This window comes from Alosa sapidissima, chromosome 11, assembly GCF_018492685.1.
Source record: "Alosa sapidissima isolate fAloSap1 chromosome 11, fAloSap1.pri, whole genome shotgun sequence".
Classification (NCBI taxonomy): domain Eukaryota; kingdom Metazoa; phylum Chordata; class Actinopteri; order Clupeiformes; family Clupeidae; genus Alosa; species Alosa sapidissima.
The window spans coordinates 3,954,029-4,241,528 of NC_055967.1; the positions used below are offsets into that span (position 1 = coordinate 3,954,029).

At 43.9% G+C, this 287,500-nt stretch overlaps 12 protein-coding genes, 2 long non-coding RNA genes and 1 pseudogene across 35 annotated transcripts in view; 9 read left to right on the forward strand and 6 right to left on the reverse strand.

The window, feature by feature from the left end:
* Positions 1 to 8,950: 8,950 nt before the first annotated feature.
* si:ch1073-390k14.1 (deoxyribodipyrimidine photo-lyase) lies at positions 8,951 to 16,071 on the forward strand. Its single transcript, XM_042108763.1, has 9 exons — positions 8,951 to 9,483; positions 9,822 to 10,695; positions 10,940 to 11,112; positions 11,506 to 11,590; positions 11,729 to 11,961; positions 12,412 to 12,606; positions 13,306 to 13,531; positions 13,991 to 14,144; positions 14,701 to 16,071. The coding sequence occupies exons 1-9, from the start codon at positions 9,268 to 9,270 to the stop codon at positions 15,089 to 15,091; spliced, it is 2,547 nt and encodes an 848-aa protein (XP_041964697.1). The 5' UTR covers positions 8,951 to 9,267; the 3' UTR covers positions 15,092 to 16,071.
* Positions 16,072 to 16,176: 105 nt separating this feature from the next.
* On the reverse strand, positions 16,177 to 24,095 carry gcsha (glycine cleavage system protein H (aminomethyl carrier), a). Its single transcript, XM_042108915.1, has 6 exons — positions 24,087 to 24,095; positions 18,379 to 18,529; positions 17,779 to 17,858; positions 17,572 to 17,635; positions 17,278 to 17,409; positions 16,177 to 16,986 (listed from the first exon to the last, which is right to left on the reverse strand). The coding sequence occupies exons 2-6, from the start codon at positions 18,527 to 18,529 to the stop codon at positions 16,889 to 16,891; spliced, it is 525 nt and encodes a 174-aa protein (XP_041964849.1). The 5' UTR covers positions 24,087 to 24,095; the 3' UTR covers positions 16,177 to 16,888.
* Positions 24,096 to 28,176: 4,081 nt separating this feature from the next.
* On the forward strand, positions 28,177 to 44,895 carry LOC121723224 (NACHT, LRR and PYD domains-containing protein 3-like). 11 transcript variants are annotated; one of them, XM_042108695.1, is made up of 20 exons: positions 28,194 to 28,325; positions 28,431 to 28,586; positions 29,020 to 29,123; positions 29,930 to 30,070; positions 30,452 to 30,592; positions 31,367 to 31,507; positions 31,731 to 33,500; positions 33,967 to 34,140; positions 34,394 to 34,570; positions 40,389 to 40,556; positions 40,730 to 40,903; positions 41,119 to 41,292; positions 41,671 to 41,844; positions 42,003 to 42,176; positions 42,489 to 42,650; positions 42,809 to 42,976; positions 43,176 to 43,349; positions 43,540 to 43,707; positions 44,116 to 44,289; positions 44,594 to 44,895. In XM_042108695.1, the coding sequence occupies exons 3-20, from the start codon at positions 29,080 to 29,082 to the stop codon at positions 44,598 to 44,600; spliced, it is 4,305 nt and encodes a 1,434-aa protein (XP_041964629.1). In that variant the 5' UTR covers positions 28,194 to 28,325; positions 28,431 to 28,586; positions 29,020 to 29,079; the 3' UTR covers positions 44,601 to 44,895. The 11 variants fall into 11 exon arrangements, with proteins under 11 accessions (XP_041964639.1, XP_041964629.1, XP_041964628.1 ...); XM_042108694.1 differs by having other exon boundaries at positions 28,237 to 28,491; positions 29,019 to 29,123; XM_042108696.1 differs by lacking the exon at positions 28,431 to 28,586 and having other exon boundaries at positions 28,237 to 28,383.
* A 1,173-nt stretch (positions 44,896 to 46,068) lies between these two features.
* On the reverse strand, positions 46,069 to 48,774 carry LOC121723321 (phosphatidylinositol phosphatase PTPRQ-like). Of its 3 annotated transcripts, none has more exons than XR_006034906.1 (5): positions 47,780 to 48,665; positions 47,485 to 47,620; positions 47,219 to 47,342; positions 46,888 to 47,008; positions 46,069 to 46,794 (listed from the first exon to the last, which is right to left on the reverse strand). XR_006034906.1 is itself a non-coding variant. In XM_042108925.1 (5 exons), the coding sequence occupies exons 2-5, from the start codon at positions 47,914 to 47,916 to the stop codon at positions 46,971 to 46,973; spliced, it is 435 nt and encodes a 144-aa protein (XP_041964859.1). In that variant the 5' UTR covers positions 47,917 to 47,928; positions 48,701 to 48,774; the 3' UTR covers positions 46,069 to 46,970. The 3 variants fall into 3 exon arrangements, 2 of the variants coding, with proteins under 2 accessions (XP_041964859.1, XP_041964858.1); XM_042108925.1 differs by adding an exon at positions 48,701 to 48,774 and having other exon boundaries at positions 46,069 to 47,008; positions 47,780 to 47,928; XM_042108924.1 differs by having other exon boundaries at positions 46,069 to 47,008.
* A 238-nt stretch (positions 48,775 to 49,012) lies between these two features.
* On the reverse strand, positions 49,013 to 76,418 carry LOC121723327 (phosphatidylinositol phosphatase PTPRQ-like). The gene is made up of 7 exons (XM_042108935.1): positions 76,377 to 76,418; positions 60,873 to 61,053; positions 60,610 to 60,738; positions 60,280 to 60,321; positions 51,291 to 51,317; positions 50,839 to 50,920; positions 49,013 to 49,096 (listed from the first exon to the last, which is right to left on the reverse strand). The coding sequence occupies exons 2-7, from the start codon at positions 60,905 to 60,907 to the stop codon at positions 49,034 to 49,036; spliced, it is 378 nt and encodes a 125-aa protein (XP_041964869.1). The 5' UTR covers positions 60,908 to 61,053; positions 76,377 to 76,418; the 3' UTR covers positions 49,013 to 49,033.
* Positions 61,228 to 64,626, forward strand: LOC121723332. Of its 2 annotated transcripts, none has more exons than XR_006034911.1 (6): positions 61,228 to 61,561; positions 62,339 to 62,481; positions 62,542 to 62,683; positions 63,724 to 63,801; positions 63,920 to 64,052; positions 64,428 to 64,626. It is a non-coding gene; the product is annotated as an uncharacterized LOC121723332 (long non-coding RNA). The 2 variants fall into 2 exon arrangements; XR_006034910.1 differs by having other exon boundaries at positions 61,229 to 61,561; positions 62,339 to 62,455; positions 62,584 to 62,683.
* On the forward strand, positions 73,663 to 123,900 carry LOC121724088 (annotated as a pseudogene).
* Positions 123,901 to 130,301: 6,401 nt separating this feature from the next.
* il34 (interleukin 34) lies at positions 130,302 to 143,196 on the forward strand. Its single transcript, XM_042108900.1, has 8 exons — positions 130,302 to 130,374; positions 130,882 to 131,062; positions 131,715 to 131,879; positions 134,076 to 134,176; positions 134,623 to 134,700; positions 134,935 to 135,123; positions 135,474 to 135,624; positions 141,428 to 143,196. Exons 3-8 carry the CDS (start codon positions 131,840 to 131,842, stop codon positions 141,490 to 141,492), a joined length of 624 nt encoding a protein of 207 aa, XP_041964834.1. The 5' UTR covers positions 130,302 to 130,374; positions 130,882 to 131,062; positions 131,715 to 131,839; the 3' UTR covers positions 141,493 to 143,196.
* A 206-nt stretch (positions 143,197 to 143,402) lies between these two features.
* On the forward strand, positions 143,403 to 166,730 carry lonp2 (lon peptidase 2, peroxisomal). Of its 4 annotated transcripts, none has more exons than XM_042108758.1 (15): positions 143,410 to 143,834; positions 145,431 to 145,659; positions 146,009 to 146,140; positions 146,363 to 146,482; positions 147,283 to 147,449; positions 149,533 to 149,627; positions 151,643 to 151,901; positions 154,985 to 155,126; positions 157,105 to 157,255; positions 157,688 to 157,814; positions 158,646 to 158,782; positions 162,770 to 162,903; positions 164,189 to 164,396; positions 165,329 to 165,519; positions 165,866 to 166,730. In XM_042108758.1, the coding sequence occupies exons 1-15, from the start codon at positions 143,602 to 143,604 to the stop codon at positions 166,100 to 166,102; spliced, it is 2,562 nt and encodes an 853-aa protein (XP_041964692.1). In that variant the 5' UTR covers positions 143,410 to 143,601; the 3' UTR covers positions 166,103 to 166,730. The 4 variants fall into 4 exon arrangements, with proteins under 4 accessions (XP_041964696.1, XP_041964692.1, XP_041964695.1 ...); XM_042108761.1 differs by having other exon boundaries at positions 162,773 to 162,903; XM_042108759.1 differs by having other exon boundaries at positions 147,286 to 147,449.
* A 1,950-nt stretch (positions 166,731 to 168,680) lies between these two features.
* On the reverse strand, positions 168,681 to 177,495 carry siah1 (siah E3 ubiquitin protein ligase 1). The gene is given in 4 exon segments (XM_042108839.1): positions 168,681 to 168,943; positions 168,945 to 169,663; positions 173,349 to 173,405; positions 175,225 to 177,495. Coding segments are annotated over 4 exon segments (1,011 nt in total). The 5' UTR covers positions 175,328 to 177,495; the 3' UTR covers positions 168,681 to 168,811.
* Positions 177,496 to 187,282: 9,787 nt separating this feature from the next.
* Positions 187,283 to 199,472, reverse strand: n4bp1 (nedd4 binding protein 1). Of its 2 annotated transcripts, none has more exons than XM_042108757.1 (7): positions 198,950 to 199,472; positions 195,703 to 197,291; positions 191,829 to 191,959; positions 190,740 to 190,836; positions 189,729 to 189,836; positions 189,383 to 189,484; positions 187,283 to 189,107 (listed from the first exon to the last, which is right to left on the reverse strand). In XM_042108757.1, the coding sequence occupies exons 1-7, from the start codon at positions 199,229 to 199,231 to the stop codon at positions 188,798 to 188,800; spliced, it is 2,619 nt and encodes an 872-aa protein (XP_041964691.1). In that variant the 5' UTR covers positions 199,232 to 199,472; the 3' UTR covers positions 187,283 to 188,797. The 2 variants fall into 2 exon arrangements, with proteins under 2 accessions (XP_041964691.1, XP_041964690.1); XM_042108756.1 differs by having other exon boundaries at positions 187,283 to 189,113; positions 198,950 to 199,471.
* A 7,160-nt stretch (positions 199,473 to 206,632) lies between these two features.
* nudt21 (nudix hydrolase 21) lies at positions 206,633 to 210,888 on the forward strand. Of its 2 annotated transcripts, XM_042108896.1 has the most exons (8): positions 206,633 to 206,929; positions 207,157 to 207,357; positions 207,591 to 207,654; positions 207,769 to 207,858; positions 208,817 to 208,892; positions 209,019 to 209,133; positions 209,757 to 209,794; positions 210,471 to 210,888. In XM_042108896.1, exons 1-7 carry the CDS (start codon positions 206,811 to 206,813, stop codon positions 209,776 to 209,778), a joined length of 687 nt encoding a protein of 228 aa, XP_041964830.1. In that variant the 5' UTR covers positions 206,633 to 206,810; the 3' UTR covers positions 209,779 to 209,794; positions 210,471 to 210,888. The 2 variants fall into 2 exon arrangements, with proteins under 2 accessions (XP_041964830.1, XP_041964829.1); XM_042108895.1 differs by lacking the exon at positions 209,757 to 209,794 and having other exon boundaries at positions 206,636 to 206,929.
* An 11,061-nt stretch (positions 210,889 to 221,949) lies between these two features.
* On the forward strand, positions 221,950 to 230,596 carry LOC121723276 (leukotriene B4 receptor 1-like). 2 transcript variants are annotated; one of them, XM_042108835.1, is made up of 4 exons: positions 221,950 to 221,966; positions 222,729 to 224,015; positions 224,135 to 224,202; positions 230,584 to 230,596. In XM_042108835.1, exon 2 carries the CDS (start codon positions 222,779 to 222,781, stop codon positions 223,817 to 223,819), a length of 1,041 nt encoding a protein of 346 aa, XP_041964769.1. In that variant the 5' UTR covers positions 221,950 to 221,966; positions 222,729 to 222,778; the 3' UTR covers positions 223,820 to 224,015; positions 224,135 to 224,202; positions 230,584 to 230,596. The 2 variants fall into 2 exon arrangements, with proteins under 2 accessions (XP_041964769.1, XP_041964768.1); XM_042108834.1 differs by lacking the exon at positions 221,950 to 221,966 and adding an exon at positions 222,051 to 222,149.
* An 8,754-nt stretch (positions 230,597 to 239,350) lies between these two features.
* LOC121723348 lies at positions 239,351 to 240,520 on the forward strand. Its single transcript, XR_006034932.1, has 2 exons — positions 239,351 to 239,729; positions 239,940 to 240,520. It is a non-coding gene; the product is annotated as an uncharacterized LOC121723348 (long non-coding RNA).
* bcar1 (BCAR1 scaffold protein, Cas family member) overlaps positions 240,416 to 287,500 on the reverse strand; it is a 78,590-nt gene continuing 31,505 nt past the window's right edge. The window contains exons 1-7 of one of the 3 annotated variants that reach the window (XM_042108746.1): positions 275,827 to 276,134; positions 265,335 to 266,096; positions 248,137 to 248,289; positions 244,574 to 244,669; positions 243,103 to 244,338; positions 242,060 to 242,149; positions 240,416 to 241,861 (exon numbers count right to left, since the gene is read on the reverse strand). In XM_042108746.1, coding sequence (XP_041964680.1) covers positions 241,349 to 241,861; positions 242,060 to 242,149; positions 243,103 to 244,338; positions 244,574 to 244,669; positions 248,137 to 248,289; positions 265,335 to 266,096; positions 275,827 to 275,838 — 2,862 coding nt within the window. In that variant the 5' untranslated portion in view covers positions 275,839 to 276,134 and the 3' untranslated portion in view covers positions 240,416 to 241,348. Of the gene's footprint in view, positions 241,862 to 242,059; positions 242,150 to 243,102; positions 244,339 to 244,573; positions 244,673 to 248,136; positions 248,290 to 265,334; positions 266,097 to 275,826; positions 276,135 to 287,500 lie in introns of those variants that run through there. The other 2 variants (XM_042108744.1, XM_042108745.1) reach the window with 2 other exon arrangements.

Sequence of the window (287,500 nt, forward strand, 5' to 3'; positions counted from 1 at the left end):
GTAGTCTACAGGATGAGATGAGTTAACTAAAAGCTTTCCTGTACAGGTATGTTTTCAGATCTTTTTAAAAAATATTTACTGAACTCGCCTGCTTGATGTACAGAGGCAGGGTGCTCCATAGTTTGGGGGCATAATGGATAAAAGCAGCTTCTCCACTTTGTTTGTGGAGCACTTTGGGTACGATTAAAAGATTAGAATTGGATGATTTAAGTTTCCTTTGTGGTTGATAAGATATTAAAAGCTCAGAGATATATGAAGGTGCTATGCCATTCAGAGCTTTGTAAGTAATTAACATAACCTTAAAATCAATTCTATAGGAAATAGGGAGCCAGTGCAGTTCAGCCAACACAGGGTGGCAGACATGAACCAAAAAATTACCCACACAGACAGCCAAGAGATTAAGTGTGTGTGTGTGTGTGTGTGTGTGTGTGTGTGAGAGAGAGAGAGAGAGAGAGAAAATAGTAATACAAATTGGTTGAAAAATAATACAAATTTCACTTTTGCTTTTGACACCTTTTGAAAGAGAGCATATATCTGAATTCATTCCTACAACATTTCTTGCACTTCTCTTGCAAGTTGTGAGGGTAATTGTACCTCCAGAAGTAAGACTCTAAAGGTGCAGATTTTTTACAGCAAAACCAAACTACAGCAAAATATTGTGAGCATTGTATGTAAATCAAACACTCTCACACACACATACACACACATTCTCTCTCTCTCTCTCTCTCTCACACACACACACACACACACACACACACACACACACACACACACACACACACATACACATACACATATACATTCACACACACACACACACACACACACACACACATACACATACACATATACATTCACACACACACACACACACACACACAGACACACACACACACAGACCCATGTGAACATGCAAGGATAAATTGCCATAAAATAACTCATTACACAAAAACGAAGATTACATTAGATTAATATACGACCGCCAGCAATTTCACCTATATTAAAACCATATATCACGTGAGGTTATATGGCATTAAATATATGTACATTATATAAAATCATTATAATAATGGTCATTTTGATTTACAGTGCAGGGAGAGCGATGGAAGAGGGCTTCATTGCTGCTGTTAACAATGTTATCAGCAATGAACAAATTCTACATGGTGATGCTTTTACCTCCCCCTCTTGGCTCTCTCTATCTCTCTCTCTTTCTCTCTCTCTCTTTCTTTATCCCTCCCTCTCTCTCTCCACTATTCCTCTATTTCCCCCCGCCCCCCCCCCTCTGTGATAGACGGTTGTAATTTGATTTCTCTGCAGTAATCTCAGTGTGAGTGTGAGTTTGTGTGTGCGCGTGTGTGTGTGTGTGTGTGTGCGCAAGAGGCTGTCAGGGGAGCATAAACAGTCAGTGGCTGGTGATGAGGCTCTCGTCTCTGCAATGTGTGTGTGTGTGTGTGTGTGTGTGTGTGTGTGTGTGGGGGGGGGGGGGGGGGGGGGGGAGTGATTAATGGGAGCTGCTGAAGCGTCTCCCTGTGCCGTTGCTTCTGTGCTGTGCATTTTAATCTGGCCTCCATTACCTCGGCCTGTTGCCACCATGCCTGCTCGCAGACACACCTTAATGAGAGCGGGGGGGGGAGAACACACAACGCAAGGAGAGACAGAGGAAGAGCAGCAAGAGGAGTGGGGGTGGAGGGGTGTGAGGGTGAGCAAGGAGAAACAGAAAGAATATGTGGAGGAAGGAGAGATAAGGAGGATGAAGGAAACTGAGCAGAACAGACTGGAGGAGAAGAGAGCTGAAGCAGAGAGAGAGAGAGAGAGAGAGAGAGAGAGAGAGAGAGAAAGGAAGAGAATAACAAAGACACTTAGGTGGGAACACACTCTGGAGCGGACTGGAGCCATAGCAGGGCCAGACAAGGGCCAGATTGGTTCTACAGATACCTGTGCTGCCACAGAGATGAAAAGAGAGGGAGAGTAAGAGGGTGAAGAGATATGGAGGAGAGAGAGAGGGGGAAGAGATATGGAGGAGAGAGAGAGGGGGAAGAGAAACAGGGGAGGGTGTGTGTGTGAGAGAGAGAGAGAACATTAACACTAAAACGAATACTATAAAAGTGAATCTGTAAGGACATGAGAGGAGATTGCCCACAGAGAGAAAGAGCAACACGGTTTTTACTGGTAGAGGGGACCACCAGTGGTAGGGGAGCCAGACAGAGATGCGGTCCTCTCTCTCTGGGGGGGGGGGGCAGTAGCAGAAGGGGGTAAGGGGGGTAGCTACGCCCTGGGAGCCCCCACTCCACTCCAGAGGTGCAGCACACACCCATGAATTCACACAGGAGGGGTTCCAGAGAGGGAAACAACACTGCCACCAACAGGATAATTTAGGTACTAGTCCTTAAATGGGCCGTTCCTTGATAACACATATATAGTTATCAGGAGGTAAAAAACATGTGCATTATCTGACTTGGTTCTCTCACTGAGATGGAAGAGAGGACATATCACCGCTGTGCCTGGGGAGAAGTTAGGAATTCCTCTTCAGCCAGCATTCAGATGCAGTTATGTTGTGAATAAGAGTGATGGGGTTGCAAGCAAAGTCATAGGATTTCTAAGACAGAGAGACAGGAAGTTAGACAGCATGAGACCGGTGGGCAGTCAGAAAGGACAGTATGCAGACAGACATAAAGACATAGGACAGACAGACAAGGGGGAGGAAAGCAGAGGCGGACAGAGTACACATTATTTCATTACTTGAGTAAAAGTACAGATACCTTTTGCTAAATTTTACTCAAGTACAAGTAAAAGTACAACAGTCAGATGTCTACTTAAGTAAAAGTACTGAAGTACTTGTTTTTAAAAGTACTTGTGTATCAAGAGTGCAAAAGTAGCCTACATTTTCTAAATATTGCATTACTACTGCCGCAGTGCTTACATTTGTGTACAGAAACGTCCTACATGGAGTTATGAAAAATGTTAATGTTAATACCTTGGAGAATGTAAAAGGAATTGAAAGTAAAATCAAATCGAAAAAAGTCATTTTCATCTTTTTACCATGTTGCCAGGGATGGGCAGTATTTCTAATACATGTAGGCCTATTTAAAATACGTATTTCAAATACAAAATACTATTTTGTAATTGAAACACTTGAAGCGAAAACTATCATTAACTTATTCAGAAAATTTAAATAGTCTGGCGAGGTGGGGCCACAGGTTGGCACATTCCCAGGATGGACCTGCTGCGTCTTCATCCATTGTTTCGTCCATGGTTTCGTCTCTAATCTAAATCTGACCATGGAGTTGACTTTGGCGGAAAGCTGAACGTGATTGCTGATAGACTGTCCCAATCAGTGGTGCCTGCACAATCCAATCACGTTTGAGAGGGAAACAACAAATTGAGGATTTCCGAGATTTTTTGTTTTTTCCTTTATTTTTTAGAAGAAGTTACGGGTACTCACGATAGTAAAGAGTACAATATTGGCCTGATAGTACAATATTGGCTTACTTGAGTAAAGTCATGAGTACTCCCCAAAAATGATACTCGAGTAAAGTACAGATCCCTCAGAATTGTACTCAAGTACTGTACTCAAGTAAATGTACTCCGTTACTGTCCGGCTCTGGAGGAAAGCAGACAGACAAACAGTCATGCAAGCAGGAAAAAGGTAGGAAGGAATCACTTGTCAGGGTCAACTGAAGCTCTTTTCACTGCCACAAAGCGTTTGCCCTATTCAGCAAAGCAGGGGTCACTCTAAGAATCCTAGCCTCCATTTCCATGGAAACAGCATTTTCCACATCCCCCTACTCCCACACTTCTCCATCCCCACACCATATATATATGCCATATATGTGCCCATAACATAACAATTTACATTCCCATACCAACATGACCATATATGTCCCCATAACATAACCATTTACATCCCCATACCAACAAGACCATATATGGCCCCACAACATAACCATGGACATCCCCTTATAACACAACCATGTCCATTATTTGGTCATTTCAAAATGGCTCTTTTCCTCTTTCCATCTCTTCCTTTCTGCTTCAATGGTTTTCTTTATTTAAAAGACGGCTATACTGGCAATTGGAGATCAAAGCATTTAGCCTCTAAGGTTGGTGAATCTCTCTCTCTCTTTCTCTCTCTCTATCTATCTCTCTGTCTCCCTCTCCCTCTTTGCTCTCTCACTCTCTGTTCTCTTTATTGATTGGCTGCCTGGAAACCTGTTCTCCTGTCTAAACACTATTGATTCCTTCTTTTTCATCTCATCACCAAGGTCTCTCTGTACTGTTCAATTTTCATTTTCCGCCAATTTGTTCCTTTTTATTTTTGTCAATTCCTTTGGGATGGACAAAAGCTTGATTCAGAGAGAGTCAACAGCAATCAGAAAATAAGTGTCTCTTTGAGTGCTCTTCATGTATGTCCTGTCAATTTGTCTGTCAGTCCGTGTGTGTGTGTGTGTGTGTGTGTGTGTGTGTGTGTGTGTGTGTGTGTGAGAGAGAGAGAGAGAGAGAGAGAGAGACAGATAGAGGGAGAGGGAGAGAGAGAAGGGGAGAGAGAGAAGGAGAGAGGAAAACTGGATTACAGATGATTTCCTTCCCATTAATTTAGCTTACACAAACACACAGACACACCATGGACACACACATACACACATCCACAGACACACATTAGTGAATATATAGTTTATTTCCAATCCTATTGGTCAGTTCATCAGACCATATCTCACACTTTTGTGCATTTATTTAGCCTGAATCTAATTATCCCCAAAAATAACAGAAAGTATATTTGCATCAACATCATTATAACCAATAGGCATCGTCATCACCACCATCATAATGAAAACTACCCTACGGCCAATTACCCTGAGGAGGCACACACACAAAAGAAGACAGATGACCCTGAGAAATGAACCTCTTGGAAATACACTCTCGAAAAAGCAGTTTAGTTTTGAATGCTAGAACACATGCTAGAGAGGTGTTAATGAACCTATATTTTCAGGAAAAAGAAATACACAAAGATCATTACACAGATAGTTCTATGAATATGACATTTAATTTGTTACTATCAGTCATAGGTGAAAACATGTTTTTTAAATTATAAAAATGACTGCAAATTAATAGCATTCATATGAATTATAATAACAACCACAACAACAATAACAATAGCAATGCTACTACAATAATAATAATAATAATAATAATAATAATAATAATAATAATAATTTAATCATTGTTGTTGTTGCAACAAAGAAGAAGAAGAAGAAGAAAAAGAGGAAGAAGGAGAAAATAACATCAACCACAAGAGTCAAAGCAGTAGGCCTACTGTAAAAATAAAAATGATTTGTTTAATTTCATGTTGCTGGCAACATTATGATTGGGCCTACAGTGACTTGCAAAAATATTCATTTAACACAAATTAATTTAAATGTTCACATATATGCAAATTGTTTAAGTATTCAACCCCCAGTGAGTTTCAGATGTCAAATTATTCATAGATAGTACAGAGGTGAAGTGCCATTTATTTGATCATTATTAATTATAATTAGGTGCTGCCTATTAATAACCCTAGGAAAAAATCTCTCTCTGGACACAAAAAAATCACTTTCTCCAAGCATCATATGTTGTTTTCAATTGATGTTGTTAAATAACAAGAAATGAAGACTAAAGAGACAGAATGATTCAAATTATAGAATGGGAAATGCAGGAATGTATTCTTGAAACAAGAAAATATACATTTTACAGAAAAGAAAACCTGTTATAGTCTGTTGTAAAACTAAGTAAACATTTTGCCCAGTAGCAGAATTATGCCTACCCTATAGGTCTAAAGCAAAAGTCTCTAAAAAACAGTAAAAACAATACTCTAGAGTGACTGGTCCTGTCAAGCCCTGGTCCTGTGCAGGAGCATTACCCATCAACCTAGATGTTCCATATAAGTTCTATGAAGAGGGGTAAACACTGCAGAACAATGTACAAAGCTGGTAGGGGTAAGATGAGCATATGGGTAAGATGAGCCACCCCTTTTAACAAATTTCACGTGAAAAATCACATGACAGCATTTCAAGGAAGAGGGTCATTCTTTACATTATGTGGAAAGGTACAGCACATGGCAAATGTGTTAAAAAATATATATGTGTAAAAATATGATTTTTTGCTCTCCAAGTGGATTTCATTTATGTCCAGTTAGATTTAGAGTGAATAGAACATTCAAATGCATTACACCTCAATTGGTGCATTACCCCAATTCTAGCGTTGTTTTTGTTGTCCTCATGATTTCCTTTTAAACGTTTCTTATAATAAAAAAGAGAAATAAATGATCAAAAATGACAAGCCAGCTTGAACCTGCCACTCTCCCTCCCTCTCGTGCACGCTCAGACGTGTTCCCAATTCAAACGAGTAGCATAACGTTCAAGTTAGATCTGCTGCATAATGGAGACTGAGAGAGGACCCAAAAAGTATCATCCTTATGCTGTTGGTGCATTTTGACATTGTATTTTTTCTCTAAGAAGAGTGAAAAGCAGTTTGCAGTTAAGCTACTCTAGTTTTGTGGTGCCCCCTCTGTCCCTTGGTGCCCTACGCACAGTGCGAGATGCGTGTGGTGGTAGCGGCGGCACTGGACGCTTTGTTCCAGGTGCTTTTACAGTAGCCTTGGCCATTGACAACTTGACAAGGCGATGAGCTGTGATTGAAATTCAGGACTGGAGTTGTCCCTGACAGGACAAATCAAAATCACCCAAAATACGGGATGTCCCGGACAATTTGGGATGCCTGGCAACCTTACTCTGATTGCCGGCAAGTGTTGCCCACAGACAGAAAGGTGTTTGCCTCCAGCAATATGGCGGCCGCATTCATGTATGCCACCTAATAGAATTCGACGGACAATGCGGTATCTAGCTTTCTATCTATGGAATACATTATGTGCACCAAAGGCTCTTCCTGTACACTTATTTATTTCCGGTGGAGCGTTAACTGTGTTGTAACATCTGTTATATTCTGCTCCATTCTGCTCTTAACATCTTCACTCCGATACTGAATATCTTGTTTAACACACACATAAATAATTATTTATTGTAACATGCTGATTCCCTAGTGCAACACCCAACCGGGTTCATGTAGGCCTATACACTAATTACATTAACAATAGCGGCAGGTTTAGACACACCTGGCTCCACCGGAAATCCATGCTTTATGCGGAAATGGTTTCGAGAATATAAAGAGATCCGAGGAGTGGGCAATCTCGTATCTTGTATGCTGTCTCTACCATGGAGGTATTAGGTCTCTACTGCTGCGTCATATCTAGCCGTGCTACTATTGGCCAAAATCCGCCCAGGCTGTTGTTCTCTCACACGTGCTCTTACTCGCCACTGATCCCGAGTCAGTCTTTATATTTTTCATCAGTGGATAGTCTAGATCAGTGGTTCTAACCAGCGCAAAGCATTTTTAGTTGAGAAAAAAAGACTTAAAACAGAGCACTGTGACATCCGTGTCTAATTTATTAAACTTTGGAACCACGACTCCATCCATACATTTCAAACACGACTCCATTGTTGGAGTTTTGACAGTGATTGACAGGTGATGGCGGGTGGCATGTGACAGGTTGGGTCGAACCATCCTGGTATGGGGGGGACTCTGGGTTTTAAGGATAATGAAATTGAAAAGCCTACTGAAATATAATTGTATTAACTTATATTTTCCTGAAATATTTATTAAATAATTGTTTTTAAAGTATTTTTGCATGGATTCTACTTTTTAAATCTAAGTATATTTTAACCATAAGCTGTTTTTAGGGCATTTCCACTACCTTTATTCATAAGGATTTATTCTGGTCATTGTAAGTGCCACACACACATATTACATATTTTGTTTGTTTTTTTCAGCAGAGTCTATGCTATCCAGATCTGCCATCATTCCATGTATTAGTACTAGCATTGATTTTATTTAGATTTTTAAAGAATTAAAATATAAAAAGCGTATTATAAACATTCTTACATTTTGACATGTATCTCACCACAGCAAGCTCATAGCTCTATGCATTTCATGTGTGTGTAGGGCAGACTGTCCTGTATCTGGCAATATCATTGCCTTGGTGGAGGGATTCTCTAGGGCTGAGCAATTTACAGACATATGTGGTGTGCGCCTTACAGAAATAAATGCCATTTCTTTATTTAGTGATTAAAAATGACCTTTCTGCGCTCCATATCTGTGACACGAAATGATATGAACTGATTTGACCCGTGTTTACGCGTGTGTGCCTATGGTGTCTGCGATCATGATTCTCTACAACTTTTTACTGCATTGCCATGAACAAAGTAAAGGCAAAAAAAGGTGTTTCTTTGCCGAATAAATTGGGATGCAATGTGAGCCTTGAATTGGATGCCATGCAGGAATTTGGTAGGATCTCAAAACCGGATTATGAACATTCAGAGAAGTATAGACTGTAAATATGGTGCATTTTGATTTAATCTCATGATTTTTATTTTCATACTTTATCGTACAGACAAGTGCGTGGTCTCGTTGGAAAGCCCCACTTCTGTTCTGTCACGCAATACAGGTTTCGTCTCGCTGGAGCAATGTAACAGAAAAGAAAGGGTGTGTTTTGACGCACTTTGCGTCAATCGGATTCTAAGGGTTTTAAAATCTCACGTACCCCCTGGAGTGCCTTGACTTGTACGCGTACCACCATTTGAGAACCACTGGTCTAGATAGCCAAATAGTGAAATGATCACCATACAGCCAGACTTTAATACTTTCAATACTTTGAATATTTTCATTCAGCAACCTGCAGGCCTACTTTATTCTAATTATTTTACTTTAACAATGTATTATGAACTAGGCAATTGGGTGGGCTAGCATGTTGGCTTTTTAAAATGGTACGTACGATCTAGCCGTTCTTTTCATTTTTTACCCTTGCCAAAGAGTAAAGAAATTTTTTCTGTATAGGCCTATATGTAACGAGCAATAAAACGCATGCAGTCAAACAATCTGTCGGTGCGACAAGCAGGGTGAAATCTCAACTCTACATGGTCTCCATGATGTTACCAAAGACTTGGGGGCGGGGACATTGTGTAAGCCATGCTCGCTCAGCTGATTGAGTAAGAGATTCTCGTGTTATTATGTAGCTGGCAAAGCAGTTGTGCGGAGTCAATTTTGGTACTTGTCTTGTCATAAGTTTTGCGTGTTGTTAACTGCAGTGCGTAATGATTGTAGCAAGCTCTAGTGCCGACCAAACAAAATAGTCTTTTGAAAGGAGAAGCAGCCGCCGCCGAACTAATTTATCGAAACATGCCTGTTGACTCAAGAGTCTCTCAGGTCCGTCACTTGCTTAGAGAGTTGCTGGCGGGCCGTGAGGACCCGGAGAGTTTCTTCTGTTTTTGTGTCTCCATTCTGGGACATCAGGAGACGCGAGTCAGGTTCCGGGAGCTAATCTCACCAATCACTTACGTTCACCATCAACTTCACAGCCAGCTCCTCTCTATCTATCAGGAGTACTTCTTAAGGGTAAGGGCTACGTGGAGCCTGTGCTTTCTTTGTCTCGCTGAATCACCTTTTTGGCCGAGAATATTTGTTTTTAACAAGTGATGAAGGTGTGCTGAATGTATTTTTTTTTCTTTAGTATGTTCTAAATCTACTCATGATTTGTAACAAGAAGGCCTCTTTGCTTATTGTGTTAACCAATGGTGTCATTACAATTGCTATTAATGTTATATTATTACTGGCTTACACTGGTTATGGTGTATAGATATTGTCCCTGTTTGTAGTCCTTTCTAGTACTGTCACTGCAAGTAGTTGGTGTTTGGTAAGCAGCACCGATGTGTTTGTATTGGTGGTGTCCTCAGGATGTAGATGATGAGCTGGAGTTGGCACTGGCCCTCTCCCTGGTGAACACCAATCAGACATCCACTCAACAGCCTGTGCCCAGAAGTTATGCCCAGTTGGCATCGGCCACACCAGCTGCGCCGGTGAGAGGACACACACAGGGCATGGACACAGATATAAGCATGGGTACACACAAGACCCCAGGATGGACAGGGAAGAGTCCTAATGTCCCAAAGACTCCAGACAGACCAAAAGAATCAGTCACAAACAAAACAGCTACCACTGAAAATAAGGGAAAAGCTGAGGCAACCTCATCATTGGCCAATGACAATGACAGTCAGGAAAAGCTAGATGCTGATAACCAATCAGAGATGTCCAGGAAGTCGAGGAGGCGTCGCCAGCGGAAGCGCCAGCAACAGCTTCTGAAGAGCCCTTCCTCCCCCCGTCCAATCCTAATGTGGTTCAGGAGGGACCTGCGTCTCCTAGACAACCCTGCTTTGATTGGCTGCCTGGAGCTTGGTGGTCCTGTCATCCCCCTCTTCCTGTGGAATGACCAGGAAGAGGAAGGGCCAGGTGTTACCGTGGCAGCAGGCGGGGCCTGTAAGTACTGGCTTCATCAGGCGCTGGTGTGTCTCAATCAAGCGCTGGAGCGAATAGGAAGCCATCTGTTGACGGTGAAGGCAGAGCCTTCTTCAGCGGAGGTCCTGCAGCGATTGGTCAAGGAGACAGGGGCGGGGACAGTTGTAGCGACAGCTCTGTATGAGCCCTGGCTGAAGGAGAGAGATGAGGGAGTAGCCAGCACACTCCAGCAGCAGGGCATCAGCTGGCAACTCCACCACTCCTACTGCCTACGAGACCCCTACACAGTCACTACACAGGGGGTGGGCCTCAGAGGTGAGCTTTTTACACACACACACACACACACACACACACACACACACACAGTGAAACAACAGGTAGTTAGCTGCCAAATCACCCCTCGTGCCAATGACACTCCCTGTACCATCACACACACACACGCACACAGATTTGATGTGCTAATTCCTTGCTGTTGTGTGCCAGCTGTAAGACTCTGTGTACTGTGTGTGTGTGTGTGTGTGTGTGTGTGTGTGTGTATACTGTACATGTGTGTTTGTAGGAATCGGCTCTGTGTCCCACTTCATGAGTTGCTGCCAGCAGAACCCTACGGGTGCACAGGGCACACCTCTGGATGCCCCTCCCACCGTACCTGTGCCCTCCACCTGGCCTACTGGATGCCCGCTGGAGCAGCTGGGCTTGGCACGGATGCCCCGCAGGAAAGATGGCACCACGGTGAGGGACTAAACACTTTTCACAGGCTAGCAGCCCTGCTGCCATGCTCAACCCAGTCAAACTGATGAACAGATGAGGCCTATACTCCTTACTCCCGTTACAGTCCTCCATGCAACATTGTCATCCCTTAACACATAACAATACCAGTCAAGATGTTTTTCTGCTGCCAAATGCTATCTGTGCAGTAAAGACTATTCTGTCTTTAAGAATCTTTAAGCATTGTGTTTCCTAAAACCCCTGTGTGTGTGTGATGTACAGGTGGACTGGGCAGTGAATATCCCTGTGTGTGTGTGATGTACAGGTGGACTGGGCAGTGAATATCCCTGTGTGTGTGTAATGTACAGGTGGACTGGGCAATGAATATCCCTGTGTGTGTGTGTGTGTGATGTACAGGTGGACTGGGCAGTGAATATCCGGCGGGACTGGGATTTCACTGAGGAGGGAGCTCATGCTCGCTTGGAGGCTTTTCTGCAGGATGGTGAGACTCTTCCCAAACATAAGCACTAATCAGTCATTCCATATCTTTTAATAATACTTCAGTGTTACTATTCACACATGTGCTCTCTCCCTGTCATTATGTATGTGTATGTGTGTGTGTGTGTGTGTGTGTGTGTAGGTGTGTATCGGTATGAGAAGGAGTCGGGGTGGGCGGATGCCCCCAACACCAGCTGTGTGTCTCCGTACCTGCACTGGGGTCAGCTGAGTCCCCGCTGGCTGCTCTGGGATGCCCGCGCTGCCCGCTGCCGCTCGCCCAAGTTCCAGCGCAAGCTGGCGTGGAGGGACCTGGCCTACTGGCAGCTCACGCTGTTCCCAGACCTGCCCTGGGAGAGCCTGCGTCCACCATATAAGGTCAGAAATCATTGAAAAACCTCCACATACACACAGGTCATGTAAGTGGCCTGTGTTGATTTGTGTCATCTCACTTGTCATTAGGGGTGTGGAAACAAATCAATACACTCAAGTTTCGCAATATTTTATTTTGCACTACTACAGTATGTCAATGTGACACTATTTAAAATGTCTGTGTACTTGTGTGTACAAATGTTTGCTGTTCACAGCTCTTTTTGTCATATGTGTATGTGTGTGTTTTTCATATTTGCCACCTCCTTTAAAATTTGGTTATTTTGGTTGCTTCCTCAAAATTCTAAATAAACATAAATCATTTCTGCGTTACTTACTCCTATATGACAGTAAGCTAAATATATTTGGCATGTAGTCTACACAAGGTATTTGAGTGTGTGGGTTTGTATGTGTGTGTGTGTAAAGCATCTAACCCCTCTCTCCTCGGCTTTACTGCAGGCCCTGCGCTGGAGCTCTGAGCGTGCCCACCTGCGTGTGTGGCAGAAGGGCACTACCGGCTACCCTCTGGTGGATGCAGCCATGAGACAGCTGTGGCAGACGGGCTGGATGAACAACTACATGAGACACGTGGTGGCCTCCTTCCTCGTCGCTTACCTACACCTGCCCTGGCAGGAGGGCTACCGCTGGTTCCAGGTGAGACAGGGACAGCAAGAGGGAAGAGGGGATGGAGGGAGAGGGAGACAAGCTAGTTGAAATGTGAAAGGATGACAGGAAATATACAGTTATGGAACTTTTCATGTTTGTTTCTGAGAGGAAGCATAGTAGCATAGAATGCATGGGAGAAGACTGATAAAGTAGAAGAATGATAACCATGAAGAATGATAAGTAGAAGCCCAAAAAGCACTGAGATGAAGAACTGATGATCAGATAGAAGGCTGAATGGGGAGACAGCAGCAGAGGAAGACATGCTGTCTTAGCAGACACATCTTAGCAGTACTGAACACAGTGTCCAGAGGAAGACATGCTGTCTTAGCAGACACATCTTAGCAGGACTGAACACAGTGTCCAGAGGAAGACATGCTGTCTTAGCAGACACATCTTAGCAGGACTGAACACAGTGTCCAGAGGAAGACATGCTGTCTTAGCAGACACATCTTAGCAGTACTGAACACAGTGTCCAGAGGAAGACATGCTGTCTTAGCAGACACATCTTAGCAGGATTGAACACAGTGTCCACAAGGAGTGAGGACAGGAATAATGCCACTACAAAGGCATGGGGAATTAATATGTGACCTCCAAAGTAATGAATGTAGGCCTAACTGTATTAGCAATCCTACTGAATGAAGGCTTTATAAAACTGTTGTAAATATTGTAATTAATGCCCTGTGCCAGGACACGCTGGTGGATGCTGACGTTGCCATAGACGCCATGATGTGGCAGAATGGGGGCATGAGTGGTCTGGACCACTGGAACTTTGTCATGCACCCAGTTGACGCGGCAATGACCTGTGACCCCATCGGAACCTATGTGAGGCGCTGGTGCCCTGAGCTTGCACCACTGCCCGATGAGCTCATCCACAAGCCATGGAAATGCCCCACCTCCATACTGCGCAGGGCAGGTGAGGGGCAGTTAGCGTGTTGCTATAATGCGTCTTATTAAAGTTATGTTAGCATGATGCTATGAGGCTTCCTATGATAGTTACAGTATTATAAAGCTATAATGTGGCTGCCATTGAAATGTATATTGCTATGATGCTGCTAATAGAATCTTGGGTAGTATGTTGTTTCAGTCAGGATAACATAATGATTATAGAGCTCAGACAGTATGATGCTATTGCGCTCCCTCTGATGGTTATTACAATGATACAGCTGATATGAGCAGCCTTTCATGTAGTGTTTGCGCCCACACCAAAGTCCTTTTGAAGTGTTAGTCAAAACCCAACGTCCATATTGTTGTCTCTTTTCCTATCCCTCATCTCTACCCTCCTCCTTCTCTTTTCCTCCACCGGCCATCTCCCCCTCTCCCCTCCTCCTCCCCCACCTCTCCCCTCCTCCTCCCCCACCTCTCCCCGCTGTAGGTGTGGTCCTGGGGCAGACCTACCCTGAGCGGGTGGTCACTGACCTGGAGGAGCGTAGGACCCAGTCGCTGCGGGACGTGGCGGAGGTGAGACAGCGTTTCAAGGAGTACGTGGACCAGCACTCTGGATGTGACCTGGTACCCCTGCCCGACAGGTAACACACTTCATACACACAGCCTGTTACAACACACAACATACAGATTGCCCATACACACAGCATCCACCAACACATAATGCACACATTCTCCATGCATACAACCTCCACCAACACACTCTCCACACACATACCATCCATTAATATAAAGCTCTCTGGTACTCAACATCTGAAGTGTAAGTTTAGTACCATATGATTGTCTGACAGTGGCTATGTATGCACACTAAAAATGTCCACAAACTGGGAAAAAGAGCCACCCTATTCACTCTACATGCATCCAACATGCACACTCCCCACACACAGCATCCACCAACACACACTGTCCTCACACACAGTATCCACAACAGACAGTATACACACACTTATCTATCTATCTATCTATCATGCAACATCCACCAACACCTTTCCACACACAGTATCCACCAATACACACTCTTGGTAAATACAAGCCTACATTCTCTATACAAACTGCACCTAAAGTCTGTTGTATACAGTATCTGAGTGTTTGGAAATGTACCTGTGTGTGTGTGTGTGTGTGTGTGTGTGTGTTGGTTAGGCTGGTGGAGGAGGCTCTGGGCTCGACCGGGGAGGTCCTTCGTTGCGGCTCTCGTTTCCTCCTGCCCGTCATCACTCGCATGGAGTTCAAGCACCAAACAGCTGATCCGGACAAAGCAGATGGGCGGGGCAACCCGTACAACGCCGTGCTGAAGGGCTACGTGAGCCGCAAGCGCGACGAGACCATCGCCTTCCTGAACGAGCGAGACTTCACGGCCAGCGTGATGCACGAGAGCACCCAGCAGCGCGAGCGGGCCGAGCGCCACCACTGCCTCCTGGAGGGGCTCCCTGCGTCCCCTTCCTCCGCCACTTCCCGTGGGCGGCCCCGACGCACCCCCGCCAAAGACCCCTACTCCATAGTGCCAGGGGGGGTGGCCATGCCACAGAGGTGATACCCACTGGGGGAGAGGGTTGCGTACTGGTGCCACTAATGCAGCAGACTGCTGCAACATCACCACAGTCACAAGTGTGCTGAATAGGGAGTATTAATGCTTGGGGAGATCTACAGTATAATTGTATAGTACTATAAGTCCTTTTGGGCCCAGGGACTCAATCAGCTGCACGTCTACCTCATGGCTCAAGAGCTGATAAATGACACGATACCTGACTATGGTATGGTACATCTCTTCTGACCTGATACCTGACTATGGTATGGTACATCTCTTCTGACCTGATACCTGACTATAGTATGGTACATCTCTTCTGACCTGATACCTGACTATGGTATGGTGCATCTCTCCTGACCTGCTGTCCTAGCTGGTCTTTCATTGTGTACTTGGATAACTGTTAATGGGGGTGGGAGATAGATATTACTCATTAGACCTATTATGGTGATCATTCCCAGGTAAAATCTGAATGGTTTCCAGGAATGACATGTTTGTGCAATTACTCAGGTGTGTTTTTAAGTGCCTAAATATTGCCATGTCAGTCAATAAGACAGTTCTCCATCCCTCAACTGGCTGACTAAACAGCTTTGCTCTTGTAGAGGCTAGTCTCATCTGAAGTGCAGCAAGTCGGGTACCGAAAGTGCCTTCAGATTAGTGAAGTTCAGTTCAAATGGCAACACATCGGTGCCCTCATACCCAAGATGGATCACTGTGTTTACTGATAATGCAAGAAAATGCATGCTCTTAAACATTGTTCGACTTCTTGCCTTCCAAATGAACTACTGTACTTTTTTAAAACTTGTGAACTGTAATGCATGCTTTCTCGTGAAGTGAAATGTTTACATACATTTTGTAGAGATTAGGATCTTTTTCTTTAAATATGATGTGTGAAAGGTTATTTATTATGTCAGGTATCGGTATTTCTACAGTGGTTTTGTAAATCAACCAGGCCACACTCCACTAACACAGTGTTTGTGAAGGATAATTGAGTCCTGATAAATAATTTTGTAACAAAAATAAATAATACATTTTTTAATTATTTTCAACATTGGTTGTTTCCAGTCATAAAACAGCATATAAACATACAGCCATTTGTCCATGACAGTTTTTATTGGTGTTAGTATCTACAAATACTGTACAGCAGTTCAGTCAGATGTCAGTTCAAGTGCCAATGATCAGAGGCATTCATGTGACCAAAGACAAGGAAGATGCCCCTTCCCCCACCTACAGCTGTGTCCATACCATTACATTTACAAGCAAATTTTCATCAGCTCTTAAATAGATTCAAAAGGCTGCCAACAGGATCACAGGTAAGTGTACATGTTTGCCAAATGCATACAATGAAAAAGTAACTTGTAAAGCTCTGCTGAAACAGAACAGAATCAAAGTACTTTATAGCCGGTCATGGGCCAATCAGTGTCCAGTGCTCACACTTATGTAAAGAAATGCAGAAATCTGGATCTAATGCATAGAGACTGTGTGATAGTGTGTGGATGGGATAGTGGGTGTAGGTGTGTGCGTGTGTGCAATTTTACAAACACGAGGTAGTGGGCAAGGTATCAACAGGATGTGTATTTTGGTTCAGTGAAACTTGGAGCATGTTTTAACACTTGAGTAAGCACTGGCCACTGGTCCATACTGAGAAATGCATGCCCACCATCACGATCATCCTTTAAGAGCAACTGCTGCTATCTCTGCTAACACTTAACCATTTCTCAAGTACATTATTAGTCCATTGTGGTGCGCATACATGTACACACACAAGCCTGAGACATTAACCAACACATGCACTCTGCACAGTCTCTAGTCCTCGATGGATTTGATGTATCTTTCGTAGGCGGCTTCGTCCATGAGGGAGTCTAGTTCAGCTGGATTTGCAATGGTCATCTTCATCAGCCAGCCTAGACAGACAGACAGACAGAGATAAGACAGACAGACAGATAGGCAGAGAGATGGAGACAGACGTTTATGCTTCAGGAACACTTTGCACTAAAGCCCTAATCAATGAAGTCTTTGATTCACAATGTTTGACAAAAACGTGAGGTGCTTTGTTGTCATGAGTGTCAGTAAATAAAACTGAATGTTTGCATAACCGCTACAAAGGATAGCACTACTTGGTGGTGGTTATTATTAGACTTGTACAATTTGTCTTGTGAAATATATTAGATAGAGAAAAAGAAAAGGGGACTCACCATCTTTGTAACAGGATTTGTTGACAAGGCCGGGCTTGTCAGCCAAAGCGTTGTTGACCTCCACGACCTCACCTGTCAGAGGGGAGTACAGCTCACTGGCTGCCTTCACACTCTCCAGGGCACCAAACTCATCTGCACAGAAACATGTGCATGTCACACACAAATACTGTATATGCATGACCAGAAGGCTTTTGCATTCTCCAGAGCACCAAACGTATCTGATAAGATGAAACTCACCAACAGACACAAACACAATACAGAGCTGTTTCTGGTAACCTGGTCCAAAAGGCTCACCTGATTGTGACAGCTGTGTTCCAACATCTGGTAGGCCACAGTACACCACATCCCCTAATGCTTCCTGGTGATCGACAGATAAAACCGGTGTGCATATATGCGTTTGTTCGCTGTACCGTTTTTCTGATTCATTTTGGCTACACAATTAATATTATGGGCGCTGACATCAAATTGAATCAGAGTTCTAAGCGAGCCATTTCTACTGACCTGGGCAAAGTTGCTGATGCCTACAGTTCCAACGCCATCGTCTACTCGCACCCATTCATGCTTGTCGGTATATTTAAGTGCTGAGTGAGGGGAAAAAACATAACCTGGTGAATTCATAATCTACACCGACAACCACTATAAAAACAGTGACACGAGACTTACATTAAAAAAATTTCCAGTAACACTTAATGTATCAAAATGTGAATATAACGTTGTACTATGGTTGAACTATCTGCAAGAAACCTCAGCATTGATGACAGAAATGTGAACAGATATTAAATTGTAAGTAACGTTAAATGTGACTGACCGTCGTTATTTAGCTACCGTAAATTGACGCGCTGAAGTTAGCAAACATAGAATGCTAGCAACAAACTAACTTTAAAGGACATATCAACGGAGTCCTACTGTTCGCGTTATCGTAAGCTGCAACTGACGTGTAATATAACTTAGACAAACATATCACAATCAGATAACTCCAAAACTGAGGTCCACTTGTCTCCCCAATGTTAGTGAACAAGCAGTTCTGGCTAACATCCTAACGTTAGCTTGCCAATGTCCTAAATTACCTAGAGGGCAAAATAACAGGAATTATATCTTTACCTGCACTGAGCCGTGACGAAGCAGAGAGTGGTCTTTGGAGATAAACCTGCGACACGATACGATATGGCGAGAACGTACAAGATTTAGAGAGCCCTGGGAGTGTTGAAAACAATTGTGCATAGGCACACCGCATCGCCAAGCGTGCCGCCATCTTTCCCGGTTACGTCTTTAAAAACTGACGTCGTTGGCACTTGCTTTGGTGTCATGATATGGGGGTGTGACAGGGCACCGAGTGCAGGACATTCCAGTCACTCTTTACATTTCCATTTAGTCCCATGATTTAGTCAGGTGGAAGATAGATAGATAGATAGATAGATAGATAGATACTTTATTGATCCCCAGGGGAAATTCAAGGTCTCAGCAGCAGCATACATAGCCTACTACACAAACACATTCTTTAACAGCAGAAAGAGTCATTAAAGTATATAATATAAAAACACAATCCAGGAATCTGGACAGCTGAACCCCTTAAAAAAAGTTTTTTGCATTTTTGGTATCCTAAGGACATCTAGTCAACATTTCTGGATGATAACATTAAATTTAGGCGGTGGCTAATTGGAGAGGATGCGTAGTAGGCTACATGAGAAGCACAGCACTCCAGGGGTCCGTTTCTACATCAGGTTTCTTTGTCATTGCTAAACCACTGTGGTACGACGCAACTTTCGCTCAAACAGCAACCTTGTAACACCTGTGTCTATGAAGTTCCATTGTTTGCTCAGACATAGTTCCGTCGTTAAAACCACTGTCCACTGTTAATGACGTCAGGCTTTAAATTGATGGTAAAAATGAGTATGTCTTATTTCTTGTTGACCGCTGTTACGCTGCTGAACAATGTTTAGCCTACATTTTCTTTTTACTTTGAGCACGTTATTATCACTGGATTAAGTTGGACTATCCTTTTCAATAAACCCGTCAAACGCATCTGGATCTCAGCCGATATTTTGTTTGAAACAGCGAGTCATACAATCAGCACACCCATACCTTAGCCTCTCAGCGACTAATTGGCTTTTGGATGGATACAAGTCGCTACATTTTTGTCAACAAGAAACGGCATTAGGAAAGCAATTGCGGACGTGTCAAGGATCAAATGGGAGAAAGGACCATCGGAGATAAAGGACGGAAGACTGCACTGACTTTCGATCATTAGGCCACAGCCTCGGAAGACGCACTCAAAAGCCAGGTAGGCTTGCTGGTGTTTATGCGCATTAAGCTGTATACATTGGAAGGAATGCGGCACGCATATGCTTTTGTTTGTCCATTGGGGACATTATTGGATTGAACACCGTTTAAGTTGGTCATACCGATCGCTGGCATTGATTGTGTGCATTCAGTGCTGTATATCCCCGTAGATGATGAATCTACGCGTTGTCTCTTTGAAATTGCCGCTGCTCTGCTAATGTGCGTGACGTTTCTGGATCTGTGAAAGTGTTTGCATGCACTGTAGCCTACCTCTATGCTACGTTGAATCTCCTTTTTGTCTCTTTGAAATTGCTGCTGCTCTGCTAATGTGTGTAACGTTTCTGGATTTGTGGAAGTGTTTGGATGCACTGTACCCTACCTCCATGCTACATTGAATCTCCGCTTTGTCTCTTTGAAATTGCCGCTGCTCTGCTACTGTGCATGACGTGTTTTGTACATGGTTGAATGTTGAATGTTGAAGTGGATGCACATGTATTGAGAAGTAACTGAAAAAAAGAAAATGAGTCAAAAGGGTGTTTCAAGTTCTGAAATGGAGAGTGAAAAAAGGCAATCTAAGCCAACAGCAAAGGCTTTGGCAAACAAAATCGAAACGCTTCAAAATGAAAGGAGAGAGTGTGGATAAAGTTAAAGGGTTCATACAACAAATGAAAACATTCATGAATAAGGAAAATGTTTCACAAATACAATCTCTTTTAGAGAGTTTAATTGATCAGTGTGGAAATGCCACCAAGTCACATGACCTGCTGATTCCTTTACTCCCTGAAGAGCAACAGAAGATCCATACTGAATGGTTTTCTAACATCATGACTTATAGCAACACATTTCAAAGGCATGTTGATTGAGCAGTGGTTGATTGAGCCGGATGAATTGCTTGAGTTACATGATCAAACTGATTCTGGTGAAATGAATGAACAGGAGTTGCCTCCAACACCTGATGAAACTCAGCAACAGGCTGCCTTAGTCATTGATACAGATGAGCTGCAAGACAATGTAAAACTGCAATGTAAAACCAAATGACAGTGTGTCAAATGTGGGCAGCAGGGTGTCCAAATCACAAAACTCTGCCATAGGAAGAGAGTCTGTTGCTTCCAGTATTTCTTCTGTACGTCTCAAAGCAGAGGCTGACTTGGCAGCTTTAAGGACGAGACAAAAATTATTAAAAGATAAACATGAACTGGAAGAGGAGGAGGAACGGCTGCGTAAAAGGAAAGAACAATTTAAGTTGGATGAGGAAATTGCAGCAAACATGGCAAAACTGGATGTGCTCAAGTCTCGGAGCATCTTGAGTAAGAGAACCTCTGTATCGAAGCGCTCTGATGGAATGAACTCCTATCTGGCAAAAGGACAAAAACTGATCCTCAATGCTAAAGCAAAGTCATTTGTACCACAAAGGTCACAACATGAAATCAACCATGCTTATCTGGATGCAGGAACAAGACCTAAGGAAAGAAATCCATCTCAGTTAATTCATTCACATGAACCCAATCTATATGCAGTGAATCACAGTACTCTAGAAGGGATACAAATGCAAGATGGAAATGCCTTCAACATTGGTCCAAATGAAGGTCAAAGCAATGTGTTTGGCATTATGTGCAAACAAAATGAAATATCACTGTTGGTGCAGCAGCAGTGCCTTTCATCTTTGCCTAAGAGGGAGATGCCAATCTTTGACGGTGATCCATTAAAATATCATGCGTTTGTGAAGGCCTTCGAGAACGGTGTGGAGAGGAACACTGCAAATCAGTGACCGACTGTATTTCTTGGAACAGCACACAAGGGGTCACCCCAAAGAATTGATCAGAAGTTGCCAGCATATGGATCCTGAGAGAGGATATGCTAAAGCAAAAGTGTTGTTAAAAGAGCAGTTTGGAAATGAACAGAGGATTTCATACGCATACATGGAAAAAGCTCTTTCATGGCCGCCGATCAAGAATGAAGATTCAAAAGCTCTTCGTGATTATAGCCTTTTTCTCAGAGGTTGCTGTAACGTTATGAAAGAGGTGCAATATATGCATGAACTGGACATACCTGCTAACATGCTAACCATCATAAAAAAGTTGCCCTACAAATTTCGAGACAAGTGGAGTTCTGCAGCATGTGAACTACACTGCAAAAAATGAATTCTAACCAAGTGTTATTAATCTTATATTAAGATTAAAAAATCTATTTGGTATTGTTTTTAGTGTGAAAAGACTTACCTAGCGCCCTCTCAAAAGAACATTTTGACTTAATTTAAGAAGACTTTGACTTATTTTAAGGAGTCTTATCAAGACAAATTTGCTCAACGCACTGGCAGACAAATTTGCTTGTTTTCAGGATAAGATGTCTTAAAATAAGTCAATCTTTTTTTAAATTAAGTCAAATGTTTTCACAAGAAAGCGCTAGGTAAGTCTCTTTATATTGAAAACAATACCAACTAGTTTTTTTTATCTTGATATAAGATTAATAACACTTGGTTAGATTTTGTTAGATAAGCAGTTTTTGCAGTGTACAGGACAGGCGCAGCCAGCGAGCTACATTCATTGACCTCACAACTTTCATAGAGAAACAAGTGCGGGTTCTAACTGACCCAGTGTTTGGAAACATACAGGACGCTCCATCACTGACAACTAATAGAGGAGTGAACAAGCCAAATCTGCAAACTCGTTCTGGAATTAAGGGAACCAGCTTTGCTACCACTGTAGCTCCTGTGATACACAAGACTCAGCCTGGAACTAGAGGAAAGGAACGTGTGGAGTTTGCGAGGAGAACATGCATCTGTTGTGGAGAAGGACATGCTTTGGATTTGTGTCCACAGTTGGGGAAGAAGGCACACAAAGAGAAGATGGGCTTCTTAAGAGAGAAGGGTGTCTGTTTTGGCTGTTTGTGTATTGGACACATGAGCAGTTTGCAGAAAACGGATTTCCTGTGCAAAATGTGGTCTTAAACATCCAACTGTTCTTCACATTCCACAAAAGGAAAAAGATAAGGACCCAGACCAAGCTGAGAGGAAATCAGAGGTGTCTGTCGACAGTGCCCTGATGTCAAGTGGGCTTACAGGGGCTGGTGATGACTACTGCAAACTTCCAATAGTTCCAGTGCAAGTTAAGTCCAAGAAGGGCAATAAGATTGTCACCACTTATGCTTTCTTGGACCCAGGAAGTACGGCCGTGTTCTGTACAGAGGCACTAAGGGAAAAACTTTAATGTTCCAGGAAAGAAGGTCCATATTCTCCTACGGACGATGGGCCAAGAGAAAGTGGTGAGCAGCCACGTAGTTCCAGGACTGGGAGTGGCCGGTTTGAATGGGGAGAATTTCTGTGAGCTGCCCAAGGCTTACACACAAACACGCATGCCTGTTCACAAGAGGAACATTCCAAAACAGAGTGATATTCAGAAATGGCCTTATTTGAAACATGTTCACTTGCCTGAGATTGATGCAGGGATTGAGCTGTTGATTGGGACAAATGTCTCAAGCCTTGGAACCCTTGCAAGTGATTCGCAGTGTAGGAGATGGACCCTATGCAATCAGAACAATGCTGGGCTGGACAGTGAATGGGCCTCTGGATGAAGACGGTGGCGGTGAGCAGCCAGAGTTAACCGTGAACAGAGTGTCAGTTGTGACTTTGGACGAACTTTGGCAGCAGCAGTTTAAGGCAGACTTCCCTGAATGCATCTTGGAGGAACAGCCTGCCATGTCAAAAGAGGAACAAAAGTTCATGGAGCTGGTTACAAGTTCAGCAAAACAGGTCAATGGTCATTATCAGATTAACCTGCCATTGAGGAATAAGGACGTTAGTATGCCAAATAATAGGAAGATCATTGAGCAGCGTGCCTTACATCTGAAGAAGAGGCTTCAGAAGGATTCCTCATTTCATGCTGACTATAAGGCCTTCATGGAAGATCTGGTTGTCAAAGGCTATGCAGAAAGGGTGCCTGAAGAGGATTTGGAACGTAGTGATGGCAGGGTTTGGTACATCCCGCATCAAGGTGTTTACCATCCTACGAAGAAGATCAGGGTTGTTTTTGACTGTGGAGCAAGTTTCCAAGGAACATCACTTAATGCTCAACTCTTACAGGGCCCAGACCTCACAAGTTCACTGATTGGAGTGATGAGCAGGTTCAGGAAGGAACCAGTTGTCATCATGGCGGACGTGGAGGCGATGTTTCACCAGGTCAGGGTACCACCTGAGGATGCTGACTTCTTGAGGTTCCTCTGGTGGCCTGCTGGAGACTTAAGTCAAGATCATGTGGACTTCAGGATGCTGGTGCATCTCTTTGGGGCAACGTCCTCTCCCAGTTGTGCCAATTTTGCCCTCAGGAAATGCGCAGAGGACTACAAAGAACAATTCAGCGAGGAAGCAATGGATAAAGTCCTACATAGCTTTTACGTGGATGACTGCCTAGTATCCGTGGCTTCGGAGGAAAGAGCTGTATCTCTTTATCATGAGCTCATCGCAATCTGTGCCAAAGGTGGGTTTCGACTCACAAAGTGGATAAGCAACAGACGTGATGTCCTAAATGCAATACCTGAAGAGCACAGATCTAAAGACGTGAAATTGTTGAACATGGACCAAGAGTCGCCACCCGTGGAGAGAGTGCTTGGTGTGGAGTGGTGCATTCAGTCTGATACTTTTAAGTTCAAGATTGTTGTCAAGGACAGACCACTCACTAGGAGAGGAATCCTCTCTACAGTTAGCTCCATCTATGATCCTCTTGGGATCGTGAGTCCTGTCGTCTTGTCTGCCAAGAAGATCCTAAGGGACCTGTGTAGGAGAGCACTTGGTTGGGACGATTTCATACCCCAGACTGTGGCTCAGGAGTGGACAAGTTGGCTGGATGAACTGTCATTTGGAGAAATGTAACATCATGAGGTGTCTGAAACCATCAGTTTTGGTGAAGTGACTACAGCACAATTACATCATTTCTGTGATGCAAGCGAGGATGGCTATGGAGCAGTAACTTACCTGCTGTCACGAAATGCACAATCACAGGTGCACAGTTCTTTTGTCATGGGAAAGACAAAGGGTGGCACCATTGAAACCTGCTACCATCCCCCGAATGGAGCTCATCGCTGCCACCATGGCCAGTCGCATTGACATCTTGTGGAGAAAAGAGCTGCACATGCAACTTCAAGACTCTGTGTTTTGGACCGACAGCACTTCGGTGCTTAAATACATCAGGAATGAGACATCCAGGTTCAAAGTCTTTGTTGCCAACAGAGTCACAGAAATTCGCAAGGCTTCACAACCCTCTCAGTGGAGGTATGTTGGAACAGCAAGTAATCCAGCCGATGTCACCTCCAGGGGTGTGAAAGGTGATTCATTTCTCAAGGATGCAACATGGGTGTCAGGGCCTCATTTTCTCCTTCAACCAGAGGATGAGTGGCCTGTCAACCCTGAGGATATTCATCGACTAACAGCAGATGACCCTGAGGTCAAGAAGGAAACCACAGTGAATGCTGTACAGGCCAGTGAGGAGGCTGATGCAGTATCTTGCATGATCCACCACTTCAGCTCTTGGATCCGTCTGAGAAAGTCTGTAGCCTGGATCTTGAGATTCAAAACTTGGCTCTTATCTCTCTGTCAGAAGAAGAGACCGTTGCATATGGCTCTTGCACAATCAAATTTGGATGAAGAAGGTCTTCACACAGTTCTCTGTGAGGTGGAAGCCATTATCAATGGCCGACCGATAACGAAAGCTTCCATGGATCCTCATGACCTGGAAGCATTGACACCAAATCACCTGCTGCTTTTGAAGGCATTACCATCTTTGCCACCAGGAGTCTTCCAGGAAGCCGACATGTACGCACACAAGCGGTGGAAGCAGGTCCAGTACATGTCAGACCTGTTCTGGTAGAGATGGGTTAAGGAGTACTTACCTCAATTGCAGGAGCGGCAGAGATGGTCAGGAGCGAAGCGAAACCTTGTTCCTGGAGATCTGGTGCTTGTAGTGGACAGTACAGTACCTCGGAACTCCTGGGTCGTAGGACGAGTCCTACAAACCTTTCCGGACCGAAGGGGCTTTGTGCGTCAGGTGCGCATCAAGACTAAGAGTAGCTGCCTGAACCGGCCTATAACCAAGATCTGTCTGCTTCAGGAGGCCGATCCTGGAGGTGGGGCGGCTGTTGCAGATGACAAGGCCTAGACCTCTGACTAGACGTCTGACTTAACTTTTGACTCTTGACTAATAGTGGCTGTGGTGAACACAGATCACAGGGCTATGTGCTGGTAACCTCTGGCCCTACCGACTGACTTTTCACAAGATCATGAAGACTGAAGAAGAAGAATGTAATGTGACTATGTATTCTGTTTAGTTTAATTATTTCATGACTCCCATTGTGTGTAATTATTAGGTAATAGCTTAATAATTAGGGGCTGGTGTGTAGGAGCCATGAAGGTTGTTTATTATTATTATTATTATTATTATTATTATTATTTTTATTATTTATTATTATTTATTTACAATCTGATTTATGTAATGTTAAGTAATCTAGTTTAATGGTTTATATTTGGGTTACTTGGGTTATTATATTTAGTTAGTTTTTGTTTAATTTGCATATCACCGTAATTGGGGGCAGTAACATTTAATTAATTTAATGGCAGGTGCACAGGCACGGGGGAAGTAGCCTAACTAGAGAGCGGGTGAGTTACGGGGAGGCCGTATTTCTTGTTGACCGCTGTTACGCTGCTGAACAATGTTTAGCCTACATTTTCTTTTTACTTTGAGCACGTTATTATCACTGGATTAAGTTGGACTATCCTTTTCAATAAACCCGTCAAACGCATCTGGATCTCAGCCGATATTTTGTTTGAAACAGCGAGTCATACAATCAGCACACCCATACCTTAGCCTCTCAGCGACTAATTGGCTTTTGGATGGATACAAGTCACTACAGTCAGTATAGTGAATGAAAAAGGATAGTGTAATGCAAAGTATGTCTAGGGGTGATCAAACAAAAGTGTAAAACACAACGTCGGGGTGAGGAGCGATGGGCTAAGGCTCTCCCCAGCGGAGCAGCCACGGAGTCACCAGGAACCAGGCCAGAGCGTCAGAGCAGAGAGAGTACATTACCCATGAGGTCTTGTTTATAGGGCCACCCATTACTCCCAGCACCAATGGGCACACTCCATGATCTGCAGATTGGTAACAAGGCAGCACAGACTAAAGGGGCAGAGCCCCAACAGGCATTAGAATTAGAGGTTTGGCAGAGACCAAATTTCCCTCAGGGGATCAAAAGAGTATATATTCTTATACTTACTTATACTAAAATGTGTGAGTGTCAAGCAGAGTATAGCCTACATGCATCTGCACTTGCCTGTATTCGTAGGCAACAACAAAACAGACAAAACGTTTTACACTTATTTTACTTTCACTATTGACTGACAAGGTGTTCAAAAACAGTCTGAAAAAAGCAACACTTACCACAATAATATTCAAATGACTAAATATAAATCCTAGCACATCCACGCAGACCAGTCGTGTTGCCTGGGACTCATTGCAGTCTCGCCAATTGTTACATTTCGTGACGGTGTGCCCTTAATGATATAGTCCGGCAGCCAAATACCATAATTTAAGTGAATCTGTTTTTTTCGGTTAAAGTTTTTTTTTTTTTTTTTTGCTGTTTCTTGTTGCCAAGGGGTAACTCAATAAGATTAGAGAGGGTGCCCGGTGATATCCCTTGGGCAATTCTCAATATTAAGCCATTCTTGTCTTGTTTACAGATTTACATCTAATATGTAAACACAATGAAAAAGTAATTTTGAACCCGGCTTCATCCAATGTTCAGATTTTTTTTTACGTTTATGCAAATCAGCACATATTTAATTAGATTATGCCTAATTTGCATATTTAAACATTACATTTCAGATAACTTGTAATACATTTTTTCCATATCAATGTAAGTAATTAACTGGGGAAGTTTCATAGTGATATCTGATTTTACCCTGGCCTGTAGTGTCTCACCTTGTATTCAATCGGCTACATTGAACAAGAAAGGGTTAATATACAAAATTGCCAAGAGTCTAGATTCTGCAAAAAAAACTTTAACGACAAAACCAGGTCTGACCCCATGGCTGCCGGACTAATATCTGTATTAGCCTACATGAGTTTCAGACCTGGTTTTTCTTGGCGTTCTAAATTTTGTTGATGTGCCTGAACATTTTTTTTATTGACACGCCTGTGGGAGCGCATTGTTCATTTGACAACTCGTAAACTTACTTGAACTCTTGGCAGTAGGCCTAGCCTAAAATTATGGTGTAAGATGGGCTAGGAAAACGACTTGCGTCAAGCTTCGCTCCATGTGCTGGGTTAAGATAGGCCCATAATGTTGATTGAGAATTTCATGTGCCAATACCAGTCTGTAACAGAAAAAATGACCGATAGCTCCATGAATCACCATGACATTATATTGGTCCAAATGATGTGTTAGCATATGATGATAGGCCTATTAAATATCTCCAGAGCTGTTTGAAGGATCTTCATTTCAAACTTGGTATAGGCCTACTTGCTCATGATGAACCGACTTTACTAAGGTTGTGGGGTCATGCGCAGAAATGGAAATGCAATGTTTGCATATCTCCGAAGCAGTTTGAAGGATCTTCACTAGAGCAAGTTATATGAGAGCCTACGGGAGCACACAAAGAGTTTTAATTTGCTGTTGGCTGTTGAGCGCAAACGTCACCAACTTTCACTGAAAACGAAACTGAGTTTTGGAAAGCATCTAAAGAGAAGGAGGCGGATTCCCCCCGTCATTAAAGAAACGAGTTTGTAAGCCACGGCGATTTGTTCTCAGAAAACACTTGGACTGAATGAAGAATGCATCACAGTAGGCTATGCTATGTCTGATGGATTGTTTATGACTTTGTTGTTTAGTTATCTGGATTGGGCACATTGCCCCAGCACCAACACCTGCGACACATGGGAAGGATTAAACGCTAAGCATCAGTCTAAAAACAGCAAGGATACCTAATTGCCAGTATAGCCCAAGTTAGCATCAGAATATGGATTAATGAGAGGCTGAATTTGGAGGTAGGCGGGCTTCCGTATTATTTTCAGCTGAGAATAGCCTGCCTTGTTGTCGTTGTGAAGACGGGTCATATTTTTTACCTAAAGCGGCAGTCCGCCCATAGTCTACAGATGCTCGAATTATCAGCAAAATATCTGTTGACACTCTTAAGTAGGCTACAATTTATGTTTTTAGGTTAGGTTCGGATGTTCAGTAATTTCACATTTTACACGGTAAACTTGAATCAGATGATGCGTCTCTGTGGGCGGACTGTCCAAATACGACGGAGTATTAGGGACACATATGAAGAGAAAAATATTTTTTGCCATGACTAGATTAAACTCGCCATGTCGACATTAAACTCGACATTTCGAGAATAAAGTTCAAATATCATGTCGACTTTAATCTCGACGTGACCTGAACCTTATACCCCTTCCCCTTTTCCCGCACACACAGGCATGCATGAGTCTCTGATGTGTTTTCCTCAACTGTGAGGTACCGGTATTCCGTGTCATTATGAGTCTCTCTGGGCCATCCAGCTCTCAAGACACAGAGGCCAGGTACACTCGGTGTCAAACGAGTGGTTGAGAAGTACTGAACTCGCACAGTAACAGCAATCTATATGTTTGTGTTTTCATTCATTAATTTATTTTCTTGTGGGATAGATTAGCAATGACAAACATATTTGGTTACATGATGAAGAGTACTACTTTTCTAAATAAACACACACAAACCTATGATGGAGTATTAGGGTCACACATATGTTGATATTAAACTTGAAATTTCGAGAATAACGTTGAAATATCATGTCTACTTTAATATCGACCTTTTGTCTTTATTCTCGACATTCAAATCTAGTTATATAGTAATTGCTAAACCCAATTCTGCACTAAAATTTCACCAAATCATCTAGGCTACAGAAGCCATTTTGTTGAGTTGTCGGCCAACTGATTGAGTCTGATACTGACAGTCCAGATTAAGTGGCAGCTACTCTCTCACCAAACTTGTTTTGATGGCCATCAAAGATTAAAGTCAACATGTCGAGATTAAAGTCGACATAATATTTCAACTTTATTTGTCGAAATGTCAAGTTCAATGCCGACTTTAAAGGCAAAAATATTGGCAATTTTATTTTTCTTCATATGTGGCCCTAATACTCCGTTGAACAAAACTGAATTTAAAAATATAGAGAATAGCCTATTGTGTCCCTACCAAAGCTGAGATCAAACCTATGTGCTCAGGATGAACTAATAACACTGACAAACATATGCAGCTAAATTATATGTAGTAACTTAGAAATGAATAAACACAAACCCATGTACTGAATTTTTATTTGTGTGTGCGCCACCTTACTCTTTATTTGTAGGGAGCAGGAGAGATCTCATTCATCTGTGCTGAGCTGTATTTCTGCCAAGAGTGACCGCTCAATGGACCTGATATCCAACTTCAGGCAAAATTCTCTGGGACCCCAATCAGGTGGACGACAACAGATTTCAGCTCAAAACATGTAAGAGTAATATATAAACACTGCAAGTAATAAACTGACTTCATTCAATTCATTCATTCAATTCATTCATTCAATTCATACAAGTCTAACAGCGGAGCTACACCAGGCGTGCAATTGAAGCGTTTGTTAACAGAGAGTATGCTGTTAGCTTCCACTGAAACTGGCCAAACCAGATGTGAGAGCACTACATACATTGAAAAGAAATTAGACCAGTCTTCTAAAACTAATTTTACACTCCACACACTGAACACTTCAGTTGCGCTGCAGGTGTAGCTCGGCTGTAAAGGTGATGAACTAAAGACTGATAAATAATCAAACACAAACCCATTTCATATTCTGTGTTTTTATTTGTGTGTGTGCCACCTTACTCTGTATTTGTAGGGAGCAGGAGAGATCTCATTCACCTGTGCTGAGCTGTGTTTCTGCCAAGAGTGACCACTCAATGGACCTGCCATCCAACTTCAGGCAAAATTCTCTGGGACCCCAATCAGGTGGACAACAACAGATTTCAGCTGAAAGCATGTAAGAATTAGCCTGGCTGGTCCACCTAGATCACCTTTCAGGGAGATGCTAGTCTGTAACACCATAATTCACTAACATTTCCATCAGACCCTACAAAAAAATAGGGCCAATCAGTGACGAGAGGGGATGACGTTATAGTTTAAAAATTGAAAGTGGCTGTAGTAAACGGTAGTAGCAATTGCAGTCGGAAGAATGTGTACATTTATTTAAAATAAAGGTTGGCCTACATTGTTTCCTGACTGCCAATGCTGTTTGTTGTCAGTTTATAAAGTTTTGACAAATCATAAATTAACGTTAGGAATCCCTATTTAATATGATTGGTTAGGCTGGACCAATGATTTCAAAGTTAACTCAATGTCTACGTCCTTCACCAAGCTAATGTTGGAAACGTGTCCAAATCATGAGTCGTATGAATCTTTTCACGAAGGGAATGAGCTACCGTAATCGACTCTTTTCACAAAGTGAATGAGTCTGGTTTTAACCAGGCTATGCATATAAATATTACAGTAATTAAAACTGACTCCATTCATTCTTTTTCCACAAGTGTAACAGCGAGGCTACACCGTTTGTGGAGCGTATGCTGCAACAATTAGCTTCCACTGTAATCTCTGAACGCAGAACGCTTCAGTTGCACTCCAGGTGTAGCTGGGGATGAACAAATAACACTGGCAAACATATAAACTATATGTAGTAACTTAGAAAGAAATAAACACAAACCCATTTCATGTACTGAATTTTTATTTGTGTGTGCGCCACCTTACTCTTTATTTGTAGGGAGCAGGAGAGATCTCATTCACCTGTGCTGAGCTGTGTTTCTGCCAAGAGTGACCGCTCAATGGACCTGCCATCCAACTTCAGGCAAAATTCTCTGGCACCCCAATCAGGTGGACAACAACAGATTTCAGCTCAAAGCATGTAAGAGTAGTCTCATATATAAATATACCATAAATATACCATAAATATATCATTCATTTATTCGGCTATTTCATTCAATTAAATTTGCATGAAATAAGAAGACAAATTTTCCAACCTTCTACAAAAAAGTCTCTGCTTTTATTCACATCCACATCCACACACATCCATTTTGCCTTACAATGTCAGTGCTATGCTCATAAATGCCTTTAATTGTATGAATCAGAAACACACATCAACTTGAAGATCATGAAGATCTGAAGATGCTCCTGAAGAGGAAGTTTGAGTATGTAAATGAAGGCCAAGCAGAGTCAGGATGTCTGCTTAGTGATATCTATACCGAGCTCTACGTCACAGAGGGCATGGGTGGAGATGTGAACACTGAACACGAGATCAGACAAATCGAGATGCTGTCAAAGAGATCTACACTAACAGACACACCAGTCCACTGCAGCGACATCTTTAGACTCACATCCAAAACAGACGCACATGTCAGAGCTGTGCTGACGAGAGGAATCGCTGGTATTGGCAAGACCATCACCGTGCAGAAGTTCATCTTGGACTGGGCTGAGGGACGAGCCAATCAGGACGTCCATCTGTTGCTCCCGCTGCCCTTCCGGGAGCTCAACCTGCTGATGGAGAGTAAGCACAGCCTGGTTACCCTTGTGGAACACTTCACCACACAAAAAAGCGCCTTGCAGCTCTGCAACGCTGACAAATGCAAAATCATCTTTATCTTTGACGGCCTGGACGAGTGTCGACTTCCCCTGAGATTCTGTGAGAACTCGGCGGTGTGTGATGTCACAGAGGCCTGCTCTGTGGACGCTCTCTTGACGAGCCTGATGAAGGGCGCACTGCTCCCCTCCGCGCTCCTCTGGGTGACTTCTCGACCAGGAGCCGCCAACAAGATCCCCCCTGAGTATGTGCACCTCCTGACGGAGATCCGTGGCTTCAGCGATGCTCAGAAGGAGCAGTACTTCAGGAAGAAGATATCTGAGCCAAATTTGTGCAGGGAGGTGGTTTCACATGTGAAGGCGTCACGGAGCCTCTACATCATGTGTCACATTCCAGTCTTCTGCTGGATCTCCGCCATTGTTCTACAGCGAATACTCTCAGATGCAAATGCAAGGGAGATTCCCAAAACTCTCACTGAGATGTACACTCACTTCCTAATCACTCAGTCAAACACCAGAAATGAGAAATATGCAGTTGTCTCTGGGCTTCTAGACAGGGAAATGGTTCTCAAACTAGGCAAACTGGCCTTTCAACAGCTGGAGATGGGTAACCTGATCTTCTATGAAAGAGACCTGGCAGATTGTGGGATTGATGCTGAAGAGGCGTCAGTGTACTCGGGAGTCTGTACACAAATCTTCAGAGAGGAGCTCCCGTTGCACCATGGCAAGGTCTACTGCTTCGTCCACCTCAGCATTCAGGAGTTCCTTGCTGCTTTGTTCCTGTTTGTCTCTTTCGCCAGTCGTGGATCATATGTTGCAGATCAGTGTGTCCGACATCTCTGTGATGCGGAGAACTTGTCTGATCTCGAAAGGCACATGGTGGACAAGGCTCTGCAGAGTAAGAATGGACAACTGGATCTGTTCCTCCGCTTCCTGTTGGGCCTCTCTCTGGAAGCCACTCAGGGGCTCCTGCGATGCCTTATCCCCCAGCTAAGCCCCTGCCGTCTGGGCAGCGGGGACCAGACGGTCAGATACATCAAGCAAAAGATCAGGAAGAATGCAGGCACAGAGAAGACCATCAACCTCTTCTACTGCCTGAGGGAGTTGAAAGATCCCTCACTGGAGAAGGAGATCCAAAGTTACCTGAGCACGGGGTGTTTGTCCGGGGTGTGTCTGTCGCCCGCACAGTGGTCGGCGCTGGTTTTTGTGCTGCTGACCTCTGAGGAGGGGGAGCTGGAGGAGTTTGACTTGAAGAAGTACACCCGGTCAGAGGAGTGTCTGCTCAGCCTGCTGCCCTGTGTCAAAGCGTCCAGAACATCCCTGTGAGTACCTGCTACTTCAACACAAGAGCACCGTTTAGCTGTGGTCAGGGAAGGCAAGGCGGGATGCATTTATTTGGAAATGTGATTTGCAGAAGGGAGGGGAGTGGGGTTGGGTTACATTTTATCTGGCAGGATTCAATACAGTTCAATTTTATTTATATACGCCAAAACAGTTAATATTGTCTCAAGGTTTGTAGAGCCCAGAGGTGGAACCCTAGGGCACTGAGGCAGGACAATGGGGGCAAAATAATCTCCTTGACACCTTGAGCAGGAGGGGGATTGGTGATGGTGGGGGTGGGGGGGTTGACTGGGGTGGGTCCGGTAGAGAGATAGAGATGGCAAAAAGGAAGAAAGGAGAAGAAAGACTCAAATGTACACAGATGGGGACGTTTAATTTGTGGTACAACTGTATTTAACCTTTACCTAAAGCCTCTCACATTACATTTAAATAAATCTCTTCTCTCAGGTTGAATAAATGCAACCTGACTGACGAGTGTTGCCCAGCATTGGCCTCTGTGCTGCGTTCAACCACTTCCTGTCTGAGAGAGCTGGACCTGAGCATGAACAAGCTGTACGACTCAGGAGTGGAGCAGCTCTGTTCTGGCCTGCTGGACCCACACTGTAAACTGGAGACACTGAGGTGATGCTCATCTTTAATCTTGGCTGGCAAGGTTAAATACATGTAAATACTTGTAAATAACTTTGAAAATAGTGTATGCAATCACATTACAAGAATGATGATGATGATGATGATGTCAAGATGATGTCTGTGATATAAATTTATAAAAACTGTTCATCAAGACAGACATCCTGCACTGTATTGAAAGTAGAAATCAGATAGCTCAATGTAGACATCCTGCCATAATGTGTGGCTGGTTTCTGACTGCCTGCAGGTTGCTGGATTGCGGACTGACAGAAGAAGCATTTTCTCTTGTGGCTTCGGCCCTGAGATCTAACCCCTACCACCTGAGACTGTTGGATCTGGGCAAGAATATGCCTGGAGAGTCGGGAATCAAGCGACTGTGCTCTGTGTTCGTAGAGGAACCTCAGTGTGTGCTGGAGATCCTGATGTGAGTATATAGGCAGAAAACAACCAAACACATTGTCATGTAAAATTAACTAATCACATCATAATAGTGCTTACTATATTAACTCCTCATAAGTAATTTTACTGCTATGTTATTAGATTTATTTTATATGTATTACCAGTTCTTTGGAAGAAATTAGTCTGGGCATGAGCTTTTGTGGGTATGGGTGTAGATAGGATAGGATCTACTCTGCATGTTGATTACTCATAGGCAGTGTTGGGAGTAATGCGTTACAAAGTAACACGTTACTGTAATTCCACTACTTTTAATGGTAACTAGCATGTAACGAAGTATTTTTGTAAATCAAGTAACGCAATTACAAATATAACCGCAAGCGGTAATTTACGGGGTCCGAGCAAAACGAACATGAGGTAGCATAGCTTTTTAGTTTTACATATGCTTTGATTGTTTGGGCCCAATTGTTCAAAAGAAACGTGATCGGATTTCGGTTATCGGATTTCAGTTACCGGATTTCGGCTATCGGATTGGATCTTGAAAATGGCTTGTTCAAAGGGAAACAAGGATCCTGAAACTGGATTAGATCACATAATCTATTCTTGGTCTTGATCTGGATAAAACCTTCACTTTGCGTTGTTCAAAACTTTTGAGTTGGATTGGAATAAATTTGATGCATAAAATTAGGATTACCCTGTGCTGTAACGTTATAGTGTGCTAACCTCCACAACCTAATAGTATTCTAACAATACTCTATTCTACAGGACTATGCATTTGTCATGGATAAGATGAAAGGTCTGATAATGGAAGGCAGTGTTTCCCACAGAATGGAATTGTATTTGTGGTGGTAGGTGAAGGGGGGTGGGGGTGGGTTCTGTGTTAAGTCAATAAGATGAACAGCCTATAATTATACAGTTATACTTGCCTTGCACGACAAGTCCTGACTAGCTGTAACGTTATAGTGTGCTAACCTCCACAACCCAACAGTATTCTAACAGTATTCTATTCTAGTATGCTAACCTCCACAACCCAACTGAAGGAACTGTAGGGGGCGATGTGGGTCGAGGTAGAGTGAGTGTGTGGCGAGCAGGCAGAGCCTCGGTCAGAAGGCTCAATGGTATGGAGTGATGACACGGAGATGGCAGGTTTCGGTGCAACACAAGTTAACTTTATTTGAGTTTCATTTCATCTGTTCTTTTGTTCTTTACTTGTATGTGTGCTGCATCAAAGAGGAAACAAACAGAAAATGGAGTAATTAGTGAAATGGGGTAAATCAGTACAGATCCCAACTCACAAACAAACCAATTGACATTTGAACAATAAACTGAAATCATATGGCTATATAAGGTACAACTAAACAATACTTGACATCCCAAGTCAACCAACATCACCTTATCATCTCTCACATGGGACTCCAACACACCAAACCAACAAACAAAGACCTTAACTTTACACATGATGGCAGAGCTACTCTACAAACTGATAAACATCACAAAAGTCATAGTGAGGGTCATTAAAGTGATGACTTGCGTTAACTCAAAAACGCAAACAGAGCAGGACACACTGGAGTGCTGGGTTGAGATGAACAAAAGAGTGAACTGAGGGCGAGCAAACAATTTATCCTGGTCTGAGCCCCTGCTCCGGAGCTACAGGGTTTCCCAGCAGGTAAACTGGGTGTGGTTAGGTGGCAGAGCCAAACAATCCTGCAGTTTCTCCACAGCACTTTCACCTCAAGCCCTCCTTACACTGACAGACTTTGGAAAGATTTGGAAAAGATTTTTGAAAGACTACAGTCTTAGACCCTCTCACATCTAAAGACAAGTAGTAGAGTTTTAAGTCACAGACTATGATTTTGCAATGACTAGGGATCTTGCAGGGTCACTATTTACAAGACTGCAACACGATTCCTTTCAATTATTACCCATCGTGCAATAGATAAACAGGAACTGAAAATTATAGCCTACTAAACTCAAAGTCGTATTTTCGTGTTTCTGCAGCATTGTTTCATGCGTGACATCCTTAACCGATACAGAGTTGTTCTGTCACGTGGAAGAGCCGACTAAATATGTATAAGAAATTACAAATATTATAAGAATAACAAATAATTATAGGCTACAGCTGTGTCGGAGTCAATAAGATAAACAGCCTATACAATTATACTTGCCTTGCATTACAAGTCCATATTGACAAGTAGCTGTAATGTTATAGTGTGTTAACCTCCACAACCCAACAGCATTCTATTGTAGTATGCTAACATCCACAACCCAACAGTATTCTAACACTAATGCTTCAAGTGGGATTTGAACTCTCAACCTAAGGATTACCAGTACAAGGCACTGTACAATTATCCCCATACCAGTACAATTATCCCACTGAGCCACTGTCAATCCCACATATTGGCCAGTCACATTCACATGGTGAAAATGTGTATTGGTAAACATACAACAAGAAAAACTCCAAGCATACATTTGACAATAAAATGAAGGGCTTTCCTAAAAGAGTACACCTGAAACCATTTTGAAATTCTGGGGCAATTAGACATTTGTAGAGAAGAATACTAATGGATGAAGTATAAATATGATAGACATAATGATGAAGGAAAAATAGTAAACAAAGAAGTTCCCCTGAATGTCAGAGTGTCTCGGCATTCTGATTCTTGGCAACTGATGAGTGTGGATGTTGATTGGCTGATGTCATTCAGGTGCTGTTCAATGGTGTGAATCTTAAATGACCAATAGCATCTGCAGCTTGATCCTAAAGTTCTAACGGGGATTCGAACACTCAACCTAAGAAACACCAGTACAAGGCATTATCCCACTGAGCCACTAACAATCATACACATTGGGCAGTCACATTCACATGGTGAAAATGTGTGTTGGTAAACACACAAGAAAAACTCCAAGCATACATTTGACAATAAAATGAAGGGCTTTCCTGAAAGAGTACACCTGAAATCTTTTTGAAATTCTGGGGCAATTAGACATTGGTAGAGAAGAACACTAATGGATGAAATATAAATATGATAGACTTAATGATGAAGGAAAAATAGTGAACAAAGAAGTTCCCGTAAATGTCAGTGTGTCTCGGCATTCTGATTCTTGGCAACTAATGACTGTGTATGTTGATTGCCTGATGTCATTCAGGTGCTGTTCAATGGTGTGAATCTTCAATAACCAATAGTATTCGAGCTAGAGCCTAAAACACTACCGGGGATTCGAACTCTCAACCTAACAAACACCAGCACTAGGCATTATCCCACTGAGCCACTGCCAATCCTAAATAATGGGCAGTCACATTCACATGGTGAAAATGTGTGTTGGCAAACACACAACATCAAGAAAATTCCTAGCATACATTTGACAATAGAATTAAGGGCTTTATAAAAAAGAGTACAGATCTGAAAATGTGCACTGTTAATGGTATCCAAATAATGATGGTTGTGTGGTTGTTCTCCAAGGGAAAAAAAATACTCATAGGAATATAGGTGATATAGGAGAAATGGGCTGATTGGTCGAACTTTATTGGTCTATATCTCTGAAATGGAACAACATATCCAAATTCTTTTGATAACTTTTGTGAGGCTTCGTCTAAACATTGTCTGTGAGAATTTTGGTGAAGATTTGATAATTTTTGAAGCCTGTGAAACTTTTTATGATGTTTGGCTTTTCTCTGAAATTGTGGCAAAAGTAAACATTTTTAGAGCATAAAACCAGGGTGAAAAATATTAATCTAAATGTAGAGATTAATATGATGAAAGAATTTTGAGTCTAGGTCAATCTGGTAAGGAGAAATAAGCATTTTTGACAAGAGCGCCACCTTTGGGTGCAGTACCCCAAATTTTGGGTTATGGGTAGTGGGGGTGTGTGAAACTTTTTATAATGTTTGGCTTTTCCATGAAATTGTGTCAAAAGTAAACATTTTTAGACCATAAGACCAGGGCCAAAAAATGCATCTTTAGAGATTAATATTATGAAAGAATTTTGAGTCTAGGTCAATCTGGTAAGGAGAAATTAGCATAATTAACTTTTTTTCCAATAGCGCCATCTTTGGGTGCAGTACCCCAAATTTTGGGTTATGGGTAGAGGAGGGTACTGGTAACCATACCTGAAAATTTGAAAAGTTTTGGAGTTACGGTTTAGGCTGCAGTATGACTTTTACAGAATTTTGGCCAAAATCGAACGGTACAGTTCAAGGAACCAGCTGTGGAATATCCATCCATGTCTCAGCTCAAATTTTATTTTAAGTTCACGTTAAGATCTTAAAAATAGCCAACGCTACTCTCACAGAATTTTGGCCAAAAATGAACGGTACAGAAACAATAGGGGTCCTGCAGCTACGCTGCTCGGACCCCTAATTACTGAAATTTCAAAGAGTTAGCTACTTCCGTTATTCTGTTGACCTTGAATGAACGACTGCAGACAAGATGACAGATGCACATTTGCTGCTTCTGATCTAACGTCTCCCGACCTTAGCTGTGTTTCCAGCGATTGTGTTTCATGTTTAGATTCCAGATGCATTCTTTACAGTTAATAGGAGCCTCCTCACATTCCTCCTTATTTCGTATTAAACACACAAGAGTGCATTAGGCTACAATTTAAATGGGCATCTTAAAGGAATTATCCGGAGTAAAATGCACTTTAGATCAATTTACGGATGATTGGGAGTACATATGTTGAGTTGACATCAAAATCATGTCATTCGGATGTGTTTTGAGAAAGTTCGATTTTACCGTTTTTAGTCAAAACTCGTTAGCCTGGAAGTGACCAGGGCAACTCATTTCGCCGCTACAAAACGCTATTTTTATACCTCTTCTACAGTTCCAAACAACATTACACTTACATGGTAGTGAGTAGAGGGTCCCTAAAGCCAAACCGAAGTATCCCGAGGTCTTTATGTGGTCGGATAGAGAGTCCAGAATGAATTTCATCAAGCCAGTACCTTTCCGGAAACCTTCTGCATAGTGCGCGACAAACCCAAACCCTCGGATGCGCATTTGAACTGATTTCGGTAGGTCAGCACTTGTGCAGCGCAGGCTTTTCCCAAACTGGTGGTGCTTAAAATGCTATGTAGCCTAATACAACTGTGTTCAAAGCAGGATGAGGATAACCTAAGGTTGTATGTGTGTGTGAGCAGACAATAACTGCTTTGAAAATAGGCCATTTAACATTGTTTCACATTACATCCCATTGAACTCATTCCATGTAGCCTACAGAAGGATTGCAATAATAATGATAATAATAACTTTTTATTTATAATAACTTATAAATAATAATTAGGCTACTATATTGCAGAATTCAGTGTCAGTGCACCACCATGTAGTATTACTAGTAGTAGTAGTAGAAGGCAAGCAGTAGGCAGTGTACTGTACATATCTTTCAAACCTCCTAGATGTTGAGGGTGGCGCAAAACAAGGTCAGGGAAGCCTTCATGCATTGTAGAATGTTTTGTGGTCGGAAAAAGTTTGAGAAATCATGCGCAAGGCTATTGATTTGAAGGCCCGTTGAAACTACAATAAATAGGTCTAAAAATTAGGTTTATTGTGTGTGACTGTTCAGTACTGTTCATATTGACATTTTAAAAGCAGACTTAAAAGTAACTCAAAACTTTCTCTAGTAACTAATTACTTTTGATATACAGTAATTGGTAAGGTAATTCAATTACTTTTGAAAGAAGTAACTAGTAACTGTAACTAATTACTAATTTTCAGTAACTTGCCCAACACTGCTCATAGGACCGGTCTTGGCTGCAGTGACACAATCAAAACTCTGATGCATTTTGACTAACCAGCAATTGCCAGGTAGTAGCCAAAAGCCCATGTATGTCCCTTCATATACTCTGTCTGCAGGATTGCAAGGTGTGCTGTTAAAGAAGAGGACTGTATGTGTTTAGCCACTGTTCTGGGATCAGACACATCCCGACTGAAAGTGCTCGATCTGAGTCTGAATGAGCCAGAGGACACAGGTGTGAAGCTGCTCTCTGATGCCCTTCAGCACAGCAAACTCCAGTCATTAAAGTGAGAGTTTCACACAGTTTTATAGTTTATTTTTGTTTTGTTTTAGGGTTTCATTTTTAGGGTTTTCGGAGCTCACCAGTTCGGATAATCAGTTTAATTTAGTTTGAATGTATACTATCATGTGCCTAATAAACACACAGTAACTGTAACTTTTTATTTTGTTTGTGTGTCAGACTAAGGAACTGTAATCTGACCGAGACAAGCTGCGAGGCTCTGGCCATGGCCTTGTCCTCAGAGATGTGTAGCCTGGCAAAGCTGGACTTAAAGGAAAATGATTTAAAGGATTCAGGCATAAAGCAGATGTGTTCTGCCATTAAGGCTCTGCAGTGTAAACTGAGTCTGCTGTGGTAAGTCAGTTACTGTACGTAGGAGAGGTTACATGTATTTGACTTAAGTGCTTTGTTGCACATCAACATTTCAAAATTTCAAAATTAATCAACAAGCAGTAACATATAATTTATTGTTCTCAGTTCTCAGTTTCTATGAGTATTATATATGATTTCAATATAATTTTAAGTAAGTAATTGCATTCAAATGTCTTGAGTGTGTTTCTGCCTCTTAGCCTTTCAGACTGTAGAATCACAGAAGTGGGGATCCGTGCTTTGGCCTCGGCTCTGAGATCAAACCCAAGTCACCTGCGAGACCTTGATCTCAGTCGTAATGATCTTGGAGACACAGGGCTGGAGGAGCTCTCCTTATTCCTGCAGGAGCCAGGGTGCAGACTGGAAAACCTCAAGTGAGAGAGAGTTTATGTTTTTACAGAGGAGAAATGTGTTTCGTACACGTATGTGTGTTAAATTTTAGAAACAAAATGAGGTAAATTAATGCAGTTTTTGGTCTAACTCTAACTGCTCCTATTGACTTTGTTTTGGTCTCAAACAAAAATGAAAACATAGTCCACCTCACGTTTTTTAAAAGTGGCAAAGCATGTTCTGTTTAATCGTTGACTTAGTGAAGTGCTCTGCACTCAGCCTGTGCATGTATATGAGTGTCAGCCTGTGTGATTGGATATCTATATACAGAAATAAGGAAGCGCGCTCAACACCCTGTAGTACTTCAACTAGGGATATCTATATACAGTAAATCGCTAACTTCTTGCTGTGTTGTGTATCAGTCTGTGTGATTGTGACCTGACAGAGGAGAGCTGCTCCGCTCTGGCCTCTGCCCTCACCTCCGACTCCTCGGCTCTCAGAGAGCTGGACTTGAGCCGCAACCCGCTGGGAGATTCAGGAGCCACAGAGCTCTCTGGTGCTATAGCTCATCCACACTGCCATCTGGAGAAGCTCAGGTAAGCACACTGCACACAATAATGTGGTCATGATTCAACCTTATTCATTACACGTGTATTACTGCATATACAGCAGTTATATATTTACACACAATGGTAATCACCAACATATGTAAATAGCAAATTAAGCCAGAAGTATCTTGTTTTTGTCGTTGTAGACTGGTTGGCTGTGAGATCGGAGAAGAAGGTGGTACATCTCTGGCCTTGGCCCTTGGGTCAAACGGTTCAGACCTGCGGTCTCTGGACCTGAGTGGAAACCTACTGGGAGACGTTGTCATGAAACCTCTGTCTACTGCACTTAGAGATTCAGGGTGTAAACTCAAGAGCTTAAGGTGAATAATGTGAATAGTTCAGTGTGTATAGTGGGTATCAGTTGATATTACTAGATATTATTAGATTGGGTATTGGCATTGATTAATAAAGTTATTTACCTGTAAAATTATTATGTTGAGTGCCATTGTTTATTTCCTGAACTTACACCTAAATTAAAAAGTAACAGTGTGAAAGACTGAGATCCCTTATCAACTGGCATTTGTTTAAAATAAAGTATGCACAATGTTTTCAATGTTAAAATAATCTTTCCTGACAGCATGTCTGAGCATATAGGAGATTTGCAGTATCCGAATAATGCTCTTTTCTGACAGCATATCGGAGTGTGGTATCACAGGAGAGGGTTGCGTTCCACTGGCTGAAGCACTGAGCTCTGGAACGTCCCACCTCAAAAAACTGGATATGACCGGAAACAAACTACGGCAAGAGGGAGTACGTCTCCTCTCAGCCCACAGATCAACACTCAAGTCTCTCCTGTGAGAATTAATACATGATTAATTGAATTTAATTACCAATCAATTAATACTATTAAATCCAATGTAATTACTCATTCAATTTATGAAATTGGAATGACAAATATTAGCCATCAAGCTTGTTTTTTCCTCTGGGTCTCTACCTTCTGTCCTCTCTCCAGGTTGTCTGAGGTGCGCCCTAAGTATAAGGACATTGAATCTCTGGCCGTGGCCCTGAGAGGAGGGGAGCTGCGAGAGCTGGATCTGAGTCATAAGGAGCTGGATGATTCAGGCCTAGAGATCATCGCCAAGGCCCTGAGGACGCCTGATTGCAGACTGGAGACCCTCAGGTGACCCAGCAGGAATTCAATCTTTTCCCATGTATGAACAGAATGCTGGATATTGAATTGTTTTTCTCAAATACACAATTTGAATGATCATTTGAGTTGTCACAGTGGATATTAAATCAAAAACCAAAACCAAAGTGGATATTAAGGTAGCATCATGCTAATATTGTGGTTGTGTGTGTGTGTGTGTGTGTGTGCCCAGGTTGTACAATAATAAGATCAGCAGTGCTGGCTGTGTCGCCATGGTGTCCACCCTGAGGGAGAATCCTCAGCACCTGCTGGAGCTGGACCTGAGTGGAAATGAGCCTGGAGATGACGGTGTGGAGCTGCTCGCCTCTGCCCTCAGAGAACAGCACTGCCGACTACACACACTCAAGTGAGAATTACACACAGAACTACATACAAATACACGCTAATTTAGTCACATGCAAATACCGTACTCAAGTTGCAAAAATTCATTGTGGTCTATCCTGATGACACTTTTTTCTACCATGTGTCCATTCAAGTGATTGATATTCATTTGTCCATGTCCCTATCTCTCCTTGTCTGTTTATTTTGCTCATGAGGTTGAATGAGTGTAACTTGACGAAGAGCAGTTGTGCAGCTGTGGCCTCTGTTCTCAAGGGCTCCCATCTTAAAGAGCTGGCACTGAGTCATAACAACCTCGGTGACTCTGGAGTGAAGCTTCTGTCTGAGGAATTACAGCATGCCACCTGCACACTGGAGGCTCTCAGGTGAGCGTTCTCAGTTAACATCACCAATCACAATCTCTAATCCAGTGCATCTCACTTTGAGCATTGAGATACAGGGACAATGTTTTAGCATACAAAGACTTGCATGAACCATGCATGAGGTTAAATCAGGGGCACAATGGTGGCTATACAAATAACCATTTGGGATCAAACTCACAACCTGATACTGTCTGTATACTAGAGTAGACACAGTATGATGTCCGTAAAGTTTTTAGTGTACAACAATGTAAAAGATAATGATAAAGTCAGACAGACAAACCCATATACATTAGTGAAATGTGTTGTATACAAATGCCATAACACCCATGGTAAAGCACAATCTAGTCTTTCTGATGTAAAACCAGCACAAGTCCCCTAGTCCCTTACACTTCCTCCCCTCTCTCCCTCTAGTCTGGCTAGCTGTGGCGTCACACAGGAGGGATGTGCTTGTCTGGCCTCAGCTCTGAGGTCAAACCCTGGACACCTACAGCAGCTGGACCTGACTGGTAATGCTCTGGGTGACCAGGGCAGGGCGCTGTTACTCTCTCTGCAGCAGGATCCAGGCTATAGGTTGGACAAACTCAGGTGGGTGTATTAAAAGTGGACTGTATTAACGGAGTAATTTGTGATTAGAAACCAAATTGCTTCTTGTCACATTCAGCTAATTGTGTAAATGGAAAGCAAACATTGTGGGCTAGACTGTAAACAATTACAGCCAATCAATACATTACTGAAGGAGGACGGAAGGGATATTAAGAATCATTTGATTGGTTTAATTGATTGGTGAGCTTGTATGCCAACAGTTTTTGCTAGACTCTTGGACTGTACCTGGACAGTCCATTAAATGCACTAGCATGACACTGTTTCTGTGTTGCATCTCCTGTGGCAGCCTCTAGAGGGCAATCTTTTCCCTAAGAAATGAGAAGAAAGATGGTCCATCCTAACTAAACCACAGAAGTGGGTTCCAGAAGACCCCAACCTCTCATCTCACCAAGGAAGATACATGGAGGATACACAAAATAAGATCCCAGACATAAACTGCTGGTCATTCTACGCAACTGATCATTTGGCCTTTTTCTTAATGTGACTACGGTGCCTATCCTCATCATTGTTGTCAAGTCAAGTCAAGTCAAGTCAAGTTTATTTATATAGCACATTTCATACACAGAGGTCATTCAATGTGCTTTACATAAACAAAACCAAACAATAATAACAAATAAAAGCATAGAAGGGCAATATAGTCAAAGAATAGTTAAAAGGTAAAGATCATAATAAAAAGAAAACATAAAACACAAGGTAAAATCATTTAAAAATAAAGAATAATTAGTAAGCAAAAACAAAGGCAAAAGTAGTAAAAAAAGTAATAAAAGACAAAGTAGAATAATTATCGAGGCAGATTCAGAATTTGTAACTCGGCACAGTTAGCAGAAAGCGTCTGAGAACAGTTTGGTCTTAAGTCTAGATTTAAAACTGGCTACAGTTGGGGCCTTTTTAATGTCATCCGAAAGTTGGTTCCACAGCTGAGCCGCATAGCAGCTAAAAGCTGCTTCACCATGTTTAGTTCTAACTGTAGGTTTTACTAGCAGGTTTTTCACCTGGGACCTGAGAGGACGAGAAGGTGTGTACTGCTGAAGCATGTCTGACAAGTATTTAGGTCCTGCTCCATTTACTGATTTATAAACAAGCAATAGTGCTTTAAAGTCAATTCTGTGACTTACTGGAAGCCAGTGCAAGGACTTAAGAATTGGAGTAATGTGGTCAGTTCTTTTAGTTTTTGTTAGAGTCCTAGCTGCTGCATTTTGTATCACCTGAAGCTGTTTAATAGTCTTTTTAGGAAGGCCTGTGAACAGTCCATTGCAGTAATCAACCCTGCTGGAGATAAATGCATGAAATGAGTTTTTCTAAGTCATGTTTTGACATCAGCCCTCTGAGTTTGACAATATTTTTGAGGTGGTAAAAAGCTGATTTAGTTATCGCTTTCATGTGGCTGTCTTGTTGTAAAGAAGTTACTTTTAAAAAGTAGTGTTTGCTCGTAACTCGTTACTTCTTAAAAAAGTAACCCGTTACTTTACTTAGTTACCCTCTATGGAAAGTAACTTTTTACGTTACTTGTTACTTTTACGTTATTTTTATGTTGCTCGACTTTGGGCAGAACCCAATATCTGTTCCTTCAATTATCAACTAATAAACCTATAGAATGTACTTCAAATGTACTCTTTAATAAACAATTTATATTGTCTGTGAGTTGTACCTTAGTACAAATGTAAACTTGTCTCACTCTGTGGTGTCATATCTGTATAGTACGTGCTGTGCATCAGCTTCCCCCCGACACACTGGGCCAGTAGATGACCTCACGAGACGGGATAGTGCAGGAACACAACAGATTTTATTTCCAAAACACAAACACTGATTCTTCTGAAAATGTACACACACAGTGGAAAATACATCTGTGATGCCACCTCTTCAACATACAGTGGGATATAGCAGTCATTTGGCTTAATAAGTTATATTACAAAACAAAAACATAAAACAAGTAGACATCAGAGAGAAAGGGTACAGATATTCATAAAGTCAGATCGTGAGATATCTTTACATGTTCCCCATCTTAGAAATTATGATGTGAAACTGTAAGGATCTGTGTGTGTGTGTGCACCAACACCACTGGTTTTAATGGTCTGGTGGTCCCATAAAAGAAGTATTTATTTTGACTGCACACACATAATTTTCCACCCACAGTTATGTACCTCAGCAACACAGAGTGTTTATGCCAACTAAATGAGTATGTGTGTGTGTGTGCATGCATGCATAAGACAACGTATGGGTTTGTTTGTATGACAGTATCTTTGTGCAAACCTAAATGAGTATGTGTGTGTGTGTGTGTGTTTCAGCGCTGTGGTCTCCATTGTATTTGGCCCCAGTGTCCGAAAGTCCTCACGTTGATTCATACATCCAGTCTACTCAGTAGATTCAGGTGTCCAGCCTAATTCTGACCATGCTTTGCCTCTTTTACCTTTGGTTGGTGAATGCCCCTTAGACTTACTTGGCGTCTGGCATGTTAACATCGATTGTCTGGAATTTGCCTCGGGTGTACTTTGGAGTGGGTAAGACTGTTTTTAGTGGCAGGCTAACACATACCGTTGACTTACGCTAGCCTAGCACCTGATAAATATCACACTTGCTTACTTGGAAATGAGGTCCTATGTCCAAAATCCTGAACCACCCTTTTAAGATAGCCCTTCAGAAGCAGTTCTTCACCAGTCTGCCAATCACATAGTCGTCTCCTCCCACTCCAGCTCAACATCACCTGGTAGGAAGAGGAAATTAAACCACTGTCATGTTCTGTTGGCCACAGTGACTGATTCCAAGTTTGGTGGAATATTTTGATCATGATCAATATTACCATTACATTCATGATCAAATATCAGCATGTAAAATAGAATGTAGATGTAGGCCTACATGAAGTCTTTCTGTGTGTGCGTTGTGTGTTGGTGATTCTGTGTGTGGGGAGGTTTACCTTCCATGGCATCCAGCGAGTCCATCTTTTCCAGAGCGGAATAGTTGACAAACCAGATGGACTGACTGTTGCTTTTGCTGGACAGCAGATCCAAAGTGCTCTGGTGGAGAAACATGTACTGGGCCTACACAAAAGAAAAAAGAAAGTGAGAAATGCTTGTGAATGTGCACATCATGTGTGTTTGATGTTTGTGTTTATGTGTGTGTGCGTATTATGTATATGACAGTCATAGAACATGAAAGCATGTGCTCTGTGTGTGTCCTCACCAGGTTCTGCACCATGCACATCCTCTCACTGCGCAGCTCTGCCACCAGGCCGTAGATATTCACAAAGTCATGGTCCCTCGCATGCTGGATCAGGTGATTGAGAGCTATAAACACACCAGTTCTTCCCACGCCAGCACTGGAGGAAACACACACACAAGTACATCAATACACATACACATGCACATAAATATACACCCACACACATAGCCTATCCATCAAACATTCACACATTATGCACACATATCTGTACTGGTAAAGATTAACACACAAACACACACATGCATGGGTGGCTGACCTGCAGCGCACTACGATAGTGGTGTTATCATGGCCGTGGTTGGAGCGGATAGACTTGACAAACTGGATGAGCGTGGTGCTGGACTCTGGTACGCCGTGCTCTGGCCACGAGGTGTAGTTAAAGTGATGCACTACCATGTAGTCTCCATGCTGAGTGGACATGCAGAAACAAACCCAGCACAGATGAAGGACAGAGAAGTGTGTGTGTACATCTTAGGTGTTGTTGCCCTGTCATATAGTCTCTGTGCTGTTTGAATACCAGTGGGCAGGGTTCCTAAACCTTGGGTAACTCCAAATTCAAGGACTTTCCTGGTTCAATACCCCTCAAATTCAAGAACCTAATGTTTGATATTCCTAACATTTGGTGGAAAAGTGTAGTATGGGTGAAGACATTACATTTTGAAGCTAATCCAAATTAGAGTGGATTCCTGAATTTTCACGTTCACGAAAGCTGGTAACAATTTGGTTTTGGCCTTACACACCATTGTATGTGGAGGTGTGAGTGTGACAGTTTTTTTTGCAGTGACGTCATTAAAATAGCACCCTGCCGCTTCAAAAATCCGCACTACACCACGGTGGGTAACCAACGTCAATCAGGCAACCTATGCAGACGAAAGTGGTGGCAAATAATAGAGACGCATAGCGGAGGGAATCGTATGGAAAACATTTTTCCAAAAAACTTCTTGCACAAAATAAATTCAAGCACTGTCAAGGACCTGTATCTATTTTCAAAAACTTTCCAGGGCCTTTTTTCAGATTCACAAACTTTCAAGGATTTCAGGTACCCGTGGGAACCCTAAGTGGAGGCTGTCTTACTAGGCTAATTAAGTGGTAATACACTACCCTAATTAAATGGTAGGGGGAACACTCCATTCCACTTAGCAAAAGAACAGAGACAGGGCCTAAAGTGTTCAGGCACTACCTGAATTCAGGGATGAACGTCCTCATAAATGTCTGATAGCTTCAGGCATATATGACGTCCTCATAAATGTCTGATAGCTTCAGGCACAGCAATGTTCATTGCTTTAAGCCCTGCAGAGAAGGAAACACAACACATTACACACTCATTCCTTCCACCTACTGACTGAGATGAAGCTGGCATTGATGTAGTCAGATCCAGGAATGCCAGGCTCAGACAGCAGCTTCACTCAGTTATTGTTGTCTAGACAATCAAAAAGAGGTTTGTGTGTGTGTGTGTGTGTGTCTGCATGCTTATGTGTGTGTTACATACAGGGCTTGACATTGGTGAAGCGGTTCAACGGTTCCAGGGCAGATTGGCATCTGATGTTGCCAAGTCTGGTAACAGCTTGGGAAGCTCCTGACCAATCACAGTGCACAAGACAGTGTTGTTATCCGATGGCAACAAGCAGCAGGGGCCTGTACTACGAAGCGGGGTTTCTGGCTTATCTGGGTAACTTCGTTAGTAACTTGATCACATGTGGCGTAACTTCCCGATTAACCCGTACTACGAAAGGTGGATAGGTTTTAACCGAGGTATGCTGCCATGGCAATTTATGCTGCATCTCAAACCTGCTCCGACCAGGTTATGTTCTTGGTTAACCCGAGGTTTCCGTTAACCACACCCTTTATAAGTAGGCTACCACCCCTCCACTAACAATTTCTCCCGAGACATGTCGGCGTACCTGGATGATCCATACGACATTGGAGCGCAAATCGTGAGGGACTCTCTTCACAGGGCGAGGGGTTTTAGAGACAGACAGAAAATATATATAGCCTACCCGGACGATATTCTCTATGAAGATATAGATTGTCAGCCGAGGGAATTCGTTATCTTTGTCAGATGATCTAGGAAGACGTCTCATAGCAATGCCCGTACGTGGACATTCATGTATTCAATCGGTGATGCAAGAATACTGAATGTCCGAAAATAAATCGGACATAGGCCTACAGTATGCTGAACATCTGAGCAAGAATAGCCTAAAATAAATCGGACATAGCCTACAGTAGGCCTAATAAATAAAAATCACAATTTTAACAAACTTGTGGAATTGAATGTCATATTACTGTACCCTGCACATGAAGGCTACACATTTCCACAGCACCAGAATCCGACCGAATGCCTCCCTCAACCCCCTCCATAATCGGCCTTCCACTATTATTTGCGATGGCCAACTCCTCTGCTACTGTAAAACACTCTGGTGCCTTTCCTCCTACAGTAGTGTTCAAAGACACCTTTTTCTTGTTAGCTGTAAAACAGAGGCCAAGTGAAGGCTATAAGCTAGGCCTACATGTTTTCATAAGAAATATTAATGCAAGCTATAACTATATAAACCTACTATTCTGAATAATGTTTTTGTGTTTCATTTTCACCTGATGCCATGTGCGTTTGGCAATGGTGTTGCATCTGAAATGTTCACAGGATTAGGCATACACTAAATCAGTCAATGGGGGCTACTTAAACATTCAATTATCCTTATTAATGTAATCTATATGCCCACTTCTGAATTGGGTTGCATCTGTAGGCCTTTCTATGAACTCAAATTAGGCTATTTAATTATTTCAACTCATTTCAGACATTCCGCAAGCTACTAATCCTCCGTAACACATATTTGAAGAACATGTGGGAATAAAACTTTACTTTTAGGCATTTAGGCTACCCGATCTGTAATACGTTGCCAACAGCCTTGCTTTGCTCACTGCCGACGTATTTGATTTTTGTCATAGAGTGGGTTTTAATTCCTCATAACTTGTCATAATAATTGTGCATTCCTCATCCGTAAAATAAGGTGATCGCTTCATCATTGAAAGTGGTGACTTGCGCTGCAACCCGCCCCTTTTATGTGAACGCGCACAGGTTAACCCCGGCTCAACAAATCAACTTCATAATCAGCATCGTAGTACCGATTAACACCACTTAAGATAACCAGGTTTTGTCAATCCTGGTTTAACAAAGTAACCCTGGGTTACATCTGGGTAGGTTAAGCTCCCTTCATAGTACAGGCCCCAGGTACCACTCATCATTTAAAACACAATAAAACAAGGGACCAATCAGAGGACACCAGGAGAACCGAGAGCCAATCAGAGCTCTTCCTCACTTACTGAGAACTCCTCCTGGAACTTGGCATTGTCGTTGGCACACAAGTCTTCCACGTGCTGAAGGAAGCCCTTCTTGGTGACCGGCCTGAGAGAGAAATCGGGGTGGGGGTGAGGAGCATGTGTGTGTGTGTGTGTGTGTGTGTGTGTGGAGGGGCTATCTCAGGTTGCTGTCAAGAATTACAATGGCTATCATGTTTCTGTGGAAACAATCAAGATCATCTAAGCACACTTCACTCTTCATGATGACCAGGAATAAACATGAGGCTCAAGCAATAGGCTACAGTAAACATGCTCTCAGACACACACAAACACACACACACACACACACACACATATACATGCAAAAAAGAGAAAAAAAACATGATAGGATCTACAGCAATCTGCTAATCAATCTACAAAATGGCCTAAATCTACACACATATAAATACACACAGACCTAAACACACACCACTTACTTGAGAGACTTTCTATAACTGAGAAGCCTGAAATGTGTATAGATATGGGTAACATGAGAAGTCAAACATGGTCAATTTAAACTAGACTGCATTTCCGGCGGGAACTGCGAAAGTGTGCTTGCCCTGGTCCGGTCAGCAACGTGAGCAGACAGTGGCATACGCTATGCTGAACCTGGCTTGATCCAGGCATTGTAACGGTGCCTTTCAGTGTTGGAGCAGTGGCAATATCCCAAAAGCTCTAGGAGAGGGCTATTCAACTATTGGCTTGCGGGTTGAATGTGATTCGTTGGATTTTACCTTTGGCCTGCCTTCAAATTTAGCTTCTATGACTGAGATCAAATCAATAAAATAAAATGACAGCAGTGATTGGCTGCAAAAATAAATAATGTCACGTGTCTTGCGCCTCTCAAACTGGGCTATCAGGTAACCTACAGAGGAATTGAAATTATGAAATATGACCAAGGCATTAAAAAGCTACTTGTTTGTCAGGATACTTTTTCACTGATTTATTTTAAAAAAATATGAGCTATGAGTGTGAATGTTATATATTCCATCCCCTAATTCTGTTTTACTGGTTTATTTGACAAATAATCTATATGGATTTGCTCTATAAAGACCTTATGTCTGTTTGGGATTGTTTTGAGAGCCTATTGATGTATCTCAGAATAAAGGAATGTCCACAACATTAGTGATGTTTTTTTTTGTGTGTGTGAATGTATTTTACTTAACTCATTAAATTGAGCTGGATACTCATGAACGCATGTCTCTAATAGCCACAATAGGAGTAATTTTAGCAACACCGTATTTTGTGTGGCCCATAACGACCCAGTGGATCATGAAAACGTGCCAAAATTCACATTCCTTGCTTGTTGTTGGTACATTAATCCCATTCAGATTGCCACTTATCTGAGATGTAAGAGTTCAGTATAGGTTTAAGGTCTGGGGCAGGGATTTGACATTCTGTGACTTCTTCATTGAGGGCTTGCTTAGCAGCACTGTCCGCTTTCTCATTTCCCCTCTGACCAACATGGCCTGGGACCCAGCAAAAAACTACACTTAAGTTCTGGTTCTTTAGACGTTCTAGTTGATCAAGCTCAGCTTTGGTTGTACTTTTTGCGTGACATTAAAGCCTACTGGAAAGATTTTTAATTGCAATTTAATTGAATGCAATTTACTTTTACGACTAAATAAAATTAATTTATCCCTCTCACCCATAGTTTTCTATTTATTTACAAATGTACATAGGCCTACTGTAATTACATTTCTACATAGTTATTCTACTGATCTTTATACTATTCATCCTGCACATAGACTTACTACTCTTATAATGTTGTTTCTGCACTACAATGACACTGTTTCCACACTGCACATAGCTGTATGTTATGTACATATCTGTTATAAATTTGTCATATTGAATATCCATATTTATTCTGTTTTATTATATTCTGTTAATACACTGCATATATCTATATTATTATTTCTACTATTATAATGTTACTGCTACATCTACATACATTATTCTACTTATTGTATGAGATAACTGCTAATACACTGCACATATTTATATTTAATTCATATTACTCTAAACCACCTTCTGTAAATCAACTGTATACTACTGTCTACATTGCACTATATTTCTTGACCTGTCTCTGTATATTTCATCACCTTTCTATACTTTGCATCACATTGTATGTATACTGTAGCTACATGAATCACAGCTAAGATCCTTGGTTGCTATGAAGGCCAGTCGTTCTAAATGGATGGTTACTATGGCCAAAGGCACGTTATCTCTGCGTTGTCAAGCGGACATATCCTAACTTTATCCTATTTTAAACATCTCTATTTTACTTAGCCTACTTCCATACAGTGACTCCTATTAAGAAGTGGCCACTTCATTCGCGCTTACCGTGATTCACGCAGCAACATTATTAAATTAATCTGTCACCATATGCCTATGCCAACGTTTGCAAAGAGGAGAATCTTTTAATTTGATTCACAATGAAACGTTACATTTAATGTACATGTAAACAATGAGTAGGCTAGTTTTGGTTGTTGTTGGTGGTGTTACTGCATCCCTTAGTTATGCCTACAATGCAAAATTGTTCCCTTGTGATTGTTAGATGCATTTCAAAACATCGCGACGTGAAATGCCACCACAAAACATTGTTTGTGAATCGGTCTTATTAGGAGTCTTCGCTTAAGCTGTCACAGACTCAGGCGCTACTTTTAGGGCTAAAATGCTTCCTGAATTACTCTTAGTAAAAAAAATAGGAGTCCTAAAGTTACGAGTGACGAAGTTACGAGTACAAGCATCTCATATCAAATGACCATGGCATTACACTAAGCAACATAAATCTCATAACGTTACAGCAACATCTCCTCCCTATGACCTAGCTAGCTAGCTTCTAGCCACACAAGAAATGAATGATGTTAAAATCTCTGCTTAGCATTCTAATAACAGAAGGGGCACATTTATGTGGACCACTACAACATGACTCATTATGTCTGTAACGTTAACTGTATAAAACACTTACTTTCATAAAGGAAGCACACCATCCAGCACATAGCCTACACATGGAAACCGATATTTTAGGTACTTGGCCACGAACTCAAAACGTGTCTCTCTGAAGCTCTGTTCTAGAATCTTTGCTCTGAAGTCTGTCCCCGTTGCTAAGCAACATCAAATAAACGAAATGACAGTCTTCCAGTATTAAATGTCTACGTGTGCTTCTGAATGGATGTGTGTGGTTTGCAATTAGAATAAACAAGAAATAACATTTCCAATAATTTCCCATGATAAATTACATAATATTTGCACCTTCCTTACTTGTGAATCTCACACCGTATTTCAAGTAGGCTACACTAGTGAAATGTAATACAACGTTGCCACCTAGCGTCCAGATGTAGGCTATTTAACATTAACGTGACATTGCTTGTTTATTCTTTCGTCAACTCCATGCTTTTAGGAAAACAATCTTTTTATCATAGTTCCCTCTTCAATGAGCGATTACCAGCTCGTTTTTGTAACAGAGATAGCTGTTTATTGTCCCTAGGTTTACAGAAACACCTATTCATATTAATACGTAGCCTATGGAGTACTGCCGACCACTGTTCATTACATGGCCCAGAATGCCTTGCATGTCTTTACAACAAAACAACACAGTAAAACCTAAATGCCCGTAAACATATGCATTTGCATACTTGTAACATTTTTAATAATACTCTCCCATCATGATATGTAACAATAATGAAAAATTTAATTTGAATACCGTCAATGTGAAAACAACTCTATTATGTAAGCTATATATAGTTACTGTTCTCCTTGCTATTTCAGTTCGTAAGTCCATACTGTCCCATGGCAGAGCAAGGATTTCATGATTGGACAAGGTTGCCTGGAGACATTGTGTCTGCTCTGAGACATTGTGCATACATGGAAGGCATTGTTATAGAAGGTGAATGGTGTGAGTTACCAAATACCCATGGGTGGTTTGCCAAATGATGGAAACTTTTGGAATATTTCTTTTTTTTTTTTTTTTTTTGCCTATGCACCCTCTCACTGGAGTCCCCAGTTCATATACAAAATTTGGTATCGATATGTGACAGTGTTCCTGAGATATGGACGACTTCCTGTTTCGGAGCTTCGCCGCCGATTTCGTTTGGCTGTGACGGGCAAACGCTTTCGAAAATCAAAAATCCTTCCGCTAACATTTGTGAGGCTTGGTCCAAGGATAATGTACGTCAAGTTTCGTGGCGTTCGGACCAAATTTGTGACCTGTGAAAATTTAGTTTCGCTTTCTGTTCAATCCAATATGGCGGACGAACGGCACGCCCACCTGATGTCATCTTCGCGACCAACTTACACCGGTACTGACCGGACGTTTTAAAGTTGGAACGGTGTCTCTGTCTCAAAGGGCCTAGGCGCTAGGGCTGACAAAAAATTAGGGAGACGGGAAAAATAATAATAAATATAACCGCAAGCGGTGATTTACGGGGTCCGAGCAAAACGAACATGAGGTAGCATAGCTTTTTAGTTTTACATATGCTTTGATTGTTTGGGCCCAATTGTTCAAAAGAAACGTGATCGGATTTCGGTTATCGGATTTCAGTTACCGGATTTCGGCTATCGGATTGGATCAAATCTTGAAAATGGCTTGTTCAAAGGGAAACAAGGATCCTGAAATTGGATTAGATCACATAATCTATTCTTGGTTTTGATGTGGATAAAACCTTCATTTTGTGTTGTTCAAAACTTTTGAGTTGGATTGGAATAAATTTGATGCATAAAATTAGGATTACCCTGTGCTGTAACGTTATAGTGTGCTAACCTCCACAACCTAATAGTATTCTAACAATACCCTATTCTAGTGTGCTAACCTCCACAACCCAACAGTATCCTAACAGTAGTATTCTAGTGCGCTAATCTCCACAACTCAATAGTATTCTAACAATACTCTATTCCACAGGACTATGCATTTGTCATGGATAAGATGAAGCGTCTGTTAATGGAAGGCAGTGTTTCCCACAGAATGGAATTGTATTTGTGGTGGTAGGTGAAGGGGGGTGGGGGTGGGTTCTGTGTTGGAGTCAATAAGATGAACAACCTATAATTATGCAGTTATACTTGCCTTGCACGACAAGTCCTGTCAAGTAGCTGTAACGTTATAGTGTGCTAACCTCCACAACACAACAGTATTCTTAACAGTATTCTATTCTAGTATGCTAACCTCCACAACCCAGCTGAAGGAACTGTAGGGGGTGATGTGGGTCGAGGTAGAGTGAGTGTGTGGCGAGCAGGCAGAGCCTCGGTCAGAAGGCTCAATGGTATGAAGTGATGACACGGAGATGGCAGGTTTCGGTGCAACACAAGTGAACTTTATTTGAGTTTCAATTCATCTGTTCTTTTGTTCTTTACTTGTATGTGTGCTGCATCAAAGAGGAAACAAACAGAAAATGGAGTAATTAGTGAAATGGGGTAAATCAGTACAGATCCCAACTCCCAAACAAACCAATTGACATTTGAACAATAAACTGAAATCATATGGCTATATAAGGTACAACTAAACAATACTTGACATCCCAAGTCAACCAACATCACCTAATCATCTCTCACATGGGACTCCAACACACCAAACCAACAAACAAAGACCTTAACTATACACATGATGGCAGAGCTACTCTACAAACTGATAAACATCACAAAAGTCATAGTGAGGGTCATTAAAGTGATGACTTACGTTAACTCAAAGACGCACACAAAGCAGGACACACTGGAGTGCTGGGTTGAGATGAACAAAAGAGTGAACTGAGGGCGCGCAAACAATTTATCCTGGTCTGAGCCCCTGCTCCGGAGCTACAGGGTTTCCCAGCAGGTAAACTGGGTGTGGTTTGGTGACAGAGCCAAACAATCCAGCAATTTCTCCACAGCACCTCCTTACACTGACAGACTTTGGAAAGATTTGCAAAGATTTGGAAAAGATTTTTGAAAGACTACAGTCTCAGACCCTCTCACATCTAAAGACAAGTAGTAGAGTTTTAAGTCACAGACTATGATTTTGCAATGACTAGGGATCTTGCAGGGTCACTATTTACAAGACTGCAACACGATTCCTTTAAATTATTACCCATCGTGCAATAGATAAACAGGAACTGAAAATGATAGCCTACTAAACTCAAAGTCGTATTTTCGTGTTTCTGCAACATTGTTTCATGCGTGACATCCTTAACCGATACAGAGTTGTTCTGTCAAGTGGAAGAGCCGACTAAATATGTATAAGAAATGACAAATATTATAAGAATAACAAATAATTATAGGCTACAGCTGTGTCGGAGTCAATAAGAAAAACAGCCTATAATTATACAGTTACACTACAAGTCCATATTGACAAGTAGCTGTAATGTAATAGTGTGTTAACCTCCACAACCCAACAGCATTCTATTGTAGTATGCTAACATCCACAACCCAACAGTATTCTAACATTAATGCTTCAAGCGGGATTTGAACTCTCAACCTAAGGATCACCAGTACAAGGCATTATCTCACTGAGCCACTGTCAATCCTACATGTTGGCCAGTCACATTCACATGGTGAAAATGTGTATTGGTAAACACACAACAAGAAAAACTCTAAGCATACATTTGACAATAAAATGAAGGGCTTTCCTAAAAGAGTACACCTGAAAACTTTTTGAAATTCTGGGGCAATAAGACATTTGTAGAGAAGAACACTAATGGATGAAATATAAATATGATAGACTTTATGATGAAGGAAAAATAGTAAACAAAGAAGTTCCCCTGAATGTCATAGAGTGTCTCGGCATTGTGATTCTTGACAACTGATGAGTGTGAATGTTGATTGGCTGATGTCATTCAGGTGCTGTTCAATGGTGTGAATCTTCAATAACCAATAGCATGTGCAGCTTGATCCTGAAGTTCTAATGGGGATTCGAACACTCAACCTAAGAAACACCAGTACAAGGCATTATCCCACTGAGCCACTAACAATCATACACATTGGGCAGTCACATCCAAATGGTGAAAATGTGTGTTGGTAAACACACAAGAAAAACTCCAAGCATACATTTGACAATAAAATGAAGGGCTTTCCTAAAAGAGTACACCTGAAATCTTTTTGAAATTCTGGGGCAATTAGACATTTGTAGAGAAGAACACTAATGGATGAAATATAAATATGATAGACTTAATGATGAAGGAAAAATAATGAACAAAGAAGTTCCCCTAAATGTCAGAGTGTCTCGGCGTTCTGATTCTTGGCAACTAATGACTGTGTATGTTGATTGCCTGATGTCATTCAGGTGCTGTTCAATGGTGTGAATCTTCAGTAACCAATAGCATGTGCAGTTTGATCCTGAAGTTCTAATGGGGATTCGAACACTCAACCTAAGAAACACCAGTACAAGGCATTATCCCACTGAGCCACTAACAATCATACACATTGGGCAGTCACATTCACATGTGAAAATGTGTGTTGGTAAACACACAAGAAAAACTCCAAGCATACATTTGACAATAAAATGAAGGGCTTTCCTAAAAGAGTACACCCGAAATCTTTTTGAAATTCTGGGGCAATTAGACATTTGTAGAGAAGAACACTAATGGATGAAATATAAATATGATAGACTTAATGATGAAGGAAAAATAGTGAACAAAGAAGTTCCCCTAAATGTCAGAGTGTCTCGGCATTCTGATTCTTGGCAACTAATGACTGTGTATGTTGATTGCCTGATTTCATTCAGGTGCTGTTCAATGGTGTGAATCTTCAATAACCAATAGTATTCGAGCTAGAGCCTAAAGCACTACCAGGGATTCGAACTCTCAACCTAACAAACATCAGCACTAGGCATTATCCCACTGAGCCACTGACAATCCTACATATTTGGCAGTCACATTCACATGGTGAAAAGGTGTGTTGGCAAACACACAACATCAAGAAAATTCCTAGCATACATTTGACAATAGAATTAAGGGCTTTATAAAAAAGAGTACAGATCTGAAAATGTGCACTGTTAATGGTATCCACATAATGATGGTTGTATGGTTGTTCACCAAGGAAAAAAAATTACTCATATAGGAATATAGGTGATATAGGAGAAATGGGCTGAGTGGTCGAACTTTATTGGTCTATATCTCTGAAATGGAAAAACATATCCAAATTATTTTGATAACTTTTGTGAGGCTTTGTCTAAACATTGTCTGTGAGAATTTTGGTGAAGATTTGATAATTTTTGAAGTATGTGAAACTTTTTATGATGTTTGGCTTTTCTCTGAAATTGTGGCAAAAGTAAACATTTTTAGAGCATAAGACCAGGGTGAAAAAGATGCATCTGAATGTAGAGATTAATATCATGAAAGAATTTTGAGTCTAGGTCAATCTGGTAAGGAGAAATAAGCATTTTTGACAAGAGCGCCACCTTTGGGTGCAGTACCCCAAATTTTGGGTTATGGGTAGTGGGGGGTACTGGTAACAATACTTGAAAATGTTTAGTTTCTAGGACTTACGGTTTATAGGAATATAGGTGATCTAGGAAAAATGGCCTAAGTGGTCTAACTTTATTAGCCTATATCTCTGAAATGGAACAAAATATCAAAATTCTGATCCATAACTTTTGTGAGGCTTGGTCTAAACATTGTCTGTGAGAATTTTGGTGAAGATTTGATTATTTTTGAAGAGTGTGAAACTTTTTATAATGTTTGGCTTTTCCATGAAATTGTGTCAAAAATAAACATTTTTAGACCATAAGACCAGGGCCAAAAAGATGCATCTGAGTTTAGAGATTAATATTATGAAAGAATTTTGAGTCTAGGTCAATCTGGTAAGGAGAAATTAGCATAATTAACTTTTTTTTCCAACAGCGCCACCTTTGGGTGCAGTACCCCAAATTTTGGGTTATGGGCAGAGGGGGGTACTGGTAACCATACCTGAAAATTTGAAGAGTTTTGGAGTTACGGTTTAGGCAGCAGTATGACTTTTACAGAATTTTGGCCAAAAATGAACGGTACAGAAACAATAGGGGTCCTGCAGCTACGCTGCTCGGACCCCTAATAATAAAACTTAAGAAGAACAATAAGTGTGCTGCTTTGCAAGCACACTTAATTAAATAAAAACATCTGGAATGTCAATATGTAATATAGGCTCCACATACAGGTCTGGTCTATCTAACACATCACCAGTTTATGGTCAATGACAATGTAAGAAGATGTTAACAAGATTTAAAATATAAATAGAGATACTGGCAGGACCTCATAAAGTGATCCAACGGGCATTTGAGGTCTTGTGTATATGGCCTACTGAGTGACACTGCAGATTTTAATTGCTGGCACCAGCCAGATAGAGAGAGAGTGACATCTATGATCAAACTCATCAATAATCAATATACTAGACTGGAGTCAGTTACATCATGAAGAAATGACAGTTGGGATGGGGAAGAGACAGCACTACTCTCCACAAGACACAGTAAACAAGATGACTTACTGGATGACAAATATCTCCTTCCGTCGGAAGAAGGACGAATACCTGAATGAAAGAAATAAAGAGAAACATGGTAGAATGGCATCTTTGTCACCACTTTCTATTTGTAAATGTAGGCTCTGGTTGGACATAAAAAAAAAACTATTATAGTCAGACTGATTATGAAATTTAACTTCAAAGGTCAAAGGCTAAAGACGAATTCAAATTATGTATGTACTTAACTAAAGACCCATCATGATTGGTCATACATATACATTGACTACATAGATCACTTAGCTTAAGAACTATATAGGATTCAGGGGTCACAAAGGTGAAAGGTCAGGTCACTCTCACCGGTTTATCTTTTCCTCCTTGAGTTCCAGGTCAGCCACAGCGATGAGCTGGTCCAGCTTGAACTTGGTGTCGACAATCTCTGCCTCCCGAGGGGAGTAAGTCCCGCCCTCCAACTTCCTTTGGTGGATGCTGGGAAAGGACAAAAGTTCCTGTCAATCACTCACTTTGGTTTATCATATAAAAATTGAACGTCAATCACTTAGCTTCATAAAACAACATTTTCATATAACTTCTTTACATAGCTACATATTGCTTCCCAGTACCTTTTCCATGTTATAATACACATCTTGGATGACATTATTTGTGTACAAACAAAAGCCTTGAGGATGTGCTTTTAGATTCACCGCACTGAGGCATAGATGAGGAGGATGAGGAACAAGGCCAGGAAGAAGGACAACAGCACACCCAGGATGATCTGCTCATCACGAGTCAACACGTTATCATCTGAGAGGAGGGGGGAGAGGAGAAGGAAAGATAAAAGAGAGTGAGGGAGACAGGAAGAGAGAGGGAGTGAGACAGACAAGTGGTTTTGCTTTGAGTCAAAGCTGTCTATAAATCTCATGAACTCCTGGCACTGTGAGCATAGCTCCCTCATCTCTGGTTCACTGTAAAAAAATATTTTCCCTTTTAGTTATGTTAACTTGTAATATTTAGCCAAGTAGACTTAAATTTAACTCTGTTGTTCAGATAACTTATATATTTGGGTTTTAGTGGTGAAAACCAATGACACAATTGGTACAACTTATTTTTTCTTGTCATATCCACTAGTTATCATAGTTCACCTCCGTTTCACGCTGCGTCACGTAAATGGCGCATGCGCAGACACCTAACCGCACCTCGAAGTAATTTTTCGTGAGGGTAAACCAGAGCCCATGGTGGTGACTTCAACCGTCACTTTTCTGTCATGCATCTGACTGCAAGCTGTACAAACTCTGCCGTCATCATATCCAAGGTAAGAACTACAGTACTTTTGTATGCCAATTGAAAACTGGAATTAATTAGGAAAATACTGTTTTTATATTGTAGCATTAATGTTAACCTAAACCGTTTGTTAACCGTCATGTTAGAATTAGCTGACGTTTGCTAGCTAGCGAGCTAACATCGCTAACGTTAGCTGTTAATGTTAACTTTTCCAATAACTAGCTTTACCATTGTGTGGAATATCTGGAATGGTAGTAATATCATATCCAACAATAAGTCTGTCTGAGATTTCGTTATGGATGTAAAGTTTTAGTTTGAATGAAATGGCCAAGGCTATCAGGCACGAGTACGTTAGCTAACCTAGCTATAACTTAGCCTGCATGGTCATTAGCAGCCACTAACGTAGGCTAACGTGAACAGGTTGTTGACCTACCTCAATATGATACCGACAAGTCAAGGGATCTTTAGTTTGTGAAGGGTAACCTATAGTGTTATATTAAGCCATCCTTACACCAGAAGACTTGACCAGATTTGGGTAAGATTATTGAAAGATTGTAGTCTTTTGAGTAAAGCTTGAATGCATTAGTTAAAAAACGCCAATCTTTCCCAAATCTTGTCAAAGTATTCTGATGTATGGGTAGCATTAGGCAAAATGTTCTTCTTTTCATAGCCCTTATTTGGTTGTACCTGACTTGTGCCAAGGCATGTGTTCATTTAAGATGCATGAGGGCAGTAGTGCTTCAGTGATGGTCTTTTCATGTTATGTGTATTTTATTAATCTTAATTTCCCTCTGTTCCCTGTTTGCAGGCAGTAAGTTGTGAGGACTGCTTCCCTGAGAACACTGAGTGCATTCTGGAATATTCCAAATGTGTCCCACTTCCATACAAAAGAAGTTCGAATCCTGCAAGAGAGTTCACTCAACAGGTAGAGACAGACAGACACACACACACGTAGAATAGCAAATAACATTATTTTGCATGTATTTGTGTCTGTTACTGTGTTTAGTTTAGAGTCCCCTTTTTTCATGTGTCTGTTTGTTGTTATGACTGTAGTGGGCTTCATCAACAGACCAGGGCAAAGTCGGTCTGTCCCGCTACTACAACATGCTACTTGACTATGTCTGGAAGCCATGGCTGCTGCCCTCAACATGCTGTAAGTGTGTGTGTGTTTTCAATGAGGTCTATGGGGTATGTCACTGTGCACACTCTAATTTGTCTGACAAATGTGCAATGTAATGCATTAATACAGAAACTAATCATCATTATTGTAGCTTTTTATAATAGGGCTTATTCGCAAACACCGCCACGGCCATATTGTTGATCTGACATTCCAGTTCTATAGACTATTCTATGTGATAATCGCCTGTAGCATGTAGATTTGAGCTGAGCAGAGCACATAGCCTACGGCTTCATCTCGTCAATATAAGTAGATAAACGTATGGACCCATATCTAATAAACTCAATAGCATTAAGTAAAGATCCTTCATTATTGTCAGCTGTAACTTACCCCGATATTTATTTATAGCCTACTGTCTTGTTCATACATCGGTACACGTCGCAGCTGAAGGAAACAAGGCAAGTCAAGGTTGGCGAACTTATATTTGTTCCACCAACGTCATCGTCTAACATTGCCATGATTGCAGAGAATAAAGTTGCATCTCATTGGACTGCAATTGTATCTTGCGTTTGCCTGTTGCTCACAACATGCAGCCAACATGACTTTGCTAAAGTAGTTTAAAGTGGTTAGCCAGTCATCGTTTTTGTCTGATACAAGAGGACCTATGATGCAACTATATGGTCTGGAGGCAGAAGGGCTAACATATTTCTCTGTAACATTTCCAAAATCCAAGTGAACAAAACACTATACAAATCAGAAGTATCTACTGATATCTTTCTCCGCTGAGTTTGTTCCTACTATTTGCCACTTGCCGTGCCGCTAAGACGAGCTGAGAAGGGCGCATCATGAATAAATATATAGCCTATAGGCTACTGTAAACGTTGGCTAACATTGCCTACCTAGCAATGCTATCTATGCAAATGCAATATGTCCAAAGGTAATCTACGGTAGGCGACTACATCACATGAAGTTTAGCCATGTTTACCATTATGTTGGTGGTAATGTAAATAATGTGTTGAATATATGCCAAACTGTGCATAATCATAATTTTGTTAAATCTTGTTTTCTATTGACAGAAACTGAAACCCTCACAAATAAAGTCACAAATCAAGAATTAACATTGATGGTGATGGTGGCAAGGGTGCCTTCATAAGGTAATTATCATTTTTGTTTGTACACCTGATTCACTTACCAACTTATTTTGTAATGCTTTGATTTATATCTTAATCAACAATAACATAATGTATAGCAATTGCTGTTTTATTTTTTTAGGTGCCATCCAGCAAGTCCCAGCCTGGAGCCAGAGGCTGGCACTGCACGTCAGATGGGGGAGGATCTATGTTAGGCATCAGAAAGGTGGTTTAAGCAAGAAGGCAAGAGCTTCTGCAGACAGTGTTGCAATTAGGTATGATACTTTTGGAAATTGATCTTAATGCCTTAATTTAAAAAAAAATGAGGAAAAATCCAGCCTTTAAGTACAACAATTTTCTTTGTGAATGAATAATGTATCGTAAATAAATAAGTGTTCCTTAAAGGTTGGATTTTTCCTCATTTTTTTTTTATTACGACATTAAGATCAGATGATTTTTAAATGTATGTGTATGCTAAGGTTATGTTAACTTATGAGCACAACTGTAATACATATCTCCATTACTTCTAACTATTGCACCTGACTTCTAGGCTGCTATTGTGGGTTTGCTTTTATTTGTCACACAAGCTGAGTTAATTATATTCATGGACAGGGTCAATTGTAACATATGCTTTCTTTCTCTTTTTACAGACACCTGACTTTTACTGAGTCCCTTTTCTGGTTTGTTTTGGACAAACTAGAGTGGTGGGCACAGAAATTTTGTCGATGGGTCAAACATTCACACACTCACTCACACAACCACACTTGTGGATTTGTCAAGCAACAAATCTTTGTATATAATCTGTTGCTCATTGAATATGCTTAATAAATGTTGTCTTCTTGACTTGTACATCATGTTTACGTATATATTTTTGTATTACAAACCAGTTTGGTTAACACAATGCATAGCAAAGGGCATTTGTCATGTTCACTTAAGCAAGAGTTAGAACAACTTAAATTTTCAAGGCAACCAGGTTACTTTTGTGGAAAAGTTAGATCAACTTCATAAAGCTTGTTGTATTAAGTAAAATGTTTGGTCAATACAAATTCAAAATACTAGTCAGTACGACTTCTATGTTGTTAAGTTAATGACGACTTGAGTTGACTCAACTCAACTAGGTTAGTTGACATGATGCATTATTGAAGTTGCATCCACTAAATAGAATGTTGTGTCAACAATGACTCCTTAGTTGATGGAACAGGTCATATTTGTCAGATCAACTAGCCATCTCAAGTTGACACAACTTATTTGCCTCATTTAGTTAACTTATTGTATTATTTTCAATTAACTCAAAATCCCAAGGCAACCAGGTTACACGCGTTTTTAAGTTGAATCAACTAATATTTTTTTAGTGTTTAATTAAAGGGCTAGGTTTTTTGGTTACAACTCAGCCAGTTTTGCATCTGGCGGGCAAGTTTGAGTGACTTCCATCCTTCCACTACAACTTTGCATGATACATGATACGCTATTAATTCACATGTACTGTGTGGTGTAACAGCAGACACGTTTCAACACATCGATTACAGGATGCATGACATCATTGACAGGATGTATATAATATGTACATGTAAGTACTTAACTGGTACACTTTATTTGAATGGGTTTATTCCACTGTATCAAAAGAGTAATAAATAACACAGTTGATACATGTACTACAGTATGTAGGGTAATGGCAGACATGTTCCAAGACACCAATGACACAACATGTAATGTAGTATGTAATTGTAAGTGGGCAATTCCACGGAAAATGGACTTTTTGTCACATCCATAACGCCAGTGAAATGCCTTGGCATTTGTATGATGTGAATGTTACTATTCATTTTTTGTGCATTTTTTCTCATGTACATTCTTCAGCCAAAAATAGCAAATGCTTAAATTTCATGTAATCATTCACATCATACCATACCATCACATTTTATTGGCGTTATGGATGTTAGAAAAAACGTAATTTTCCATGGAATTGCCCAAGTACTTAGTACTTATGCCACTGTATCAAAGAGCAATAAGTGTGTACCAACACAGTTGATGTAGTGAATTAGTAGACATGTTCCAAGACATCGAAGACACAACATACATGTCATATGTACATGTAAGTAATTAACTGGTACACTTAATACGTTTATTCCACTGTATCAAAGAGTAACAAGGTTGTAGCAGCACAGCTGTTACAAGAATACAAGGATACAAGTAAGTTTATTGTCACATGCATATAGTTACTGGAAGTAAGAAATGCAGTGAAATTATGTCTGGTGTCAGCCTATTTGGGCATTTATATAAATGTAGCGTGACAAGTGTGTTTACATACAGCAAAAACTCTTCTGTATTGTCCTCTCTCTCTCTCTGTATAAATATATATATATATATACATACATACACACACACACACATTACATACATACACATATAAATGTAGCGTGACAAGTGTGTGTTTACATGCAGCACTAAGACCGACAACCTGTTCTGTATTGCTCTCTCTCTCTCTCTCTGTGTGTGTGTGTGTGTGTGTGTGTGTGTATATATATATATATATATATATATATATATATATATATATATATATATATATATATGTGTGTGCGTGTGTGTACACATACAGTATATCCATGCATATACATATGTATTGTATGTAGTATTGGATTACTAGCCTATTCTAATTTGGTTTGTTCTATTGACATGGAATGAATGAACAGGCACACGTGACTATGGAGTAGGTCTACTTCACAATTCAGATTTTCAGATGGTCCGTTGTGGCTGACAACGGCCCTAAAATCTCGAGTGTCTAGGTTTATTGCTGGTTCCTGGTTGCTGTAGTGCAATGATGTCATCTGCTGGCCGTGCCGCGCAATAGCGCCACAACATATGTAATTTCACTGGACATTACGGTAAAAATCTTGTTTTTCCTTACTAATATTCGTGTCATCCAGCTAACATATTGCTTAATTCTTTTGAAATTTCGTTCCTTTATAAATTGTAATGTAATATAAAGGTACGTTTTTGAATGTCATTACTCTGACATGTGAGGGATAACGCCACCGACGTGACCTGTTATACGTGACTCATGGACAAGGGGAAATGCCATTAACTCGGCGTCACGCAGCGTCAATTTTCTTAATATTGATATTTCTCCACATTACTTGATCCAAATTCTGTAATTTTTGCTGGATAAATGTTGTGCAAAAATGTAGTTTCGTATCAAAGTGGAATGGTTGTTGTCATAAGTCAGCGGCGTTAGTTTGAGCTCACGTTGTTTTATACGACGCCGCCTTCTGGTCATCGCGTTCCCGATAGCCCGCGACATCTTATTAAGCCAAGAGCCTGACTGTGACTGTTTGTAACTGTTTGCGTCCTGTTTCTTGTGCTTTTTTACTGAGGGCAATCATATTAATCATTGATATCAATTGCAACACCCAGAGGAATAAAAATCAATTTTACAAAATAGTGGAATGCCGTGATCGGCGGACTTTGACCTACACACGCAGTAGCCGGCATCATGAGACTCTAATCGTGTATATAACTAGATGTACCGCATAGCGGTACAAAATATGACCGCCGCTCAGTCCTGTACATCCGTTCCGCGAAAATAAATCACACTTCAATTTGTCTCCATATTTTACTTCATCCCCCACTCTTGAAACTTGTGTGTGTATGCTTGTTTGGCATGCCTGAGTGTGTGTGTGGCTGCACAGAAAGTAGCCTACTGGTGCTGAAAAGGTGAATAGATTGTAGAATAGCCAAAGAAGATGTAGCATTGTTATAAAACCTTTAAAATCTCTAACAGTTCATCACAGTTCATCCATTGCAACTGGATTGATGAAAGGTCACTTACACCTGTAGGCTACATTGTATTTGGGAAAAGCAAAATGTATCAGCCTAATGTTATTTATTTATTTATAAACAAAAACATCTCTGTCAGCTCCATGCCGTTTTCAACAGCTATCAAAAACAAAGGTCATTTTTGGATGGATGGATTTTTTGTGAATGTTTCTTCTTCTACATAAGACTTTAGTCATCTTTAGTTCATGTACTTTATTGTCAATGCACAAATTAAGTAACAGTAGTCTGAAACGTTATTGTTAATGCACAAATTAAGTAACAGTAGGCTAGTCTGAAACGAAATGCTGTTTTACATCTCTAACCAGTGGTGCAAATAACTGACATGTCCAAATGGGCCTTATGAAATGCGTCGCTAGACTGTTCATACACATTTTAACGGGCCAAAGTTGAAGAGCTGTTGTCCGTTATTGTTCGTGCAAATATAGGCTGATTCATGTTCCCTTGCATTGTGTAACTGAGGTCCATGGCTAGTCTGGCTTTCACCAGACCAAGCTCAATCTTTTAAGAAATCAAAAAATAAATAGCGGGCAGATCAGGCTGGGTTCACCCTAGTCCATAGGCACCCGATATTGTTTAATTTCCAACTGAGATATCCACGCTCTGGCTATTCTAAATGCAAAAATGCATCAGGGAGTTATGACAAAACTGTAACTAACAAATTAGATCCTAATAGAAAGCTGTTAGCTTCCCTAAGCTACAGGTAGGCTTATAAGGTAGGCCTATTTACAACATAAATTGTCAATAGGCTATGCTAGCGACACAAATAAAATCTCCTTTGGAAACCAATGGCTTAGCCTAGCCTTACAGTATCAAGCGGACTTAAACTGCCATATCGTGGCGAAAAGTTGTAATAAAATTCACGCAGCTCCATGAGTCAAGGAAAGCGCGAATGAAGTAGCCACTTCTAAATGGGACCCACTACACAGAAGGTGTGTTGCTAAAGCAGCCATAATGAAATGAAGGTGTCATTGGATACTTCACACACTTTTTAATTTCACAGACTACAACTACCAAGCTGGAATCAAAGCACATCGATTCCCTCTCACACCCTGCACGCACTTAAAACAAAATAAACAGGCGTCTCAGTCTCACGCATGTATAGGCAAAACTGTATCAGACCGGTGTAACGTTGGTAAATCTTCCATTGCACAGAATGATTTTTGTAGCACGTGCAACAAATGACAGTCGAAAGATACAATTACAGTGCTGCTATACATTTGCTTGGTATAACCGCATTTATAGTTTTCTACAAATGCAATCAATCAAATTGGCCTCCATCACTCAACCAACGCTAACGGTAACATTACCTAGGTCCTTATTGATATTATAAGATTAACGTACCTGCAGTAAAAACCAAGCATGTCCGATAAACATCCTCAGATTTATTTCGGCTTCAAGAAAAAATGGAAATTACATTTCATGTGAACATCATCATATCCTTATTAGACGGGTTTAGAAAAACCCAAAACAAAAATCACCAGAATTCCTTAGCAAAATATCCCTTACTTTCAAAGGTATCTCTTCATCTTCTAGCTGCTGGATTAACTGTTGCCTCTCATTATTATATCTAGTACATTCTTCAATAGCATGCTCTATGGTATCCTGTGTGTTACATACACAACACCTCCCATCAGCATGTTTTTTCATTAAAAATAATGTACTGTTTAACCCTGTGTGCCCAAATCTCATTCTTGAAATTATGTTCTCCTCCTGTGTATTTCTGCAAGTACTTCTACTCCCCCCCCCACTCTTTTTTGGATATTATAAAATCTCCTACCAGTCTGACCATTATCCCACAATACTTGCCACTTCTCCTTTATCTTTCCTTTAATGATTGATTTCACCTCAGCTTTACTATACTTAATGTTTAAACTTATATACTCCATTTCTGTTGCCTTTTTTGCATACTTATCAGCCAACTCATTCCCTGTTACTCCTTTATGGGCAGGAACCCATACAAGTCCAACATTGACTCCAGCTTTAATTAATGTACTAGCCATTTGGACAATTTCTATAACAATGTCTTGTCTAGATTGTGAATTTATGTTCTGAATACTCATCAGAGCTGACGCTGAGTCTGAAGCAATTACTAAACTTCTTGGCCTGTTACTCTCAGCCCAAGAGAGCGCCATTAAAATAGCAATTAGTTCTGCTGTATAGACTGCTAAATTATCATTAATTCTTTTTTGTGTTACTACTTTTAATTTTGGAATAACAAAAGCCACCCCCACTCTCACATCCCTTTTGGAACCATCTGTGTACAATATAATCCTATCCCCATATCTTTCACTTAAATACCCCTGCACCACATTACTATCTATATCCCCATTCTTAGCTCCTTCCAAAAACCTGAGATCAACTGAAAGATCTTCAAGAGTCCATAGAGGCACGCTTGGAAACACTAGGACTTAGATCCAACAAGGCTATTTCCATCTCATTTATTTTCTGTTTAATAGTCCACCCAAAACTACTTTTTGTACCATTTTGTCTCTCTTAGCACTCTACCAATGTAGATTGAATAAAATGGTCTTCCCTATGACCTTTAAGGTTTGCCCAAAATACCAGGCTAAGCTGGTCCCTTCTGAGATCTAAAGGCAACTCCCCCATCTCTACTTGGATGGCTGCCACTGGAGTTGTCTTCATGGCTCCACAACATAGTCTTCAACCTCGACTCTGCACTCTGTCTAGTTTATTTAAAGCTGTCTTAGCAGCAGACCCATATACAACACACCCATAATCAAAAACTGATCTAATCAGTCCAGTATATATTGTTTGCATAGCACTCCTAGTTGCACCCCATTCCACCCCACGCAAACACCTCATTACATTCAATACCTTTTTACACTTTTCTACCATCTTCTGAATATGAACTGCCCATGTTAATCTTTTGTCAAACCATATACCTAGATATTTAAAGCTCTCTACTCTTTCCAATTCCTTACCTGATATTTGAATCTGTAACTCCTGGCTTATTTTCTTCCTTGTGAAGAAAATTACCTTAGTTTTTTTCCACAGATATCCTGAATCCCCATTCAATTGTCCATGTGTGTACTGTATCCACTGCTTGTTGTATTTTATTTACAATGTGATTGACATTTCTTCCCCTTTTCCACATTGCTCCATCATCTGCAAATAAAGCCACACCAATAGACCTTTCTACATTTTTAAATATCTCATTTATCATTACTGAAAATAGTAATGGACTAATAATATTCCCTTGAGGAGTACCATTGTCTACCTCATATTCCTCACTCAAAACCCCATTTACTTTAACTCTAATTTTCCTGCTAGATAAAAAAGATTTTACCCACGCAAACCCTCTCCCCTTTACTCCCAACTGATATAATTTGATAAGAAGCCCCTCCTTCCACATCATGTCATATGCTTTCTCTATATCAAAAAATATAGCTAAAACTGTTTCTTTGTTTACCTGAGCTTTCCTTATGTCATCTTCAAGTAACACAGTTGGGTCCATGGTCCCCCTACCTTTCCTAAAACCACTCTGGTAATTCCTTAATGCATCTTTAGTTTCTAAAAAGAATACTAATCTATCATTTACCATTCGTTCCATGGTCTTACCCAACTGAGATGTCAGTGCAATAGGCCTATAACTACTGCAATTTAGCGTCTTTACCAGGTTTCCTAATAGGAATAATAATTGATTCCTTCCAAGTACAAGGGATTACCCCTTCTACCCATATTTTATTAAAAAGAGCCAATATTACTTCCTTACCTTTATCAGTTAGATTTTCTATCATTGCATAGCAAACCTTGTCATTCCCTGGTGTAGATTTACCCACCTTCTTCAAAGCACAATTCAGTTCCTTCATTGTAAATAGAACCTCCATCACACCACCTTCCTCAATATCATTACCCAACTCAGCACTATACCTTAGTTTAGTAGCTTCCCTTCCTTCCCTTTCTACCTGATTTAAATTTGCTTCACTATGTACCTTTACTAATGTCTTTGCTATAACTTCGGCCTTGTCTCTACTATTAGTAATAATCCTGTTATCATCCATCATTATTGGATACTCATATTCTCTCCCATTACCCCTCATTTTCTTTATCATACCCCACACTTGTTGTATTGGTGTAGTTCTGCCAATAGAATCACAAAACTTTTCCCAGTATATTTTTTTTGCCTTCCTTATTGTCTGTCTCACTATTGCTTGCAATCTTTTGTACTCAATCATATTCTGAAAGTTGTGTGACCTTTTCAAAATTCTAAAGGCTCTATTTCTATGCTTTATACTCTCACTGCAATCCTTAGACCACCAAGGTACAATTCTGGTGACGTTTTTATTCTTAGTTTTAGGTACAGCTACTTCTGCTGCATCTAATACGCTGCTGCTGATTTCCCTACATAAATTCTCAACACTTTGATCCTTATTTACACCCACCAATCTGTATTCACTGAACTCTCTAAATTTGTCCCAATCTGCTCTTTCTAACATCCACCTCTCCTACCTTAATTGCAATTGGAAAATGGTCACTGCCTATAGTACTTTCCCTCAATACTTCCCAGCTGCATTTATCAGCTACTGTCTTTGTAGCCAGAGTCAGATCTATTGCAGATTCATATCCCCTAGCTATATCTATTCTCGTACCTGAGCCATCATTCAAGCATACTAGCCCCTTCTCACCCAAATATTCCTCAATCATATTTCCATTAGAATCATCCCTATCCCCCCAAAGAGTACTGTGTGCATTAAAATCACCACACCAAATACCTTTCCCATTTAAGTTATCCCACATTTCATCCAGATTCTCAACTTCTAGTTGTCTGCATGGATTGTAATAATTAATGATACCCATACTACCACTATCTGTCCATATTTCTATTACAATATATTCTAAATCCTCACCCTTCTTAGCCTCTCTAAACTGCATCCCTCTTTTAACAAAAGTTGCACACCCTCCACCACTTCCCTCCACTCTATCTTAGACGTTCTCTGCGGTAAACTACACATACATATGAAGCGTCCATTGTTTTTCCAACCCACTTTTAACTTCCAACAAAATTACATCTCACTGCAACGACGCGCCATCTAGTGGACAAACGACTACTTATCGCCAATACTGGAAATGCAGCCATGATGATGATGATGAATATTTATTTTGGCTTTCTTTTAATCCTGCTGAATTTGTAATTATGTATCGGCCGTTCTAATACTGATAGTATGTGGGTGCCTGTGTGTGTGTGCATGTGTATATGTGTGCACCGCCATCTACAGGCCAATGAGTGTACAGTCACTAAATGTACACATAACCTAATTTTTTTTATACCCCCAGAGAATGCCAGGTCAATCATACACATAAAATTTGGTGCAGTTCTGAACATCTTAACTGAAGATAGGGGCGATTAAAGCAGAATAATATTGCATTTTCATTTTTTACTGGGGGGGTGCAAATCACAAATGAGTGATTATGGGCCAGATTGATGTGGGCCCTTGAGACCAACATACCATTAAAGATTCTTCATCCTCAGTGCCACGGTTCAGGTAGTTATTTAGGAAAAACTGCTTTTTTTGCGGTTCGGGGGGCCCAGCACGGGGGGGGGGGGGGGGGAGTGGCCCCCGGGGACGAAACGAAATTTTTCCGTAAAAGTGTAGTGGGGCTACATACCCACCAAATTTCATGTGCCCCGGTGGTTCTGTGTCCCGGGTATCGTTGACCAAAAATTCGCGGCGGTCATCATAAAGGGAAGGATGTTCCAATGGATTAAAGGGTTTTTGTCTATAATAGAACAATTCAAATAAAAATAAATGGAGAATTAAGTGAGAGATACAGTGTGAAAAATGGTGTCCCACAAGGAAGTATTGTTAGTCCACTATTATTTTCAATAATGATTGATGATGTTTTTAAAGACATACAAAATTCAGTTGGGGTAGCATTGTTTGCAGATAGCAATGTGGAAAAAAGGAAGAAATATAGATTTTGTGGTGGGTAGGATGCAACAGGCAGGCCCTTAGAATTATAAGGTTCTATCTGACATTTTTGTCAAAATTGAGTTATTGACATATTCTTATTCAGTGACACCTTAAGAAGATGAGGTAAGGTGTTTCTTGTAGTTGTATGCATTTTTGGACATTATATCTAAAGAGGTTTGTTCCGCTTATCAGTATAACCAAAGTCCTTTTAGGCAAGTCCCTCCAATCGGCGGCCATATGACAACGCTTTTTGGGCACTCGTCGGGCATCCATTCCGGCAGAAATGCGAGTGCGCAATGCTTCACGACACCAATCTTGCTCCAGCGACGAGATCACAACACATGATTGGCACGATGTCTTCACAACACACCATATGATTGGCTCAATGTATTCACATCACACCACATGATTGGCTCAATGTATTCACATGTCGACGTTTTGCCGAGGAAGGGGTGGGATATGTGTAGACAACGGCCAAATTGGCGTGACAAACTAGCCCCATGCATTTCTATGGAGTAGTTTTTGAGTGCTGTGTCTCCACATTAGAAAATCTCTGGTATAACTTTATGGAATTCAAAGACTTTGAAGCTCAATATCTCAGAACTACTCAAAACGTAGATAGAACCCTATAATTCTAAGGGGACGAAAAAAGAAGAATGGGCCCATCAAGGGGGGTTTAGGATCTCAATAGACAAAACAAAGACTTTAGTCTTCTCTAGGAAGAAAATAAATGTAGATGTTAAAATCAAATTATCTGGGGCAGATTTAGAAAGAGTGGAATTCTTCAAATATTTGGGAATGTGGTTTGATAAACGATTAACTTGGACAATGCATATCCAAAAAATTATTGAGAAATGCAAGAAAGTGTTGAATGTGATGAGGTGTCTGCGTGGAGTTGAATGGGAAGCAAGTAGACCTGCTTTAAAAGCCATCTATACAGGGCTGATGAGATCTGTATTTGATTATGGGTGTGTAGTGTATGGGTCTGCTGCTAAAACAACACTTAAGAAACTAAATGTAATTTAGAACCAAGGTTTGAAGCTATGCTGTGGGGCAATTAAGACCATGCCAGTGGCAGCAGTCCAGGTAGAGATGGGAGAGATGCCTCTCCATCTTAGAAGAGACCAGCTGTCTCTTGGACAAATCTAAGGGGTCATAGTGAAAAACACATGAGTCAATCAGTTTTATGGCGGTGTCAAGAGAGAGAGAGTTACCTTATTAAAAGTTTTAGTTGGACAATAAGACAAAAGGTAATAACTAGGAATCAGTGCTCTTGAAATAAGCCCTACAGGGGCATATCCTGTTGTTCCTCCTTGGCTGATGTCAGAGGTTCCAGTAGACTTGGGCTTATTAGAGGAAAAGAAGGATGTTGAAGTGGATCATTACAGGGTCCAGAGTTACATAGCGAGCAAATCATTGTATATACTGATGCATCTACGCAGACTGATAAGAAAATGGGAGTTGCTTATGTTATCCCTCAATTAAACATGGAATCTGCAAAAAAGAATCAATGATTATTTAACTGTATACACAGCAGAAATGATAGGAATATGGATGGCCTTATTGTGGGAGACCTAAGCAAGCTGTGATTGCGTCAGACTCTAGCTCAGCTTTGATAAGCCTTAAACGTTTTCACTCTGAGTCTAGACAGGGCATAGTATATGAAATAATGCAATTAGCCAACAATCTGCTTAAGTCTGGTATTAGTACTACATTTACAAGCTCATAGGTGTAGGAGGTAATGAATGAGCAGATTAATTGTGTGAAGAAAGCAGCAGGGAAGTCTGATATAGAGATGAATATTAAATACAGCAAAGCTGAAGTCAAAAGTATAATTAAAGCTAAAATAAATAAAAAATGGCAATTTGTATGGGATGATGAACAGTCTGGGAGACACCTGCATAGTATTCAAGGAAAGGTGGGGAGGAGCAGGAATACATGCATAAGTAAGCAAGAAGAAGGTGTGGTCACCAGAATGAGGCTAGGACATACAGGATTAAACAGAACATTGTTTACCATGAAAAAGCATGTTGATGGAATGTGTGAATATTGCAATAGTCAAGAGACCATATAGAGCATGTTATATTGTCCTGAGTACCATCAAGCCAGACAAAGATTGATCTCACAACTTGGTAAAAATCCAGATTTTGGATTAAATTTGAATAATATACTGCAAAGACAATCAGGTGAAGTTTGTTTTTCTTTTTTGAAGGTAACTGGGTTATTGAAAATAATTTAGGAAAGTGTAGTAGGTTGACCATTTGATCCACACTCCAGTCCAGATGGTGGCGGTAATGCACCAAAAAGCTGGTTGCCAACCGCCATATAAAAAAGAAGAAGAATTCCCCGCGAAATAGTTCAGACAGTGGAGAAGAAGAAGCAGGGGAACGTTAGTGTGGTCAGTTTTACCCTATGAGTTTTACACAGACATTTCCTGTTCGTAATATTGAAGTTGCCACGAGTGCTAGTGCATGACATAATGTAAGTAATGAATGTTCTAAAGTGCTATTGTGAGCGATGATGTTAACCGCGAGGTAAATGTGCAGGCAATAATTTAAAGGTGCGATTTGTAGGACTGTTACCGAACGTTCTGTAGGCCAAAATCAAAACACTGGTGAACGTTCTCAAGACTACCAGACGCGAGCCTCTCCTGGGTTGCCAGATGTAATGAAGACTTAGCTAACGTTAGTTGACCTGCAGCTGCTTTAACGTTTCTCCAACCATGACCCAGCTACACATTACGGAAACCGTGAAAACAAAAAATACCTCTCTAACCAACGTAACATATTTAGCTGAAGTTTAGCGATGCAGATGAAGTTTAGCCTAGGCTACCTGTTGTGGAGAAATATGGCCAGCTCTGCGTCAGACTTGATATTCTTCGTTTGACGAAGACGTCACCATCTCGGGAAGCTCCTCCGATGTCCACTTAATTTTTTTCTTGTTTTAATTTTGGAAATTTGCCTGCCTCGTAGGCGTTCATGACTACAACTGACAGCTGTTGGCCTTTGCTAATTTGGCAACCCAAATAGGAGGACGCGCTAGCCCATTATTAATACGCTATTCTAGAATTAATCGTTCAAAACATAAACGAAAATTCCAAGAGATTCCGCCCCGTAACTCATTTTTTCCCCATGGGTTTTACGGGTTAGAGTAATGTTGTCAAATAAGCCATTGCTTCAATTCATCGTGTTTCCTTACTCTCTGACAACATATGGTGATCATTTTTGGAATGGTTACAGTTTATTTTCCATTATTTCCTACATACTGGACCTTATAATCACGGAGGTTCGGGAGAAATGCGTGATTAACCGACGGAGATTAATGCATAAAGCCGCGGGTTTTCTTGCAGTGTGTTAGCGTTTCCTTTCTATTGTTGTCTGCTAGCGAAATTGTAGAGATATATTGTATAGTTTGGAACTGTATAATTGCTAGTTTAACCGTCATTTCTAAGTAGACATGTGTTAGTACTTGCCCCTGCATATAGCAGCCATTATACTGTTTCATGGTTGTGTTTGAGCGACCAGTAGAGGGTGCTCTTAGTAAAGTCAGTGGCTGTCTGCCATGCCAATTTTATGTTTGGTATACAATGTGCATCCAATTTATGTTGTATTGCCTTTGTATTTGATAATACCCTGATTGTAATATGCCTTTTGGTTACTTTCTGTGTATTGCAGACTACATTGCATTCGGAGGTAAAAGAAAAGTAACTCCAAAATCCTGTCTCCTCGTCATTTGTGTTTTGGCTGACACACCGGAGTCTTTACAACCACATTTAGTCAGATACAGTCCTAATCCTTCCAAACAGAGGGGCCAGGATTTTTTTTTTTTGGTTACAACTCAGCCAGTTTTGCATCTGGCGGGCAAGTTTGAGTGACTTCCATCCTTCCACTACAACTTTGCGTCTTGCAGGGTTGCTTCTGGCGTCTGGGTAGGCCACTTGCGCCTGGCAGTGCTAACAATCCAATGGTGTAAATAGTTTATCTCTATCTATCTCTATCTATCTATCTATCTATCTACTGTGTGCTCATACTACAAATATACATTACAAACCCATACAACACTGCCATTTGCCCTTTGAAAATAATAATAATAAAAAATAGTTAATGACTTGAGCAGGTCCTAGGTCCTAGTCTTGGAATAGTTGGTCATTTATTCAGAATGTCCATAGCACAAACTCACTATAATAACAGGGCCATGGGGTGATTTGAAGAAAGAGGACAGATGTGGACTAATTTGTAAGACCATGATTAGTAATTAAATGACATTGGTTAGTGTTCTATCATCTTGACTGTTGTCAACTTAAATGAGGGACACACATATGCCTGAGTCTACATCATATGCCTGAGTTTCCATATCTGTATTAATGTCAATTTTGATCCAATTTGACTGCAGTTTCATGTCTACTATGTTGCCCACACAATTTTTCGACCAGTGCACCTTAATACACTAGGCTAGAACGGCTCTGAATCTGACATAGTATTACCTTTTCATTCCAAACACGGTTATATTTCATAATCCGTGTGTCTGATTGTGTCTGTGTCTTCCTGTTCCAATAAATGGCCGTCCTGGCCAAAGGTGATTTCCCCGAGCGCCGCCATTGTAGCAGGCAGCTCACTGCGCCGGGATTAGTGTGTGCTTCACCTCACTGTGTGTTCACTGTGTGCTGTTTGTGTTTCACTAATTCACCGATTGGGTTAAATGCAGAGACCAAATTTCCCTCACGGGATCAAAAAAGTATATACTATACTATACTAATTGTGTAGAAACCTATTAAATACATAATAAGTGTAAATTCAAAGAAAGTGCCTACAGGAAGACTAAGGTGATAATTTACCTTTAGCCCACTAGGCTATATCAAAGATTCTATATCCTTCACAAACAAGCTATGTTGCCAATGACTGACCAATTCTTCAGTAGTAGCCTACCTGAGGTAAAATAGTGCAGGGTCTTAACAGTCAGCAGCACACATGTCGAACTTATCCGCCTGCCAAAGAAGAGAGAGAACGAGAGAGGAGAGGAAAGAGAAAGAAAGAGAGGGGTGAGGAAGGAGTGGAGAATATAGGAGAGATGATGAACAGAAGGATGGTCCCTGATGCAGAAACCTCATAACATCATTGGGCCTATAAGCCACAATTAACTTAAGTCATTTTTCTTGTAACTACACCAGAGATTGCCTATATGGACATAGGCTAGAGAAGGCCATAAATAGAAAAGATTTCACACTGACAGCCTACTGAACTTGCAGTAGATGAATATTGGCCTGAACATTGACTACAACACATGACACCTACGATATCCTATCTCTGCCATAACTCCAGATCAGTAGCCTAGTTGAAGCTTCCCCCACCCACTTTTTCCTAGCCTGACGAGCCAGACCCCCATTAAAATGTAGGGTCTGGACACTCACCGTTCGCAGTGCTCAGTCCGAGGGACGGGATAATCGGTTGTCTTTCAAATTTCCTCTGCACGCAATAGGACAGCGCTATGAGTCCCATGGTTTCCCACCAGCGGAGCTAGTTGGCTAGTTCAAACTTTTGGCAACTTAATAAAAGCTTAACTCGTGTCACACTGTTCGCCAACAGCAACATTATCTTATTTGTTTTCAAGTAGCAGGGAATGCAAGCAAAACCGTTGCAACTCTGCCATCAATCATTATGTTAAGCCCGCCTAACAACTCTATACACGATTTGATTGGCCTGATAGAAGTTTAATTTTTCGAGCTCACAAGCCAACGGAGAGTTGCTAGGCTAGCCGCTAAGGTGCGTCTAGATTTCTAGGTTAACTTTTTCCCCTACTGGTTGGGGATCGAACCGGCAACCCTTCAGTTACAGACCCGATGCCCTAACCAGTAGGCCACGTTGCCCCTACCTTTTATACTGTAGTGCAAACCAGGGTAGGAATTTCACGACGGCCATGGCCGTCGTAGCCCTTTGCGTTGGCCGTGAGGCCCCTTTGAAAATCAGAGGTTTACAGGCCACGGTGGCCTTGGTGCCCCCTTCTTTCAATATTCTGCTTTGCGTCCTACTAATAGCGATTTTTATTTAGCCTGTGGCCTGTCAAAATAATCTTAGCATTCACAGCGCAAATTAATTTAGTCATTTACGCAGTGGAGAAATTGGCAGCGCAAGAAAGAAAGTGCGTCCAAATTCACCCATTCTCAGTTGAACTACTCGCGAAGTAGCCTATTCATCACACAGACATCACACGTATCACATGAAAGAGCTTTTTCTCAGCTTTTAAACAATGTTAGCCGATAATTGCTGTGTTGAACGGTAACGGAACGGCGAGAAAAGTAAATAATATAATTCAATTTAATCATACATTCTACTGAAGGTTTTGCGTCCCATGATCTCCATACCCATTCATCTCGGTGTAATACTTTACGAACCCTTCTTTTAACACATGACAACCCATATATCAGAATAAACAGGAGACCTTACCGAACACAAAGGTGTAAAGCAGTCCCCTGTACAGTTAGCCGTTCCAGAGTAATCCAGTTTTGAATTTGCAGTAAAGTTCGACATGCATGGATGTCTCCAAATTTGGGCTTTAAGTTTTACAATGTGTTTAAATTGTTCCACATGATTTCATAACGGGCCAAATACAAAATAAATGTTACAAAAATCGCCTATATATTGATAAATCAGAGGACAGCTGACTAAGAGTTTGTAAAAGTAGCCTTAATGATCACAAAATGCTAAGCATGCATCTAGGCTATTTGAGTTTCTTAAAGCTGAGCTGTGCTTAAATTGTTCAATACATGATTTCATAACAGGCCAAATATAAAATAAATGTTATATATAGCCTAGATATCTGTAAATATTAGATAGTCAGATGATTTACAGTTCTATGTAATATGTCATGTTTTCATTTCATGTTTTTGTAATGTTTCATACAGTGATGCAGGTCTACTGCAGTGAATAGGCTAAATACAACTTTGATAATTTTTATAGCCTACTACTAATAGTTAACTTTGGCCTTGGTGCCCTGACATGTGGCCTTTGTGCCCACCACCAAATATGCCCAACTGAAGGCCAAGTGGCCTTGCCCCCAGAATGGTGAAATTCCAAGCCTGGTGCAAACTGTCCTCTAATATTTAATGCAGTGCTGCTACTGGAAGAAACTGGAATCCATGCATTTCCACTGAATTATTTTTGGAATCTGATCCCTTATCATACCAGTTCATTCTTACTCGTTGCTCGACTTATCGTGACTAAATTGAAGATGGCTGCAAACGCTAAACTTCGTGAAGATGTCTGTATAAATCGTCTTGTAAGTAAACTACCAGTGCTTTTTCAAAGTTCTCAATGTCTCGTTTTAAATGTCAGGGCCCTCGGAAGTCTACCAATGAAGTGTGGAGATACATTGAGCCTCGTAAATGGGTGTAAAACAGTGATTTATTTGCATGGCTAGCCCGATGCCGAAGCACCACTATTGAAAAAGCTGTTGGTAGCATCGGCTAACTAGCGCCAGATTTTGGAGTGCAGGGGACAAGCCGAGATGGGCTATGAGACATACGTTCACACTCAGTATCATGTTTCAATACACTTTAGGTCAATATCACACCGGAATTCTCCTTTAAGATCATTGCGATTAGCAGGAAAATAAATTTGACTTTCATGCAGTCAGATATAGAAGCGCCTTGTTTTTCAAGCTTCAGCTTCGATTCTGCAGTATTGGCCAAAAAAGGGCATTCTTTGGTTACAATTAGGTAGTTTCCTTTTGCATAGCCCACCAGTTCTTGTTCCAATTTTCTGAGTATTTTTTCCTCTGCATTCTATTCATAAGCTTCACACATACAGCATTTTAACACCATCTTGTCTATTATTAACACTCCATGCAAACTGGTGCCACACCCTTCATTTTAACCTTTCTTAAGTAGCTCTTAAGTTCTTCACCATCACAAAACCGGCTGCTGTCACACAGTAGATTTAGCACTTGTTTCTTATGCTTGTTATTGTATCTTTGTGTGTGTGTGTGTGTGTGTGTGTGCACACGTGTACTATACAGAGGCCAGAAAAGTTGGTCGTTTTATTAGTTACACAAATTATTTTTATTTACTTTTTGCATGCCTACTTCAGTGACCGAGAGTCTGTTTGTATTTCCTCTTTTAATGGACTCTTTTCTACTCTGCTGATGAATCTTTCATGTCTCTTCTCTGACTGAGCACTGGAGAGAGCTACTTCATTCTGATCTCAGAGTCCATTTGCCCTGGACAGTAAACCCTACATGCCAAGTCGATGCTGCCACTGACCTTTCTCCGTGGGTGTGCGTGTGTGTGTGTGTGTGTGTGTTTGTGTGTGTGTGTAGATTGCCAATCTGGCTAATGAGGACACTCCCCAGTTGTACGTGGCCTGTGGACGAGGCCCCAGATCAACATTAAGAGTGTTGAGACATGGATTGGAGGTACGTTTTCACAGATGTGTGTGTGTACCATACCTTTTTCACATTTCTACAGATATAATCAGGGATGTGATTCTTCCGGATTAATCTGAATTCTGGATTTTCCAACCTAAAAATGTGACCCTTGTGGATCATGCAGATCAGCAGTTCCCCAGTTGACAAAAAATACTCGTGTCCTATTGGCTTACCAGTAGACTATTTGTCAATGCCCTATAGCAGTGGTTCTCAACCTTTTTTCAGTGATGTACCCCCTGTGAAATTCAGCCAGGTACCTCCTAACCAGTGCAAAGCATTTTTAGTTGAGAAAAAAAGACTTAAAACAGAGCACGGAATTTTGCTGGCTCTGGTTTAGCCTTCTTTGCCACTTGTCCCTCCGTGTTTTCACAATAATTACCGCTACGCTTCAACCACGACTCCATTGTTTTAGTTTTGACAGTGATTGACAGGTGCTGGCGGGTGGCATGTGACTGGTTGGGTCGAACCATCCTGGTATGGTGGGGGGGCTCTGGGTTTTTAGGATAATGAAATTGAATAGCCTACTGGAATATAAAATTCATTTTATGAACTTATATTTTCCTGAAATATTTATTAAATAATTGTTTTTAAAGTATTTTTGCATGGATTCTACTTTTTTAAATATATTTATATTTTAAAATCTCACGTACCCCCTGGAGTGCCTTCACATACCCCCATTTGAGAACCACTGCCCTATAGCACACACAGCCAGTGTGATAAGACATGGATTTCTGGTGGAAGGGGTATAAGCATGTACTCCCATGCTAATCAAAAAAGCAAGTTGTGCAAAATTTACTTACTTCAAGTTCAAGGAACATGTGCAGAGTTACTTTTAGCTTTATTGTACTATAGCTGAAATGTTAATGATAATTCTGCCCATTGGATCTGTGACACTAATCTAGCCCTCCCAGATACAATTTCATGTAGTTCAGTTCTTGGGGGGTGATAAACAGAAACCTTACCCTTTAGAAATGTTTTATTGAGCATAAGTTACATAATAGGGATTTCTTTTCAATCTCACCAACCAATCTAGCAATCAAGTGTGTGTGTGTGTGATATGAGTAAGAGAGCAATGGAATATAAAGGCCATGTAAGTTGTATCTTAAAAAGCTAGTGTTCTAGAAGTCTTCTCCTGTGTTTTATCTCGATAGGTGTCGGAGATGGCTGTATCAGAGCTGCCTGGTAACCCCAATACTGTGTGGACAGTACGCAGACATGTGGAAGGTACACTACACCAACTACTTTTTTTAGTCAGTCTGGTTAGCACCTGTAACTCATTGAGTGTTCATTCATTCTTGTCTAATAGGCAATCTACCCTGCACATGAGACTGTAGGCAGGTACAGTTAGGAACAAAATGATTCATACCCCTGGCAAAAATTGATTTAATGTTGGTTTTCTCTTAAATAAGAAAAAGAAGCATTTTCATCTTTGTTAACATTTTTATGAAAAACTGCATGTCTAAAATGATCACAGCTTTCAAAATGGTTCTTATAATACCTACCAAACCTCTCCATGTCTCCACAATGATTGTAGACCATACCTTTTTAGCAGAAAATGAAAACGCTTCTTTTTCTTATTCCATGTTTCTACCACATTGTCTTACAACCTTTTGGCATGTGGAAGTGTCAAACATATTGGTCAAGAGAAAACCAACATTAAATCTATATTTGCCAGGGGTATGAATCATTTTGTTCTTATCTGTAGGCTAAGATCACTTCATGACACCTCTAATTAGTGATATCTTGGGTATGGTATGGATCTATTGTCCATCAGTGCTGAGGACTTTCACTGTAGTTTTGTCCACCAGAGAACTTGTTTAAAGGCGCTCTAAGCGATGCTGGGTAAAGTCACTTCTGTTGACGTTCAAACTAGAGGTCTGCACTCCTGCGGTAGACCCGCGGGTCCTGACGCAAAAGAGTGCGGCGCAGGACAACTTTTGAAAGCTCTTTGCGGGAGCGGGCGGGATGAGAGAGGTGCGTTCGCGGGTGCGGGACAAACCGATGATTCACTGACTGCACTCCCGCAAATTAAATATGTGCGTGAAATTAAATATGGAAATGATTAAAGTACTGTTCATAACTATAGTTCAGCTGGATGTTCTGTTAGGCAGCAGTAAAAAACGGGGTTTAAGCATAACTGACGGATAGCAGGCCTATAGCCTATATCGTCGTTTACGTGGGTTCAATTTGTTCATGCTGCTCATTGTCAAAACTCAAAAATCGAAAGCATTACAGAGGAATAGAGAACCAGACTAGGCCTACTTCAGTTGTTAGCCTACATTCAGAACCAAGAAACTGACATCTGGAGTCTTTCTCTGAAAAATAAGTCCCGTGCAGACCTCTAGTTCAAACAAAACAGAAACCTAGCTCGCTACGTCCTCCCCCTCCCTCCCGTGCAATTGAAAGTCTCCTAAATGCACATCTCGTCAGTGATTTGCTGGAACAGTTTGTTATGTTTTTATGGGCAAGGTTTGCCCAAGTTGTTTTGTGGCTGTTTTTGGAGCCTGGCTGTCCAGAGATCATGTTTTTTTACAGTGTATTCAGGACACAGGCAGCTAGCGGATGGTGAGGTGATGTTTGCTATAAGTGACAAAAACGTTTTAGCTTAAAACGTATGATCATTTGGAGCACCTTTTAAAGACTGCAGTGAATTCAAGCCGTTGACTATTAGGGCTGTAACATGCGATTCGAAACCGAAATCGCGACACTCGTATCCACGAACCTGTGTCGCAATGTGAAAAGGCAGAACCGTGACACACCCTTCCTAGTGTTTCACGCAGTGCTTTGCCGCTTACACGGCCGCATAAGCAACACACATCTTACTTTTGACCAGTGGTCCCCAAACTTTTTCTTCAGAGGGCCAGCTTACTATGCCTGGCTGTAAGAGAGGGCCAGAGACTCGGAGTATATCAGTAACCATAAATAGCTTAGTGCTGTGAACAACAGCAGTCTACCTTAGTTGAATAAAGTATATTTCATTAAAAATGTGTGAACTCTGAATATGTAAAGTTCTCAAACTATGAGAATTTTATGAAGTGCTGAAGTGGTCTGAAATGACCACCATTCTAACTTTCACTCACCTGAACTTGTGAACATTGTATGAACATTTGAACAAATAAAAATAATTATCCCAGAAAGTCCCAGAAATATGACTTGAATATAAGTTAGTTAGTTAGTTATTAACAATTCATTTATAAACTTTTAGAATACTTTGAGCACTGATGCAGTCAGCATAGGCCTCTTACATTGTTTGCAGATAGGCCTACATTTCATTCCGTTTTTGATGGCAAACGCGAAACAGCGCCAAAACAACCACCAGTGGACAAAAATAGTATTACATGGGTACTGTTAAAGGGGTGGTTCAGGATTTTGGACATAGGACCTCATTTCCAAGTAAGCAAGTGTGATATTTATCAGTGGAGACCGTTTTCAACACGTTTCATCCAGTCCTTCTAATTGCAGAGTTCGCAGGTGCTAGGCTAGCGCAAGTCAACGGTATGTGCTAGCCTGCCACTAAAAAACAGTCTTACCTACTCCATTTTTGGCGAAGACATGCGTTCCGTTAGGGATATTGAACATATTTAACGTTCTCTAACCATCGTGATTTCGAATTGGTGCAGTTTTCAGCACAAAAACTCATTTTATTCTTTTGCTCTTTTGCATTGCTCTATGCTGTTCTATGGTGCTTTCTGCCTCTTGGTTGCGCACGCATGTTTTCTTGACGTTCCATAGAAATCCATGTATATGACCGCTTCGCTAGCTACGCTAACCGTGGTTCAAAAATAGTGATACAAACCGAATCGTGAAGTTGGTGTATTGTTAAAGCCCTATTGACAATGCCGAGCGAGTTAGGTCAGTGGTTAATCATGTGCTGCATCACTGCAAGTGGACGTTATTGCAGCTGCATTGCCAGTATTTGTTATGGCTGGACTCTCACAGAAAAGTGTATACTGAGCCCTCTTATATGTTCTCTAAATGTTTCCCCACATTCAAGCACACTAGTATTCATCCCAAGTAGCCTGTGTCTGAATGTGGCGGTGATTCCAGAGCCGCTGTCTGACTGGCGCCCCTGTGTTGCAATGCTTTATGGGTAGGCACATCTGTGCCAGGACTTCCCTGAAGCCATGTGATTTCTGTGAAAGCTGCAGTGGCCTGCACGGTCTCGTCATGTCCCTGCGAGCTGCTGAGAGAGAGAGAGAGAGAGAGACAGACAGACAGACACACACACCAGGGCTTCCCTGAAATCACATGACTTCTCTGAAAGCTGTTCTGAATAGCATGCATAGTCCTGCAAAAGCTGCAAAGGTTCTCTGAGGGAAGAAGAGGAGAGAGGATGGAGAAGGAAAGAAGAGAGACAATTGAACAGGGGAGGGATAGGGGTTGTCCTCTTTTCCACAAGGTTGGTCTGGAAACCCTGTTCGTATGTTGTACTTTTTGTCCTATGTTGTCTATGGATGTCCTACTGCAAACCAAATCGCCCTTAGGGGACAATAAAAGCTTTAAGTAAGTAAGTAAATAAGTATTAATGTTAACTCAGCCTCCAGGAAGGTAAACCAATCAGCGACCAGAGGGCGGCTTAGTGAAATGAAGTTGCGGGGAAGCTTTCATTACAAAAGATACAGATAGTAGTTTCAACGTCAGCAGACTACATTTACACACCCTGCTGTATATGTTTTTATTACACGGCTCTTCATAATGCTGCAGAATGCTCCATTCACTTGAATGGGCCTTCCCAACGTTCGGTGGTCTGCTAATTCTCACTAACAGATCGTTGCTACAGTAAGTATAACAGACCGCTGTCAAGGAAAATGGGCTTTGTGCTTTTAGTTCACGTTTTTCATATCACTACGCAAGGACTGGAACTTCATTCAAAAGTGAAAGCAGACAGTTGATCAGCTGTGTTCTAAAGAATGGTTGATTCAAGTTCAGCGTGTGCTGTTGTCGAACTATTTGTTTCTCACCCAAAGCCACGATGAAACGGTAACAAATAGGCTATAGCCTAGGGCAGGGGTATTCAATTAATCTTCAGCGAAGTCCAGTTACGGAAAATGTCCTCAAGCAAAGGTCCGGAGCATCATAATGTTTAACGTGCGTGTTTAGGCTATGTATGTATGTATGTGTGTGTATATATATATTTTTTTTTTATATTTGGATGGAGCCTAGTTGTAGGCCTAGGCCTAATGTTTAATGTGAAATAAAATAAGTAGCCTAAAAGGCAACATTCGAAATGAGGAGAAATAAGGCAAGATAAGTACCCTGGAGACACTCTGCGAGACACTCTAGCAAAGAGCAATGATGCACGTTACTTTTACCCCAACATTCCGGGAAACCAGCTAAACTGATTAAGACAGCGCTGCAACGTTGGAGGACAGTACACATTGGTCTAGGGTTATCCAATTGCTTGCAGTGCGATTTTTAAATGCATGCTTGTTGCCGCCCTTCGAGTTGGGCCATTACATTGTTCTTTGCCAGACCCTTAATCTTTCTAGATTATCAGGGTCTGGATTTTCCAGGCTACAAGATAAGAGTAATTGGGGAGTAAAACTCAGTAGCCTTGGCTATTTTTAAGATCTTAACATGAACTTAAAATAAAATTTGAGCTGAGACATGGATGGATATTCCACAGCTGGTTCCTTGAACTGTACCGTTCGATTTTGGCCAAAATTCTGTAAAAGTCATACTGCAGCCTAAACCGTAACTCCAAAACTCTTCAAATTTTCAGGTATGGTTACCAGTATCCCCCTCTACCCATAACCCAAAATTTGGGGTACTGCACCCAAAGGTGGTGCTATTGGAAAAAAAGTTAATTATGCTAATTTCTCTTTACCAGATTGACTCAAAATTCTTTCATAATATTAATCTCTAAACTCAGATGCATCTTTTTGGCTCTGGTCTTGACTTTTGACACAATTTCATGGAAAAGCCAAACATTATAAAAAGTTTCACACTCTTCAAAAATAATCAAATCTTCACCAAAATTCTCACAGACAATGTTTACACCAAGCCTCACAAAAGTTACTGCTCAGAATTTTGATATTTCGTTCCATTTCAGAGATATAGGCCAATGAAGTTAGACCACTTTGGCCTTTTTTCCTAGATCACCTATATTCCTATAAACCGTAAGTCCTAGAAACTTGACATTTTCAAGTATTGTTACCAGTACCCCCCCACTACCCATAACCCAAAATTTGGGGTACTGCACCCAAAGGTGGCGCTCTTGTCAAAAACGCTTATTTCTCCTTACCAAATTGACCTAGACTCAAAATTCTTTCATCATATTAATCTCTAAATTCAGATGCATCTTTTTCACCCTGGTCTTATGCTCTAAAAATGTTTACTTTTGCCACAATTTCAGAGAAAAGCCAAACATCATAAAAAGTTTCACAGGCTTTGAGTAAAATTATCACATCTTCACCAAAATTATCACAGACAAAGTTTAGACCAAGCCTCACACAAGTTATCAAAATAATTTGGATATGTTCTTCCATTTCACAGATATAGGCCAATAAAGTTCGACCACTCAGCCCATTTCTCCTATATCGCCTATATTCCTATATGAGTTTTTATTTTTTTTCCTTGGATAACAACCATACAACCATCATTAGGTGGATACCATTAACAGTGCACATTTTCAGATCTCTACTCTTTTTTTTTTTATAAAGCCCTTAATTCTATTGTCAAATGTATGCTAGGAATTTTCTTGATGTTGTGTGTTTGCCAACACACATTTTCACCATGTGACTGCCCATTATTTAGGATTGGCAGTGGCTCAGTGGGATAATGCCTAGTGCTGGTGTTTGTTAGGTTGAGAGTTTGAATCCCTGGTAGAGCTTTAGGCTCATGCTTGAATGCTATTGGTTATTGAAGATTCACACAATTGAACAGCACCTGAATGACATCAGGCAATCAACATACCCAGTCATTAGTTGCCAAGAATCAGAATGCTAAGACACTCTGACATTTAGGGGAACTTCTTTGTTTACTATTTTTCCTTCATCATTAAGTCTATCATATTTATATTTCATCCATTAGTGTTCTTCTCTACAAATGTCTAATTGCCCCAGAATTTCAACAAGTTTTCAGGTGTACTCTTTCAGGAAAGCCCTTAATTTTACTGTCAAATGTATGCTTGGAGTTTTTTCTTGTTGTGTGTTTACCAATACACATTTTCACCATGTGAATGTGACTGGCCAACATGTAGGATTGACAGTGGCTCAGTGGGATAATGCCTTGTACTGGTAATCCTTAGGTTGAGAGTTCAAATCCCACTTGAAGCATTAGTGTTCGAATGCTGTTGGGTTGTAGAGGTTAGCATACTAGAATAGAATGCTGTTGGGTTATGGAGGTTAGCACCATAGACATAATATACATAGACGCCGCATTGGCTGCTGGAAACGAGAAATGCGGCCGCCATCTTGGACCGGTCATACTCCTCGTTGCGTTGCAGCAGAAGACACAAGATGCCAGTACTGTGCAGCATGTTCCTGCTCAAATCGACGAACCATCGCAAACAGGGCTCGGGGGATTTACTTTTCTCAAGTAAGATTTAACATTACCGTACTAATGGTTGTATTTTGTGAATAGAATATTACCAGAGAGTTGAGAAGGAGCAAGGATCTTTGCTGTATGAGAATCGTAGCCAGCTAGCTAGGCTGTTTACTCGGTGTTCACCTGGCTATGAACTGAGACTTAATAAGTCATATTCCATAACACTGACTTAGATTACAACTGACACAAAAAGGCTATTGTAGAAATAAATCATACTAGATTTGGCTGGCGAATTTTACACAAGTGGCACAGACTGTAGCCTATATTATTGGGCAATCGCTAGCTGCTACTTGTAGCCTAAGCGTGTTGGTAGCTTCACTATTTTCTGAATAAAGTAACTTTTCAATAGCTTAACTTCTTTATTTATCAAGTGGCTTAGCCACACAAGCTACACTTTTCTTGTCATGTGTAATTGGCACAATTTAAAGTAGCTTCCTATGTAGAGAACTAGCCTACTGCTGTGTTTGTGTTAATAATACATTTGACTGGGTGGTAGTATTGTGTAGTGTTTTATTCATAGCAGAGTAACTGATAGTTTAGCTCACTACAATGTCTAAGTAGCTTGCCCAACACTGTATTATTCACATGTCATTTACCCTAACAAGAATAAGATGCCTCTCAAATTCCTTTATTCATTTTATTCATTTATTTATTTTATATCTCCCCAGAACAACTGCCTTGCTCAAGGAGACTGTGAATGAACTGAATAGTCTCCTCACATCCCTGGAACTGAGGAAGGTGCAGCTCTTCATTGCAGTATTGGAGGGCATCTGCTACACTGTGACTGAATATTTGATTTATGAGCTCCACCTTCATCACCTGCATTCACCACTCTGTGTCCCATTTTCCCATCGTCTGGTTGACTCAGTCCTCTTTTAGGGAGTTTACCCAGTTTCACTATGTACTGCTATCTTATTTGCCCACCTGCTGTCTGAAGCACTTTTTTCTTAGCCAAAGTGTACCCAAGCAATTTTAGCAAGGTGGGAACATACAAAATTACATGCACCAGTTATCGAAATCATAGAACCAACTGCATGACAGTAACCTCTGTCTCACTGAGCCTGTGAAGACACTCCCCGATTCTTTACTGATTGCAATGAACGGGGCTGATCTTAGCAGTTTCTAAAATGTTTCTTAATTCTTATTTATTTAATCTCTTCATTGGGGCTGAAAGCTTTCTGTGAACTGTAAATAACAGATGCTGTTGATGAACCCATTGACACTGTACAAGTGACAAGTCACCTTTTTGTCTTGAATTGATGAAGTTACACTTACTATGCCAAACCCATGTCTGTTTTTTAAGGATCAGAAACAAACCTACAAACTTGCACTTTACAATATTTATGGAACTTGTCTAACAAATGCTGTTGATATTGAACCCAGTTACTCCATTTCCTTTACTTATGCCACACCAATGTCTGTTCATCAAACTTTATTTTTGATGGCACTGAACTGAAAATGTTAATGGATTTTTTCTGTCAATTTAACCCATTAAAACTTGTATCAAACCAGTTTCTGTCTATGCTGTCAAAAATGGATTAGTTATGTTCCCAGTGTTTATATTGGATGTCATCACTTTATAATATATCATATATGAGAATATTCTATTACTATTAAGCCCACTATGAATATTAAAATACACACAACCATGTTTCCTGTATACAGCTTTTCTACTGGAAGGTTTACAACTTATTCTGTCAATTTACCCAAGTTTGTCACTAAACCACATAGGCCTACTTGGAATACCCCTCAGATGTCTGAATGGCACTGATCTCACTTAAATGTTTATAGAACCTTTCTGTGAATAATGCTGTTGATGGAACTTTTCTGTCAACTGTGAACTATATTTAACTCATTAAACTTGTATCAAACTAGTTTTGTCTATGCTGTCAAACATGGATTATGTTCCCAGTTTTGATATCGGACGTCAGGTCACTTTATATCATATATCAGAATATTCTATTACTGTTAAACCCACTATGAATATTAAAATACGCTCAATCATGTGTCCTGTATCATAGCTACATGCATGACCTTTGCAGCAAAAAAAAACGAGTGAGAATCTGTTCGGTATTCAGTGAGATATGATTAATTAAGTGCGCTGACAGCTCATCTCACAGGCCAAACAGATTACACTGAGTGGAGTGGATGACCGGTCCAAGATGGCGGCTCCAAATCTCGTCAGCGCTAGTAAGGAGTAGCGGTCGATGCGGCGTCTATGTATATTATGTCTATGGTTAGCACACTATAACATTACAGCTACTTGTCAATATGGACTTAATCGATTACGTCGACACAAAATATGAATTTTACACCTTCAGTGTTTCCCATCCGTTGACTAATCTGTGGTGGGGCGGCCAAAACCGGCCGTCACACATTGATGTTCTATGTTGTACTATTTAAATTAAAGATAAGATAAAATCCTTTGAGCTGCACTTTTTACGCACGCAGCCTTTCCCTGCCCCGCCCGCTCTCTCTAGTCTGCGCATCCCTGCCCCTCCCTGCCTGCCCCGCCTGCCCCTCCTCTGCATGCGCATTTAACACAAAATATTCACGATTGTTGAAGGATTGTTGTTGCCACATAGAAGCATTGCATAGAACACGGCTGGCTTAATTGCTATTAAATCCGCTTAGCATCATGACCATGCTGTGCAAATTTGTTCAAAACTGCTGCAATCAAGTTAACTCTGCTAGGTCTAACACAACAGTACATTGAGGAGACTAAACTTAGTTAAGTTATGCAATCAAGCAGTATCTCAAAGCTAACGTTAGAATACTGTTTGGATGTTGAGTTTAGCATGCTTACTTACAGCTGCTTGTCAATTTCGTTACTCAGGGCTCATTTTATTGACTCTGACACTGAATGTTTGCAAAATCCTGATGTAAATGGAAAAGTGTTTTCCAAGACTCAAAAGTGCTTGTCCCAAGGAGAAGTACAAACTGTTATTTGAACTAACTTGAATTTCCCCTGGGGATCAATAAAGTATCTATCTACATTATGAATTGCATCCATACATCAGCTGCGTTTTAACTGCGTTAGTGTTACAATTGCAAGGGAACGAACGTCTTAAAGTGACAGGCACTCAATTAGACCTATACACTACTGAACTTTATTGAATGCTACCTCTGACTAAGAATGCATTACTTTGCACTTGTATAGTCTTTTATTTTGGAATTTTAAGAGCAATAAACATATATTGCAATGTTAAGGAATTTATGTTTTTTTTTATTCAGATATATAAATCAACATTGCTATTAGTCAATTAATGGGGAGATAATCGAATCGGACTGAAAAAATAAATCGTTAGATTAATCGATGCATCGAAAAAATAATCGCTAGATTAATCGTTTAAAAAATAATCGTTTATCCCAGCCCTACTTGTAGTGCAAGGCAAGTATAACTGTATAATTATAGGCTGTTTATCTTATTGACACAGAACCCACCTCCCCCTTCACCTACCACCACAAATACAATTCAATTCTCACTGACACTGCCTTCCATTATCAAACCCTTCATCTTATCCACGACAAATAAATAGTCATGTAGAATCAAGTATTGTTAGAATACTATTGGGTTGTAGAGATTAGCACACTAGAATAGAGTACTGTTCGAATACTGTTGGGTTGTGGTGGTTAGCATACTACAATAGAGTATTGTTAGAATACTGTTGGTGAAAAGACTCCCTAAGTTTATATCGAATGTACACTTAAATCTGCACAAAGTCCTTGAGGTGAAAGTGCTGTGGAGAAATTGCAGAATTGTTTGGCTCTGCCACCTAACCACGCCCAGTTTATCTGCTGGAAAACCCTGTAGCTCCGGAGCAGGGTCTCAGACCAGGATAAATTGTTTGCTCGCCCTCAGTTCACTCTTTTGTTTATCTCAACCCAGCACTCCAGTGTGTCCTGCTTTGTGTGCGTCTTTGAGTAAACGTAAGTCATCACTTTAATGACCCTCACTATGACTTTTGTGATGTTTATCAGTTTGTAGAGTAGCTCTGCCATCATGTGTAAAGTTAAGGTCTTTGTTTGTTGGTTTGGTGTTTTGGACTCCCATGTGAGAGATGATTAGATGATGTTGGTTGACTTGGAATGTCAAGTATTGTTTAGTTGTACCTAGAGATGCACCGATAGATCGGCTGGTGACCGGAATCGGCCGATTTTCACGTGATCGGCCATGACCGGCGACCGGTCGGTCAGTCTGAGACATGCCGATTTTATGCCGGTCAAATACACTCGTGCGCCGCAATTGTAACAACACCCAGCTGAGTTTGCAAAGTTTGAAGAAGCTAGCAACCAGGCCAACACTCAGGGCTGGATGTAGGGCTACAAAGAAAGCGCTAATAGGCTACTGAGTTTTTCTATGCAGCAAACGCTGTGCTTTACCATTGGCCTACTGCGTGGAATTTACTAAGCTGTCACTTCATTAGGCTACGTAAACATCACTCATCACCGCCCGTCACTGCCGCTAATTGCGTGCCCACAGCTGAACCACAAGCCTGCTGAACGGAGATAAACGACTGCGACATTAAAAATAATCAAAGATGTCAACAAGCAGCGACATACAGTAGCCCTAGTAGTTCTACTCCACTGAAAAAAAAAATACTCTAACTTTGTACTGCACGTAGACTAGGGCTATGTCTTAAAATACCCTAGTCTAGCAGATTGAGAAGTGGATGTCGTGAAAGTGAACAAACGATAGCCTATTAGAAAGGCAAACAAACGTTAAAGTTGCTTTTGACATAGTAGCCTACAATGAAGAAAACTGATGCTCTGAATACTGAATCAGTCGTCTCTGAAAGTTTCTATAGCCTAATTGATGCATTTAATCGGAATTTGGATTTAAATCTTTCACCGCAAAACAGACGTGCACTGTTTTCATATGGTGGAGCACCTAATCGCTATTAGCACTTCTCCCCTGTGTTTGCGTGATAGCCTAGGCTGCTACCACTTTTCCCTCACCCTCCCATAAATTCATCAATGCATATGAAAATATGTTACATGGTAGTATGTTCAAATGTATCATGAAAATTGTTCTTAAATCTTTAGTTGGATATTGGATGTGAGAAGCATAAAATGGGTGTTCCATAACTTAACTTAATCCATAATTTGATACTGCATCTGAAGTTAGACTTGAAAAAGAATCTGTCTGCTCACCGGTTCCATTTTTTTTTAACAGCCATTTCATCATTGATAAGTTGATTACACGTCTATATTAACATGTTCTATCAAAGAAAAGATAGAAAATAACTATTTGTGTGTGTGCTGTAAAATGGTTAGAAGAAATGAAATCGGAATCGGCTAAAATCGGTATCGGCAGGTCAAACTCTATGAAAAATCGGTATCGGCCCAGAAAATTGCAATCGGTGCATCTCTAGTTGTACCTTATATAGCCATATGATTTCAGTTTATTGTTGTGAGTTGGGATCTGTACTGATTTACCCCATTTCACTGATTACTCCATTTTCTGTTTGTTTCCTCTTTGATGCAGCACACATACAAGTAAAGAACAAAAGAACAGATGAATTGAAATTCAAATAAAATTCACTTGTGTTGCACCGAAACCTGCGATCTCCGTGTCATCACTCCATACCATTGAGCCTTCTGACCGAGGCTCTGCCTGCTCGCCACACACTCACTCTACCTCAACCCATATCGCCCCCTATAGTTCCTTCAGTTGGGTTGTGGAGGTTAGCATACTAGAATAGAATACTGTTGGGTTGTGGAGGTTAGCACACTATAACGTTACAGCTACTAGTCAGGACTTGTCGTGCAAGGCAAGTATAACTGTATAATTATAGGCTGTTCATCTTATTGACTTAACACAGAACCCACCCCCACCCCCCTTCACCTACCACCACAAATACAATTCAATTCTGTGGGAAACACTGCCTTCCATTATCAGACTGCCTTCCATTATCAGTCACTGCCTTCCATTATATGTAGACTAGAGTATTGTTTTATGATTTCATTCATCATTTTATGGATCAAATTTATTCCAATCCAACTCAAAAGTTTTGAACAACACAAAGGTTTTATCCAGATCAAAACCAAGAATAGATTATGTGATCTAATCCAATTTCAGGATCCTTGTTTCCCTTTGAACAACCCATTTTCAAGATTTGAAATCCGATAGCCGAAATCCGGTAACTGAAATCCGATAACCGAAATCCAATCACGTTTTTTTGAACAATTGGGCCCAAACAATCAAAGCATATGTAAACTAAAAAGCTATGCTACCTCATGTTTATTTTGCTCGGACCCCGTTAAATCACCGCTTGCACCGCTTTTTGTTTTTTTATGTTGACCCGAAATGCTGGAAACCCAGGAATATTGTTGGGCAGTGAAAGCATGTACCCTAGGCTTAACTTGATTGTGGTGGATCAATCATATTGCCTTCTTAAATCGTAAAATATTCTGTGGCCTCAGTTCACTGTTGAATGGGCCTAGCCTACCCTATGCTTGCTCAAAATATATGCTTTATCTAGTAGAGGTGCTTCAAATTGGCGCTTTTAAAAATCGCCTGTCTCAGAATATGTAGAAGAGGTCCAGGGCAATTCCGCGCAAAACTGTCACATCCATATTTAGTTGGCGTTACGGACGTGACAGTTTTGCGTGGTATTGCCCCCGTATCGTTATATAAAGCTCTGTTCTCGCTGTCTAGCTTTCTCCTCTTTGAGCAATCGATGATTCGAAAATAACTTACTTATTGTCAACTTAGATCCATCTGATTGTTTCTCGTCCCATCTCCTCTCCCTCTCCTCGCTCATTTTAGGCTATCAGTGAGTCTCTTCCCCATAAGTGAGTCTCTTCCACTCTTCCCCACTGACTTTATCAGAATTCACAGATTTCACTGGCTGAGTAGCAGCAAGCGCAATGATGGTTTCTGAAGCTCCTGAAGTAAATGCTGTTATCCTAACCAACGAAACGTGAAAATCTAAATTAGGCTATTATGGTCTGGGTCCGGATAGGATCACGTCAGGGTCCGGACTCGGACCGCGGTCCGCCATTTGGTGACCCCTGGCCTAGGCTATGTAGGCTAAAGAGTCACATCGTGGGGAGTTTATTGTTTCGTTTTGGCAAGTAGCCGTGTAATAAGCGGGATAATGTATAGAACGCCCGTCATTATTGGGAAAATAAGTCCCTTCAGGGCGGAAGAAGACCCCTCCGCTGCGCGTTGGGGTCCGGTTCGCCCTGTCGTTCTATACATTATCCCTTACATATTTTTTTGGGGGGGTGGAGGGCTTTTTGCCTGTATTAAGATAGGACAGTGAAGTGTGTGACAGGAAGTAAGTGGGCACTCGGACCTATGCATGGGGCTTTTCTCAAAGTCAAGGATTCGTGCTTGGTAGAACGAGTCCTGCCGAGTCGAATCCTTCAAAGATGAGGCAAGGCTTCTCTCTGGAATACGGAGAACACACAATGGAACGTGTGTTCAGGAAGCTGCAGGTGCATTATTAAAAATCATGTGCGCACAGGATTGTGGGTGTTCCAAGCAAGCAGAGGATACACGCATGGACTCAGTACTTGATAGAATTTTAAAGCACCCTTGACATTGGAACAGTGCTTGGCGAGATTCGATGACGTAACATCCTTGAAAGAGCGGCTTTGAAGGACCCATCCTTGACTCTGAGAAAAGCCCATGATATGGGTGCTGTAACCTGTTGCACCACAGTGCCCCCTGCCTTCAGGATTTTCTAAAAGGCTGATGTCAGTTTTGACTTAGTGTTGAGTAAGAAGTAGTTCTGGTCAGAAAGCGATTGGCTCAAGGCTGGCCCAATGCTTTCGAAATTAACTTTTAAGTCCAGGGGGTCTAGGTTTAATCAGCATTAACCTGAAGTCCAGGGGCTAACTTCAGCCAGTTATCATCCCAGTTGGCCACCAACATCTATACAAATTACATCCAAGACCTTCATCTCACTTCCACCCACAATTTCACAAATAAACCAATCATGGCATGTTTTAACAATAATGAACCTTAATCAGTGTTTCAAACTATATGGTGTGTTGGTTCCTTGAACCCAAGGGAATTGGGCCAAGCGAGTCCTTTATAAGTCCTTAAATTTTATGTTGGGATAGTGCTCTGTTATGCTGATCCAAGCAAGAACCACCCACAGACACTGTTTAGTTTTTTTTTTTGGAAATTAGAAAGACCACCTCCCTATTTCCACCTGACTGGATGTCAGTTTCCTTTCTTTTGAAGTGTGAACAAATTATGGGCCTGACCTGACCTTTTGTTTTTGCTTCAGCTCCTGCATGTTTTCACTTTTGTCAATCTGTCACGTTTGGTTTTGGTCAAGGTTATCGTCCATCCTGTAACCTTGGATGGGACCCTATTGCTTCCTCAAATTTTGAAAATGAGACTATATAAGGCTTAAAGATGATTATATAGCTGGAAGAAGACCATTTTCCCCTACATGACTCGTTATTACGGTATGTCAAACTGGATTTCCACTTGTGTGGTGGTTTGATCCCATCTGTGACTGAGGTGTTCATATTCAGCCTCTGAACCAAGGCATCTCTGAGATGAGAAACACTCCAGTGCAGCTTTGTCTTGTTTCATAAATGTCCAGATGTAGACATTTATTTTGAAACACAAATTATAAATGGGAAAAACCTTACAATTCATTTTACTTTCTGCTGATGGTTAGGCACCATCCAGTAATGGCTTTAGTTGCGGTCATCTGCAAGATGTTATTTCTGAATTTGAAAGATTTGTAGTGGTTGGACACTACCACAGCTGCAGCGGCCTGCTTGTCAAGTTGCTGTTAAGTCGCAATCCATTCTTATTTGAATGAATCTGACAGGGTTTCCCTCGAGTAGGAAGCCACTACTCCAAAAGTGGCAGAAAAAAGCTAGACTAAAATTTGCAGATGAGCACTGTGATAAAAGTGTAAGGACATCAGCTATGAGGCTTAAGGACAACGACCATCAGCACACCTCCAAATTGTAGAGAATGCACCAATCTGGCACGGATGTGACCAGTCTGATACAGATTCAAAAAGCCCGTTCGGGTATTGATGACATTGAGGCCAATCTACTCAACCCAGCTTTGACCCATACATGGAAGAACAGAAATAACCTTGCACTGCTGATGGTTAGGGTGGCGTCCCACGAACGTCATGTGTCCTGCCATGACCTTTAGTTGCGGTCATCTGCATGTTGATATTTATAATAATTAGATTGGTAGTGGTTAGAGACTTCTGCAGCTTCAGTGGCTTGCTTTTAATAAATGTAATTTTCAGGTTACTCCCATTTAGTGTTTCTGTCCCTTTTCTGATCTTGATTAGTTGAATTAATTAATTTATTCTATATTTGTCTTGATCACATTTATGCTCCTCCAAATGTTTGTGTGAATTCCTTTTATATTTATGTTTTGACCGTATTGTTAAATGAACATGAATGCTTTTTGTGCTCGTCATGCATAGTCATCTTTAGCAACTGAAACTTCACACCTCTCAGCGTGTGTGTTGAGTGGTAAATTTGAAAACCCCTGGTGCGTTCTTGTTTCTTGAGAATTTTCTCACTCTTGTTTGTTTTGTAACCCCCCACCAACCCTCCACCACAGATAAATTTGACGCCTACATCATTGTGTCTTTCATCAGCGCCACCCTGGTGCTGTCCATCGGAGAGACTGTAGAGGAAGTGACGGACTCCGGCTTCCTGGGCACCACGCCTACCCTCTCCTGTTCGCTGCGGCGTGAAGATGCCCTGGTGCAGGTGAGAGCCTGTCTCCAGGGTAACTGTAAACAAGTGGTCTCCGTAGTTGCCAGCAATACATGTTCTTGCACAGTAGTTCCAGTCCCACGCCACCTCATGGGTTTGCTACCACAGCAGAATCCTCCGATGCTGCTGTTGGTTAACACTTCAACCCCCTCACGTCAGAGTTCAGAGCAGTGGAAATTTTGAGACTAACCAGAGTTTTGACACCTTGAAAGTCAACCAGTAGTCTGTGCACTAGAATACATACAGTGACTAGTTTGATTATTAAATGTCTCCTACCCTCCGGCTGTATTTGTGATATTGACCTCACCATTATTGAAGCCGATCGGAATTACAAGGCATATCTGTGAAAGTTTTCCTTTCCTTAATGTTACGAGATGAGTCATTTGGCTTTGTAGATGGATGTCTCCTCTGTGTCCCTATGGTAGTTAGAAATATCAGTTCCCCTCACCATGTCTGACGAGTTCAAGAGCTATATTGCCCATGGGACAAAAGACTTCCTCAGTCTGTTGTGCTCAAAATTAATCCAAGACAACTGGTGTGAGACTGCAGCTTTATTCACGACGCCGGGAGCATGTTACCCACATGAAATGTCAAAGTAACAAGCCCCCACATCTGTGGGTGAAGCCAACTCTTATACCTTACCCCACACCCATGGAAAATCACAAGTTGTCACCCTCCATTAATCACTTACCCATCTGGTATTTTAACAGAGATAAGAAATGTTTATGACCCCCCATCCTGAGGGTTACCCACAATTTGCTGACACAAGGGTTAATTTAACTAAACATTCTAACATAGGAGTTTCCGAAAACACAAGGGTCAGAGTAAGGAGATGACAATTAGATTTCACTACATGTATGTAAGGTATACTAAACATTCAATGAGAGACATATAAAATTTATCCCACACTGTTTTGTAGAGCAGGACAGTGACAACAGCCTTCCACTAAACATCACTCCCCTGTCCGGTGAACTGTATTGTGTGACTGGTCATTGTCCATGACGAACAGCAGCTTGTTAAGGGTCCCTCTCCGCCACTGAGGCCATCCTTAAAAATATTTTCGTTTGCCGTAACCCGACCGACCCTGTCAATTTAGAACCGACCCAAATATTTATTTTTTTCCCCTTTTAGTCCGACCGACTTGCCGGTTGTAAACTTGCGTTAATACCGACCGATTGTTTTTTTTACTCTAAACAACCAATACAAATGCAATGAAATAATATTTATTTTAGTAGGCCCAAGTATTGTGAATATAAATTGCCTACATGCAAACGTGGCTCACTTAAAAAAAAAAAAAACACCTGTGGCGTCATCTCTACACCATTGGTTTTACGCATGTCACACTATGGCCTCGACGAAAAAAGAAAACAAACGTTTCTGCTATCGATGTCATTAAACATGGAGCCCTACAATTAAGTGGTGGTATGAGCATTCATTCAATGTGCGTCTGCGCGAGAGAAACTGAAACTAATCGATAACGTTGGTATCAAAGCTCCGCTTCAACCTGTTGGAAGGCTATTTATTTATTTAATGAAACTTAATAGAACGACGTTGTTTTTTGGAACTTCCTTAGAAACAGAGCAGAGACTGTAAAATACACTGTATAGCATTGAGTATTGTATAGTCAAATTTCAATATAACGTGGCCAAGAGCTATTGTAGCCTTCTTTCTGCGTACATGTAGATGAGCCCTATGACCCAAAAGTCTGCCATGACCGGGCCTCAGGTCAAAGAAGTTTGAGAAAGGCTGGTCTATATAACCTGCATCAGAATGAGGTTTGCAATGGTGCGCCTGAAGGCACGGGTTGAAGACCCAGTCAGTTACGTCACAATATGCACATTTGTGTAAATTCATTCCTACGTAATCACCATGACCAAAATTGAACTTTTTTTTTTTACTTTGAATCTTGAAAAAAAAAATATTGACCTACCTACCGACCCATTTTTAATTGTTTTTGGCTGTTACTGCAAACAAAAATATTTTTAAGGATGGCCTGATGTAGGTGAATTCAGCTCAGTCAGTCAGTGGCAGCCACAGAGCCAGTTATCCTGGCCAGTCAGTCATATGGCATCCCTCTTCTGCCTCCCCAGCAAACCACAGATTAGAAGGTATATATACTACTCTTTTGATCCCGTGAGGGAAATTTGGTCTCATTTTGCATTTATCCCAATCCGTGAATTAGTGAAGCACACACTAATCCCGGCGCAGTGAGCTGCCTGCAACAGTGGCACTCGGGGAGCAGTGAGGGGTTAGGTGCCTTGCTCAAGGGCACTTCAGCCGTGCCAGCCTACTGGTCGGGGTTCGAACCGGCAACCCTCCAGCTACAAGTCCGAAGCGCTAACCAGTAGGCCACGGCTGCCCCCAACGTAACGTGACCAACTGAGCTTGCTACATCTTGTCATGTAGGCTTATTCACCGTTTGATGTTAACCGTCTTAATTGTCACACCCTACAGGTGGACCCTGATGGCATCCGTCATATCCGCGCAGACAAGCGTGTCAACGAGTGGAAGACCCCGGGAAAGAAGACCATTATGCGCTGCGCTGTCAACCAGAGGCAGGTGGTCATCGCCCTCACCGGAGGGGAACTAGTGTACTTCGAAATGGACCCTGTAAGTGCTCTCCTGTATGTCTCTGTCTGCGTGTGTGTGTTCTGCCTCTGTTTGGTTGAAAGTGTTTATAGTGAGCCTCTGTAGACAGCTGGCAGTGATTTCTGGTGGTAAATCGTCATGTCTTCTGAGTCCCAGGCCCACTCACTACTCACTGATTTCATTTGGATAGAGCATTGAAACACTGCCCAGCTACAGGGAGCCCAATGAGTGAAACTTACCCTTGGGATTTGACTTCACACATTAGCAGTAACAACAGATGATGTGTCCCTTTCTAGTCCAATTAGGTAACGTCCTTGTTCACATCCCAAAAGGAAGCGTAGAAACAAAAGAGCATTTTGTCCGTCAATTTGTCCAGTCCAGCCCAGCATTGTTTTAGACTGATTTGGAAGGTGTGTGATTACAATTGGTGGTTTTTTCGTTTGGGAAAGTGCGAAGCAGTTTGGGAAAATGAGAAGCAGTTTGGGAAAATGAGAGCAGGATGTTTTCTTCACCCCCCCCCACCCTTCCTTTTGAACATAATTTAGGTTGATGTACTCCGGTTCCGTATCTGAAGAGTTGTAATTAAATTTTGGAAAAGACAGAAAAATTGATTGTAAATGGACATTCCCGTTTTAATGGACCGATGGTACACATCATTACTGTGTGTAGAAGAGATGTAACCTGCATGTAATCTGATATTTTGCCCCACCCCACCCCATTCTGTCCATAGGCCAGCTGAACGAGTACACGGAGAGGAAGGAGATATCCGCGGACGTGGTGTGCATGAGCCTGGCCAACGTTCCCCAAGGAGCTCCCGCTTCTTAGCCGTCGGGCTGGTGGACAACACTGTCCGCATCATTTCCCTGGACCCCTCGGTACGGCTCACGCTACCGATACTGTACATCAGAAGACTTTCAAAAATCTTTTCAAAGACTAAAGTCTCACACCCTCGCACATCTAAAAACAAGTCAGAGATTTTATAGTCTCATACTAGTCACAGATTATGATTTTGGACCGACTAAGAATCTTGCAGGGTCACTATTTACAAGACTGCAACTAGATTGATTTTAAAGGTCTCATCTCATCGTTTTTTCATTAATTTTGCAGTGGTCTGTAGTATTGATGAATGCCCTGTGAGCCGGTTTTGGTGAAAAAAATGCTGTCCTGCGTCTATTTCATGCTGTTCTAGTTTGGTGGGGAAGGTGGGCGGGGAGGAACGACTGGATTTCGCCTCTAGTCATGAATATTAATGACATGCTAATGAATTCACCTCTGATTGGCTAACAGTACTGTGACGCTTCCTCCAGTGCGTCCTCATCCGATTCTGCCTGTGCTATGCTCCATATTCAACTTTACAGTGCTAAAACCTGGCTAAAACTCGAGTCAAAACTGTTGCACAAAATGTCTTCGGAGATACAACTTCATGTGTTTGATCCTAGTATTCGAGTAGGAAGAAGAACCGCTTCCTGATCGTTTGTCGGTGAACGTTGGTTTAATAGAATGGTAACAATTGCCTGTCAGCTTAAAATTTCTCCTAAAAGAGGTAAACGTTTGTGACAATCATCATCTTGCTTTCAAGTAATAAACAGTTGGAAACGTTTTAAAATAAAGACCTATTTCTTTACACAGTCAAAAGTCTTTGCAATCTTCCTAGTAGATATTTTACTTCACAACACAGGTAAGCACCCTAAATGCAGTTCAGCCACTGACCTAGCCTGCTAATGCTATCGGAATAGCTAGATAGTATCATGGAATTCAAACCATAACTATCATTGAAAGACCACTTGGTCATAGCCCAATATATAGATAGATCTAAATGCAAACACGCCTACCTAGCTATATTTTGCTGGAATTGTACCAGAATGCCTACAGAAGCAGAGAATGTGTGCTGCAAGACTTCTCCGGGAATGAGAACTATGGCTTCGATAGCCTGACATTGGCAGAGGTTAGCCTACTCAAGTTGTTTTCTGTCACGTATGACAGAAAAAGTAGCCTACTATAGGAATCTTATAGTATTTTGGGACTAAATATTACAGTAATCTTATAGGAATACTATAGTATTTGGACATACTATAGGTACTATAAGTCTACTATAGAAAAACTATAGCGGTTACAGGATATTATAGAGTTATTAGTAGTACTTCTACAGTATGTCCCAATTATTCCTATAAGATTACTATAATATTTTGTCCCAAATACTATAAGATTCCTATACTACTTTTTCGTAAGGGGATTGCTCATGTGGTTAGAAAAATGTGCAACACCAGTACCCCTGTTGTCTGTATGACCCTGTACCCAGGATTAGAACCAGTCTGCCTTAGCATAATGTACTCCCTTCAAAATGCACTAAACATTCGACTATGACGACTATGGCCCTCTGTGAGACAGAAGATATGAAAGGTAAGATAAACCTTTAGCTTAAAAGGGACAAAAACTGATAAAACTCCTAACACAAATATACAAAACAGGTCAATTGTCTATAAACAACTTTATTATATTTACATACAGCAGTGGTACTCAAAGTGTGGACTGCAAGCTCTCTCAAGTGTTCCACAAGTAGATGTGGTAAAATATAATAGATGAGTTGTTTGCAATATTGAACCAACTTGTATGTAAATCCAAACAGTTCTGCAACACTGATGTAACCTATGCCAGTTTAAATCATACGAATCCTCTGACACCATAAGCAAGGTGGTTCAGTAAGAAGGCCTATTGTGTGATATACTGTTGAAATAGGTCTACTGTTTTTTTTTTTTTTTTTTTGCTAGGTGGTCCATGAAACACTGACAAATAGTAATATTGCAGTCTATTAAAATAATGCAAACACAAAACAAGAACATCCAAACTATGCACAGAATTAACAATGTCAGTTAATTCTGTGCACATTCTGGCAATTTTTGCCAGATGATGCAGACAACTGGCCTACAGATCCTTTGTAAAATAGTGCTGGGATTATTTAGGGAAAAAGGTCTGAGTTGTTGTTTCGGCTTGTATTGTCCTGGGGATCCGAAGGGACAACACACAAAACACATTCGTTGGCTGTGATGATTTTATTACATTGCTCTTTGATTGCGCTGGGCCATAGGTGGAGCCATCAGGTGTTATTGTGGAGATGTCGCTTTCATCCTCCTCCTCCTCTTGATCAACCCGAGGTCTTCTAGCTGGCCTTGGATGAACAGGCTTGATGGCAGTAGAGGTAGCAGGCCCCCATGCCCATGGTGTATCCGAAGTGCTTGTATCAATACTCATACTTTTCATGAAGTATTCTGTTTGGATACCTAAAGTAAATAAATGTGTATTACTGTCAAGTTACAAGATACTAATAGTACACAGGACATTCACTATCTCACAAAACTGCACTGGCACAATGGAAACAAAAATATTTTAGTGACTGTGGTAAGGTGTATGATGTACTAAGTAGCACACCCACAAGAAGACATTCGGTAATATCAATTCTATCTGTTATGCAATTCATGGGTTTCATCAGGTCCATTTACACAGGTGTATTAATCAAGCACCATGCAGTCTGCATTCATAATCGAGGTGCTTGATTTTATACACCTGTGGAAAGTGACCTGAAGAAACCCATGAATTGACTTTCCAAAACATTGACGAGCACATAAGAACCTGTATTAGCCTACTAGGAAAAAGACTTCTAGAAACTAACTAGCACAACAATAAAAGTTAGATCACAAACCTATGCTTCTAACGTGATGACCTACAGTAATGTAGGCTAGAAAGCTGTGTAGCCTGACATGAGGATGTGCTCTGGAAGACATACAAAACACTAAGTAAACAGCAAGTAATCAAACAAAACATCATTGTATGTCAATGTAATAATGGCAAGAAGACATAAATTAGACTGAAGTGTAAATACCTGAGCTCTAGTGATAGCAACTTAGCCTAATAGTGCAGGGGTATTGTGTTTTTGATTTTCCCTGTTTAGACTAGAACAATACCCGTACTTAGTTGAGCATAAAATATTGTTGCTAATATTATTATTTGTGGTTTAACGCTTAGGTTAGAAGATTATAGGTTCAACAAGCTAAATCTCTGGGTGGTGTGGTCAGTTTCTTATGAGTGTAGCTACACCAGGCACGTAACTGAAGCATTCCGTTTGCGTTATGTACTGCAACAATTAGCTTCCAATAGGCCTAATCAATGGAAGTAGCTACACCTGGCGTGGGAAAATAGACCATTCCTCTAATGGATTTTACCAGAGCCCTTCCTATTAGGCATTCTCTGATTTTACACGTCGCGAACAGAACACTTCAGTTACGTGCCTGGTGTAGCATTATAGCTTATACACAACAAACACACGTAGATCTCACACACATAAAAATCACTCACAGAAATGTATACATTTAAAGTAGCATGTGAATTGATTACAAAGGTCTGGTATGGACTGAGCATGTGATGCATTGACCATGTTAAGGTGCAGTGGTTGAGTGTGTGCAATGGTGGTAGTGCAAAAGTGAACAGTGCAATAACTTTGCTTATTATTGAATATTAACTATGACCAGACACTTTCAAATGAGGAGACACAGCACTCAATCTCCCATAGAAATGTATGGGGTTAGTTCGTAACGCAAACATGGCAGTCATCTACACATATTCCGCCGCCAAAAGTTGTGAATACATCGTGCCAATCATATGTTGTGGTCTCGCAGCTGGAGCGAGGTTGGTGTGTCGTGATTTGTGAAGCATTGCACACGCACAATTCTACCCGAAATAGATGCCCGATAACTGTCCAAAAAGCGTTGGAATATGGCCACCGAGTGGAGGGACTTGCCTAAAAGGACTTTGAAAAAGGACTATGAAAAGACAGAAATGTAAGCATATTAGAATTGCTTGACAAACGAGAAAAATAATATACTTTAAGAACAATATAAAACCGGGAATTAGTTATAAGATGTGTATTTTATGACCACATACCAGAGTGTAGGAGGGCTAATATAGCCTGTAAAACAGTCAGGTGGACAGCAGACAAAGTGATATGATGCTAGGGGCTGAAAGAGACAGGCTGATTAGTCCATTTCTCCCCTCCCCTTTTGTGTGGCATTGAAAAGTTGGCCCTGGGGACAAAGGACCTCCTCAACCTGCAAGCATGACCGTGATGGGAGTCTGCCACTGAACATGCTCCTCTGTTTAATGAACGTGCTGGGTAGTGCGGTCATTATCGGTCATAGTGTGTGCGGTTACTGTCCATGATCGCCAGCATCCTGTTCATGGTCCATTTCTCTGCAGTTGTTGTGAGTGACTCCAGCTCAATGCCAACAACAGAGCCAGCTTTCCTTATCAGCCTGTTCAGTCATCTTCTTCTTGCATGAACCAAGACTAAAAGACTGACTAGAAAAAGACCGTCTCAGGCTGACTTAATCGCTAGGATTGCCACCTTACTTTAAAAAATCTAGATGACGGAAGGCGATGTGACTCAGGTACCGTAATTTCCCAACTATTAGCCAAGGTTTATACATTGATTTTGCAAAATTTCTTCAGCTGTGAGGTTGGGGACAGTTAATATGGTATTAATATGGTTTTGTTTTTTTAACTTGCATAAAACACTGTCCTGCGGTTTATACACAATGCGGCTAATAAAACTCAGTCTTTGACTGAAATTTCTTGAAAGTTGTATAGTGTAAGGCTAGCATAAGACTGTGTGTGTGTGTGTGTGTGTGTACCTCATTGTGGTGGCTAGTTTCAACAGATGTTATTGACACTGAGGTCACACACATTTCTCCTGAACACCTCTGTTGGTTTTGGTCTGGTCTGGTTCGGAGGAAACATAATACATAATGCTGCTGGAATGTGCGAATGTCATTTTGCAGCACAGAACGGCTCTCTGTCTGGGACTCGGGGATTGGGAGAGGATGCATGGGGGTGGGGCTGGGTAGTAGTAGTCAGGGTTTCCCGCAGGAAATGTGTTCGTCAAGGTGGTAGGTCGTAGGTCCCGGGGGGGGGGGGGGGGGGCTTCTCCAAAATAACAGTTAACAAAGGGGGGGGGGGGGGGCTTCTCAAAATAACAGTTAACAAAGAACAAAGTAACAACACCAAGCAAACTATACAACAGTATACAAATATTTCAAAACATTTGTGTAATTTGTGCAATTTTAACAAAGACTATTACAAACTATAGAACAAGTGCAAAAGAAAGTGCAAAACAACAAAATATGCAAATGTCATCAGTCACTACTTCTGGCAGAGCTGACAACTATCATTGTTACAAGCCTCTTTGGCTTTAAAAAGATAATTTCAAGGGCCCTTTGGTAATTGCACTGTTTTAATATTGGACCATATTTTATTGGACCATATTTACGGGTGGGGGGGCCTAAGAGAATTTTTTAAGCCTTAGGGGAAGGCCCAGGAGAATTTTTTTTTGGCCTGGGGGGAGGGCCGAGGAAAATTATTTTTTCCTGATCCATGATATTTTTTTTCCCTGATCAATGATCCGTTTTCAATATTTTAAAAGGTTTGTAGGCCAAAACATGACTCACGTCTCTGACAGAGTGGGCGAGTCCAAAAAGTCGCAACCCTAACTGAATCTCCCACAACCCCCCTCGTAAGCTTGCAGGTCACCCGCGGTTATGAGTCATAAACAAAATATTTTAATGATATTTGGGTCATTTGCGGGCGGGTCAGTTAAAATTAATTAAATATATATTTTCTACAAATAGGCCTAGGCCTACTTAAAATATCACAAGAAGGCTAGCATCAATACAGTAAAGCATCAATACAGTAAAGTCAACAGTAAAGAAGCTGAAGACACGAGTTAAAATAATAAAGACAGGAAAAGCGATATAGGCTATGGGAAATATTGGGAAAAGTTGACAGTAGTACAAGTTATGGTAGGCTACTATAAGATGACAGTTAAAGTTATGGTCTATGTAGGCCTAGTTCTTGCGAAGCCATTTAAAAGTATGACCGCCGAAACAGGCAGCCTGCAGGAATAAATGTTATGGCACAGACTACACAGCCATATCTACCGGTATGTATAGGTTCGCACATGCATAAAAGTTACCTTAGTTCGTTGTGTTTGTGACTTTAAACAGTGGATGTGCTTTAGTAAAGCTTTGTGCTTCATTCAGAATTTTAAACCAGTTCTTACGCTAACGTTTTGACCAGCAATGTATCTCTCTTGCCTACCTTGCCTCACCATTTCTGTTTTCGAAAGAAAGATGCATGTCCATGGCCAAATCTTATCCTAGTGTTCTAATCCTTGGTGGTGGCGTGCGTGCTTGCGCTCTTATTCTCATTCTCTCTCCTGTGCAAACAGTATGTCCTGCATGCCTACTGCATAAAGTTTCGCAAATAAATTAGTTTGTTTACAGAAATGGACTACTGTCACACTGCATGCAGGCTATAGGCTAACCAAAAGCACACATTTTGTAAATAAGCGGGTCGGATCGCGGGTCGGGTATAATTTTGTCCTAATTAATATTCGTGGTCCGAGTTGCGGTCGGGTTGATTAAAATATCGGACGACCGCGGGCCGCTTGTGACCAAACCCGCGCAATGTGTAGCTTACCCGTGTGTGTGTGTGTGTGCTTATGACATTTGCTGGCCGTTTTAACCTTGTAAACGTCATTTTTCGACCAGTTTTATTTGATTCACGTGGGTGTGGCCGGGGGGAGGCCAGGCAGAACATTTTTAACCCGATCGTCTGGCGACCGGCCCTCCCCCCCGCTATATCGTACAGTCCCTTAATGCTTATCTTCATGCAGGCTGTCAGACTGTTGACCTGCAGCCTGTTCCGCAAGTCTGTCCTGATCTATACACCGAGAGTGAATGAAGTTTAGATCATTTTATAGTTTTGTGTAATATGGATGGAATTTGAGCGCGGAGCCCTTTTTAATTTAGAGGCCGGGAGTGGCCGCTCTGTTCCGCTCCCACACCGCTCACACCACGAGTCTGAGGCATGCCCACTAATAAAACCAAGACCGTTACATTTCAAAGATATTGGTTATATAGCCTAAGTTTGTTGGGGATGCTAAATAATTTAGAAAGCATACGCGTAGGCACGGATGGGCCTGGGCCGATTGGACGCGCAAGTCAACACTGCAGGTGGCTTGGTACTCGGCAGCTTCTCCGGTCAAATTCGCATCAGGTCAATTTAGCTCCCCGGTCCCAAAGACCTAAGAGCAACGGCAATATATTTCACTCAGAACATTTATTTTAAAAGACTGCAACACTGATAGTGCAACAACAAACAAGCTTGGCAACGTTAACTAAAGGGATCAGTCGGGATTAATTGCCAAAAGAACGAAAATGACAAATCACGCAGTCGGCTAAATATTTTAAACTTGCGCCAAACGGATGAACCCAGCATCGCAAGTTAAAACACAAATTGAAGCAACAACGTAATCATTGGACAACCCTACCACTAAACCTTTCCATAGGCCTGCAACGTTTATGACATAAAAAGTGGAATATGAACGCATTTCATCACACCTGACAATTAAACGGAGCTGTGGCTGTTCGCGATTTGACTGATTCTTGAGAACGAGGAGCGAGATATTTGCACCGCTCAGCTCCGCTCACTAGCTCTGATTCGGAGGCATATCACATATGTAAAGATTATAAAATCTGATTATTTTTCGATTTATGACACGTTTCTTCTTATTTTTTAATGCGTTCTGCGGAGAAGGGAGATTGGTGTTGGTCACGGTTTGGAATGAAAGGAAGAAAACAGGACAAAGTAACACGTTTTCTTCTTTTTTTGACGACGTAGTTAAGGCGGCAGGCTTGTTTTGCCAAGGCGGCCACCTTGACTGCAAAGTGCTGCGGGAAACCCTGGTAGTAGTATCAGTCTTCTAGCTTTGCTCTGTGTAGAACAAATCCATGGTGATGAGTCAGGCACTCTCTCTCTCTGTCAGGACCTCAGAATGTGAGGATGGAAATGGAGGGGGAACTACATGATCCCTGTGTAGTCACACGCTGTGGGGAATTCCATTGGAATTCCACATGAATAATTGAGTGGGCTGGCATGGGGTCATCTGGTAGATTAGGGCCGATCAGTGGGCGTGCAGCGGTCGCCATGGTCACAGTCATCCATTTGTTCAAAAACCTGTTTACAGGAAATTATGGTTTCTGCCTCAGGCCTGTGAGAATAAGACATCAGTCAGTGTGGTAACAATTTGAAATCTCTCCAGATAAAAAGGAATAGACAATCATGTCCTTGGAAAAACTTAGCCTGACATAGTCCTCAATTAGTTAGTGATGTTGCAAGGACACACAAGGTCATTTTATTACTTCTACCAAGTAGGTTTTATGTGCTGTTTGTTATTCTGTGAGCCGGATTACAAAAAAATGTCATTAAATTTCATTTGAGGTTTACCCAAGGAAGATTTTCTTTAATTTTGGAGTGGATCAGAATCACTGGGTGAATCCAGAGATTTATTTTGACTTTTGGGAACATTTCTAGGCACAGCCTGTGGCCTTGCCTTGCCTTCTTGTAAACATGTGGATCCTAATAAATTACTCAGACTTTCCACCTCCTTTCTCTCTGCCATGTACTCTCTGTGAGGGGGAGGGGGGGTTAGGCTAGTCTCATTCACTTCTCCAGTACTGAAGTGGTGTTGTCTCTTGCTCCTCCCGCTCTGCAGGACTGTCTGCAGCCGCTGAGTATGCAGGCTCTGCCCACGCAGCCCGAGTCACTGTGCATCGTGGAGATGGGCGGCGTGGAAAAGCAGGACTAGCTGGGTGAGAAGGGCACCATTGGATTCCTTTGGGGGCAGCCGTGGCCTACTGGTTAGCGCTTCAGACTTGGAACCGGAGGGTTGCCGGTTCGAAGTAGGCACAGCTGAAGTGCCCTTGAGCAAGGCACCTAACCCCTCACTGCTCCCCGAGCGCCGCTGTTTTTGCTAATTCACGGATGAGCATCCGTGGGTGAGCATCCACATACTCACCCATATATACTAGCAACCCACACCTGCCATAACCAGCAATCATTTTTCATCCATGTATGTGTAGTTGTGAAACTGATATTTAGATTTGTCCAAGGAAAATGCCTGGACAAGATTTTCTTGCATCAATATTTAACTATCACACAGGGTACTGGGTACTCACCGACATTGAGGCTGCTGTAGGAAATGTCAGCTGTTGCATTTGTTTCACAAATTAGCTTAAAATACTCTCTCAACCTGTTGTCTGAATGTGAAACAGAAATAATGAAAGAGTTAATTTAATAATAAACCAGGTCTATATTTCTTTCTGAAATTGTGTCCATTTTATCTGCACTTTTGTTACAAGTTAAACATTAGCTTTGCTGGCAAAGTTTCTTAAATGTTGCTGGCAAGTACCTTTTATTTTCCCAAGTTAAACATTTATTTTATAAGATACCCATAGCCAACAATCTCAAATATGCTGTTTGTGTTGAAATGTGTACTGATCTGTGACCACTGAACATGGTGATGAATCTTCTTCAATTTTCATGCTTCACTTATTGTGTGGAAAACATAAGTTTCCTTGTGGGTGCATTCATGTTTGACATTGAGGAACCGGCTGTGAGGTCAGAATTCCGGTAGAGGATCGGAATTCCGTTTGGTAATCGGTTAATCATTGGTTCACCCCTCCGTATGATATCTTTAGTTATTTACCTCCTACATCTGCGTGCGAGATGATTCAGTCACCCCCGCCTCCCCTGCTTCTTTACAGTAAATGAATTCCCCAGCGAGCAGAGGTGACAAGAGTGTCCTCAGTGCTCGCAAGTTACTGAAAACACGATCATGAAGATTAGTGGTCACAGTGTGACTTTCAGACTGTGACTGGGTTTCACTCCCCCAAGACCAGTTTGTTTTGTGCTTTCATTTAGTCAATCTTGTAAGTGGAGGAACTCTAAATAGCAGTCAGATGCTTGAACACCTCCCTCTCAATAGATAAAATTAACTGCAAGGAAACAGTTTAGATGCCCACAGAAATGTGCAATAACTGGAACCAAAGCTGGCATGAGTTGAAGATTCATAAGTCAACCTTCGTAATCAGTTGGTAATCAGTTTGGTCCACCATCCTAAGCTCCTCTCTCTGTGTCTGTCTGTCTGTCTTCTTTTTTTCCGTTGTGATGGACGGGATAACCCTGTACATTCCATTCCTGCACTCTGACTAAAAGCATCTGTCCCTCTGCATCCCTGCACTCTGACTAAAAGCATCTGTCCCTCTGCAGGATTTTGGCCCTGGAGAAGCTGGGTGCGGTCTTCAACCAGGTGGCTTTCCCCCTGCAGTACACACCGCGCAAGTTCGTCATCCACCCCGAGACCAACAACTTGGTGCTGATCGAGACCGACCACAATGCCTACAAGGAGGCCACCAAGGCCCAGCGCAAGCAACAGATGGCTGAGGTTTGTCCCAGTCATCCTCCCCATGGTCATTCTGCCCAGTTGCAGATGCTCACTCACACACACGCGTGCACACACACACATTTACACAAACTATTCACAAATCTTTTTTCAGTTTCACGCAAGAGCCTACAGCTTCCGTGCATATTCACACATTCTTTGCTCTGTGGTGACAGCCTTGAATAGCAGCCGTATCTGAAGCAATGATCAGCATGCTCTGTTCCTTAGTGTTCATTTAGTCATTGGGACTATTTCCCGGACATGGCTAATCCCTAATCTCCCTAAACTATTTTCGGTAAAAGATGTTTTTCAGACGAAATTCTTCATTGGATATCACGTCAAGGACTAGTCAGGGAATTTTACCATTTTTTGGGCCAAAGTCATGGAATATCAGGTAATTTTTGTTATAGCAGCTTGAAATTTAAATGATAAAATTAATACAAAAATGATAAATTAATACAAATATTTGTGTTCGAATAGGTCGATATATTGTACAATTAATTATATAGTAAGTGATGGAATTCAGGTTTTTTGTCAGGGAAATATCCAGACTCTTTCACGAAGTGGCAACTTTCGATAAGGAAACGTTTGCAACACTGGCATCTCAACTACCAAACCATTGGTAGTTGAGATGCAAACCATCAAAACTAGGTTTTGAAATCATTGGTCCAGCCTTACCAATCACATTGATCAGAGATTCCTAACATATGTTTCCCTAACAATGAAATCAAAACCGGCCGTCACACATTAATGTTCTAGGTTGTACTATTTAAATTAAGGATGAGCGAAAATCCTTTCATTGAGCTGCGCTTTTTACGCACGCAGCCTTTCCTTGCCCCGCCTGCTCTCTCTCCTAACGAACCTGCTGCCCCTCTGCATGTGCATTTAACAAAACATTAACGATTGTTGAAGGATTGTTGTTGCTTGCCAGCGCAGAAGCATTGCATAGAAGACGGCGGGCTAAATTGCTATTAAATCCGCTTAGCATCGTGACCATGCTGCACAAATTTGTTCAAAACTGCTGCATTCAACGTTAACGTTAGAATACTGTTTGGATGTCGAGTTTAGCATGCTTAGTTACAGCTGCTTGTCCACCCCCCCCCCCCCCCCCCCCCCAAAAAATGGCTGCTGCTTGATGTCGTGTTGATTGTAAAAAATATTGAGGAAGTAGTAAAAAAGGTAGTAAATTCATCTCTATGATTACTGCATACACCCTGTGAAGGAAAATGAAAGTTGAGCAGAAGTATGTAGGTATGTACATTTGACTTAGTGGGGCCCCAGCTGTGGCGCAACTAGCTGGGGCACCTGCACCGTACACCGGCGACCCGGGTTCGATTCCCGCCCCGTGGTCCTTTACGGATCCCACCCCGACTCTCTCTCCCACTCACTTCCTGTCGTTCTCCACTGTCCTATCTGATTAAAGGCATAAAAAAAAGCCCAAAAATATACTTAAAAAAAAAAAACATTTGACTTAGTGGGAACCCTGACAGGTGAACGCTTTTTACAAACATCTTGCTTTTTCATGTCTTTATGGCACTATTAAATGAAGCTGGCTGTTGTAGAGCTGTGCCTGTGCTCTGGCAGGCTGCATTAGTCGCTGAGTCACATTGTTGGCTTTGGGAGCTGGTCAACGGGCAGCTGTCAATGTTCATCTGACTTCTGAGTTTTTAATTCATTGTGGACAGATAAACTTCCAGGAAAAGGTTTCTGTTTGTGTGTGTTTGTGGCAATGCACATGTTAACTTTTGTGTGAAATGACCACTACAGATTGAAGAAATGTGAACGAGAGATTTGAGTTTATAATCATGACTGTTATTAAATCTTGACCCTGACCCTCACATCACCTTGACCTTTTCCCCCTTTTGCCCCATGTCCCTGCAGGAGATGGTGGAAGCGGCCGGGGAGGACGAGCATGAGCTGGCAGCAGAGATGGCCGCCGCCTTCCTCAATGAGAAACTTCCAGAAGCCATCTTCGGGGCGTCCAAAGCTGGCACGGGCCAGTGGGCCTCGCTGGTGCGGCTGGTCAACCCCATCCAGGGCACCACGCTGGACCTAGTCCAGCTGGAGCAGAACGAGGCCGCCTTCAGGTGAGAAGGGAAAGGGTACTGGCCCAAAAGTGGACAAAAAAGGGAGAAAATGTAAAGGCTGTCTGTCTGTCTGTATGTAACGGAGGCGAACTGAGCTAGCGTGCTAGTTGCCCGTGTAAAATCATCACACCCCTAACCTTAAGAACGCTTCTAACCGCTGAGTTAGAAGCCTGGGCTTTTAGCTCAGTGGTTAGAGCGTTCGACTCCCATGCCGGTGAGTGTTGAGGTGGCGGGTTCGAGGGCCGTGAGCGGCGGACAACCCCTGTTACATGTACCGGTGTCTTTGGCCATAGGGAGGATAAATAGTAATATGCTGATTTCTTAATTGGAAGTTCTGAAATCTAAGGTGCTGATTGACTGTTACACCTATTCATTTTTAGTATTGTATTATGTTATATATGATATTATACTATATTATTTACTGAACTGTGTCTGTTTATAGACACAGAAGAAAATGAATATGGAACAAATCACAGACCACTCTTAAGGACTTGGGCTAATTATTTGCTTTACTGGTCATGGTTGGTCTTTGTTTAAGATCAGAGTTTAAGAGAAATAAATGCAAGTGTAAAGTACACTTGGAAAAAGGCAGTTAAATTTAGTTTCATTATAAGTTAGACAATGCTGCTCACCAAACTCCCTGTTTGTCTTTGCAATAAATTAGGGATCCCACGAAAGATGTTCTCGGTCCGTGTATCATTCGTTCATTTGATATTCAATTGAGAATCAAAAACGAACGTATAACGTTTAAAAAATGGCTTCAGGGCCGAAACTGATTTTGATATTTATTTGTTCCGATTTCTGTGACCTGGAACTCTATCCAAGTCTTGGTCTAGACCTGTCAGTGCTCAGTGTTGCCAATTAGTGACTTTGTTGCTAGATTTAATTTTGGCCATTCCTAGCGACAGAAAATATTGTCTAACAACTATAGTGAGAAATTGGGCGACTTGCGCAACGATGGCAAACTTGGTTTCGTTGAATCGACAGAAAATCATCTCCCTTCTCATGCCTGTTTCGTTTCTGAACATCGCGTTCGCCCAAAGCGTTGCCCCATGATTATAGAAGTAATGACTGGCCTAGGCTATGTAGTATCAGCCCATGTTAGGGAAGTAGGCCTAGATGTTAGATCTATCAGCTCAGATCATCATTTGTCGCCAACGTCATTGGAAGGCAGCCAGCTGCAGAAGCCTTCTGGTGAGATTACACCAAAGACAGTATATGACAGGGAAACTAGGGACACATACTAGGGGCTACAACTTCATTCACAAACAGAGCAAATAATTCAAATCGAGCCATATAGTAGTCTACTTGTCAGTCTTGCCCGTCCAATTACGTTCACCATCTAAAAAAGACGCGCAAGTTAACACTACTCTGAGAGCTCAAGAATCAGTCAAATCGCGAACAGGTGGCAGCTCAGTTTAATTGTCAGGTGTGAAATGCGTTCATATTCCACTTTTTATGTCATAGACGTTGCATGCCTATGCAAGGAAAGGCTTTGCAGTAGGATTGTCCAAGCTGTTGCTTCAGTTTGTGTTTTAAGTTATGCGACGCACCGTTGGGTTCATGCCGTTTTGCGCAAGTTTAAAAAGTTTAGCCGACTGCGTAATTTGCCATTTTTGTTCAATAAGTTTTTTTCATGTCATGAATGTAACATGCCTATGATAAGGCTTTGCACTTGTACAATATGGTCAATCTATTGTCTCAATTGTGTTTCATGTGACGCTCCGAAGCTAGGCCTACATTCATGCATCGTTTTGCTCCAGTTTAAAATGTTTCTGCCTAATTTGTCAGCTGTGATCAAATGCGTTCAATAAATTCCACTATGTCATTAATATAACATGCCGATTAATGTTTGTATGGTGTATCTCATCTAGGCTTCTCTTAGGCTATGTTCAATCAAATTGGCTGTGCCCACCCACTTGAACATTTCTGGCTACTCTAACCGAGCATATAGTAGAAAAACCTATTCGTTTAGACTGCCGATTGAGGGGGAAAAAAGAGATTATGTTGTTCTGTCCGAGTGGTCATTTAAATATATATCTTTAGGTTAAATTGTGTGTGGTAAAGTTATAATCGGACTGGTAGGCCTAGTCCGATTTAACACTGCAAAACAGAAGCAGCAGCTGGCAATGGAAGTCAATAAATAATTTCAGGGTCAGAGCAATCGGAAAAAATAAATATCAAAATCAGTTTTGGGCCTGAGGCCGTTTTTTTAAACGTTCTACTTTTGATCTGATCATGAAACCAAAAGTCTGAAAAACAAAGCATTATTTGTTGGTTTGTATCACATTCATAAACCAGTAATGAAAAAACAAGTCCTTTTTTCATTTTTTCATTTTGGATTCTCAATTGAATATCAAATGAACGAATGATACACGGACCGTTCTCGTTCTCCTTCTCAAAACAAACCAGTTAAACAACTTCAAACCATTTGTGTTGATTTGTGTTGTGATTTATGGCCCCTTTCCAATGTTTATATTTGCGATGTTGCAATCCAGAATATCATTCCCACACCACCCACTTTGAGTCCATCCCATAAATTCGCACTTAGTGGCAAAAAGGGGAAGTAAACTTTGCATGTGCATAAGATTGGGAGGGATGTCCATGCAAAGCTTCAAATTCTTTGGCACTATGCCTGAATTCAAGTGTGGGCCTGACTCTTTAAGATTTGAAAATATATGACACTATATAAAAAAAATAGCGTTGAAGAAGGTTTCATTTAACTTTAGGCACAGACCATGTCCCTTGTTTTAAGGCCTGTGAAATGGTAGAAATGCTTTTATGTTGCTAATTCAGACCAGAGGATGAGAACATTTAAAGAACTGTTTTAAAAATGACTCCATGTCCAGTTATTGTAATTGAAGTATCTGTATTTCATAATCATAAGTCATAAAATGGAGACCTGCATAATGGCTCTTTGTCCTCTGAGACTATCCAAAACCAACTGGAATGTGAAATTATGTACAGATATATTTCAGTGGTCCACAATGACATATCCTAAAATTAGTATCTTTTTAAGCATAGTTATGGAAAGTATAGCGTTAAAGAAAACCTACAGTGGCAGGCCATGGTACGAAACGGTAGTCTATTTGTTCAGCAACGCTTGAGGCAAATTCAAATTGTGTGTCAGGTGTGTCTCTTCATTCCTTCATTCATTCCCCCCCCCCCCCCTTTCTGACTCTGACCTACTGTAGTGTGGCCATTTGCCGCTTCTCCAAAGGGGGAGACGACTGGTATGTGATGGTGGCCGTGGCCAGGGACATGATTGTGATCTGTTGCCGGTGGCTACATCTACATCTATCGCCTGGCGGGGGGCGTAGACAAGCTAGAGTAAGGTGAGCAGAGAACAGATTCACTCATTCTGGTGTGGGTGAGAAACTGACTCCCCAATCCCCGCTGGTCATTCTGGTGTGGGTGAAAAGCTGACTCCCCAATCCCCGCTGGTCATTCTGGTGTGGGTGAAAAGCTGACTCCCCAATCCCCGCTGGTCATTCTGGTGTGGGTGAAAAGCTGACTCCCCAATCCCCGCTGGTCATTCTGGCGTGGGTGAAAAGCTGACTCCCCAATCCCCGCTGGTCATTCTGGCGTGGGTGAAAAGCTGACTCCCCAATCCCCGCTGGTCATTCTGGCGTGGGTGAAAAGTTGACTCCCCAATCCCCGCTGGTCATTGTTTGTCTGTGGTTGTGGAAATGTGACCTCATTGAGTTTCTGCTCAGTTGAATTTACTGTGGGGGGGGGGGGGGGGGGGGTGGTGGTGTCATGTAGGGTCAGCAAATCAAGTTCATGATCACCTCGCTTGGCATGGACTGTGGTGCTGCTTTAGTCCCTCATGGCTTTGGTACTCTCGTAGACGCCTGTGGAAGACGTCCCTCTGGCCATCTGGGGTCGGGAAGCTGCTGCGGATCTATGACCTGGGCAAGAAGAAACTGCTGCGCAAGTGTGAGAACAAGGTAAATGATGTGTGTACGTGTTTGTGTGTCTGTGTGTGCGCACACACACAGGAAAGAAGGGTGGATGATGTCAGTGTAAGATATGAACAGCATCCTGTCCTCTTCCTAAGTGCAAGTTGTGTGTGTGTGTGTGTTGGGGGGGAAAGGGGTGGGGGGTACATCCATCTGATGGTGCCGTTTGCTGACACTTGGCAGTTGCAGCCTCAGCTCCCACACAGACCCTCAAGCCACCAGTCGGTCAGTGTGACCAAACACACACACACATCCTTGTTTCATAACACAACCATAGCAACTGTTGGTTGTGGTTGCAGACCGGCCTGCCATAACCCTTCACCCAATAGGCACACATCCTATTCTCTCCTACCACTACCCTGCTCTGGCCTTAGCACTTCTGCTCCTGAGTCACGGCACGGTTGAAAGGCACTGCCCACTGTCCATCAGTACTGATAATAGCCTGGCAAGTGCCCATGTGGACATGAGTGAGATGACCTTTACCTGATAATAGCCTGGCAAGTGCCCATGTGGACATGAGTGAGATGACCCCCACCCCCCTTTTCTCTCTTATTTGTGTGTGTGTGTGAGCAGCATGTGCCCAACCTTGTGACGGGCATTTACACCATCGGGCAGCGGGTGGTCATCTCAGACATTCAGGAGAGCCTGTTCTGGGTGCTCTACAAGCGCAACGAGAACCAGTTGATCATCTTTGCTGACGACACGCACCCGCGTTGGGTCACCACGGCCTGTCTGCTGGACTACGACACCATGGCTTCCGCCGACAAGTTTGGCAACATTAGCATCGTAAGTGCTTGTTTGTGTGTGTGTGTGTGTGTGTGTGTGTGTGTGTGTGTGTGTGTGATGTGGTATAAGCATTATGGTTGCAAGTGGGTTTAGGTTTGTTACATACATATGTGGCAACAGTGCATCAAAGTGAGACTGTGAGACTACATCGGCAGCCTGTGTGTGTGTGTGTGTGCGTGTGTCTGTGAATAGGGCAATGTAAGCTGGGTGTGTATGTGTGTGTTTGCATGCCATGTAATCTGCCCCCTCTAAACCACAGGGACTCTTTTCTGTGTCGTCTTTGTTTATCATTCATGTCTGTCTTTGTCTAGTTGTCGTGTGTGTATCTTTATGGCCCAAGTGCAAGTTGGTGGGAGTGTCGCACAAACGACTTGTTTCAGTCTTCTTATTGTAACATATAAATAGAATGGAGTTAAGGGTGCTGTGTAATGTTTGCTGGGTGAATGACCTCTATTGTGTTTTTGTGAATTAGTCACCAAATTCTGCTTGTGTCCTGCACACCACTCAGTGAGCTCTTTCACTGGTGTCTTACTGCAGTTGGAGCCTGTGTAGAAGTTAAATCTCCTACGAGTTTGGCGTTTGTGGAGATGCATCCTGCCGCTAAGCTTTACGTTTCATGCTATTTTATCTTTTTCTTTCTCTGGAAAAATGAGCTGTTTATTCAAAGCATGGCCTTTCTGGATATTTTGTAAAGAGCAGTGGAATAAGTGGTTATTATAAACAGTAAATATTCTAGCTATTCTAAATATTCTAGCTAACCCATTTACTAAATAATTAGTCAGCTGTACCTGTAACCTGAATTTTGTTGCTATGGTATTGCTTCTCATCAGCCTATCCATTACCTTTGCAGGTTTGTCTTCCTCCCAACACCAGCGATAATGCTGACGAAGACCCCACTGGGAACAAGGCCTTGTGGGATAGAGGTCTCCTCAACGGAGCATCTCAGAAGGTAACTATGCTTTTTGTTGTTCTTTATCTTCAGTTTCTCAGCTCTCTCCAGACAAACCCAAAACACACAACAAGCAGCAGAAAGCACCGCCGCATCAAAGACTGCCAAGAAGGCAAACCCCGCAGAGCTTCTCATCCGGTTCCCACGAGGGAGAGAGCCTCTGCCCCCTCGAGTGGCTGTCTGCGCCAGGGTCATACTCTGTGTGTGTGTGTGTGTGTGTGTGTTTTGTTTTGTGTGTGCCCGCTCTTGTCTGGGTGGGTGAGGTGGTTAGCCACACTCTCCCGCCCCGGTCTGCCCCTCTCCTGTCTGGCTCATTCCCAAGGCGGGTCACCCGGTTCAGCCCCCAGGCATGTGTGCCGGCTGGCCTGCCGCGGCCTGGCCTCAGTTCGCCTCATTAGGGCCGCTGGCTGCCCAGAGAGCTGCGTGGAAATGTTTAGGTAGACACTCGGGAAATTCCCTAGAGTGTGTTTTTAGATTTTTTTATGCAAGTATGACGGTCTGTCTGCTACAGATAGTTTATGTAGGCTAAGCAAAATGTCTGTCTGTGTGTGTAGCAAAAGGCAGAGTGGCTTATGACCGTGGCTTTGAGGTGTTTGTGTGAAACCAGCATGTTGCCCAAACATCTGGCCTGAAAAATGTCCCCACCCTCTTCATTCCTCATTTATTATTCTGTCTCTTATTTCCATCTTCCAATCACCCCACTTCCTCCCTCCCTCCTGGTCCCGATGTCTTACTCTCCCTCTGTGTTGCACCAGGCGGATCAGTGATCATGAACTACCACATCGGCGAGACTGCTGTCCCTGCAGAAGACCACGCTGATCCCTGGAGGCTCGGAGTCGCTGGTCTACACCACCCTGTCAGGAGGCATCGGCATCCTGGTGCCCTTCACCTCCCACGAGGTACAGCAGGGCCACCACCACCACAGGGATCGATCGCTTTATTGATCCCCAATTAAATGTGCAGTGTTCCAGCTGTAGTTCACACTAATCACTTGTGTCATTTATGCTACCCATACATCAGAAGACTTTGACAAGATTTGGGAAAGATTCTTGAAAGATTGCAGTCTTTTAACTAATGCCCCCTGTTCAAGCTTTACTCAAAAGATTACAATCTTTCAAGAATCTTGTCTTCTGGTGTAAGGATGGCTTTAGGTGTATGTGCATTGTTTATTGCCGCTCAGAGGCCCAGAGGGCAGGCATTACAGTATAAAGACTGTCTGACCATCAGGTTGTGCAGAGAATGCAGTGCTCTCCATTACTTTATTGTTCCGTTCTGTTGGGTTGAGCACTTTGTGCAACATCCTCTCTGGGGGCACCAGAGCTGTCTCCACCATAGACTAGTCTCCCCTCTCCAGCATAGAGCCAGCTTTCTTTATCAGTTTGATCCGTTTCTAAGTGTCACTGTTTCTAATGCTGCTGTAACCAACAGCTGGCTGCAAAGAAAACTGAGAGAAAGAGAGAGAGAATGTGTTGTGTACTTCAGGTGAAGTGGTTGTGACGTGATTTGTTTGTCTCCATGATTTCTTCCAGCACCTGGAGATGCACATGCGCTCGGAGTTCTCCCCGCTGTGTGGCAGAGACCACAGAGCTTCCACTCCTACAACTTCCATGTGAAGGTAAGCAGTCATAACCCTATATGACATCTGAGCACACATGCACAGACAACTGTGAAGGTAAGCAGTCATGACGCTATTTGACATCTGAGCACACATGCACAGACAACTGTGAAGGTAAGCAGTCATGGCGCTATATGACATCTGAACACACATGCACAGACAACTGTGAAGGTAAGCAGGCATAACGCTATATGACATCTGAACACACATGCACAGACAACTGCATGACTTCTGTGGGTGAACAGATCAGATGGCAGGCACTGCCTAAATATAGAAGAGTATGTGCATGTTTGAACATGGTCTGAAAGGCATGCATACTGAAGATGTATGGAGATGTATGTATGTATGTATGTATGTATGTATGTGCATGTATATGCAACTTTCTTAAAGGTAGTTTTTAATGGTTGTGACAAACCTATTCAGTTAAAATGAACAGATTAATAATTCGGCCTTTCAAAGTTGTGGCCTTCCATTGAGATTAACTGCAAGGCGCTTCTAATGCGTCCCGTCATCGTACGGCAACAGCTCACAAAAAGGGACAGTTAATCTACTGACGCAAAGAACAGTCAATTTAAGATCTTAATGTCAGTATGTAACTACTGTTACTTTCCTTGTTTACACTCATTTGCAAGTCTGCGCATGCAAAGTCGTCATAAAGGCTTTCAAAGTGAGTCGCTTCCTTGCATAAAATCTAACTGCGTGCAAACAGGCCTGATGACTTTCAAAGGGAGTATGTCAGAACTTCATGCTTTGTCACACGCACAATCACCCACAACATTCAGGTGGGGAAAATGTGTGTGCCTTTCATTTACTAGGTAACGAAATCAAAAGAGGTTCATGTATTTTCTTTAAGTTTTGCTCAAGTTGCAGGCTTGCATTGCATTGTGCAAACAAGCATTTTTGGGTGACTATCCCAAATGGTGGTTGTGGTGTTTTTCCCTCAGCCATGACTTTGTACCTTCGAAAGAATTTATGTTAACATAACGGCATAGGGCTTGTGGAATGGGTGTTACCATTATGAAGTTATTTTCTGATGCAGTTTTGCCTCAAACATGCACTCCCTCTCTCTCCATCACACTTTCACCTTTTATTATTTGCACAGTGGAAAGATACACATGCAATTCCACTTACCTTTAAGAATTTCCTCATTGTGTTTTTTTTAAATATTTTTTACAACAATGGAAACGTTGACTCTGTTTTATCTGTAGAATGTGATTGAGGGGGACCTATGTGAGCAGTTCAACTCTATGGACCAACATAAGCAGAAGAGCGTGGCCAAGGAGCTGGACCGGACCCCCCCCAGAGGTGTCCAAGAAGCTCGAGGACATCCGCACGCGATAGGCTTTCTAAGAGAAGACACACATACACACACACACTTTTGCAGGATCGTGGGACTTTTACAGACACTTTTATATGAAATGTAAAACAGCAGGTACAAGTGACCGTTTTAACCTTGATAAAGGTAGTGACCGGTTCCTCATGGCAACTCGAATCCTTTTTGTATTGGTGCCTGCTCATCTCTTTTGGATTGTCACAACGAGAAGTTGTTCAACTGACTGTTATCCTGTACTACGAGACATCCCTACACAGAACCATCAAATTTGTGAAATAGCCTTTGTTTTGCTTTTTTCCCCTGTAAGTAATGAGGTTTGTGGTCGTTGCTAAATTGTCTGCTGACTTGGTGTCTTTGCCTTGGTATGTCCTGCCAAGCCATAGGAGAGCAACTGTGCCGCACGCCATGGTAGATTCCCGGAGCCGTCTTGTAAATAAAGTTTTTTTTTTTACAGTGTATTGGATTACTACTTGAGTTTGTGGGTCTGTGTTTGTCCATTGCTTTGGTGGAATCTGGAGTGAGGGACAACATTGGGGGAGGTGTATTACACTATGCTAACTAACACTATGCTGCATAACCTTTCACACAGGTGAGGCGGAGTTCCTTAAATGTAAATCAGGTTTATAGGCCGTATACAAGGAATTTGGTCCCTGCATTTCTCTCTTTGTCAATTAGTGACAAAGAGAGACACAGAGAACACAGTGAGGTGAACCACACACTAACCCGGAGCAGTGAGCTGCCTTGCTACAGTGGCGCTCGGGGTGCAGCAGTGAAAGGTTAGGTGCCTTGCTCAAGGGCACTTCAGCTGTGGATGCGAGCATGGGAGAGCAGTGCTTAACCCCCCCCAACCCCCCACCCCCACACACATTTTTCCTACTAGTCAGGGATCGAACCAGCAACCCTTTGGTTCCAAGCCCTAACCAGTAGGCCACGGCTGCCTTGCTTCTGGTCTTGGTGCTTCTTATCTGACACTCCAGATCTGTGATGCTTTCCATGTCTGTCAGTGGTACGATCAGCCTGTAGGGTAGGCTGTGTTTTTCACTTCAGCAGGTGAACAAGTTTGTGACCTGGAAAGGTGGGGATGTCTGCTTGACCCCCCCCCCTCAAGAGTTCAGCTGCCTTTGAGTTGGAGACTATGGGAATGGGGAGAAGCCGGAATGATCAGCTTCTACGCAGGTTTCTACGCAGTATGGAATTTGGAAATAAGTATGGAAATAAGAAAATAGCTTATGAAAAAATGGTTTTCCCAGACTATTGCATCTATTGCTACTTTGTTCTCTAGAATATAAGCCAAAATTTAGGCTCTAGTCGAGCAAAAGTGCCCTGCACCATGTGTATGCTGTACCTATGGAGAACTTTAAAGTAATTGTAATAATAATAATACTAATAATAGTAATATAATATAATAATAATAATAGGGCGGTGGTAGTGTAGTGGGTAAGGAGCTGGGCTAGCGTGCAGTAGCCTGTAGGGCGGTGGTAGTGTAGTGGTTAAGGAGCTGGGCTAGCGTGCAGTAGCCTGTAGGGTGGTGGTAGTGTAGTGGTTAAGGAGCTGGGCTAGCGTGCAGTAGCCTGAAAGTTGTCGGTTCAATTCCCAGCTTCCACCGTTGTGCCCTTGAGCAAGGCACTTAACCCCAAGTTGCTCCAGGGACAATGTGATCCCTTGTAATATAGCTGACATATGTAAGTCACTTTGGTCAAGAAGTGTCTGCTAAATGTAATGTAATGTAAATGTAATAATGAGTTGGAATTACAAGGACAATATATTGCCTTTAATTTATTAAGGCATTATTTAGGGCCCCTGTTATTTATTTTAAATGTGAATTCAAATATAGGCAGTGAAATCTACTGCGAAGCCTGAAAATTTAAGTATGGAATTTTGAAATGGGAAAATATAACCTTGTCAAAGATGTTGATGGGTTTATTTATTTATTTACTTATTTAAATAGTTGTCTGTATTTGTTGCTTTGTTCTGATTGCATGATGGACCATCCAATTTCCTCTGCCTCACTATGGGTGTGCTCAAGATGGACTTAGGTCTGTCTGCAGCTGACTTACTGTCTGACGTGATCTGCCAGTGTCAGCTGAGGAGTTTGAAAAGACTGTAGACAAGCCCGGACAACTTTTTCCTTCCGCTGGTAGTCTATACATCATGTGACTCACGTCTATTTGTCTCTGCTCTGTACATCAGATTGAACTTCTCATGCAGAGCTGGCCTTAATCTTCTGAACACATCTAGTTGAGCCTGAAGAGCAGTGTAAACACATTTCACTCACTGTATTGAGTTAAGGTAGTTACCGTTGGTGAAATATTACTTGTTTAATGACAAGGGACTAAGTCTAAATTGTGCGCTTGTGTTAGTGAATAATAAAGAAATTCACAAACTAGGATGACACTTGTTTCTGCAGGTGCACATTGGTGATCTTTAAAGATAAGTTGATAACCACATTAACCCACAAACTGGTTGCCTAGGTTTCCTCACCTCATTTTGCTCACATTGGTTTCCCTGATTTAGGAAAGATGCATGGGTTGCTCATCATAACTACTGTAATGTTGACATAAATATACAAAGAAATACATAGAAGATCAATGTTACTGTAATATACAAGTATGCATAAATGTCAAGTAAATATACTAGATTGATGTAAGCTGTCTAAAGTGAATTGATTGGTATTATCATGTGTGCTCCAGCTACAGTCCTCTTTCAAGATGAGGATACAAGCTCAGTTTTCTCAGTCTCTCAGTACTGGCTTTCAGGCAGCTGCAATGTGCCCCGGACCCTAACACTGGATGACCTCTATAAAGCAAATCAGGAATGCCTTGAGGGAAATTCTTCAAATTTAACTCAAATTTTCACATTGGATTTAATGATGCACTAATTCGATTTTAGTAGTCTAAGATCAAAAATGAAGGTCACTGTGACCTCATATATGTCCCATTCTCAGGAATACTGAATCTCAAGGACACTGAGGATAAATCACAATCTCATCCTTAAGGTCCTGAACACACTTAACTGACATCCATCAAGTTTGCAAGGTTGTAGAATAGGGGTCGCCAACCCATCAGCCACCAAATTCCTGCATGTTCGCCAACGACGGGCCGAAATTTCAGCGCGTCGGGTATAGCGCATGATTTATTCAAGTCCCGCAACTCTAGCCATCATAATGCGAGAAATTCCTGCTCACATTTTACAGCGCTGTCTGATAGCATTCATCTAATAATGGAGCGTCGTGAATGCGGGACCGGACGGAACTTCTGACCTGAATCGAACTTAACTCCATGCAGAGACACACGCGCAGAGAACCACTTTGCAGGTGCGCTCACCAGGAAAGGAAAACGAAAGTTTAGCCATCAACTGTCAAGAATTTTGCAAACACAGAAGGATTACACAGAGTGGCCATGAGACGCGAGGGAACATGTGTTCTTCATTTGAGAAACGTAATCGATTGCGGACGTGCACAGACAGCTACAGAGTGACACGGAGCGCGTGTTTATTAACACTGACCGATTTGGTGTGTATGTTCTAGGCTACTTTCACTTTCTAGAGTGCGCATTCATTACGTGAAAGATTCTTCATACCAAACAAGCGATCAAACATTATCAAATTTATAATGATGTGTTGTCACAAACACTTAATCCAATTAGAAAATCAAAACCAAAATAATGTAAGTAAAGACTATGCTATGTTAAGTGTTGTTCTCTCATTGACGCCTGTACAGTAGCCTATAGGCCTATGGACAATGCGATTTCGGTTTGTAAAATGTATATCATCCTTGTGTAACCCAGACTAAAACGTACAGAGGCACGGATTACGGATTAAATTCAAAGTGGCTTTAGTTCTCTTTTGACGCTTCAAGGTCAAACAAGGTTGACATGGTAAACCAATGGTCACCAACCTTCTTGAGCCCAAGACCCCATAACCGGGTGGCCCTGTAGGCCTACCTAGTGTCTGCTAAAACTAGCTTGGATGATGATGCCAATCTCTCCACACAGCACTGACGCACCTCGAACACAAAGCACAAGGATGCTCGTCTGCACTCGTCTGCAGGTGCACTGCCTGAGACTGATGAGGGAAAATTAACTAATTAAAAACTTCCAGGCAGTCAGCGCTTTAATCAAACACGCAAAATGAGCCATTAATCATGTCGCACAATAGCAGACATGTCTGTTAGCAATTCCAGAGCAATATAAACACGCAAAATGAGCCATTTATCATGTCGCATAATAGCAGACATGTCTGCTAGCAATTCCAGAGCAATATCTATTCTATTCTAAGATTGTGAGAAATATTTCTGTGGGGAATTTGGAGCATGTAACAATGGAGATTGAGAAACTAATTCTAGATTGACAAAACAACATACAGGGCAGAATGGAGAGTTTGTTTTTTGAGTTTAAAGAGTTGAAAGTCATCAAACTAGGCCTATAGGCTAAATTTTAGAGGTAGCCTACGCGGCTTTTGACAGGATATGGTCAGCCTAATCAAGCAAGTCATAAATGAGTTAGGTTGTAGACAATCAGTAAAGGGTTTTTTCCCGAGCTCACAAGTGTTTTGGGGAAGGACCTGCTAAATAGTGACTTCTTCCACTGGATCTCCAGACATTAGTTGATTGTAGTGGTTTCTTATAGAAGTCAGTGGTTCTTAACTGGTCTGGATTTGGGACCCACAATTTCCCGTGTTCATTATTCGCGACCCATAGGCCTATATTTTATATCCAACGGAGGCTACGGTGATCTACCAGCAGGCCGGCGGAACGCAACCCTGCGTTCCCTGCCCTGGGCAAGAATATGTCGCCCCCATGTTCATATACTGTGTGTCATTTTGTGTCTTACCTCCGAGAAACCGCTGGCTGTAGGGTACAGACGGGGCTGGGCTAAACAAAATTGTGTGGCGCAGCTTACATTGTAACTTTCCAGCGATACTGGACCGCACGGAATGGAAAAATAATAGCCTAAAATATTGCGCGACAATTATGACCGGGCCTCATAAAATACGGTAGCCTACAATTAAACAATTAGTCTTTTTAACATAAACATTATTACAGGCTATTATGCAGAAATCAGGCTACCTATTGAATATGTCGCTGGTGTGCATTTTAAATGTGAAGGTAGGAACCTTTTTTTTTTTTTTTTTTTTTTTTTTTTTTTTACCTTATTACATCGTCGCCCCCTCTGCTACCTTCCACTGCTAACAACCCTTGTATTGTAATTGAGGCTGAAGATCAGCATCCTCGTCAAACGCAGGAGAAAAGGTATTGGAACAACATTCCAAACTTTGCCTGCGCATGCACGTTTTCTGTATTCTGCACCTAGGCTTTGAACATCTTATTCATGATTGTTATTGAACCGATATAACTTAAAAATATTTAGCCTACTGCTCCGTCTGTGGCATTAATCGACAATATGTGTCACTAGCTCGCCACAGCGCGGGGGCCTGGTGGTTTGGTGTCCTGGGCAATATCCCATGCCTTCCACGGGCCAGGTTACAAGGTAAGACACGCAAAGTTCTGTAGGCCTACTTGTTTGGAACGTGATGTTTGCCATTACATCTGTGAAGTCTTCAACTCCTAATGTCACCTTTCAAAGTAGCCTACTCGACATGTTGTCTTTGACAGGGGTGCTTAGTTTAATGTGGTATTTTGGTTTTGATGGTGTCATGCTCTTGTGTGCCAGCACTGCGCACCACACACTGGGGGCCTTTTTATGGCTAGGCTATTCCATAGTCAGGATGTTATGGACAATATGGTTATCAGGCGGTCTGAGCATAACCACTTAGTATCCCCTTCTAATGGCCAACTATCTGAATGTTCATGGCAATAACAATGCCGACAATACCAGCCCAGCCCAGCTGACTTTCGGAAAGAAACGGGTCTATTGGATGACGGACGGCTGATAAGAATAACTTTTAGGATACTACTGTGTTTTCCGTTGGGATTTCCCCTCCTGTGATGTCATATAGCTTGAGTCTGCATATGGTGGGTTTTTTTTATCCTTTGGGGGGGGCTCTACAATAACTTCCCCCAAAACTCAGGGGTTGTTTGGGGAAGGTTGCGTAGCTAGACTTTATTTTGACAAATTATTATAAAATAGGATTTAGTTATCTGCGGGAATTCAACGAATAGAGGTGGCTCTCTACCGTAATTAGGCGTCTCCGTCTCCGATTAAAACCATTAATCGACTTGAGTTGGACTTCGGCGCCTGTTAACTTAAATGCATGTGTGGGTCTGGAAAGGTTCATTGCGCTTTAGCAAGGAAATAGCCCGAATTAGGAATGGGGGTGGAGGTCAAATGCATCTTGAGCCCACTAGCTTACCGCCTGTTGCAAAATGGGAAGACGATTTTCCCAACCAATTAGCTTGACTATGTTCGTCTCAGAAGTATATAAGTATTCTTATCATTCTTGTTCACCTCTGAAACCGCGGTAGGAGGATGGAGTGCAACTAGTAATGGTTTATGGGGGCGTTGCGGCGGGACAGCTTGCCGCAGAGGGGATGAGTGAGTCCAGTGGGAAGTTACTTGATCTGATGGTGGTGTGTGCATCACATTTTGTGGTCCCTGACTGTAGAATAATAACCCTGCCTAAGCATAAGTGCAGTGAATACTGGTAGTTACTTATAGATTAGATTGACAGTTTAGTAGGACCATTTGTTGCGGTAGCCTATGTTGCACATATAATAGAATTGTTTTGCTATGGTTCAGCTGTCTGCCTGTTTAAATGTGCCCACAGTCTACACGATACTAGTAAGTTTTCCTATAGTAAGTGTAGATTTTGACATAGTAAGGTAACTAGATTATCCCTGAAATTAATAATGAATGTGACCGAAAGTGAAAGTAAATCGTCAGTTCATATTAAACCACAGCGCAACCTGTATGCGTAGGTACTAGCCGACCTTTTCGCGTCATGTGCCGATAAAGTTGTCTCGGGTCTAGTTCTAGTCTAGCGGTTGGTGGTTTTAGCGCTTATTCTTTCAGCATTAAGTGGTTTTGTTACGTTTGTTACAGAGGTGGAGTTGGGAATTTCCAACCCTTCAGGAATCTTTGACAGAAGAGCTAGCATACATGTAATGTGACGACCAAGCATGCCTCAGACACGTTGCTGCTGAAGATCTAACCCAAATCGCCGAACTCTTTGGTTTAAACAGTCGCCTTAAGGATGTATTTCTGAATGATATTTCACTGTCGGGTATGTATGTGTTGCTATTTTCCCCCCTTCTAAGTTAAGTTTCATGTCGTTGTCAGATTGAGTGCTCTGGTCTTTTGCGCAACTAGGCACGTCGCTGGCTATTTACCAGACACATTTATTCACTGAGGTCATAGATTTAAAACGGCTAGTGGTATACGCGCAAGTTGCAACTATGGTCTTATGGAGAGACATCGATGCGTAATCAGTGGCAGATCCAGTAGCAGTTGGTAACTTGTAGTAGTTCGGACCCAACATGATATGTAAGGCGAGAGTAGACCCCTAAATAATATCTCGTAAGGGAACATGACTTGTTGAATATTGAGAGCCGACTCGAGATGCTGAAGAGTCTGTGCCCTCAGATGTAGTTGATTTGATTATTAAATGCAAAGGTATGCATGTTTATGTGTGGATACAAACGGATGCAAACAACTCTTTAAAAAAGGAAACTAAAGATACAGCTGATAAAAAAAGAAGCTACAGTGCAGTGACCAACTCTGTCATCTTGCTATTTAGCTTATCTTGTTGAGTTCTCAACCAATCAGTTTTCAGAGGTGAGAGAAGAGGAAGGAAAAGAGAGACGGAAGGAAGTGTTGCTTCCCACGTAGCCACTTGTGTGGCCATCAAAGTGATCTCTGGTACTCCTCTCCATCAGTGTCTGCAGAGGCTGCAGGGAAGAGAGAGGCAGTAGGGGCCTGGCAAACTGTTGCGCTGAAAGGGAACAAGCAGTCCCCAGCATCCCCAAGGACAACCTGCTGAGAGAAGAACATCACTGGAAGTATGGCCCGGTCAGGAGCATGGATCCTTGGCTGGTTGTTTGGTAAGAAAACCTCTATCTGTGTGTTTTTGTGCGTGTGTGTGTGAGAGAGAGAAAAAGAGAGAGAAAAAGAGGGAGAGGAAGAGAGAGAGAGAAAGAGAGAGGGAGCAGTGAGGGATTAATGTATCATGTGAGGAGGAGGACATGGATTGGAGCAGGCATTGTTGAGCATGTCCGATTGACCTTAGACATTTTGGTGTGGGAATCCTGGCCTGGTGTCAGTGTGTGACTTGGTCTCTGACTGGGAAGAAGTTTGAGCAAACGCCTATCCTTTGTGTGTGTGTGTGTGTGTGTGTGTGTGTGTGTGTGTGTGTGTGTGTGTGTGTGTGTGTGTGTGTGTGTGTCTCCCTGTGTGTGTAGGAGTTAATGATGATTTATTTCTCTGTTTACTGACAGATTTCAAGATAGTAGATTTAGAAAGTCATGTCATAGCATTATGCCACAAAAATGTGACTGCAAATTCTAAAGAGGTGGTTGGTCTACTGGCCTCTATTGCCATAAAAACACTAAGGATAAATAGCTAACTTGACATACAGCAAACAGAGTAGCTCAAAATAAGGATTTTTCAAAGGAAGCAAGAGGGGGGCAGTGACCGATAGCTCAAACAACGACAGAGGATGAGCAGAGGATAAGCATCTACTGCAGATTTCAGGGAGGGAAGAAACGAAAGTAAGTACAGACTGTGAAGAACACTGAGCACGTATGTTTGGGTTTTGGTCTTAGTGAAAAACACAGCGGTTAAACACCTTTCTGTGGCCCGCCTAACCACTTCCTGAGCATTAACACAGATTCTACGCCAGAGATGGCCAGCAGACGGAAAACGATAGGAGATGCGTCAAAGGAGAGAGAGAGACACAGAGATACAGAGAGAGAGAGAGAGATGCTGAAAAATAACGAGGGGAAGCACAGAGGGTGAGAGGGTGAATGATGGGGGAGTTGCACGGGGGTGTTGTGGCCCAACCGTCTCGCCTGGCCTCGGCAAAGTGTGGTGGTCGGTCTCGGCCACTTTGCTGATCTTCGTTTTCTCCCTCCTCCTCCAGACCACTGGGGCCAACCACATGCATGGCACTGTGCAGGACAGTGACAGTTGACTGCCCCTTCTGCCTGTCTACATCTCTCTCTCTCTCTCTCTCTCTCTCTCTCTCTCTCTTGCTCTCGCTCTCTCACTCTTTGCTGTATTGTCACAAGCACTTGTCGTGACAAAAAAGAATGGGAAAAAGAAAAGGGAAAAATGGGAAAGAGCAATCAGATGAAAATAGATGCCGCCACTTAAACGCTTGTCGGTCAGAGCCAATGCTCCCGGGGTCAGTCTTTGTCTTTCCCATGCAGCGTGCCCACTTAACAAGACCATTTTGTTGAGCTGTTCCTGACCACGTTGTGCAGTGCCTGTCTCTCACTTCTCAACCACATGTGCGATTTCAGTAGAGGATCTGGAGGGAAGTTATGTTGTTCTGTGGCTTTCATGGGTAGAAGGTGTTTATTCAATATTTATTTCAGGTCCATTTTCTCTTTGCGGGCACCCCAGGAACGTTTGGTTAGTGTAAAAACACACTAGGCGAATGCAGGCATGTCCAGACATTTTTGCCATGGCACACTGTACCACTCTGCTGTACCTTGTTTTATTGCGGTTTCACTTTATGCTGTTTTGTAATGGGATTTCGTATTGCTAAACATGGTTTGTGTCATGTTATTTAGCTGTTGTAGTTGGACATAGACAGTATATAAAACATTTACATACAATGATAATGTCAAAACCTTCTGGATCTTGAATCACCATAACAGTGTTTCTGTTTCACTTGAGCCAGTGCCAGAAATACCAGATATCTTGCCAGGGAATTAATTCATTTTCCTTTCAGCCCTGGTCATAGAATGCTTTTGAGTCCTTAAGGCAGTCTTCACTTTGTGATTGCTGGCACAGATGTAGGGGGGTCAAGAAAGGGAAATGGTCTCTGGGACCCAGGCATCGTAACGTTTAAAAGGATCAGTCTGTTCTAACCCTGCAGATTACCTCCTTCCTCCCCACCTGACAGCTAGTTTTCTATGTGCTCCAGAGACTCAAATTAGGGGTGGGCTGCATTGCTTGCTGTCTAGCGCTCAGCGGCTGACATGCTTGCATTTGTGCAAGAAATGCTAAAACTACTTATAGAACCGCTAAATGCAGTAGCAACTTTAATAACTGTACCTTTCTGTTCTCTGCAGGTCTGGTTTTGACACAGTCTGTGTCAACAACGGAGATACTATGCGGTGCTGTGAAAGTGGTGAATGACAGCCTCGTTTTAAAACAAAGAGTACACTTCATGGTAAGTAAAAATGATGTTTAATTCCGTTTCTCTTCCTGCTGAATAGAGTTTTATTTAATATATTGATTTATTGATGCACCTGGCACATTGCAGTCAAACATGCATACAGCAGCAGCAGCAACAACAACAGCAACAGTACTGTCCAGTACTGGCAACAGATTAGGGTTCAATTGATGTGCACAATGCAGAATTTAGCGTACACTAACAGTAGTAAGATGGCAAAGGCCTTGAGAATAGACAGATGAAGCACTTTATCGTGTGAAGCACATAAGCATGTGAGAAATGGATGGCCAGAGCGTGTCAGGAAGTGGTGGATGGAGTTGAATGGGTTATGACTTGTAGAGTTGGGTTGAGTGGGAGGGCTTTTTTGCTGTTGCAAATGGAAAGTACTTTATTTTTATGTATGAGTGACAACTAAGGACTAACCATGAATCCTCTACTTTCAGAGGCACAACATGCCCATTAATTTTACCATTAAAGTCCATTATGAAGAGATCTTCAAGCTGAGGAATGTCAGCAGACTGGTGAGTCTGTTTTGCTGACCCAAATATTTTGTTGACTCACTCTTCCGTCTTCAAAAGCAATATCCTCAACCTCTCCCCCTTTCACTCCCTCCCTCTCTCTTTTTAACTCTCTCACCCTCCCTCTCTCAGGTTTCTTTATTTAACACAATCATTTTCTGTACAGTTGTCACTCATTTCACTACAGTCCTCTTTTCTTACTTTCTTTATAATGCCTCATGTTTTGCATTGGCACAGAGGAGGAACTTACAGGACCAAGGCCTGCTAGATATAGACCTGCAGGAGACGTGGCTCAGGGTAAACCTGGGGGTTCTGAAGAAGATCAGGAGTGTTCTGCCCAGGAATCATCCCTCCTACAACTACACGGTTGGGCTGGAGGAACTCTTCCTCAACGTGGGGGTGATCGTACAAGAGTTATACGACCAGGTCAGACATCTTCTTAATCACCCCGCATGCTCCGCGGCCTCAGACACGACTCACCTCTCACTCACCCTCCTGCGCTGCTTCCAGCTCCTAACCCCCAGTGACTCACGTCTACCACAGGGGTCTAAGTCACCTTACAGTGTCAAAGCTGATGTCTGTCTTAGTTACTGTAATGGTTGTTATGGAAGATGTGGTTGATATTAAGGAAAAGGTTATGTTGTGAACTTATTAACATGATAGCAGTGCTTTCCATTTGACTCCACATATCCCTGACCTTTAATGAAGTCTGAAGGTATGTGTGTGTGTGTGTGTGTTTGTGAATTCTAAGTGTTTTTTATTCTTTCTCCCTTCAGAGGGAACCACCAGAACGAATACAAAACATCTGGGAAGCTTTAGCGAGCCCCTTGGGAAAGCAGAGGACGGAGGCCACACCGAAATCCCTGCTGGACAACTGTTACCACACAATGATGTGTGTCTTCCAAAGTTGCTTCCCTTCTGTAGACTGTGAGTGTCAGTAATTACCATTGTACCACTTTACAACACAACATACTTTTCTAATGACACACAAGTGTAGAATAAGATTTTCACAAAACCCACTGAAACCATTGTTTCAGGTTTTATAAGTGGTAATTGGTGCATTTATGTGGCCCTGCGTACTTGTTATATTAATACACTTTATAAAGTTCTCTAGGGTTAGAGACAGTAAGTAGTCTTAGGATTATAGGGGACAGAGATTACTAGCGAGAGAAATGCTAAAAAATATTATTGATTAATTATGCAATAAACACTGTAATAAGGCCACTAAAAGTATATGAGTAATGGCGCACTGTCAGACACTGTCTGTCAAGCACTGTGAAGTCTTGTTTGTTCTTTTGGTGCCTCGCAAGAAGGATATTTTTCTAAGCACTGGGCATTTAGAAAAAAAGATAGAAAACAGGTTTGACAGGCGTGTTTGAATGCATGTGTATCCTTTTGTGAATGATGTGAGGCACACCATGAGGGGGAGGATAAATACACACAGAGGCTTATTTACAGAGGCTGATAAGAGTAATGGGCTGGAGGAGAATGTAAAAGCCAGCAATCAAGTCAGGGTATGCTGACCTAGTCTATGTCCTTCTCATCCATCTCCAAGATGACATGCCTAAGGCTAGGCCTGTCTGAGCCAGTGCACTCAGATGATACAGAAGCTTGTGAGTCCCTCTGTAAATACTCAGTAGATTTCCCCAGTAACCTGCAAGAGGTGGGGTCTGTGTAGTTTCTTCTCTAAAGTGGGAACAGTGTCAACCGAGGGCCAACCCTAAAAAGAAGCAGGCCGTGGCAAGCCCTGTGGGTCGGTGGAGGTTGTAGGTTTGCCAGTGCAGTGCAGATTCAAGCTAGGACAGGGCTCACCACGCATCACATGCTCAAGTGCATCACAAAACATGTGTCTAAGCTTAGCCTGGGAGAGCCCAGAGGAACCTGTTAGCAAATTTGAATTTGCTCTGCAGGTCCCTCCGGAGACCGTCACGATTTGCGAATCACCAAAAACCCAGGAACCTATCAGAACCGCTTATCCAGTATGGGGCAGGCTTTATAGACCCCTTCAATGTTTGTAAACATCCATTTGCAAGGTTGGGTGCGCACGCAGCATGGGGTCAGAAAACTGGCGCAGCTAATAGACCGGCATGTTTTTTGTAATCAACGTTTTTTATTGTTTTCCCATGTGAGAAACACAATATACTCGTCACATTTAACAACATGTAACATCACTAAGCACACACTATACAGCAATCTGGGTAAGAAAGTCAGAGAAAGAAATCACAATTAAAACACATACACATAAATGGAAAAAAGGAGAGAGAAAAAAGGTGGGGGGTGTTGGCTGAAATAGAATTAAGCTTGATAATAATGTTAACTAGAGAATGTAATTCCAGGGAATTATGAGTGCATGAAAATGGAAAAATGGCTGCTGAATAAAATATTGTTGAATATTGTTATTGTTAATATATAATCCAAGTAAAAAGATGGAGGTCAGATAGAGAAAAAAGTTTGGTGGGGAGTCATAGTTGATGACAACTGACAGTTGGAATGGCTGAACAGTTAAATAGTTTAGTTTAAATAGTTACATTTTGAAACAGTTGTGGGCAGAGGAAACAGTTGGCGGAAGTTGTAGTTGATGACAACTGGCAGTTAAAATGGCTGAACAGTTAAATAGTTGGATAGTGAAAATGGTTAGGTTATTTAATAGGGAACTATTGTAGTGAGGACTTTTATTTTGAAACAGTTGTGGGCAGACGAAACAGTTGGCGGGAGTCATAGTTGATGACAACTGACAGTTTGAAAGGCTGAACAGTTAAATAGTTGGATAGTTAAAATGGTTAAATTATTTAAAAAGGAATTATTTTAGTGAGGAGTTTTATTTCGAAACAGTTGTGGGCAGAGGAAACAGTTGACGGGAGTCAAAGTTAATGAGAACTGACTGTTGCTAGAGTAGTTATGCTGGTTGCTAGGTTAATGATGTTGGTTGCTAGGTTTTAACTGTGAATGTGGTTGCTAGGGTACTTGAAGTCGTTGCTAGGTTGTTGCTAGGGTGTCCATGGTGGCTACTATCAGAAATAAAGGAGTTACTACAGTGGTTTGCTAGTATAATCATGTTGGTTGCTATGGAAACTGACATAGATGCTTAATTTCAATGGTTGCTAAATTGGTTGCTAGGTAGGTGGTGGTTTAATATAGTAGGCTAGAGGTATAGTTGATAACTGACAGTTGGATTAGTAAAATAAAGTGAACAGTTAAATAGTTGGATAGTTTAAATGGTTAAATTATTTAATATAGAATTATTGTAATGAGGACTTTTATTTTGAAACAGTTGTGGGCAGAGGAAGCAGTTGAACAGGATCTGTAGTCTTAATAGAGCCATATTGTATGCTTAAAGGTCCAGTATGTAGGAAATAATGGAAAATAAACTGTAACCATTCAAAAAATGATCACCATATGTTGTCAGAGAGTAAGGAAACACGATGAATTGAAGTAATGGCTTATTTGACAACATCACTCTAACCCGTAAAACCCTGTAAAACCCATGAAAAAAAATGAGTTACGGGGTGGAATCTCTTGGAATTTTCGTTTATGTTTTGAACGATTAATTCTAGAATAGCGTATTAGTAATGGGCTAGCGCGTCCTCCTATTTGGGTTGCCAAATTAGCAAAGGCCAACTGTCAACAGCTATGAACGCCCACGAGAGGCAGGCAAATTTTAATTTCCAAAATTAAAACAAGAAACAAATTAAGTGGACATCGGAGGAGCTTCCTGAGATGGTGACGTCTTCGTCAGACGAAGAATATCAAGTCTGACGCAGAGCTGGCCATATTTCTCCACAACAGCCTAGGCTAAACTTCATCTGCATCGCTAACTTCAGCTAAATATGTTACGTTGGTTAGAGAGGTATTTTTTGTTTTCACTGTTTCCGTAATGTGTAGCTGGGACATGGTTGGAAAAACGTTAAAGCAGCTGCAGGTCAACTAGCTAAGTCTTAATTACATCTGGCAACCCAGAAGAGGCTCGCTTCTGGTAGTCTTGAGAACGTTCACCAGTGTTTTGATTTTGGCCTACAGAACGTTCGGTAACAATCCTACAAATCGCACCTTTAAAGCCTGAGACAGACAGTTGCTGGAGGTGGCCGGAACACTTGGCATAGGATTCTAAGTGCCCTACTGTGATGTCATAATCGCCAATGTTAAGTCTATGGGGAAATTTTAGTAGTTTTTGATTACTAGTTTAAAAAGTATAAAAGTTACAAAGTTGAAAAATACATAGCTGAAGTCACCTAAGTAAGACCTACGCAACGCTGTTTGAATGAAGTTTCTACTTTAAACGGTTGAAGCCGCATTAAACGCACAAAAAGCGTCAGCGGAATAATAATAACATATAATAAGAATAAATCGGATAACAGTAGAGTGCATTTTCATGCACTCTAACTAGAAAATGTAATTTCGAAGGAAATTACCAGTGCATGAAAATGCAAAACATACTGTATATTAACATAAAATGCAAAACAAACTTTTATTTGGAAACAGTTGTGGGCAGAGGAAACAGTTGGCAGGAGTCATAGTTGATAACAACTGACAGTTGAAATGGCTGAACAGTTAGTTGAGTAGTTTAAATAGTTAAATTATTTAATAGTGAATTATTGTAGAGAGTACATTTATTTTGAAACAGTTGTGGGCAGAGGAAATAGTTGAACAGGATCTGTAGTCTTAAGAGAGCCAGATTGTATGCTTAAAGCCTGAGACAGAGTATATAGTTTAAGTTAAATGTAGATAGTGTAATGGATGGTTGATAGACAGAAAGTTGAATGGATGTTGATAGGCAGATTGTTTAATGGATGTTGATGGGACAGTTTAATGGGTGGATGAGTGAATGGTTTGAAGAGTATAAGTATAAGTATATATACTTTTTTGATCCCGTGAGGGAAATTTGGTCTCTGCATTTAACCCAATCGGTGAATTAGTGAAACACAAACAGCACACAGTGAACACACAGTGAGGTGAAGCACACACTAATCCCGGCGCAGTGAGCTGCCTGCTTCAATGGCGGCGCTCGGGGAGCAGTGAGGGGTTAGGTGCCTTGCTCAAGGGCACTTCAGCCGCGGCCCACTGGTCGGGGCTCGAACCGGCAACCCTCCGGTTACAAGTCCAGAGTGCTAACCAGTGGGCCACGGCTGCCCCAACAAGAGGATGAATGGATAGAAAGTTGGATGGAATGTGCCTTATATCCTTGTAGAATGGAAATACACAGAGAGAGTTGGCCTAGTTGAGCAGAAAGCAGTTGATACAGGTGCAATCAGTTTAACTGGCTTTTTGATGAGGCCTAGTTGAGCAGTTGCTGCCTAGGATTCTAATTGCTTAACGGCCCTATTGTGATGTCATCAGCCCAATGTTAAGTCTATGGGGAATTTTTGAATAGTTTTTAATTAATAGTTTAAAAAGTATAAAAGTTACAAAGATGAAAAATAGAAAGCCCAGATGTCCATTTTCATGCACTATAATAAGAATAAATCGGATAACAGTAGAGTGCATTTTCATGCACTCTAATAAGAAGAAATCGGATAACAGTAGAGTGCATTTTCATGCACTCTAATTATGGGGCACTAACTAGTCAGTTCAAATTGAATAAAATGCAGGAAATGAGACCAGACCTGATAGAATTTACCCCTACCATCATTCAGTCTTGCAATAAGATGTTCAAATGAGGTTGTGTCTGTCATTAACTTCAGCCAGTCTGTAAAACTAGGCCTGACTTGGCTTTTCCAGTGAATAGACCGGCATGTTGAGCTGTCAAGATATGCACTGTCATTGTCACCTCAGGACCGAAAACCGTACCTTAATAAATTAGTCTTAGCTAATGATGATTGTACTGTATGCCTGATCCTGAGCCGATAACAGAATGGATAGGCGACGTTAGCAAGTGGCCAGAGATTCATTGGCCCGCATATACGGCTGTCTGGTTGACAAGCCCAGTGTGTATACAAGCAGAAATTTCTTGACGTTTCTTTGACGTTTCAGTCAATTTACACACACACACACACAATTCAATGGAATGGAATGCTTTCTGACCCCGATATACGTGCACATTTTCCTGTGACGAGGACCGGGAAGGGGTCAATATGATGACAGACAGAAGAGTACAGTTAGCAGCGCTGTTCAACACAACCAATGGCTGAGCTGATGGAGCCAGTGTTATATGATAAACGTGTACTTTCTTCAGAATTGAGTAAATAAGTGTATTCTGCAAACTGCAGAAGTGGAAGCACAGTTTAATGTACCAGTTTAAATTTTATTTCACTGGTTGCTGGTTACACAGAAATCAGAAGTAAATGATGGGTCCCCAGATCCATTCCCATGTTTTCCATCCCAACAGTTGAGCCTTGAGAAGCAGTCTTGTGTTAGCCAGACTAGTCTAAGCTCCTGGTGCAGTTTAATCATGGCTGGGAAAATTTGCGTTTCAGTTATATCTTATCCTGGCCTGCGTGTGTGTGTGTGTGTGTGTGTGTGTGTGTTGGTTCGGATCCAATAAGTCACACTTCCTGCCTCAGTGAAAGGTTGAAAAGATCACTGTTGTTTTTTTTTTTTTTTTTTCCGTTCAATCCAGCTTGTTATCTATACATTTTTAATCTAAGGTAAATAGTCCTTAAGTCTTGTGACAGTCTTAAACGTAAAAAAAAATCTTCAGGAGTCCGTAGTCTATGACTATGCTGGACGGAATGTGTTTGTTTGAAAGTGTCTGTGTGAGATTTGTAATACTCTCTCTTTTTTTGACCTTTCTCAGACTGTCAACGATCTTACTGGAGAAACGAGAAGAAGGCCCAGAACCAAGGACTTACTCAAAACTAAGAAAAACAGGTGGAAGCAGTCTCTGAGCCCTTCACTTCTGTAGTCTCACACCTCCTCTTTTCTTTACGGACACAACGACAGGGAGAGCTGGAAACTGAAAGAGACGTGTGGTCATTGCCAAGGGACTTGCACTGAAATGAACTGTATGATAGCCTGGGCACATTTGCCTGTTGCTGTGGAATTGTGGCCTGGGTGCCAACAGTATTTCTGAAGAAGTCTTCACAACCCACCCAAACATGTTTTTCTGAGCTGTGTAACCTTTGTGATCAAATGGGCTGTTTGTGGCGCAGTATTCCAACATCGTTCAATCTCATATTCATATGTGGCAGATCGGCAACTTTGGCAGTCATTTCAGAGAAGGGGTGATAATGTCCAAAGGTGTGGTGTTTCATGTTTTAGGGACACTGGTAAAGTACCAACACCACAGTGCAAATTGACATATGTAAGAAACGGCATCATAACTTGGGGAAATTAGTTTGTTTCAGGCAACAGCTGTATTCATTATGACAACGCCACAAATCCACTAGATTAAAGCAGTTGTGCTGCATCCTCGACTGAAGATCATTTGATTATATTTTTTAAAGCCATAGGCCACACTTTTGCAACAAATATGGCAAAAAAGTTAACAGAATATAAAAGATTGACTTGACATTGAGACATTATATTAATTTAATAATTTAGTTGCAACAACGAATAAGGGCAATGATATGATGTTATTTAGGAATTATATTGTAAAATACAAATATCCTATCACAGTTCTGGCATTTGCATGTCAGATACAGATTTTCCCGACTTCTGCAGATGACATACTGATCAAATTCAAATTGTCATGTTACGCTGTGGAGGCTGAAGCCTGTGCGCTGTTATCTCATAAAGATTACTGGCATACAATTAGTGCAGATGGCAAAATGCCAGGAGTAATCCAATAGTCTGCCATAATTGTTTAGACAATTGTCTCCACTGATTGTTGTGCCACAGTAATGGAGGTATGTCATCATAATTGCTGTTCAGTTTATTACCACAGACATAAGTCTGCTTGGTGGTGCACATTTGCCTGTATTCATAACACATAATATGCTAAATGGCCATTTCAAGTGTCATCGTAAACTTGTATTTTTGCCCCATATTGAAATTATTGTCTGGTTGTTGACTGAACACCACTGAAACGTGATGACAAACTGAAAAGTGTTGTCGGAATGCATCAACCAAGAAAACATGTTCATCTCAGAAGGCCTGTGAACTTTCTCAAATATTTATATTAACCATATTAATGTTTTGTACAAATGAGACTTATACTAATTAAGTCTAAACACGTCAGTTTTATTATGGTTAATGATGTCTCTATAAGTGCCATATTCTTGCTGTTCATGGCTGCTGGTTGTTGACAGTGATGTGTGTGATGGTGCCGTGAAAGGCTTTGTTTTTTCCCTATGTAAATTACGTACAGATGTTGCTGACTTGCTGGCATAGTCAGGAAATTCCCTCCAGTAACCCATGACTTCAGCTTTAGCTTCTGAACTTTCTTCTTGAGCAGCTTATGTCTTGCATTTGATCATTAACAGCTATTTTTCCTGTGTTCTTTTGAACTAAAGAGAGTTTATGATTTTATGTTTTCTGTTAGGGTTGTCCATACAGTTTCAGTTATTTATTTTTTTACGCTTTAAAGACTGTTAAAAATGTTACATGAATAAAAGATAAATCATAGTTGGCCTGTCATATTTGTCTGCTCACGTTTGCTCCAGCCTTTTCATAACGTCAATGTAATTCCACACTATAGACTAGCTACTGTAGGCTACTTTGGGCATTTGATAGACTTGAATGGATAAATGCCTGTGCTGTGTGCGCGCGCGCGCTCTTGATCATCGGACTGAACAGTACGTTCTGTACATGAGTGTTCGCATCTTTTACTGTCTATGTGGCGTTTGCAGGGATCCCGTTTGCGTCCATCTCGCCATATGAAGTTTGTCCTAGTACAGGCGCCGTAGTTCTCGTTCCGTGTTTTCATTTGGCTCAGCTGGTCTCCTGATATCAGGAGACATTACAGGTCCGCATAGAACTAGCTTAGTTAAATACATGGTGGACATTGTTTTCGAGTAAAAATAGCCAAAAATGTCTTCAAGCGGTGGTATCCAGATTCCTGGTCGTTTACCTCTGCTGCTGACCCACGAAGGAGTGCTATTACCTGGCGCCACGATGCGAATCAGCGTAGACACAGCCAGAAACATGCAACTGGTAAAGAGCAGACTTTTGAAGGGGACTTCGCTCAAAAGTACAATCATTGGAGTTATCCCAAACACCAAAGACCCCGACCACGACCCAGAGGAGCTCCCCACTCTGCACAGGTGCTACTCCTTCCCATTTGTGTTAGCAGCTAGCTAATCTAAGACCAATCAACAACAACAAATTACACTAAAAGATGACATCCCTTTCATTAACGTTACTCTGCACATTTGTCTGTCGTTGTGAAAGGTGGAGGGCGACTGTCAAATTGGCGATCAGTCTGCTCGCATATTCGCGATGTGAGTTTACCATGCGATGACAGACGGTCTTATCGATGCTGTCCCTTCAAACCGTGTATCATTTGGTCGAGTGTTTGTAATCAGAAATATATCAGGCAAGAGATGGATAATTTGCATAATAATAGAAAGCCCATGTTAGCATGGCAAGTTCTGGAACAATCGCAGAGCTGTCTGGACTTTAACCAAAGGTCCTTGAAGCTCCGCTTTAACCCTCTGCAACCTTCTGTTTTGCGTGTTACGGGTGATTAAACCTTAGGCCCACATGAAACGTCAAAATGGATTTGTGAATTAACTTTTCAGTATAGGCCGTTGACTAATAAATTAATAAACATTGTGCTTGACAATGATACCTGGAGACAGTTGGTGCACAAAATCCACATTTGTAAAAACCAAATCGTTTTCATGGCGGTATGCATTGAACGACTACGGTACTAACTAGTAGGCAACCTATTTTGATCCTTTGGACTTTGAACCGGTCTGTCAGGCACAACTTATATCATCACCCATAAAGAGGGCAGTGAAATGTCATCCACTAATAAACAGACTATAAACAGACTGGTTGAAAAGTGGCATTTTACTGAAAAAGGGATGGCCTGTCTGCATTTTCACACTACACCCCCCCCCCGGTGTACTTCAAGGCACATAACCTTCAACCTAACCCTTACCCTTGCCTAACGCTATTGCATTCTAGACAGCGATGCTTTGAAGTCAAGGGGGTTGGGGGGGTGTCTGAGATGTTAGCTGAGAATTATTTCACTCAGGCTCTTGTGTGACAACCAGATGGCCCAGTGCATAAGAGGGGATTATCTATTTGTCCCGTTGGTGGTACGACCTACTGTGCTACATAGAGCAGGGGTCCCTCTTTATCTTCTAGAAGCTCTTGAAGACTCTTTCAAGAGTAGGTCTACCCCCAACAATCCAACACACCTAACATGCACTTATGTACACTTCTTCTCTCCCTCTAACTCAATCTCCGTCTCATTCTACCACCATCTTCTTCAATACACTTGACTAATACGTAAACTTCTGCACACTTATCCTCTAGTAGTAGTGTAGTTGTTGTTGTATTTGTTACCTAAGGTCTCCTCTGCATCATAGTATTTATTGTTGTAGTAAATAGTCACCTAAGGTCACCAGTTCCTCCTCTTTGCTCATATAACTTCCTGTCCTCCTCCTCTATAGACCGAGCTCAGACCTCATGATTAACAGGCTGCAGGTCCACACACAACAGCTTCATGGTGGACCATGATGATTAATTAAATGAGGAATTAATGTCTGTACAACTAGCTCATTTTATTTTACATGTTGTTTGACACATGAGGAGTGTTGACTGGACCCCTGCCCTGACCAAAGCTGTGTGTGTGTGTGTGTGTGTGTGTGTGTGTGTGTGTGTGTGTGTGTGTGTGTTGTATCCCCCAGCATTGGCACGGCGGGGCTGGCGGTGCAGGTGGTGGGCAGCAACTGGCCCAAGCCCCATTACACACTGCTGATCACGGGCCTGTGCCGCTTCCGCGTGGCCCAGCTCCTCAAGGAGCGGCCCTTCCCCCTGGCCGAGGTGGTGCAACTGGACCAGCTGGAGCAGCTCACCAACAGTCCCGACGGAGAGCTAGGGGAGCTGGGGGAGAGATTCTACCAGGCAGCTGTGCAGGTGGGTGGTAGGTGGTGGTTGTGGTTGTGTGGGGTGGGGTGGGGTGGTTGGTGAGGGTGTGTTTTTGTTGTGTATTTTGTGGGCATCTCTCACTTGTCTTTAGAAGGTTTCCTAATAAAGAGAAGCAGCATGGTGTCTACTAATATTAAAGGGGAAATCGATTTTTCACCTAGGTCTCCATTTCTCCAGTACCGTCGGTATAGCTGCCAGGCAGCTACAGCGCTGCACTCTGGGGGCATAAACATAGGGGCTCATGAACATGCCCCCAGAATGTAGAGCGGAATTCACCTTTAATGTGATGTCTCATTGCTTGGATAGACTGATCTCTGATAGTCTGATCTCTTTGTAGTTGGTTGGAATGTTGGATATGTCGGTGCCTGTGGTTGCCAAGTTGAGAAGAATGTTGGACAGTCTGCCCAGAGAGACCTTGCCAGATGTATTGGCCTCTATGATCCGGACCACCAACAAGGAGAAGCTGCAAGTAGGGCTTGAAGAGTGTGTGTGTGTGTGTGTGTGTGTGTGTGTGTGTGTGTGTGTGTGTGTGTGTGTACACCTGGTAAAAACCTGGCCTTCAGTGAGCAATGGTTTATCAGAAACCCAATAGTACATATCTGCAGAAGTTCTTTTCAGATCTTTTTCTATTCATGTGTGTATGTGTGTGTTTGCCTCTCTCTCATAAGTGTTTTTGTGTGTGTGTCTGCAGGTGCTGGACGCAGTAAGCCTGGAGGAGCGCTTTAAGAAAACTCTTCCTCTGCTCTCCAGGCAGATTGAGGGCCTGAAACTTCTGCAGAAGACCAGGAAGCCCAAACCAGATGATGACAAGGTGAGCTGGTACAGGTGCATCTCAGAAAATTAGAATATCGCGAGAAAAGTCCATTGCCCTGCCCATATTGGGAGAAGAAAGGCTCAGGAAACCATTGCCGGTGTTTTGACTTAAATAGCTGATTAGAGCTCAGGTTGACATTACCTGTGGTTACAGTGAAGCGTTTCTTGGTGTTTTAAGCCCCCAACGTTGTCTTCAAGGCAGCGCTGACTGGAAGGTTCTAGGTTTAGGCATGGGTTATGGTTAGGGTTAGGGTCCTGTGCCTTTAAGTCGAAGGTGGCAGTGCTGCCTGGAAGACGACGTTGGGGGCTTAAAACACCGTCGAGCGTTTACAGCTCATGGGAGTCAAAAATCCAGCATCTCAAAATATTAGAATAAAGGATATATAATATAGTAATCATCAAGTTTAGAATAATCAAAATTAAAAAGGACTTGAAATATTTTAGATTATGTGTAATGAATCTAGATTATATGGAAGTTTCACTTTTTGAAATAAATTATGGAAAAAAATAACTTTTCCAATATTCTAATTATTAATCTATTATTGATTATTTATGCATTTAGTGGACTTGTTTAGCTAATGCAACTTAAAGAGGCCAATTACAGGCATAATCCCCCTGGAGCAAGGAATTCTACACACAACTTTTTGTCTCCAGCTTCCGCTTTACACCTACAACCCACGTCTCTTCTCTTGACTCCTTTTACCTCCTCTCCTGTCTCTGTCTCTCCTTTCTTTCTCTCTCTCACTCACCTGATGCAGTGTCTCATCACGCCATCACACGCTCCTGTTTCTCCTCCAACAGGTGCTTTCAGTAAGAAAGGGGGGAGTGTTTCCTATTCGTCAGTTTTCCCTGGACGAGGAGGCAGAGGATGATGATGGAGATGACATCACTCTGCTGGAGAGGAAGGTCAAAGGGGCCAGCATGCCAGAGCCAGCCCTACGTGTGTGTGTCAAGGAGCTCAAGAGGTCAGTGGCCCCTGGCTCTCTCTCTCTGTCTGTGTGTGTGTGTGTGTGTGTGTGTGTGTGTGTGTGTGTGTGTGTGTGTGTGTGTGTGTGTGTCTATTGCTGCATTTATTTACTCTTATGTGAGTGTGTGTCTGTGTGTGTGTGTGTGTGCGTGCATCTATTGCTGTATTTATTTACTCTTATGCGAGTATGTGCATATTCGAGAGCGAAGAGGAATAAAATATTAGCCTGGATACCAGACTCTCTGACTTCGCAGTAAGAAGTACTGTGGGGAAATGTAATTGAGCGGAAGTACGTAGACAGGTGGCGCCAGGCTAATAAAATATCTCTAATCTGTCAACAAATTTGAGATAGCTGCCGCTACATCACTGCCTAGTGCTTACAGCATCCACAGATTATTTTGTTCCTGTACATGGTAACAATTCAGAAGCCCTGGCAACCACATTGTAAGGCATTCTAGCCAGAATGGAAGAAAGGTTTTGCATGTAATAATGGCATGTATTGCAAAGCAACTTAGAGTATATAAACTAATGTAGTGTTTTTATTCCACTGCTTGGTTAAATTTCCCATTGTGCTACGTAATTTAGAACGACCATTAACCGTATGTTATTTGCACACCTATGAAGAAGATCCATTTTGTGGGCCGTATCACACTTGTATATTAATTCGCCGAACTCGTTGTGAAGTTTAAATAGATAGATCGATAGATAGACAGATACTTTATTGATCCCCAGGGGAAATTCAAGGTCTGAACTCAAATTTAAATGAACTGTCTGAACTCAAGGTCTGAACTCAAATTCAAATGAAACTCAAGGTCTGAACTCAAATTCAAATGAACTGTCACGTTGCATCTAAGCTGTAAAATGCAGACGTTCAGAACATGGCAACATTGTAGCATATGACGGACGTGGTCTTTAGCTAGATGGATGACAGCAGGCTAGGTAAAATAGCGATGTATCAAAGCTAAAGTTCATCAGAATCTTGGGATACGCCCGCTTGACAACGGGAGAGATAGAACCAAAGATTCTAGAGCGTAGCGCTAGAATGGCCTTTGGCTGTAGCAACCATCCATTTAGAACTAGTAACGGCAGTTTGTCCTGCAAGTTAATGCACTTACGAGGTTTAAACGGCCCTCCGCTTCGCGTCAGGGCCGTTTTACAACCTCGACCGTGCATTAACTTCTGTGAACAGACCACCGTGTCGTCCATTATCCCTTACATATACCGTAAGTGGCTTTGGACCAAAACATCCATAATTGTCAAATGAGAATACACAGGATCCTGCAACAGCAGCAACACTGTGTAGGAGTCAAATATGTTCACCAGACACATACTGTATCAGAGGACTATATGACAAGTTAATGGCTTCATTATTCTTAACTTGCCCTGGCTCTATTAAAAGATACAGGGTTCCCATGGTCATGGAAAGCTTGGAAAAGTCATGGAATTGTCATGGAATTCAGTAAATTCATTGAAGGTTTTGGAAAAGTCATGAAATTTAATTTTGTCATACTAGGGACATAGATAGGAGGTAGCGTAGGCTATGTCACAGACTGCGTTCAGATAGGGCATAGGCCCTACTCTATCTGAAACAGGACTGAAATTTCCACTGCAAAGTTTGGGTTTCAACTATTGCTGATGCGCTCGATGGGGGGGGGGGGGATTTTCATAATTTTCATAATAGTGACATAAAGTAAGCAATTACAGGTGGGTCCCCCCTAATTTATCTCAAAAAGTGGATCTTTAATATTTCAAGCCATTTTTTGTTTTAATCTTGATGATTATGGCTAACAGCTCATGAAAACCAAACATGTATGTACTGTATGTACTATAGGCAGTGAAAAGTCATGTCAATTTAATCCAAGGACATTGGGAAGTCATGGAAAGGTTTTGAAATGTTGACAAAGAAAAAGGGTGGGAACCCTGAAGATAGCATTGTTCTGTCATATAGATCTCTAAACACTACACCAGGGCATACTGTATGTCAACATGCACAACACATGTGCCACTCTTCAGCTTGGGTCTCTGGTAGTCTGATGTTGCAGCAGTGGTGTAATCTTCTTCTTTGTCTGACGCTTGCCCAGGCTGAAGAAGATGCCTCAGTCCATGCCAGAGTATGCTCTCACCAGGAACTACCTGGAGCTGATGGTGGAACTTCCCTGGAGCAAGAGCACCACAGGTAACCAGCCATCATGTTTACACACAGTCTGCACGTAGAGCACAGTGCCCTTTGAGCCAGGAGCAAACAGGAGGCGTTGTACTTTGGGTCTGCAAGCATATGTTTGTCTGGAATATATGTTACACTTGTTACGGTCTGGTACAGCCAGCTCATTATATCATAGGCATGTTAGTGTGTGTGTGTGTGTGTGTGGGAGGGAATGCATTTTACACTGTTCTATTTTTTCACTTCTTTAACTGTGTGTGTGTGTGTATTTAGGGATTTGAATTTACGTTGATTTATGCATGTTTCAAATTGTATGCATAGATTGTATTGGTTGACTTCCAGTAAGGCAGCCTTAAAATATAACTGCACTGTCATAACTCTCACCACAAGGGGGCTGTAATAGCTATAGTGTGACATTGTTGTGTAAGAATGTGCTGGCAATTTGAGACTTTGTGGACCTCATTTCCCATTGCAATGTCATTTATTGCCAGTTGGGGGCAGCAGAAACCACATATTGATGTGAACTAAACCTCCATAATACAGACCATGCCTTGAGGCCGATATAGCCTAAAATGGAGAAAATTCTTTCTTTCCTCATTTGCTTAACCCCTCCCCCTCTTACACACAAACACACACACACAAAAGCACTCATCTTGTGCTCTCTGTCTCTCAGGTGTGTTAAGATGTTATTTTATTTCACACACACACACACGGTCACACAGTCACACACAGTCACACAGATAGATTTACTTCCAGCAGTGGTGAGTTCTTTGGAAATTGTCGTGGATATGTCTTTGGATGTGACACACAATATAGAACACACACAACACACACACACACGTAAATGTGCACTTAATGCTACCATTACTCAATACCATGCAAGAACATAACTTTAGACAAGTGTACTTCAGAGTGTGTGTGTGTGTATGTGTGTGTGTGTGTGTGAAATAAAATAACATCTTAACACACCTGAGAGACTGAGAGCACAAGATGAGTCCAAAAGGAGAGAGAAAAGCACAAGTGAAAGTGAGCAGTCTTAAGCCCTTTAACAGCATGATGATGAGTGACTTTCTCTGCTTGTCATGAGATAGCCAACAACAGAAGGTAACTAGCACCTGCCTGTAATCATGATCCAGGGTTGTCTTGCCCTCTCGCTGGGCACCTGTGCTGTCGCCTGACTACTGCTGGGACTCTCGTTCAGAAGCCTCTGGTGACGGGAAATACCACTGCATCACACTATGAGCTGTGATGGCTGCTAGGGATTTGGTGCAGATCTATAAACTTGGAGAATTCGAAGAGTTGAAACATGAATGGAATGATGTATGTGACCATAGTAAAATTGTTAAACAGATGGTGTGTGTGTGTGTGTGTGTGTGTGTGTGTTCACCCAGATTTAAGGCTCTCGTAAGTGCAGTTGAACTCGGTGTGTGTTTCACATAGCCACACTCCTCCAAGGGGGAAATGTGCTCCAGTATGTGTGAGAACCTGAGAGATAGACATTCCAGAAGTATCTGGGCGGGTGGAGGCTGCACCGTGTCCAATATCGCGGTGTTTTATGGGACAGGTGCACATCTGTGTGTTTAGGTGTACATGTTTTTTTTTTTTCCTCAAACACTCGCACATGAGGCATGTAATGCTTATAGTTCTCTGAAGAAAAGTCAGTTGACGATTTTGTGTTTGTGTATTTGAGTGTTGCATGCTGTATGTGTTTACTTAATAGCATGCTAATTAGAACTGAAGATGATTCATTTGTGTCCCGCTTTATATGTAGTACAGCTGGTTAGATGTACTTTGCACAGACACTAGAATCCGTGGCAGGGATACTGGTCTCTACAGAAGTCTTGTTTTTTTTAGTGTCAGATTACAGAGCCCTGGAGAAGCTAGGCCTGGCCGTCACAGCATCTATCTCATTTCATGATGGTCAGCATGATCTAGTGTCTACAGGTTTCTCTCTTGAAAATACATTGCTCAAAACAGTTGATTTGATTATGTTTTAATTCTGTGTGTGTGTGTGTGTGTGTGTGTGTCAGACTGCCTGGACATCCGTGCGGCGCGGGTGCTGCTGGACAATGACCACTATGCCATGGAGAAGCTGAAGCGGCGTGTCCTGGAGTACTTGGCGGTGCGGCAGCTCAAGAGCTCGCTCAAGGGGCCCATCCTGTGCTTCGTGGGGCCGCCCGGTGTGGGCAAGACCAGCGTGGGCCGCTCCATTGCCCGCACGCTGGGCCGCGAGTTCCACCGTATCGCCCTGGGGGGTGTCTGCGACCAGTCCGATATCCGTGGCCACAGGTGGGTGTGATGGGTAAGGGTGTGACTGTGGTTGTGGCCAGTAGGGGGAGCAGCACTGCTAAGCTGCAGCAGGGTGGGGAGAGCGAGGAAATTCTGGCCCCATTCACTTCAATGGGCAATGCTAGGCTAGGCTAATTCAGCCACAAGTATACTCAAAGATTATACATAGGCAGAGCAAGATAGACATGAACTACGACGAACTATGGGCACGAAATGGGGATCGAGTCCTGTCTGCATAAAGAGGCCGTGTCATTGACGTATCGATGAGCGTACGTAGCAACCTGCCAACACCAGCAGAAAAGGTCGATAAGGTGGATTTTCTCCAGATTGGAATGCTCAAAAATGCTAAAAATGTACCTGAAATGGTCAGGGTTTGAGGATCATGAAAACATGCCCAAAATTCACATTCCTAACTCTATAGAACCAAGATCTTAGCCTATGTGGTGAAATTCTGAGCTATGGCCAGACTTGAATGGAACAGTCGATGCCTCTGGTCTGCATAAAGGGGGATTTTGATCTGATGAAATATCTTGCTCTGCCTATGTATAATCTTATAGGTATACTCAGTAGGCTGCCATCTCAGTAAGCTTTTCTCAAAGTCAAGGATTCGTGCTTGGTAGAACGAGTCCTGCCGAGTCGAATCCTTCGACGAGGCAAGGCTTCTCAGCATACGGAAAACACACAATGGAATTTTAAAGCACCCTTGACATTGGAACAGTGCTTGGCGAGATTCGATGACATAACGTCCTTGAAAGAGCGCCTTTGAAGGACCCATCCTTGACTTTGAGAAACGGTCAGTGTCCAACATGAACTCACTTCTGCCTTCATTTCCACAAACAAGCCAATTAGGTAGTAATCAGCTGGCACATTATTGTGGTCATGTGGATTGGCTGATCCTCCCAGCAGGAAATTGACCCCTCATCATCCACCAATCCACATAAACAGCAAGCGTTTGTGTCAACCAGACAGTGATTGTTTGTAAAAATGTGGAAGGAAGCGGGCACTTTAGTGACTGCATTCTAAAGATGGTAGATGCTAAATGGCTGCAGCTAACCCTCTGAATTGGAGCTCCTCCAGGGGCCACAGGGCCCTGAGCTGAACTGCTAACTGTGTCTCTTTGGAAAGCTTTGAGGAGATCACCCTAATGATGGATTGCTCAAGCCCTTAACACCTGTCCCATGACAGAGTTCTATTTATAATTCTGTGACTTGTCTGTTTCGCGTATCCTGAGTGCTTTTGCACTATTGTCATGGTAAGAAAAATCTGATTCCAGTTCTACCTGATGCGTGGCGCACAACCGGTCATCATCATCAGTCATTCTCTAAGCCTTGTGGAATGGCAGTGTAGGCTCTCATCCTTAACGTGAACAGAAGAGCAGAGTCATGGTTTGTCATTGGGGTGGAGGCTGGCTTTGACAGGCCCGCTGACTATCATAGGTGACATTCATGGAGAGTGAAAACAAACAGCGTGAGTGTGGCAGTGTCAGACAGATGGGGGGATGTGTGCAGGGATAATTACTGAAGTGTGTGACTGTGGGGCAGGTGAGACACACACACACACAGTGTGGTTTGGTAGTGTGTCTGGGGGCAAAGAAGTGACGTAACCCCCTCAGGAACAAGAGGAGAATCCCCACCACACACACACACACACACACACACACACACACACACACACTCCCCCTCCCTCTCAAGGCAGAGCGGTGAGCCAGGTTGCATGATGTCACCCTCGATGGTCCTCTGATCTCCTGTCACTATGGCGATTCGAAGTCGATGACATCATAGCCCTGCAGGCTGTGGCAAGTTCCTATCTGTGAAATAGGTTCACCTCCCTACCCCAGTCGCTCACTCACACTCACACACACACACACAGAGAGCTCCAAGCTTGAAATGACATCTGACACCATCAGCCCTGACTTCATCTGAATCTGCCTCAGCTGCCTGTCCGAGGGAGGATCTCTGATCCTACTTGTTGGAACACACACACAGACACAGACACAGACACAGACACAGACACAGACACAGACACAGACACAGACACAGACACAGACACAGACACAGACACAGACACAGACACAGTCTCTTTCTCACTCACTCTCTCTCATACATACACACCCACCCACACACACACACACAAAGACTAGACCCACATGTATTAGATCTTTGTGAATTCAGGAGATAAAAGAGCCCTTCCCCTTACTCTTGCAGGCATTGGTGATGTGTTCATTTTGGGCTGTCATGTACCGTCGCGTCTTAGTGTAGCTGAGGGAACTATGGGTGCAAATGAAGGGAGAGTTAAACAGGGCAAGGTGGGTCTGCACGCATGCAAATACTCCACAGGCTCAAGGTATTGAATTGCACTTGTCATGCTGTAGTTTGCAGCGAGAGTTCAAAGTCCTCATGTCTCTCATTATGTTAATCTCCAAACCAAGTTTGCCTGTATCGACTTACCTCATGCCCACGAGTATGTAAGTGCACGTGTGTGTGTGTGTGTGTGTGTGTGTGTGTGTGTGTGTGTGTGTGTGTGTGTGAGAGAGAGAGAGGAGGGGGGGGTGCTTGTTGGAGGATATTGTGTGTGTGTGTGTAAGGCGGGGGGGGGGGGGGGGGGGGGGGGTGCGTGTGTGCGTTGCTTGCATTATTACTCTCTGCCCCCTTGTCCCCTAGTCTCACCCAGGCTAGATCTGCTGCAGCAGGTGTGTGTGTGTGTGTGTGTGTGTGTGTGAGTGAGTGAGTGACAGAGAGAGAGAGACTGTAAGCAAGTGTGTGTGTGTGTGTGTGTGTCTCCCCCGCTCCCACGTGTGTTTGACTGACGCAGGGCTGCTCTTGTGTAACTCCACAGGAGCGTCCTGTTCCTGCCTGTTCCTTGCTCCTCCACAGTAGCTTCCCCCAACGGCCGTCTCGTCAGCTCCTCTCCTACTACTGTCCCCCTGTATCTCTCCAAGCCCTCTCTGTACTTCACTCTCACTCTCTCTCTCTCTCTCTCTCTCTCTCGGCATGACTGTAGGCCATAAAAACATATAAAACACAATTATTTGACTCTCTCTTCCTCTCTCTCATTCCTCCATATTCTCTATTTGTCTCTCTCAGGCGCACGTATGTGGGCAGCATGCCAGGACGGATCATTAATGGCCTAAAGTCTGTTGGCGTCAACAATCCGGTCTTCCTGCTGGACGAGGTGGACAAGCTGGGCAAGAGCTTGCAGGGAGACCCTGCCGCCGCCCTGCTGGAGGTCAGAGGAAACTGCAGCCACCTCCAGTCACCTGCACACAATAGTGACACCTTTCACTAGTGTGTGTGTGTTTTGTTTGTTTGATCTACCTCTAATCAGTAGATTAGAACATGCTAATAGTCACTATTTGATTAGCTCAGTCAGACTTCATCAAACAGGTCAAACAGGTGAGGCAGTTATAGACCTAAAACAGAGCCTGAAGATCCAGTACAGAACCAGTAGTCCTACATGCCCCCAGTAATTTCAGATATACACAGGAGCTGTGTTAAATTCCTTATGCTATAGGTAGGGGATTTCCCACAGCAGCCAACCAACAACCAAGCCTATTTACCATCAAAAACAAAATCATCATCAAATAAGATAGGTACCCAGGAGAGGAGCATGGTATGGAGGTGGGAATGACTAGGTCCACAAAGCAGACCTGTACAGTCACTCCTCATTAATCTCAAAAACAATGAGGGCATTGAGGGACGAGCGCAGGCTTGCTGAACGGAACAGGATACATGATGGCTTCATCACTGACCTGAGAACTGGACTGGCACCTCTCCACTTTGTTCCAGTTACCTCCTGGTCTAGACTTGAGCTGAAAAGCACCTGATTTGCCGAGTTTGCAAGAAAATGCTGTCACAGCATCCGGCCCATACACGCCGGTGGACGGATTCTTAGGAAGCGAGGAGAGGGCATAACCCAGGAAGAGAGAGAGATTGGGACATTATGCTCTATGGCAGCCAAGAAAGAGGGGAATGAGGAAGGGAGGGGTGAATGTTTGGAGATCAGATTCCTAACACGCATGCAGACACGTGGTGGGATGTACCAGCGGGATGAGAAACATCAGAAACATCTGGAGCGCTTTGCCCGCGGAGCACCGGTAAGAGGGTAACTGGAGGGACGGGACGGATGGTCTGTACGGAACGGTGCCCGTGACCCGCGGGTCTGCCACTACCTGCTGCCCTGTGTGCACCGTGCGCTGCAGTTGGCTCCCAGAGGAATTAACACGAGACACGACCCACTGGGAGCCTTAGTGGTCTGCTTCCTGCAAATCGCTTATGGGAGAGGGAAGGGATTGGGGATCATGCGCCCAATGAAACGCATACGTAGACTCACACAGACACACAGTCACATGCGCTCATTGGTGCAACATAAAGTGAAACAGTGTAGTTGTGTGACAGTTGGTTTTTGGGGATTGGATTGGATTTGTGTGTGTTTAGATAAACTGTGTATTTGGGCATAGAGAGCATAGACTGGGTGTGAGTATGTATAATGTAATTTTTTAAGCATACTCCAGCATGTGTGTGTGTGTGTATATATATATATATATATATACACACCTGTGTGTGCCTACAGCATGTGTGTGTGGTCCAGGGAAGTCTGCAAGTTCCTGTGTGTATGGCATGCCGACCTACAGCAGTGTGATGCCTTTGCTGATATCACAGCAGGCTGCAGGCATAATTCCAACAAAAAGGCATCACAGACCATGACCCAGATCTTGCTCCCTCTAACACACCTCAAGGCTTTAACTCTCTCGATCTCACACACACACACACACTCATGACCACTACTGTACAAAACCTTCAGTGCACACTTGTGTACTCTCGTGTTTAGGTGAACTGTGTGTGTGTGTGTGTGTGTGTGGTGGTTTGGACAGCTTTAAGCCTCTTATCTGTTGATGTGCTTAGGTTTTGTAATCAGGCGTGGCCAGGGAGCGAGGCAAGCATCTCCTCTGCAGATCTGCTAGGCCAAAACCTCCAATCTCTCTCTCTTTCACTCACTCACTCACACACACACAACCAGCAGGAGGGAATTATCTCTAGAGGAGAATAGAAACATTGACTGGGTAACTGGGTATCAGTTCGCTCAGTGAGAGACAGTTGAATTGAATGGGGTGGGGTGGGGGGTCATCAGTGCACTGTGAACTGATACCAGGTTGTCAACCTTAAGCAGAATTGAAATATCTGTGTGTGTGTTTGTGTGAACACAGGTCCTGGATCCTGAGCAGAACCACAGCTTCACTGACCACTACCTTAACGTGGCCTTCGATCTCTCCCAAGTTCTCTTCATCGCCACCGCCAACACCACAGCCACCATCCCCCCCGCCCTGCTGGACAGGATGGAGGTCCTGCAGGTGCCAGGTCAGCATTTGGGAAGGTCAGGGGTCAGGGAGGTCACATGATATGGCATTAAGTGCCAGTGATGGATGGATAGTCAATACAGCTGATACACTAGTGATCAGCACATGATTGATGCATAGCCAGGCAACTGCTCTGTTAACGGCCTCAGATGTGGGTTGGGTTTTTGCGTTTAACTGTTGAAGACAATGATCTGTGTCTGTCTGTGTGGCGTGATATGTGAGCTGTAAGCCTGCTCATAGACTACTGTGTGTCCAGTCTGCTCTGGTGACATGTTGGGGTTGCCTTTCATTAGGCTGTCATTATGGATGATATAGGAACCTGACCATGTGGTTGACTTAAAAAGGCTGTGTGAATGTGTGTGTCTCTTGTGTGACCCTGTGTCTAATCTATATGCTCTGTGTGTGTGCGTGTGTGTGCATGTGTGGAGCTCAGGTTACACCCAGGAAGAGAAGGTGGAGATTGCTCACCGCCATCTGATCCCACATCAGCTGGAGCAACATGGCCTCACACCCCAACAGCTCCAGATCCCACCTCACACCACACACGACATCATCAGCAGGTACACACACGCACACACACACACACAGGCCGGTTATTACTATACACCCATTCATAAAGAGGTAAACAGACACATACACACTCCATGGACCATGGGAGGTGGAAGTGGCTCATTAACCTACCAATGGGATCGTGGAGGTATTATGAAAACCAGACAGTCAAATACAGGTCACCCACTCCTCTCTCTCTCTCCCTCTCTCTCTCTCTCTCTCTCTGTCACTCACACACACACACACACTTGGTCACCTGCTGCAGCAGATCTAGCCTGGAGCAGTAAGGGAGGGCTCAGCTGTGAGTAAAGTGGGTGAGACTTGAGACCAGGAGGTAGAGACTAATAATGCAGGAGATAATAAAGTACATCCTCTAACAAGCAACGCATACACGCGCACACACACACACACACACACACACACACTACATCCTCCTCCAACATGCACACCCCTCCCCCACACACTCTCACACACACACACACACACACACAGTGCATCCTCCAACAACCCCCCCCCCCCCCCACACACACACACACACACACTATACTCCTGCATCTAGACAGACAGATAGGGGCAGCACAGCCCAGTGGAAAGCGAGAGAAAGAAGCTGATGAAACGGTGTCTCACAGGGCAGGATTCCTCTGATCGCCTTGTCAGTGAGGGCCTTCAGTGAGGACCATTTACTGTCCTAGTTTTGCCTGGCCTGGCCTGGCCTAGAGCCCTAACATTATCATACAACCTATCAAATTACAGTGTTTGTCAGCATTTATCACCAAACATGATTATGTGTTTAAGTATGGTAACATGTGTCTTTCTTTCTTTCTTTCTTTCTTTCTTTCTAGGTACACAAGAGAGGCAGGCGTGCGGTCACTGGAAAGAAAGATTGGGGCCATCTGTCGAGCAGTGGCCGTCAAGGTCGCCGAAGGTCACAAGATGTCCAAGCAGGAGAGCTCCAACCATCAACAGGACCAGCCTGGAGGTAGGCATGCTGCCATGGACTGTATCCACATGTCATTCCTCATTCTCAAACTAAAAATGTCAAAATCTACCTTCACAACTACTCCATCAAGGGCTTTAATTAACAGCATAACTCTCAAAAAGAATTTCAAGTTTTTGCCTGAAATTGCACTGTGCCTATTTACAAGGGCATTGTTCCCACCTCTTCTGGGGCCTACCATCAAATGTTGGACCTCTATAGAAAGCTGAGAACCTCTAGTTTTCGTAGGAAACAGTCAAAATAAATGTGTGATGTACTCACAAAGAGTTACAGAGGCTAGAATATAGTTTTTTCTTTCTGCTGGATTACAAGCATCTCTGAACTGACCACATTTCAGCCCTCTAGGTCTCTTGATATCCCTTAGAAACACAACTGAGCCCTAGCACCAGGTCATGTGAAGTTGTGTGCAAAAGTAGATCAATATAGAATGAAAATATGAGTGCTTTAGACTATTATTTGCCAAGGTATGCCCATGCGTTTTGTAAAATGCCTATGGACACTCCCCATAGGACTTTTTGTTATCCAAAATGCATACTGATAATCAAATGCTTACTGCACATAAACCCCTTTGTGTAGAAGCATAATCCTGGTCTGAAATGAAAGGTAACACTTTGAGGTTTCATGCTTGTATTTGGATTATACTTCAGGGGTTCTGATATGGAATTACTACACTAAATATGGAATGATTACTTACTTACTTAATGATAATTACTTAAATGTCTCTATTTTTGCATTTACTTTGTTGGTTCAATGAGTGTGTATAAGATAGACTACAGTATACATCTGTACAACTAATATTGGATAACACAACATGAAGATTCAATTTCTATGGATTCTTGTGAATATTTCAGTACCCAATATGTTGCATCTACTTATTGTGCTGCAGCTACACTGCAGCCAGAAGTCAGGGTAGCACCAAAAGCGGAAGGGGGGGAGGGGGGCATTTTGGATCAAATTTAATTGAGACATAATAAGATTAATCTAAGAATGTAAAGCACTATGCAGATTGTACATTAAAAAAAATTGCCATTTTTGGATTCCCAAGAGTCAAAGCTTTGAAATGGTGTATAACATTACTATGCTATATAGCAATATGGCGCATACAATTGATTTAGAATGTTGGGGGGAGATGGGGGAGGGGGATAACCGTCCCGCCGAGGGGACACTGAAAGTTATGTGGTAAAGGTGCAGTCCCATAAAATGTTTTGACACATTCAGCAATCATCTCCTCACGACCGCTAGCTGCCCATTCCGTGAGTACAGTGTAAAAAAGCCCGGTCAAGGCATAAAACGTCCTCACTTTAGATGAGCTCACAAAATATCATTAACTAACCACTTGTAACTCCTGAGTTAATTATTAATTATAGTATTAGGAAGTGTTTTATAAAATATGTATCCTCACCCTAACTAATCATTAGTGCATATGTATGTAACAACTGTTAAATAATGAAAATATTACTTCATCAAAAACATATTATTGCATCATTTATTAAGTATTAACAATAATGTATAAACATATTTTAGATATAGGCTTATTTACTATGAACAAACTATTTATAACTGTGTGAACAAATGCTGTACTGATGATAAACTATGTATGAACAAGAAATTACTAATGATGAACAAACCACTAACTAATAAGTAACAAAGGCTTAATAAATGATGAATTGTGTGTAGTTATTATAAAGTGTTACCAATGGGTTCAATTCTCCCACATGATCTCTTTAGTTAATGCACAAGACACACTCATTGACTGATTTTGTACATAATTTAAATTAGAACCGTGCGTTTTTAATTAAAATTGGGAAGGTTTTTGTATGACTGTATCCCATTGCTGATGTCATAACGGGAACACTGTGTTCATGGATAATTGTGCAACAGGCGCTTAGCTGCAAACACACATTAGTAAACAGCCTCCTCATGTTCTCAGAGGGAGTGACTGGGCACGTGTGAGTGTGTGAGAGTGTATGTGTGTGGTGTGTCGGGGTGTTTTCTCTAGTGTGTAAAGTGATCTTGGTGAATGTGATTTGATATATGCAGAATCCTCCTCTCGTGGTGCGTGTGTGTGTGTGTGTGTGAACGCATGTGCATGTTTGGCTGCATATATGTGTGTGTAGTGGTGATCTCCAGCATTGGATCCAAAAACAATGTGTTCCTGCCCACAATCTGATGCATGGGCATTCCCTGGCGCTCAGAGACTGCTGACCTCTGCACAATCACTCCACTATCTCACACACACACACACACACACACACACACACACACACAGAGCCTCACATGTGGCACAAGCAACCACACAGTCACAACATTCACACGCAGAACCTCACATTCAGGACCACACACACACACACACACACACACACACACACACACACACACACACACGCGCACGCTGGCCGGCCGTCAGCCCTCAGGACTGTGGGGCCCCATTAAGGGGCAGCGGGGATGAATGTGGCCCAAATCAGCCCCTCCGCCTCAGCCTCCCCATCTACATCTCCACCTCCCTGGTGGGTGCAGCTGCTCTCGAGTAACAGGAGAAATCACACTCGCAGTTAACTCAGTCACCCGGGAGAGAAGGGCGAGGTGGAGGGGGAGCAGTACGCACGCACACACACACACACACACACACACACCACACACCGCACACGACTCCTGGAGTGACACTATTCTCTCTGACCTCTCCGTTGACACACAGGGAAAGAGAAAGGGAGAGAACGAGGGATGGAGAGAGGGGGAGAGGGAGGGGGGCAGAGAGCGTGTGGGGAAGGCTCCTTAGTTCAGCCCCCCAGTTCTTTGTTCCTATTCTGCCTGCCTGTTGCCAGGTAACGGTGACATTATTGGCAGTCTGAACAAAGCGTAGTGAGAAGGTGCGTGTGTTAAAAGCGAAAGAGAGAGTGAGCAGTAAAAAGGGAGAGGGAGGGAGGGAGGGAGGAAGAAAGAAAGAGAGGACAACCCCCTGCTTTGTGCACCAGCTGCTCAAGAGGCATTTATGGCAGTAGTCACATGATCAGTCAGGCACGTGCCTTTTTTCCTCCAACTGTTCTTGCATATTTATCTCTATTTTCCTCTCTCTCTCTCTCAATTCTTTTCTGCTTTGCATCTCCCCTCCTCTTTCTCTCTCTCTTTCTCTCTCTCTTTCTCTAGTGTCACCCCCCTCTCCACTCCTGCCTGCTCCTCAGCACACATCTCATTCCCCTCTTCCACAGAGCTCTCAAGGACACATTACATCACTTAACAAAATGATCTTCTTAAATATTTATTGTCTGATGAATAATTGAAGTCAATATAGCTGAGCCATTTCCCCCTCTGCTTTGATGTGCAGATTTCATAACTGTTTTTCCTATCTATGCTCATGAGATGACGCTGTCGTGGTGTGTGTGTGTGAGTGAGTGAGTGAGTGAGTGAGTGAGTGAGAGAGAGTATTTAGCTTATGTTAGCCTTTTCCTTGTGTGTGTGTGTGTGTGTGAGAGAGAGAGTGTTTTCTGCGAGACTTTTATGCACTAAGTGTGGGTGAGAGCGACTGGTGTGTGTGCAGGGCTGGGACTGTCTGTTCTTGTCGGGTGATCAGCAGCCAGACTGTCAGGCTCACGTGAGCAATTGGCACTTGGGCAGTGCTGCTGGCAATGTGATAACATGCTGGAGTGCAAGGGTTCAGCACAGCACAGCACAGCACACACTTTCAGGTCTCCGCTTACTTCAGACTGGCCCTCAGCAACAGCCCCAGGATGAGGGTGGCATGCGCTCCTCATGCACACACACACACACACACTTACATGAGAGAGAGAGAGAGAGAGAGACTCTGTTGCTATTCTTTATACCCAGCTTATAAACCCCCCCCCCCCCCCCCTCCTCCTAAAGACTTGTCTTCATATTCAGAAATGTCATGTCACCGGGTCTCTTCCTGCTGTTGGATAAATGTGTTGTCCACCATACTCACGTCCTTTTCCTCTCTTTGCCCTTGTCTCTTAGCAGACGAGAAGGAGGCTGGAGCAGAGGAGGCCCAAAGGGAGTCTGCTGACCTCAGTGCCCCTCCCGAGATGCCCATCCTGATCGACCCCATCGCCCTCAAAGACATCCTGGGACCCCCTCTCTTCGAGATGGAGGTAAGGGCGGCTCACAGGCTACCTGTCTGCCCACTCACAGACTGACCTCACCACCCTTCTTGGAAATGGTCAGAGAACGAACAGATGGATTTATTTGTACTGTATTATTGTGCTCTGTTGTATCTGAACAAAATATACCAAAGTATAGTTTTGTAATGGCGGTTTATAGCAGAATTAAGGTCTTGCCCTGTCTGTTTATCTTGGCATCTGTCCACTCATTTTTAGGATTTTTCTGGAGGACCCTTTTTCGAGCCAGATATACAGTATTACTCCAGTTGTTGCATTAGACTAAATAATCACATTCCCTCTGTTTCAGTAGAACTTTTAAAAACCACAACAGTTCAACATATGACAGATCCACCAGTTTTTGAAATTCTGTTTGGGTGCCAGAGGTAGTTCTCTGTGAACTTATTTTATGGGCAGCTGTGGCCCACTAGTCAGCACTCTGGACTTGTAACCGGAGGGTTGTCGGTTCGAGCCCTGACCAGTGGGCCGCGGCTGAAGTGCCCTTGAGCAAGGCACCTAACCCCTCACTGCTCCCCGAGCGCCGCCGTTGTAGCAGGCAGCTCACTGCGCCGGGATTAGTGTGTGCTTCACCTCACTGTTTGTTCACTGTGTGCTGTTTGTGTTTCACTAATTCACCGATTGGGTTAAATGCAGAGACCAAATTTCCCTCACGGGATCAAAAAAGTATATATACTTGTACTTTTATACAGTCATTTATCCATATACTTTTGCAATGGAATGGCCCCTGCTTAAAACTAGATTCCGACTAGAAGCCCCTTTCATCAGCCACCCTCTCTTCTCCATGCTGTTCTGCTGTTGGCTGGAGTAATGGTTCTCCGTGCTGCTGTAAGAGACATGAATCTGTGCATTCCTGTCGTGCCCCCGGGGATTTGGGAGGGAGAGCAAATCTGAAGAATCTCTCCCCATATGGAACTTGTAAACATGGCCAGTGTGGGATAGGGGCTCGTATGGGGGACCTTCAGTTCACTTCATTGTGTTATGTTTACTGATTGACGCTGTGCATTAGACATATCGAACACACTATTTTAAATCTGCACCGCTGAGTTGCCATTGGTCTCTCATTGAGTCCCAGCTATCGTTTGTGTACCATCCATGCATATTGATTATATGTCAATGAAAGTCTGTCAGAGTGGATCGATGATGGAACATGCCCCGGCCGATGCAGACTGTTGCCTTGCTGCAGGGTTTATGGAAAGATGAGCGGGTCTTTTGGGCTCAGCTTTGTTTTACAGGTCTGTCCCTCCGCTTGCTTTCCCAGGTGTCTGAGCGACTGACACTGCCTGGTGTGGCCATTGGCCTGGCCTGGACACCTCTGGGTGGGGAGATCATGTTTGTGGAGGCCAGCCGCATGGAGGGCGATGGGCAGCTGACTCTGACCGGACAGCTGGGCGACGTGATGAAGGAGTCGGCCCATCTTGCCATCAGCTGGCTGCGCAGCAATGCCAAACTGTACCAGCTGACCAACAGTGAGTCAGTGCTAAACTGTAAAAAGAGTACTGTGGCACAGGCCCCCTAGTGAACAGGTGCTAGATCAAGTTAAGTTCATACTGTGACAAAGTGAGTCCACATACATTTTTTCTGCTCTAAAAAATAAGATTTCATAATAAATATTTCTTATTAAATTTATTCTTTTTTTAGCGCAATCAACCGTGTCTCTCTGTTAAAGGAGAATTCCGGTGTGATATTGACCTAAAGTGTGTTGAAACATGATACCGAGTGTGAACGTATGTCTCATAGCCCATCTCTGCTTGTCCCCTGCACTCCAATCTGGCGCTAGTTAGCCGATGCTACCAACAGCTTTTTCAATGGTGGTGCTTCGGCATCGGGCTAGCCATGCAAATAAATCACTGTTTTACACCATTTACGAGGCTCAATGTATCTCCACACTTCATTGGTAGACTTCCGAGGGCCCTGACATTTAAAACGAGACTTTGAGAACTTTGAAAAAGCACTGGTAGTTTACTTACAAGACGATTTATACAGACAGTATCTTCATGAAGTTTAGCGTTTGCAGCCATCTTGAATTTAGTCACGATAAGTCGAGCGACGAGTAAGAATGAACAGGTATGATAAGGGATCAGATTCCATTCGTGGAAATGCATGGATTCCAGTTGCTGCTACTGGAAGAAACTGGAATCCATGCATTTCCACTGAATTATTTTTGGAATCTGATTTTATTTTTGGAATCTCGTATGGGGGACATCTTTGAGAAATACACGATATCTGGTCACAAAGATGTAACAGCGCGAGTCTGAGTCAGTGCTAAGTTATAGTCAGTCACTGTTAAAATATACCTACTCACTGTCTGTGACTAATTCCTTACCTGTCTGATGACTAATACATAGGGAATACCTTGACTCCGGATAAGAACTGACTTGTGTCATGTGACTCTTTGCAGTGTCTGGTCATCCAGACCCCATGGAGGGAACAGACATCCACCTGCATTTCCCTGCTGGTGCCGTCCTGAAAGATGGCCCCTCTGCTGGTGTGACTATAGTGACGTGCTTGGCGTCGCTCTTGAGTGGGCGACTGGTGCGCTCGGACGTGGCAATGACTGGAGAGATCACACTCAGAGGCCTGGTGCTACCGGTGAGCTCGCTTTACAGGCAAAGCCTTGACCCTTTAAACATACCTCTGTCTCTCTCTCACACACACACACACACACACACTTAAATTAGTAATGCTTACAACATGTACTTGCACTGGATGGACACAAGATGGCAAAGTCCAAGACTTCCTTGAAGTGAAACTATTTTGTCTAGCAAGACATATGTTATGCATCCTACATGCTTCCTGCATGTTTCCATGAGGCGACAGTCTTTCTGCACTTAGGAAATAACATGTGGCTCGTTCCAAGGCCACGCCACGGCTTCACTCTGGGGTGTGGCGGGTGACACGCATTACCTCATGATGAATGTGCTCTTCCCTTCTCTAGGTCGGCGGGATCAAAGACAAAGTGCTCGCCGCCCACAGGGCGGGCCTGAAGCGGGTCATCATTCCCAAGCGCAATGAGAAGGACCTGGAAGAGATCCCTGCCCACATCAGGGCGGAGCTGGACTTCGTGGCAGCCGGCAGCGTGGACCAGGTCCTAAACGCCGCCTTCGGCGGGGGTTTCCCGGCAGCAGCCACCACCAGCCCTCTGACACACCCACACCTCGCCAGCAAGCTCTGAGACCACTTGGCTCCCGACACTGTCAAAAACACTCACTCACTCACAAACTTATGAATGACTGACTACCTGCACACAGACAAACATGTACACATCTGACCCTTCGGGAGTGCAACTAAATTAAGTGCAAACGGGATGCTCCCTTACACCTCAGTAACCAGAGTTGACCTGCCATTCAAGAGGTCATGGTATTTGTAGCACTTATTTGAAGTCCTACTCATTCTATAGTCTATAGAATTAACCTTGAGCTTTCTGTTGGCTTTGTAAGTCTTCAGCATAGGTAGTCATTACCCATTACCATACACTATGTAGACAGTAGTGTGTTTAAAACATACTAAGTCAGTCAGTTTTCAGACCATAGTCTTGAACTAAAATCATGGACTTACTGGATTTTGGAGTACCACTGACCATGTGCACCAGTTGATGATACAGTCGATGTTATACTGGTTTCAAGAGTGAAGTACAATTCTTAATGAACAGCGTTCCCAGTGCCTTTGTCAACCTCTTGTTCAGTAATAGAGAGCAGTGTGCGGTCTGCTTTGAGTCTGAGCGTCTGGCATGGCCTGCGACTGATTTGGTGCTCTGAAACATGACTACTAATAAGACCAAATAAATATGAAACTAGATTTTTTTATGCTGTGGAATGCATTTCCTGCTATCTGGATTTCAAGTTTTACAGCGCTATTATTTCTCTGTTGTCAGATCATACAAAAAAAACTCCCCAGATAGCCTTCAATTTCAACTTCAGTGCAACGTTGACATTAGGCCTAAAGTGTAAAAAGAAAAACCTTGACAACCTGAAGGCAATAAGCAGCGTGGAGTTAACCCAGAGAGCTCATGCGGATGGGCCTCGGAGAGCATGTTCAGAGATGCCTCTGCAGCCAAGCCAGCTCTCCATCCCAGCTGCAACACCATGCCTCAGTTGTCACTAACGTGTCAAGACACACTGTGCACAGCCATGATCCACAAATCACTACCGTGACCCACCAGTCACAGGCAGCACAAGTCCAAACAAACAACTGCTTACCTCAGCACAGATGGCTCTGCAGCAGGAGTTGAGAGACAGCATCAGACCCAAGTCATCCTTGCTGAACACTCCTGGCTCAGGTGCAAAAAAGTCCACAGGCTACAACACTGGGGTAGGGGTTGGGGTTGAGAACAGAAATCACTTGAGGGCACAGTAAATAGCCATGTGAAAACATCGCTTTCTGCACTTCCACATCTGGACGTGTGAGGCGAGTATGGCCCGACTTCTCTTGAAATGGGGTCTGCGACAGATTGGGGAAGTTCCATCAAGGAACTGGACAGCAGACTACGGCTAAGTGAGACGGCAAACAGATGGAGCTCGTCTGCTCACCACCTGTCCCCTCTCCTCCAACCGAACTCTTCATTAAGAGTCATTTCTTGGGCAAGCAATAGACAGACACCCCCTCTTCTGAGTTGGGTTCAGCTCAAGACTTCTACAAAAGGCCCCAGCACCACCACCAAAACGTCTATGCAAAATCACCTTTACAGTTTATTGCCTGGTTCTGCAAAAGCATTTTCAGACAGTATCCAGTAATAATGGTGCCGTATCAATAAAACTAATCTGGATCAAAATTAAAATAATCATATCAAGTTCAAGCACATCCTCTAGGCACAGTGGAAGGTAATGCCAAAGGTATGAAAAAGATAGATTTATTTAATGGCCAAAACAAAAACAATAAACGAAGATAAGGACCAGCAACAGCACAATTAATCCACAGAGCTATCAGTTCTGTCTTACCCACCCATCACACACAGAAAGACAACATAACATAAAAAAAAAATAAAAGAACCCTTTTCATTCTTCTCTTGAACATCATAACAAAAAATAATTACAATAATAATTATTACAATCGCATAATTAATACAGTTAATATGAGTACTGCAGAGGACCTTATCAAAGAAAAACAAATTGTTGATAATAAAAACAAAAATGGTACTTTTGAATGTAAATTTTTAAACTGAAATGTTTTATATTTTAGGTATTTACATATTTCAGAACATTTTTTGGGTGGGGAGGGAACGAAATAAACAAACAAAAAAATAAAAAAAATAAAAAATAAGAACACAAAAGTAAAACGGTGTGGAGACCCGCTCTGAGCTGTCCCCAGTGAGAGCGTCCCCCACGGTCCACCCCAGCCTCCCGTGCAGCAGGCCTGTGGGCCGGCCGGATGGGATGGATTCGCCGGATGGGGTGGAGGGCGCTGGCTGCGAGTTAATTCAGCTCCCCCCTGGAGCGGTCCGCAGGTTTCCGCTTGCTTCAAGCTCCTACCTGGCCCAGTCCAGCCTGACCCGTCCCGTCCTGACCGGAGCAGACTCGGTCTGACTCGGCACAGCCTGGCAAAGCAGCGACACCTCACGCTGCCCCAACGACTACTTGCACAACAGCGAGGGAAGAGGAGGAGGAGGAGGAGGAGGAGGAGGAGAGAAAAAAAAAAAAAAAGAATAGCTCCAAGCTGGCCAAACAAACCCTCCCAATCCCCCCACATTCCCCCCCTCAAGTCGTCAGCAAAACCCCCAAGCGGTCCTAGTTTGAAATGTGTCCGTGTGTGGGTCTGTGTGTTCTGTCAAGTGCATTTGCCTGTGTGTGTGTGTGTGTGTTTTTGTTTGTGTGTCCTTTTTTTGTCTGTTTTGTATGTGTGCATCTGTCTGTTAGTGTGCATCTACGAAAAAAAAAACAAGGTGTCCTCAGCACATGGATATGGTGACGTTGATGCCCAGGTTGCCGTTCTCGGCAAATAGCTGTGCGATGGAGGTGTCGAACACCAGGCAGTCGCTGTTCATGATGGCGGTGGCGATGCCCTCGTGGATGGAGCGCGGGTGTGGCCTCCCAGGTGAGCCGGCGCCGGTGGCCGTTGAGCTCCAGCCGGTAGGCGAAGTTCTCCGCCTGCTTGCGCGTGCCGATGAGCTGCACGATGGCGAAGAACTGCTGGTGCCCGTCGTACTTCTCCTGCTTCTCCAGCACCAGCATGAAGTGGAAGCCGAAGCACGACTGCATCATGACCCAGTCCACGGCGCCCGGCAGGTTGATGTCTGTGGCCAGGAAGACGATGTCCTCGCCCTGCAACGTGGTGATGGACTTGTGCTGGTGCAGCAGGTGCGGCATGACGGCGTCCAGCGAGCCCTGCCACTTGCACGAGGCGCCCGGGCACGGACACGAGTACGGCCGAAACTCGCACAGCTCCTCGTGCTCGGCCTTGTCTGTGTGCGGCAGCGTCACCTCGCAGCCCGACGAGGCGTACTTGCACGGGAACAGCACCGAGTTGGCCACCTTCTCCATGGCCAGGTTGCGGATGGAGCCCAGCGGACCGCGGCACGTCGGGCAGCACGTCAGCTTGGGCCGGCAGTTGCTGCACACCAGGTGGCCGCTCTGGCACTGCAGGATGGGCGGCAGCACATAGTCGAAGCACACGGGGCACTCGAACAGGCTGGCCAGGTCGCTGTTCGAGGCGGTGGTGCCCGACAGGGTGGGGACGCGTTGGGAGGGGGTGCTCTTGGAGGTTCCTGTGGGCAGCGCTGGGGCAGGCTGGCGACTCATTTCTGCACAGAGGAAAAACAAGGCCAGAGAGAGAAGGGCGGAAAAGTAAGAAAACGACGGAAGAAAAAGACAGAGTGGGGGGTGAGAGAGGAGAGGAGAGGAGAGGAGAGGAGAGGAGGGGTAGGAAAGGGAAGGTAAAGATGAAAAAAGAGAAAACAATGATTAGTTCTGAGAACATATTTAACACCACAAAACTTATAACAGCTCAAAGTGTTATGAAGCAGTGAGTCACAACAGCAGCAACAGCTGCAGTGGAGCTTCCTGCTCCAGTCGAGCGACTACTGGGAGCTGCTCCACCAGTGCAGGCCTGCAGATTCCATCCTCTTAAGGTCACCCTGCCCCTCAGCCACATGGGTAAATATAGCAGAGGGACGTGCCTCTGGCGGAGGCCCTCAGAGCCGGACGGGAGGGAGGGTGTGGGTGGGGTGCAGGCTTCTCTGCTCTTCTCAGAGAGCCCAACCCATCCAACCCCCCTCATCTTCATCTGAGCAGGGAGTTGACCACAACACGCAGCACGGGGGGCCGAGAGGAGGCCAGGGTGCGTGTTGATCGTACAGGAGAGGCCGAGGGATGGGGCAGTGTTTTTGCTGTGACGGGGCCAGCCCACAGCTATTTCTGCCATTGGATAGAGCAGGGTGGGGGGAGAGGCACAGCACATTTAAAAGCTGTGCTGGAGCCAGACGGGTGAAGTGGACTCGGATCCCGAGGAGAGCGTTGCTATGGGAACCAGCTGTGGTGAGGGGAGCGAGTGTGTGTGTGTGTGTGTGTGTGTGTGTGTGTGAGATATCAGGGCTGAAATTTTCCCCTGCAGCAGGCTGACACTAGGCGTGGCTCACTCACCCCTATAGATTTATGCAACAGCTGCACAGACTCAGTACACAGTAGAGCAGACATGATACAGCACAGCAGTACAATCAATCACACACACACTAAAGAACCAGAGAGCCTGGCGAGGGAGGGGAGAGTGGCTGGAGAAGCCACTGAGCATGTGTAGGTGGAACACAGCAAGAGACGGGTTGTAAACACATCTGCCGTGATAAAGCTGCCCTGGGTATTTTTAGCCGTCTTAGCGAGCAGCAACCAACGACAGATTTAGCCCTGATCACTCACTCACTTCTCGGTGTCCCTCTCTCTAAAACAACAAACACACACACACAGCGCTGACAAATAGGTGGCCGAGGAGGAGCGCTCTGTTGCTATGGAGCCTGTTGTGGAGGATGGGGCCAGGTGTCACTTGGATGGCAGTGTGCAGAGCGGAACAGTCTCTTCGCTCCTCATACAGCATCACAGCATGACCTCACCTTCTCTAGTCTGAATGGCCCTGAAAAGGGGTTAAATGCTTCAGACCAGAGGTAGAGTTTGGTCTGGTGCTAACAGATAGGACATCTGATGTTTTGACTGACTTAGGACGACTTAGCAGGTGTCAAAACATCACGCTACTACAATGTTGTGCTTAACAGAACACAAGTTAAGCTTATATTGATAGATTTTCAAGAGCTGTTGCCAAACAACTTACAAAATTATTGTCCACAGAGCCAGTTTGGACATACAGAAACCTGAAACGTGCAAGAACGCCAGAGGAACTTGAAGCGACTGAACAGAAAACACCCCGTCCTCATTCCTACCCTATCCACTTCCCAAACAATCTCTCCTCCCCTGAACCCTCTGCTTCTCTTCCCTCCCTCATACTCTAGCACTCCTTCTCTGGGAGCTCTTCTCTCTTTTTCCCCCTGAATCCCTCCATTCTTCTCAGCACCCCCTTTCGTGAGCCCCCTGGCCTGTCAGGGCTTGGCGGTGGGTGAGTGAGGCTCTGCCATGCGGAGGGAGGGGGGCGTAAATAAGCCCTGGCTGGGGAGCACTCATCAGACCACTAGGGGGTGGGGGTGGGGGAGAGAGAGAGAGAGAGAGAGAGAGAGAGAGAGAGAGAGAGAGAGAGAGAGAGGCGTGCGGCGTGCCAACATTCCACAAACGGTCAGTCAGTCTTTTTTAAAAAACAAAGTCATTATGGCTCGAGGAGCAGAGGTGAGTTACCCTCAGTGACGGGAAAGATCACAAAACAATACTACTCCTACTCCCCCCCCCTCCCCCCTCCCCCTTTTTACTAAAACAGCAAACACACACAAACAGTGTGTCCCCTTTCATCTCCAAGGACAAGAGACAGCCAGGAGAGATGAAGTTTTCCCACCAAAAAACTTGCCAAGCCACCTCAATCTGAGCCCATTTCCAAAACAGCCTCAGCTCTGGCTCAGCTTTAGCGGGGAAGTCCATTGTCTATCCTAGTTCCAATCTCACTGCAGTGATTCAAGACCTGTCCATATTAATAATGATCAAAAAACCACCCACTGTAGCAGAGGCCAATGAGAATTCCTCCATTCTTCCAGCAGCATAGCCATTTAGGGTGTTGAAAAATGACATTTTAGGCTAAAATGCATTTGCTCGGTTTTATGCACTTGAACAAGGCCTTAAACCATATTTTCAGACACTGACACTAGACAGCCCTTTACACTGCTCCAATACCTGATTACAGGCCTTTTCATCAGTCAACACTCAGTAATAAATGCTCTTGTGGGGGAAACAATGAGTCCCCCACTCCCTCAAAAAAGCACTAGAGGTTCCACTCAAAACTTAATTTATGAGTGATCATACTAGAGATAGTGTATAAAAGGACACACACTTAAAGTGGCTGCTTTCTGCTTGTTCTGTGTACCAGCAGAGAGGATGCGTATCCATGGAGGATATCCTCCCATGCAGCAGGAAGTGACCTCAGCACCATGGCAGTGGCAGTAGAGCTGGGAGCGGGCCAGTAAGCACTGACTTGGCACGGGCTTGTATTGATATAAGCAGCAGGAAACAGTCTGGCTTTCTGAGAACAGAAGGAGGGGGCTATAGTTTAGAGTTTGGTGGAGGTCAGCAAGTTTGGACTGACATGCATTGATCTTTTTTTGTTTTTTTTTGTGTGTGTGCTCATGTGTTTGTATGTGTGTGAAAAAATTGGGGATCATCAAGGCCCTGATTGCAAATGAGTGTGGTGGGTGAGGCATACAGTAGAGACAGCAAACACTGGTTTTCATGAAGTCGTCAATGAAACAGACACGTGAAGGAGCTTGGATTACACAAGGCGGCTTGGATTACTTTAGGCGGCTGGTTGGGGGAGGCAGAGTGAAGCGGCCGGGTGACCAAGGCACTGCCTGGGCAAGACGCTGGTTCTAACTGCAGGATTATGGTATTACGGGAGGGAGTTTCTGCGGGACTGTGGTCAGATCAGGGAGATTGCGTGGGGTGTGCACAAACAGCCCCATCTTGCCCCCACCCCCCTTTTCCGGAGTCCATCTGTGCAGAGAGAGAGGCTAAGGGCTGAGGCCTCTGGGGTATGGCTGAGGTGATCAATACCCCTCCTCTCCGCGGAGAGCGATTAGGATGACCAACTCCCTAGTTAAGTAGTAAAGGACGCTTAGCTAGAGCCCTCGGCCCTCCCCTCCTTCATCTTTTCCCCTACTGCTTATTCCGTCTCTGATCCTTCCTCCCCCTCCCGTGTGTATGCCTGCTTTCCCCTAAAGGGACGACACTCCTGCTCCTCCCAATCAAAGCAGAGCTGCACTAGGGAAATGAGCCAGGACATAAGCCAACACACACACACAACACACACAACACACACCAATAAAAGGTAAAAGAAAAAAGGGTGCTTGCCGTCGTCCATATGATTCCCAAGTAAGGCTCGCGTCTTCTCCTGAAATGGGTCGACCTCTGAGCAGGCAGCAGAGGAGGTAAACAAGAGAGGAGAGAGAGAGAGAGAGAGAGGGAGAGAGAAAAGAGAGGGAGAGAGAAAAACAACAAGATTAAAACAGGATTCTTCAAAACAGTTTCATCAGTGCAAGGATATGACCGGCATCCTGACCAAAGAGTGCAGTGGGAGAGACTAAAGGCCTACACTCATGGTCAGTTCAACAAACCAGACGTAAAATACACTCTTCTTGGCTCTCCTTTTACTTGACAGGTCACTGTGTTGAGTTCAGTTGGAAAACCTGTGGTGCTTCACCACAAAACAAGAACTGGTCAGACATGCCAAGCAAGCAAGGTTGCAAGCACAAGCACACACACAAAACACACACACACAGTGGGATGATTCATCAAAGAGTCTGAGAGGACATAAGATGCCATGAAGCATATATGGGAATGGGAGATTAGATAGGTCACTACCATGGACTCCTGAAACTGAAAGGAAGGCCGGCGCTGAACTAAGAGCAGCCGGGTGTTCTGAACTTGGAAACAGAGGTGGGGCTTCAGCGTCCACACACTCAAAGGGAGGTCTGTGTGTGTGTGTGATTATAAGGCCCAAAGATTCCAAACACACACACTTTCATACTCTTCCAGCCGTTAAATACCCACTTACTATTTCACAGCACAAACTATAATCTTGTCAATTTTACACACCATGCGTCATGAACAACAGATGATGCAACACTCCACACACTTCAAAGGTTGAATCTCCCCAGCATCTTTCCCAGAAGACTTGAGAAACAGAACGGCACACACACACACACACACACACACACACACACACACACACACACACACACACACACACACACACACACACACACACACACACACACACACAGGGGAACTGCTCCAGCCGTTCTGGAGACCTGATGTCAGCACTTTTCATAGACTCACTCCTTCAGCAACTCTCTCTACACTAATGTAAACCAGCCTTCACCTACTGCACTGCAATACCTTTTTACAGACACACACACACACACCTCTTTTCTCCTGATAATGCGGAATCTACCATCAGTGAACACTTCCCATTACAGGATCTTCAATATTTCATCAGATCCTGTATGGAGCTCAGGAAGAAATTGCAGGATGAAGTCATGTTCAGAGCCAATTTACCTGCACAGTCAATCACTAACATGCATCTCACTTTCTCTCACACACACACACACACAGAGAGCAGTGTCTGACCAAAGAGCAAAGCTTTTAGAGTGTTGCCTGGATGAGCAGACAAGCATCAGCCTGCCCATGCAATACAGTCAACACAATAATGTTTACCATCAAACGCAGATGGTGTTATCTGTATCCCATCACTCCTACTGAATATACAAGCACACACACAAATCATTACACCAGCATCAGCATCTTTGTCATGTAAGCCAAGTGACTGCTTGAAATGTAAACAAGCAAATGCAAGAAGATGTCAGATCTTTATTCTTAGAGACATGCATCCTCTCCAAACAAAGAAACTTGGCCCATATTATTGTCTACACTCGGTCTTCACTACAGCCCCACAAACAAAGCAGATTAAATACAAAAGAGAGACGGACAGAGTTGGCCAGCTGGGTGTCTTCTCTGGGCCCTTGGATCAACTTTAACAACTTCAGGAGCTAGCCTAGCCTAGCTCAGGAGAGGGAGAGAGAAAAGTGTGGTAGTCAAGGCATCTTTGGCAAAAGAGGCAAACTGTGGTAGTCAAGGCATCTTTGCTTATGTGTGGTGGGTGCAAGGCAGCATGTTGGAGGCCTCGGCACAGCGTGGTGCCGTGCGGTGCGGCTGGCTGGCTGGTTACCTTTGGGCTTGCTGCTGGCGGTGCGGGAGGCGATGCACGTGAACAGCTTGAGCACCCCCTTCCACGAATAGACGGGCTGCTGCGGCCTAACGGCGCGTGACATGGGGAGCCCTGGCCCCGCGCTTCATCCTGCCCTCACTGTGGAAACCAAACTGTCCAGAACACAGAGCTGCACCGCCACTGCGCCGACCCACATTTCAACCCGCACATGCATGTACACACACACACACACACACACACACACACACACACACACACTGGAGTCTTCAGGCCCACAAGGTCTGCATACAGATCAGGACATAGCCCAGCAGGTCCCGGAACAGTGGAGCGGTTATCTGAAGTCCAGCATGGAGGGAGCGCAGCCCAGGAGACAAGAAAGAGGCAAATGGAGAGGCGGGTTGCTGCTCTTCAACGCAGAGAGAGGTGGTGGAGGGACAAAACAGCCCCGCTGTAATTCAGGAATGTCGGTCCAGAGGGGAAAAAAAGAGAGAGAGAGCAAGGGAGAAAGAGAGCAAGAGAGAGAAGGGGTCAGAGAGAATGATAGCTAAGCAGGAAGAGAGGGGGAACAAAAGATAAGTGAACGTATGAAGGACAGAGAGAAACAGACAGACAGACAGAGAGAGACAGAGAGGGAGAGAGAGAGAGAGCGAGAGAAACTCAGACTCGGAGAGTAGAGGGAAAAACCATGGGAGAGCAGGGCTGCTCTTGTTCCACGGTCTCGGCGCACATTCCAGCTCAGCTGTAGCCACTCCCTGGCCTGCCCGAGGATCCTGAGCTCGCCGCCAGACGACCAGAGGAAAAGAAGGCAACAAAGACGACGCCAAACACCAGAAGAGTCCCACAAGTCCTGAGCGCTTCTGTGTGTGTCTGGTCCTCCGGAGTGCTGTCTTACAAGTGTGTGGACAGTGTACGGACGCCGGAGAGGGAAAGTGTGCGAGTGTGTGTGTGTGTGTGTGCGCACGCTTCTGTGTGTGTGTGTGTGTGCTAGAGAAGTGGAATGTCAGCCTGGAGTCAGAAGGCTGAGGCAGAAGGGGTGGAGAGTGTGAGCATGAGCAAGAGAAAGTAGGAAAAAGAGAGGGGCCCTGCTTTCCAGTGTGCAGGAGACCAGCCCAGCTCAAGTTACAAACCCACAACCCCTCCTTCACACACACACAGCATATGGGCTACAAATACAGAGTGTGCGCTCCCTCCCACACACACACACACACACACACACAGCCAATCAGCAATGATACCCCAGAACACACTCCCAACACAGATTCCCTGCAGGGGGCACCCCAACACACACTGCAGCAATGTTTCCAAAGTAAAGACTCTACACTTCTTCAAAAGGTACTTCTAACTAAACCTATTCATCCCGATTCTGACACCATAGTCAGGTTACATTAGAAAAAGCACACAGATAGTAAGCCTGTTAACCAAAGCTGCAGCTCATTTCAAACTCATACCCACCCGGCGGATTGCATCAGCTCTTAATGGCTTTCCTTCTTTCTACTTTCTTACTCGGACTGGCTTTTTGGTCAGTTTCTCCTGGATTCATGTGAAAATAAAGACAAAGCAAAAAGCCAAAGTAAAAGAAACAAAAAATTAACAGAAGAGAAACTACATTCAGTGTAGTATTCAGTGGCTTGGCATGACCTGCTACGTGATCACATTTCCCAAGGTAGCCTACACCATTAGCGTTTCTCAATTCCCAGGCTGACGTCACCTCCTAATTACTCTTTAGCCAATTCTTTGGGCGGAGGGCGACCAGTGCGTTTGGTCAGCTTTGAGCATGAGCGAACCTCATCACAGAGTGAATGGATTTGAAGAGCCAATACACTAACCTACTACCACACTTCCTTAAAAACATTAACGAAACATACCGCACACACAGACATTACAACCACAGAAACATTCTCAAACACAACCCAACTAAGGCGGTCCCCTCTGTACACAAAAAGATTAAGCGACAAACTGAGCAGGAATTCCCAAACCTTACAATAATGCACACGCTAGCTAACTCTAAGGCAGCATCAATCAGCAACCACCTACGCTTAAAATAACTATAGCTCTGAGACCAACAAAAGGCACACAAACATAGCTATATTCTCATGTACACACAAACACACACAATTATAATACAGTTGATCAACAGATAGACCCAACGCTTAATGTGTTTAAGGTTGACACACATTACACAGGACTATATGTCAACACAACACCAGAGATGGCGATACTACCATCCATCCAGTTTCAGGCAAGTGAACAGAGTGTTTGTGAGTGCTGGCTTGGCTGCTCTGCTCTGGTGTAGCCCGAGACGCTCCAGGGGTTTCAGGGAGGCAGCTGGGTACACCCAAAAGACCCCCAGACCAGCCCCGCCCCCCCTCCCGGCATAGCCACAACTGCCTCCATTCACACCATCTGCCTCCCAACTGCCTGGCCATACACTAAACCACGAGCCCTCCTCTGTCCAGACACTGTTACACACTCTCTCCCTCACACACAGTTTTATGGACTAATGGTCATAATCCAGTTCAGTAAGGGGGGCCTGGCTCATTCAGAATGAGCCCTCCCTTCATCTCTTTAAAAGGTCATTATCGGCACAGCCGGCGGGATGGAGCTCAAACGGACATGCTCTCAATGCCAGTTGTCAACAACACCGGGGTGCAGAAGACACAAACACCTTCCACAGCTGCCCTCTTCAGCCCCTTGTTTGAAACACACACACACACACCCCTCATTAACATCTGAAAGACACAAAGTAATAAACACAGCTTGGTGCTGCTCACTTACATCTTCTCTCCCCCTCACACACACACACACACACACACGCACGCACGCACGCACGCACGGTCCTGAGGGGTAAGCAGTTCTGTGATGGCCCACACCAGGCGTGAAGGAACACGTCCTGCTCCAGTCAAATGGGATCATCACACAAGGCTTTGAATCGGGCAGGTTGTTTTGAAAAAGCCGATTTGCAGTGCTCCAGGCTCACAATAACCATGGTAGGCCCGTCAGAGAGAAGGCAAGAAGGAAGGGGTGAGGGACAAGAAAGAAGACAGACAGACAGACAAAGAGAGGGAGAGGGGAAACACTCCACTCCAAGTGCAAAACAGGATCCTCTCAACCCATGTTCCAGACATCAAAAAGCTTGTGGTTATCCCTTGAAGGGTTGAACAGTCTGCACCTATGCACCAAATCCAAACAAGCATAACCACAACATTTGGCCAACAAACTGAGATAACTAAGGCCAGCCATGGAATTGGGTAGGTCACCATCACGAGATACATGCAAAATAGTCTCTGGGTTGGAAAAACAAAATGATTACACACACACACACTCTCACTCTTCTACGGTCCTGTAAAGTATGTAAAGTGTCTGTATGTGTTTGCTTTGGAAGGCTGTGTAACACAGCATTCAAGAATACAGAATGTGCACTGCATGAACACACACACCTGCTAGGATGGTCTTTTCCTCAGGGCTGGGCACAGGTTGCTTCCTACCATTCAGGTTGGGAAGAGGAGCTTGAGGAACACAGCCAACCTGTTTGACCAGACAGGGGAAAACAAAGAGCCATCCTGCCCCCAACTAAATGATGCCAACAAACACGCTCTGGTCCCTGTCTCGCTCACAAATGAACTAACACACAAACACAAACACAAACACACACTTATGAACACACTCGGGGGGGTGGACGACACTGGTGAATACATTCATCACCCACAAGGCATTTCAAGACACGACAGAGCCTCACTTCAACACCGACAGGGGATTTTTCTGCCTCATCCACATTGACAGAAAGATACATTGCTCCATCCAACATCCACAAAATCAATGGTCAGCTAGACCGATATGCAGAGGGTCAGACAGAGCAACCACACACAAGAGTAACATAGAGCTGTGCACTCATCCTCTTACTCACACAGGAAAAAAATGGAGCTGGTCACACACACACACACACACGCACGCACGCACGCGCATATTCCATTTGACTCAATGCTGTCCATCAGCTCCAGTCCTCCTGCATTAGTGCTGCTGCGATTCTGTAACTGGAAACCCTGGGTGCTCACAGGCACTGGAACACAACCTGCTACCACGGAGACACATCAGTTACCCACACAGACACCCACAGAGTCAGACTGCTGCAGAACGGCTGACATGGGAGGCCACACACACACGCACGCACGCACGCACACACACACACACACACACACACACACACACACACACACACACACACACACACACAAATGCTGAGTCAAGATGGCTTGGCCTATATAAAACTGGGGGACCATGACAGCTGAACATATCAATCTGCATTCAGTATTCACAACAGTATCCCCAGCAACACAAACCCAGGAGTTAATTACAGAATTCAGTAAGAAGAGAACTTGAGAGGAATGAATTGCATTTGATTTCCAAGAAACTTTGCAGAAGAGTGACAACTACAGGTGCCCAATTAGAGAGCCTTTCACTGCAGCAGCCTCCAAGCACAGCAAATGCCAATGTGGGCCTGCTGCTCCATCTCTGGCATTCCAGGGGCCATTAGGGTGACACATGGCAGACAGCAGACAGCCCAGCAACTGCCCAGAAGCCCTTCGGTCTTGCTGCCAGGGTGGCGCACAAGAAAAATAACCACCAGTCCGATTTTTAAATACACAAACAAACAAAACAGGCCATCATTAGTACCAGATCAGCCGTGACTTGATTTCATGAGGAAAGAACATGGGGTTTTAGAAATGCCCAGATTCATACCATGTGAGTGCACTGTGCACATGTGCAAGCTTCTACACACACACACACACACACACACACACACACACACACACACACACAATTAGGGTCCATGTGTTACACTGGGGACAGATGGTAGGCCAGCATTTAGCCCAATGATTATCCAGAAGAACACTGGTGCCACAAGGAAGACTAGGTTGACCAGATGAGATCTGGGGATCCACAGCTGCTGTTAATGCTCTATATTGAGCGTTTGTAAAATGAGTCAGGTTCCCTTATAGCCTATGGGCTGTTGCCCTCACCACACCAACTTCTTTTGAAAGGAGCAGCTGTCAATATTTGGAGGGAGGGAGCGGGTGTGTAGGGCTCCCTCTGACAGAGCGCAGCTGCCAACAGGACAGCAGTGCCATATGACAGTCCACACACACACACCCCACCTTCAACCCCTCACACACATACCATACACACCTATACACACACACACAACAAACACTCACGACCAGCGCTTTCATTCATTCTGCCGAACCAAAACAAACCCTGCACAAAAAAAACAAGGCTGCGGTCTTTGGCCATTGTCGCTCTGAAGAGTGGCTGGCCAGACAGGGCTGCTGTCATTTCAGAAGCACCCATGTGTGCCATCCCGCTATATCAACACATGCCTCGAAACGCAATGCAAGTCTCGAAACCTCATTACACAGACATGAGAAGGTCCATGCAGGAGACACACATAAATCCAAAATCTAGCTCGCAAATGCCATCAAATTATGAAATCAACACGTCCAGCTTGGACAAAAATGCACTTTTTTTCGGCAATGTATTATGACAGACGATGAATACACAGCAAGTCGCGCAAGACATGGTCAACCCTGCACTACTCGAGTAAACAGCGTCAAGGTACTCTCTGGTTGCAGGCCACACAAAGTTGGTTGGCGTTTCGCGCCGGTCTCATGTGAGAATCTTGAGGCTTGACAAGATACCTTAACAGCTCAAATTAGGTGTTTGGGTTGAGTCTGGGACAAATCGCATTTGCCTAATACGTCTGGGGTCGATGGAAGAACACAAGTGTTCAAGCTCGCATGCATTCCCTCGCTCTGTTAACACTGCTGCTCCCTTCATTTTCAACAGATCACTATAAACACATACGCAAAGTACCAAACGCCAAAAGCCTGACTTACAGCTAGTGTTCGTTTTCGATGTAACCCCACAACCTTATCGGCAATTAATGAGATCTCTGATGGATCGGCTCGACGTACATTAATGTTAACGTTACCCTACGCTCCTGTTAACTACCACGTCACCCTTTTATGGTACAAATGTCGAGTAGGGCCAAACGATGTGATGGTCTATACATAATCAGGTAATCTACTCGAATCGAACTGTTAACATTTGATAAGGATCCATCTAGCAAAGATGGTCACTGGTGTTACTTGACCAACTCCGCCATCTTGGCGTCCAAGTTTTCATTTATTACAGACTATGCAAGCTAGCTGTATTCCCTTGCAAGATACTGACATCAGGGATCTCCCGAGTTCTACAGATGCACGTTGTGAGCATTTAAAAGTACTGAAACAGTTAGCGATCGATCATCGCAGGAGACCATGGGGTGTTCTACAAGGTGGATATGGCGATAGATCATTTAGCCATCCTGCTAACTGTGATGCCTCCTCCATGTCTGATGTTTTACTTACGACAATGATGCAAGCAATAACATGACCGTAATGGCTAACGTTAGCCGACGTTAGCATAATCGAGCATTCTGTAGGGACTAATGGATCACACCATTACATCTCATGTTAACTCATTGAATTAAACAAAGTAATCAATATGGGAGCAGATCGTTTGTATTTCATCAATACTCATATGTTCAACTCACAGACTTTGTGCCATGTTTTGTCACTTTACTGTCACCCCTGGGCAGTTAGCATTGACGGTAAGCTAGCTAGACCTCACTCTCGGCTCCCTATGCTACGAACATCAGCAAGGCATCTTAGCTACCTGATAGCTATTTTACATAAACAACGACTGGTGAAAATCGCAATGACTGATCCCCTTTTATATTCACCATGCGGTTCCTAGGGTCATTTACCTATACCTTGTTTTGATTTGAAACACCTTGTAACCTTTCTCTCTCTGCAATGTTATTGGGAAAGCACTGGCTAACAGCGTCTTGGCAAACCTAGTAAGGCCGCGACCACAACTCAAAATGCACTAATGTTAGTGATAGCTAGCTACAAGGTATTGCTAGCCATTGCTTGTTGTACGGTGCTAGCCAGGGCATTAGCGAGAACAAAACATGTACACCTACAAAAAACACGTTTGCATCAATCATTGCATCCATCTATCTATACAGAAGCTAAATGATAAGAACACCAATCAGTGTTACGAATACAGGGCATAAATCCACCAACACAGATTGCAATCAGATGATAACGTTAACGTTACCAGCTAACATTAACTGTTAGCCAGTGTCAAACAAACCAACGTTGAAAGTGACATCCGTGTAGCCCTAGAGCACATAATAAAAAGACACTGTTCAGAACGAATTGTTACTAACTATTCATGTAACTCACCCACTAGCTGTTGTGTGAAACATTAGGATTAGGGAACATATGTCTAACTAGGAAATATTCAATGTATTCTGTACATAACTAGCTACCGTTAGCTAGCTAGTAACCTAGGATACACGTCTGATATTAGGCTAGTAATTCTAGCTTGATCGAGCTCTAACGTTAATGTTCGATTGTAGCTAACGTTACCAGCTCAGAGAGCGTTTCGAGCCATTTAACTTCTCATTTGACTGTTTACTCCAGACACCTTTCTAAAGGTACACAGTTCATACTTTGTAACCTACCTTTAGTAAAAAAAAATATCCCGAGAACCGTGTAACAAAACTGACAAAGGGCCCTATAATCCGCTGTGGCCGGTGTCGGCTCCGCGCACTCTCTGTTGTTTAAATAGTTTCCACCTCGGGAGCAGCGACCATAGACAGTGGCAGCGAGCGCGCATAATCAAACATGAACGCGCGCACAAAGACGCATACTGTTGCATTCACATCACATCCATCAATTTAGGCCTATTCTTTGCACTAGGAGAGGGGACGAAAGTTATTTGTTTAAGATTTGTCCACTTTTGAGCGGATTATGTCTATAGTTTAATTCATAAGTGTTATGTGAGATCAAACCAAGATTAAAATGTGCACTATTTCGCTTCTAGGCCTATCTAAAATGTCAAGCATGTTCAGTTTGACGGACTAAAATTATTTTTAAATACCATACATTATAATATACAGTCTGCAATTTAGCTAGTTGAATCTTGCAACAATGCTAGATCTTGATACACCTTTCTTATCCTACCTGGCCGCCGACTTCACCAAGCACCGCATTCTCGCTTCTAAACATCATCTGGATGATCAAAAGTTAGTTTTGTGGGGTCTCATATTCAGTGTTGGGACTGTTATTCAAAAAAGTAATGTAGGCCCTACCCTACGTAGGCTTTAAGTAATGCATTACTTAACTTATTGCTCCAGTCAAAAGTAATCCTTTGCAGTTTGCATTATATGCCTACTTTTGCAGTAGGCCTGCTCTGACACGTTGCCTAAAATACTGTAACTTAAAACAAATGGCTACATCACAAATTCACAAGCAAAAGTTCTAAACAGCTGACAAAGTTGGTGAAAACCAGCCCAAAGAGCAATGATCTATTCTCACCAGCAGTTGCTTTAAAGAATTTAACCAATTACAAGTAATAATAGACAAATAAGACAGAAATTGTAATTGTGCAATGAGGTTGATACAACAATTTTACCAATTACACACTGTTACCTGTTGTGCTGTGTTTGCATATGCCAGCTTTGGGCAGACTTCCATAATTCAAGTCATAATGTCATTCTTTATATCATGTAAAAAATGATTGAGCTGTCAGTTTGAAATCAGTAGAACATATAGACCCACTGGGACCTTCATAGGACAGCATTTGAGAAAGAGTGTGTCTTCATCACAAAGAAATAAAACAGACATGAGAGCATGTAGGTTGTGTATACTATTTCAGGGACAGAGACACACACATATCATCAATAAGCATATCAGCTTTGAATGCAAGGCTTCAAAATCACAATTCTTCTGAGGCAAGTATACCCTAGAGTATTCATCCTTGTAAGAGCACAGCTGGGAAATGAACGGCCACTCACAATAAATCTCTCCGGTGTTCTTTTCAGTCTACAAATTTGCCAGCTCAGCCACAGAGAGGAAATGACATCAATGTTTGCCGCTCCACAGCAGATGGAGAGATGGGCTGGAGAAAGAGGCAGAGAGGCCCCTCCCTTTTGGCCACTGGATCAATCAACACAGCACATGGAGAAGACAAAACTGAGAGTGTGGACCTGTGAGATGAGCGTGTTCTCACTCCCTGAGCTAGAGGCATGGTAGCCATCTCAAAAGTATCAAAGCCTAAGTTGCACAAAGTGTGTGATTGCACCCACAATGCTCTGTTATTTGCAGTTTGATGTGTGAGTGTGTCATTTGTTTGTTTGTGTGTGTGTGTGTGTGTGTGTGTGTGTGTGTGTGTGTGTGTGTGTGTGTATGTGTGTGTGTGTGTGTGCGTGTTAAAGAGACTGGGATTGCTGTACAACTGTGTTGGACTAGTGCTTAAGTTCCATTCCACCTACACAAGAGGGTAAGTGAGCACATGTTTGTATAATGTCTGCAACGTATCCCATTGCATGATGATTGCATTGCAGACTGCAACAATACTGGACGCTGTCTGCAATACCGAATCTCCCCTCTGAAGCTCATTTCACCCACCAGCACTAAATCTTTCACCCCTCCTTCCCTCCCCTTCCTCTCTGTTCGCCTCCGCCATTAATGGTAATCTCCACAAACACTGCTGCTATTCAGAAAATCTCAGATGAGACCACTTGCAAGAGAAGGTTTGCTTTGGATGACAATCAATCTCATTCTTTGCACACTAGTTTGTGCACACTAAGCTGGCAGGATGTTACTCTCCCCAGAAGACCCTCTGAAATATTGAGCTATTCCCCAGTCATGTTGATGATGACCAGATTAGAGGGATGTATTACTTTCTCCCTGGTAATCTGGGCAGACATGGGTTTTGCCATTGTGGTTTGGTTGAGTTTCGACCATGTCAGTGAGGGGTGTACATGTGGATGGGGGAGGGATTACTGTGAATGGGTTATGTAAGCAAATTGTACCAGCAGTGTGTGTGTGTGTGTTTGTGTGAGAGAGAGATGTTTAGCTGCTGTGAAGTATGAGAGACATGGGAAATGCTTCTAGAGAAGCAGACCACAAAGAGACAGAGAGGGAGGGAAAAGGAGAGAGATTTACTGGTCAGGATAGGGAGAGAACAGTACTGAGAATGTTGAGCTGCTCAGGAATGTTGATGGTATTTGAGCTTTCCTCCCTGGGGAGAATTAGTGTATGTGTGTGTGTGTGTGTGTGTGTGTGTGTGTGTGTGTGTGTGTGTGTGTGTGTGACTAGAGAGAGAGCCAAGGACAAGTGTTATCTCCTCAAACTCATTGTTCATCACCACCACCACCATCATCATCGTCACCACCATCACCATCTGTTGCACAATATCAATGCCACTCATTATCAAGCCACAATCACATTTTTAATCCACTAAATCAGTTGCTGAGACACTGCTGCTTGGAAGCATAGCTCTCAAAAATTTTGCCAAATTCAGTAGGCATTATCCTAGATCCACCCCATATATGACCTCTCAGACAATTGTCTTTACTTTTTCATTAAAAAGAATTGTGAGGAAAGCAATACGATAATTGTCTTGGCCATACAATAATACAAACGGTACAAACAGGTTACTAAGGTAAACAATAAGTTATGCAGCAAGAAGTCTTCAGTTGCATTTGTTGAGGATATGCATTGAACTAAAGCATGCTGCATCCATGTATGGAACAAATAAAAGAAAATCCAAGAAATTTGAGCAGCACATCAAATAGGATAAGATGATATAACACTTAACTAAGATAAAAAAAAAAGAAAAACAGCCTCCGAATATTACTGTGTGCCTTAATGGGCGTAAAGCTGACATGGGAACAGTGCATGGCTTTGTAGTTTGTCGTTTAAAATGTAATTTGCTCTTTCATGAATGTATGTAATTTCCCCCAGGGCTTGAGAGATGATTAAGGGGATCTTATTTGAACAACAGGTATGTTTTTAAAGACTTAACGTTGTGAAATGAGGCATGATATGAGCCTAGCTGGAGACTCAGTGGATCAGTGTTATAGAGGAGAAATGACACACATCAGTAGAACTGTGTTTGTGGTTACGGTCTTATTTGGTAAATGCTATGCAGTTTGCCTCTCACCAACAGCCATTAGCCATTTATCCCAAACACATTGATGTCTCATTTAACATGTATTCCAAGATGCTGATCCTTTTTCCAGACACTCCCCATCCATGACAGCATGGTGGAGGTGTAACGACACTGAAACACTCACCTGACAGGTTTGTGTAATGAGGCTGGCAGTGGAGCATGGGTGTTACGTAATGAATAGGCACTTGATCCATGTGTGAGCTAATAGGTGGAAGTCAGGGACTCCCCTCCTCTGACAGACTATCCCTGACGTCTGCATGAGTAAAGGTCAGATGCAATTTAGCTGTGCATTCAAGTATCATAATGCATTTTGAATTGCACAATTGCATGCAAGCTATGTCTGAATTTGTTTAATTGAAAAATGGACCTAATGAAATTTGCATTTTTTTCAAACTATGTGAGTTTTCAAAAGGAAAGCTATGGTCTTGTAGATTTCTGCAAAACACAATAATAACAGTCCTTAGATAGAATTCTGTAATAGCAGTGTCAATAGAATATTCCCATTGATAGAGTTGGACAGTGCTGGAGCCGTGAAATGAAAGTGACAAGTTATGTCACTGCACCACGCCATGCTCTAATTGGATTACGAAACCCCTGCCGCTTTTTGGGAATGTGGCAATGGGTTTTGATTGGGGGTCTTCTGCAAGTCATTGCGATCTGACTGTTTGGAGTGGACCAAGGTCAGCCAACGTCGAGTGTTGAGGCTTTATGTCGCCCCCTACAGACAGTGCTCTATTCCAAATGATTTTCTTAACTTTGAGATGTTGTAACTTTCCTTTCCCCACCATTACTAGGCTTTCTTAGCAGCTCTCTCCAAATTGAATTGGAATAGAATTATTTTACCAAAAAATTTTAGTCTTGGTAACTCTCACTGTACTTTGGCTGTTTCTCCAAACTCCAGATGTATTATACCATGTGGAGTATTCAGCTCTGTCTCCAAGCTCCTACGACACAGCAAGAGCAAACTTTAGGGGGTGGAAACAGATGACAAAGGTGACTTTTGGTCTTCATTTTAAACACAAGGCCTTTATTCACCACTCAGCCAGTGCAGGGCAGCTGGCCTAAACCTCTGCAGTCAACCTGTGAGATGCCCACAGAGGTGACCACATACCCAGTCTATATCATACACAGGGCATAACTGACACATCCATCACAAAGTAAAGGTCCACAAATCACCATTTCCTGCTGAAGACAAAGTAAGGGGGCACTGAACACAGAGGTCAAGAGAGCCAAGAAAGCCGTTGTGGATGTGGCCAATGTGAGTGAGACTGTGTGCACACACATTGACAGACTAGAACACAGCTCCATGAAGCGCACATTCCTATACAAATATACACCACAGAGGGATCCATGTTTCAACTGAGTGTGGGGCCAATAATCTCAACGAGAGAAGATCAGAATGCAGGTAGGAAGAAAAAGTATGGTTCAACCACTCCCTCTGGTGGTGGCAAAATAAACAGACTGAAATTTGTTTAAGGCCAGAGTTTGTGGTCACATGGTGTTCACATTGCTATTGCTTGGCTTGAGAATGTGGTGCATTGCACAACAGGTTTGGTACATCAGGCCAGCTTATTAAGTAACATGGAGAAATGTTCAGGCCCAGCGGACATGGTGACTGTTTATGAAAGCCTACTGGGATGTCGAGAGAGTCTCTAGAAACAAACCAGTCATCAGAGATAGGAACAGGAGCATCCAACCCATACATAGAACTTTAAATAACAGAATACTGATGATGTAGTAATGTTTATGTTCTATATAGTATATGCCTATATACATATAGAATGGGGTACAAAAGTGTTATATTTCCCGTGGTGCACCATGATGATTCACTGATTACCACTCTTTTTAGCAACTCAACATTGTTGGGAGAAAAAGACCCCTGTGTGCTGCAATAAACTGAAAGTATAGCTCAACAGTCCAACAAGTCACTTGGTTGACATATATACAAAGACCAACTGAAAAGGAACTATACATTACAAAGGGAACACAGGACCCAAATATCCATACAGCAAAGCCAGTTCGACCATGATCATTTCAGCCAAACAGCATGAAATAAAAATGTCTGGGCACATTAAGTTATATAACAAGTATGTACAGCACAAGACATATGCCACTTGGACTGTGCATATCAGCAACATTCAAAAGGGTTTCGTTGTGTTGGTTTGTTTTGCTTTCAGTTCACCATAAATGTGGCTGAGCCAGGGTACAGTGGGTGTACATTGTGCTTGAGGTGGGCACGGTGCTTTGTGAATGCTGATTGTGAACCTAATAAAGACAGGAGAGCAAGACGTTCACAACAAAGATGGCACCCTGGGGGTTGTAGTCCTCTGATCATTTCACCCTGAACCTCAAAAAAAGCAAACTGGGACTTTTCTGCAAGCATAAAAACTTTTAGCTCTTCTCTACAAGAACAAAAGGGATTACTGTGTTACACAGTGTGTGAGTGTGTGTGTGTGCTTTATGAGCGAGTGTTAAGGCGCTCGTCCAGGAGATCGTCCAGGAGAGCTCTTCATCCCAGCAGGAGACCGGACAACGCGTTCAGGTCGCGCATGTAAGGGTGGTCGCTGAGGATGCGGTCGATGTTGGGCTTCTGGTCGGGGAAGATGTCGTACAGCTGCCTCTTGAGCTCCGACGTCTCCGAGGCCGAGCGCTGCGGAGGGGGCGAGGTGGAGGGCGAGGACCGGGGCGGCGGGTTCCAGCCAGGGGCCCCCGAGTGGGGCCAGTGAGATGCGAGGCGAGGCTGAGGGGGGCTGGACTGCTGCATATGACCCGCGGGGGTGGGACAGAAATCTGAACGCTGCTGTGGACGGCTGGCTGGCCTGGTTCTTGTGGAGAGAAAGGAGACAGAAACAAAAGACAGAGAGAAATGATTATAGGAAACATATTACCATTGTTGACATGATGATCCACAGGTCAACTAACATGTTAACAAGATGCAGTGTCTTCTAGAGACACTAGACCAGGGGTGGGTATTAGCAACAACCTTGAAACGACTTAAGTCACTGTTCATGGGATTTCAAAAAGGTGAAAAGTGAAGCCAAAAAAAGTGAAAAGTTCGGAGTTGTATACGTGGCTAGCCTTGACATAAACACACCTGCTGTCTTTGCGTAAGAAAACATCCACATGGGGACCATGTTTCCCTAAAGGGTCATCTGGGATCATGAAGTGGTCCTCCACAAAGGTGAAAGGCAGGAGTCTGTTGAAGCCACAGCAGTCACATTCACATGAACACATTTTTCAGTCAAGTTCATCCATACTAACAATACTAACACAATACACACCGTGGGGGTTTTTAGAGGTCGCGTCACTTCACTAGCAATGTGGAGCTTTAACACACAGAACCTTACTGACTGGTTGTTATTGCCTGTGGTGTTGTGAACTCTGTGACTGACCAGCTGAATGTGATGAAACATGGCCATCTTACAGTGGCTCCCACTCACCGGTCCTGAATGATTCTCCGCCATGCCTCCGAGGTGCTCACAAAGTCCCGCAGGTTGTCGTTTGTGACGATGACCCCGTCCGTCTTCTCTGCCAGATGGAGCAGGAACCTGAAAAGGCATGGAAGTTAGTCTCTGGTGGACAACCACAGGGTGGAGCTCTCTTTCCAGCTCAGTTCCTTTTTCAGAGGAACCCTTATTGGCCAAATCAAACAAATGACAAATCTTCCATAGCCTATGTGCACAAGTAGTTTGAGTAAAACTACAGATCTTCATCTCTGCTTGTTGACATCTTATCATGTATGGTATTATTTCATGATCGCTAAGCGTTTGATTCTTTATAATGTTGTCATCAGTTAACTTCATTCAACTGCGCTTGTAGGTTCAGTTGTGGATGTTCGTAAATTGCGGTAGGGGGTGGAGAAGGGCACAGTGTGTTATGTGCGCTCTGATACTTTGTCAGATAGTGACTCCATGGTAGTGGTGAATCATACAGCTGAAATGTGACAACTGTGTGACAACTGAGTTTGCCATTGAGACGGGGGGAAATCAGTGACAAGTTGTGTGTGTTTAGTCTGTGTGTTTTAATTATTTCATTTAGCAGACACTTTTCATATAAAGTCAAAGACTAGGAGATGATGAAGACAAAGCCATGCATGATAAAAGTACACCTGACCTGGGCTCATTGCGGGAAAAGTATGTCTGATCTTATCTTATGCGACATGGGCCCGAGAATGCCCAACTCGGCCCGAGTATTGTGTGATTGGAAGTTGAGTATGCATAATCCGGTTTGATGTGATTTTCAGGGTGAGTATGCCTGATCTGGTTTGATGTAATTTTCAGGGTGAGTATGCCTGATCTGGTTTGATATGATTTAAGGCTGATTCTGAATATGCCTGATCTGCTCTTGTGTGTGATTGGAAGTCAATCAATCTGGTTTTATGGCTTTTACAGGATTTGAGGTTGAGTATGCCTGATCTGGTGTGATGAGCTGATGTCAGCCTTGGGCCATACCGGTCATCGTGGGACGATATGCGCTGTCCACACACTTCTCGGGAGGGGGTGAAGGACAGAAGCCTCAGGTCCTCTAGCTGGCTCAGGAAGTGTTGTTCTGAGAGAGAGAGAGAGAGAGAGAGAGAGAGAGAGAGAGATAGGGGGGGCATATTAGAACATGTACTCAGAGCAGAGGTAGAAAACTTCTACCATGTATTGGTTCTATCTGTACACTTAACAGACAATTTCACTAATTAGCTGATCTAACAATGAGTTAGAGAATGGCAGAAATCTATGATAGGGTTCTTTCTGAAGCCGCAGTTATCCTCTCTGACTCAGAGCCTTATTGGAGAACAGGCGGTGCATTGCACCCTTAGCTGCTCCTTAATGCTGCAATACTGCAGCCATGAGATTGCTGCTTTGCACTGTATGCTACACACCTAGTTTCCTAGTGTGAGTCACAACCCACATATAGGGTTTGGTGCCTACTGGTATCATTCATGACTTCTCCACTGTATCTTCAAAGCCATGGGAGGTAGTCATTGACTGAGTAATTGATAATCTAAAAATGAAATAGCTAGATGCAATACGATAAAGTATATTGATTTCAAGAATTTACAATGGATTCTAGTTGCTTCTTATAGGATTAGATTAATATCTTTCAATGTCATACACTGCACAAAGGACTTTTCTCAAAGACTTACCTCAACACGTAAACCATGCATTCCTATCATAGACAATCCTTAGACAAACCATGCATTCCTATCATAAACATTCTTTCACCTATCTTCTATATTCTAGTCTTGCAGCATGTCAACAAACTGTAGTTGGACCTGTATGGCCAAATATTTTCCAAGGCAGAAATTAAGATATGTAGAGAGCTCTAATGCAGAGGGTTTTCGATTCTCTGCTGCTTTGGCTGAAAGACCAAACAGATTCACAGGTGTCTTAGGTTGGGGTTACCATCTGAAAACTAGGACTGATTTGTTTCTGTGATTTCATATAAATCAAGCTACAATGTCAACGTCAATGCCTATATTCATCATGTCCCCTGATTCTTCCTTGTTATTATTTCTGTGTCTTATGTCCCAGGCTGGTTCAGGGGCTCACCTGTGATGTTGGGGTCTCTTTTCTGCCTCCACTGGGGGACAAAGACAGTGATCTCTCGGTGCCCTCTCCTCCAGAAGTGCTCCACGGCAATGGCTATGCCACGACAGGAGAAGATGCGGTGGTTGCCATGGCTGTAGAGGATAGAGGTTGGATCAGTCATGAGTCAATATGCATATTAATTCAACCGTACACTTTAAGTGTAACTAAACTAAACTAAACTCAAAATCAAATGGGAGTTGAATGATGTGTCTCAAGTAACTATGCAGAACTAGCGGTACTTGTTTTTTTAAAGAATATAATAATCTTCCTGTGCTTATCTAGCTTGAACTTGACACACGTTCACATCAGCAAAATGGTCTTTCCACTAAGTCATAGTGGCACAGCAGGACATGCTTCTACTGTGATTATGAAGAAATAAGTGTCTTTAATACAGTAATTTTCTAAGTATTAGCCGCATTGTGTATAAGCCGCATGACAGTGTTTTATGCCAGTTAAAAGAAACAAAACTATTTTAATACCACATTAACTGCCCCCGTATTAACTTCAAAGCTGAAGAAATTTTGCAAAATCAATGTATAAGCTGTGACTAATAGTTGGGAAATTGCGGTAATGATTGAGTGTTCACTTCAGTAATGTTGCACTCACTTAGAGTAGCCATCCTCTCTGCTCTACTCAAACAGAAATTCCTTTCACAAATCACATCAGAAGCTTTTGGAAGTCAACTGCTGGAGCATAGGTGAATTTGGGGATAGCAAGTACTGTTCAGAAACAGTGGGCCCTCAGTGTTCTACAGGGTTTTTGACCTGTAATGTAAATGTCTAAGCCTAATGTAAATGCATGCAAACTCAAGCTCAGTGAGATTCAGCAAAAGCATAGGACAGGCCCCTGGTGGAGTCCAGCACAGCTGTGGTGGCTCTTCCGGCCTAAAATCATGACCTTAAGGCATCACGCACTGCAAGTCTAATTTGTCTCGTACGTCTGCACCATACGTCTGTCAACCCAACCTGCGCAGAGAGGGGCAGGCCTGCCGAAAATCCCCTCTTCACACATGCGCTCCCGGCCCCATCAACAGGAAATCCAGCACATTCGAGTTGATAGATAAACACTCTGTTGCCAAGATGGACAGATAGGGTCAATGCAAGGGTGAGAGGAAAAGTACCAGCAGACCTGACCTCTCTGCTGAATACAAACGCTCGGCTTTTGACAGGCCAATTAGCATGAAGGATCTATGTGTTTATGAGAAAAGAATTTAAGCTGCCTTTTTAAACATCGGCTTCAGCAAGCAGGCTGGCTTATATGATTGATTTAGCCAACCTGTCTTAGATTATTGAAAACTTCTAGTGATACCCACTTAACAACCATGACAGCAACTGCCTGACAACAACAACAACAGTAACACCACATAGCAGACCATAGAGAGTGTGGTGACAGAAGGGCTCTGGAACTTCCCCCTGGTGAGAGAGAAAGTGATTTCAAACAGGAAGTGATACTAAATCCACCGCTACTGACGTTGATAGTAAAATAACCCAGTCTGGAAATGTAAATAGGTAATATGCAAAAAAGACCCTAAAAACATTCCTGGAAAAAAAATAGTATAGAACTCCCCCTTGTCAAGTCTTTGAGATTCACCTTTGTCTGGCACGTTGACATAAAAAAATTCACAAAGACTACACATTTGACTGCAATATGCAGAACACAATCCTCTCTGCAGACTGCATGCATATCTCTTCACACATACGCCTGCAGGCGCAAACATGCCATAGCCGTTGTATGGCGCACTACAAGTGTGACGTGTGTGCGGCCCTGAGCAGTGACCCTGTGCAGTCTGGATGGGTAGGAGCTTAGATAAGAAGCAATGCGTCACATCAGTGTCGCCACGACCGCCTCCATTCAGCTATTGTTGCCCTCATTGATCACATTTTTGATTACGCAGCTTGCATATTCCCTTACCCCAAACACTGGCTTCAGCGACTCACATATCCTCAGCCTTCTCAATTCATCCTGGCACCTTTATTCAGTCAGCAGGACCACAAGTCATTGCCAGCCATTTTCTTGCTAACTTGGCACTATGATCCATCAGCCATTCAATCAATTCAATTCAATAAAGTAAAATGCTCACAGTAGCCTCATCACTGTTTGCTCTACTGTTTGTGTCTCAGGCAGAACATCTGGAGTTCATTCAGACAGTCCGAGCAGTCACCTTCTGCACCCACTTGAAATGAAAAAACTCCCTGTCTGTGCTTCCATGTTGCTCATTTTTGACCTACTTCAGCCACATGTCCAATGCCTCAGCTGTAACTGAATCAGTGACTACTATGTAGGGATGCACCGATTGTGAAATTCTGGGCTGATATCAATGCCAATGTATAAAATAACAATTTGGCTGATAGCCGATGCCGATATTTTTGTCTTTGTTTTTGTTGATAATTATATCCTTGAGTCGAGTGGAAACAAAACTATTTATAAAGAACAACCAATTTCAAGTCTATCAGACCTTCATAGCACAACATTTACTTTAAGTGAAATTGATGTAATATAACAGATAAACATCAGCCACTGCCATCGGTAAATGTCATAAATTTGCCGAAAGACGATATCAGTTCACAAGGCCGACAATGGCCGAAATATCTGTCCATTGTCTCAGTTGTGATGGACACATAGAGAGAGAGAGAGAGACCACAATCTTACAGTGGAAACAGGCAGGCACAGGAAAACCTGGCTGCCCAAAGAGGAAAGAATATGTGGTCACTGCCAGACAGGGAAGGTTGAGACAGAGGAGCACTTTCTTCTTCACTGTGATAAATATAAAGACATAAGAGATGCATCTTTCCCTAGCTTTAAAACATATTACCCAAACTTTGAAACCATGGGCACACATGAAAAACTGGCTATCCTCTCAGGAGAGGGACATTCAGCCCCTCTAGCAGCAAGATACATTTCACACTGTCATAAGCTGAGAGACTCCAGCATAACTTAATTTTATTTTATTTCATTTATTTATATTTATATTCTTATCTCTATAGAGAATATACATATTGTCCTGTTCTAAAGTGTGTGTGTATGTATGTACAGTATATGTGTGTCAGGGGACTTATTTCTGACATTATAAAAATTCTATAATAACAATATAATGAAATGTGTTGTTGACATGTCTGTATAATTGTGACAGCAGACAAGGCCAGTTCAAGTTCCCAGAACAGATGAAGCCGACTTTTGGAATTTTAAAATGACACAGACTAGGAGCTGCAGAGTTCACATTCTGAGTACTTTTGCCACGGCAGGCTCAGTTCAGTACCTGCACTCATTAGTTTAGTGGCTAAGTACCTGGAGAGTTTGCTCTTGGTTCCTGGAAGGCCTGTGACAAAGGGTTTAGTAAGAGAGGAAAAACACCCTGTGGCGAGGTGAGGGGGTGAAGCAGGGTTCAGGGAGGGGGCGAGGGGAAGACAAAAGTACAGAACGAAACAGAAAGGGAACGAGAGACATTGGAGTGTCGGGGCTCTTTGAGGTACATCAAAGATACCATCAGAGAGAAACAAGTGTGTAAATGAACGTTGAGCGAAGAGTCCCTAGATTCACCACTAAGAGTGCAACCCACGCACTGCACCTGAACTCACAACTTGCACACGGATGGATGTGCACACATACAGTGTGCGGGTGTAACGGAAATAAACTTTGAGAAGTCTGCACTGTTTAATTCTAGTAGAGAATGCACTTAATAATAATAATGGGTTAGCCTCAGAGCCGAACATCCATTTATATCGCTTAACAGGTAAATGCTATGTAAATGCATCAGTACTTGCTGCAATGTAAGCACAGGTTAAAAGAAATCCCGTGGAGGCTGGGTAATGTTAGTCTGCAGAAGGGTGAAACTTACGACATGGCCACGTTACTGCCATCTATGATCACATGCCGAAGATCAGAGCGGCCTGGTTCATCTTGCAGCACCAATCGGTAAGGTGTCCGCAGAGACTGCTGGAAGCGAGACACCCCTGTAAGGGGGGCAGATTTGGAGGAAGCAGAGGGCTCCGCACGGACCTGGGGCATTCGCCCAGCAATAGTCTGGTAGGAGCAGCTGGGCCGCGTGTCGGGCACGAGGGGCGGGCACTGCGAGGAGCTCCGCAGAGCGGTCACGCTCTCCACCCGCATGGGCCCCATGGTTTGCATGCCTCCCCGAGAGAGGTAGTCCAGCTTGGGCTCGGAGGACAGGTCGAAGCGGGCTATTGTCCTGGCCTTAGGCCCTTGGGTCGTCTCCATCATTCCTTCACTGTCGTCGTCTATACAGATGACCTCGTACACATCGTTCTGCGCCGCGGCGCCACTCTTCTTTAGTGCCGCCCCCTGATTACCACCAGTGGGCCGAATATTCTCTTTGGCCTTGATGTCTGGCATGGGTCTGACTAGCATTTTGTCCTTGTCTCTGGACACGCAGGACAACATGGTGGACGAGGAAGAGGAGGAGGAAGATGACGACGATGATGAGGAGGGGTCAGGGGTGCGCGAGGTGCGTGAGGCCACCCCCTGCTGGTGGGTCTTGTCACGCTGGGTCTCTTCCACAATGCGCTCTAGCAGCAGAAAGGTGTCCTCCGTCTGGCCCGTCTCCCTGACGACGCGCTCCACCACGTCCTGCTCGTAGCCCATGGTGCGGAAGAAGTTGACGAGACAGCGCAGATTGGTCTCGGGGCTCACCGTCTCGTCCGGTGTGCTCTCGCAAGGGTCCAGCAGCACCGCGGCGCCCATTTTAGCCACTGGCGTTTTGGCACGCGTCTGGCTTGCCTCCCGCTGCCGCAGACCCTGACCTTGCCTCTCAGTCTCCCTTTCCGCGCCCAGCTCCTCCTCCCTCCTCTCGAGCGAGTACTGCCGCTTCGTGTTGCGCTGCTCGCTCTCCGACGACCGCCGCTTGTGTGTGGGCCTCCCGTTGGTCAGCTGCCCGGCCATCCCCTCTTGCCCCATGACCCTGTCCTCAAAGCTGGTGTCCTGGATGTGATGGGACAGCTCAGTGATGGGTGTGCTGGCCTGGGAGCGGTCCTGCTCCAGCTCTGCGGTGGCCGCCAGCGTCGGGCCTCCCCCGACCGGGGAGGCGAGCGTGGGGCTCTGCGCCAGCCCTAGCAGCTCCTCCTTCAGAGCGCTGGGCAGCACCAGCAGCTCCATGGCGTACTTGTCCGTGCGCTCCTCCACGAAGGTCTTGAAGGCTCGCTTGATGGACGGCTCGCGCTCACCGGGCAGGCTGCGCTTCTCGTGGAAGAGCGCCACAAACTGCTGTACACGGCTCTGGGCCATGACAACCGCCTCGGCCCGGCCTTGCACTCGTAGGCGGCCTGGCTCCAGCAGGACCACCTCGGCACTGGTGTCACGCAGCAACCGCTCCAGGAAGAGGCCACGGGCCCCCGCGAAGATGCAGTGCATGTCCACTGGGTAGCGCTCCTCCTTCTGCAGCTCTGGGGCACACAGACCCTTCACATACTCCTGCCAACACAGCACAAGGACAACATCAGCAACACTGTATAGCTGAACAGCACAACTTTATACATTACAGAAGAATGTTTTTTTTATTATTACTATTAATACTTTCTATTATTGTAAAAATGCATTTAATAATACACACTATTTTTCACACTCTGAATTAGAAAAGATTCTCAAAGGTCTAAAACTATTGATGGATTGACAATGTTATTGATTAAGAAACCTCATTCAGGCCAACAACTAGCACAAGCAGGTCAAATGTTTTGCCTGTATCTCATTGATTCGACACAACAGAAAATTTGAGAACAGTGTGCATGTGTCCACATGTGTGTTGCAACTCATGTGTCAATGTACTATAAAAGGCAGTTGGCTATATGGTGACACAAGTAGGACTTGTAGTGACTTCAAAATCATACAAAATCAGCTGTTGTTGCAGAGTGGAAGATCTATGTATAACTATTTACCACAGATAAATAAAAATACATTATCTGCTTCTTGGTGGTCACATTCTAGCATTATCGAGGTCTTGTCCTCAAGAAATGAATTGCTCTGACCAAGACCTGAACTAGTCTTAATCCTGGTCCTCTTCTGTGTTCGAAACTGTGCGTGATTAACTCGACAAGCTTTGCAGTGAGTAAGGGGAACGACCTGGCAGAGTAGCCGGTTTAGGTTTATTGGGGTTTCCGTTCTAGTCCTGCCCAGAAGGGACTACTGGAGATTCCAGTTTTACTGGCACCGTCGATGACGTTTTCCGCCTGACAGACGTACTCATGCTAAAGTAAACAAGCACGCTTTGCACACGTGCAGACATAAACATCTCAAGATGGGGGGCAGGTCTGATTTGCTTGCATACAAATGGGTATTTTCCCCTCGGTCAGTGAACGGGAAAAAGGAGAAATGTCAAGGGTGTAACGTTATGCGAACCAATGACTAAATGGCTAAAGTGACAGGAGTAGAGCGCAACTGATACCGAAAGGATGAGAATGTCAACACCACAGTAATGTCAATAACGTAGCAGACAATCATTTTTGTACTGACAGCTAACCTTAGTCTGTCTGAAACATCAGCTGTTCAGCATCAGAATTAGCAACTTGTTCCCTTTAAGAACTTCATCATTTTTTTTTAACGGTAGCTAGTAAAGTTCATGTCCTCCTCGTATGATGAACTTTAGATACTTCAAGATCACAACTTGTTAACATTAGCTACCTTCTCTTTCGGAATCAAAAGTATATTTACCTAGGATTACCGTTAATTATTATTATTATTACTTTTGAAAACGACCACACACTGGGCAAAATCTAATTGCCGAGACAGGTTACCCACGCCAGAATGTCAGTTAATGATAGAGTAACAAAACTACGGATTACCTGAGCTAGCTAGTATCTAGCAAGGTAATGTTAACTGAACAAATAACGTCAGTTACCTAACGTTATTTAGGCCATCCTAACATCGATAGGCCGACTCAATGCCTGCTAATATAAATGTAGCTAACGTTAGCCACCTAGACCCAGCCAGCTAGCCATTTTGCTCTCCACTTTCTTAGCAACTTTAATAAGTTTTTACTAACCGAAGATGTAGTTAATTAATAACACTGTTAACGTTATACACTGGATGAATCAAAAAGCACAAGTATAAGTTACTGTTACAAAGGTCCACTTTACCTTTGCCTTCAGAACATTTTCTCTCTTTCCCATTAGCTTCAACCAAATTTGCCTCGATGCTTGACTTCCGTGAGCTCCTGTATGATCAAGGAGTCCTATAATGGTAAAATCTACACGGAAAACCTGCTCCACTCTGGACTTTGCGCACTTTAGTTCAGCCTGCTTTTCCTCGGGTACGGTGAACTCGTCTACAGTCAACGACTCTTGGTGTTGCCTGTTAGCGGGAGGAGACACTGTGTTTCCCGGAGGCTCTGAACAAGTTAGCTCGGTGATTCGCTTCATGCCGTTGAGGGGCCGCGTTGTTGATATAATGTTATTGGAAACAAATTTTAGTCTATGAAGACAACAGAGTTTCTCATTATGAAATCTAAAGAGTGAATAGTTTCCCCCATCATGATTATCCTTTACGTGTCTTCATTGTGTCCTCACTATGCTTCACATCATCGATTTAAAGCTCAGCAACAACAACTTCCATATAGCTGGCTCCCCCGAATGACACCATTGTCGCAACCGGAGAGCGCCACCGGGAAGTTCCAGTGACGTCATCACAACCCGACACGGGCTTTTAGCTCAGGCCCATACATACTATGCTTTTCAGTGTACTTTTCAGAATACTGAATATTTTTTTGCAAAATAAATGTGAAATATTTACATGAAATAGATATGAATCCTATACTCCTATGAATGAATCAACTCCAGAAACCATAGCCTGCCAGAAACCAGCTGCCCTCTGCTGGTTAGTGGAACATATGGCATATATGGTGAATAATTCATTAGAAAAGGCTTTCTTCTTATTTAATTTCTGTTTTTCACGTGCCATAGGCTAGCCTATTATGCAGCCTTGAGCTACTAAATCTATGCTATTCTTGGACCCATAGCCGATAAGAAATGAAATGGGCCTAGTAGAAGCGCCACACATATAGATATTGTAAAGCTTTATTAGAAAGTTTTATAATATCTAGGGCGCCACACACAAAAGCCAAAGTTGGATGGGTGAAGGATCCAACTGCTGTCACGCTATCTGGAGAAATATTCTTTGGTCACCGCTATTCTGAGATTTACAGCTCCTATTGACTTTCATTCAACACATCAAAACAATATTTCAAAAATGTGCTCAAACTAACGCCGATGACTTATACCAGCATACCAGGGATGCTGGGCGACTAGACAGGCTGGTAAGGAAAGCTGGCTCTGTCGTGGGAGCTGAACTGGAGTGCATCACTTCAATATCAGACAAAAGGACCCTGAACAAACTAATTAACATCTTGGACAATGACAATGACTGTCATCCACTGTCATCCACGGCACAGGAGCGGACTCGGCTGCGGGCACAGGAGCAGGCACCTCAGGGCTAGCCACAGGAGGCGTGGCGTCGGGCGACTGGACTGGCCGACGCCTGGAGCCACATCTCTTCCTGGAGGGAGTCCTGATGGCAAGCCTAGTTCCCAAAAATGGGAACTGGCTGGTTGGAGGCTCAGCTGTCCCACCCTAAGCCCCTGGCACACTGGCCCGAAACCAGTTAGACAGGTCATCTGCTGGAAACATTAGGCCTATTTTTTGGTCAAAGTTTTCTCCATGGATTCCTGGTCAGAACTCCTATTGGAACAGATTTAAAACTTTTAGCAAAAAACTTTCCTTTTCTATCAAATACATATTTACAGAGGATTTATGTGCAGCCGCTGTAGCTGTCTGTTCCATGTCCCCCTGATCGCTCGACTGTCGCATACCCCTCCCCAGCCAAGGAGGCTGGCATCTGTAGTCACAACCTGTCTGTGGGCTACTCTCACCAGCGGGGCCCCGACTGAGAGGTTCTCGGGGGGTGCGCCAATAGGCAAGAGCTCTCCAGCATCCCCAATCTACTCGAACGTGCTTGTGTCTGTCCCTGACAGGATGTGCGCGGAGCGCTGCAAACCATGCTTGGAGATCTCGCATGTGGAGAAGGCCAAGGGGAACCGCATGTGAAGCCGCCGCCATCAGCCCCAGAAGGTGCAGACATTGGCGCACGGTGACCACAATGTCTCACCGAAAACTGCTAATGCAGTGCTGAAGGCCTGCCTGCCGTGCCTGAGACAATTTCACTGTCATGCCCACCGCATCAAGCTCCAGTCCCAGGTAGGGGATTGTCTGCGCGTGCGTGAGTATTTATTTTTTCATTTGTTTGTTAACAAGTGCTTGTGGACACAACAGCGCAACTGCACACAAACTGTCACTTGGGAGAACCCTGGCGTGCTTGGGGAACGGCTCGCCAACCTCCTGTGACTGTCCCAACCCTCGCCAGGGGTTGGCCGGTGGGGGCTGGGCGTGAAGCGGACTGCTCCCTGCCCCGCTTCCAGCCTCGCCTTGACTGCCCGTCCTGCCGCGGCTGGAAGGTGCATCTCTGCAGCCGGACGGCCCCTGCTGCTGCCGCTGTTGTTGCTGCTGCCGCTGCGGGTGTGGTGCACGCCTGTGCCTTGCCCGCACACGGTGCTTGGCCATTGTCGCCACTTGTGCAGCGGGGCAGGAGATCCCCTCTCGCCGAGGCAGAAAGCTTTTCAGCGCGTCCGCGCTCTTTTGTGCTGCTTCAAAACGCTCCCTCATGTTGGCCCAAACAATCCCGAGGGGGTCAGTGGCGCGTCGAGCACCGAGATCTTCTCCCTGTCTGGCAGCTGTGACAGTGTGAGCCACAGGTGACGAACCAGCACCACCAAATGGCCCATCGCCCTGCTCTGCGCCAGAGCAGTGCACCTTGATGCTTGCGGGGTCGAGGTCCCTTCCTCCTCGGCGGCCAACCGCATACTCTCCCCGGCGTACACCTGGAGAAAAGCCACCGTGTTGAGAGCCTGACAAGCCTGCCACCACACATACGCCTTAGATGCCTGGCCAGCCGTAACCCGACAGGGTTTTGATGGTTGTGTAGGCGGCCCTCAGCCTGATGCTCCCTGGGGGCAAAGGTACGCGCTAGCATCTCCTCCACCTCTGGGAGGTGAGCCAGCCCCTTGTCCTCCGCCCATTCAGGGCAGAAAAGGGGGACGAAGCCCTGCACCGGGGACCGGCCAGAGTATGGCTTTCTTGACTTCTGTACCTCCGCCAGGAAGTTGGGCAAGGCTGGGAGGGGGAGAGACCTTTTCTCCCTAGACGGTGCTCGTAGTATGACCTGTCCATTAAGGAGCCCTGGCACTCCGGCTGCTCCGGCCACTGAATTCCGAGCAGCTTTGTGGCGTGCTCAAGGACAGTGGCCAGCTCCCGGGAGAGGGGGGAAGACTCCGGTGGAGCTTCATCCCCTGCGCTCTCGACTGGGCCCTGCTGTTCCAGCGAGCAGCTCTCCGAGGCGACGAGGGACACCCTGTCATCATCATCAGAATCAAGAGAGCTGCCTGCGGAGCAAAAATGCTAGCGGGGGACCCTGCGGCCGTCCAGGGCAAAGTTGCCTCTCCCTGTTCAACCAGCAGCCGCTCCGGGAGCGCAAGCGCATCACCAGGGGCGTCCAAAGGCGTCTTCCTCTTCTGGAAAAAAGGTTGAAGCCGATGACACCTGCTGTCTCCCCCGTTCTGTCTTCTCCTCCCCCGACATCTGCTTTCCTCTTGCTCGCAAGACTGATTTCCTTTCTTGTGGAACTTCTTAGCGACGTCGCTGAAGAATGAAAGTGATTGTTGTTGGCCGCGGTGGCATATTATAGCCGAGCTGTTTCGCGCCAACAGAACCTTAGCAGGACCTATAAGAGGACTTCAGTGCGATCATGTGATCGTGGAATGTATTCCCATTGGTTAACGCCGAGTAGTTCGACTGAAAGAGATCTTGTTATCATCTCCGAAATGCACCGAGCGCAACACTAATTTGGTACCATAGTGTTCTGGTATTTCTCCAAAAATAAATTGTAACCATTTCTCCCTCAACTCATATTTCTTTGACAGGAGATGCAATGTAGAAATTTTGTTTAGGTATTACACAGGTTCGCTGTCGTTCTGCCATATGTACTAAAGGTGCACTGTCATAAAGATACATTTATCTGCTTCACGCCCCGTTTTAGTGGAAAACAAGCTAATGTTAGCATTATATAATTGATTCTAATGGGAAAGAGAGCTAGCTAGTAGTCACACGTTACATCTAGTTATTAGTTCACATGACATTAAATCATTTTACTAACACAACGGTTATGAAGAAATATGTAGGCCAATATGTAACTGACTGATGTCGAAACTATGTACATTACCAATCTAATTTGTTTCCAATACCCCAATGTTGAGGACATGTGTAGTGCTAGCTCGTAGCTAATACTTACCATCAGGGTGCGATTTGTCAAAAAACCAGAGGGGGGGGTGTTTTTTTTAAATCATGCAAAAACCAACAATCAACAGGCCTAATTCTTTTTACTGTTAACGGTAGGCCCTACAACATTTCGAACAGTTGAATATTCATCTTTAATCAGTCCCTCGGAATTCGCGATGTTGCGATCGCAACAATTAACACAAATTCAACAAATCCCTGCGAATTCTGGGCGACCTTGCAATTTTGTCCAAACACCGCAACTTTTTCGCAAATTTCACCAATCATCGTAGTTTCCCCGTGAAATTTCACCTACCACAACAGTCCATCGCACAGAATATTGAGCCAGATGCCACACTTACCTCTGCAGACACCAAAGACTGCCAGACATCCCAAGTCTCCCGGAAGTTCGGGGAGTCTCCCGCATATTGATAGGGGCTCCCTGATGCCCGCAAATTAGATAAAATCTCCCATAATCTAGAGCGAGTGATCAAGAGGGTGACCTAAAATCGCGTGTGCATCTGACGGTACTGATCCACTTCATTTGTACTTCACTTCATTTTGTCATGTCGCATTCCACTCTAGTCCTATGGGTGATGTCAAGCGACTTTAAAGGGGTGGTTCAGGATTTTGGACATACAACCTCATTTCCAAGTAAGCAAGTGTGATATTTATCAGTGGAGACCGTTTTCAACACGTTTCATCCAGTCCTTCTAATTGCAGAGTTCGCAGGTGCTAGGCTAGCGCAAGTCAACGGTATGTGCTAGCCTGCCACTAAAAACAGTCTTACCTACTCCAAAGGACACTCGAGGCAAATTCCAGACAATCGATGTAAATGTCTGTGTTGATAGAATAGTGTAAGAAATACAACTACCCTCGCATCGCGTTGCAATAGTTATACTTTGTTCCCTGAAGTTGGTAGTAGTCATTTTGCATCTCAGCGGCGGACTGATATTACCAAGGCTACTACTAGGTATCCCCATTGGAGTGCGCTTTACTGTTTACTTTTTGGCGCAGTACTACTAACTGGAGCAAGTATAATTCCGCCGCTGCTAAGACACTAGTCCCTCAAAATGTAATGCGATCGTTGGAATGCAAGGATAGAATAATGTTAGAAATAAAACTATCAATACAGACATTTACATCGATAGTCTGGCGTTATAATTTATTTGCCTTGGGTGTACTTTGGAGTGGGTAAGACCCACTTATACTTGCTCCAGTTAGTAGTACTGCGCCAAAAAGTAAACAGTAAAGCGCACTCCAATGGGGATACCTAGTAGTAGCCTTGGTAATATCAGTCCGCCGCTGAGATGCAAAATGACTACTACCAACTTCAGGGAACAAAGTATAACTATTGCAACGCGATGCGAGGGTAGTTGTATTTCTTACACTATTCTATCAACACAGACATTTACATCGATTGTCTGGAATTTGCCTCGAGTGTCCTTTGGAGTAGGTAAGACTGTTTTTAGTGGCAGGCTAGCACATACCGTTGACTTGCGCTAGCCTAGCACCTGCGAACTCTGCAATTAGAAGGACTGGATGAAACGTGTTGAAAACGGTCTCCACTGATAAATATCACACTTGCTTACTTGGAAATGAGGTCCTATGTCCAAAATCCTGAACCACCCCTTTAACGCGCCCGCAAAGCATTCCGGGAAGGCAGCGCTGCATTTGAAATAATGTCGCGCGTCAAAAAGCTGGCCGATGCCCAGCTTTATGCAAATGAATCCGTTGAACGTGAGGCGGCTATCCAATGAAAGCACAAGGTTGTAGGTCCTTTGTACTACCACAACAGTGCCTGTGAAATTTTGGTTCCGCTTACAAGACAAATAATGTTTTAACGATCTCTTCCACGACCACCCAGTAGGCCATAAAACAAACGAAACTAGGATTTGGATGAATATATTGACTGTTGGTGTTTCTGGTGAGGATTTGAGATTGCATTGAGTAGTTTAAATAAAACAGGATTTCGAAATGGCTTGCATAGTTTGTTTAGGCTAATGTGTTGTATACTGTGTACATGCTTAAAATTGTGGTCCATTTGTGGAAAAACACTTAAGATACGTTAAAACGAACTGAGTATGAGCTGGTAACTGACATTTTAAACAAAACGCCCACACCCGACTGAACGAGGGGAGGCAGCGCGACCCCATGCATATGACGTGTCGTGCAAGTGGATCGGTACCGTGAGTGTAGCGCGCACACAACAGGGGGGAGAGAGAGGGGTGGTGCATGTGTGTCTGAGCGCATCCAAGACAGAGAGCATCCTGATTGGCCTGTTTCGCTAAATCAACCAATCAGTTTTCAGTGTAGGCGGGCTTTTTATCTCTTTTCTCCCGAACTAAATCAGTTCAGTGTATCTAGGAACAGGAGAGTCACGCCAGAGTCAGTGCCCCCAAAAAAGGAAAATGTAAGACCCATTTCAAAGTGTACCCTTGTTTATAAGAGTAAAAAATAATGATAGGCCTAGTCTTGCATGCTGCACTGTTTGTAACAGTGTTAGCATTGCCCATGGTGGGTTAAATGATTGCAAAACTAGTGTCAATTCATGTGCATATTATTCAGGCCTATACTAGATGGCTAGTTGCCAAGGCTACATGAAAAGACCAAACTGCAAGATCTACATATTTTATTTTCACAATTAGCCTACTTATTTGGTGTACTGACTTTATAGTATTTATTTATTTATTATATATATACAGGGCTTCATGATACCTCCCTGAAATTACTTTTGAGATGTCTAGACTGCCCTATAACGTGTTCGTTCCTCTGCAGTTTTGATGACAATAAATAGAATAATAACGTTAAAGATCTGCTTACTTGCATTTCTCAATCTGGTGTTGCTAACCTACCTAGGCTATGAAAGTAAGTTAATTAAGGCCTACTTGTATTAGAAATACTGCCCATCCCTGCTTCAGATACACCGTATATTTCTACTACTTAAAACAGCCATATGGATGTTCAATGAGTATAGAGTACAGTATTAATAAAAGTACTGTAAACACAGTGGAAAGATTTTATACAATGTATATTTTGCACACATGCAATACATTTCAATGTAATGGTCCACGACTTGAACATTTAGATTTGGCCCGTGGCCCTCCCTGATTCATGTTTGGCTCTTGATGGGGAAGAAATTGGGCATCCCCCGTAATGCGACTTTATCTGCCTATGAAAAGTACACTGTTTCTTTAAATTAACAAGCAGCAGACCCATGATACATCACTTGGGACAAAGATTTTAAAATGGAACCAAGTTCAGTTGTTCTCTCTTCTCTCACATCATGATATTTGTGTTAATGTCATCTTTATTCTGTTACACTGTAGACGGGCTCTGGTTGTAGACATTCTCTGGTTGTGCATAGAAATTAATATCTATGGTGTTTTCTCCACCACTCTGATTGTCGTAAAGCTACAATGTGTGTCGCAGAACGGTCGTAAAACTTATAATCGCGCTTGAATAACCCGGATGTAGTTTCAAGTGGAGCAGTGCGTTTTCTTGCACGATAATAGAACTTCCACTTTTAAAAGGATTATTAGAGTAGTTTGCATTTCTACTGTAATTCTTGAGTGCATATCATAGATTACACATAAGTATAAATAATTGTGCCTCAACTATGTCGGTCGTTCCACCCAACCGATCATCAACCGGTTGGCCCCGTGGAGTCAATCAATTCGGGAATAAATACATCAGTCCGCCGGCCAAACCTCTTACCCTAGAGAGAACCATCAACCTGTAAGTACTGTTGATCAAAACATTAAACCATGTCCCAAAGTAATTACATGATTGTGTAGTTTTTTTTATGTCGCCAGCTAGCATTGCAACATTTGCAAGTTGGCTTCTGTTAGCCGATAGGCTAGCTTGTTAACTTAGATGTATTGACAAAGACTCATTCACACGTTAGTTACGTAATTGTCCCTCTTACGTTTTTCATACCAGTTTTATTTCGTTTACTCTTTCAGGTACCCGCTTACGAATTACACATTTGGCACAAAAGAACCGTTGTATGAGAAAGACAGCTCTGTAGCTGCTCGGTTCCAGCGAATGCGCGAAGAATTTGAGAAGATTGGAATGAGGCGGACAGTGGAGGGAGTCCTCATTGTACACGAACACAGATTGCCTCACGTTCTCTTGTTGCAGCTTGGAACTACTTTCTTTAAACTGTAAGTAACTTCGTTTGCTTCCTAGAGGTGTAGCCTAATTCATAAAGAAGCATGCGAGTTTCTTCAATGGTTTAAATGAGTTCATCCCAGCTGCGCGAATCAATTCACACATTCATTCATTCATTCGTTTCCATTGCAAACATTTTAAGTACTAGACGAATTGGCGCTTATCACTGTTTGCAAACATAGATACTATACATATTTACACGTACGTATGACTTGTGTATTTGCAGGCCAGGTGGAGAGTTGAATCCAGGTGAAGATGAAGTGGAAGGTCTAAAACGTTTGATGACAGAGGTAGTTACAGCTTTTATATTCTCATCATCATTGCAAAGTTGCACGGCATGTCTAACATCTCAGTAAGGTAGGAATATGACAATTCACACTTAACTGTCTTCTTGTCTTTGTTAGATTTTGGGGAGGCAAGATGGAGTAAAGCAAGACTGGGTGATTGATGACTGCATTGGAAATTGGTGGAGGCCAAATTTTGAGCCCCCACAGGTCAGTTCCATTTTTTTTTTTTAAGTATGGCAACAGATCATTAAGCTTGACCTTTGTGGAAAAAAGCAAAAAGGAAATGTACCAATTATTTTAAAATGTTCATCATGTATCTAGTAAGGTTTCTGTGACCGGTAGACACAACTAGGCTGGGTGAACCCAGTCTGATCTGATGGTGGTTTCTTTTCCACCCTGCAGCTCAGGCTGGAAACTTGTACATCTCTTTCTCCTGCTTCCGTTACACTTTTGCGGTGGCCAATCACAAACTGGCTTATCTACCTGGCGCGCAATTGGCAGGTTTAAAACTGTGACGATAGCGGGAGAGCCTGGAGTTTTCGAGTCGCTCTGTAAACGTCACTGGTCGTTGGTCAGATTGGTGAATGACTATCTAATTGCGTACAGAGTCATTTGAACTATGCCTGCCGATCACGTCTCTTGTGCAGTAGAAAATACATAGCGGACTCCCCAGACTAATAGATAGATGGATAGATAGATACTTTATTGATCCCCAGGGGAAATTCAAGGTCTCAGCAGCATACAGACAACACAAACACATTCTTTAACAGCAGAAAGAGTAATTAAAGTATATAATATAAAAACACAACTAAGCAATAAGGACAGTAGAAGATAAAGAATATGCTAAATATACTAAAATACAAATTATACTGCCAACCCTCACACATTTGATAAGAGCGCGTGGAGCCAATCAAATGAATGAATCTCACTCTCAATGTGTGAGAGTTGGCAGCTCTGCTAATGTTCAGTCTTAAAAGATTGTGCTTGGTCTGGTGAAAGCCAGACTAAGACACAACATAAACATTACAAAAGTATAGTATAGGTAGGTGTTGTCTCGCATGTGTTTTAACATCTGCAGTGTTTTATCTTATATCAGTGTTATTATGTCTGACTTGAGGTTGGGTTAAACAGCATTGATGAACTAACATGATTGCTTCTTCTTCAGTACCCCTACATTCCAGCACATATAACCAAGCCCAAAGAGCATAAGAAACTGTTCCTAGTACAGCTACAGGAAAAAGGTAAGAAAATGACGTTCTATATTTTCTCGCTTACTATAAGCGAGGAGATGTGAGACTATTGGTCAGCTTGCACTGCCACTGACCACTTTAATTGTTTTATTTCTTTGACCATCTTTGGCACTTTAGCACTGTTTGCTGTGCCTAAGAACTACAAACTGGTGGCAGCGCCTCTGTTTGAACTGTACGACAATGCTCCAGGCTATGGACCCATCATCTCCAGTCTCCCACAGCTGTTAAGCAGGTAGGACTGTGCTCTCATGTCTAACTGATCATTGTTACCTTAATGTGTAACCTTCCCGGGGTTACAAACCTAATCCTTAAAGGAGAATTACGGTATTTTTTTACAGGAATCACTGTTTCTCGAGGTCACCGGGTATTATCGGTACGAAAAAAGAAGGAAACCAATCAGTTCTACCTAGCTCGAGTTGTTGCTAGAGCTGCCAGGCAGCTACAGTGCTACACTCTGGGGCATGAACATATAGGCTCATGAGCATGCCCCCAGAGTGTAGCACAGTCTAGCAGCAACTCAAGCTAGGTAGAACCGATTGATTTTTTTTTTTTTTTTTTGTGCCGACAGTACTCGGTGACCTCTGGAAACAGAAATTTGTGGGAAAAATCACTGGAATTCTCCTTTATGATCTATCTGCATTCTATAGCTACTGCTGCATAACTTTAATCCCCAAATTTGGTTATCATATTTTGACACAAGTTGTTTGTGTGGAATGGGTCAGTCCCTTCCCTGACTGATTGATGTTGGCAAACATGAAGGGGAAACTATATTTATGCGTGTAAGTTAAGTGTATTTGTGTTACTGGGCAGATTTTATTGTACAGTGAGAATCTTTGTGTGCTGTTGTAATTTCAGATATACACAGGAGCTGTGTTAAATTCCTTATGCTATAGGTAGGGGATTTCCCACAGCAGCCAACCAACAACCAAGCCTATTTACCATCAAAATCAAAATCACCAACAAAGCAACCTTTGTGGGCCAAAAAACATCGCCAACAGAGCAGCCTTCAAGAGCATTTCACGGGGGGTTATCAAGCAGGCACTTTCCTTCGTCAGTGTTTCATTGAATTAGGCCCACCACACCCCCAGAAGGCTCAACAGTGGTGTCTCACGTCTCAGACCCACCCCCCCTCTACACTCACGATGGGTTCTCTATCAACAAAACCAACCAATTCTTCGGTCATTCGTCTTCATTGCTGTGGCTGTTTATGATCCGATCAGCAACATGACCACAAACCCTTGATGCGGGCACCCACAAATATCAACAAATTCTTCAGTCAATCCCCTTTGTTGCTGCAACTGTTTATGATCTGATCGGGAACAAAACAAAACGCAAGCCCTTCTGTGGGCACCCACAAATACCAACTACCAACAAATTCTTCACTCATTCTTCATGGTTGCTGTGGCCATTTATCCGATCAGCAACATAACTAGACAGACCACAAGCCCTTGATGCGAGCACCAACCAATACCAACAACTGATGTATTCTGAGTTGGGCATGAACTTTTTGCTGGAAGAATGTAGTCCCATGTCATTCTCAGTGGTGATGTTTGTTTGTTTTCTCCACAGGTTTAACTTCATTTACAACTGAGGTATACAGATGGTTTGGGATCAACTGAGCACCTCTGTGAGAGGTGGTGGGAGAGTGATTTCTGTACTGAGGAACTCATTGGAGTTCTTGGAGGCTAAAAAAGAAAGGAACCAAGGAAGGACCTCACTGCTACACATACTTTTTTTTTTCCATCTTTCAGTTTAGTCTATGTGAATTGATTTCCCTCCCAACTCTTTAAAAAAAAAAAAAGACAAAAAAAAAACTTAAATCTGGTCTGTTAAAATCTGGTTTTTCTGTGAATTTGTTGTTGTATTTCTATGTTTGATCAAGAGAAAATAAAATGTTTGTAGTAAATATGTGCGCACCGCAATGTTTTGATTTTACATCTTTGTACATCTGCCATTCCATTTTTTTTAAATAAACAATTCCATGGGAGTTACTGTTTATTTCCAATTACAGTCACCATGTACAGACAACAGTTTACAATATTTTCAGCATTACCTGATAAAGTTCCTTTGGAATTAAAATAACCCCATATCATCATCACATACCCTTTACCATATCTCACGGTTGGCATGGGGTACTTTCCATAAGATCATCTCTCAATGCAAATCAAACCAGTTATTAGGCTAACTGAGATAAAACCATCCCAATCTCTAGGTATGTTGAAGGGTATGTGATGTGGGGTTATTTTAATTCCAAAGGCCAAGGGAACGTTATCAGGATGTATAGTACCCTGGATCCATGAAATAACTGTCCTTAAAAAATAAAAATCTGCCTGCTTCTATGGGAATTTAACATAGGGGTATTAATACTTATGCAGCCTGTATTTTAATGAACAATTATTTATTTACAATACATTATTCATTCAAAGAAAATTGGTGTTCTTAAAGGTTGTATTTTTCCTCATTTAGAGGCATTTCCAAAAGATTTTTTTGTCCAAAAGACTTTTTAGTCAACTTTAGCATGGGGCTGAAGACTTACTCTAGAATTACATTTTGTGCATCATAACCTCTTAGAGGCAATGAGGAGATTTGTTCAAAATTATGGCCATACCATCAACATTAATTTGAAGATTATACCAAAACTATAAAAACATGAATCGGCAAATTGTTGCAGTGTTGAATAGCTATCATGCAATTCTGCCCAGCCCATACTCCCATTTACATCAACCATTTTGTGAAATGCTCAAAACTCACAAAATAAGCCATTGAATAAATAGCCGGTGCTGCCCAGAGGGCCAGGGGGTCTCAACAGGGCTCTCCCAGCCCTGGCGAGGGCTCTCAGGCAGCCCTAGAAGCTTAGGAGCAAGTGGGGGGGAAAAAAGGCTAAAAATGGTCAAAATGGATAAAATAGCTGCCCATAAAAAAGGCTAAAAATTGTCTAAATTTATAAAATAGCTGCCCAGAGGGTCCCTGGAAGCTTAGTAGCAAGTGGGGGAGAGTTGCCAGAAAATAGCCCCCCCTGGGGGCTCTAGGCAGCATGGGTAGTTGCTTTGGTTGACCATGGGTAGCTTGGTTTACTATAGGTAGCACGGCTACCCTAGGTAGACGCTATCATGGCGGAGTTGAGGGAACCTGTCCTTTATTAGTCACACAGTATAGACAGGCTACATGGCTGTTTGTACAGGCTAGATATGGTGCTCTTGTGGCCTGATAACCATCATTCACTAAATAAGTTATATTCTCAGACTATTTTCTGCACAGGGTTGTTGAGAAATGGTATTTAAAAAGTATGTAAAATACAAACTAATTTTAATGTCTTTAAAAACTTCCCCTCAGTGTATAAATGAAACTTTCAGGTTATGGAAATATCTGTCCATTTATCATAAATGGGCTAAAGTAGGCCTATACTTGCTGTTGTGGCATTACCTTTTCTCACCCCAGCTTCAGTCTCATCCTATCAGGAATCCTCTTTGTTTTACCCTTTGCTAATTTAACCCTCTATGGTATGCATTATGATATCCGTGTGGAAAAAAATAATATATAAAATAATATTTATAATGTAGGCTATATATATCTTTAAGATGTGTTGCCTCAAGGCAACACTGTGCCATAACGGTAAAAAGTGAAATAATTACTATTTTTAAGAATTAAAGCTAACTTATTAATTTAAAACACCTCTACATCTTTATAACTTAACACTAGAACAAAAATATTTATCTGGTTTTCAATGCATTAGTCTAGTCACATGCACAAGTCACATACTTAACAAAAATCTATTTTAAATTCAGTTCTTGCCTATGCAGTCAGTTTCCTTAATTATGCGAGCGCAGATTCAGGAATTGAGAGTGTAAATACAGAAACTGAGGGGTAAACCATAATCTCGTGGTGAATAAACCTGTTAACTGTAACAATTATGATTGAGACACTCACTGTGAATTTTTTCCAACCTGAAACACGTCATGGATTAAGGCTCGATCAAACGATCGACACCCATTAATCGCTATGGTGAGTTCAAGTGCACCAGATGCTTTTGCTTCACAAGAACAGGTACTAGTGCTATTAATGTTAAGTTGAATCATTATTAAATAAATTATCAATTAGTCACATTAGCAGTTTCAATTCGCAGTTCAATCACAGAGTGATCGTCTGATGGAGCCTTAATCCATGACATGTTCTTTGACGATCCCTATCTGACCGGTGGTCATAAGTAAGGGATAATGTATAGAACGCTGGTCATTATTGGAAAAATAAATCCCGACAGGGCGAACCAAATCTTGTTCCGCCCTGAAGGGACTTATTTCCCAATAATAACCGGCGTTCTATACATCATCCCACTTATTACACGACTACTTGCCAAAACGAAACAATAAACTCCCCGCAATGTGACTCTTTAGCCTACATAGCCTAGGCTATAGCCTATTTGTACCGTTTCATCGTGGCTTTTGGTGAGAAACAAATAGTTTGACAACAGCACACGCTGAACTTGAATCCAACATTCTTTAGAACACAGCTGATCAACCGTCTGCTTTCACTTTTGAATGAAGTTCCAGTCCTTGCGTAGTGATATGAAAGACGTGAAATAGAAGCACAAAGCCCATTTTCCTTGACAGCGGTCTGTTATTGAGAATTAGCAGACCACAGAACATTGGGAAGGCCCATTCAAGTGAATGGAGCATTCTGCAGCATTATAAAGAGCCGTGTAATAATAATAGATTAAATATCAGCATCAGTTTTATTGGCGAAGTATACGTACACAAGGAATTTGACTTCGGTAGGTGTTAACTCTGTACATTTAACTAATAGGCATGTAGTAGAAACAAATAGACATGTAGCAGTAACTTTTACATTCAGTAGACAAATAGTAATATAGACACACTGTACAATAGAGACAATAATATACATATAGGCACATATCAACATAATATACAAAAGTACAAATAAGACATATCAAGACAAGTACACATGAAGTGGGATGTAAAGTGCAAAAAGTAATAGTGCAAATGTAATGTGTAAGATGCATATTGGAATGATAAGTATGTGATGTGTAGGAGAAGTGGGTGAATGGCCAAAGTGGAGCTGACCCCACTTATCCGCAGTTCAGGAGAGTGATGGCAGTGGGAAAGAAGCTGTTCTTGTGTCTGGTTGTTTTTTGTGCGTAGCACTTGCCAGAGGGGAGGAGGTTAAAGAGAGTGGATTCAATTGCAGTGTAGAAGATGGCCAACAGCTCTTGTGGTAGAGTGGTAGAAGGTTCTTAACCCAGCAGCAGGACCAGTATCTGCTCCGTTGTGCAAGAATAAACTGTAGGAGCCCTGCCAGAGCTCTACAAAATAACCTCCAGGCCTGCACTGTTGTGTGACCACACCATCAGAAACAGACTTCATGAAGGTGCTGTTTCTTGGTGTTTTATGCCCCCAACGTTGTCTTCAAGGCAGCGCTGACTGGAAGGCACTAGGGTTAGGCATGGGTTAAGGTTAGGGTTGGGGTTAGGTTTAGGATTACGTGCCTTTAAGTCAGCGGTGGCAGCGCTGCCTGGAAGACAATGTTGGGGGCATAAAACACTATCGAGCGAAGGTGGCCTGACGGCCCGATGGCCCCTGTGCTCACTGCCCAGAACCGTGCAGCTCAATTGGCATTTGCCATAGAATACAAAATTGGCAGGTTCGCCACTGGTGCCCTGTGCTTTTCACAGATGAGAACAGGTTCCCCCTGAGCACATGTGACAGATGTTTAAGGGTCTGAAGATGTCATGGAGAATGTCATGCTGTCTGCACCATCATTCAGCATGACTGGTTTGGTGGTGGGCCAGTGATGGTCTGGGGAGGCATCTCCTAGGAAGGACGCACAGACCTGTATCTGTCTGACCCTGTATTGGTGCAGTGGGCCCTGGGTTCCTCCTGGTGCCCAACAATGGCTGGACACATGTAGCGAGTGTGTGCAGGCAGTTCCTGGAGGATGAAGGCATTGATACCATTGACTGTTCCCCCACACTCCCCTGACTTAAATCCAACTGAACACCTCTGGGACATTATGTTTTGGTCCGTCCAACACCACCAGGTTGCACCACAGACTGTCAAGGAGTTCAGTGATGGCCATGTCCTTATCTGGGAGAAGATCCCCCAGGACACCATCCGCCGACTCATTAGGCGCATGCCCCGACGCCATCAAGCATGCCATGCCATACAAACTACTGAGTAGCATTATGAATTGCTGCGATGAAATTTAGGCAAAATGGACTAGCTTGCCTTATCATTTTTTCACTTTGATTTTTGGGGGGTCTTTAAATTCAGCCCTCTGTAGGTTGATCACTTTCATTTCCAGAAAACGAGCTTGCATCCTTTCATTACTAACACATTACCCATTCCATGTCAGTTTAGATATCCAGCATGATGTTTTTGCCATTGAGATCTGATGGGTTTTCAAAGTGCTCCTTTATTTTTTTTGAGCAGTGTATAGTAAGAGTAAGAGTAAGAGAGTTATAGTAATAGTAAGGTTTACTCAGAAAGAGAAGAATGTAGAATAAGAATGTATTGATGATAAATTATTTGGTTACTTCCATTAACCAAAATATAGAATAATTGCTGTATTATCTTACACATGGTCAAGTCAAGTCAAATTTATTTATATAGCAGATTTCAAAGCAATAGCATTGCACCAAAGTGCTTTACATAAAATAATAATAAAAATAATAATAATAATAACAATAATACATATACATACATATAAACATATATAAAAAAAAAGGGAGAGGTGAGGGAGTCAGGGAGTGTTAAAAGCTAGGGAGAAGAGGTAGGTCTTTAGGTTGGATTTAAAACTACTAATAGTGGGGCAGGATTTCACAACATCAGGAAGGCTATTCCAAAGCTGGGGAGCATAGACAGAGAAAGCTCTGTCACCTTTGGATTTAAGAGAGGCAGAAGGAACACAAAGAAGACACAGGGAAGATGATCGGAGAGGTCTAGGAGGACAGTAAGGAATTAAAAGATCACATAAATACTGAGGTGCTAAACCATGTAAAGCTTTGAAAACAAACAGAAGAATTTTAAAATGAATTCTTTGTTCCACAGGAAGCCAGTGCAGATTAGCCAACACAGTTGAAATGTGGTCACGTTTCTTAGATCCAGTCAGTAATCTGGCTGCAGCATTTTGGACCAGCTGGAGTCTGTTTAGAGTAGATTTAGTTACACCTACATACAGTGAGTTGCAATAATCAAGCCTAGAGGAAATAAAGGCATGTATAAGGATTTCTAAATCACTGTAGGAGAGAGAAGACTTGAGCTTTGCTATTGTCCTAAGTTGGTAAACACTTCCCTTGACAACGCTGTTGACTTGCTTATTAAAGGTCAGAGAAGAGTCTAGGAAAACACCTAGGTTCTTGACAACACTGTGATGGTTAACAGACAGAGGGCCAACAGCCTTGCTTACAATGTTGACAGAATTTGGTGGTCCAAAAATGATTACTTCTGTTTTGCTGTCATTTAGCTGTAAAAAGTTGTTAGCCATCCAATTCTTAATGTCATTAAGACAAAGAAAAATGTTTGTCAATGAGCAGGAATTTTCAGGGGCCACCGGCATATAAAATTGGGTATCATCTGTGTAGCAGTGGTAACGAATATTGCATTGATTGAAAATGGAGCCCAGGGGAAGCATGTATAAAGAAAATAATAGAGGCCCTAAAATAGAACCCTGGGGGACACCACACTTAATGGGAGCAGATGACGATGAATCATGCCTAAATGCACTGAAAATGATCTATCTGTTAAGTAAGATCTGAACCAACTTAATACAGTGCCTTGCAGACCAACTTCAACATCCAGGCGTTTTAAAAGGATCTTGTGGTCAATGGTGTCAAAAGCAGCACTAAGATCTAACAGGACCAATAGGGCACAAGAGCCAGAGTCAACAGAGAGCAGATCATTATGGACCTTAAGTAAGGCAGACTCTGTACTATGAAGTGGTCTAAAACCAGATTGAAACTTGTCAAGGATATTAGAGGTGTTTAAATAGGAAGAGACTTGTGACAGAACAACTTTTTCTAAGATCTTAGAGAGAAAGGGCAGTTTAGAAATGGGCCTATAATTTTTCAAATCAATGGGATCAAGGAAAGGTTTTTTCAGGAGAGGTTGCACAATAGCGTGTTTAAAGCCAGAGGGTACTACTCCATTAGCCAGGAAGCTATTAATGATGCTTAAGATAAAAGGGCAAATAGCCGCAAAAGCTTCTTTGAAAAGGTGAAATGGAAGAATATCAGAGTGGCAAGAAGAGGGCTTCATATGAGAGACCACGTCTGACAACTGTGAGGAAGAGTGGTTGGAATTGTTGGAGGCGGCAAACTACAGACTGATACAAAGCAGGATCAGAAATTGAGGGTGTGATATGAGACTTTATGTTGTCAATTTTGTCAATAAAGAAATTGAGAAACATCTCACAGGTTTCAGTTGTAGCAGGAAGAGAGGACATTGTAGCAGGAGGATTTATGATAGAATTAATTGTGTTAAACAACACTTTTGGTCTGTGAGCATTTTTGTGAATAAGCTCAGCATAGAAAGCTGCCTTTGCTGCTTTGACAGTGATTTCATAAGCCTTAAGAGAATCTCTAAATATATCATAGGAGACCTGTAGTTTATCTTTTTTCCATTTTCGCTCTGCTTTCCTACAAGCCTTTCTGAGCAAACAGGTAGTGGAATTTAGCCAAAGAGTAGTTGACCTATTGGATTTACACCGGTTTTGTTTTAAAGGAGCTTCCGAATCAAGAGTGGCAAGGCAAGATGTATTAAAAAGAGTAAGTAGATCCTCAGTGTCTGTGCAGGTGGAAAGAGAATCTAAGACAGCAGGTGAAAGAGAGAGCATAAAAGTACTGGTGGTCATATTGGAATCTTAACAGATTTAGAGGGGATGCATCCCCTCTATTGAAATCCGGAGACTTCTTCTTATTATTATTTTTCTTTTTACCTTTTTGTGCACGCTATTCAGCCCAAACCGCTTAACGTACAAATTTGGTTCAAACACCGTTCCGTAGGCACCTCTCCCTTTTTTTTATATATGTTTATATGTATGTATATGTATTATTGTTATATCTTCCAAGGCGTTACCGTCCTATCCGTTTTTCATTTTTGAGAAGTTTATACTTTTTGAGATATTTGTAATTAAAAGTGTATTTTTCCCCCATAGACTTGAATGGGGGCTGTGATGTCATAATAGAGCCAGCTGCGCTCGTTAAGTAGTTCTCAGAGCAGTTTTTCCCAGGCTAATCAGAACACTGGCACAGGTGTCACCTGTGAGGAATTCAACTGTCTCAGCCTCTAAGCATACAATCTAGCTCTACCTGAACTACACATCCTGTTAAAGTGTTTCCTGTGTGTCAAAATAAAAGTCCTAGCCATATCTCATGCATTCAGCATTATATCTCCAGAACGGCTTGACGTACATGCTTCAAATTTGGTAAATGTTTTTATGGACTCAAAGGTGAAGTGAGTTGATGTTGGAGGTTGAAGGTCAAATGTCAAGGTCAAAAACACCAAGAATGCCATGTCACACAAGATTCAAATTTGGTTACTCTAAAAGCACCTTTGCAGGTATCACAATTACCCTACCAACCAGCTAGCAGCAAGCTCAACAGCCCCACCAACACCCTAACCAGCAGATTGCATCCCCTCATGTAATTCATCGGAATTGCATTTCTAGTTATACTTGATGCCTCGAATATTTTTGAGGTTGTCATGTGATAAAATTATTTTTTTATGAATTTTATAAAATTGTTTTTGAAGGATATTTCTATCATGGTCATCAATCAATATCATCAATAGAGATGGTCAATATTTTCACATTTGGTATCTGCCATATTGGATCTCAAAAACATCAGGTTTGTTTGGAAATCATGTGAATAGCTTCCTTGACCCTGAAAATGAAGTGTTAGAACTTTAAAACCTTTTTTTATCTTGTTTAATTTTGAAGTTATATCAACAATTCTGTTAAGAATGGTGACCATATTTGAATTCAAGATGGTGGCCACTAGGGGGTGCTATGTGTTGGGGTCCATTTCAATTTTTGATCACTAGGGGTAGTAGTATAACTGTGCCAAGTTTCATGCCTTCTGCAAAAACTGAAAGATTCTGGTGCTCTACTACTAATTCAAAAATAGTTAACATCACTAGTGGCAATTTTATAAGAAAATTGCCACTAGAGATGTTAACTGGCTGTTTGGGACACAGATGCAGAGTGGGGTGGCACATAGGCTAAACATAACATGTGAAAAGTAAACCAATACATAAAGTCTTACATTTAATACTAGGCTATGAATTATTATTAACAAGACTGTTTATTTTATGCAAAGAATTACTAAAGAGTAAGAGTCGAAGAAGCAACACGGCACTTTTATCTTTTCTTTTACTCCTCAGCTGTTCTTGCGAAATAGCTGCACCTGCAGTATAACCTGCCAATGTATGCAGGCTCCTCTCTAGCCTATCTTAAGTAAAAAAGGAATTGAAAACAAGCCATTTGACAAATGAAGAACAATTCGAGTTCAACCAACATACAGGGCTGACAAGCTTAACTATCACATCTCTAGTGGGGTGGCACTTGAGGTGGCCAACTGGGTATTGTGCCCCCGTCTGACTCACCTCGTGTGTCACTGCTCATATAAATACACATGACAGTGCTGGTTCATCTCTGCAAATCTTTTGTTGCTTTCACAATGGGGAGAGTTTATAGTGTAAACCAAAAATGTATTTCTATCTACAATCTTTGCTTAAACCCTCTTTTCTTGCCCACTACATCACACTCTCCGGCTTTGCAAAGCCTCCCATCTCCCCTCCTCCATTTCACAAGTGGGGCTACCTCTAAGCTCAGCAGACATCACTTGCTCGCAATCTGAAAAAAAAAAAAATAGAACAATGAATGTGGCGCCTCCGCCACATTAATAAAGTAGAAAGGTTGCTTAATTAACAGACAATCATTATAAAAGCTATGATTTATTGAAGTGCCGTGACAAAGAAAAAAGTAAAACATGATGATGGTATTATGCTGAAGCAGATTGTGTACATTTTAGCAGTTGCTCATTGTGGGTTTCCTGTCCAAGTTACTTTTCATAGATGCTTACTACAGTCACAAAATGACTACATCAGAAACCACATCACACCAGCTGCAAGCATCCTACCAAACTTCTTTGAAAGTTTGTTTAGTTTTAGAGTAAATTTGATTTTATTATGTCTGTTATACAGGCTTATTACACTGCTCTTCAGAGTGCTGTAGAAAAAATCCATTTACATGAATGGGCTTTTCGGTCGTTTGCGTGTGGAGAGACCTGTAGAGCCTCCTGGAGTGGAGTGGGGTGAACAGTCTGTGGTTGGGGTGATAACAGTCTTTGACGATGCTGTGTGCCTTAAGCAAGCATTGCTTGCCCTAGATAGGCTCGATGATGGGAAGTGATACAAGGGGCAGTTTTCACCACCCTCTGCAGTGCTTTCTGGTCAAAGGCAGTTGCTATACCGGATGCTCTTGATGGTGCATCGGTAGAAGTTCACCAGGATCACCATGTGGACCTTCTTTAGTCTCCTCAGGAAGAGACTCTGTTGATGACAGCCACAAAACAGGCACAACCAACATACAGTAACTCCCAGCCAAACCGAGTAAATGCAATTCCCAGACCTCAAGCAAGCAATAGATAGCTTTATATAATGACCTGGAACAGCTTTTTTAGACTAGGCACAAGACCTAATGACAAGTCGCTCAGTAAAATAATGCTGATACTTTGCAACCTGCCCACGTTAAACTTTTAGCCTAGCTTACAGCCGTGAGCAGGCGCCTTCAGGAATAAATGTTATGGTACACAGACTACACAGCCATATCTACCGGTATGTATAGGCCATATAGGTTCGTACATGCATAACAGTTACCTTAGTTCGTTGTGTCTGTGACTTTAAACAGTGTATGTGCTTCAGTAAAGTTTTGTGCTTTATTCAGCATTATATATATTATATTATATAACGTTTTGACCAGCATGATACCCTACACAAGCACTTCAAACAAACAAGCGTCTCACGCATGTAGCCTTGGCAAAACTGTATCACACCGGTGTCACGTTGGTAAATCATCCATTGCAATATTTCCGCCTGGTAAAAGCTAACCTGACCATCTGGGAACTTTCCGTTGAAGAACTTTTGGGAAAGGGCGGAAATACTGGTTAGCTGATTGGATAAACCATCTGTCTATCACCACCTTTGTTGGTTATCGACGGGCCTAATCAACCAATTAGATGAACAAAGTGTTCTTCTAATGCCTTCGTTTAACATACAATTAAGTTAGGTAACATAACTAACATTAAGATGTTTTAACTTACCATTTGTATGTGACATGAACCTAATCAACGACAATTCCCATCAAGTTTTCACGGTAGGCCCTACACTTCTGAAGAAAGTATATTCCTCCATTATGAACTGGAATCGGCCGTGGAGGATGTCTGTGTCGTTAATTCCTCCCAGCTGCATGGCTGAGACTCAGAGCTTCACAGCTTACCCAGGAACACTTTCTAATTTAAATAAAACTTGCGCGATAGCTATGCTCATCTCATCTGTGGATGCCATCATGTTGTTCGCTGCGTCACACCTCAACCCGCCTCAAAGCCAACGCTGATTGGACGTTCGTTTGGTGAACTGCTTCAAATTCTCTTTAACAGATAGTTGCCAGACTGATCTGCGAGTGAAAACCTGAAGCTCACGAGATCAGGATGGTCTCACTCATGGACTTTGAGGACCCTGAATGCTGTTGACATTGATATGCATTTTCTGATCTTATGATCTCTTGAAATTGCATTGTGATTAGAGAACATGAGACACATTCATTACTCATGAAGAACTTAATTTCATATGATAAACTTCCCTTTTGTGAAATGTTTTGAACTTCTCCATTTCTACTTTAAGTGCTGGCACACACAAGAACTATACACTATATGATGTGGTGTATATGTGCTCAATCTAAATTAAAGTTCAAAAAAGGGAATGAACTTGTAATAGCCTCTGATGAAATTTGAGACTGGCAGTTCACTGGACACAGAGCAGGAGACAGGATATAAAGGTTGCCACAAAGAGAGAAAAAGTGAAACTAGCAGTTCACTGGACACAGAGCAGGAGACAGGATATAAAGGTTGCCACAAAGAGAGAAAAAGTGAAACTAGCAGTTCACAGTATCAACTAGTAGAAAAACGCTGCAACGCAACGCAGTCGCAACTGGACACAGAACAGGAGACAGGATATAAAGGTTGGTCATACACAAAAAAATAGAGCTGTCAAACGATAAAAGTTTTCTGAGAGTAACCGTGATTAATTTCATCTTGATAATGAAGCTTTTAATAATGAACATTGACATGTAATATGGAATTAATGTGAAATCATCAAGAATTTAAATATTTTTGTTTGATCATAGCTGTTTTAACTTAAACAGTCCACACAGACCAATCTAACAGATTTCTAATAAAACCATGATTGTTAGCTTGAAAGACATTTCTTATTATGCCTGATAAAGTAGATAGAGAAACAAACAGCGCTCACATTGAAGAAAGAGAGAGAAATGAAATGAAATGAAAGATCGGTTTTGAAAATGCTTTTTGTCGCCTCTTTTCCTCTTGCTAACATAATGTCTAAGGTTTACTTTGATATTGTTTGTTATATTTCTGTATACCACCCTTAAAGGCCAAATTATAGATGAAATGTTGAAAACATTTTAATTTGGGGTCCAAATGCAGAAATGTCCAGCCATCTTAAAAACTATATTATATAATTCAGCCAGCACATGAGCAGATTGTGGACACATTATGACTCACTTTTTTCCCCCCATCAGCTTTGATTGTGCAGGAAAACACCACATTCAACTCAAGTACCTAGAGTCTCATGGAGTTCAATACATATAGGCCTAACCTCAACCTATCAGGTGCCATGGAACTAAACACCACTACCTTTAATGGGAGTACCTGGGGTGCCAAGGAGGTCATCCCTGTGGTGGTCCTGGGCCTGTGTGCCGTGGTGGGTCTGCCCAGCAACATTGCAGTGATCATCGCCATCGTCCGCAACATCATAGGACAGAACATGAGCTTCACCTTGAAGCTCATGCTTAGCCTTTCTGTGTGTGACACACTGTCCCTGTTGACGATTCCCGTTTGGATCTATGCACTGCTCAAGGGCTGGTCTCTTGGTGACTGGTGGTGTAAGCTGTTCAGCTATCTAGTTTACTGGAGCCTGTATGCCAGTGTGCTCATCGTTACCTCCATGAGCGTGCACCATCACAACATAATGAAAGCAAAAAGGCCCAACCGGCAGCTGATGGAGCGGCTACAGAGACGGCGTAAGCATGTTTGGCTCGCTGCCCTCTGGGTCGTAGCAGGCCTTCTTGCCTTGCCTATCATCCCAACACGTGGTGTCGTTGCTAAAATTGGTGGTCTGAGATGTCAAAAGGTAGATGGAAAGTGGCAGAAAGTGTCTGTCCTTCTGTACGAAGTTCTGTTTGGCTTCGCCATCCCGTTCTCTGTCCTGGTAACTTCCTATCTGTGCCTATACAAGAAAGTGCCCAAGGCCAACCTCTTAAGTAAACAGAGGATGACCAGACTTGTAGTTAGCATTGTGGTGGTCTTTTTTTTATTTTGGATGCCAACACATATTATCAACATTGTGGATATTGTCGCCATATTGACTAAAAACTCTAACCATGATAAGTACAAGCAGGCAAAACATGTACGGAGGATGGCAGGGGATTTTGCCAAGACTCTTTCTTACATGAACTGTTGTTTGGACCCATTCCTCTATGCCTTTGCCTCAAGGTCCTTCTTAGCACGGCTGAGACGCAGTACCAAAAGAGAACGCGTGCAGTCTTCCTCGCAACAGGCCACACAGGACAAAACCTCTAAAGCAGAGTCCATCATGGAAACACAGACCTAACTACTTTTTCATGTTGGATATGGGATATTTTCATGTACTCACATACTCTGCAAAAACTGTATGTCTGACTAGTGTTATTAATCTTATATTAAAGTAAAAAAATCTAGTTATTGTTTTTATTACAAAGACACTTCCCTAGCGCTTACTCGTAAAATCATTTGACTTAATTTAATAACAGTTTCATCATCAAAACAAGGTCTTTGCACTGATGAAGGTCAACATTGGTTGATGGATTAAACACTTAGTTTATTTATTTTTCAACGGCAAACAATAGTGTTGATGGAGTTTTCTTCCATGATTGATCCTCAAAACAAGCAAATTTGGCTGCCAGCGCATTAAGGAAATTTGTCTTGACACCTTAAAATAAATCAAATTTTTATCAAGTCAAAATGATCTTAAGAGGGAGCACAGGGTAGGTGTTTTCGTACTAAAAACAATACCAATGTTTGTTTGTTTAATTCTGATGTTAATATATGATTAATAACGCTTGGCTAGATTTTATTGCAGTGTATCAGGAAATCCCTGACAGTTTTCAGCAATAAATCAAAGTTAATCAAAGCACAGAATAATATTATAGATCAAAGTAAACTTTGAAGCTCTTTCTCTGTGCAATAGCATTTGTTTAGAGACAATGTGTGAAATGGCCTGTTGCTGAACATTGTTGCTGTCACGCTTCTCAAGAATGCCTGAAGTCCCTCATATCATTACCTACCGTATTTTCCGGACTATGTCACACTTTTTTTCATAGTTTGGCTGGTCCTGCGACTCATTTGCAACATATATACAGTCGTATGCAAAAGTTTGGGCACCCCTCTGAGATTTCATGACAATTTGCTCTTCCTTTATAATACAAGATCACAGCAACAAGATTTGTTTTCCTACAAAGATGTAGATGTTTGAGTGTTTTCCAGACCAAAATTCTTAGAGTAGCATTACATAGTTTTATTATAATAAAATAAAATGCAAAAAATGGGATGTGCAAAAGTTTGGGCACCCTTTTAATAGCATTAATTTCAAGACCTGTACGGATTTATAGCTGAGAGGTTGCAGCACAAAACTGCTTTCATTAGCTCGTTAGACCTTCAATTACAAAGACAGGTGGAACTAGTCATGAAAAAGGCTATTTAACATAGGTAATAGCTGGCTGTGCTTGTCCTAGGTTCTTTCTTAGAGAGTGGCAACATGGGGACCTCAAAACAACTCTCCACTGACCTGAAAGCTAAGATAATCCAACATTATGAATTAGGAGAAGGGTACAAAAAATTATCTGACAGGTTTAGACTGTCTGTCTCCACAGTCAGAAATGTAGTTGTGAAATGGAAGGCCACAGGAACAGTCCGTGTGAAGGAAAGATGTGGTAGGCCGAGAAAAATAGAGGAAAGGCACAGGCGAAGGATGGTTAAAATAGTCACAGAGAAACCACAGACCACCTCCAGAGAACTACAACAACATCTGGCTGCTGATGGTGTAGTTGTTCACCGTTCCACAATCCAGCGTACTTTGCACCAGGAAGAGCTAATTGGAAGGGTGATGCGCAAAAAGCCTTTCCTGAGTGTTTGTCACAAGAAGAGTCGCATGAGGTATGCAAAAGCACATCTGGACAAGCCAGAAGCATTTTGGAACAAAATACTGTGGTCAGATGAGACCAAGATTGAGTTATTTGGTCATAACACGAACAGGTATGCATGGCGGAAAAAACACACTGCATTCCATGAAAAGAACTTGTTGCCCACTGTAAAGTTTGGTGGAGGACCCATCATGTTATGGGGCTGTGTGGCTAGCACAGGTACTGGAAAACTTGTTAAAGTTGAGGGCCACATGAATTCCTTACAGTATCAGGAGATTCTTGACAAGAATGTTCAAGAGTCAGTCACAAAGTTGATGCTACGCCGGGGTTGGATCTTTCAGCAGGACTATGATCCTAAGCACCGTTCAAAATCCACCAAGGAATTCATGCAGAAGCACAGGTACAATGTTCTGGAATGGCAATCCCAGTCCCCAGACCTTAACATCATTAAAATTGTATGGATGTATTTGAAGAAGGCTGTCCACGCATGAGGCCAAGAAACCTGACTGAACTAGAGGCGTTTTGTGTGGAGGAATGGGCCAAAATACCACCTGCCAGACTTAAGGGACTTGTCCTTGGCTACAGGAGGCGTCTACAGGCCGTTATTGCAGCAAAAGGAGGCAATACTAAATATTAATGGAATTATTTCTTAGGGGTGCCCAAATTTATGCACATGCCTATTTTTCTTTAAATGCACATAAATATGTTTCTGTTGGACCAATAAAAGTTATTTTACTACTGAGATGTTTCTGTTACCATAAGGTATAACATATGTTAAAATGAAGTTGCTGCTTGAAAAGCTCAGCAAGTGACAAACTGATGCAGTGGTTTTCGTAAGGGGTGCCCAAACTTTTGCATACGACTGTATATATATTTATATATATATATATATATGTTTTTTTCCTCTTCATGACACATTTTTTGACTGGTGCGACTTATAGTCCGGAAAATACGGTACTTATTTTTTCAACTTCATGCCCAGAATTTGATTCAGACTTTGATTTCAAGGCATTCTTGCAGAGCCCGTAGGGAGTCCCTGGATTTAAGTGGGAGATACAGCTGTAAGTCATTCGCATAGAAGTGGATTGTAACATGGGTACGACTTACGGGGGTGCATACTTTGAGCTGTATTGCAGGCAGATCTGTGTGAACTAAAATTACCAACTGAAAACAGGATGTCAAAAACCCACCAGGCCAGACATCTATATTCTAACCTGAGGTCTAGACGACAGACTATCTAATGATGGCATGTCTATTATAATTAAAGTCTACATATAAAATATTGAATGGACTTTTTCTGTGAAATTGTACTCTTTTATGTCAGTATCTTATCAAATTGTGTAGGCTAATACCTAACTTATTGTCAGTATTACTTTAAAGTATATTGATGTGTAATTAATCTGTGTAGTCCACTCTGTCATTACTCTTACTCCCTGTTTGTAGTTTACAGCTTCTTTGGGGTCTCATTAAGATTATTATATTCTATTATATATTGCATTTAATTCACACTGTGTGCATATAGTACTGCTGAATGTTGATGTTAATATAGATCTAATATGGCCATGTGATATTTGATTCCATTCCAGATTCCATTTTGTTTTTTAAATTTTCCTCTAAAAATGAAAATTCTGTGAAGCTCCCTTCTACCTCATGCTTGCCATAAGTCTACTTCCTCCTATAAGTTCTGTTATTGATGTTCATTTCACCAGCTGACAGGAAGTGAAAAATCAATAGACATGGAAATAGCAGGCCATGTTGAATTCCTCTTGCGTAACATCAGTCATCAGTCTCTTAAGGCACACATGAACAGTCATCTGCTTTACTGCATGATGCTCAGCGCGAGACAATGACTATGCTCACAGCCTTAGACAGCTGATTTGTTATCTGTGTGGATATATAAAAATATTTGAATGAACATACAATAAATTACATCTTTTTTTCTTTATCTTTATTTAGTTGGCTGACATTTTATGTGAATTAATTGCCGGCCCAGACTCCCATGGAGCAACTTGAAAAGAGAGTGAATGACTCAACACAGCCAACAATGAATAATTGGGTAACACTTTACTTGACAGTATCGACATAAGAGTGACATGACACTGGCATGAACACGTGACACTGTCATGGCACATGAACCCTAACCCTGATCCTAACCTCTAACCCTAATCCTATAACCTAACTTAGGACAAAAACCAAATGTCACCTAATAACAGAAGCGTTATGTCATAAACGTTTATGACACGTTCATGACAGTGTCATGTCACTCTTATGTCAATACTGTAACCAATAAATGTAACCAATAATTGATACATCAGAGAGAAACCCCATCCTTCATAAGCACTCAAGTAAACCCTCAATTGAGCAAACCATAATATTATATTATTATATCAATATGGGCTAACACAATGGCTTAATTACATTGATTTGCACCTGTATCAACCGCCAGCTGCTCAACTAGGCCTCATCCAGAGCCATAGAAAAAGATTTAGATTTTATCAGAGCGGTTGTCACGGACTGAGCCGTGACGTGCTCACGCAGCGTGCAGCCAGCCAAACGCCGGCGCTAACATTCAAACTGTCCTGCCGCTGTTCTCCGTGTAATATCACTGTCATTACCGTTTGCTCTGTTGTATTCCTGGTTCTCTATTCACAATGTCATTTACCACCGTTCACCATAAATGCCAGCTAGCATGCGTTGTTGTTTAAGGTGCAGGGAAAGGCCTACCGGCATTCTTAAGTAGCAAATGTTTGTGCATGACTCCATTCACATTACTCAAACTATATACATTGTCATTTCCATCTCCCATCTGTATTAATGTCTTCTGGTAGCAAGTGATGAAAATACCCACACTGGCTGTCAAACTTCTCATTTATTTAGTTAAACCTTCGTAATTACAACTCTGTACACAGTTAACTCACCACCATCCCGAACTCCGTTTCAACTTCCTGGTTTAACGTGGGGAAGCCGAGGGAATGTTCTTCTTCTTCTTCTTCTGTCAGGTTTTATGGCAGTTTACAGGCAAAGTGTATTACCGCCATCTACTGGACTGAGATGCAATCAATTGGATGTTATTTCAAGGAAAATCATAAAAATAAAAAATAAAATAAATAATAAAAAGAAATAAAAAAATAAAATAAAAAATAAAAAAACAAAACACAAAACAACCAACTAAATCCTATTTGCTAATTGTGTTTCTTTGATAAATGTGATGACAGCACTAGTGATGTTTCCTGATCTAGGCTCACCTAATAAGGTGTCTAAAGAGAAGGCTTTCTTGGCTGCGTTCACTTCCCTCTTTAGCTTTTCTCTTTGTCTGGAGAATCTTAAGCATTTTAAAAGAACATGATCTACATCCTCTCTCATTCCACAAAACTCACATTTTCCAGTTGGATGTTTATTTACAACATGTAAGCTATTATTCAAACCAGTATGGCCTATTCTCATCCTTGTAAACCAAACCTCCTCTTGTCTGTTTGGGTACATAGGTTTGTTATTTAGGATATTCTTTTGAATATTATATAAATGTCTACCTTTCTTCTCCTTATCCCATTCAGCTTGCCATATTAAGTTAACTTTGTGTTTGATGATTACCTTAACTTCTGATCTGCTGAGAGGAATGTTTAACTGAACTTCCTCTTCCTTAGTTGCCTCTTTTGCCAGCTTGTCTGCTTCCTCATTACCACCAACTCCTTTATGAGCAGGTACCCATACAAACTGGATTGATATTCCCTGTTGACTGATTGCAAATATGATATTATTAATTTCATTCAATAAATCCTGTCGGCATGATGATTCTCCATTTTGTATAGATGTGAGAGATGACATTGAATCAGAGCAAATAACTGCTTTAGGGGGCCTAGCTTCTTCTATCCACTGTAATGCAATAATAATAGCTGTCATTTCAGCTGCAAATATGGACAGATGGTCTGATGTTCTCTTTTTAATAGAGATTTTGTAATCAGGGATATATGCTGCAATACCTGTTTTACCCTCTGAATCTTTAGATGCATCTGTATAGACCTGTGTTGTATCATAATACATACTTTCTAGATATTGCTCTACGTTCTGATACACTCCTCCAGATTTAGCTATCTCTTTGGTTTCCATAATTACCATAGGAGAACAAAACAACCAAGGTGGAGTTCCTACCAGGGGCACAGTCTTACTACAATTGATACCATCTATTTCCAATTGGTTTGCTATTTTATTACCATCCCAACCAAAGCTACAAATCTGGGATCTACCATATTCCCAACACTCGTTAAGAACTTTCTTAGTGGGGTGTGATACATCATGTTCCTTTAAATTAATCCAGTAAGCCATACTCAACTTAATACGTCTAAGGCTTAAGGGCATTTCTCCTGTTTCTATTTGTAATGCTGGTATTGAAGATGTTCTAAATGCACCACAACATATCCTCAGACTTTTAGCCTGCATTCTATTGATTTCACCAATCAATGTCTTAGATGCTGAACGATACACAATACATCCATAGTCTAACACTGATCTTATCAGTGCAATATAAATTATTTTAAGGGACATCCCTGACGCTCCCCAGTTGTACCCTGACAAACATTTCAAAACATTAATGCCCTTTTTGCACCTCTCATTTATTTTCTGTATGTGTTCCTTAAATGTTAACTTGACATCAAACCACACTCCCAGGTACCTAATAACGTTAACTTGTTTTAATGATTGATTATATAACTTAAGTTCTAGTGTGGGATTTATTCTTTTCTTTGAAAAACAAATAAATTGAGTCTTCTCTATAGACAAATGAAAACCCCACTCACATGCCCATTTTTCTACCTTGTTAATAGCCAGTTGCATTTTGGTTGTAATATTATCAATATTGCGTCCTTTTACCCACAAAGCTCCATCGAGGGAATGTTCCACTAGGTTGAAATAGAGGGGTTTCGCGGGTGATTGGTGGTGGGAACCATTATTGCAGGGGTGTTTTTGTGTTTATCACTATTATGGGTTTTTCTCTTTACAAATGTGATTTTGGTGGGGGGAAACATTTTGTATGTATTTCTATATTTGCTGTTTGCTTGTTTGGTTTATTATTTGGTTATTATTGTGTGATTATTTGGTTAAATTGATTTTTGTTAGCAATGGGGCAATCTAGTGGGAGGGGCTACAGCTAGCCTAAGGCTGTATTAGGCCCCATGGCCTCAGTTGCAGTGGGTCTGTGCAGAGAGAGAGAACTGTGAATGAGAATTGTGGGCTGGTTAAGTGTGCAGGGTCTTTTGAGACATAGCCTGGCAACTTGATGCCTATTTATTTTCTTTTTGAACAGTTTTTGTTTTGCATTTTTGCTCATCTTGACACTGAATATTTGCACGTATTAGAAAAAATATTTTTGAAAAAATAAATAAACAAAAGACCTTTTTTGGAAACTTGCATCTTCCCTGACTCTGCCATCGGTTATCCTGCCACAGCGGTAGATAAAACTTTTCTATGGCTCTGGATTTTATCTATACCGCTCTGACCTCATCAAAGAGCCTGTTAAACTGATTGCATCTGTATCAACTGCTTTCTGCTTAACTAGGCCAACTCTCCGTGTCTCTCCAAGGATATAAGGCACATTCCATCCAACTTTCTATCCATTCATCCAGGGGCGATTCTAGACCTAGAGCTTTGCTGGGGCACAGGCCCCCAACACCCAATACATAAAAAAAAACATTTGCGCAATATGAAATAAATGGCTTTTACGTCTAGCCCCCATCATGTCCTCATCCATTTCTTGCCTGTCTCTCTCCTCCTCCTCCTCCTGCCTGGTACTGGACTGCCCAGCCTGTGCTCTTTCTCCCCTCTCTTCTTCTTTTTGACCTTCTTCTCCTCCTCCTTCTCCTCCTCCAGCACTCTCTCCCTCAGTTGTTGTAGCAGCCACTGCAGCAACATCCAAACACATAGGCATAAGTTGGCCTACTGTATACTCACTGTATGAATTTAATAGGCTTTCCTACACAAGGGAAGCTTATTTTTAGTCAAAATTAAGATATACTTCCCTCCCAGGCAAGGGTCCTGTAGTCATCCTGGCAATACTTTTTGTAGCTTAAATAGCCTACTAAAGCCTTCATACTGACTTTTGGTGATAATTTGCAAATATAGCCTAATAATCTACACAGAAGTCTGATTCTGTGTAGATTATTATAGGCTACATTTACAAATGCAGCAAACTTATTTAAGTTTGCCATTAAACCATTGATCAAATCACAGCACTGGCTATTACCAGCATAAATGTTACCTTTAATGTGGGAAATTATCATACCTCCCTCGTCCTCCTCATCTCTCCTCACATCATGTATCCGCTTTACACTAGATTCGCCTATACAGAATAGAGGGCATTGTATTGTGCATTCATGGAGGAAGATGGGACATGTTTTAAATGGTGCTATATCTTATCTACAGATTATATGCTTTCAGAAAATATATATTTTAGTGTGTTTAATTTTTTTTCCTGGACTGTACATGCCAACATATATCCCCTTTACACTAGATTCGCCTATACAGAATAGAGGGCAATGTATTGTGCATTCATGGAGGAAGATGGGACATGTTTTAAATGGTGTTATATCTTATCTACAGATTATATGCTTTCAGAAAATATATATTTTAGAGTGTTTAATTTGTTTTTTCTGGACTGTACATGCCAACATATATCCCCTTTACACTAGATTCGCCTATACAGAATAGAGGGCAATGTATTGTGCATTCATGGAGGAAGATGGGACATGTTTTAAATGGTGTTATATCTTATCTACAGATTATATGCTTTCAGAAAATATATATTTTAGAGTGTTTCATTTGTTTTCCCTGGACTTAACATGCCAACATATATCCCCTTTACACTAGATTCGCCTATACATTATAGAGGGCATTGTATTGTGCATGCATGGAGGAAGATAAGACATGTCTTAACTGGTGTTATATCTCATCTAGAGGTTATATGCTTTTAGAAAATATATGGTTTTGGGTGTTTAATCTGTTTTGCCTGGACAATATAGGCTAAAATATATCCCCTTTACACTAGATTCGCCTATACAGAATAGAGGGCAATGCATTGTTCATGGCATGGAGGAAGATGGGACATGTTTTAAATGGTGCTATATCTTATCTACAGATTATATGCTTTCAGAAAATATATATTTTAGGGTGTTTCATTTGTTTTCCCTGGACTGTATATGCCAAAATGTATTGGCTTTACACTATATTTGCCTATACAGAATAGAGTATGTATTATGCTTGGTGTGGAGGAAGATGGAAATGTTATTTTGTTGATTAATGTTATATTTTATGTACAGGGTATATGCTTTTACAATATGTAGAGTAGAGTTTGCGAGTAAGTGGCTGTTTTATGACTTTAATGAACCATGACCCATGTACTGTATAGGCATGCATTGTATATTTGTGTAGATCAATAATTGTTGGCATCTATCATTAGGGGGGAGCTAATTAAACTGAATCTTAAACTATATGCATTTAGATCAGAAATAATTATTATATCATTATTCATCATCCTCTGACTCCTCTGAAAGGAACTTGTGTGGATTGTCACATTGTTCATTTTGACACGTTCCACAGGCAGCAGTGCAAGGTAATCCATATCTTCTACACGAACAGCGGAGTGTCTTGCAGAAATGCACACAATTAAGAACAGTTGACTGTCTCTGTACTTGGATCTAACATGAAAGAGTATTTGATTGAGGTTGATTCCATTCCATTTGGTAATCTGTATCTGAAAGCTAAACTGAGGGAGCGGTACGGGAATGACATATGTTTCACAGAAGGGAAAGGTTTTGAAGGCATGGTGACACTGAGAGAGAAAACATCATGCATCCTCAGGTCCTACTATAAGAACACTAAAAAAGGTGGAGATGAAGAGTCATCAGTGACCTCTTAATCTGATAAAACATGAAAAACACTTTCCTAGGCTGAATAATGCTTCAGATATAGCCAAAATTAGCCTCTGGTGGCCATCTTGGACGCCATCTTGAAAATGACACAAGTCTTTGAAAATTATGAACTGATACTTTAGTCTGACATATATGAATCAGTGACCTTTAAATCTGATTAAACACGACAAACACTTTCCTAGGCTGAATAATGAGTCAGATATAGCCAAAATTAGCTTCAGGTGGCCATCTTGGACGCCATCTTGAAAATTTAAGTCTTTGAAAATGATGATCTGATACTTTAGTGTGACATATATGATTCAGTGACCGCTAAATCTGATTAAACACGAAAAACACTTTCCTAGGCTGAAAAATGCGTCAGATATAGCCAAAAGTAGCTTCCGGTGGCCATCTTGGACGCCATCTTGAAAATTCTAAGTCTTTGAAAATCATGATCTGATACTTTAGTGTGACATATATGACTCAGTGACCGCTAAATCTGATTAAACATGAAAAACACTTTTCTAGGCTGATTAATGCTTCAGATATCCCAAATTAGCTTCTGGTGGCCATCTTGGACGCCATCTTGAAAATGACCCCTTTACTGGGGTCAGATTTTACTAGATTTTTAATATGTTATTAAGTACATCTAAAGGTATCATAATCAGTTGAAAACCTTTTTGTATCAATTTTTTTTGAGGTTAGGTGTTTTTTTTTCATATATTGACCCGCCTAATAATTCCATCCAACTTTCTATCGATTCATCCTCTTCAAACCTTTCACTCACCCATTAAACAATCTGCCTATCAACATCCATTAAACAATCTGCCTATCAACATCCATTAAACAATCTGCCTATCAACATCCATTCAACTTTCTGTCTATCAACATCCATTCAACTTTCTGTCTATCAACATCCATTACAATACATCAACTTTTAAACTACATACTATATTAAATATAAAAATCCTTGCATTACCCTTAAGTATGCATATACAACTAAGTCTCGTGGAGAACTGAAAATGGACAAATGTAGGCCTCATTGGCTATTGTGGTGGAAAAAACACACCTACCCAAGACCAAATTAGCACTCTGGTAAAGCTCAATCCAAGGAAACATGCCGAGACGAAAATAGCCGTTGAACTGTCAGTATTTTAATCACAATACTACAAAGTGACACAGCCTGACTAAGTCTAAGCCAATGCAACACTGAGCAGTAGAATGACTGTATATTCTGCAGAATATTTAACCCAATTTGAGATCTGCGCAAAATCTGAGACTGGAGCAATGGTGCTCCATCCTTTATCCTCACAAAGGGGTCAAAGATCCAATTCAAATTTGGTGTTCAAATTCTGATGTCTTGGCAAACCAATAAGGGATATGACATCAATCCACCTAGCAAAGCGTTTTCGGGTGTTGTTATGGACACTTTTCTGTCCTCAGATGTCCTTCAGCCCTCTTACTTTGCTTAATTTTCTTGTTAACCAAATATACACATTAAGCTATGGTCACACCCCAATAACTGTACGCAACTGCCATATTCTTCAGCTGGCAAACTGCAATCAGCAAAATAAAGACCTCACTGACAGACTGAGGTTAGTAAAAGTTATGAAGAACATATAGCTGATGGACAGGCTAACGTTTCTCTGACTGCAAACACTTGCTGTGTTCAGATGGCCCTTCTCTACACTATCACTCTGACTGATCAGAGGTAGCCATGGAGCACAATCACATGATCTCCATATTCAAGTAGGCTATAGTACAAGCAATTATGAAAGAAGAATTTCTGCTTCAGTATCATTTAAAATTATTCAATAGGCTACATTAAACTATACAATGCTCGATTGATAGCATTACCAAAACATTACTGAAGCCTATGTAAAGAACTAAATTACCTAGATTGTTGTACACCTTAATGCAATTTATTTATACCAGCTAGGACAACTGAAACAACAGAAAACTAGATATACCGCAGAGCGGTACAAAATATGACCACCGCCCAGTCCAGCACATTTTTTCCACAAAAAGAAATCACGCTGAAAGGCCTATATGATTCTAACTGTCTCACTAAATTGCATTATCCACACTCAATTCTCACTGGTATCTGCTAGACAACAAGTACCAAAACATGATTAGTTCATAGATTTCACATGTAAAATTCATTTTATACAACCCCACCTCCATCTTGCCTGTTCATAATTCTGAGAAATTCTTGATTGTTTGTGTTATGTTTATGTTATGTATGAGGGTGTGTGCGTGTGTGTGTGTGTGTGTGTGCTTGTGTGTGTGCCTGCGTATGTGCCTGTGCATGCAAGCGTACATATGTCTACTGTGTGAGTATGTGTCATACGTATGATTACTGTGAATGTATGTGTGTGCGTGTGTATCTGTTTGTGCACATGTGTGCACATGAAATGGGTTAACATGACCCCTGGAGGCAAACATACGGAAAAAAATGGTCATCCTAGGCCCTACAGATCTCAAGATATTCACAGAGAACTGTGTCTGCCCTACCCTCCTTTCGGGGGGTCCAGTCCAGCGGGGGGGCTACAGATCAAAACGAAAAATGACGGTTCCATGCTATCCATGTGGGGGTACATGCCCACCAAGTTTCGTGTACCCCGGTCTTTCAGTGTCCCGGGAATCCTTGTTGGTGTACGTCACTAAATGTACACATAAATTATTTTATTGTAAGGCCCCCCATGAACGAAAGTATACAAAACTTGGCATGCATTCGGAGGGTGTCATAATGATCCTACACTTCCAATTTCGTGCAGTTTTGACTATGTTAGGTCACAGATACCTTCAATTACAACACCTCATTTTTACTTTTTTTGTGTTTAACTAGGTGGCGCTATACATAAAATGAGTGGTTATAGAATGGGTTGACATGGCCCCTTGAGATCAACATACAAAAAAAAATGGTCCTCCTAAACCCTACGGTTTTCGAGATATTCACAGAAAACTGTGTCTGCCCTACCCTCCTTTGGGGGTCCAGTCCAGCGGGGGGGGGGGGGGGGGCTACAGATCAAAACGAAAAACGATGGTTCCATGGTATCCATGTGGGGTTACATGCCCACCAAGTTTCGTGTACCCCGGTCTTTCAGTGTCCCGGGAATCATTGACGGAAATTTGGGCATGCCGCTTCGCTGCGCGGCGGTCATAATAAACAGGGCAATGTGTTGCCTGATGGTGGAAATATTTTATTCCTTTAGGCTATAGGCCTACTACCTACCTACATATTGCTGGTAAGCCTACATTTTAGAACAGTACAGCTACAACAACTAATTTCCGTTAATATTCAGTAGTCTATCGTTATACAGTTTAGCTGGCTTGTGCATGAATATGACTTGACGTTTTGTAGCCTATATTTCCGTCAGTCTACAGTAGGCCTATTTTAGGGCATCTTTACCAAGAGAGCGCTTCCGATGCCCTATTTAACAGACCAATCGCCACTCATGCTGTCGATGTTGAATTTTGGGCGTCTGACGGAAACTGCTCAATCTGACTAACAGTTAACGTCGATTTGACACTCTGCTGTCCGGGTTTGCAAATCATTCATTTAGAAAACTTAAGTTGCTATTTGTTATTATGATCCAACACGGCCTTAATACATTATTGCAATTAATAAGTCATCATAATCAGCATGTCACACATAGCGTACCTGCTCCATCACTGAGTTCTTGTTTCATGTAGCCTCAACTAGACACTCTCCACCACCTGCTCTGTCCCTCAGCTCTGTATGCTTGCTTACGTCTCCTTGCTCAAATTCAACGAACTTCAACATGTTGCTGACATAGGCTATCCTACTTGCAATATTGTATATTTTTGAAGCTTCTGCATTTGTGTTATTTTTGCACAATAGGCACTACCGCACCCGCCGCAATTTCAACGTCTACTTCGAGAAACTATTGATGGCTAACAGAATCCTGGCTCTGAGCCAAAATGGGAGGGGTGGGAAGAGCTGTTATTGGATCAGTCCAGTTTTAGTATGGAAAATGAACCAATGGGCCGCTGACTGTCCTTCCTTTGAGCCGATCTTTGGCCAAACGAAATTATATAGCCTACAGGTGCTGGTCATATAATTAGAATAGAATGAAAAAGCTGATTTATGTCAGTAATTCCATTTAAAAAGTGAAACTTGTATATTATATTCATTCATTAGCCTACAAACAGACTGATATATTTCAAATGTTTATTTCTTTTAATTTTGATGATTAGGCCTATAGCTGACAATTAATGAAAATCTCAAATTCAATATCTCAGAAAATTAGAATATTACTAAGACCAATACAAAAACATGTTTTTTAGAAATGTTGGCCAACTGAAACGTATGAACGAAAAGTATGAGCATGTACAGCACTCAATACTTAGTTGGGGCTCCTTTTGCCTGAATTACTGCAGCAATGCGGCGTGGCATGGAGTCGATCAGTCTGTGGCACTGCTCAGGTGTTACGAGAGCCCAGGTTGCTCTGATAGTGGCCTTCAGCTCTTCTGCATTGTTGGGTCTGGTGTATTGCATCTTCCTCTTCACAATACCCCATAGATTTTCTATGGGGTTAAGGGCAGACGAGTTTGCTGGCCAATTAAGAACAGGGATACCCAGGGATAAACCAGATACCGGTATCTTTTGGCACTGTGTGCAGGTGCCAAGTCCTGTTGGAAAATGAAATCTGCATCTCCATAAAGTTGGTTAGCAGCAGGAAGCATGAAGTCCTCTAAAACTGGTAGATGGCTGTGTTGACCATCAAACCATCACTGACTGTGGAAACTTTACACTGGACTTCAAGCAACATGGATTCTGTGCCTCTCCTCTCTTCCTCCAGACTCTGGGACCTTGATTTCCAAAGGAAATGCAAAATTTACTTTCATCAGAGAACATAACACAAAGAAATGCGACAGCTGAAACCCATGTCTTGCATACGTATGTGTGTTGTGGTTCTTGAAGCACTGATTCCAGTTGCACTTACACTTTTTTCTACCATCATGGGACGAGTAAGAATGAACAGGTATGATAAGGGATCAGATTCCAAAAATAATTCCGTGGAAATACATGGATTCCAGTTTCTTCCAGTAGCAGCAACTGGAATCCATGCATTTCCACTGAATTATTTTTGGAATCTGATCCCTTATCATACCTGTTCATTCTTACTCGTCGCTCAACTTATCATGACTAAATTCAAGATGGCTACAAACGCTAAACTTCGTGAAGATACTGTCTGTATAAATCGTCTTGTAAGTAAACTACCAGTGCTTTTTCAAAGTTCTCAATGTCTCGTTTTAAATGTCAGGGCCCTCGGAAGTCTACCAATGAAGTGTGGAGATACATTGAGCCTCTAAATGGTGTAAAACAGTGATTTATTTGCATGGCTAGCCCGATGCCGAAGCACCACCATTGAAAAAGCTGTTGGTAGCATCGGCTAACTAGCGCCAGATTTCGGAGTGCAGGGGACAAGCCGAGATGGGCTATGAGACATACGTTCACACTCAGTATCATGTTTCAACACACTTTAGGTCAATATCACACCGGAATTCTCCTTTAACTGGGCATCTCTCATTGTTTGGTATCTTGGTGGTCCATGTGGTGTCAGTGGAGATATGCACATACATTTGAAAGTCATTTAAATGCATGCAACAACAAATGCACATACTATTAAGGGGGGGTTCAAACCAAAGATTCGCGTCGAGTGATGCTTTGTGACGGCATGCAACACCTGGCAACGACGTGCAACATTTAATTCAAACCGCTGCAACTCTTTCTGCAACGGTTTTGTCTCTTCGCGAATCTTTGGTGTGAATTGGGCCTTAGTGTCATATCTCAGTCTCAGACAAGATAATAGTAAAGACTAGGTAGAGCGAAAGTTGGTTTGCAGTTTATTTTTTTAATGAAAATATATTAAACATATATTTTCCAGTTACGTAATGTACAGTATGTTCTTAAACAGATACCTCAATATCTTTCAAATCCTTTCAACACAGATTTGAGAACAGAACATTACAACAAATACCTTTTTTGATTCAATTTACTTTTCTTTCTTTCTTTTTTTAAAACTGGATAGGGATTTCGACTAAATGCACAACAACATGTTGCAGTACTTAATAGCATAATAAAGTTTCACTGAACTACTCTCTCTGACATATTCTGATATTTAGAATACAACCAACAGGGTGGACACAGAAGACGTAGTGTATCAGGGATCATCTCCATGCCGACCAGTCCAGACACTGTCACGCAACGCTTCTCTGGAGCTGCTGAGTCGCCATGGGAGGGCACAGCTGCTGTAGTGTCACAGAGCAGAGAAGAGCTGAGTCATGTGAACAGCTGGGCCACTGAGGAAATCTTTTCAAGGTGCTGTTTTTTCACATACAGATTAATATAAATGATTTAGATGATGGCTCGGGGCGGGGTTTGGTGCGGCCTTTGAGAGGTTGAGAGGGGCCTTAGGTATGAGCTACACCAGGCGCGTAACTGAAGCGTTCCGTTCGCGACGCGTAAAATCCATTTTAGACGAATGGTCTATTTTTTTCGAACGTACGTCCCACTGTCACGTCTGGTGTAGCTACTTCCACTGATTATAATGGAAGCTAATTGTTGCAGCAGACGCAACGTGAACGGAACGCTTCAGTTACGCGCCTGATGTAGCTCAGCCCTTAGCGTGCGGGCACATACACACACGCACACACACACAAACACATATTTGGACAAATCTCGCACTGAAACCTTATCTGTCAGGGACCATAATAGCAGAGAGCTAGCACAAGCCAGCACAGAGGGTGTTCTCCGCTTCCCCCCAGCAATCCCATCCCTATGATCCCAGTGCCGTCCCCTGACCTGCAGGGTGTGGGTCTGCTATAACCGAAGTGCTGCCCAGCAGGGATGTGGAGGGTTGTGAGAAGGCCTGGGGCATCACCAGACAACGCCCCCTTTCTGCCCCTTCACCCTCCTATCTAACCCCAAAAACTGACCCTTAAAGTGGAACTCAGGGAGATACTGCAGTCAGTGTACATGTGTTCATACACTGGCCTAAAGCTGTGGATCACTGCTGTGGTCAAGTCATGGAGGAGAGAACCAGGAGCTGATGTGCTCTCAGTGAACCTACAAAGCTTTGTGCTTTTTTTTAAAAAAAAAAAAAAAGGAATTTCAGTTCACGCAAATGCTTTTCTCTTTGAGTGCATTTAGTAATTCTTAATAAAAAAAATCTCAAACCAGCTGTTATTTTTTCCATAATTATGTATGAAGCACTGCCATCCACGCTGGTTTCCCCAAAGGGAAGGGAATGGGGTTGATGCTACTGAAATGTGTCAAGTCAATGGGGACATTTTAATTTGCTTTCAGAGCACTTAACATTTAAGATGTCCCTTGACAGTGGCCAGTCTGAAGACTGTGTTAAGAGCCTGTCAATGATATCACTCCTGGGGTAACTCCCAGCATGCTTAGCACCCGACCCACCCTGCATTCACTGTTGACAGAAGGGAAGAAGCGTTTTCCATTTTCAGTCACTGTTTCATCATTCCAATCAAAACATTATTCATTAAAAAACACATCGATGATTGATCTGATGAAAAACAGCATTAAGTACTACTACATACACATTTGAAATTTTGAACATCCTTAATCAACATGTCGTAATAATAATAATGATAGCAATTATAATAATCAGTCATTACAGTATAGCAATAATCATAATGGACCATGTTTAGAAACTACTTTTAGTTTCCTTTATGTCCTCCCTCACTCCAAAGATGTTGAAAAACAACTAGAGTATGAGTTCAGTCTCTCCCTCTTAACACCCCCCCATATCCCGAGCGTATACTTAAATATTTACAATAATTAATTTACAACCACTGGCCCCTGGGTCAGTCAGACAGTCCGCTGTCCTTTCTTACGGGATTTAAAAAAGAATTACAAACGCAGTTGAGTGCGGGCATGGTGGGCTCTCAATGGGCTTGGGAAAGAGTTGAGACCTACGGGGCCTGTATTGTTTCTCTGTCCACTCCCTTCACCCAAGAAGTCCAGGAGTTCTCCACCAGCCTTGAGAGCGCCCGTCCTCCCCAAGTGATGCTTCACATGGCCACCAGCTGGTTGAGCGCCATGCGGAACTGCTGGGTGTAGCCGGTGAGCTCGCGCACCCGTTCGGTCATCTCGCGGGCAGCACCCGGCGACGGGTACTGCAGGGCTGCCGTCTTGGTGCTCAGCACGATGTCCTTGAGCTTGTCGCAGAGCGCGTTGCTGTGCTGCGCCACCCGCGCGCGCACCTCCGGCGACTTGGCCTGCCGCGAGAGCGTGTCGCCGATGAACACCAGCTTGTGCGCGCTGAGGATGACGAACTTGCTGTGCGCCACAAAGATCTTGGGCGGCTGGTTGCTGCCCACCGAGCTGAAAAAGGCGTCCACGGCGTTGGTGAGTGTGGTGATGTTGGCCTCGCACTGCTCGGCGTAGAAGAGCAGCAGCTGGTGGTCGCCGGCGCTCAGCTTGCTGCGCGGGGCGGATGGGTGGGGCGCGGCGGGGGTCCAGCCTGTGAGGTCGTGGTTGATTGGCTGAGTCACCTCATGCTCCAGCCGCTCAAACTGCTTCAGCTGCAGCAGGGAGAAGATTACAGATGAGTGGACGGACATTTGAACTCTTTAAACTGTTTTAAAAAACATTCTGTCATCTATTTAGATATGTAACGGTACTGATATCTGATCTTAACTTCACTTGGTTTTAACTAGTGGTATACACAAACATAACAATTGTGGATTTTGTGAGGTCTTTTAACAGATCAAATCTCTCACCTGTTGCTGTTCCAGCTGAGTTTTGTTGTGTCTCGTAATATTCCCTTTCTCTAATAATTGCCGCTGATTCTTTTCAAACTCCTCTTTACCCTAAAAGGTCAGACAGAAAGGCATATTTTACTCTCTGCTGAACAATAACCATTAAAACATGTGACAAATACGACCACTAGTGGTAGTGCAGCAGTATTGCAACTCAAAAACACTGCAACTCCACAGGTACCCAGCAGGTGGCAGTGGAATATCATATTAAAAAAAGCAGGTGGCGTTACCTCACCACAGCTGTTCCTGAGTCCTGCACATTGATTATTCAGGTTTTAAAAGGGGATTTTAGAGATTTAGGGCCCATTGAGATGTTATCTCATGTCAAGTGCCTCTACAGATCAGCTTATACATGGTGACACCACCTCATGGAGGAGAGACAATAACGTTCTTCATGTGGATACACACAAAGCAGTGCTGCGCCTACACATGCGATTAATGACGACACTTTGACCGTTGCATGATTAAAGACCCTGACATCTGTGTGATGCCAGAGATATCTACTGATATACTGATAACATCTTTAACTCTTTAGAAGGAAGATATCACAGTGCCCTTAGTGAGAAAAGAAATCAGAATGATGAGGAGCCAAAATGTGCAACCAAAACCATTTGATATGTTTAGGGGAAACTTAAAGGTGCAGTCTGTGATTCTGATCAATATGCTTTTTGATACATTTAGCAAATAGCTCCTTTTTGATACATTTAGCAAATAGCTCCTCCTCCAGTCTTCTGGCTGCCTGCTCTGGCTCAGTAATAGGAAACAAGCACAACTGCTCGGACCAAGCCATAAACAACTCCAGCCAATCGTCACATTGCTTCAGGAGCATGGAAGGGAGGGGAGTAATTTGATTGGCTGTTGACCTCAAATATCAACAACGCTTTGCTAGCAAACTAGCAAACTGTATCAATGTACTGTACCTTCACAATATACACAGACAAAATACTATGATCTGCTGAGATGCCGTCCATCCTGAGCGTAGACACAGGGCATTCCTGTCTCACCTGTAAATGCACGTAGTCATAGTCTTCCATCCAGCCCTCCTCAGTGGTTTCGTAAGGCCGGTCGGGTGACTCCTCCTCGGCCGTGAACTTGGGCGGGGAGGGCAGTGGCCGTGACTGGATGTTGGCGCGCTCGGGCGTGCCCGTCTGATAAGCCGAGATGTTGTTGTTGTCGGCGCAGTGGGGCAGTGGCGGCAGGGGCAGCTGCTGCTGCTGCAGCTTGTTTGTCCGTTTGAAGAGCAGGGAGGCGTTGCCGTGCAGGAAGGACGCCAGCTGCTTGGTGTCGTCGGGCACGCCGCGTGCGCACATGACCAGCCGGTCCAGGTCGTCGCCCTGGCCGCCACTGGGCGTGAGCGCTGCCCCGGCCGCCAGCTTAGCGGGCGACCAGCCGATGGCGTCCAGGGCCTGGCTGTGCTTGACCAGCGCCTGGAAGGCCTCCTCCATCTTCTGCACCTGCCGGCCCAGCTTGGCCTGCAGCGAGCGATCAGTGGCCTGGGCGGCATTGGCCACGGCGCCACGGGCAAACTCCAGAAAGTCACGGACGGCGGCGCGCGTGCGGTCAGTTGCTTGGTGCAGGCCAGGCAGGTTGGCCTCCATCTGCGCCGGGCTCCGCCAGTTCCCGCTGATGTAGGCGATGAGCACCGACACGGCACTCTCCACACCCTGCTGCAGCCGCTGTAGCCGCTCCATCGCCTGGTCCAGGTCCAGGGCCAGCAGGCGGACGCCGGCACCGGACGCCGGGGCGTCCCGGACGGGCACGGTGTCCAGCGAGGACGAGGAATGGTTGCTGCGTGTGCTGCCCGTGCTGGATGCCGATAGCCGCTTGTTGAGCGCCAGCTGGTCCTCGCCGGTTCCACCGGCGGCATCGCGCACCACCTGCGGGGGTACGTCGTACACGTAGTCGCCCTGGTCCTCGGTCCGCTCCCGGGGGAAGTCGTAGACGTCCTGCGCCTGTGGGACGGGCGGGAGCGGCTCGCTGGGTGGCCCGCCCTTGCGCAGGCTGGCGGGGATGTCGTAGATCTCCTGGCCGTCCCTAGGGGGGCGCTTGCTCGTCATGGAGGGCGGGGGGACGTCGTACACGTCCTCAGGGATGGGGGGCTCAGGGCCCGTGGGCAAGTAGCCATGGCTCTGGCCATCGAGGGCCTTCATTTTGGCAAAGTGTGGGGGCACGTCGTACGTCTCGTCCCTCACGGGACCGTCAGGCACGTCCTTACTGACCGAGGGCGGGAAGTCATACACCTGTAACAGACACACATGACGGAGAGGTTTAACACAGAAGCCCAAAGCCCAACCACGTATTCCTCATATGATGAGCATGTTAGCATAATAGTTTGCACTGACTCCCACACTAAATGCATGTTGTCTAACTGCAAAAAGGACGTGCATGCACATATACAGTGCATATGGACACGTACAGTAATACAACATCACTATGTGCAGGCGCAGGGTAGAGGCGAGAGGGGAAAGGACTCACTGTCTGCTTGTCCACACTGGGCGGTGTGTCGTAGATGTCCTGACCACCTTCTTTACTGGGGGGGCCCTTCACTGCCATGGGGGGAGTATCATAGACCTGCTGAAGGAGGGGAGGGGGGGGGGGGGGGGGTACAGGCACAGTTAAAACACAGTGCTTAGCATCTGCACACACAAGGAGCCCACACACAACATGCACACTCAAACACACACACACACACACACATTTGACACAAAATCTCAAGCAGACATATCTAGACTGATTTCCCTTCAGGCTTTGGTTTTAGATGAATATGTAAAAAGGAAGGTGCTAATGTAATCACATTTTTAGAGGTGGTGAGTGTGTGTGTGTGTGTGTGTGGTGGGGGCTAATCCACTTTAATGTGGCTAAGGTGTTTTTCTAAAGTTGGGGGAGGGGGCCATAATATTTCCCTTAATCCTTCCCCCAGCCCCCCGGGGCCCCTGACAGGCGCTCTCCGCCTCATCACTCCCATCCACCTATGTGTGGTCCGCTCTCCGCCTGCTGCTTATCCTCCACCCATCCCCCTAGTGCTCACCTCATGCATCAGCCACAACACACTTTCACCCATTCTCACAAAACATGGAGGCTGAGAGAGTGTGTGTGAGAGAGAGAGAGAGAGAGAGAGAGAGAGAGAGAGAGTACTGCAGGTGATACGGGATTTACTCCAACTCCATACTCCAACCATATCCTATCTTAGTGAAGACATAAAGACTCTCTCTCTCTCTCACACACACACACACACACTTATATACACGACTCAAACGGACAATGGAAAGCACAAACTCTTGCCAAGGCTTAGATTCAGTAACTCAACTCATTGTTTATTATAATTAAGTAAATCAGATACACACTAGCAGACATTAGGATGCTGTTGATGACATGCATGCTGCAGTATGCTCAGAGACAAGCCTGCATGCCTGAGAAAGAATCTCCTACTAACAGCACAACCTCGCAACTATTTTGGAGTCTCCAAACTTTCGCCAGGAGGGTGTGAGTACTGACACACTGAGCAAACACACACTGGTCCCTTTCACACCCTTCTATCAAACAACCCAATCTGTGGGAACTCACAATATTAGCAATCTTTCTGAGAAGATTCAGCCCCGGCGGGCGGGCGAGCGAGTGAGTGAGTGAGTGAGTGAGTGAGTGTGGTTCCAGATGAGCTACAGTGCTGTGATGAGCTATGCTGACTATGATTTCTCCATCTACTCTGCACCTTCATTAACTCACAGCAAATTAACCCCACACACTCATCCCATTCACACACACACATACACACACACACACACACACACACACACACACACCACACACACACACACACCAAGCCCCAACACCCACCCCTGCTGTCTCCTGATGAGAGGATTAGCAATTCTAATGCTGCCCAAACAATGTGATACAATCTGTTCCAGAGGGAGGGTTTGGATGGGGCAAGTGTGAAGCGACTTAAATGAGATAAGAGAGAGAGAGAGAGAGAGAGAGACAGAGAGATGGTGTAAGAGAGAGAGAAACTTATGAATACCAAAATCAAAGAGAACACAAACTCAGGGCACTTTGCCAGAGGACTTGATCAGGCTGCTCTTTTTAACTTTCATTTCAGAGGGCGCAGAGGATTTGCTCTGAGAACATGGGCCTCATCAAAATTCCAAGTGTGTACATGCAGAGGAAGGTGTGCAGAGGTCTGACGAGGCCATGGCTCCGAGTGCTGCCACCCACTACCCACCATGCCGTTAGGGAAAGCCATTAGCTGGGACTCCTTGGCCCTTGGAGCATCCCCACCATACTGTTGCCCGTCAGCAAGCCTCTGACTTCCTGTTTGTGCCTGAGCCCTGCAGTCTCCTCAGGAGAGATTTACTGCTGTTTCAGCGACACGAGGCTACGCTGCACTGCGCAGCAGCTATAGAGCCAACGCCGCGCTGGAGGAGATAAGCTGTATAAACGGCTGCCCTGCACTCTCCATATCTATTCTTCATCTCTTTATTGACCTGAAATGTGTCTCCCCCCTCTGCAGTGAAAACACATTTATGTGCTGTATCTCCTCTCTCTATCGCATTAGGGCCCAAACACCAGAGGAGCAGGCTACAGCCAGTGCCGATGCTGCAAAGCCTTATTGTTTCTATAAAGATTATTACTATTAGGGACCAAGCACTGGAAGTGCATGCTGTTGCAACTAACAACTAACATATTTTACTGCAACGTAGTGCCAAATGATTGCATTATTAGATGACAACATGTCACAGGTTTGCAGAACTGAAGGTGCTCAGGCCCGTCATCGCCGCGTGCGTAAATATTCTCTTTGGTCCCGTCTCTTTCATTTTTGTCCCAATCCTCCGAGCTGTTTGTCATCCTATCCTGGGAAGGATCTTCTGGGAGGTTACTGTGTCACTGTATATGATTATGTGTGTATGTGGATATGTGTATGTGAGTGTGTGTGCGTCCGTCCATGCATACATGAATGGGTAGATGTGTTTGAGTGTGTTGCTAAACGTTGGTGTGTGTGTCTGCTTGTATGTATGACTGCTTGCTGTGTGGATGTCTTCATATGTGTATATACGTGTGTGTGTGTGTGTGTGTGTGTGTGTGCATGTCCTTTGCTGCAGGCTCTGTTGCCTTCTCCACATATCTCCAGGGCCCAGTGGCCTGGGCAGGAAAAAGAGAGGGGGAGGAGAGAGGGGGTATGAGAGAGAAGAGGGGACATCTCTCTCTATCTCTCTGACAGCACTTTCACCTTCAAATAAAGACCGAGGAGCACATCACACTGGACAAACACCACCTCTCTTTTTCTGTCACACACACACACACACACACACAGTTACGAAGCTGGAAGAAAAAATATCCCATGCCGACCTTCTTTTTCGAGTGCCTCCAGACACTGATATATCTAGTTCCTCTGCGAGCTACGCATGACCTCATCTAAAAATAGATGTGCAATTGCAGCACCAATGTGGGTTTTAGCATACAGACAAAATGAGGCAGAAAAGAAAGTGATAGAGAGAGGGAGAGAGAGAGAGAGAGAGAGAGAGAGAGGAGGAGGTGGAGAGCAGGAGGGATGAAAAAAGCCTGAAAGAGAGGAGGGAGGAAGAGTTAGATAGTCAACAAAAGAGAGAGACAAAAAAGAAAGCAAAAGCGTGAAAGAGGGTGGATTTAATATTCCCAACACATCAAACATTAATGAGATCATGGCCGCTTCACAGACAGATGACCGCTAGCGCTAAGCGACTAAGCTAACCGGGAGAAAATGGCCGTCTGTCATCCTCTCCACGCTCTCTCCTGCCATACTTAGACAGCCTCGTCATACGGCAGGGCACTTGCCAACTTGGCCCAAAGCTGGTACGGATCTGCACCAGGTCAGCACCGGATCTCACCCGGTTATGATCTAAATCAGCGCTGCAGGTGGCTCGCGAGGTGTACATTACTGTATATGTATAATGTGAATACTGTGTATGTGTGTCTGTGTGTGTGCATGTATGTGTGTGTGTGTGTGTGTGTGTGTGTGTGTGTCTGTGTTTTCATGCATACAAATGTGCGTTTGTGTCCATGCTCACCTGCTGCTGATGGTACTGGGCACGAGTGGGCGGCACGTCGTAGATATCCTGGGATCCTGGGGGCATGTGGCGTGGGGGGACATCGTACTCGTCCTGTTCACCCTTCACCGTGTCGTACACGTACACCTGGCCAACACGGGTGGGCACAACCACCTACAGGGAGAACAGAGGGACATTTCCCATTTAAATGCCAATGTTTAAAAAACTCACACTTCATGCCACAGTGGCTAAGGCAGTGGTCCCCAAACTTTTTCTTCCGAGGGCCAGCTCACTATGCCTGGCTCTAAGAGAGGGCCAGAGATTCGGAGTATATTAGTAAACATAAATAGCTTAGTGCTGTGAACAACAGCAGTCTACCTTAGTTGAATATTCCATTACATTTAATCATAGGCTACTGCAATTTAATACCATTATTAGCTGTGTTTATATTGCAATCATGCCATATCAGTGTAAAATGTAGCTCAAATGAAATAATACTAATAAAAAGACTTTAACATTCCCAAAAGTATTAGCAGGGAGTCCCAAAAGTGTATTCTATCCAAAATGTGTGAACTCAGAACTCTGTGTATTTGCATACACAGCTCAAGTTGTGAACAAGCAATATCCTACAAATAATTTGAAGTTCTCAAACTATGAGAGTTTTATGAAGTGCAGGCAAAAACATCTGAAATGACCACTTTCACTCACCTAATGAGAACTTGATGAATTTGTATGAACATTTGAACGAGAGAATAAAAAATAGAAATAATTATCCTAGAAAGTCCCAGAAATATGACTTGACTTAGTTAGTTATTAAAAATTAATTGATACACTTCTAGAATACTTTGAGCACTAATGCAGTCAGCCTCTTGCATTGTTTGCAGGTAGGCCTACATTTCATTCCGTTTTTTCGATGGCAAACGCAAAACAGCGCCAAAACAACCACCAGTGGACAAAAAGAGTATTACATGAATGAATGGGGGAAATTACGGAAGTTATAGTTTGACGATGTCGTACTCCCATGCGGGCCAGATGCTATATACCGCGGACATGTTTTGGGGGGCCACCCAAAATGAGGTGCGTAGTTTGGAGACCACTGGGCTAAGGAGACACTCAAAAATACATGGAAATATCTATAAAATATAACTGGAAAGAATGAATGCATAATTTTCAAGTTATCTAAAAACCCACAAGTTGATGTTTGTTTTTGTCATGTGTGTGTGTGTGTCGTGTGTGTGTATTTATTCATCCATGTCTTTATACACCAACGCACATGTATGCATTTCATGTAACTGTGACTGACTGGGGATCTTTCCTGATTCATTATTTATTTATCAGGCTAATGCCACAATCAAAGACAGATGTGTCTCCTTTTCATTCAGCTCCAGCAGACAGCAGGAAAACAAAACTCGGGGTCCTGACAGGTCAGTGTGGGAACAGGGGCTGCCCTATTGTCTGCCTGTTTACCCAAAGCATTATCGTCCCTGGCTTGTGTCAACTGCCTGGGCCTGGGAAACGAAAACAAGCCGTCCGCCATATTTATATAGCAGCAGACAGGCAAGGAGCCGCGCTGCAGACAGTTAAAACATCACTCGGAGGAGTCACTGGAGCACAGCGTTTTCATTACGGCCTCGTGTTTCATCCGCACGCAAAAGAGAAAGAAAAAAAAACCTTTTTCATCTCCGATTCACTCTTAACAGTTAAAGTTAGACTGTTATGCCCTTAACCTGAGGAGCTGTTAAATTGATGCTAACCGCTGTGATATTCTTCTGGGTGTTACGGTGTTTTTACAGAGGCTGACTGCAAGCCTGATTTTTTATTTTGGTTCCAGCCTTGAGAAAAGATCTGGCTGCGAGTGCGTATCTGAGACCGGGCTAACGATCCATTTCCTGCCGGCTGCGATGGCAAGGGTCTCCCACTCTGGTTGGCTGTAATCGGGCTGCCATCGATCCCCTGCGGGGTTTCTGTGTGTGTGTGAGTGAGAGAGATCTCTGAGTCGGGGCTGGGCTGGCCTATCTCAACAGACCATCAAAAAGAGAGAGAGAGAGAGAGAGAGAGAGAGAGAGAGAGAGAGAGAGAGAGAGAGCAGGGGGCGAAGCTTCGTGTCCGCAGGCAGCTGAGGAGGAGGAGAAGCACCAGGAGCAGCAGCAGTAGCAGCACTGTTCGGCAATGGCCCATATTTGAGATATATCACACACGTGCACTCTCTCACACACACACACACACATACACACACACGCACATTAAGACAGTATTTTTTTTACAGCCAAGATAGCCTGACCTTTTTTCCCCAACCAAGACTGTGCCGAAATACATTTTGCAGAAACAGACGGGTCAGTCTGCCAGTCCCTGCAGACCCAGGCGGACGTGAGGGGGAGACTGGAGAGACGCTACGGCCATCCCAGACTGTCCTCGCTCGGAGCCCGGTGGGGTCACGACTCCAGCATGTCCTACAGAGGTGAGGGCCCTGCCACACAAAACTGGGCCAGCAGGCCACGAGGCCCCCACTGGACCAAAACTCAGGGCTGGTACCCTCAGGACCATGGCAACGACATTCAACCTCAAACAGCAAGGATCCCCTTTACGGCTGCCACAATTGTGCACCGTAAGTACAACAATTCAACAAAGTAGCGTTAATCTGAGGTGCAGCTTAACACACATGTATTCTGATGATAGGCATTAGCCACACCCCCACCCTGCTGTGATGTACAAGGCCTCTACACACTCATCAGCGTTCACAAGCGTTCGCACGATGGTGGTGTGTTAACAGTTCACTGGATCTTAATCCGTTTGTGAAATCCACTGTGACCCCCCCCCCCCCCTTTTTTTTTTCCCTGCCTGTGGCTATGGCAACAGAACACGTGAGTCACAAGAGCAGTAAGAGACTGAAGAGTGAGCAAACATGGCCACTCTATAAGACCAGCAGCAGCAGCAGCACACCCTTAACCCTTAAATATCAATCTCCACAGGCCACTGCACACGCCTGCTGCGACCACAAGGAAGTGAGACCTGCCACTTACTATGGCATGTCCATTACAAGCCAAGTACAGGTGTATATGCTCATTCACATACAGCCACACATGTCTACACACACACACACACTATACACACAGACATACACAGACACAGACACAGACACACACACACACACACTGCTCACATAAATGCCCAAAGTTTTACAGTTACATATCGGCCCAGTCACTCAGGCAGGTGTGGAGCACTCCCCAACACACAGACCCCTCCTCACCAATCAGCTCTACTTCACCCAGGCCATGTAATATCCCCACACTGCTGCACACTGCTGTTTAACTACTGAAATAAGAGCCATGTTAAAGGGAACGGCTGACAATCAGCTCCAGAGAAACTCGCGCTGATCCTGTAATAATATTTGCTCTCCACATTTAGTCAGCCTGTCACTTGATATGTGACAGGCCTGCTAAACAGGCAATTAGGTCATTAGCCATTAAAATAAATCTGACAGTGTCGGTCGGTTAATACCCCCTCATCCCAGCTCCACCAGGCTCAAGGAGCCTCCTCTGTCCTCCAAGCTCTGGAGGAGATGAAAAGGAATCCATTTTTCTTGTTGTTCGGCTCTAAGTGGTTGGACTTAACAGGGGCCTCTGGTAGCAGCAGACACTTAAATCTGCCTGTTTTCAATTCCCACCTCCACCTCTTTGTCTGCTTGCTTCACAGTTTCCTCACCTCCCCTCGCACTGTTCTTCTGCGTCTCTTTCTTTCTCATCTGTCTCTCTCTCTCTCTCTCTCCCTCAGAGGGGCCCCAGATATCGGAGGCAAGTGGGAAGCATTCTCCACGGTGACATACACACTTTTCACACACATTAGGCGCGCGCAGCAGGTGTTTCATCTGACACATCCGAGGACACGGTGATTTCACACACACCACCACCTGCGCTCCATATTTCCACCGACCCCTCCGTAACACACACCTACTGCCCCCCGACTGACCGGCTAACAGCCTCGTCCATAGCCATAACACGCCTGCACAACACCATACTCAACAATTCCTCAAAACTCAGCTCACTCCCTTCCAAAGTGTGAAGTGCTCGCCTTGTATATCTTTCCAGATAACCACACTAACCACATGACACCTTAAACACTGGTCAAGTAGCGGCCACTTAACCTTCCCCTTATCAATGGTGCTGATCGTCCCCTACTCATTTGAAAGGGATTATGGGTGATATTAGCCATCTCCTGAGTGGCTAATGCTAGCAGAGTTGTGCCTCCTCAGAAGGTCACTTGAGCGTCCCACTGCGATGTGCTAACAGCGCCCTATAACTAACAGCGATCAATAGTGTAAATTATCAATGAATACAGGGCGGAGCTGGAGGCTGGGAGACATATGGGACCCGCTCTTCCTTCACTTCATCAATAGTATTGAATAGGGGGGCGGCATGAGGTGCGGAGGGGGGGGGTGGGTGGGTGTGTGTTGGTGGGGGGGGGGCGGGGTATGACAGAGGGTTTTGGCTTCCAGCTGTCACAACAGTCTAAAGGGTGGTGGTGGTCTGTGTGTGTGTGTGTGTGTGTGTGTGGGGGGGTTACCATGATGATGTCATAAAAAATAGATCCACCATCCAGAGAGGCGGAACAATGGAGAGAGACTGCCCTGGAGACTGTCTGTCCACCCCACCCTGCCCTTGCTCAAAGGCAGCTGGCCGTAAACCCCCGGCCCGCAGGGTGACCTGGCTGTTGGGGTTGTGGTGGTGGGTGGGGGTTCACCAGGAGAGGAGGAACAGATTGCACAGGAGCCCCCTCCCCACCACATATGCCCATATGACAGGAGTGACCTCTGGCTCATCTGAATGCCTAGTGTCGCATACCACCACTTGGAGCTATGCATGCAATCCACTTCAATCGCCTCTGCTATGCCAAGATCCCTCGGTGTAATTGGAGTCCGCTAACCTCCACCTCCTCTCACTCAAGTCCACCGACGGAGAGCCTGATTAAGTGACATTTGATGCAAATTGAGGGCCGTGGCCTCATGAAAATGTCGTTAAATATGCATGTTTAAAATGAGGCCTTCAGGCCCTTCCCCATCTAAATGAGAAATGTGTGGCTTTTCATTTTCATGCCGCTCTGCACTTTCTACTTTCATGTTTTGATTATTTTCCTCCCTCAGACTTCTACGGCTCCAGCACACGCTACTGGGGCCGCTGGCCCTACTGCTGCTCACGGACCTTAATCATTAAACCCGCGCCTTTAAACACAACATATTGAGGAGATTTTTCCACTTAATCCCTTAATATTCCCTCTCTCTCTCTCTCTCTCTGACATGCACATGCACACACACAACACACGCACACGCTCTCTCTCTCTCTCTCTCTCTTGCTCTTCTGGCCTCTGGCTACAGGTCACGGATTAAAAAACATTAATCTGAGCCTGTGGCTACATGCATAATTACTTGATTGTATTTATTTCTGTTTGTTGAAAATGCCCCGCGCCAGATTACACTCATAATTTAATAGAGCTACTCACGATTACGTTGGGCATTTCATAGGTGTGAACAAAACTGGAGCGGGGGTTGCTTTGCGTGTGTGCTAGCGGTGAACGAGTTTCTCTGAGTGCATCTTTTGTGAAAAGGCCCCAAATTAGAAATGAGGAAGGGGTGGCGTGTATGTGGGTGGGGGTTTAGGCACTTAGCTTGTCCATGGCCGCGGGTGACAACTGCCCAGCACAATGGCGTGACTCGGGCCATGAATACCACACTTTGGTCTCGCTCGGGCACAAAGCTGAGGGTTAAAGGGCGACTGCCATAGGGGCCATGGGGGTGGTGTGTGTGCGTGTGTGTGTGTGTGTGGGGGGGGGGGGGGGGTATGCCTGCGACATAGCTTCACACACAAGCACGTCAACCGGCCTTAGCCATGCATGAGAATCTCCCTTTGCCACCATAATCTATCTCACCCCTTCCATCTGTGGTGCAAGCTGTCCCCTGTTTTGCCGTGCATGCTGGGATGGGAGAGGAGGGGGGTTCATGGATAGGCTGGAGGGTGGTGACGAGGAGGTGGGGTGTCTGTGTGATGGTTGGTATGTAGGAGTTATAATTTAACAGCTGAAAACAGAAGCAGCAAATGGCTGTGGTTTGTGTTGTTTGACTTTTCTCTGACCGTCATGGCTTCCCACAGTGATGTGAATTTGTGAAATGTGTGTGTGGACTGGCAAACTGGGGTGTATCCATGTGAATGTCCAGATGTGCATCTGTGTGTGTGCACGTGATTGTTTGCATGTGCCCATTTGCCTCTGGACTATGCCACTGTGTTTCTGTAAGCATATCTGATTATGTAAATATGTAGGCCTTTACATGAGGCATATGCATACTTACAAAAGCGAGCATGAATATGTATACATGTATGTGTATGAGCTGCATGTGTCTATGTTAATGCATGCATGTGTGTGTGTGTGTGTGTGTGTCTGGATGTATGAGTCAGAGTTTGATTTAAAATACAAAGAGAGTGTGTGTGTGTGTGTGAGAGAGAGAGAGAGCAAAAGAGAGAGAGAAAGAGAGAGAGAAAGAGAGAGTGTGAGTGCAAGAGTGTGTGTGTGCACGTCATGCTGTACTGTCCAGCCACGTGATGTGCAGTGGTGACAGAGTCCAGGCTCCAGCTGCAGCTGCTGCCTCCGTGGCAGGAGAGGCCCTGAGCCCACAGTCCTGGCCCCAGCTCAGGCCCCTCAGCTGGGCCGCCACAGCACTGCCAGGGGGCCTCGTGTGGAGCAGCAGATCTCCCTGAGCCTGAGCCAGGCATAGCACAGGGAGCCTCTCTCTCTCTCTCTCACACACTCACACACGCACACACACACGCACACACACACACACACACACACACACACACACACACACACACACACACACACTGCTGCACAGCTGGGAATCACATCACTGACTCTCTGCCTTTTAACTTTCTTGTACTCTTTGCCTTCTTTCTATGTCAGTTTTTGTCCATTGTTCTCTCTCTCTCTCTCTCTCTCTCTCTCTCTCTCTCTCTCTCTCTCTCTCTATGACTGTATCTCTACTACCCCTCTCTCTCAGCCACACATACGAGCTCTTTGTTCACTGCTCAGTTTATTCTCTCTCTCTCTCTCAGCTTTGGACTGAGTTCCAATGGCTGCTACGAAACTCACCTGCCTGTAAATAAAACCCAATGCTTTCTTTCTTTCGGTAACAGACACACGCATGGACACACACACACACACACACACACAGACACACGCACACACACAAACACACACACACTTTGCAGAAAATGTGAAGTGTGCAGGAGTGTGAGCCTCTCTAATCCCTTCACCGAAGGTCCAAGGGTGTTTAACCTAAAACTGTAAATGGGTTTGGGAGGCAGCTGGGCTCTGACCCAGATCAGAGGCCACGTCCTTGCAGCCGAGAGGCAGAGAGCAGCCATGGAGCCCGGCCTGGGGAGGGTGAAGCCCCCGCCCAACCCCACCCAATACTCAAGCCTCCGCTGCCCAACCCCACCCAATACTCAAGCCTCCGCTGCTGCTTAATCAGAGGGGCTAATGAACTCCACACTTGTGTGTGTGTGAATGTGTGACATGCGGCTGCCAGGCTACAGGGGCCAAGGCCATGTGGCAGGAGTCTCTGTGTGTGCATGTGTGTGTGTGTGTGTGTGTGTGTGTGTGTGTGTGTGTGTGTGTGTGTGTGTGTGTGTGTGTGTGTGTGCCGTATGGCCGGCTGCTGGTGTTTGCGGTGGAGGGGTCCTGGAGACACAGAGACCCCAGCACTAATCCGAAAAGACCTCTGGCTCTCCGCCCCTGGCTTCCCTGAGCCCCTCTCCCCAATACTCGACCACATGCCCCACATTACTGCCATGGCTGGGGAGGGGAGGAAGTAGGAGGGGGGCATGAGTGCCACTTCCCACCTCTTCCTTAATGCCTCATCTTTCTAAGCCTCTTTCTGGCTATCTCACTCTCTCTTGCTCTGTCTAGTTCCCTTCTTCTCCTTGTCCCCCTTTTTTATGCAAGTCACATCATTCTCTCTTCCCACATTCAGTCTTTCTAAACTCATCTCTCCTTTTGACATTTTGCCCATTTCCCACCCTCTGAAAAACTCATTTTCTTTTAATCTGCTTGGCATTAACTCACTTACCTTTGTGCCTCTGCTAAAAAAAAGTGTCCGTCTCTAGCCTTGTGTGTGCTATCGCTATCTTCTCTCCCCCTCCTCTCTCTTTCCTCTCTCTCTCTCTCTTTCAATCACACACACACACACACACACACACACACACACACACACACACACACACACACACAAACACTCCTCTCCATCTCCAGGCAACCCAACACTCAGCCCGGTCCCCTGCACCTATTAATAAAAGTGATACGTCTGCGTTTCCCTGGAGACGGAATCATCACTTTGGAAACCACCTCACGGTTCCAAGTCTGCAGTGATCACCAGCAGCCATGGCTGACTGGGAGAGAGATATGGGTGTCGAGCTCCCCACGGGAGGGAGCCAGGTGGGGGGTACAGGAGGGAGATAGATTTCACCAGCTCTCTCTATTTCTATCTATATGTATGTATCTCTCGCTCTGTCTTTCTCTCTCTCAATATATATATATATATATATATATATATATATAGACACACACACACACACAGCATATACATACACCTCTCTTTGATTCTCACGGTGGCTGAAAGAGACATGTGGTGTGTGGTGGACGGGAGGCTGTTAAGTGGCTGGCGCTTCCTCCGCCTCAGGCTGGCCCTTTCATGTGTGCCCATCAGGAGAGGAGCGGAGAGGAGAGGAGAGGAGAGGCCAGTAAAAACCCTTCCAGCTCCAGCTCAGGCCGACACCTCTCAGCTTCCCTCTACAAGAGACGCCTGCTGCTACCACTGGTGCTGCTGCTGCTCCACCAGGCAATTAGTGCTGGTGCGATCATTATGATGTGTGGTAGGTACACACACACACACACACACACACACATATACATACAAATAAACTATATGTGTATTAGTCTGTACATGTACACATTATGACACACACACTCATATACACACACTCACACACATTTAGTCCCCTCCCCACACAGCCTCTCTGATACAAGGTCTGGTGTTCCTCTTTCTCTTTGACCTGCACTTATATGGCCCTTTCAACTCCCCGCAGCTCAAAGCACAGCACATGCCCCCTGTGATATTCCGGCCCTTTAATGAGGACCAGCCGAGCACAAATAAAAAGCCTGCCGCCACCACGGCCCTGCTGTTTACCCAGTGGGATGGGGGTGGGGGTGGGGGGTTGTGGGGTGGATGTGGGTTGTCCAGTCCCTCCTCCACCTCCCTCTGGCCAGCTCTGTGCGGAGAGGTAATGACAGGACTCGACTCGGGCGGGAGCTGGGCACGAGAACCCCAGGAGCCTCCGTCTTTGTCCGCCCCACCCGCCAGCACTCTGCTCAGGGCGCCGTGCCCTCTCTAATTCTCTCCTCCTGCTCTCTCACCCACTCACTCCGCCACTCCACCCCTCCTTTCAGCTGCTCTTTCACTCTCTCTATCTCTCTAAGCTTTTTTCCCCTCTCTCTTTCTCTCTACTCTTCTCTCTCTATGCCTATCTCTCCTAGTCCCGCTTTCTACTTCTGAGCTCTTCCATCTTCCTTGCTCTCTTTCATCTCTCTCTCTCTCTCTCTCTCTCTCTCTCTCTCTCTCTCTCTCTTCCCACTGCACACACTACCAGAGCAGAAAATGAGTCCGCAGCAGGTAATGGAGGGGGTTCCATCAGGCAAAAAGGAGGGCGCTTGTCACACACACACACACACACACACACACACACACACACACGCACACATACACACAGAGACACACACACACACACACAGACACACACACACACACTCACTCACACTTACACAAAAGAAATAGAGAAAGAAAACACAGAAATACCACAGATAGATAGCAGGGCAGATAAAAGGGGCAACAAAAGGAGCAATAGAAAGAGAAAAAGAAAGATGAGAAACAGAGAGACGGAGACAGAGAGAGAGAGGAAGAGAGAGAGAGAGGAAGAGAGAGAGAGAGAGTGAGACAGAGAGAGTGACCTCTTTCTGCTGCTTCTGATTTACTGAAGCTGAGAGCCCTGCTGCCCGGCCAGCCTGAGCAGCCTCCTCCTGAGCCTGAGCCGTAGCCTGAGCAAGGCCGTCTGGAGCCCACCGATGAGTCCCGGAGGCAGGGCATCCGCAGCGGGCGGAGGTGCTTTCTCCGATGATCAATGACCCTTTCAGCCTGACAGCCGTGTGTGTGTGTGTGTGTGTGTGTGCAAGGGGCTGCCTGCAGGGTGGTAGCCAGATGGGCACCCTCAGTATGGAAGCCTACTGGTCGCTGGCACTGACCCAGAGCCACTTCACTGACTGTTCCGGCTCATGTTCTACCCCCCCCCCCTTTCCAACCTCCAAAAGTTGGCACCCATCAGAGGAGGAGGTGGGTTTTGGATGCCATGTGAGAGAAAAGCAAGAAAGCTAATAAGCTTCCACTGAGACCAGCTGTGTGCCATCAAGAAAGTGTGGTTCGTGCTCCTTGAAGTAGTGAAAGCAATCAGCATATGATACACATACACACACACCACCACCTTACTCTCCATTTGAACCACTGTGTTCCTTTGAGTATGGCAAAACCTCACAACAACAACAGCAGTAGGCAGAGGCTTGTGTCCCTCTCATCATGACAACGTCTCCACAACGTCTCTGCAACGTTCATCTGACATTCTTCCAACACCGGTTGAATGCAAGCCTCTGAAAGTGTTGCTGATGCAACACTGAGACAACACTCTTGCAATGTTTCCCTGATCTTCCGCCAGTATTTCGGCAGTGGCACATCCTCACCGCGTCTCTGTAAGATCTCTGGAGCAGCATGGGGGCGGCGCGGCGCGGTGGGGAAAGGAGCGGGCTGGTGAAAAGCAGCGTGGCCGCGCCATGGCCATCACTATCTGCTCCAGCGCGCGCAACGCAGCGCAGCCATGTGCTGCAGCCAATGAATGGGGCCCTTTTTAGACACACACACAATGCAGCAGCAGCAGCAGCAATTAGGCCCCGAGACAGTCTCTTCTCGTCTCTGTTAGAGCTCGCTCACACACACACACACACACACACACACACACACCCTGGAGGAGCCCCGAGCCTAAGACACACACTCTCTATATGCTGCACAGCTCTTCATTACGACATGTTATGCCCCCCGATAAAGACCCAGAGAGAGAGGGAGAAAGAGAAAGAGAGGGAGAGAGAGAAAGAGATCACAGAGAGGAAAAGGGCTGAAAAGAAAAGGCACAAATGGGATTTAAAAGGCGGGGAACGACAATACATGGGAGGAACTATCGGGAATCCTAAAAAAAAAGCTCAGAGTGTTGTCCCCCGGCCTGCCTGTGCGTGCCGCACAGTGGAGGGAGTAGAGGGAGGCACCTGGCCTGAGGGGTGGAGGAGCAGAAAGGGTGGAGGAATGAATGGAAGAGAGGAGAAGAAGAGGAGGAGGGTGAGGAGAGGATGAGGAGGGAGAGGAGGACTGCTGAGGAATGCTGTGGGAAGAGCAGCACAGATCTGGAGATTACAGGCTCAGGGGGGAAGAGCCGCAGAAGCCACACTGCCTGCCTGGGCCTCAGATCTGCTCCAGTCCCCACAGAGCACAGCAAAGCACAGCAGTGCAGGGCAGAGGAGCAGAGAGGAGCAGAACAGAGAGGAGCAGGGAGGAGGAGAGAGGAGCAGCGGAGAGAGGAGCTGTGGAGAGAGGAGCAGAGGAGAGAGGAAGAGAGAGGAGCAGTGGAGAGAGGAGGAGAGGAGAGAGGAAGAGAGAGGATCAGTGGAGAGAGGAGGAGAGAGGAAGAGAGAGGAGCAGTGGAGAGAGGAGGAGAGAGGAGCAGTGCGCTGGCTGCCCATGCGCTTCAAATGAGCTGCCCCACTAGGTTTGGAATGGATATCAACAACACACAGATATGCTACATTCACACACACACACACAGAAAGGAATGCATGCATGATGAAACCGCTGTGAGTAGATGAAGCCTTACTGGTACAGAGGTGAGGCTAAGACATCACTGACTGCGGCAGCAATAAAGTTTTGTGTGTGAGTGTGAGTGTGTGTGAGAGTGTGTGTATGTGGATTAAATGGGGGTTGGCAGCAGTAAGATACAACTTTTGTTTTCCCTCCCTTTCAGTTCCTCTGCAAAGTCTCCCAGTCTATACCCTACAGACCCACCTACCTCCCCATCCAACCCCCCTCTACACCAAACAAACCTGCCTGTTCCCGCAGATAAGCTTCCCCCAAGCCCCAGCCCCAGCCCCAGCCTCCCCTCCCCTCGTCACTGGGCCTCCTCTGCCAGCTCAGGTGAGCGGCTGGCCAACATCTTCAAAGGCCCCAGAGATTACCCATTTACTTTCAGGGCAGGAAGGCGGAAGCAGTGGAGGGTAAAAAAAAAACAGGAGAAGCTTCAGAAGAAAAGAAAAACAGAAAGAGAAAGACACTCCAGAGGAATCTCAACCAACCCAACCCAACCCTACCCAACCCAACCCAACCGCACACTACCCTCACCACCTCTCCTCCCCTCGGCTCCTTATCAGCACTCTTTGCTCCCTGAAACACCTCAACACACCTGAGAGAGGGGCATTAGTGGCTGCGGGTGATAAGGCAGGCTTAGATCTGCCCGGTTCCACTCCTGGGGTAGGTAGAGAGGAGGGGGGTAACTGGGTTCAAACAGGCCGCACCTGGCTGCACTGCAGTGTGCTGTACACCTCCAGCCATGAGCTCAGAGAGCACCAGCGATCAACACAGAGATAGGAACTGCAGGCTTAGGAAGTAGTGTCTAATGGTTACTATGGTAGGTACTTAGTATCACTAAGAATGTCTTTTCTCTTCTTCTTTTAGCTAACTAAAATTGTAACTGACTCATTGCAGATCAGTTGACTTGGTGCACCAGTGGAGCAAGCATATGTTTTTGTAACTTGACTAGATTTTTGTTTTACCACACTTGCAGTTCAATGTGGGCCTCACCAATGACTTTGACTCATCTAAGAGAGATAGTCAGGTCATTTTGTATGTCTACCTAGGTGTTTACCTCAACAGGTCAAAGTACAGCTTAAGCCGCTGGGTAAACAGTGAAAGGTTAATGCTTAAGCTGAGCTCCAGTGAGCAGCTCGTCAGTGCTATCAGGCCCACGCGTGCTAGGAAATAGCCATTAACACTGCAGAGGAGGGTCACATCCTATGCTAATGGCCATGCTAATTAAATGGGCATTCAAAGCTGACTCAGGGGTCTAGAATGGAATACACACACACACACACACACACACACACACACACACACACACACACACACACACACACACACACACACACACACTTGCTTGATTGAGAGTCTTTGTGGCTTAGTTCAGGGAGAATATTAGATTCCAGACATACATACATCCTACTGAAGCACTGATGGAGGAGTCTCTTGCAGAGGAGGGGACCCGTGGTCAGTCTCCTCTCTCTGTTTGTCCCTCCTCCTGACAGTGGTGATCTGTTGCCATGGTTTTAGAGCGAGGCAGGCTCTGTGTGCTTTTGGGCGGGTGGCTGGAATACCAATGCAGTCTAAAAAGATTAAGCCACCAACACAAAAACACTCATTTGGCCAGAGCAAAATGAGCCCTGGAGTCCTCCGAGAGAAAGAGAGAGAGAGAGAGAGAGAGAGAGAGGGAGAGGGGGAAGAATGAGACTAAAAGAGAAGGGAGAAAGGAGAAATTGAATTGGAAAGGAGGGTAGAATGGAGAGAGAGAGGCCATAGTACTCTGTGAGTGAGGAGAAAGAGAAAAGAAGGGAGGGAGAGAGGGAAGAGACTGGCACAGTGACGAGATTGTGACACAAAAAGAAGGGCTGGACGGGCAGAATGCAAGACTTGGGGTGGCTGGACAGCAGAATGGGGGAATGAGAGAATTAGAGAGGGTCTGCAGAAGAGCATTCCACCCCCCCCCCCCCCCCCCTCAAAACACACACACACACTTGGAGGCGTGTGGCGGGGCTTTGAGTGGCGCGTGCCACCGCACCCTCCTAAACCGTCCCCTTTGATGTCGGCCCAATCACAGTTGTTCCAGCTGCCGCCTCCCGTGGCCTCGGCCGGCTGTAATCAGCCCCCCGCACGGCACGCGCCCCTCGACTGCCCCAGGATGGACACTCAGCCCTGGGCACAGCTGAGGGGGATCAGGGCCCCAGCCCCCCCGCGTCCCTTCAAAGACGCCAGCATGCAGGGGGGGTCTTGCCGTACCATGGTGCTGTTGTCACAGGCCCTTTCACTGCCGCATCCAACTGCTGCCCATCTATCTGGGGTTTCTGTGTGTGTGGGTGTGCGTGTGTGTGTGTGTAGCACTGTCGCTACTACGGCTCATACATCTAACTGAGATGACGCACAGGAGTGACGCACAGGACGTCTCTGTGGGGATCTGTGTATGTGTGTGTGTGTGTGTGTGTGTGTGTGTGTGTGTGTGTGTCTGAGAGAGAGAGATTTCTGCTACTGTAGCAGTATTACATGTTAGTACTCACAATCCTGCATTTGTATTTGTGCTGAATGCATATGAATGAGCTCTTAAGGCTTGCTTTTCTCCTGTCTGGGGTTAGAAAAGGCTAAGGGAATTTTCAGCTTTTCCATATGAATGCATGCGCTGTGTTGTGTGGTGTGTGTGTGTGTGTGTGTGTGTACACATGCAGTATGTGTGTGTGCGTCTCTTCTCAGCAGGAACTCCTTATCTCAGGAGAGACTGGCAGGGGAGAAATCTGTGTGTGTGTGTGTGTGTGTGAGTGTGTACCACAGTGTGAGTGATTGTGTGTGTGTGTGTGTGTGTGTGTGTGTGTGTGTGTGTGTGTGTGTGTGTGAGTGTGTACCACAGTGTGAGTGATTGTGTGTGTGTGTGTGTGTGTGTGTGTGTGTGTATGTGTGTGTTTGTGTGTGCCTGTGTGTGTATGTGTAAGTGCATATCTGTGTGCGTGTGTGTATCATGCACGGACACAAGGACGACCGATAACAACAGAGGACAATCAGAGGAAAAATACAAAGAATCAACATCAATGGCCTGACTAACACCGAAGGGAGAATAACCACGTAGCTAAACAAAAACCCAGCGCTGCCTATCTTCCTCCACACACAGTCCTGAAGGGCTACACTCCAACAGTGCCACTAACACTAAAACCCACAGAGCCCTAATCAACAGCAGCAGCAGCAATCGAATTCCAATCATTTATATGTCTAGAATTATTGCCATGCCGATTACTGCCATTTCCCCCCGTGTGAATACGCAGGGGATCGTGAGAACGTGAGAGCGTGGGGCCGGGAGCTGGGAGTGACCTCGTATGTATCATCACAGGAACGGGCGTGATCATGAGACAGCGGTGACTCATGACCTGTGCGAGACAGGCCTGAACGATCCCTCTCCACTAACCCAGCCCAGCCCTGACCTCAGGGGGACTTGCCAGACCCAGTCAAGACCTCTGGCCTCTTCTTATCTCTCTTTTTCTCCTTTTCTCTCTCTTTTCCTCATCCACTCGCAGATGGTGGGTGTTCTTGTGTTTTCTTTGGTCTTATCCACACCAGTCAACACTGATAAGTGGTCAATGTGTGTTTGTTTTCTATTAGTAAATGACTGATTGCATGGCAATCTTCCATCCTCCACTCATCCCTCACTAGAGGGGTGGAATGGACTGTGGTGAGAGCTGTGTGGGCCAGGCCTTTTGCAGGGCACAGGGGTCACTGTGTGCGTGTGTGTGTGTGTGTGTGTGTGTGGAGGGAGTGTTTGGAGACAGTAGATGGCCCCCTGCAGTTTCACTGTCTGCTCTTATGACCCTTGCGTCTCTGTCCCATCTTGTCTTGTACTCACCAGCTTGCCAGCGACCCTTTGTGACCTCAGAACAATCTAGAACCTTCCTGAAACATTCTAAAGCCTACTCACCATTTGCCCTGCAGTGACACACTGACTGAGGCAGGGAGAGATATAGGGACACTGAGGAGAATGGCCATGGTAAACACTCAGCCAAGGGGATCCTCTCTCTCTGTGTGTGTGTGTGTGTGTGTGTGTGTTTGTGTGGTGTGTATGTGTCTTTGAGTGCCCCTAAGTGAACACGTGTGCATGTACAGGGGAAGGGGGACACAGCTGTACCTCTCTGCCCCCCCTGCCCCCATCATCACACTTCACTTGGCCCTGCCAGCGCTCCTACTCCTGCATATGGCAGAGTGCGCTACGCCTGGCCCCCGGCTCCCCCGCCACTCCCAGGGGGGAGGGGGATGGACGACGTGGACCCTGCCTGGCGCCTGGTGCCCAAATGCGCTTAACCTGGACCCGGTGGCCCACAGCAGCGGTAGCAGCAGAAGCAGCAGCAGCCTCCGGCAGCACAGCAGAAACGCTGACTCACCCCAATCCCCCCCCCCCCCCCCCAAACACACACACACACACTGAAGACCCCCACCTCCCCCAATCCCTGCTGCACTCTGCGGCACTACTGAATTATTTATGTGAAAGCACCGCACGCCTCTCCTCCTCCTCTTCCTCCTCTCCTTTCTCCTCCCTGTCTATTATCCCAGCAGCTCTCTCTCTCTCTCTCTCTCTCTCTCTCTCTCTCTCTGGCTGCTGGCTTGTTTACAGTGACACTGTTACACTCATACGAACGCGTCCACGTTCTTGCGCTTTTTTCCCCACAGTTTGATTTTTCTCTTGTTACTGCCATTTGAAGCCAGACGAGACACCTCGAGTCGTACTCGTACTCTTCCGTCATCGCTTCGCCAAGAGACGTGTGATGAGAATCGGAGAGTAGCTGAGCAGGAGATGTTAAGTGCACAGTTGGGACGAGTTGTACTTTCTTAGTCACGGCCGCACACAGAGAGGGAATGAGATGAATGAAGGAGACGCTGGAAATATCTCAGCTGCGAGGCTATTTTCAGCCATGACACACCACAAGCATAAACACTAAGGAGACTGCACTTGTGTGAGTCTATGCGTCTAGGTTTGGGACTTTGTGTATGTGGGTGAATGTGTGTGTGTGTGCGTGTGTGTGTGTGTGTGTGTGTGTGTGTGTGTGTGTGTGCGTGTGTGTGTGTGTGTAGAAACTCTCTTCCTCTTCTTTCACCCCCTGTGACTGATTATTATTCCACAACGCTGCATGTCTATAGGTGTGTGAGTGAGTATGTGTGTGTGTGTGTGTGTGTGTGTGTGCGTGTGTGTCTTCTGAATGTAAGTGTACGCACACATTTCTAAATGGACTCTTACCTTCCCCAGGGGCTTGGAGGGGTCCCAGTTCCTCTTCTCCACCGAGGGGGGGATCTGGTAGATGTCCTGAGTCGAGTTCATGGAAGGGGGCACCTGATAAATGTCCTGCCCTATGCCTGGCCCCCCGGCCGATGGGGGCACCTGGTAAATGTCCTGCCCCATGCCCTGACCCACGGCCGACAGGGGCACCTGGTAGATATCCTGCTGCCCCAGCCCGCCCATGGACGGGGGCACCTGGTAGATGTCCTTGCCCGAGTACTGCGGGTGGGCGCCTTGTTTCTGGGCCAGCATGGGGGCCTTGGGGGGGGCCTGGGGGCCCAGGGGCACCTGGTAGACGCTGGAGAGTGCCGGCTTGCCGTGGTTGGGTGGGAGCATGTAGATGCTGTCTGTGTTGGTGGGGGCAGCCTGGGAGGAGGAGTAGGCGGGGTGCATGGCCGTGTACTGGGAGCCCGGCGGGGGTTTGGCGTAGGCCTGGGCGGGTAAGCCCAGCTGGTTGAGCCCCCCTGGGCCGGCTTGTGACGTGGGCATGGCCGGCTGCTGCTGCCCGCCCTGCACTGGCTGCTGCTGCTTGTCGTACATGCCCACCAGGATCTTGAGGCGGTTGCCGGGGACGATGCCCTGGCGCCCGTGCAGCGAGCAGAGCCACCATCCATCCAGGCCTTGCGTGTCGCGCTCCAGCACCGTCATTATGTCCCCCTTACGGAAGGACAGCTCGTCTGGAGACTCCGCCACATTGTCGTAGAGGGCCTTGGCTAGAACATTCTGGAAAGGAGAACAAGAGAGAGTGGGGGATCATTAACACGGAGCTCTTCATGCAACCAGGCACACACGATGTACGGTCAGGCAAGAACAGGGTGTCAATGTGAAGTCCTGCCAACCAACACACACACACACACACACACACACAGTGTCTTCGCACACATTTCATTTGGACCGAGCATATTTGTTTTTGGTTGCAGCCCAGTATTCAGAGTCAATGACCACTCCTGACCCCTGAGGTGAACTGAAGGGTGTGTGAGTGCATGCTGGGGTAAAGGCCTGTGTCAGAGTGGACCAGCACGGACTCTCCAGGCCTGACAGGGTACTGTAAAAAGCCCTCCATGAGCCAGTGGCCCACACGCACTACAGTACACAGGCTCCATCTGCACTGAACACACAGAGACGCCCACAATCACAGGTCCAGGCTGACGCAAGAGCAAATATTTGCCCTCCCCCTCCTCCCAGGCCTCACCTCCCTCTGTTCTCTTCTCTTCCTCCCTCTTTCTCTCGCTCTGGCCTGCCATAAGAGAGTGGTAGTGGCTGGCGCTAGGCCAGCTCCCATTGGCCGGGACCCTCTAAGCACCCCTTAATGAAGTGCACTCACCCTGAGCCACTCGATCACACTGTGTGTGTGTGTGTGTGTGTGTGTGTGTGGGCTCCCAACATGAATGGTCTCCTCTCACCTCATGTCATGTTATTCCCAGAGTTGGTTAGTAGACTAAGACTAGCAGAAAATAAGTGTCAAGAAGGCTTGAGACTCTTCTCTCCCTCTCTTGCTCGGCCTCTGTATCACTCCTTTCCCAGTGCCTCTCTTTCCCAAACCACCCGTTGAGTGCTGGACTATCTCCTCGAGCGCCTTGGCTCCGCTCCAAGTGGGGCAGTGTGATGGGGTGGAACAGGGGCTCAGGCCTCTCATCTCTGACCCACGGAGATTCTCTCTCTCTCTCTCTCTCTTTCTATCTCAGCCTGATACTGCCCTTCTGCCCTGCCCCCTGCACCCCCCTGTTCCCCCTGCTCCATGCCTGGGTACAGATAGGCCATCGCTGGGCCATGGAGCTGAAGATTGGGGCCTGGCCTGGGGTCTCGCACCGCTTAGAGGAGGGCGAAAGCTGCGGAGGAAAGGGATTGGTTCACAGTGGGATCGTTAGCCCACATTCAGTCAGGATAGTGTAGCTTCAAAACACACACACACACACACACTCACACACAGATACCTAAAATACTCCACCACAGAAGGCTGATGGTCTCTGCCATATTTGTTGGAAGCGTTTGCTCTATTTCACACTAGCACACAGAACCCGGAGCTGGGGCATTTGAGAGCACGGGCCATTTGCTCTCTCTCACACACAGCTCTCCATTATTTATACTACCCAGTTCTCCACCAGTCTTCACGCTCAAAAACAAGGGTGTCTCAGTCACGCCAGACACCGGTCCCAGTCCCAGGCCCAGTATCACAGCAAATCCGTGTGTGTGTGTGTGTGTGTGTGTGTGTGTGTGTGTGTGTGTGTGTGTATGCCCAGCCGGGCCGAGACTGAGTTCATCCCTGTCTGTGTGTGTTTTTTAAGTGTCTGAGAGCAGCAGCTACATGATGAATGCTGTGTTTGTGCAGAGGCACAGGAATAGAGAGAAGCAAAAGAGGGAGAGAGAGAGGGAGGGAGAGAGAGAGAAAAGAAAGAGAGAGAGGGAGGCCTCAGTGACTTGAAGAATGCTGTGCTTGTGTAGACGGAGGGGACAGTCATTCGGTTGTATGTGTATGTGTGTGTGTGTGTGTGTTTCATGCCAGGCCTAAAGAGGCTTGTGCTTTACACGGTTCTGCACAATAGCGCCTGAGAGGCTCGGCGGCTGTTAGCAGCTGTCTGCGATGTCGCCATGGAGGCTCTGAACACACACACACACACACAGTCACACACATACACACCACACACACACACACACACACACACACACACACACACACCATGCATCTACATACAACTCACAAAAATACATGATTTATAAAAAGAAAAAGGACCACTACTCAGATAAACAGTTTAATCAAGAGATCATTATCCATACAGGCAATGGATATGTATTTGTCTCACTCACACAAGTTCTGAAAATAATGTAAATCACTGGTTTCTGATGTCATATGGTATTTCCTGTTCCATGTTCCTTTGTCTCCTTCTCTTGTAATGGCATTTCCTGCGTGTCAGAATGTACGAGGGGGCCTGCCCTGCTGACATCACAAAGGCTAAGAAGTGAACTTTGCCTTCTAGAACAGAAAGTAGTTCAATCCTCTGCTTGCAGATCTCTCTCTCTCCCTCCCTCCCTCTTTCTCTCTCTCTCTCTCTCTCTCTCTCTATTTCTCACTCCCACACAATCCACTCTTTCTAAAGTTCCCTCTCTCTCTCTCACTCGTCCGAGTCCTCAGAAACTGGAAGTGTTTGTAGAGTGATTCATATGCGGTTCTGATTAGGAGTGAGTGAATGACTTGATGACTGTGATTTGAATCTCTTACGCAAAGGAATGCCCAATCTCGAGCACACTCACTCCCTCAAAAATACTCTGAGAACTACATGGCTCAGAGGCAAAAAAAGCAGCTCTTTCTACGGGCACACACAAACCAGTCAAATGTATTCTTCAACTTCATCTCCAGATGATTGTGCTATTTCTTATCTCTGATAAGCAACTGCTTAGTTTTGCCGTGACGTTACCGAGTCATGGAAGTAACAGCCGACAAATTCCAAATGTTTTTTAATGCTGACACAGGCAGACATGACTTTCCCAAGCCCAGGACCACCACTGTGGCAATCCCCCGGTCAAAACCTTTCCCTTGCGCCCCTCGAGCCAGGAGCAGACGGAGTCTGACGCCAGACTTTATTATCTCACACCAGAAGAAAGGGGGAAGAGAATAAAGAGGCGCACAGAAAGACAGAGAGAGAGAGAGAAAAGAGAGGAGAGGGGGAAGAAAGGGAAATTCATCATCGCTGGACTAAAAGTTCATCCATTTGCATTTAAAAGGGTCACGGAAGCTCGAGAGGGGGCTTAGGAGGCCACAAGGAGCATGGAGTTAACTCAGAGCCAAAACAGAGGGAGAGAGAGAGAAAGAAGAGAGAGAGAGAGAGAGAGAGAAGAGAGACGGGCAAAGATAGAGAGAGAGAAGGGAGGGGGGGAAAGAGGGGTTTCCACAGGATGGGGGAGAGGAAGAGAGGGATGCAGGGGAGCTGGGAGAGGGAAGGAAAGGGCCGTGGTGGCTCATTCAGACGGGAGCGCTGGCCAGGAAGTAATGTGGCAGCTGGTGCAGCGAGCGCCGCGCAGACAGGTCAATGGACGGGAAGACACGCACTGTGTGTGTGTGTGTGTGTCTGAGAACATGAGTGAGAGCGTGTGTATTAAGAGTGTGTGTAACTATGTATGGGTGTATGCATTTGTGTGTGTGTCTGTGTGTGTGTGTGTGTATGTATGTGTACATGCACTGAGGAGTGGTGGTTGGGGTTATGGCTTTTGTTTTCTGCCTTTTCATGAATGCACAAGACAAACTCTAGTTAAGTCCTAGGAGGGGTGCATGTGTGTGTGTGTGTGTGCATGTTTTGTGTGCACATTCGACCCAAGGCCAAGAGGGTGGGGGCCTGCACGACTCTTGTTTCTTCTCTCAGCAGCCACAAAGGCAGGGAGGTGGCAGTAAGTCATTTTAGGGACAGACGGTGTTGTTTTATGTCTGAGCCATTGTACTTTTCCTCCCTCTCCCTTTGTTCTGTCCTCGGCCGCCACGGCCACTCTCCGGCACAAACCAAACACCCCCGCCGACTCCACCGTCAAAAGTTTTTTTACGAGTTCAAAACAGATGGACGCCCCGGCGAAGCCACGGCAGACACTGTTACTGAAATAACATGAAAGCACCTGAGTCTGCCCAAACAAAACGGCCTTGGCCCGAAAGGTAAATGTTTCGGTCCATCTTTGTGTTGTTTAGACTTGAAGGAAGTACGTTGTGTCTGTTCCGTAGGCTAAGGGGGAGAGCGTACATCCCCTTCTATGAGCACCCAATGCAACAGCACACACTAATAATGAGAGCACAGTCAGTCTGTACAAGGAAAGTTCCAGCAAGTTCAATATTTTGCTGAGGCGATAAAAGTTTTCCCAGGAAAGTAGACACACAAACACATAAGCACACACACACACACACACACACACACACACACACACACACACACACACACATAAACTCCTTCATGGGCAGTCTTTCGAAGTTGGGTCCTGAACATCTATTCTTTCAAGGTCACAAAAGTAACACAAAAAAGATGCACCACAGAACTTGTTTTTGTGTCCATTTACAGAGCAAAGGGAAATAAATAGAAGGGTTTATAGCATTTTTGTCCACGGTCCACAGCGTGACTACAGTAGCTTGTTTCCCTGCGGTGATTAATTGTGCTTAACGGGATCCGCGCATAGCGGAGCACAGCGGAGCAGACGGGCTATCAGACAGTGAGATCAGTCGGAGCTGTCATCGTGCAGACGCTAACGGGAGGGACCGGGAAAGGCGGGCCAACGTGACTCAGCCCCAACTGGCACTCATGTTGTTTTGAACGTAAACAGCGTCTGCAATCTGTTACACATGCGCACACACACACACACACACACACACAGACGCAGATACACAGACAACTCTTAGAAGCACTGACACTTGTACAGGGAGTTTCTGTGAAAGCTTAAGACCAGGTCCTTCTTAAATCCCATGACAGAAACTGGAGGCCAACCACAAACCAGAGCACTCCACCAAAACCAGAATTTGGTAACACAAACAAACCTGGATACCATCATAACTGTGAGATGACAACTGAGCAAAGTAAACTCCAATCTACACTGGAATCTCCATACCAGTGTTTGTGTGTGCAGTAAAAAGCACTACCCTCAGGGTCTGACTTTTTCAACCAAACCATTGTCAACAACATGTGTGGAATGGACAGCAGGCCAACAAGACGAAACATGTACGCGAGAGAGAGAGAGACAGAGACAGAGAGAGAGAGAGAGAGAGAGATGGCAGATAGAGAGAGACAGAGAGAAAGAGAGGGGAGATGGCAGAGAGAGAGAGAGAGAGAGAGAGAGAGAGAGAGGGAGCAAGAGAGTGTGACTTTATACTGTCAACTTCTGAGGCAGCAATGCTACTTATAGAAATCTAATTTAGGACCCCTTGAATGGTGGAGTGGGGTTCTGTATATGTGAACAAGTGTTTGGTGTGGGATAGAAAGAGTTTGAGTGGAATAATGAGACAGAGAGAGAGAGAGAGAAAGAGAGAGAGAGAGAGAGAGAGAGAGAGAGAGAGATAGAAACACTCCCTTTGGCATTCCCTTTTCAAGTCTAGACCCATCTCCCATTTGCTGGGCTGTCAGCGTCCCACTTACCGTGACATTCCACAGCCTGTCTGCACCTCTCTAGTTACCTCACATTCCACAGGTGGCCCAACACCACTCCTATCCCCCTTTACGACCTTACAACCCACTGTACAGCCCACGCCACCTACAACTCCTGCAAACACACACACACACACACACATGTACTTCTATAAAGCTCACTGTACAACACACACCATCTACATGAGTCAACATTCCAGAAGAGACACTTCATCTTCACTCACTGCCCAATACTAGTTGATCATCAACCAGTGACTGATATTACTGTACTGCCTATCAGAGCATAGAATTGCAGTTAACAGTGAGTGGAGTGAATCATTACAAACAGCACACTTATAGCCTTCAGCCTGCCCATCCTTTTTCCTGCCATACGACATTGCAACACCTCTGGTTAGCAGAGGTAAAAAAAAACATCTCTGGGCTCAGCACTGGAGCGCTGCCATTTTCTACCGGGCTGGGTTTACTGGTGGAGCTGAGCCCAGTGCCAAGGAAAGCACATTATGACAATATGCCCTGCGTGCTTCCAGGCCAGGTTTATACAGCAAGGGGTCACCTCCACGGAGACGATAAGGACTTGGTAAGAGATAACAAAACAGCGCTCCGCTCGGGGTTCAGGCAACTGCTTGTGCTCGCATACCAAGAGCTCCATCTCCTCATGTCCCTCAGAGAAGAGAGAAACAGCCCTCATCACTGCCAAACCCATGCACAGGGTCCTCCCCCTTGCCCAGTAATATATCCAAAAATTACAGCCTGCGATAGGGCTGCAAGCTCGCTCGCTTCCAGAATGGTGCGCAACGTCATTGTGACCTCAGACCAGAATTCCAGTGGTCCGGCGTGAATGACGAGGCCAGAAATCGGAGAAGCGACCCAAGGATTTCTGCCTGTCTGGAAAAAGCAGACAATCAGTGTGCACACATACAGTACGGAGAACATGGAGTTCTCAGAGGGAGAGAAGGAGAGGGCCTCGTGATCATGGCCACCAGGCCAAATGGGGTTTGGCTGGATATGGCGAGGTCACATTTGTCTTATGAGCGCCGTCCCTCAAAATGGAGCTCATTCCGCTTCATTCCGCGATGCTCAGCACATTAGCGGCGTCATGAGTGCGCACTCCACCTCCGATATTCAATAACATCAGATTCTATTGTTTTGACCACAACCTCGCACATCACCGCTGAACCCGTCCGCCGCAGCTGTGTTGATTACCATTCAGTTCTATTTCTGTCGGCCCCGCTCAATGGAATCCATTGCCTACCGAATGCTTGCCAGGTACAATGTTGGGGCACAGGTGTGCGTGGGCAGGTGCCAGGGTTTGCCCAAGTTGAGCGAGCGCTCTCTATCAGCACTGAGGCTGGAGCGGCTCATCCCAACCAACCTCCACCTTCCTCCGTCTCCCTCCCTCGCTCCGCTGCGCCTTCCCCGCCCCGGTGACTTTGTCGACATCAAAAAGCCGATGCGCTAATACGACCGGACAGAAACGACTGCCTACCCGCTCCGCGCTAACCCACGCCCCCGCCGAGCTGGGCCCCGAGCAGGCGTGTGACCGCGGCCAGGCAGCACTCTGATCTCTTCCCCTTATCTGCCAAAGCCTCCGTCTCAATCTCAGAGTCTATCCCCGCCTCAGATTGGCACAATTATCCCCAACAATAGGCAGGTGCCTCAGGGGAGAGAGAAGAGAGAGAGAGAGAAAGAGAGAGAGAGAAAGAGAGAGAGAGAGGAGAGAGCGGTCTGACGGCAACTAGGAGCGGTAGCTGAAACTCATGCCCCGAGGCTGTGGGCTTTGCTGGGGAGATAGCGCTGGCGTGGCATGGCGTCTGGAGGTGCTTCAGGCTGGATGGCTGCTCCACTATGTTTAAGGGATTAGGAGTGATAGCAGCGAAGCCACAGGCGCAAAAAAAATAAAATAAATGAAACAGCAACTACTGTTGTCGAAACCTGCAGTCTGGCAGCTTCGGGGAGAGGAGGGGGAGAGTGTGACATTACTCAAGGTTCAGCAGTTCTAAAAACACCTCCAGAGCTCGGTCGGCCGCAGAGGAGACACACTCACAGACGTCATGTTACAGGTCATATTTACATGATTAAACATGGCAGCCTGGCCGACAGAATACTTATTACGTGCGTGAGCTACATTACAGTACTTAAGGATGTTGGGCTGGCTGTCTGTGCAGCTTAACATAACTTTTAGCACTCTGTGTAAGCTGGTGGTCCTATTACGGTCAATTCAGTGTTTTAAGTTAGTGTGTGCAAATAGGTCACACACTCATTTGTTATTCACGCACCCTACCTGTGTCATGACTGACCCACCCTGAGTAAAGGTGCTGTGTGCTCCATCCTGACTCACCCATGCATGACCTCTCCATTACTTCACATGACATTCCACTATGACCCTCTCTCCATCTCTAATCTCTTCCAGTGAATGGGTGCTGTGCTGTGGGACTGGGCTGTGTGTGTGTGTGTGTGTGTGTGTGCTGTTATACCCCATGTAGACCCCCCCAGTGGGCACTGTGAGAAGGCTGCTGGAGCAGGAATTCCCCTCCTGGCAAGAGCCATCAGGGGCCCGTGAGTCAGGGATGAGTCAGGGTATTCACGCTGGGGGGCCACAGGACCTCGGACATACAGCCCAGCTCTTCTCTCCCTCTCTCTCTCTCTCTTCCCTGGGCTGAGCCTGAGCTAAAGCCTGGGCTTTCTCTCTCCCTCTCGCTCTGTGCCCCTCTTGGAGGACCCCCTTGCTAGGCAGGCAGCGTGAGCCACTGTGTGTTTACTTTAGCCTGTGTGAATCACGACGGGCCCCGCTGCTCAGCCCCAGCTAAAAACAGCTCAGCCAGACCGAAGAGTCACTCACTCGGAGGGCCAGTGGTGGCTAATTATCTTACGTAGCTTCACGAGGCGGACTGGGGATATTTAAAGAGATTACTGGGTAGAATTAGGGACGAGTCACTCTATGGATTCACAAATGTTTGACAAAAAAAACCTCGAGTGATTATACACTGAAGCACTGACTTAAAATTTTATTTAAAACTTCACAAACAACTTCAACATGCACATCAACTTAGACTATAGACTAAGAAGCCTAAAGCTCTCAAGCACTCACAATCAAATAACTGTCACCGCTGCCTCAATGAGTCAAAATCAAGACAGAGAGGGGGAAAACAACCCTGAATGTGGATGTCACACGCGTGGGTTTTGTTGATTCAGTAATTGCCGGCCTGTCCCAATACGCACCATGGCAGCAGCTGAGGGGAATCTCCCACCTCACTCCAGGGGGTTCAGTCCTGGAGCTGAGAAACGCTGTCTGCTGTCAGCCGGAAATGCAGCCCAGCCTCGCAACATTTAAATACCAAAGCCCAAGCAAAGCTACCCACACACACAAACACACAGGACTACGAGCTGACAAAATGCCAGCACATTCAAACAATGGCAATGAGCAGAGAGCATGCTGGTTGCTAGAGCTTTGAGCAGCCACTCTTTCAATCTCTCTGTTTCTCCCTCTCTCCTTTTCTCTCTGTCTTCTTGTTTCTTTCCCTCTCTCACAGTCTTCCTCTCTTTCTCCCTCTCTTTATTTCTCTTTTTCTCCCTCTTTCTTTCTTTCTCTCTCGTTCTGCTCCCACCATAAAACCTTAATCTTTCAACTTTTTCCTGACTCAGCAGAGGCAGCACAGCGCCGAAGCTCCATGGCTCTCTCTCTCTCTTTCTCTCTCTCTTTCTCTCTCTCTCTCTAGCTCTACTCATCCTGTTCCAAACACTCTCCCGCTTTTCACTCTGTCTCCACAAAAAGACTCACTCTTTATGCTCACAGAAGGAAAAAAAGAAAGGCACTGAAAAAAATACACCTAAAAATCCCTGAGACAGCCACCTCACACAGCAGGTCTGGCACAGAGAGAGAGAGAGAAAGAAAGAGAGAGAGAGAGAGAGAAAGAGAGAGAGAATACACTCCTTACCTCTTCATTTCATTACTGTTTTTACCTCTAAATATGTTGGGCCTGACACAGCACAAGAGGCTCTTTCATTCAGATATGAAAGCACACAAACACTCACGCTAAACACACAAACGCGCAGTCTCAACATACATACAAACACACACACACACACACACACACACACACACCTTCAAAAAGCTGGTCAAACTCTGTCTGTCTCATACACAAAAGGTTAAAATGAAAAGAAACCCAGTTAATGTTAACCCTGGTTGTTTTCCTTCAGTTCCTCTATCTTCTCTTTACCTAGTCACTCTCACAGCTGAGGCATTTAGCAAAGCCAAGTCTGACCGTTCACACAGCAACGAGAACAGCAAACACACACACACACACACACACACACACACACACACTGACTCACAGTCACTCACTCACCAGATAATTCATTTTCGGCCCCCTTCGGAGAGTTGCTGTGACTCCAGAGGAGAGTTAACGGCCCGTTATCTGGCCAAGGAAACAGTCCCTGTAACCGGCCACCTCGAGTTAAAGTTCCTTGTTGTCTCCGTAGCCAGAAGTGGAGGAAAAAAAAGAGGCGAATGGCACAGATCCTAACACATTCTCCAGCTCCGTGATCTCACAGGGCAAGAATGAGAGTGTCCCATGCACTTCTCCCTCTCTCTCTCTCTGCGCACGTCTGTCCTAAGCTCTTTCTCCGACTCCCTTTCTCCCTCCCTTCCCTCGCTCTCCATAGCCAAAGCAAGAGAGGGAGGGAGGGAGGGAGGGAAGAATGCCCAGTAACCCGACACCCTCCTAGTTCCTTCTCAATCCGGACATTCTCACTTGGGGAAGCTGATTGGCTGAAGGAGCTCTTCTTATGCTAATGAGTGCTGGCTTCTCTCTCGCCCCTGCCTGTGAGGAATGTTTAGTGTGCCTCTGTTCGGACCTCAGAGGGACACACACACACACACACACACACGCACTTATTTTTTGCAGTTTCTTTTCTCTTCTTGCCCCTTACACACTAACACACACCTCCCCCCATCTACTTTTCTATGAGACATGCATATTCTTTGTCTTTTTTCTCTCTCTCTTTCTCTCTCTCTCTCTCTTTGGCTGTCTGCTTGTAGTGAGAAATTGGTTTCTTTTCTTTGTAGCTCCAGTAACTAGAGGAATCACTAAATGAACATAGTGCTTACAAAAGTATTCACACTCTTGACCAATACTGATGAGGAAATGGGTGAGACATATACACGCTTGTATGTTTAATGAAGGGAATGCAAGGGAATGCACTTATCACATTAACAGAGATGCAAAACTCTATATTGAGTTCTTAAATAAATCAAACCAAACTGCACCCATTGTCTGAGTCAGTGTCTAGGGTTGTATGAGGCAGCTTTAGCTGTGGATATGAGTGCCACAGTCATATACAGTGTGTGTGTCTCACGAGAGAGAGAGAGAGCTCACACACAGTATGTGTGTCTCACAAGAGAGAGAGAGAGCTCACACACTTGTGCCTACACAGGCTGTGACATCACAGTCCTAGCTTTTCACACAGCAGTGACACGGTCAAGAGGTCAAATTAGGGGCCAGCTCTGTCATCAATACTCTTGCTTATAGGGATGCCATCTAGAGTGCTAACAACACACACACACACACACACACACACACACACACAAATACATAAATACACTTTATATACATGCACACATGCTCCTTACACACACATACCTACACACACACACACACACACCACAGTAGGCTTCAAGGCAGAACTTGATCATGAGACACAGACTCCGTTCTCTTGACCACACCACGACACAAAGGCCAGAGTCCGCCTCCATGTTGTTTTTTATAGAGGACTCAGTGTCACTCTAAGAGGCTGGAGACCCCCATGTTGGCAAGAGTTGTGCGAGGTGGACAGACGTGGGATACTCTCTCTCTCACACACACAGCTGACATCGTCTCATGAGCCCGCCGCCATGGCTGATGCAGAAGGCGGCACTGTCAGGCGTCAGGGGCACCAATTCACTGAAGGGGAGGGCCAGTATTAAGTGCGCACCGCTGGTGTCACATCAAAAAGCCCCCCCCCCACCCCTCCCCCCACCATCCCCACCCTGATTTAATGCGGCTTGGGATTTTTGGAGCGCTTATCTTGACACAGCGACGGTCTTTTCAGGGCTGGGGGAGGCAGTGGTGGAGACGGGGCGCCGGGTCTGGTCTCCATGGAGACTGCGCTGCTCATCCACTCACGCCATGAGGCACTTTCAGAAGATGGATTCCAGTGGTTCCACGAGTCTCAGACATTAAGAAACACACACACACACACACACACACACACACACACACACACACACAAGGACCAGTACAGCTACCAATAATGCACACACACAGACATAAACACACATTCAGACACACAAATCAAATTAGTGTGTTTCTGCTCCATCTCAGGGGAACACTAAGACTGTCACACACATTCTCTCGCACTGAGATCACAGCTGTCAATTACCGTAGGGCTGGTGTCACCATGGAGATTATTCCATCGCGTCAGGCACCATTTCAATTAGCGCCCCCTCCCGCTCATCAGCTAATGAACCCACCCCACCCCCAGTCACTCACTCACACACACACACACACACACACACACTCCCAACGGAGTGCCTCACAAATCAGAGCCCCACCACTTGACGGGTGAGTAGGGAGAGGGGTAGCGGGGGAGAGACACTGATCCTAAATGACACGCGCGTCAGGGCTGAACCAAGCTTCCACGGCTACTGGGAACACCCAATCCCCCACAATACAGATGGTAGATCCCAGTGAATGTCTCATACAACACCAAACTGCAGTCCACTTTGGAATGCGCGTGACAGAGATAGGGCCGCACCAGATCATGGTCAGGTCTGGATTGGCTCCCAAGAAGTCTGCTATCTCGCTACCTCGCTCTGTGACAGCCAATGTACAGCATGCCTCCCAATGCAAGTCTATGGGAGTCTTCAGTTTACAGAGTGATGGAACTGTAACTAAATCCTAAGTAGATCCTAACTCCTGGCCTTTCTGTGGGCACACGGATAGCGATGAGAAGCTCTGCCACACTGTCCTGCTGTCAGGGGTGAGTGGGTCCGTGTGGGGCGGGGTTGGGATCGGCCCAAACACTGGTTCTATTGTGTGAGCATGAGGCTGGCAGTGGTCCTGGTCCAATGGCGCATGCATTCTTTCACACCTACACACTGCCCGAGCCTGACCCATTCTGACCAAAGGCTCTGCAGTCCCGTGCCCCGACCAGTGGACCAAACACCCACTCACGGTTGCACCGACCCGGCCGCTTTCGTCATAGGGACATTCAGCACATGCCTGACAACACTAGTCCCCTCTCTCCTCTCTCTTCCCTCTCCGGGTCCGCTCTGTAGAACAGGCCCGACATTGAGGACCACAGATGTGGCTCAGTCACTCCGAGTGTTAATATGGAAATCCTATTTCCTTCTGAATCGAGGTTGGGACGTGTCTTTTCCCCCCCTCCATATTTCTTTAATCTTTTTTCTGTCTTTCTTTCTTTCTGTCTTTCTTTCGTTCTTTTCGCTGCCGGTCAGAAGTCATTTAGAGCTGAAAAACATGTCTAGGCAGAATTTCCTTCTTTGGTCAGATTGAACAGATTGAATTGAGGGCTGCAAACACCTGCAGGCTCCAGACGTCACATGACATTTGAGGTAGCACTCTCACAAAGGATGGGCGTTTTTTTTTCACTAATGTTTTTCTTGAATAAAGAAACAAGAATAAATATACAGTTATTTGAATCATTCTCAAACACATCTTAGACAGCCTACAGGATGGTAAACAACGACAAAATGTCCCCCCAAAACAAGGTTTAAATGCAGTGGTTGAGTAATTCATGTCATGACAGTGACAAATACTGAAACTCTAACATACAATCTGTAATGAACTATTTTCCATCTGTATGTTGTCTCACATTATGCATTCCTTTTTACAGACCACCCAACACTGATGTGATGAGAATCGAAACTCTGACTCAGAGCCCTTACAACCCTGGATTGATCTCAGTGAAGAATGATGTCATATAAAACAAGTACATTAACTGATTAATCCACTATATCCATCACTATAGACTGTATGCCTGTGTGTCTTTGCACCACACATTCACTCAATCATTCCCCTGTACATCTGAAACATTACCCACATCCCTCCAGGGGACACTCACCCCCACAGTCAGATTTCCCAGTCGAGATGGAACAGATGATGCCGACGTCCTTACAATGTGAGGTTTTATGTCCTTGGTTAAAGGGGCCATTTAAGGTGCCGCACCAGCGATGGTAATTCGGGGTTAATTAGTTCGGTCCTGATGACTATAATTAAAGCAAACCTCCCATGGCCTATTCCATACTCATATACACATCACAACCATTCATAGTGTGCAGGGCATCCGGTATAGTGTGTGTGTGTGTGTGTGTGTGTGTGTGTGTGTGTGTGTGTGCTTTGGTCTGTTGTGACTTCATGCAGGGGGCTGTGCGAACCAAAACAATGCACATCCTTGTGCTCTTTCATATCCGTGCCTCCAGCCAAAAGCGGTCTTCACGCGGCTTTGATGGACAGAGAAATAAAGAGTCTCTTCTCTGGGTCGCCTCTCTGATCCTCGACCCTACTGAGCAGCCTGTCACTAAGGCCTTTTAAGACCACTTAGAGAGCAACAAAGCTCTCCGCTACATGCAGACTAACATGCTGCAAACAGACGGACGCGAGTGCACACACAGACACAGGCATCTCACCAGCATTTTCATACAAGCACGCTTCACGCATATGCACCAGATCTCACAAATTCTCACAAGCGAACAGGCATGCTGACCACACACAGAAACTGGCAAATGCACACGCACGCACGCACACACACACACGCATTATGCTCAGATATAAACACGCCTTGAACGCTTCCAGCAGAAAGTCTTCTCTCACAGGATGCTGCACCAGAGGTTTCAGAGGGCCCTGACTTATCTCACAGACTTGCAGACTGGCAGTTTGCCCAAAGCCCACTGGAGCTGCCCCCCCCCAACTGCTCCAGGATCCCTGCACCCCCCCCCCTTCCCCCTGTGATAGTGGATAAGACCTCTCTCTTCTCTATCTGGTGTGGAGACAGGAAAAAACAAGGCGCTTCCCCGCTCCCATAAAGGAAGAAAGAATGGTTGTGTGAGTGTTTACAAACCCATCCCCTGGAGTAATGGGATTGATGGAGCTCGGTCAACCTTCATTTCCATAGATAATTGCATTTGTTTATTTGCCTATTTCAAATTTCTCAGATTTTCATTTACTTTCTTATCGGTGAGACGCGCTAATGCGCTGGGATGATTAAAACCCACAAAGCGCATCTTCCTTTTGTGTGTGAACGTGTGTGTGTGTGTGTATGTGTGTGGATATTGTTTAGCTTAACAGATCTGACTCTTCCTCAGCAAAGGCAGCCTTATCTGCTGTGGCGTCTCTGCTAATTCTCATCTCCTGGCCTCACCATCGTGGGCAGACTGGCATTAATGAGACAGGAAGCTAATAGCATTATCAGGGGCGCGGCGCTGCCGCTGTAGGATGGGAGCTGATTGTGTTCTCAGGGATGAGACTGGAGTTACTCCTCGCCAATCCCTGAGGAGCAATGACACTGTGAGCATCTGAGCGTATACGTGCATAATAAACTCTGTGTGTAAGTGTGTGTGTGTGTGTGTGTGTGCATTTTTCTCAGAGAAACAGGTGGGCTGCACAGGATTTTCTTGCCTTGTTATTCCCCTAATCTCTTTGGCAGTGTGCACTGTAATGCGTGAGCCTCAGAATGACCTGGTGGTACTGGTCAGTGGAGCTTCTGTGGCAGGCGTGTGTGTGTGTGTGTGTGTGTGTGGTTTGGCGGGCCTACAGAGACTTCAGTGACAAACGACACTGCTGACCTCCCATTGATACGGCAGACGGAACGCACAGGTCACAGTATTGTTCTCCCTCATATCATCTCACAAAGCCGCAGGCAATCCCAAACACACAAACTAACAACAAACAAAAAAACAACACACACACACACACACACACACACTCATGCTTGCTGAAATAATTGCACCAAGCTAAACACGCACAGAGTGAGAAACACAAACACACACACAACAGTTCTCAGGTCCCCTCCCCCCCTCCGGCTCTGTGGAATGCTGGAATGCGGGGCTAACTCCACCATAACGCCTCCCCAGCCATCATTTCCAGGAAGAGGAGCCTTGTTCCTATGGGCAGGGCTGCGATACAGGGTGACCCTATGGGAGCTGAATCACTCTTTAAACACGCAGCTTCAGAGTACCTGAACCAACAGGCTCTAATTCCCTAACTCCGCAGCGCGAGAAAACCTGGGATGAGACTAGGCTGCTGCATTCCTCCGGGATTTCAACTCTCTCTCTCTCCTTCTGGCAGTGCAGTGTGTTGTGCTCTGAGAGATTACTTCAGCAGAAGGAGGTGGAGGGAGTGGATGGACTCTGCAGCTCTTTCAGCCGTGTTTTCAGAAGAGCCACCAGCACATGACAGTGACAGTGCACATTCTAGTCGCATTAGAATCTCCAGGCGTATGATTCACACAGGATATGGCTAGACCGTCACTCGTATTTAGTCAAGTCAGATTCATTCATTGTGAAGGAGATTTCATCATTGATTATCAGCTGTGAAATTGGTCAGACCAAACATACCTGGGGGCAGCCATGGCCTACTGTTTAGCACTTCGGACTTGTAACTGGAGGGTTGCCCCGAACCCCGACCAGTAGGTACAGCTGAAGTGCCCTTGAGCAAGGCACCTAACCCCTCACTGCTCCCTGAGCGCCGCTGTTGTTGCAGGCAGCTCACTGCGCTGGGATTAGTGTGTGCTTCACCTCACTGTGTGTTCACTGTGTGCTGAGTGTGTTTCACTAATTCACGGATTGGGATAAATGCAGAGACCAAATTTCCCTCAAGGGATCAAAAGAGTATATATACGTATACCTACTTATACTTACCTGAGGTTTCCCTGGAAACTGACCACCACATACGTAGCGAGACTACTAGAAACGGGCAATAGACTTAAAACAAAATCACAACATTTCATGATATTTTTGGGGATAACGAATGTATATGACGATATGAAAATAGAAGGCTAGACGTAGTACCATTCACCACTATCTTTTTTGCCAGATCAAAGTCAGTCCTGAGGGCCATGCAAACACAAACACAGATCCAAAACAGTAAAACCTACTCCTAACCATCAGCAACGAGTAACTCTTCTTCCTTGCCTACGCTTTGAACCATCCCCCATGCTTGCTCTCATTCTACAAATAACTGCCTACATTGTGGCACTCATGTAAACATGTTATCAACTACTGTATATTGCTGATATCACGGGATGGCAATTTCTTATCATAGGGAGGAATTGTACTATGATAGTCCACTGTGGTAGGCTATATCATGGACAACATCCATAAAGGTCTCCTGGACATCCTCAGAACCTATTGTGTTTGTGTGTGTGTGTGTGTGTGTGTGTGTGTGTGTGTGTGTGTGTGTGTGTCTGTGTATGTGTGTGTGCATCAAGCCTTTGCCCCACATCTCTGGAGACGCCCTACCCCAGAAAAGTATCGGGGTGTGATGGCAACCTCTGTTTCTGACAGGTCATCAGTAACCACAGCCTAATGTGATCTCATTACAATCCTCAGGAAACTGTGACCACCACTTAATTTGATCTCGTTAGTCAAACTCAGTCGTTCGTAACTGACCAATCGCCGAGTGTGCGTGCAGAGGTGCGCGTTACAGTGTCAGAGAGCGAATGACAGCGAGCTGATGGAGTCGGTGTTTACAGAAGAGGAGGACGTCGGTCTGTCAGTCCCATTCACTGAGGGGTTGTTTTGGAGCATTTGTTTTTGCAGTCGTGAGGGAAAACACATTGTCTCCGCACAGACACAGGAAAGCGGGAGGTTGTGGCGCCCTGAGAATCCTCGTTGCTGTGTGTGCATGGCTCTGCTGCACGACCATGACGGGCGAGTGACAGCTAATGAAGAACAGTGTGACATTTCGGGTCAGGGGTCAAAGTTCAATGGGGAGTTCTGATTTTGTGGCGTTTCATATTTCTGCGGCTCTGGCTGCGTGCCACATTCCTCACCCCCCCACCCGCCCCTGCACCCTCCTCTTTTGCCTCATCCAGGCCAATCAGAGGTCAGCTCTGCCAAGAGTGGCTGCATTTGATTGGTGGAGAGCTGAACTATGCTGGCTAATTAAACGTACTAGCTGCATTCTTGGCATTGACACTCAATGCAGATCTCTGCTGATCCAGCCATCTTATAATCTCCATCTAGCAACCCAGCAACCTCAAATTTGGCTTTCCCACTAGAGCAAAATGCAACACTTTAAGAAGCTGTGCCAAGGCTGAAGACTTCTGAATGTGGTCGATGCTGAGGGAAAAATACAGTCAGTTTGTATAACAGGGAAGGGCTCAAAGCCTATAAAGGGACATACATAATTATATAACGTAATTACATAAGAACATAATTATATCATATATCTTACTTCTCACATCTTATCATTACCATCTGCATCTAGGAATTTCCTGTCTTATTGTATTGAGGTTGTGTGCTAGAAAGCTGGGTATAATTACAGTAAAGCCCAGTATGTGGATGAGGCTTAGGGACCTACCCTTAAAGTGGATGAAACAACACTGTTCCACTGCTCCAGGAAGCCGACAGGCCCTAAGACTAACATGGAAGCATTATCATAGATCAGGTTTCACTCAAACATCTGAGCAATGCCACAGCAATAAGCTACCGCTAATGGAATCGAACAGGAAGGAAACTGAATCTCCGCTGGCCAATGGAGATGTATCCCAGCAGAGTGGCCGAGCTGAGCAGAGCAGAACTGCTGGACTCTGCTGCCGCTGCGTTCCCTTTCATAAATGGGAATTCCTAGTCCGGCATTCATTTCCGCTGACGCATTCCGCCTGGGCTCTGGAGGCCTGGGGAGAACTTTGTGGAGGGGAAACAGAAGTCTTGCTTTGAGTTCTATATCTGTCTGTCCCTCATTCTTCTCTGTGTGCAAGAGGCTAAGGGGCAGAGGGCGGTCAAGCACCCTCATTCCCCTCCAGTCCCCCCAAGAGAAGCAAACCCTCCCTGGGGAAGAAGTGAAGTGTGAGTGTGTGTGTGTATGTGTGTGTGAGTGTGTGTGTGTGTGTTGGGAGGCAGAGGGGCCGACGTGCATCAATCAGCCCAGTGAGATACAGTGCCAGTGGGGTCAGGGCACTGGTACAGGGCAGTGAAATACGACCCATTCATCAGGGTGTGGAATGTCAGTGAGAATTGGGGGGTGGGGGGTGGGATGTTGTCGCTGCCAGACTGAGATCTGGTGTTTTACACCCGCCGGATGGAGGCAGATGGGAGAGCCTCTTTTAGCCTACCCTCCTCCCCCTTCAGACACATCTACATATACACACACACACACACATTTTCCCCACCCCGCCTCATTGACTAGCTGCCCTCTGTGGATGACATCATCGTAAATGCCAATTTGCAGGTCACAGGGGTCGCCACAGTACTGGCATTTCCATTTGGGTGCTGTGTGTAAGGCCTCTGAGCGTCTCCAGGCCCCAGGGCTTTGGGGGGAGGTGGAGAGGAGAGGGATGAGGGGGTGGAGGCCAATGCCTATATGCCACCGCCAGGCTCTTTGACGCATTGCATGTGCTATTTACACTCATCCAGATACTCTACACACACACACACACACACACACACACACGGTCACTGGACACACACGGTCACTGGACACACGGTGTGTCATGGTCCTCCATCCCTTTGTGCTATATCTCAAAGCCGTGAGACACATCGGTGGCTAGCAACTCATTAGTGCATCCTGAAGTCCCACGCCCTCTTCACATCTCAAAGGGACAACGATAAGACGCCATTGAGTGGGACAACACACAGTCATCGTGGGGCTGGCTAGGCAGGCACATTATCCAGAGTGTCACCGCCACCCGTCAACACCACTCCAGATTTAGTAAGGTATTATCCATTTTAACCTTCAAATGCACCTGGCTTAAAAACAAAGGGAGTGCCATGCATACTGGGCTAGCGGATGACTGTTCTCTCTAGCTGGACATGAACTCATTCAAGAGGGTAGACCGTAGACAGCAGCGTGGATCTGAGATGACCCACAGCAAGAGCGATGTGAATTGTAAAAGCCTGCAGTGCAGGTTTGAACCACTAGGAGATGCTCCTGAGGCCCACTATGCCAATGCTTTGCCAATCAACAAGGTGGTGGAGCACACTATTTCCCCTATAACAGAGTGAAACGTCCACTTCTAAAATCAGACACATAAATCATAATGGGGTATGGAGAGGAGAGTAGCATGACTTCATCACAGTTGCCTTCTCTCTCTCTCTCTCTCTCTCTCTCTCTCTCGTTTCTTCTCTCTCTCTTTCTCGTTTCTTCACTCTCTCTCTCTCTCTCTCTCTCTCTCTCTCGTTTCTTCTCTCTCTTTCTGTCCTTCTTCGGAGCCTCATTCGCTCCAGAGCCCGGTGGTAATCATCAGTAGCGGGTGAGGCAAGGGGGTCTCAAGATGGTGGGTTTGATGACAGGTTAGGAACGCTCCTGTGCGCAGGCTAATAACAGTCTGTCCTCTCTTGCTCTCTTCCCTCTCTCTCTCTCTCTGTCTCCCTTTTACCTCACTCTCTTCTTCTTCTCTCTCTCCTCCCCTCCCTTCTTCTCCCAGTGGACCCCGCGCAGGAGAGGGGGGGGGGGGGGGGGGGTATATGTATAGATGGCAAGCTGTATCATGGCGCGGGATCTCCTTAAAGGGACACCAGGCAAGCCTGATGCTTTTTCTCTACGTAACTCCCCCTCGCTCGGTCTGAAGCTCTTTTCCTTTTCTTTGTGTCTTCCGTCAAGGGTTTTCGCTGCTTCTTCGCCGGCTCTGACATTATACACACGTTTGCAACAATCTCTAGCGTTTTGTTAGCCTGCCTCTGTGCTGTAAACTGATCCTGCTTCGGTCGGCGGGTAGCATACACCGAACTTGCAAGTGGGATATTCTTCCTACAGGCAGTAGGGGCGGGCGAGAGAGCCTTCATTTGCCCCGTAATGAGTCATTTAACCATATACCGACTTACGAAGATGAGTAATTAACACGAAAACGTTGCCTGGTGTCCCTTTAAGGAAAGAAGAACGTCCCTGCTGATGGGCCTGGTAATTTGGGCGTCATTTGAAGATGGAGCGCCTCACAGCGTGGGTCTGCGATTAGACAGGCAATGGGACACGGGGGAGCGTGAGAGAGGGAGAGAAGGAGAGAGAGAGAGAGAGAGAGAGAGGATGGGAGATAAGGCAGAGATGACAAGAGGAAATTAGAGGAGAGAATCAGAAAGGGGAGGAGAGGGGAGGAGAAGAGAAGAGAAGAGAGGAGAAGAAAAGAGAAGAGAACAGAGGAGAGGAGAGGGGCATGTAGACAGAGAGATGTGATGAAAATGGCAAGCAATGGGAGGGGAACAAATGAGGGAGGAATCCAGCAGCTGCCCTGGGCTTTTTTTGAGTTCCGGGACCAAATCACAGATTAGCGTGAAAACTGTGAAAAAAACATGCACATACACAGAAACACACACACGCACACGCAATCCATGTTAGATTTGTATTTGACTAGCTAATAGTATTATGCACCTCTCTCAGCCAGGAATCACTGCAGAAGGCCAGTGTTCATTTCATGCCTCTAATTCTGTGGCGGCGTCTTTAAAACATCACTCGTCACGTCAAGGCAGCCCGTCGCAGAACAACAGCCCATGCGTATTCCTCTGTACACGTGTACACACGCACACACACACACACACGCCATGCTGCAGTGTGGTACCTACCTCAGCAGAGGCCCCCTGCAGGCAGTCAAACATTTTACAGAACACCTGGAGGAGGTGGGAGCATGAGGGGGGACTTGGTGAGACAAAATGGCACCAGACAGACACACTGAGACAGCAGCTTGCCTTCACAACAGCACGCTGGCAATTTCCATCTTCACTATCTTAAATGTGCCTTGATCCTCAAAGTGGAGATTCAACAACTACAAAGCCAGATGGGAACACACACACACAGAGACACAGATATACAC

What these genes read in the sequence shown, in the direction of transcription:
- gcsha (XM_042108915.1), bottom strand. Translation starts at nt 18,529, where the DNA reads ATGGCGGCACGCTTGGCGATGCGGTGTGCCTATGCACAATTGTTTTCA. An exon ending in TTCGTCACGGCTCAGTGCAG is followed by an intron (nt 17,859 to 18,378) that starts GTAAAGATATAA and finishes CCCCTCACTCAG; the next exon opens with CACTTAAATATACCGACAAG. An exon ending in GCATCAGCAACTTTGCCCAG is followed by an intron (nt 17,636 to 17,778) that starts GTCAGTAGAAAT and finishes GTCGATCACCAG; the next exon opens with GAAGCATTAGGGGATGTGGT.
- il34 (XM_042108900.1), top strand. Translation starts at nt 131,840, where the DNA reads ATGGCCCGGTCAGGAGCATGGATCCTTGGCTGGTTGTTTG. An exon ending in GATCCTTGGCTGGTTGTTTG is followed by an intron (nt 131,880 to 134,075) that starts GTAAGAAAACCT and finishes TGTTCTCTGCAG; the next exon opens with GTCTGGTTTTGACACAGTCT. An exon ending in AACAAAGAGTACACTTCATG is followed by an intron (nt 134,177 to 134,622) that starts GTAAGTAAAAAT and finishes CTCTACTTTCAG; the next exon opens with AGGCACAACATGCCCATTAA.
- n4bp1 (XM_042108756.1), bottom strand. Translation starts at nt 199,231, where the DNA reads ATGAAGCGAATCACCGAGCTAACTTGTTCAGAGCCTCCGGGAAACACA. An exon ending in AAAATGTTCTGAAGGCAAAG is followed by an intron (nt 197,292 to 198,949) that starts GTAAAGTGGACC and finishes CTGTGTTGGCAG; the next exon opens with GAGTATGTGAAGGGTCTGTG. An exon ending in TTCTTACGCAAAGACAGCAG is followed by an intron (nt 189,114 to 189,382) that starts GTGTGTTTATGT and finishes TCTCTCCACAAG; the next exon opens with AACCAGGCCAGCCAGCCGTC.
- LOC121723321 (XM_042108924.1), bottom strand. Translation starts at nt 47,940, where the DNA reads ATGTCCACTCAGCATGGAGACTACATGGTAGTGCATCACTTTAACTAC. An exon ending in ACTATCGTAGTGCGCTGCAG is followed by an intron (nt 47,621 to 47,779) that starts GTCAGCCACCCA and finishes TGTTTCCTCCAG; the next exon opens with TGCTGGCGTGGGAAGAACTG. An exon ending in CTCGCTGGATGCCATGGAAG is followed by an intron (nt 47,009 to 47,218) that starts GTAAACCTCCCC and finishes TCTTCCTACCAG; the next exon opens with GTGATGTTGAGCTGGAGTGG.
- nudt21 (XM_042108896.1), top strand. Translation starts at nt 206,811, where the DNA reads ATGTCGGTCGTTCCACCCAACCGATCATCAACCGGTTGGCCCCGTGGA. An exon ending in GGAACTACTTTCTTTAAACT is followed by an intron (nt 207,358 to 207,590) that starts GTAAGTAACTTC and finishes GTGTATTTGCAG; the next exon opens with GCCAGGTGGAGAGTTGAATC. An exon ending in CTCCCACAGCTGTTAAGCAG is followed by an intron (nt 209,134 to 209,756) that starts GTAGGACTGTGC and finishes TTGTAATTTCAG; the next exon opens with ATATACACAGGAGCTGTGTT.
- LOC121723327 (XM_042108935.1), bottom strand. Translation starts at nt 60,907, where the DNA reads ATGTCATCCAAGATGTGTATTATAACATGGAAAAG. An exon ending in AGTTATAGAAAGTCTCTCAA is followed by an intron (nt 50,921 to 51,290) that starts GTAAGTGGTGTG and finishes TTTCTCTCTCAG; the next exon opens with GCCGGTCACCAAGAAGGGCT. An exon ending in AGTTCCAGGAGGAGTTCTCA is followed by an intron (nt 49,097 to 50,838) that starts GTAAGTGAGGAA and finishes GTGATTGGTCAG; the next exon opens with GAGCTTCCCAAGCTGTTACC.
- si:ch1073-390k14.1 (XM_042108763.1), top strand. Translation starts at nt 9,268, where the DNA reads ATGCCTGTTGACTCAAGAGTCTCTCAGGTCCGTCACTTGCTTAGAGAG. An exon ending in GGAGGCTTTTCTGCAGGATG is followed by an intron (nt 11,591 to 11,728) that starts GTGAGACTCTTC and finishes GTGTGTGTGTAG; the next exon opens with GTGTGTATCGGTATGAGAAG. An exon ending in CTCCATACTGCGCAGGGCAG is followed by an intron (nt 13,532 to 13,990) that starts GTGAGGGGCAGT and finishes TCCCCGCTGTAG; the next exon opens with GTGTGGTCCTGGGGCAGACC.
- lonp2 (XM_042108758.1), top strand. Translation starts at nt 143,602, where the DNA reads ATGTCTTCAAGCGGTGGTATCCAGATTCCTGGTCGTTTACCTCTGCTG. An exon ending in TCTACCAGGCAGCTGTGCAG is followed by an intron (nt 145,660 to 146,008) that starts GTGGGTGGTAGG and finishes ATCTCTTTGTAG; the next exon opens with TTGGTTGGAATGTTGGATAT. An exon ending in CCCCTCTCTTCGAGATGGAG is followed by an intron (nt 162,904 to 164,188) that starts GTAAGGGCGGCT and finishes TTGCTTTCCCAG; the next exon opens with GTGTCTGAGCGACTGACACT.
- LOC121723224 (XM_042108695.1), top strand. Translation starts at nt 29,080, where the DNA reads ATGAGTCTCTCTGGGCCATCCAGCTCTCAAGACACAGAGGCCAG. An exon ending in TGTGTGCTGGAGATCCTGAT is followed by an intron (nt 34,571 to 40,388) that starts GTGAGTATATAG and finishes CTCTGTCTGCAG; the next exon opens with GATTGCAAGGTGTGCTGTTA. An exon ending in AGCAAACTCCAGTCATTAAA is followed by an intron (nt 40,557 to 40,729) that starts GTGAGAGTTTCA and finishes TTTGTGTGTCAG; the next exon opens with ACTAAGGAACTGTAATCTGA.
- LOC121723276 (XM_042108835.1), top strand. Translation starts at nt 222,779, where the DNA reads ATGGAGTTCAATACATATAGGCCTAACCTCAACCTATCAGGTGCCATG.